The sequence below is a fragment of the Syzygium oleosum genome, unplaced genomic scaffold (genome assembly GCF_021117445.2).
Source record: "Syzygium oleosum isolate NSW1041296 unplaced genomic scaffold, Sole_v2.1 Sole_v2.13, whole genome shotgun sequence".
NCBI lineage: Eukaryota > Viridiplantae > Streptophyta > Magnoliopsida > Myrtales > Myrtaceae > Syzygium > Syzygium oleosum.
The window spans coordinates 8,064,156-8,343,212 of NW_026607497.1; the positions used below are offsets into that span (position 1 = coordinate 8,064,156).

Sequence of the window (279,057 nt, forward strand, 5' to 3'; positions counted from 1 at the left end):
ATTTCGATTGTAACACAAGTCTATAACGTCAAATTTGAAATGCCAGTCCAATGCTCCATTTACTGCTAGGGATTGTACTGTTGTGTGGATTGCAGACATACCTTTGACTTAGGAAGCGCAGTTCCTGATGCCAAACGTTAAGTAGGAGACACGAACCGTCGCGTATGCTAAGGTTGCTCCAGAAACGGTAAACGGTAAAAGGGTCTCACGCGCTTTCTTTACCACCGTCAACTGTCGTGGACGAGCGAGCGACGGTGTTTAAAACAGCGATGATAAGATCAATCGTGGGCAGCTTCCGAAGTGCGATGCCACTGTGTGAACAGCTCCCCACACACACACACTTCGCCCGCTTAAAAATGGCGTCTTGACTTTGATTTCGTTCGCACTTCCTCCGACGGAGAATCACTCCCCGCCACCGCCGCCGCCGCCGGACCCGACGAGCCTCTCCCCCCCTCCGACCGCCGCCATGTCCGTCGCCTACCTTCCTCCCCTGTCCCTCCTCTGCTTCCTCTCCCTCTTGTCCCTCGCCAAATCCGACCAGCTCCAGACCCTCCTCGACCTGTCCGGCGCTCTCCAATCCCCGAGCCCGGACGTGTTCTCCTCGTGGAAGCCGACCACGCCCGCATGCAACTTCACCGGCGTCGCCTGCGATGGCGGCGGCTCCGTCGTCGCCATAGACCTATCCGGCCTGCAGCTGACCGGCGTCCTCCCTCTGGACTCCCTCTGCACGTTGCCGTCGCTGGAGAGACTTGCGTTCGGCCGTAATTCGCTTCGTGGACCGATCTCCAAGGGCCTGAACAACTGCGTGAAGTTGCAGTACTTGGACCTCGGCAACAACTTCTTTACCGGCACGTTCCCGGAGATATCTGCCCTCTCTGAACTGCAATATCTTTACGTGAACGGAAGCAATCTCAACGGGACGTTCCTATGGAGCTCACTCAAGAACATGACCAATTTGCTCTATTTGAGCGTCGGTGACAACCCTTTCGACAGCACTCCGTTTCCTGGAGAAATTCTTGATCTTTACGAGTTGAAGTGGCTCTACATGGCGAATTGCAGCATCGAGGGTGAAATCCCGCCCGGCATAGGGAGGCTCAACAAACTCTTCAATTTGGAGCTCTCGGACAACAACATCACTGGCGAAATTCCGGCGGAGATTGGGAACTTGACCGACCTGTGGCAGCTCGAGTTGTACAACAACAGATTGACCGGGAAGCTTCCGGTCGGGCTGAGGAACTTGACGAAGCTCGAGAATTTCGACGCTTCCATGAATTTTCTGGAAGGCGATTTGTCTGAATTGAGGTTCTTGAGGAACTTGGTGACTCTGCAGCTGTTCATGAATGATTTTTCAGGTCAAGTCCCAGTTGAGTTTGGCGAGTTTGAGCGGCTTGTGAACTTGTCGCTCTATACGAATAGATTGAGTGGCCCCCTGCCCGAAAAGCTAGGCTCGTGGGCGGAGTTCGATTTCATCGACGTGTCCGAGAATTTCTTGACGGGGCCGATTCCGCCGGATATGTGCAAGCGGGGGACCATGAAGGAGCTCCTCGTGCTCCAGAACAGGCTGAGCGGGGAAATCCCCGTGACTTATGCGAATTGCCCGACACTGACTCGGTTCCGAGTTAGCAACAACTCGCTCTCCGGGGCCGTGCCTGGTGGCATCTGGGGCTTGCCAAATTTGAACATTATTGACATCGCCATGAATCAGCTCGAGGGTCCTATCACATCTGACATCAAAAATGCAAAGTCTCTGGGGCAGTTGTTCGTTTCCAAAAACCGCCTATCGGGAGAATTGCCAGAGGAAATCTCGAAGGCTGAATCTTTGGACGCAATTGATTTGAGCTACAATCAGTTCTTGGGGAAAATTCCGTCGAAAATCGGTGACCTGAAAAGGCTGAGCAGCCTTCACATGGAGAACAATATGTTCTCTGGCTCCATACCGGATTCGTTAGGCTCATGTGACAAGCTCAGCGACCTTGACATGGCTCACAATTCGCTTTCTGGCAAAATCCCGCCATCTCTCGGGTCTTTACAAGTACTCAACTCCCTCAATCTGTCGGAAAACCATCTCTCAGGTCAAATTCCATCGAGTCTATCCTCCTTGAAATTGAGCCTTCTCGATCTGTCGAACAACCGGTTAACTGGTCAGATTCCGCAGTCTCTGTCAATCGAAGCTTACAATGGCAGCTTCTCCGGCAACCTTGGCCTCTGCAGCTCCGATATCACCTCCTTCCAGCGATGCTCGAAGGAAGCCGGCATATCCAAGGGTATCCAAACCCTCATAACCTGCCTCGTTGTAGTCGCGGTTCTACTATCATTGTTCCTTGCTTGCTATGTCCGGTTGTACAGTAGGGAAAAGGATCAAGAACGGTCGCTAAAGGAAGAATCTTGGAATGTGAAGTCATTCCAAGTGCTGACCTTTACTGAGGATGAGATACTTGATGCCATCAAGGAGGAGAATCTTATAGGAAAAGGCGCTTCTGGGAACGTCTACAGAGTTTTGCTCGCCAGTGGCAGAGAACTCGCCGTCAAGCACATATGGAATACGGACTCCAACAGCAGAGGAGGGCGGAGGAAGAGCCGGACCACGAGCCCGATGCTCAGGAAGCGGAGCGAGAAGTCGCGGGAATTCGACGCCGAGGTGGAGACCTTGAGCTCAATCAGGCACGTAAATGTGGTGAAACTGTACTGTAGTATCACGAGCGAGGACTCGAGCTTGCTGGTCTATGAGTACATGCCGAACGGGAGCTTGTGGGACCGGCTTCACACTTGCCGGAAGACAGAGCTCGACTGGGAGACAAGGTATGAGATAGCCGTGGGGGCGGCCAGAGGATTGGAGTACCTGCATCACGGTTGCGAGAGGCCGGTGATTCACAGGGATGTGAAGTCCAGTAACATTTTGCTGGATGAATTCTTGAAGCCTAGGATTGCTGATTTTGGGCTTGCCAAGATTGTTCAGGCCAATAGTAGCAAGGATTCAACCCATGTTATTGCCGGAACACATGGTTACATTGCTCCTGGTAAGAAAATGTCTTTCTTTTTCATCTTTTTGGTTAATCTTGATCAAATCAAGAATGTGCAAAAATAAGAAATTTGAACTAGGAATGGCTAATTACTTTTAACTCTATAGAACTAGCGATGACTCGCATTTCAAATTTAATCTTTGCGACTGTTTTGAATGTTGCAGAATATGGTTACACGTACAAGGTGAATGAGAAGAGCGACGTCTACAGCTTCGGGGTGGTGCTAATGGAGCTAGTGACAGGAAAGAGGCCGATAGAACCGGAGTACGGAGAGAACAAGGATATAGTGAACTGGGTCTCGAGCAAGTTGAAGACGAGACAAGACGTGTTCGGCATCGTGGACTCGAGAATCCCTGAGCCCTACAAGGAAGAGGCCATCAACGTGTTGAGGATTGCCATCCTCTGCACAACGAACCTCCCGAACCTGAGGCCCACGATGAGGAGCGTGGTTCAGATGCTGGAGGACGCGGAGCCATGCAAGTTGGTCCGCGTCGTCGTCGACAAAGAAGGCAACGGGAAGGCGCAGGTCACCGACAGCAGGAAGATCAAGCCAGAGCCATGAGAGCCTTGGGTCAATTCTCATAGGAACATAATCGGAAAACCTTTGGGAATTTCAAACCCTGATTCAGTAGAAGTTGCAGTTGCAGTATAAGTTCTGGGATCACTTGTAACATAGCATAGTTCCAAGAGCAAGAGCTTCCCAATAAGTCTCTCCCCAGTTAGCGAGAGCTTGGAGTTCATATGCAAGTAGGTTTTTGAGTTGGTGCATGTTGAGAAAGGAAGCCCCCGGGCTCTCCCTCTTCCTTCTGTACAATATATTATTTCTGTAAGTCGTATGAAGGTAGTTGTTTTGGCAGAACAATGATCAGAAATGCTAGATGAAGAGTACCATGAAACCTTTTTTTGGAACATGTTGAAGGATTCGAGCATGATCTATTTCTCTGCATTAAACAAGTGGAATCTATTCTGATACCGGTCGACATATTAGGTCCTCGATGATTGAAGATGCAAATAATACTAAATTGATAGTCCAAGCTGATTTCTGAGATGCTTGGTCAAAGATGTCTGCTTCCTAACACAGTGGTTGCCTGTCTGGTACCAGAACGCAGACAATAAATTGATTCCCCCTCCCTCGTCCTGTTTCAGACATTGCTGTGGTGTCGATCCTAACAAGTTAACGACGCTCGTGTTTTTGCCATCTCAAATTTATGCGACCTCTTCTCGCTATTCTTTCACGACGCGTCTTGAACATAAAAGAATCCCATCTTGGAGTGAGTGAATGAATGAAGTTTAAAGAGTTAAAAATAGAACGCCTTTGTACATCTTATAACTACTTGCCTTCGTTCAAAATCTTAAAACGTTGCTTCTAAACATCTAATGTGAGATTAATGTTTAAGCTCATACCTGATACAAGCTCACAATGTTTAAGCCCAGAACCGAGTAAGGCTTTCTTATGGAAGGCCCACGGTATGGGAGCCCGACCCGGTATGGTCACCTCATTGAGCTTTCCACGGTAAAAATTGCATCGATAAATATTCTAACATTAACATAAAACACATTAATGATTTATGAAGATTTAAACATAATAAAATTCACATTAATGTACTCGTGTTATTATATTCTAATATTAACATAACATTATCGTTTCAAGAAACTTACAAGATAAAAATGGTTAACGTAATATTTGAATTATCGTGTTTAGTTTGAGCTTTACTCTGTCTCGGGCAGAAGTAATGTATCTATTTGCATTTTAGTAAGCGGACTTGTGTACCAATATAGAAAATCATGCTAATATCAAGGTAGGAAACTTCTTTGATTCGAAGGAGTTGCAATTAGAAAAGCAAGATAATAAAGAGAGACGGGAACAATGGGAACATGAGTAATAAATAGGTGATAAAATGAGTGGAAATTGTAAGAAAAGTATTTATTGTGAGGCAAATGATCGATCCCTTACTATTTAAAGACTAAAGTGCAATGTGTTAACGTTAAAGACAATGTTTAGAGAAAAGCTTGTTATTATATACATATATATATACATATATAACAATATGTTACTAGCAATAACTTTAGTGTATATGAGTGATAATCACGATCACTAGGTCATACTGCATAAAGTCTGCTTACCTTTTGCACAAATTAGTTGAGTGTAAGAAGTGCGCACAACCTCGTGAAATTGAATTAATGGTTAAGGTTTTGACATTTGTGTCATCGTGTGTGGATTGGGCGCATGATGCAGGTTCAATCTGCTTCACGATCAAGTGCAAACAATTTCAAGATTAGGTCATCCGCACGAGTTTAGGCTTGTGTGTTCCAGTTCAAATCCATATACACCTATCTAGGACTAGTCTTAGGAAAAACGTGGAATTTTTCCTAGCCACAATTTTGACTCAATATCTAGTAGGCAAAAATTTTCCATTTTAATTTTAGTTAGATTTTAGCAATTGTTAACTCTAATAGATTACTCAAATGGTAAGCGTGTCCATCCTTTTTGCTCAAGGCTTGCCGTTCGAATCATCATACTTGTTCATTCTCTTGGGGCCACTCTAGGAGTACAGACTTGTGCATCTCTAGTAATTACTAGGTGTGCATGGGCCAGAGAGAATGCCATACTCGATGAGAACTAGTCGAGTGCTTAAAAGTCTCAACCACCCAATTGATCGCAATTCCAATGTACATCTGCATCAAAATAATTGAAAGGGCTTATTAGGGTGCGTTTGTTTCACGGAAAACGCAACGTTTTTGAAAAATGTTTGTTGAGAAATCATTTTCCAAGAAAATAATTAATTTTCGTTTGTTTAGTGATATGTGATCGAATTTGTTTTTTTGTGTTTGGATCTCATTAAGAAAATGATTTCAAAATGCGTTTGTTTCGCTAACCCGCGCTTGTGGCCCGAGACCGGCGACCGGCGAAGGGAGAAAGAAGGAAAAAGAAAAAGAAAGAAAATATATAGAAAAGAAAGAAAGAAAATAAAATAAAAAATAAAATAAAATAGTAACAAATTCAATATAAGCAATTCAAGAAAGTATTTTCACATTTTTAGATTAGGGAATTCACTTTCCTAATTTTAAAGATGAATGTTTTTCTGGACCATAAAGTATTTTCGGGTCACTTATCATTTTCAACGGACCGAACGAGTGAAAATCCAGAAAACAGATTCCCGGCAAACACTTTCCCTCAAACAAACGTACTCTTAGGGTGCACATGACAACGATTTTATATCCGAGAACTGATTCTGCTCAAAAATGATTATTTTTTATTCCGTGCCCAAGAACAATTTTTAAGCATTTGAAGGCGTATGGTAACTGCCCAAAATTTATATTTTTAAAATAAAAAAAGAACAGAAATGCGTTTGGTAACTACGCAAAATTTCTTTTTATTAATAATATTTTTGAATTTTTTAATATTTCTTTCTTATTTTTTCCTTTTTTTTCTTTCTTTCCCTTCCTTTTCTTGGCCATGGCCGATTGCCGGCGCCGGCGACCAGCCACAGGCCAGCTCCGGCGAGGGCGCTGCGGCCCTCGCCGCTGACCTCGTCGGTCGTGACGGCGACGTCGAGCGTCGTCCAGCCAAGGCGAGGCCGACTTCGCCGTTGCGACCCATCTCCCTCGCCTGGGTTGCGACGGCGAGGTCAGCCTCACCATGGCTGGGCGAGACCTCCGGCCACCGCCGAGGGCCACGACGCCCTCGCCGGCCCTAGCCTGTGGGCAGTCGCCGGTGGCTGGCGGGCGACGGCAGGCCAAGAAGAAGAAGAGAAGAACAAACCAAGAAAGAGAAAGAAGAAAACTAATAAGAATCAGAAATGAAAAAATTGTTCTCGGAATCAAGAAGTTACTTTTTTTAACTTCTTGATTCCGTTCAAAAACTAATTCTTGAAACAATTTTTTGCAAAGTTGTGCCCTGGAACAAAAAATTAAACAAACGGATTTCTGTTTCCAAACTGATTCTGGGAACAAAAGAACAGAAATTTTCACTATTTGGCAATTTGCCAAACGGCCCTCAGTATACTTTCTATCCAGAGACACATACACACGTAGACACCAAATGTTGATAGTTGATACCGACTCGCTATTTTTCGGATGCGGGCTGGGCGAGCTTGACTTGAGCCTAATCCGGTCGAACTTAACCATATAGTCACCGTCCAAGCGTGCTAAAAAATGTCCGAGCCGTCGTGGCGCGGGACGGGAGCGGCTCGGTAGGCCCGTGATCAAGTCTACATCTCAGTCCATGTCAATTTCCCCCCAAGAAAAAACCAAATGCCAGCTGCCGGAGCCACAAGCCGAGCCGCGGCTTCGCTGGCCAATGACGTGGAGGTATCAACCGTCGCTCCGCTGGCACTATACCGATAGTATAACCACAACCCAAAACGACAACGAGGGTCAACCTAACTAACCCTGGTTAAAACCATCCGATCTTTTTAGCCTAGCTGCTCCCACTTCCCACTATATATATATATAACCTCCGCATTTCCCCTGGCATCTCCCGCATCGCATTCCGCCGGCGTCTTGATAAACGCCGCCGCCCTCCTCGTCCTCCCTCCTTCCTCCTCCTTCCGCCGCCGTGCTCGTCCCTTCTCCGGACCGTCGAAGATGAGGGAGTGCATCTCGATCCACATCGGCCAGGCCGGCATTCAGGTCGGCAACGCCTGCTGGGAGCTCTACTGTCTCGAGCACGGCATTCAGGTACACGCTTCCGCTTCTCGCCGCCGGATTCGAACTGAGCTCCGTGTATTCCTTCGAGGTTTCCGTGCCTTGCTTTGAATCCGTTGGTCGGTTAGTCAGATCCGTCCGTTCCCGGGGAATGCTGCTTGGTTTTGTGCTGGATCTATGTTGCGATCATGCTTTCCGCACCTCTGTTTGCCTGGATCTTGGGGTTTTGTGCGGTATTTGGATGATGTCGAGCTTAGACGTGTCGATTTTTGGCCATTTTCATGGTCAGCTAGATGTTGTGCTCTACGGCATTGTTGTTTAATGAGGAGTTGTATCCTGAGTGGGATTGGTTTTTTTCTGCGGATGATTGGATCTGGGCATTTCCATGCTTGCACCGCGGATTCAAGTCCATGAGAGATGTCATAATCATGCGGTAGATTCCTTCAGTTAGAGTAACTATAGCCGCTTGCTTGCTTGCTTGCATTCGGAAGCTAGGACCTGGTCCTTCTGGCGAGTTGAATTTCGACGTCTCAGTAATGGGGTTTCGCACTTTGATCAGTCGTTGGTGTATCGTGTTCTAGCAGAATTTCGACGAAATGAATAGGCCTTCGGGATCTATCTTTCATAGCACGCATGTACCTCAAAATTAAATTTTGCAATTGTTCTCGTTTTAGAAGATTTTATTTTTTCGAGGTCTTAAATTTTTTTTTTTATCGTTATAATTAGCTGTTAACATAATGTCTGTGGCTCCATAGCCTGATGGCCAGATGCCGGGTGACAAGACAGTAGGCGGAGGCGATGATGCTTTCAACACCTTCTTCAGTGAGACCGGTGCTGGTAAGCACGTCCCTCGTGCTGTGTTTGTGGATCTGGAGCCCACCGTCATCGATGAAGTGAGGACTGGCGCTTACCGCCAGCTCTTCCACCCTGAGCAGCTCATCAGTGGCAAAGAAGATGCCGCCAACAACTTCGCCCGTGGTCATTACACAAGTAATATATCCGTTAACTTAGAATCATCAGGCTCTCTGGGTTGTGGACTTGTTATAATGAGGCCCTGCATTTGCTTGTATAGTAATTAATGATCGCCGATTTTGCATTGTGCTTTGCCAGTTGGAAAGGAGATCGTGGATCTCTGCTTGGACAGAATCCGCAAGCTTGCAGACAACTGCACTGGTCTCCAGGGCTTCCTTGTCTTTAACTCTGTTGGAGGTGGCACTGGTTCTGGTCTCGGATCACTTCTCTTGGAGCGACTCTCCGTTGACTATGGCAAAAAATCAAAGCTCAGTTTCACTGTTTATCCCTCTCCTCAGGTTTCCACCTCTGTTGTGGAACCCTACAACAGCGTCCTTTCTACCCACTCCCTCCTCGAGCACACTGATGTTGCCGTGCTTCTTGACAATGAAGCCATCTATGACATCTGCCGAAGATCCCTCGATATTGAGCGTCCCACATACACTAACCTGAACCGCTTGGTCTCTCAGGTAAAAACTGATAGCAGCCGTTGAGGGAATTGGCATTGCTCTTGAGTTCTTGATATGGTTTGCACAAATCTAGAAGACTTGAGATATAGATCTTTAATGGTTGTCTTTATGATGCAGGTCATCTCATCCTTGACTGCCTCTCTGAGGTTTGATGGAGCCTTGAATGTGGATGTCACCGAGTTCCAGACCAACCTGGTCCCTTACCCCAGGATCCACTTTATGCTTTCTTCGTATGCTCCAGTTATCTCAGCTGAGAAAGCATATCACGAGCAGCTCTCAGTGGCTGAGATCACCAACAGTGCATTCGAGCCATCATCTATGATGGCCAAGTGTGATCCTCGCCATGGCAAGTACATGGCTTGCTGTCTCATGTACCGAGGAGATGTCGTTCCAAAGGATGTGAATGCAGCTGTGGCCACCATCAAGACCAAACGCACCATCCAATTTGTTGACTGGTGCCCAACCGGATTCAAGTGCGGTATTAACTACCAACCACCTACTGTTGTTCCAGGAGGTGACCTTGCCAAGGTGCAGAGGGCTGTCTGCATGATCTCCAACTCCACCAGTGTTGCCGAGGTGTTCTCTCGCATCGACCACAAATTTGACCTCATGTATGCCAAGCGTGCTTTTGTGCATTGGTATGTCGGTGAGGGTATGGAGGAGGGAGAGTTCTCTGAGGCTCGTGAGGACCTTGCTGCCCTGGAGAAGGACTATGAAGAAGTCGGTGCCGAGTCTGCTGAGGGCGACGAAGGTGATGAAGGAGATGAGTACTGATGTGGTTGTGAATTCACTGGCTTGTTTGCTTCAATATGTATCGGTTTTATGTTTGTCCTGTTAAAACTGAGTGCGCGTGTGTACTTTCGTGGCATGTAACTGATGGTTTTTCGTCGTGAATTGCTATCAAATCAGTATCTTAGTATTCCGCAGCTTACTTGTTCTTTCTGCATCCGTCCCATTCGGGTACTATTTTCACTTTTCAGATTTGAGTAGCTTTTGCAATAGTGGACATGGAGGGGCTACAACATAGGCTTAAAGGAGTAATGATTTTGCTGTTTACCCGTAGCTCTGCCACGTGTGAGACAAAGACATTGTCAAAACTGATCGTGGGCCACAAAGTCCCCTTGGGTGTTCTAGACTTGAAAATAATACCTTATCAAAATATTTCGTGTGTTACCTATCTATAATGAACGGAAACGCGTGAAAATACACATAAATTTGAAGATCCATTCAGACGGAATACTAGCTGTATTCTGGAAACCTAAGCCAATAAACCAAACGGAGTGTCGCTAAAAAATAATGGGAACCAAATTTCATTCATTCAAAGAGAATGTCAAACACTATTTACTCGGAGCTTCATCTGCAGTAATTTTGCACCTACTAAAACATACGGAGCAAGACCACAAATAACTTTGTTATTCAAGAAAGTTCTTATCCGGGAAGGTGTAATTCTAGTATCGTCCCAGCTTTTGGACTAGACGGTTCTCAATTTCCATTCTCTTTTTCATCAAGACTGTATACTTTGAAACTAGTTCTGGACTGCCAGCAGAAACAGCGAGCCTGCAATTGAGAGATGTCTTCTCCAATTTGTCCATATACATGCCCGATATCGGCACGAAACTGCCCTTCTTGTTACACAGCCAGCCGTGCGCCGCTCGGAGTGCAGCTCCCAGTGAAGCCGAATCTGTTTAAGTTCGAGATGAAAACAGGGTAAGGCCTCTATGTCATTAAATTCTAGGGTCTGGAAATACAGAGAGCATTCTCAAGGATTCTGTTAATTGTGATGAGTCCTCCCTGACAAACACAACTTTAGTTTCCTTTCGAATTAGATCCCAAGAACCATAGAGATGGGCATGATTCAAAGTTCTTACCAGGTCTCTGTACAGTATAAACATCACAGCCAAAGATGGAGGCTATAGAGCTAAGGATCCTTTGGTTTGCTGATGCTCCCCCTGTGGCAATTATACGATTTGGTGGAGCTGGCATCCCAAATCTTTCTGCATGAGCTCGCATTGAGAGAAGCTGGCCCTCAATTAATGCTCGAACCTGAAAATAAACGTGAACGTTTCAAGATTAAAGAGCATGCAAGATGTAAACAAATCTCAAAACTCGTGAGTTCTGACCTCAGCGGGAGAATCAAATTCGTGCACTTCACGTTCTGTCAGGCCCTCCAAAGTGTCACCAGTGAAATTGTCAAGAATGTACCGATGGAAACCAACTGCATGTATGGAAATAGATTACTTAAGCTTATTCAAGTTTTACAAATGTGCGTACGAAATAACAGAGTGAACCGTTAAATATCATTGATTGCGGGTCATTTTGAATGCAAATATGAATCTGATGTCTGGCCAAAAGATTAGGCCCACGACCTGCTCAGGGCCAAAACCATCTAAAATAAAAAGTCTTGGGTAGCAATAGAAACTGTCAAACGACAGAGTATCTAACTTCGAACATATTCACTTGAGTAAAATACTTCTTGTCAACATCCTGCAGAAACTTTAAGCAAAATTATCAGGGTAATTAGGTGAAAACTTGTAAGGAAGACAACCGCACCTTAAATAACTACCTATTGGTGGCATCATACTAATGCAGCAAAAGAAACTCTAATATTCTGTTGCAAGAGATTGGACAGGAACCACAAAACTCACCAGGGAGAGGAGGAAGTATCTCATGATCCATGTAGTAGAAACCGATTTTTCCACCTGTCAACAATATCAAAATATGAAAGCCTAATTCACAATAACTAAATTTAGGAGATAATTTTTCAAAGTTGCACGACATCTACAAACCATTTAGAGGTGGCGTTCGCTCCAGAAATTTATTGAAAGCATCCCAAGACTTCTCCGCGTATCTGTTCCTGATATCTACAATTAAAATTAAAGATCTCTTTCATGTCGCAGAAATCCAAACATCGTGCTAACAAAAGCAAGAGAAAATTGTTGGAGAAGAGTATTACCTTCACGAGTTAGAGAGCCATTCTTGTAGACTAACATTACCATGTAGCTTTCTTGGTCCACAGGATTAGGGAAGACGTGCCCTTCGAGCCTTGGTTGAGGATCAGAACTGATCCCGAAAACCTGAATGAGCACAAGAATGTTTAACAGAGTAGTGGTAGGAATTGAGCTCAATAAAATAAATGGAAACAAAGATGTGGGTAAGTGCTTAATAAAAAATTGAAGACGTCAGTTAAGACACCATTTGGAAAGAGCATCTATCAGCCATCAACTATATCCTAAAGAGAACTCTGCAGTAACAAGTTCACTATCGAATCTGATCCCTGGACGCGCGCCTATACCCTGAGGATGAGCTCCTAAACCAAATCATCTCCTCATGTGCCATGGCTAATCAGACCAGCATTGAGGGTAGTTAGGCAGAAAGTTATGGCATTATGAAGCAGACCGTTCGGATTAAACAACAGATTTACCTAAATCGGGGCCTCAAATGTAAATTTTAAACCAAGCCTCAGTGTGTATTTACCACTCTAAAGTTACTTTCAAATCATTAAACATGAAAAGGCGATTGGCTAGCAAACAACCTCTCTGACAAGCGGGAAAAAAAAACCCCTCAAACTTAAGTCCACAATTTAACAGCTATATCATGTCATCTACTGCCAAACCGCCAACAATTTCCAGTCAACCGCTTTAATTATGTAACTGTCACTATAAAATGAGACTCAAATCTGGAGTGTTACATAATCCTCCAAGACTACACTCTGCAGTTTTCTTCTAAACGATCCATGCTATGGAGTGTGCAAATAGTAGGTTACACAATATTGTAATGCAAAGCACACTAACAGCTCTCTCTCTCTCTCTCTCCCTCGCGTGATTTTCTCTATAGTAAAGGAGAGAATTTGCCTGGATAGATGAGGGACTTGACGCATCTGTGTCAAAAGAGTTTGAGGAACCAAATCACCTACAACAATTTCCGCAACTGATTCCCAATCAGGTTTTGTAAGCTGACAAGCAAGAAGTTTACTATGGCAACTCGGTTAGCAGCTTTGCGCACAGATATTAACTGCTTACACATTTCTAATAAGAAAAATTCTAGCTAAAGGGTTCTCTTCAATGCTAAGTAAATGACGGGATGGTGGACCTTGGGTACACTACAGACAGATCAATCAGTGAAGCTACAGACAATTGCCTAAAACAGCGAAGGAAACAGTTTGATCAGTTGCCAAATTTTATAGTTAGAAAAAGTATTAGTGTGTTTCTTGCTTTTCCTGACACAGGTATCTACCTATGTTGGTTCGAGTGGAAGTGTGAAAAAATGCATAAATGTAGCAGACTTTTAGTTTCAACTCACAGTGTCACTGGTGCCAAGACTAATTGCCAAATCCCCTGGCTTGTTGAGTGTCAAACCTGCATTGAGCATATTGCACTAATAAGAGTGGGCAGTACATAGAGAAAAAGCCTATAGGATTATAGAAATTTTTACCCACAGATTATTTGCAGTAGAACTAACTTTGCCATCTGCAGAAGAGCTAACCTCTACTAATTCTAGTCATAAAGGGGAAAAAAAACAAATCATGCTTCGATTCCATCTCCCTTCATGCCTGAACTTAGGGCCTAATACCGCCTCATCTATCTTCACCTAACTTTCAAAAACATTGGTGCAACATTCGCCTTTTTTTATCTATCTATAACAATTGACGTCCAAAAAGTAGTTCATGACGCAAATGATCATTACGGGGACGACATTTTTCACCTGCTAAGCTGTTAGGATTGTCTCCTGACCACTGAATTACCAAGCAATTTTTGTGGAAGTTGAACCTGGGAACAAAGCCGCTTGGTATCAGGTTCAATAACTCGCAAGTAGAAAAAAACATAAGATTCCAGTAATCTGGTATCATTTACTTGCAAGCTAGTAAAATGATGAGCTTGACAAGGTTCCTGACTTCATAATTAATTTTTAGTTTCAGCTATATAGTGTAGGATTCTTTTTGGATATAATCGGAGAAGTTTGGAATGTCCAGAAAAGTGAAACTTATACAAACCTCTGCACAAAGTAAGGAGCAATATGACCCGCAACAGCATAAGCAGGTGCTAGCTTTCCCAGTTTATCCTCCAAACCGGGCGCTGTGGCCTAAATTGAGTATTGAAGCATTGTTATAAAAGAATCCAGAGAGTGGTAGTTTTTCCCCCTTTTCTTGAGATATAAGTTAAAGAAATAGTCTACCTCCAAGGCCACTTTGGACCAGGCCCTTTGCTTAATATCCATCAAGTTCATCCCAGCACCATCTGTCTCATCTATACTAGCATACGCCCCCATAAGAAGACATGCCATGAAGGAGCTCACAAGAGATATCCTCTCTGTATCCCGATATACTTCGGGTTGAGTCTGGAAAATCTTCTTTATCTGAGGCCCGGTGTATCTCTCATGTGCGCATGATCCAGTAATTCGAGCCAGCTCCAAAGCCCCTCCAACAGCTTTCTCTATCTCTCTACATTGTGCAGTCGTGCTGCTATCCATCCAAATCGGCGATTCCTTGACCGAAAAGGCATCCCCAAATTGATCCACCAATTGCTTGGTCGCATCCAACGATGAGAGAATCGCGGAACTGCCACTCTTCCAATACACGCTCCCGTGCTGCTGGCCACTACCGGAGACGGCAGCTATTTTCTCGAAATCAAGACCAGATTTTGCGAGCTTCTGGAGCATGAGATCGAGAGCTTCCACCCACATAATGGTGGGCGAAACGATCCTGCCGTTAACCGAGGGATCTCTGAAGACCCCATCTTTGGTTTTGTAGTGGGGCAACTCAGAGTCAAAGTGCACTAGCTCAGTAGCAACAATGTTCAGATGTGAATCCAGCACAGTCGCCTTCAAGGACCTAAGCAGAAAAAGTTACGAACTTTTTAGCACCGAGTCACAATTCACACCCTCATTTGAAAGACGGACCTTCGGGCCAAGCGAATTCATCACAATACACCCGAATTAGCAGCTAAACCACCCAATTCAGCGAACCCACATCGTAGCATTGCAATCGCGCCGGGTAAACAAGAGAAAAAGGCTTGGTTTCGCCGATCAACACCGAGGGGACAACCGAAAAAAACACAGAGAACAGGGACTTACTGAGTAGAGCTATCGAACCCGAGGAAGAGAGCGTCGTGAGGGAGATCGTAGTCCGCCATTGCCAAGACAAACAGTACAAATTGACGGCTGCACTTCTTCTTCTGCTACAGAGAGAGAAAGAGAATGGTGGGTTGCTCTCGCTCTGGCTCGAGGCTGGCGATTCTTTTTTCGAGTCCCGAACGAAACATGAAGAAGATGGTCACTGGAAACATCACCCTCGTATGTATAGGAATCATGGGAAAGTCGTGAATTTGTGGATAAGGACGACCAGATTTGGTTTGAACCGAAGTTGGATTGCAGAAGATTACATCGGAGCTTCAAAAAATTTAGCCGAGAGTTCAGAGGATATCATCGGTTGGAGGACGATCGACATCATGACAAGTTGTCGTGACAACCTCGTAAAATCTTATTTTGTATAGGCTCCGATACTTTGGAAGAAAGGCTGTAATTTTCAAGGAAACGTTTTGCGTTATCCCGTAAATTATCTAATTAAGTATCTCGACCTTTTAATCCACGCCGTAGTGACGTGGATAAGATTTTTTTCCGATGTTGAGACATCGGCGTCCACTTTAACTAGCTATTATCCGCATCACGCTCCGTCGATTGTTTATATTTGTGAATTTATTCACACGCACCCACGTGGCTATCCGCTTTTTTCATTTATAACACATTGTCGGGCCGTTTGACAGCCACGTCGGTCATATCCTGTTGGATTTGGCGCCGCCGGAGGGAGTTTATTAGAGATACGTGAAGATGGAAGGGTTTTGAATAACGAAAAGGGCGTAAAAGTATAGAGACGAAAAGTACAAGAAGAAAATTTTCGTCAATTATCGAATTTGGCATCATTTTTAAAAAATTCTATCACAAGAAAGCGCATTACATTGTCATTTCATTTCACTATTTCGCATGTAACAAGTGGCAATGACCCAAAAGGGAGAATCAGCTGTGTTCGGACCTAAAAATTTGCGAAATTAAGATAAGACGGCCCGCCTAATTTTATGGGCTTCGCTTTTTCAATTCTGGGCCTTGAGGGCCCGGAAGATTCGGCCCACGAGCCCATCGCTGACCTCAGCCTATACGTCATCCCGTCAGTGCCCTCCTGGCATGGAAAACCAAAAGCGGAAAGACAAAAGGAAACGCATGGAGGGAAGTCAAAGATGGAAGAAGTTTGGGGGTGAGGGATTGGCCTTTTGATTCGCAAAAGGCAACTTTGGGTTGAGCTCTCTCTTTGGCATCATCCAATCGTTAATAGCGCAGGGAAAACGTCATGCACTTGGTATGGAAAAAAGTTGAGGTCCTAATGGAATTACTCCGTTTATCTATCTTCGGTGTTAAGTAACTGTTCATCACACATCTTCTAAGATAATAACAACGTATTCTAAGGTAGCATCTCGAAAGGGCGTGACTTTTCTTACCTCTTTAAAGACGGCTTGATTAATCAGACGTTTTTTGAGATAAGGACCTTGATCATGTCTCTAAACCCCAAGAGCACGTTTCCAGCATCTGTATTACCCCCTCCCTCCTGTCGCCATCCGCGCGCCTCCTTTTCACCTCTTATCTCGTCCGCAACGTTAGGAGAAAAAAAAAAAAGCAGTTATTGCCGAGCACGCATTAGTTACGATACGATCGACAGCGGATCATCACAAAAAGGATACCGGAAAAGGGGGGGCACGAGTCCTCTTGCGTGTTTATGGCCCGTCTTTTTAACTGGCTTCCAGACGTCGCCGAACAGCCATGCACGACGTCCATCCGACATATCACGAGTTACCCACTCACCGTAAAAGCATCGAGATATTGTATCATTATTCGAAGATAACTTCTACTCCTTAGCTAGGGTGGGCGGACAAGCGAAAGAAAAACCCCCGCATTTGGAACCGCATCCTCTGCACACAAACGTCTGAATCCGATCCCCTCTTAAGTCGGCTGGAAACTCCACCTCATCTCCCCAGCCTAATCCTTTTCCTCAAGTGGGGAAGGGGGATGGCGTTAAGGAATGAATCTCATGCCATCCCGCCCCCATCCCCCCCACTTTCTCAAATCTTCTCAACGGTAGGCAGATCCCTTCGGAAGGGGAATACTCACACCTTTCCTCCTCCAAACCCATGCTTCCTCTAACTTCTTCCATCCGGCCTTTGCCCCCCCTCCTGAGAAAAAGTCAAAAGGTGGACTTTCTTTTTTTTTTTCTCTTTTCTTCCTTCCTTCCCTCTACCTCTCTCTCTTCTTCTTTCTCACTATTGCTTGGGGCCTAAGAAACACAAAAGCGGCTGGCCGCTCAGGACTTCTTATTTAGCGTTAGTTTAAGCACCGGCGTCATCAACACGGACGACCCAATTTACAAAACGAAGAATAATTTAATCCGAAGATTTGGAAGAATGGAAAAAAAAAATTAAAATAATAAATAAAATCAAATGGCCAAAAGTATATTCAGGCAAATTGACCCCCACCGCTCACCATAAGAGGGAGAGCCTCGCTGAAAGCTCCACAAGCCGACACTCGAAAATATCTTTATTCCGATAAAATACCGAGAACGCCCCCGCCCCACCGCCAAAGGCGACCGCCATACGCGCTGCGGCCACCCGGGGCCAGTTCCGTAAATCCGCCCCCCCACCGTCCGTCTGCCACCTATAAATTTGACCGCTCCCCAGTTCCTTCGTTTCCGTCTTCTTCTCGATCCTGCCAGGAGTGACCGTTCGTTCGCTTTCGCTTCCTTCGATCGGTGTCGATTCCGGCGACCGATGGCCTCCAACGCTATCAAGATTCGGAACGGCTCGAGCCGCGATCTGGCGGGACCCTCCCGGCCCCGGGCCGCGGCCGGAGTCGCGCGGAGCTCGCCGCCGCCGCCCCCGCCCCCACCGAGACCCCCGAGGTCCGGGGCGGCGATCGGCCCGGGTCGGCGGCGCGGCTGCTGGTCGAGAACCGCCACAACTTCGCGCGGAGCGGCCCGCCGTCGCGGCTCATGTACTACCGCGGCGGGTCGTGGCTGGACTTCCCGGGCCGGGTGGTGGGCTCGCTCAGGCCGGGCTTCGAGGAGCGCATGCCCGTGGTGGACGCGTGCGTCGACGGGGCGAGGTATCTGTTCGATTTCTTGCGGATGCTGCAGATCGATTTGGAGACCGGGAACAGCCGGTCGATCGCGTGGATTGACGAGAGCGGGAAGTGCTTCTTCCCGAGTAATTTCGTCGGCGAACGATTCGAAGACGACTCCGCCGTCGTCGACGGGTCAGGCGGGAATCCCGCGAAGAGAAAGAGGGAGAAGATCGAGGTGGGCGGAGGGAAGAAGGAGGAGCAAGAGGTGAGTTCGTCGGATAAGAGAGAAGACGTGTTGAAGAGACCGTGTCTAGCTGTAAACAATCTAGGGAGACCTAGTCCTAGGTGGCCGAATGTGAGGTTGTTGAGCGAGGGAGATAAAGCCTACTCTCAGATAAAAAATTTCTTCTTGTCCGGCTTGAAGAATGTGGATCCCGGTGCCACCATAACCGCGATTCACCAGTGCACGAGGACGACAACTTTCGAGCGCGCAAGATACGAGGTTTTTACGAAGCAGGTAGACATCACAAGAGCTGCGAGAGGTGCGTCTAATACTGTATATGCCTGGCATGGGACGTCTGCGAAGGGTCTGTCAATCATATTGGCGCATGGATTTGGAGTTCCTATTGAGGCTCCTAAGCGTGAGAGTTATGGAGTTGGTGTGCATTTCTCTCCTGTGGGGTTGCCCCAATTGTGGTAATGATTCCCTATTTGTTTTTCGGCTTTATGTTTTGAATCTATGCAGTAATGGTAGCTCGGTCTTTGCTGATGATAGCTTTCTTGTTGATTTGTCCGAAGTGCTATGCATTCGGAGGCAGATGATAATGGCGAAAAGCATGTGGTGCTGTGCCGAGTTATATTGGGCAGTGTTGAGAAAGTGGATCTTGGGTCTGATCAGTCTCACCCTTCTAGTGTTGATTTTGACACTGGTGCGGATGATCCTAACAATCCTACACAGCACGTGGTGTGGTTCAGCAATGTGAATACTCATGTTCTTCCTGAGTGCGTTGTCAGCTTCAAGGCCTCTAACAATGTTAAGGGTAAGTATAGTTTTCCTTTTCAGTCCGACTTTTATGCTAAACTCTGTTCGTTCCTGAGATCATTATGGTGTTCTAACTTGTCGGATGAGAGGTATTTCAGGCGTGAAGAATTCAATTTGTGAATTAATTTCGAAGATGAAGAGTGCCCTCCCTCCTGCCAAACTTCGGGAAGTGGAGAACTTGTATAGTGTTTTTAGGGTAAGTAACTTAAGCTTCACGTGCAAGAGTTCTGGAACCTGTATAAGCAATTGATTAGCTGGCCAATAATAGGCGGCTTTGGCCTTTATTAGCTTATTTAGAGATTTTTTTTTTATTTATGTTATTACAGGCAGGAAAGTTGGTCAAAGATAGTTTTGTGAAACAGTTCCGATCGATAACCGGTGATGACGCGCTGCTTTCTGCAATTCGGGAGATTCGTGGATCCGGATAATGATCGTTGAGATTCTTTTATTTTGGAAGCATTCGTTGTGATTTGCTCAATTGATAGAATCATAGGAGTACAGGATCATACATAATACTCAGTCAAAGGAGGGTTCAAAAGAAAGGGTTTTAACTGTGCAAGCAAGAGACCTTTTCAATTGGTTTTTTTTTTACTCATTTTCTTACCGCCTTATCAATAAGTGTGGAAAAGATTTCAGATGAAGAAATGTTAGCATTTGTCGGTGAATATGATGTCTTGAAGTATGTGAAGCCAAGGACACCCATCTTTGAATGGCTTTGAATGACTTTCTCAAAAAAGTCATAAATGTTATTTTGATCTATCAAATTGTCATATTCCTAATTCGCTTCTCAAGCTGAATTTTTGTTTAATTTGGTGGTTTATTGGAGTTCTCTTTTGGAAAAGATTTGGTCCCTTGTGTATCCAATCACTTTGTCAATGCGGATGTTGATGAAAGTTGGTAGTGCTTCTTGTTTTTCGAAGGAAGGCTATTAAATCGGATTATTATGAGGTTAACTGTTGATTTAAGAAAATGCTTACGCTTTCACCATTGGATGAGTGACACGTGTGTAAGAGACAGTTTTGTAACCGAATTGTTCCACATGTCAAGCATTTGACGGTGAATGTGAATTACGTTTTACATCGGCAGCAACCCTCATAAAAATCCTGATAAGTATTGCACTTTATTGTGTGTTCAAATTAATGGAAGATCAGTACATGACATTTTTGTGTTTTAACTATTGAAGTGCCCAAATTTGTTAATTTGGGATTCACTAAATCTCTCTGGTTTACAAAATTAACGGAAATTGCATAGGAGTTGACAATAAGTAGAACTGTATTGAATGGGAAACTCTGTCGAGGATTGAATTTGGGACTCGACAAGTTTAGTGACCGATACGACAATGTTACCTATAAAAGATGGTGGGTTTGGGACTCCGCTGCTGCTGATGTGCTTTTCATGGACTGTTCATCCTTCTCACTTCTTAAATGTCAGGAACCGTATGCCAGAGATAATTGGTGTATGGTACAGAGATTGTATTAAATCCTTAGGTTGTTGAGGAAAAGAATTGTAATTTCCCTCTTTCCGTAGCAAGTTTCAGCTTGTGGAGGAAAATGAGGTTTAGTGGACTAGATTGTTGTTATCGTTTTCACTGTTGAAATCATAAGTGCGCTAGTCTGTGATGATTAATAAGCCGAGAACAGAGAGAAAGGTAGAGGAAGAACTGTGTAATGACCAGGACCTGAGAAAACGTTCGTTTGATGGATTCAAGGAATACACTTCTTTCTGTTGATTCAATTGAAGGAGATTGAAAGTTATGTGCTAAATGCTTCGTTACTTAAAACTTGCCGAGCATTTAGTTCTGTGAAATGACTTCCTGTCTTCTTGTTTATGTTGGGTAGTGAATGACGTGAGCCGTTGTGATTGAATTTTTCTGCCTCTGTATATTTCTATCTTATTTGGAAAATGTATTTAATGATCAATTAGTTGGAGAATTGGTTTGGAGAATTGCTTATGGTGTTTCTCATGGCAGCTGGCCATGTTGCTTTACTTAGTCACTTTGATTGTCATTCATTTCTGGACAGGGTGTAAGATATTCGTCTTTTATGGCTAGATATGGTTGATGATTGAAAATATTCCAGGTTCGCGGAACTGGTTCAAATTTGAATTCTTATGCCCTCAATGCCTCCCGAGGGACTTTGGGAACATCTCCTCTCGTGCTTGTTTGTTAAGCCTAGTATGTTGAGTAAGATGTTTCGATACCGTGTTCGATCACTTCCTTTTGGATGGACAATTGGAATTTACTGATCTGCTAGAATTTCTGATAACTTCCTGTGGCTTATGGGGATCCTGCCCCTTGTTTTGGTAAGTATTTTTATTTGAGACATAATGTGGGATGTACATCACTGTGAGGATGTAGTTAATTTAGGTGTAACTCTCTTGTGATCAGGTGCCTGTTGTTATCGACATTTTGAGTTCCTCTGAAGTAATACGAACATCCTAACAGATGTTCGATGGTTGTTATTGACAGTTATAGCCTAGAAGCTTATTGGGATCCTCAGAATCAGGCAGAAAGGTAGTGAGATTCCCTTACAATTGGTGTTTCTGCATTTTGAGATCCTAGAATCCTGTTTTTCGATTCGGTGTATCATGACAGTCATGAGCATATTGCATAGTATTTTTATATAAACTGGAACCATTGCCTGCTTTCTCTTCAGACAGATAAAAAGAGATTGGTTCCACATTCCGGGAAACGAGTGCTGAGAAGCATTATATGGCGAGGTAAAGAATGCAAAGCAGTGGGAATTTCTGCATGTGTGCTGGCTTTCTTGCGACTTAGTCTTAGCTCCAAGACGAGGAAATGGTAGTTCTCCTGCATAGTTGATATTTGACACTAGCTATAATCTTTTATTCCATTTGATTGTCTTACAGCTGCAGATAGCTGGATCTGTTCAATGGTGCATGCTTGTGGTGATTAATGAGGCATTGTGTTTGATGTCGTCTAGTTGTGTCAATCTGTAAGCAGGGATGGTTCTTTAGATGTTTTCAACTATGAGCTTGACATAATTTTATTGGCCATGTGAAATCTTAGATGATTAGGAATTTCCTTAAGGTGTTTTGATTATAAAGATGCAATCTTAAGGACTCCTGTTTGTATGTTTCTGTCGCAAGAAAGAATTTTCATTTTCTAGATTTGCCCATTCTGGTGGCTGTGGGATAGAAAATTCGCATTGGAAGATAACTAATGAATGTTCTAAATCATCTTTTGTGATCTTTTTGATATCAAGAGCAAGTATAATTACAGCATATTTAGTTGCTTGGATTATGTTGTGGCTGCTACGAAACCCATCATGCAGATTTGCAGGAAAGTAAGGAGCTCAAATATTGTGAATTTGTGATTTTGAATCATTTCTCATGGATAGTGAAGGTCACTTGCAGGGGACTGTAAAACAGTTCCTGGCGCTGCTTCTACTTGGTACTTCCGCAGAAACTTTCACCTGCATTTCTCTTCTTGTTGGAAGGTAGTAGGTACATGTTGAATGACTTACATTGAAATTATCTGATAGAATTGTTATAGAATTTGTGTTTCGTACGAATATATAGTCCAATCAAGAAATTCATTGATGCTAGTCTGCTCTCTTTCTGAAGAGATTTGGAATACATCAAGAAATTTGAAATCCAAGCAGAATCAATCTTTGCATCCACAGCATATTCCACCGGAGATATTTCAATCCGAGGAGGCCATCCGGTTTCAAGAATGGTTGAACTCTAACCTGATGGAAGAATGGGAAGACCAGAATGTTGCGCTGATACACCTAATTCATCTTCTAATTTGCAGCCACAGTGTTTCTGCTTAACGCATTTAGTGTTGTGGTACATACACGGTGTTTTATCTTGCAATGTGTTTCGGACCATCTATGGAAACCTAAAGTCCATGATCACTAAAAACATTCGCGCTACGACTAGTTACTTTCGCATGTACAGTGCTTGTTTTGAACAAATCCTGCAGTAAGGAGGGAAGGCCACCTATGTGCTATTGATAGTGCTCGGCATGATAACACTCTTGACTAGAGTGTCATGGCGGTCTAGTCTAGTTCTCTTATCATGTTAATACTATTAAAAATTCTTAACTATGAGCTCGTAATGGTCATTTGGATTAGAGCAATCACTTTATTTAGAACCTCGTGGGAAAAGTCTTGAATTATTTTACCATAACGTGTCGTGTTCCATCATTTATGCACGCATATATATTTTTTGTGAGCCTTTATTTGTAAATTCTAACTATCGATTGACTAGATAGGATTCCGAGCTTCATATGACTTAACACGATCTGCGGTTCAGGTTTCATTTCAATAAGAATTATTCGACAAAACTTGTGATTAGTTTGATGTGTCTCTGATTATTTCTTTGCATATCCTCGTAGTTAAGACAAAAACAGGCAGACGAGCGTTACCACAAGATAAGTTACGTGACATGCTGCTGGTGTTTTTCTCGAGTTAGATGGCACCGTGACCTCCTCGTAAATCTTCAACATTTGATTGGGAGATTTCTCTTGGGGGGCCAATTGATGGGCACAGTTAGTTCTAGGACACTATATATGAAAGAATAATCAACCCATTCGCTCGCGCCTTTTCCATCTACTTACCCTGTAGGGGAGGATTTCCCTAAATGATCACAAGTACAATTCATGGTTTCCGCTTCCAATTTACTCTTTTTTATATTGTGTATTGACCTATCATTGTGAAGATTGGATTTGCATGAGGAGAAACAAATACAATAAAGCTAGGAAGTAAAAGGTTGATACGAGTAGAATAGGATATGGAATGTTCGTGAATTCCATTCCTTCCAAATTCATTGATAATACGAGTATGTTCGACTTGATTGATCGACAAGGGCCTCTACCTGAACTGTCCTGTCCACGATAAGACGTATGCTGGACCTCCTTTGGAATGTGCAGCACGTACCACAGACGAGGTTAAACTCAAGTTGATATGTGTATGGAGATGCCTGAAGGAGCTTCTGCCCCGTTAAGCAGCTGAATTTGTAGCCAAAGATTCTGGCTTTAAAATAAACAACTTGATGCGTGCAATAAGGGCCTGACAAGGAAAGAGTCGGTGACAGATAAGAGGAGCAGAGAGAGAGAGAGAGAGAGAGGGAGAGAGACAGAGCGACAGAGGTTGAATTATAACTTGAAAATAATAAGGCATGGGGGGCAGATGAGTGCCCACTTATCTGGTCATTGCATAAGGCCTTCTAGTGGATATTATTCATCTCCTTGTCACAACATCGTTGTTCTTTTCATGTGATGCTCGCTACGACGCCAAAGATGCATTCATTTGGTTTCGAGGTCCATTCCCCATCCCTGTTGTCCCTTCGAGTTTGATTCCAAGCCAAAACAGCTTAAACTCATAATTTTTTCTCCTTTCTTTCCTTTTTCTGGCCTCCCCATCAATGAGTGTTTAGCGGATGCTGTTACCTGTGTATCAAGACATAACATGAATGGGTTTGTCACCCCCCCCCCCCCCCCCCATCGGCTTGAAGCGACATCAAACGCCAATCGAGGATCTCAAGCAAGATGCTGATTTCGTCGCAGTACATGCATGATGGTCAACCTGAATAGTTAACCTGAATAGTTAGATAAGACGAGACAATTATCAATAGAACATATCCGCAACTATGGAAAGTCATTCCAAGTGCGCATCGCGTATTGTATCCATCATTGATTTGTCATATAACACCGTGTTGGGAGCGGATTTTTTTCCCCTATAAGATCATGTTAGCAGTGAAACGAGTGACAATAACCATTCCAATTCCTCACAAGCACCGGACAGTGTCTGATTGGATGTGCTAGGGTCCACACTCAACATCTAATCTATAAGGCCCAAATTACAACGACAAGAATCATCCTGAAAAGAAAAAGGGGAAGAAGAGGAGTTAAGAAAGCTACTTTTTTTACTTACAAAAGGAACAACAAAACAAAAGGGAAAAAAGTGAGAAAAAAAATTGGAATATTAACCTTGGTGATTAGCATAATGGGAATGTGGGTGGGTGGGGAGGGAGGTGGAATTGAAGTGGAGCATGTGTGCACACTGCCCGGTGGGCTTTTGAAAGAGGAGGAAGGAAGGAGGGGGAAGAGGATCAATAAAACGGTCAAAGCCTTGGGAATCCCAAAAACTCTCTTTTGATTCACTGACCAATGTGGGGTGTCTGTGTGTGAAATACAAGGTAAAAAGGATGGGGACAGTCGTCTGTTCCTGTTTTTTAGGTTTGTTGCTGTTGTTGTTGAATGAGATGCATCTGCTGCATATGCCATGAGAGTCTGTGAATGAAAGTGGTGGTGTTGGGTGTCGGTCGCTCACCCTTTTGCTGTCAGTTTTTAACTGCGGCGACCAGTCCAGACCAAACCCAAACTTTGATTCTTTGAGAGTATGTGAGTGGGAGTTTGATTGTCTTGTCAGTTTTTACTGAGACGACCAACCAAAGGAAACCAAACCCTAACTCTTTACTCACCACTCCACCCCCCTTGCCCTTTCACTCTCTCTCTCTCTCTCTCTCTCTGACAGTTCCTCTAATGCCCCAATCACTTTTGGCAAGTAAAAACTCTCTCTCTCTCTCTCTCTCTCTCTCTCTCTCTCTCTCGCTCTCTCTCTCTCTCTCTATGAATTATATGGTACCGACGAATATGCACAAGCGTTGCGTATATGCGCAAGAAAGGCTTGTCGTAGGACTAAAAGATTCGAGTTTTATTGTTGGAACTCGAGAGAAAGATAGTAGAGTTACTAATTTTCGCATTCGTCGAAGGACAAAATATTTGTTAAAGTAAATAATCGATGATGTTGCCAGGGACATAAAAATCGGGATCTCTTGAACGTAGTAGGTTCTCTTCGTCTTGTATAATAACGTGTGTATATATTTTAGACAAATTATGTTCGCAAGTCTGGTAGAAGTCTTTTATTAAGCATATTTAATAAGAGAGAGGCTGATTTAAGATCAAGACATAGGGCCAGAAAAGTCAATACCATGAAAATTGAAATATTTCTGATGAATCTTTAGAGGATTGCCGAAAAAGTTTAATTTGATCTGTTGGAAAAGTCAAAGACGTAAGATTTGGTTTGTTGTCTTCATGATTTGTAGTTTATCTACTTTTTTTTCTTAATAATCTAGGGATATTGATTTTGACTTAGAGCAGTTTGCATATAATTAGGAGATATGACCTCCAATTCCTAAGGTGGAAATTCTTTAACGCCCTAACCAACTCCACCAACCATAGAAGTTGCGAATTATGAACAAATTCCACTTAAGATGAATAAATGTTGAGGCTACGATGAGCCTACTTGGAAATAGGTCTCCAATGAATTGAAATTTTTACATTTTTGTTAAATTACTTTTGGCCTTAAAAATAAGTCTTTGTCCCACTAAATTTCTCAAAAAACAAAATACAGCTAAGGAAAAAGTAAATATTGTCATTTTCATTTGCCCCACGAATTAATAAAACTAATTAAAAAAAATTGAATTGTGAAAATTTATAGTTGTTATAGACAACCTCGTATAATGTTAATTTTTATCATATGGACAATATATTAATAATTGATAGAATGATTGATCAAATTTTGCCTCCACTAGAACAACATTCTTAGGCTCTTTTTTTTTTATTCGAAAAACCTAGGTTTTTGTCTGTTTTCTGGAAAATATTTTCCTAAAAGTGATTTCTTGTATCGCTTGAAATAACTAGTCAATGAAAATATTTTCATTATTGACATCAATTTATGTCTAAACATTTTTGTGAACGATGAAAAAAAATTTCGTTGATTCATTTTTGCATAGATATAAACGATCATTTTCAGAAAAATATTATTTTCTTAATAATTCATTTTTTGCAAAACAAACGCAAGTTTAGTGTACCCTTGACGCCAAAAGTCGGATACATCAAGTTTGCTTGGTTCTATATGCATCATGTGTATCTTTGGTTTGGTTGTGCCTATCCCTATTTCACATAAATCATTGGCAAGCTACGAGGGAGAAGAACAAGGAAAACAAAAATAAAAGAAATTCCAACATGCCTTCTCATAGGGAATTGATCCGGAGAAGACCTGGAATTCCTGCAAATGTCGAAATGCATATATTTCAAGAATCTAAGGGGCAACCCTAAGAGTGTCTGGTGAAAGCATTCATGCATGCACCAGCTGATAAATCCCAATATATTTAATTTCTATACACAGCAGGAAAAACTGTAATTAATAGGGTTTTTAGTTGATTGCTGAGATCAACGCATCCTCAAAGGATGATATCATTCTAGGACCCATCTCAATGCACTGTCTTGTGTTGTCACTTCACTACTTTATTGGATTAAATGTCTTCTTTGGGATCCCGCAGTTTTTTTTTTTTGGTCAAAAGATCTCCCAGTTTCACCATGCATTAAAACGTTTTTTCGGGCTGTCCTAAAAAAAAACTGAATTTAGAAAAAAAGAAAAGCAATGATAGAGAAGGAAAAGGAGATGAAGAAACTTCACGATCAATTGGGTTTCAGCTAACAGAAGTAGGGGGGAGTTCATGAATGTGCAATTCCTCATGACGATTGCATTTTCCAGAGCAAACATGCATGAGCTATGATGCGTCGTGATCAGCCCTTGCACTTCATCGACGAATGCAACGTTTCAAAAAGGATGAGATGAGAAATTTTTCGCTGTTTTTCTAACTTTATGAGGCGAGGCAAATTGATTTTTGTGATTAGATGTTTGACAACGCTATATATGCGACTCCGGAAAATCAAAATGCGAAACCCTATCCGTAAGCTTCCCAAGCCTTCCGGCCTATTCTATTCTAGTTGTGGATTAGGCTATCTGGTCATGATGCACCCAAGAGGCAATGCTACCTTTATCGTATTAAGGAGGTAATAACGGAGGAAACTATGATTAATTATCTTTTATCATTATTGTTGAAACTGCAAATTATGATATCATTCACTCTACCTCTCTTCTTTCTTATCCAATTTCGATACATGAAGATGCCATATTTCCTCAGATTCTGTGAACTCAAGAGAGGAGACTGGAGTTCATGAATTCTACTGTATGGATTGCAGGTATCATCACTATGTGAGAGGGGACACAAATTAGTCACCTACTTCCCACCCACGAGATCCAATCAAACATGGTTGTTGCCAATCAGACTCAACTCGCTTTCCTTGATCCAATGCATTGTCCAATCCAATATAATGAATGAAGTAGATGGTAGTACCTTTCCTTGAGGCTGTACTGCAATGAATTTCGCAGGATTTTAAATGGGTCACCAGAGAATTTTTGACAAGCAGGTGGGATTATAAATTTCCCTAGAAACCCTAGTTTATACTTCTTTTTCTCTTCTGGGCTTGCACAACCCCCCAAGTCTAATCAGGATAATTAATCCAAAACGCGCTTATCTAATCGAACAGAATTCTCAGTCCTTGTCCAACTGTGTTACTTGACATAAAAGTATTCAGAAAAGAACAGCATTTACAAGGCGATGGTGGAGGCGACCTGCTAATGAAGGGATTCACCCGAGTGATGACCACCTAAGATTCCACACGAAACCGTCATTAAGAATTACGCAGGAGATAAAACGCGACAAAGGTGGAAACATAATGGTTAACTGTCTTATCTAAAGCCTAGGAAATATAGTTGTTATTGTAAACCCTAACTAGTAAAAAAGTCTACACCAAACAACTCTCTTTGCTAATCAAAAGGAGGGAGAGGACTGACCCAACTGTCAAAGTGAGGACAAAAGGGGTATGTGGGTATGGCTAAACTATAAGTTTAATCGGAGGTGAGCAGAGAATCTAAGGCTATTGTTAAGAAGGCAATATTATATGATTAATTCACGATTGAAGTAAGAATTTTCCTATGTGCCAAGGTGCCATTAAGTGTGGACAATTAAGTTGCCTTTCGGATCTTGTGTCACTCCATATTTATATTAGGAACGTCAGTTCTTGACCATCTCGCACTGATTGTATTTTTTTTTATGCATCACAATTATCAATTACCAAAATATTGTTCGGCACAAGTTAACATATCCCCAAATCTGAGATCCGATAAGACTCGGAGGGAGGACAACATCGTTAGTTATTTACTCTACACTGCGATTAAGGTCTTTATCTATTACTATCAAAAATATTTTTATGAATTAATCGAGTGTACAGATAGTCTCGCGAGTATATGAGATTAATATCTCGGTTTCGTGAATCTTACGGGACGACGAAATGTGTGGCACAAAAACAAGAGCACGAATCTAATATGATTAGGATGGTTGAGACCCCATGATCAACATTAGTTTAACAAAATTAATTTTTTCGACCAAGGATGGTTGAGACCCCATGATCAACATTAGTTTAACAAAATTAATTTTTTCGACCAAGGAAAAAAAAGACATTAATTTTTTACTCTCCTCCTCCTCCTCCTCCTCCTCCTCCCGTACCTTTGAACGGGGGAGAAGCTAAGGGAGGAAAACCAAGGGAAGGAATTCGATGACGTGGCGGGGTTTGACTGGTCAGACCGGTTAGCGGGAGCGCTTTCACTGCGCTCCTGCGAGTGCTGTTCCACGAGCCACTACTAAGGACCCCACCTTGTCTTGTCCCCCCAACCCCATTGGACGGTCCCCCGCACGCGCCGTCCGGTCGCGTGACGACCTCCAACAGCGTTTCCCGCCAGTCGGAAGGCCCCTCCTCCGAAATTACACCTCGTGCTCCCCGGTCAAACCTGCGGTCTTCCCCCTCGCCCTCGCCCTCGCCCTCGCCCCATAATAAGAAAACACACCCCCCCCCAAAAAAAAAAATCCGAAATTCGCATTTATTGATGTACCCAAATGAAGGGTCGGATCATCGAAGCGTCTTCAATTGGAACCGTAATTTTTTCATGAAGTAAAAACTATGTTTAATTTAAGAGAATTCGATTTCGTTGCGTACTGATGCGTGAGCAGTCTGTACGGTGAAAATCCTAAATATTTCTTTAATTAATTATTTAGTAAGCTCTCTCTCTCAGAAAAACAAAAATGCATCGAGTTATTCGCGGTGCGCTGCATCCGTCGCGTAAATCGGTATCCTAAAATTCCCTTACGGCATTTAATGCGTATCCCAGAAGTTCGCCGTCAGCGATAACCCTCTGAAATTACCGGGGCGCTCCCGACCCGATTCAAGCTGCCCCGATTTAGGGGCATCGGACGGGTCTCCACTTGATCGGACCGCGCGACCGGGTGCCGTTTGTTTACCTTATAAAGATAATGCAAAATCCGAGACATAAATTCGGTGTGGCATCATCCAAAACCAAGCACAAGCCACAATAGAGTGTGACTTGACTTCTTGCCGAGGAGGAGTGCACACAAGCACGCATCTCTCGCGCGCGCGCACCAACCACTCCAGTCACGACAATCGATTCCGTGCGCGCGGTGGAACTGATGGAGAAACCCATGCCCGACCTCTGAATTTTCGCCTCCGCGATCTCTCTTGTTTCGTCGCTGAATCCCCGCGCGCGCGCGAACCCATCTCCATCTCCATCTCCATCTCCCTCTCGTCGATGGTGGTTTCGCCGGGGAGTTGAAAGGAAGATCCTTTTTCGTGTTCTTTTCCCCCCAGTAGATGACTCGCTGCGCCGACGGGGAATGATGGACGACTCTCTCTCTAGCTTCCTGTGCCAGGAGAGCGAGGCCTGCTTGGACGATGGTGGGCCCGTGGAGGAAGACGAGGAGGCGTTCATTGACCCCAGCGATCGTGACGACGGCTCCGGCGACTGTTGTTTGGACGATGAGGAGTACCTGCAAATGCTGTTCGATAGGGAGACCGGTTCTGGGTTCAAGAGGGACGAGGGTGTTGATCCGGGGAAGCGGGTTTGGCCGGCTCGCTTCGAGGCGGTCTCGTGGATTCTCAAAGTCGGTTCTCGTCCAACCCCATCTGTCCATTTCGTTTGAAAAACTCCACGATTGATTGGGAATGTGTGGAGATGTAGGATTGAGACTGATTGGTTTTATGGCTCTTTTAATTTTTTTTGCTTTCTTGTTTGGTTGTTCGAATCCAGACTAGAGAAGCGTTTGGATTTCGCTTCCAGACGGCGTATCTGGCCATGACGTACTTCGATCGGTTCCTTTCTAGGCGGTGTATCGATGTAAGTCTAGTCTAGTGGAGTTCAAATTTATGGTGGTGACTTCTTTCAATGTCAATGATGACTGGAGCTTCATTAAAGGCACGATCGTTAAGGTGTTTGTGACAATGTTGTATGTTGTTGTTTGATGGTGTTGTAGAGTGAGAAATCATGGGCAATTAGATTGCTGTCCGTGGCATGCCTCTCTCTGGCCGCGAAGATGGAGGAGCTGAGTGTTCCGCTGCTGTCGGAGTACGAGACAGAGGATTACTACTTCCAAAGCAAGGTGATTCAGAGGATGGAGCTTCTGGTGCTGAACACATTGGAGTGGAGGATGGGCTCGATCACGCCTTTCGCGTACCTACATCACTTCGTGGCAAGATTTCCCAAGGAGCTTCCACAGAGCACGGTCGCGTCCAAAAGTGTCAATCTCATCTTGGGCATCATGAAAGGTAAGATCTTGAATGATTTTCGATATGTATCTGAAGAAAGTTGGATTGTCTTGTTGTTGCTGTTTGATTGGTGAATTGAAGTTTCTGTTCCATTGCAGAGATCAACCTGGTTGATCACAGGCCATCTTCTATAGCAGCCGCCGCCACATTGGCTGCGTTAGACGATTCATTAACAAGAAATGCACTGGAGTGTAAAATAAGCGGCAACTATTCTTTCCATCAAAGCCTGGACATTGTGAGTTGTGCTGAGAATATCAAGAAATCATTCATTATGTTCATTTTCTCTCATCAATCAAAGTAGCTTGTGCCATTCCTTTTGTCTTGAAAAGTTCCAACCTGTTGATGTCCTAGATTTTTTCTTTCACCCCTCCACAGGATGCTGTGTTCTCATGTTACATTCAAATGAGGAGTTTGGACAAGGAGATGCTTCCAATGGCCAAGTCTTTGTCCTGGCCAGAGCTAACCACCAGCCATTTGAGGCCACTAGACTTTTCTGAGATTTCTTCTGTTACTACTGCTATTAGCACCAAAAGGAGAAAGTCTCCATCCAATGATCACGATCAAGCTCCTGGTGCTCCGGATGATAAGCGGCGCTGCTAACGAATCGAAACCTTCGAGAGAGACGGGAGGAACTCGGAGTTGATCAACGGTCATCTCAGACGACACATCAAAAAAAGAATAACGAGAATAGAATATAATTTAGAAAGCATAAAGGGAGCATCAAAAGCAAGCTTTGGGGCTTCATCCGAAAGCTGATTTTTTTCATTTTAAGGGAAAGCCACACACAACATTGGGGGAAAAAGGTCCAGAATCTCCAGATAGAGGGGGTCTTGAAAGCTGCTTCTGAGTGGGGTCAATGCCTAATTTCGCTCGGGTCACCTTCATTGATTTTGATTTTTTTGATGATGTTTTTGCTTTCTCTTTATTCTGGCCTGACCTTTCCTGAATTCTTATTTATTTGTTTATTTATTTATTTTGGGGTCCTTAGAATAAGATGTCTAGAACAAGCAACCCTGGCTTTTGATTTGGGATTTGCTTTGTTGTTTGCTGCCCGTGTTTTTAGGTTTGATTTGATGCATCGAGTGTTGGAAGTTGGCCAACCAGCCAAAGAAAAGAGGGGAGAGAGAGAGAGAGAGAGAGAGAGGTGTAAGGAAAGAAAAGGGGAAGTGAATGTGATTGGGTTTGTTTGAATGTTTTGGGGATACCTTTCAACTGTAGGGGCCCTTTGTCCTCTTCCTGCGGAACTTGCCTGTTTTCAGGGGATCATGGTTCATCAAAGTCATTGTTTGTTGATTTGAAGGGTACTTCCCATGTTGATGGTACTTTTTGATTGGACTCATTCGTTGTTCAATATGTGGGGCTTTTCTCTACCCTTTGCTTTTACAAGAACTCTTGAAGAAAAGAGAGAGAGAAACAATCTCAAATGAAGAGAGAGAGAGAGACAGAGAGCTAGAGGGAGGTGGATTGAAAGATTTGAAGCTCTTCATCTTTGTCGAGTAGGAACTTCGCGATTTCTTTTCTACAGAGTCGGCCATTCTCTTATCTGTCGAGAAAACGATACGGCGCGCGATCATCCCGGGTGAAATCTCAAATCGCAAGAAGCAGGCTATCTCACTTGCTAGACAAAGAGAGAGAGAGTGGAATTCCCTTCCCCAGTCTAATCTAATTTCCACTTGAAGTGGTCTTGATACCTGATAAGTGCTCTAGGTTGGAAAATCGACCATTTAGTGTTTCCGAAACAGTAAACATAATTTCTAGCTAAGCAGTATTCTCTCGTTCAAAACAACTTGAGAGCATTACTAATCTTCATATGATCGGGAATGATGTCGTCGAGTTTCAGTAGATACGGGCCGAGCGAGCAACGCGTGCTCTAGGAATTTCTTACTCGTCTGATCTTTCACTAAATCGATAGGTCGGAGCAATACTTGAATCGTCTCGGTCGCTAGTTAATGCGTCACTGAGGCGGCAGTGGAAAGAAGGATGTTTTACTCGCTTTGGGAACTCAATTTCCTCCCTCGATAGGAGGTTTGGGAAGGGAGGATTAGGAAGGTCCTATGATATGCAAGTGATCGGGGTTCGACTCGGTCGTTCGCTAATTTTATGGCCATGGACAGACAAACCCCTTCCGCATGAAAATGTGCAATGCCCGTAACTGGCCATGAGGTAAGGGCTATCTCTAGTTTGCAATTTATTGGATTCTGCTGGTTCGAGACGCATCAATTTGCTTAGCGTGTGTTTGGTGCAGCTTTTGCACGGTTTCTAGAGTTGTGAATTACAACGCCGTTGGCCTTTAAAGCGGTTCGATGAAGAACTTCAGCCGCGGCTTTTTTCGAACGTAGCTCCAGTAATTTCGACAAAGCCGCTTCTAGAAATTTCGAGGTGTTGTAAATTTCAAATCTTTTAAGCGAGAGTTATCGCAATTTTTCTAGAAATTTGGAATAATAAATAATAACATTACCATGATGATTTTTTAGAAAATAAAAATGGAAAGCATAATAATTATGATAGAATAATTATAATGATTACATTAATATTGATCCCAATAAGTATAACAAATATTATTATTTCTATCAAATATTTATGTTAAAATTATGATTTTATTTGTAAGGACATATAGCTGTTATAGTCATCATTATAAGTTTACTCTAATAAATAGAAAAATAAGGCCATATTATTATTATTATTATTAGTCAAGGATAATGACATAAATGGTCCATGAACTTTTAATTTGTTCAATATGGTCTCTAAACTTTTAGTACATGTTTAATTTAGTCCATGAACAATACAAAAACGATCAGTGTTGTCCTTTCTTAATTCAAGTTCAAGGACAACATCGAACATTTTCATATAGTTTAGGTACTAAATTGAATTTGTACCAAAAGTCTAGAGACTACATTCAACAATTCAAAATTTTGGGGATCACATTGAACCAATCAAAAGTATAGCAAAAAACTATAATGATAAGGAAAAAAATACAATAATCTTAAGAGTATTTTTTTTTTCCGTCGTTCTGATAGCCACAATGATCTCGCAGCAGCATTTGCCAAGCGCATTAATCCATTATAGTCACAACACAACACGTCTAAAAGAAGTGTTGCAAAACGCATACCAAACAGGTTGTCATATTCAAAAATCGTTGTATGACGTCAGGCAGACTGTCCAACCAATTTGCATTGATGTACTAGAGCTCTAGCCAGTCATGGGGTGTAATGTTATTAGAGGATGCTGCTTATATTGTAACGACATAACTCTCGAAACAAAACTTAGAATAAATTTTCAATGTACAGACGAAAGCCCTAGATTGTCTATCTCTTCTACAATAATTAGGACGAAACGGGACACCCAAGATCAGGTAGATTTATACATTGCAAGATGGATACTTGATTGATGCAGTGGGCTATGAAATTCAGCAATGTTTGACTAGGGGCCACAAAAGGGGACAAGAACTGTGCAGTCAAAAGACTAAACTGGCAAGACCAAGTACTTTAGGTACTCCCCTGGCATTTTCACTCGTAACAACTAACCATCCCTTTCATTCACAGTTGGCAATTTGTACTAGGAGGGGATATGTAGCTTTGCACATATCTTAGCTACCCTCTCTGACTTTCAATCTTCCTAGGGGCTTGTCATCCATTGGTGTCTCTGCAACTGGTGATGCAGTGGTCATGTGGGAAGAACAATTGGAGGAGCTCCAGGAAATTTCTTCGACTGAGGATACATGTTGTCAATGTCAACAAGTTTCACTGAAAAGGGAGTACTATAGTTTTGTCATGAGTGAAGAAGTAAGCATCCACCCACTTACTACAGCAAGTACAGTTACAATTGCCGAATTTTCAGGATCCGAGTCTATCTGTTAATTTTTTTTAGGATGATGTTGACTGACATATATCGTCGGCAGCTAGTCATTTTATGGATTAGCCTAGACTTTCTCTGTGCTTTGACTGGTTGTGGAGAAGGAACCGGCTAAGAAAACTTCACAAGGAACAAGGCACTGTAGAAGCACGTTTCCCTTGACTAAAAACTACAAATCTGCTTGTCTTGTTTTTGTCCCTTCCCAACAGCCATTGGTGTCATGCATCTATCACCTTAAGCCTGTACAAAACGCATGTTTCAGCTTCACTTAATCATAAATACTTAAGACTTAGGCATTGCAAAACACTCCGAAGAGTCGAATTAGAGTTCTTTCCCATTGGAGAGATACAAGTTCAATTCCCTAGGTCCTTCCCAATGTCTGCAAACAATGCATTATGTTTGTGCTTTGTTATAGACAGAATGGTGCAATATCAAAGTGTTGATTGCTATGTCGTTCGACATAACTAAGTAACTCCTAACGAGAATACAACAGAATAGGATGATTCATATAGAGGGTCAAGTTCAGTCGCAAAAACTAAAAGTACAGTACAAAAAATACTGTCATTCATGAAAGTCAGAAATCGAATATCAAAACTCACAGTTATTCAGCAACTTGAGACCTAAATTCTGGTGGCTTTGGAAACTTTACAGTACCAAAAAGTGTCAGGTCCCACAAAGTTACAGATCGATGACCAGGAAAGGAAGAATGAACGCAAAAATAAAGGGATAAAAACTAAGGTCCTAGCTTTAGCCTGAAACTAATACCCAAATTCATTGTTGAAAAATTACGCAAGGTTAGATTCTTCTACCTACATTATCCTGATCCCACAGGGATCATTTTCAAAGCAGCTGCAATTGGCATGCCCAGAAACCCAAGTAAAATGCTGACAAACCACTGCTGCAAGCTCAGAGGATATGTGTTTGCAAATGTTCCCAGGAATTCGATGATTATGATTTGGAAGATGACAGTGCAAGTGAGCACGGCCACAAATACGTAATTTTTCAGTATTCCCTTGAACACGTTTATCTTCTCCATCTCCCTGGAGCTGATTTCATTGAAAACCTGTGATCAATGTAATGCATGTAGTGTAAGCCCACAGGATTGGAGAAGTCAAAAGCAACTGTTAAAGAATCATATACTAGCCCCATTCATGTCAATTAACACAATTTCCACCACCTGACTTCCCTAGCAAGAAACAGCTCAAACTACCATGTAATGAACAGCACACTTTTGAGTTCTTTATTATAGGCAAAAAAACAGCATGCCTAGTTCATGATGTGAGTCGACGACTTCTGGAGAAAATTCAGATGAATGCATCTCCCCTATGAAAGCTAATGCAATTTGTCATATTACAAAAAAAAAAAATTGATGAGCAAATGCCTAATTCCATAATTGTGTGAACATGCGAAACCATGGTTAATTATGACAACCGAGAGAAAAATTCACTGCAGCCACTTCTAGCATCTTCTTATTTTTTTTTTCCATTTTCCAGATACACTGGAGTCTCGACTCAAAGTCAGAAGTTTGGTAGTTGAATTAAAAGATCACTTATAATGCACTGTAAAAATAAAGTGAAAAAAAAAGCATGCTATTGTTGGAGCGTCAATTAGCTTGGCGACTTTAAAATTTACCTGGCAAAAGACAAACGAGTTAAAGATGATGGTGTTCAATATCAAGTTAGAGTCTGGACCCGTGAGATGGAAAGCTTCTTTTCCTTTCGTTTGAAGATACCATATGATGACAAATTGATACAAGGACTGCCCCAAGATATTCCTCCACATCACATTACTGATAAAATTCCCTTTCCTACCGACAGGTGGCCTCTTCATCAAGTCATCAGTAGGAGGTTCTGTTGCTAAAGCAAGGGCTCCCAGAGTGTCCATAATCATGTTGACCCACAGAAGCTGTACAGCAGTCAAGGGAGCACTCCCTACAGATACATTTTTCAATCATTAGCAAGTAGGATGAACAAAATCTCAGCATAAAAGTAAACAAAAAAAATACCTAGGAGATTGAGAATGTATCCAATTACCAGTTAAACATGCTGAGGAGAAGTTAACGATCAAGGCAACTACATTGACTGTCAGCTGAAACTGGACAAACTTCTGAATGTTTATATAGACCGAACGGCCCCATTTAGCCACTGTTGCAATTGTGGAGAAATTATCATCTAGAATGATCACATCAGCACTCTCCTTTGCAACCTGAGATTAGAAAAAAACTTTAAATACCAGAGCACTTGAGATATGTAGTAATAAGCATCATGACAAGATGATGACAACTGGCGACTGAGACTAGACTGGTCATCATTTTACTAGGACATTCAACAACAACATAATGAAGCTGAAGCCAGAGGGGTCTGAATACACTGTTTAAGGGTACATTGAGCCTCTGATTACAACATAAATAATACGAACTCTCCATCTTGCCTAGTGCAGGGAAATGAAATAAGTGTTGAAGTATTATCCCACAAGGTTTGACAACGGGTCCTAAATGCTCTTTATATTCATGTCGTCTCACTCCACCTAATAGCTTAAGCTTTTGGGTTGGACTCTCATACCAGCTCTGCTTAAATTTTTACATAAAAATTGAAAAAACATGTAGAAATGCAATCCTTCCTTACGGTAATAAGCATTCATCAGGTGTAAGAGTTTGTGACAAGATAGCGCAAAGCACAAATCCAATGGGGAAGAAAGAAAAGAATCAAGGATGCAGCAAAGAAAATTCCAGTTAAAAGATGATTCCTGAGGCTCTGATAGATAATTATGAGGAAGAACGAGTTCAATGGTGTCATAATACACACAAATAGACAAGACATGGAGCTCAAGAAGGCACGCTTCAAGGAGAAGGCTTCCAAACATTCAAGAGATCATAATGTACAAGTCAAGAAAAAAATAATTATTTTATAACCGCAAGATCATAAGCATTAAGAATTTCTTTCAGAAGCACACACAGAGAGGGTTAAACAAGCAAAGGTACCTCAGTTCCAGCAATGCCCATTGCCAGCCCGATATCCGCTTCATGAAGTGCCGGAGCATCATTAGTTCCATCACCTGTCACAGCAACCACTTCTCCAAAAGTATTCTTCAAGTGTTTCACAAGTTTATGCTTGTCCAATGGAGAAGATCGAGCCATCACCTGCAAAGCAATAGATATCAGAACAAAAATGCATTTTGTGATTCTTGTTGCGCGTCCATATTACCCCTCCTAATATCTACTGAATAATGAAGGTCAATATGCATATGCACCTGAATTTGAGGAATCAGCTCAAGCAGTTCTTCGTCACTTTTTTCACGGAACATTGGCCCCTCAATTGCTATACCATCATCAGTCAAGATCCCACACTCTCTAGCAATTGCCTTGGCTGTGTTTATGTTGTCTCCTGTGACCATACGGACAACAATTCCAGCAGACCTACAAATTGCAACAGACTCCTTGACTCCAGGACGAATGGGATCCTTGATACCGACAATTCCTATACAAGTGTATCCTTCGGTAGGAATAGCATTTTCTGGAGAGAATTCATTCCCAACCTCCATGTAAGCGAGGCATAGAGTTCGAAGAGCTTCGTTAGCAAATTGTTCAATTGTTTTTTTCAGATAGTTTACTGAAGAATCATCAAGGAGAACCACATCCCCATTTGCGTCTATGACTTTGTCACATGCAGCCAAAATAATTTCAGAAGCACCTTTACAATGAGCCCTGCAACCTCCTTCGGGGAGCTCTATTACCACCCCCATTCTCTTCTTCAAAGAATTGAAAGGTTCAACCTTTATAATTGTTGATTTTTCTCTTTCTTCGTGGAAACCTCCTCCAAGCTTCAGACCAAATTCCAAAATAGCTGTTTCGGTGGGTGTTCCCAGTATTTCATATTTTTTATCCTCGCAGTTTACAACTTCTCCCCCTGTATTAGTAAATATCGACTGAAGTAGGATTCCCCTTGCAGAGTTGGGAATTTCAGAGCAGAGACCGAGAGCTGCCTCAGGGCTACTGACTTCCTTAGTTTTCAGACAAATGCAAGCTTTCACGACAGTCATGTGGTTAGTAGTAAGTGTTCCAGTCTTGTCGCTGCATATTGTTGTGGAAGATCCCATTGTTTCACAAGCAGCAAGATGGCGGACAAGTGCCTTTTCATTCATCATTTTCTTCATTGCAAAAGCAAGGCTCAACGTCACTGCTAATGGCAACCCTTCAGGAACAGCAACCACAACAATTGTAACCGCAACTGCGAAGAACTCCAACAATTCCATTGCGTCATCCCCAGACCAGGACCAGTGTGATCCTTCTAGTAACTTTCGGCTAAACAATCCTTGGACTAACACAGAAAAGGTTATAACAGCAAAGAATAGGCCAATTTTACCGATGAGGGTGGCCACACCATTGAGTTTGACTTGCAGTGGGGTTTCATCATCTCCACCTTCACTTAGAGTGGCCATTAGTTTGCCCCACTGGGTTCTCATTCCAACAGTGGTCACAAGCATCTTGCATGAACCATCCTGAACTTTCGTTCCAGAGAGAAGAAAAGGATTACCAATGCCAACATGGATGGGTTCACTCTCTCCAGTTAAACTAGATTCATTTATCAAGAGGGAGTACCCAGTAATAAAAAGTCCATCAGCTGGCACTTGATCCCCAATGTTAAGATGGACAATATCGCCCGGAAGAAGATCATAAATAGATAGTTTTTGTCTATAACCGTTTCTGGTCACCTGAACTGCAATTTTTTTCTTCTCCGCATCCAAATCCTTAAACTGCAGAGATTGTTTATAATCACTCGTGGCAGTCACAAATACAACAAGCAGAATGCTAGCCACAATTCCAAGTCCATCGTGGGCACCCTTTGGCCAGCCTTCCATCATTATACCAACAATTAGAGAGACAAAGGCACAAACTGCGAGTATCATTAAAGTCATGTCTTGGAGAGCTTCCAAGACAAAGAACCAGAATCCACGGGTCGGGCTCTCCGTAAATTTATTAATTCCAAAGATCTCTTTCCTTCTGATGTATAAATCTCTAGAAGTAGAAATACCATTGTTAACTGATGTCCCGAGCTTGTCTACAATACCTTCAACTCCCCCATGACTTCTTAGTTTTTTCACATCGTGGCCCTCAATAATGGATCCCAATTCTTCTGCACAAATTTGAAATCCTGCAGCTTTGACATCTTCAGGTACTTTGTAATCACTCAGTCCTGCAGGCACCCAGGCATGACTAAACATGAGAAAAACGACAAAACAAAATAAGGAAAATAAAAGGATTTACTTTTACTGAAGGATCATCACCTTGGATGAACTGAAGCGCAGCCTGTGAAACTATGACAGCAACCCTAAAATTTCCCTGCAGCAATCAAAATGAAATTAGAAAAGAACATAAATGAAAATTAAGAGCAAAGAACACAAAAACCTCTTAACTGGTGCGACCACTCGCCTAATCTACTCAAGAACAGGTACCAAACAATATAGAGCCTTAACATTCCAAAGAGCAAGTCACTCAAGATAACAATAAATAGAGGCCAAATACATTCTCTGCATGAGTTTGCAAGTACGACCTCAAAGCATTCTTCGAAAAGTCTAATTGAATTTTGAACTACACATATGAAACATTCAACCAAACAGACTTTCTACTTGGAAAACAGCTCATCCAATTCCCTACGAGCATTTAAAAGGTTCCTTAAGTAGTTAGCTTTCAATGTATTATTGCCATCCCCACTTGTCTTCTCTCGTATAGTAATACACTAATTGAAGCGAGTGTCCTACTAGAATGTGTTGTTTGGTAGCTGGAACTCTTGCCGGTATCTATTTCAATTTTGGAAGTTATCCATAATCCCCTATTTCTCCAAGCTCCATTGCTCTGAGATGCAGCAAGAATGCAGGAATTTCAAAATCGATTAGGAGAGCTCCTCCTAGTATAAAGATAGAACGGGGATGAAAATATAACATTTAGATCAAGTTTAGATATTCACTACGTGCTTTCTTCTTATTTTTCTTCTTCTCTTCCATCTTTTCTCCAAATGAAGAACATGATTGAGAGCATAAGCCCGAAATTAAGTTAAGTCGAGAGATATAAAAGAAATTGACGGTTCTCTGAGATGAGGTGGAGTGAGATGGATCGGCTAATTCTTTGACAATTTCAATACATGTAGGAACTAGACAGAACATCCAAAAAGGAAATCTAGAACGCAGAGCGCTCGACCATATTTGATCTCGTGCTTTTAAGCTGAGAAAACTACAAGGCAGGGCAGGAAAGTTAAGACAAGCTCTCGATTGTCCGTTCATCAGCTAACTCATCGCTGGCTCACAAAGCCCATTTTCAAGATGAAGTCATATATCCCAGATTTAGCAATTGCACAGGCAAACGACGCAAGAACTGCATCGACCCGATTTAAGAAACCAAACCCACTTCTCTGTCTCTCTCTCTGGTCAGTGCAAGATCTCAAGGTTCCTCAACACAAAAAGGTTAAAAAAGGAAACCGAAACAGCGACAGACCGACCTTAAACGTGCGACGTATATCATCGGCTTCCGATCGCTTGTTCAGATTGGCCGTGAATCGGAACCTCCGTTTCGGGTTCTTCACCAGCCAGCACGCTCTTCTCCACCGCTGGAGCGCCTCGTCCGACGAGTTCTTCGCCTGCACTTCCCCGAAATTCTCCTTCAAGTAGCTGTCCATCATGTCTCCCGCACACCTCCTCACTCCTACTAATCAGCTAAAAAACGCAACTTTATGCACACGGAAGAAGCCCCGAGCCGACCCAATCTCAACCCGCGGAGAGCCAAAGCTTGGGAGGATCAAGCAAACGCGAGCAGATCCCGAGGTTTCTCCAGCACCCCCAAAATCGGATGCGCGGAGAAAACGTTTGTCAAAAGCTTCGATCTGATGATCAGTGAACCGCGCAGGAGACCAGGGCTGACCACGGAAGATTCAAAAAGACGAGGAAACAACCAAACAACGAAACGTGACTTCGATCCGATCAAAGGATTTGCTCGGGTCTTCTGACCCTGCAATTCCGACTTCCGCGGACTTTAATAGGAAGGCGAAGCGGTGAGCGGGGGTAGGTGTCGTGGGATCTAGCGAGAAACAACGGTGCGACTGCGGGGGAAGTGCAACGCCATTGACGCCGACGAAGCAGACGCAGCAGGAGGAGGAGGGGGAGGAAAACGAAGGTGGTCCGAAGCAACAGTTTCGACACGGCGTTGACGTTATAAACCGAAAGAGGAAGGTTCTTCGTAGTTGCGGATATTTTTGTCTGTCCCTTTCTTCAAGTAAAACGTTTAGTTGGAGCACAATTTTGAAATTCAAGGTCCCCACCACCACCCCCCAAATAAAAAATATTACATTGCCTCGTAAGATGTGAAATTTCGGGATATGTTATTGATGGGGTCATTGCCCACTTAAAGATGTAATTTCATATTTAGGTATTCCACAAAAGCCAGCAAAATCTAAAAATTTCGTTTATTTCGCGAAAAATGTGACGTGCTCTGAGGAATGTTACTTTTGTGTTTGGTTGAGACTTGAAAATGAACTGGAAAATATCTTTTGTCATTTGGTAATATAAATTTCATCTGATTTTCCAAAATAAATATATTCTATTTGGGCAATAGTAATTTATGTTTAAGTAGCCAAGGAAACCGACGCAGGTTCCGAGGTCTCGAGCTCGATCCCAACTCTTGGGCATAAGCACAGGCACTGATCTTGGGTTCGCCGAAACCGAGCTCGAGAACTCGATGCCCGTGCCCGACTTCCTAGCGCCGTGGCCCGGGTCTACAGAGGCTAGGTCTCGGGCACAGACTAGATGGAACCCGGGCCGGGGTGCTGAGGTCCCAAGCCCGGCCTTGATGGACCCGACCCCATTGCCAAGGGCCCGCAAACAAGCATTGGGGTTCCCGTGGCCAAGTCCAGAGTTTGCGGTCCAAGCAACGATACCTAGTCATATTTTGGAAAATGATTTCCGAATTTTTAAAAAGGAAATCATTTTCTTGAATTTAAGTTTTGGCAAGGAAAACATTTTTTCCGTTGATTCCATTGACTCATTTTCCTAAGCGATTCGAACGCCGAGAAATGCATAAAATGTTTTCGGCGAAACAAATGAAGCTTTAGGTGAATTCGAATTCTCTAGTGAGAATTACATGAAAATGCAATAATCACACTACCAATCACATACGTGCCTATATATGTTCCGTCTATATATTTTTAGTAAGGTTACGCTTTCTGGATTACTTGTGAGACTAAACAAAGAACAAACATTTTAATTAATTCCGAGATATATTATGCATAAAAAATAATCATCACGTCACTCTCGTGAAAATATGATGGATACCTCAGCTTGATTTCATTTCTTAACATAAGACCCTGACATTGTTTATAAGTTTCGAGGATTTTGAACATCGAAGTTTTGTCTTTTGAGTGATCTACAATTGAATTTCGTGGCTGCTTGGGAAGCATGAGTACCCCCCAGCCCCCACTAATTTATTCTCGCATCACTATCCCCACACCTTCCTACTTTTCGGCATCATTAAGAAAGAAAAAGATGCTTTTCACCAAGGAAAAAAGCATGAAAGGTGCCCGCCGTGATGGAGTTTGCGATGGCCAAGATTTTTTTGGTACCACGGTCCATCTAATAATAACCAACTCTTTCTCAAGGCCAGTCTTTCAATAGTAACACGTGATAGATTATTGGCCGCAGAATGGCCCGTGCAGCGCCTGGTGTGTCGAGAACACCGGGGCAGTCTTCCTTGTAAAGATTATTCCTAAGAACCAAATGGCAAATTATAGTCTTATATCGGATTGTACTACCTCCAATTGAGCTCGGGCGGCATCTAGTCCATTAAGCAAAGGAAAAAAGATGCTTTTCACCAAAGGAAAAAAGCATGAGAGGTGCCCGCCGTGACGGAGTTTGCGATGGCCAAGATTTTTTTGGTACCACGGTCCATCTAATAATAACCAACTCTTTCTCAAGGTCAGTCTTTCAATAGTAACACGTGATAGATTATTGGCTGCAGAAACACTTAGGATGCTGCTCGAGAACACCTTGCTCTTCCAGTTGTAAAGATTATTTCTAAGAACCAAATGGCAAATTATAGTCTTATATCGGATTGTACTACCTCCAATTGAGCTCGGGCGGCATCTAGTCCATTGAGCAAGACATATAAAACGCTTCAGTGCAGCAATTGATTTCGCCTGTCATGGTCTCATCAAGAGAGCGGCACCTCGCCTTCAGAGCTTCTCAGAGCTACCATTCTCCTTGCGAAGGAATTGTCTTGCATTCTCCACCCATATTTACTTTCGACCAGGATTTGCGTTTGCCCCAATCAATACTATCGAGTTCTTTCCAAGGAAAGAAAAACTCAATTTCGCAACAACGGCACTTCAACTCTTATTTTATTGGGGTGGGGGGGGCCAACCATAAAGACGAGGAGCAGAGCTTTGACCGGTCTCTTTCTTCTCTCTCTTTTTTACTTTTTCTTTTATTAAGCGGTAAAAAGAGGGCGTCCCCATCAATCTCTTCTCTATTCTTTCCGGATTCGGAGTACCGTAAGGAAGTCGTACAACGCGGTGAGAGAAACGCGTTGGGCTAGGAGGAAAGATGATGTGATCGGACGAGAAGGCGGCAAAGTTGACGTATGAGGACGTCCCACGTGGCGCACTCCGCCCGGTCCCCACAAGGCCATCGAGGGGCTGACGATGAAGAAGAGAATGCGACATCGACCGAAAAAAAAAAGTGCGGTCCACGTGGGGAGTGGCGGGGACCCCACGTCCCGCGTCGTCCTTAGCGTGCGGGAGTCCCGCGTTTCCGCACTTTGCAGCCGTCGCCCTTGCTCCTCCATTTCCTTTCTTCCCGCCTTGTTGACGCGCCTCATGGAAGCATTGTTGAAATGCGCAAGCATAAAAAAAGAATGCATCCTTTTCATAATGCTATTTTTCTCGTATTATATGTAATCCATGTATTAGTAATGAAAATTTATCTTTTCTTAGATGTGGTTAACAAGGAATTTTCCTGAAAAATCATGTGATATCGGATGAGATGAAATGATAGTCTATTTCAATGTGTTTGGCGCGTTCGTTATTTGTACAGCACTTTCGTTGTCGCGACGAATAATTGTTCCGCTACGATGACGAACTCTCATGCCTTCTAGTATCCATTGTAACCATAAGAACTCTTATATCGTATCAATAAGAGCTCGATATTTTGCTTTCGTGCTAAAGGAAGCAACAGTCATCTCTTTTTTGCTGCTACATGAGATAAGTGAGGTGTCAAGAAAGAAATGGTTGCTTGCAGTGGAGCAACGATCTTGAGAGTCACTAGTCCAGTTAGCAAAGAATAAGCTATCAACTCAAAGGTAGAACGAGGAAAAAAGTGAAGGCCATGGAATAATGTATTCTTGACATAGCGAAGAATTCAAAGGACTGCTGCAAAATGAATCGTACGGAGCGCGGTCATTTACTAACTAATAATATGAACAACATAGTTAGTATCAGGTCAAGTAACAGTAAGATATATAAAGCTGTCAACCAGCCGTGGATAAAGTGTAGGGTTCGAAAGAGTAAGATATATAAAGCTGTCAACCAGCCGTGGATAAAGTGTAGGGTTCGAAAGAGGAATCCCAACTTTGGCATGAAATTAAGCATTGGTCTAAAGGAGTCGTAGCATCCTTGTTGTTAGTGAGTCCGGCTCGATATATAAGATCATTTGTATATTTTTCTTGTCAAAGATTATAACTAGAAGAATTTGAATTAACCTCGAGCCTAAAAATTAACTGAATTGACCAATATCTTTCAATTAAAATGTTGACTGAGATATTGCTTGAGTTTGAAATGCCGATATGATCATTGCCAGCGATAACCATGTCGTCCACATATTAGAGCGGCATAATACACCCACGAAATATGTGCTGAACGAAAAGAGCATGGTCATAGGGGTTGGATTTGAAGCCAGGGAATTCCACGGATGAGCTAAACTTGAAATACCATGTATGAGAAGTATATTAAGGCCTTATAACGCTCGATATAATCGACACACTTTGTTGGAAGAATAAGTGTATCTATAAGGATGCGCCATATAAACTCCCTCGGTGAGATCGTCATTCATGAATGCATTTTTAACATTTATCTGGAATAGAGTCCAATGCTTAATCATGGTAGTAGAAAGAAGACTTCGGACAGAAGTAAGACGTGCAAGAAAAGCAAAAGTCTTTTCATAGTCAACTCCATATTCTTGAGTTAAACCTTTCACCAATAATCAAGATTTGTAACGGTCCTCGTACTATTTGCCTTTGTTTTAATCTTATACCCATTTAAAATCTACATCGGACTTACCAGGATGCAAATCCACCAAATCCCATGTATGAGATTTGTCTAAGGCTTGCAACTTATCTACCATTTTGCTGCCATAGAGGATTAGTATTAGCTTTTTTATATGTGCAAGATTTGGAAAGAGAACTAATGGCAGATGGACGTGCATGTGAACCTCGGGTTCAAGGTTGATTGTGTAGCTAAGTAGGTTGCTTAGGTCGTATTCTATAGCAATTAGATGTCACATAACTACATCGGCGACAATACTTACAAACTTTATCTATTATATGCACTTTACTAGCTTTAAACAAAGCCGATTGGACAAGAAATGTGAAGAAAAAAGTACTTGGAGAGCATATAAGGAGAAAATAAGGCCAAAAATGGACTCAACACGTTGAAATAACTTGGTAATTGGTGGGAAAGCACCAAGTACTGGCCAATAACACGTCGAATGGTCTAAAAATGTCTTGGAATTGGTTTATAACTGAATTGCTCAACGATGATCAATTAGGCGATCAACGATCAGAGCTAACCTAGTGCTGCTGACTTGGTGGAGGGTGATGTTAGGGGTGACATCACGGATGATGTTAGCACACGAACAGTGCGTCGTGCAAGCGCGTGGATTTCACGGGTAGGACCTTCTAGTAGCGTATTTAGGCGCGTCTGGTGGTGGTGGGCTAGGAGATTTCACGAGGTGACTCGTCGAACGGCAGTGAGTCTAGTGGTATTGTTTGTTTTTCAAAACAAGTGGCAGAAGGTGTTCAAATCAGCATCAACCAGCGGTGAGCTTAGTGGATCCGAGACGTGGTGGTGCGTGGCGGCGCATGTGGTGGCGTCCGGCATCTATAGGCGAGGAAACTTTTGGATCAAAGTCGTCTGAGAGCGGCAATTATGATGAGGATGTTTGTTTTTCAAAAGGAGCAGTGGAAGTGTGTCGAACAGCAACAAAAGGCTTTCGACTTGGCGAAAAAATGGGAGCGAAGCGATTGATGTAATTGCGAAATAAGTTGATGGTTCTGATACTAAGTCGAGAATTAAGATGAAAAAGAGAATGTAATATTCCGTACATTATCAAATGAAGAGTAAATGAGCATATTTACAGGCTTTAAAATATAACTATTTAAATTAGCAAAATATCAATTACAATAGATCAAGACCAATCAAGGGAAATATACGGAATCTCCTTAATACATCTCTACTAAACAAAACTTTTTTTCTTTTTTTTTATCGGTTAGCAATTTCTCTATTGGATTCTTTTGGAATTTGGGCAAAAACAACAAAAGAAAGAAATGAGAATCTGATGCGATAAGATAGGAGGAAACTACCGGGACCCAAAGACGAAAATTCGGTTCGATAGTTAACACGACTTTAACATGTACGAGGAGTCGAACCCTATCCCTCATTCCTGAAAACTATTATCGCAATATTGCACTAGTACTTGCCCTTCCGTACCTGGAGACTTGGATTTATGTCCATGTAGACTAGCAAAAAGATGCATCATGTTCCTGCTCATGTCCCTGCAGTTTCGATTTGATTTGCATATGAATCTCCCGCGAAAAATAAATAATTTAAAAATAATAATCGCTCACAAAAACGATGAACGAAACATATCTTTATCATCTACGAAAATTACTAGACAAGCCGTTATTGATAATAAAAATATTTTTCATTGACTTTCAAGCGATATAGGTAATTGAAAATATTTTTTAAATTATTTTTTTTTCGCGAAACAAGCGGAATCAAAATGAGTACTTATGTTGTCTTGTCTCGATTGTTTACCGGAAGTTTTCCGAGCTCATATAAATGAAAAGCACTGGGTAAGTACTTATACCTGGAACGTATTACAAAATTATTAGTATACAAGTGGCATGACATAATGTAAGTATCTAAACTATTATATAAAATAAAGAAGATTTCCTACTTTGAAGAGATTGATCTCAATCATTTTTTTTCTTACTCGTATATCATTAATTACTTATTTTACAATTATTGGATTTATAAAAAAATCTCTGTTATACTCGTAAAGTACACATATGTCTGTTATAAATTATATACACATAAAACACGTGTCATATTACACTTGGTAAAAGTACTTCAATTACGAAGTTGTTAGTCAATAAATAATGTAACATGTCGAGAATTATTTATATAACCAAAATATATTTATCTCATATTGAATTCACATAATAAATATAATATTTTTTGTGATTCATTGTTAGATAGCACAAATTAGTAACAAAACTCAGAAATTAGATACGATTTTCATATAAAATCTTATAATTTAATTAGTCCTATTACAATATGTAAGATTTTCTTGCTTATAATGCAATAGGTGCAAACTAATAACGATCATCAAATGATACTATCATGTTAATGCAAAAAAATTTAGACGTACTTTAAGGAAAATGACAATATGTGGTGCAATTTAATGTAGAAACGCTAATAGGATCTTGCAATTAAATTAACACGAAAACACCAGAGAAATAAATTAGGAGCAATAAAGACACGAGAGATTTACGTGCTTTGATCCGAGTGTCGGTAGCCACTTCATGAGAAAAATCAGTAGTAAATAATTCACTATAATCAGAGAATTAGAGTTATAATCGCTCACACTTACGAGTATTTTCTACACCTAAATTAAGTTTACACTCACAGTATTTATAAATGACAACTCAATCTAACGTAAAACTCACAAATGAAATCAGAAGCTTTACGTACCGTTGTCCCTTCTTTTTACCCTTTGTGCAGCTGCGGCAGGCCAGAGGAATAAAAGCAAAACCCTTGCTATTTATTTCCTTCTTTGACAAAAGCCATGTTTGGTTCAGTATTTAAATGCTACTTTGAGACTCTAAAGTCTCTTGAGCAAATGCAAAATTATTTGGCAAGTTTTGAGGAGATGCAATTGCATCTCCAAAGCTCTCCAAGGACCTTTGGTTGAATGGAGGAGCCTTGGGGAAGTTGCATTTTTCGGATGCAACTTCACCGTTCATTGAGCGACTACTATTCATCTTCTTCAAGCTTTGGGTCCATTGTCGGCGGCCGACGACCACCGCCCGAGGGGTAGCGCGACCCCGGCGACCACCCCCTAGGGGTTACCGGACCTCGGGCGTAGATGTTGCCTGGGTTGCACAACCCAAGTGATGCTTGAGGTCGCGTGGCCTTAGGCTGCCTCGCCTAAGGGTGCGCGACCTCAAGCCACTTCGCCTGAGGTCAGGCGGCGGTGGCCGGCGACCAGATCTTGCCATCGGCAGTTGGCCGGCGACCAGATCTGGCCGGTAGTGGTGATCGGTAGGTGAGCTCCACCGAGATTGCTTCTTTTTTAAAATATCAGCAAAAGTCTTTTACAAAATATAATTTTTACCAAACGGTATTTAGGTTAGAGTTGTTTTCAAATGTGATTTTAAAATACATATTACCAAACACTACTTGCATTTCAGAAAATCTTTTTAGCTAAAAGGCCTTTGCATTTTGCCAAAGGCATTCCCCCAAAAGCCGAACCAAACGGGCTCAAAGACTTCTACACCCATTAAGTAAAATATATTTATAAAATAGAATACGTGAGCCCTTATTTCGTCTCGTCGTGCCAGAGAGATTTTTTTTTTTTTCGTTTTAATCGTAACAGAAGCTCCTTTTCTTGAATTTCTCTGTGTGGTCAAACTTGGTCAAACTTGGATAAATTATTCATCCCTATCAAAACAAATCTCAACATATATATATATATGTGTGCGCGCGCGCGCGCGCCCTTCAAGAGATTCATTGGACTTCTTTCCTACAGTTTAACAAACCGATTTATATCATCCAATTGGTTGGGGTTCCATAAAAGGCTTAAATTCGAGACATAATTTATAATGCTCTACCCTGTCTCGACATTTATAGTCGAGTCATGGTACTCATCATTCATGTTATCCTTTTAACGCCTCGACGAGCGCTCACTCTTAACAAACGTCTCACTGCCATTGTCGTCACTGCGATGCACTATCCCAACATCTTTTGTCCCCTTCAATATATGATGATTCATTTCACAGCTTCTCAATGAGTTTTACTATAATGTTTCGTATAACAGTTAACAACGCTCACAGCTTGTGAAATATTAAGCCTAGTGCATACCATAACATACATAATACTACCCAATATACTAAAATAAGGAACACGAGACATATGCTCCTCTTCCTCAGTTTGCAATGATAACTCATGAGAGTTTAAAATGCTTCGCTAAAAGTGTACTCACATGTTTCACTGACTGCATACTAAAACATGTCACAATCTTCTAAATATATTTCTTTTGAGACAAACGTCAAACTCTTCTTATCATGCAAAATCTCCGTACACAATATTTTCTTTATCGCACCTGAATATTTCATCACAAATTCAGCACTCAATTGCCTTTTCAGAACATCAATAATAGGCATATGCTTAGCTGCTATCAACATGTCATCGATATATAATAACAAATATATCAATGACCCATTCTCCAATCTTCTAAAGTATAAATTACTATCCATATGATTTTTCAAATAATTTTTGCCAAAACGCTTATACCTTATACCACTATCTAGGAGATTGTTTCAGCTCATACAAAGATTTCTTTAACAAACAAGCATGGTCTCTCTTACCCGGAAGAAACGCCTTTTTCATATCTAGATGCCTTAGCTTTGATGTTGGCTAACAATATCACCTAGAGGAGTGAATAGGTGATTTCAAGAAACTTGACAAAATATCACAGAATTACCAATGTCAAGATTGATATAAGTTAGGTCAAGTAAAACAGTGTATCGATATAAGCAGGGTCAGGTTATATCAAGTGGTGTTGTGTGCTTCTATCAGACAATAATGAATATAAGCAGAAAGATAGAAAACAATACACTCGGAGCTTTATAATAGTTCAGCTTAGTGTAAGCCTACGTTTCTTTTCCCAGACTAACAGTCTATTGGCTAGATTCCATTAGTAATTTATGAGTAGTTACTTGCTTTTACTCAAATGCTTCTTCCCAAAGCTGGTGATGCTTATACCCAAGTACATAGATATCACTATCTTACACCTACGCACAAACTACAACACTAACAACATCTCTCAAGAGATTACAATTTCAGTATGCTCGAAAATACAATGTAAGAATGTAAAGCTTTCTCTAAATTTAGATTTTGCATTATGGATCTCTTCTGTACTCTTCTTGGTGTCTTGTTGATCTCATTCTATACTCCTCGTCATCCAATCTTCCCCCTGTTGGACAATTTTCGCGACGATCAATCTCCAAAGCTAACTGTTGGAAGAATGTCCAATATCTTGAGTTCCCCTAGATTTGGTTTCTCATATAATCAAATCTCTGGTTTCTAAAAATAGAGTGGTTCGTTTATGGAAATTAACTTGTTTTCAGGATGATTGCCGATCAATCAAGATATCACGTTGGATTGACTGTTTCGCTTGTATCTGTTAGGGTGTGGTTCATATTCCCCATCGATAGGAAAGCTTTGTAGTTTGGGTTTAAACCCATGAATAGCTATTAAGTATATAATATCTTTCTCTTGTAATTGAAGGATGTAACAGAAATGTGGGGTGCTAAATATAGTGGAATTTTTTACTAGACGTAACCCTAATTTAAAGGTAAACCAAGATAAAACGCCGTGTCTCGATTTCTCTTCCTCGCATTTACTCTCTCTATTTCGTTGTCTTTGTGCGACTAATCCTAATAGTGTTGCTTACAAAAATGAATGAACGATAAATGTTTTCATCATCCAAGAAAATATCGAGACAAAAATCATTGCCGATAATAAAATCACTATCCATTGACTAATTATTTCAAGTGGTACACATAGAAAAATATTTTCCAAATATTTCATTTTCCGCGAAACAAACGAAGTCTAAGAGAACGCAAACTCCCCCATGAGAATTACATAAAATGTAGTAATCATACTCTACTGATGATATACATGCCGATATATGTTTTGTCTACATATTATAATTCGATATATATACAATTACAAAAATCATCAATATGGACACTTGAGCTTGATTTTATTTCTTAACAAAGTTAAGGACAAGAGTTGGGGAGTTAGACCCCGTCATTGTTTACAAGATTCGAGCATTTTCGATATCCTAAGTTTTGTCTTATCGGTTTTCTAAAACCAAATTTTGCGGTACAAGAATGAGTGCGCCAATAATTTATTCTCGCATCACACTATCCGCGCACCTTCCTACTTTTCATCACCATTAAGTAAGGAAAGATGCTTTTAACCAGGAAAAAACGCATGAAAGCTGCCTGCCCTAATGAAGTTGCTCAAGTTTCGATGGTCAAGATTTCATTTTTGGTACCTCAGGTCTCGCCATGCCTTTGTTTGATGGTTGCACGGTGAAAACGAGTTGGCTCACCTGTCCATATCAAATACATAATGACAATCTCTTCCCTACAGCTTGTCCTTGAGAGCGACGCGCGTCTCCGGATCGTTTTACTTCCAAGCGGGATGTGCTCTTGCCTCGTTCAGTATCGCCGAGTCTCGTCCCGCACGACGAATTAGCAATCGCCGCTATCAACTATTTCCAAGCCGTTACGTTACCATCGAGTCTCCATATTTTACATTGAAAGCACGTCGTCGACTTAAAAGAATTGGGAAATCCACGGGAAAAGAAGTGCGGTAATATAGCAATCGCGCTCAACGAGGGAGATCTATCTTGCCCTTCGTTTGATAGCACATGGTTCTATGGGGCGGTTGCTTGAGCTTGACTTTCACACAATCGACATGTCCGTTTTTTTAGCAAGTGAAAAGAGACTAGAAGAGAAAAAAGCCAAAAGCGACCAAGAATCTGATCTTTGTTCGTGTTCTTTAGCTCGGGACCACCACCATGAAAGTAGATCGTACAACGCGGTGGGAGAAACGCGTTCGGTCGTTAGAACTTGAGAAAGATGGAGAGGGTAGTTGAGATTGGTCTAGATGGGCCCCGTGGGGCTAAGAGCCAACGAGAGAACGCCATCGAAAAAATGCCGTCCACGTTGGTTGGTGGGGGACCACGTTCCAAAATGACATGATTTTTGCCTCGTCTATTAAAATAACCTAATATGTTAGTATTTTTTATTAATCAAATTGGACGAAGTTAACTAAAGGACTCGATTGCACAAATTTGATAAGTTTTAACATTTGATTGTAGTTTTTAAGTTTTAAGACTAAGACTTTCAGGGAATATATCCCTATATTTTATTTAGGCAATTAATGTTGAATGTCAAGAATTATCTACGTGCCTAAAGCATTGCTGGTATGTTTCATATTAACATAAATAAATATAATATTTATGTGATTTATCGTGAGATGGCACGAATTGGTTACGAATTCAATCACTAGATACTATTTTCCAATAAAGTATTATAATGTAAATAGTCCTATTATAACATTAACATGTAAGATTTTCTTGTTTGTAATACAAGTGGAGTAATATCATGATAACATAATATAATATTATTATGGCAGAGCCGAATTTTTTTTTTTGATGTACTTTTAGCGAAATCTATCCCAAACTCTATAATTTCCACCCCATATATTACTAATAGATGTGAAAACGCGTGAGTTAATTATTTTATTCTCTCTCATGTGTTTCAATATTAAAGTTTGAATCATTTTTTATCGTACAATAATCTTGAATAGAGAGCTCATGTTTTGGAATCCTTTTATCTTTCCAAATATATTTATGCAATTTTCTTGTAATACTTTTCTCTTTCCAAGTATGTAATTGCTCCAATGTTTCATAGTTAAATGAATTTACTTAATTGTTCAAACGTCAATTTCTTGCATACACACAATATGTTATAAGACTTCCGGTGAACATATCATATATATATTTCTCTTTTGATTCTCTTCTATTGGTCGATACTAAAGGAAATCGACCTAACTTTATGCACTAAAGAAAAAGCTCGCTTCCTACTGTTTCCTTTTTCTGCTTTTTCCTTGAGGCATCTTCCTTGAAAGAGAGAGAGAGAGACTTCCTCCTCTACGCAAGGATCGTGTGGAGAAAGCCAGGACGAAAAAAAAGGGGGGATTTTTGTTAGATACGTTCCCGGTGTAAAAAAATATTTTATACGTTCACTATTGGATGGCCGACATGTGGGAGAATTCCGTTACAAAACTAATTTTAAAAACACGTGTCACCTATCTAACGATGAATGTGTAAAGAAAATTGTTATTCTAATTAACACACTGGTACGGTGTTTCTAGAAACATTTATACAAATATAATAGTACGTTGAACTTGATAAGATATATCAGTCAGAGCATGATAGAATATTGGATAAATCGAAGCAAACAATAATAACTAGGACAAGACATTGTGCTGGACATGCATATTGTTTGAGAAAATTGTCTGAGAAGTTATAAACCTATAGTACAGCGGCCAATTCAGTCCTAAACTTTTCAATTTGGTCAATTAATCCTAAATCTTTTGACAGTTTTTCCATATAATCCTTATGGCCAATTTTAGTCGAAAATCTGTAAAGTGGACGCTGGCTATCCTATGTGGCACGATCAGCACTGATAAGGAGAATTTTTTGCAATTTTTTTAAACATGTGGACGCTGAGGCTGGTGGTAGCTTCGGCGGGAGCGATGGCAGGGCCATGTGGCATGGAGTGGGAGAGAGAAGAGAGTGAAACATGGGTCGGGGTGTTAGTTGGTACATGTGATTCTTCGCAAATTGGGAGTACATTTTTTGATAAAGTCCACATGATTTGGATCGTGCGGGTTCATCTGAACACCGATTCGACTGCCGACGTGTCGATCATTTAACGTGACAAAGGTACCTCTTCAACTTAATCCACAAATCTCGGAAGATCTCGACAAAAATGCAAATCCTTTTCAATCCCCCATTTCTGACGTGACGAGACAGTGAGCCATCTTTCATTAGATCAAAGTGGTGAACTCGTGGAGTATGGGAAGCTGTTGTCGATTACTGGTAAGAAGGGGGGGAAAACAATGAACGGTATCAACATGGGAGCAACGGAGGGTCATGATAATGATAATAAATACGTATGGTCCACCAGACAAATGTGACTTGCGAGGCAGTAGGTGCTCCTTATCCCCATCAAAACCCCAAAACATCTCGTCTTGGAAGTGGAGAAGAAGCATAAGGATAACGTTATGGCAGTCCTGAAACATCATGCCCTAGGCTTGGGCTTGTCTTCATTCGCATTGATTATCTTTGTCAAAATGACTTCTTTATCAATCGAAAGGAAAATTCCTTTTCGATTGAATCTTCTTTCAATTTTCAGTGTCATTTGAACGAAACATTAGCAGCCGAGTCCGGTAAAATGCGACTTCATTTTGAAAATCCTAATCTCTATGTCGGCAATCCTCTCTCTCTCTCAAAAGAACCCTCTTTCAAAGAAACTTCACTTGCAGGATCTCCACTTCACTCTGAAGTTGAGAGCATGCTTTACTCTGCTTTTCTTTTCTAGGTCTTGATTTCCTTTTTTTTTTTTTTTTCTCCCGAACTAATCTAAAAGTCTTTTTTCGCCTTGTTTAGCGTCTTCCTTCGCTTGTTGTTGTTACTTTTTTTTTCGCTTGTTGTAGTGAATGAATCTGCTTATAACTAAAAATTTTGTGGGAATGTCGTCACCACTTCAGCTTGCAGGATGCCTGGGACATGGTTTTGCAGCTTCTCTGAAATTTGGCGGAAGATATCCTCTCCCGATTTAGGTGTAGATCTAAATCTAAGAGCTTTTCTCTCTCGATCTAAATCTAGATCTAGGAATTTCTTAGAAGCCTTCGATATGTGGTGGTTCAACATGTTATTGCTGTTGTCGTCTCCCCGTATGGCAATAGTGTTGAGGACATCGAACCCAGGCACGCACTGCAAGCCATAGTTTCTCTAGGAGAAGATCTCAACGTGTGCCCAGTACTGACAGTTCCGATAATAAGCCACCAATTGTTTTTTTGATGCTGTAACGGATCTGGTCTTTTGGGATGGGAGCGTGTTATAGCTATAAGCTGTACTCTTTGGGTTTTGTTTTGTTTGTTTTACAGCTATTATGGGATTTGTTTTGCTTGAAAGTTTTCTACATTGCTCTCATGTTTGATTATGACAAATGAATGAAATTTTCTTTCGACAAGAAAAAATCCTGTAAACTGGACATGTCAAGGTCATGTACCGGCCCGACTGATGGCTTGATTTTTTACTTTTCAATTTCGTTGTTCCTCTTGCTGGATTGGATTCAAGTGCATCCACCACTTGGGTTTAAGGCCCAAGTGAAATCTGATGTGTCTTTGTCATTCTTCTCCTTAATGGGCTCTTTCTACACGGGAATTCTTTTTGCTATGCTTGGGCTGGTTGCTTTGGTATCATGCTTTTGAGGGTTAGAGTCAGACAAGAGAAATCAACTCTCGGTTAGATCGCAACATCGGCACGGCGTCGCGATGTATCCGATCTGCAAGTCCAAGCCGTTTTCGTAACTATGAGTCACGACTACGTAAACTTTGATGAAGAGATGATGCATAATCTCTTGTTAGAAATCTTGTTCGTTTCGGAACATTACTAGACATATAAGAAATTTATATCATTCTTATCATTACAATGACTGAATTAACACTCGTACAATAGGTTTAGGACCGATAGATTCTCAAAAACATGCAAGTTGTCTTATTGGGTGGCACTTTAGGGTGACAAAGTAACAAGTTTGAGTTGAGTTACGAACAAACAACAATATTAATGCACAAAATAACTCATTGGTTTTTTTTTTTTTTGGACAAAACTCATTGGTGAATGAAGACCAAAAGGACAATGAGTTAGGCTATGTTAGGTGGGTTGGATACGATAATTCTTTATCCTATATGGTGTTTGGCGCAAAGCTAGATTCGGATATGTTAGGACATAATCTGAATAAAAAAATTGCAACCTACAGGGTGGGATACACTCGATTAAGATATATGCCATCTGGTGGTCAAAATTTTGTTTAAAAAAAAAGACAGAAAAAAAGAAAAGAGTGAGCCATGGTAACCGTGAAGATAGGGGGAAAAGGATTTAAGGAGAGAGAAGAGGATGTGAGCTCCATTATTGTTCCACATCCCAGTGTTGCCAAGTTGTTGTCGCAGGCTAGCACGTTTGCCGCAGCTTCGCTGGCCATTCCCATCCCATCATATAGTCGTCCCATTTTACTCACACACACACACACTCTCTCTCTATTAGATTCGTCGGATCAACGCAGTCTGATGCCCTAGACCTTGGATTTGAGGCTCATGACCTGACATTTGAGGTTGCCAGCCTTAGGGGACCCTTCATCTGGGGTCGCCTAAGGTTGGGCCATGACCTCGGTGTTGGTCGCTGTGGTGGGGTGGCGACTGGATCTTTGGCAATTCTTGGATGGACGCTTGAGAACCATATGCCATTCTATCTGACCAAAGAAAAGAAAAAAAAACCATTTGCCATTCTCTGCCGTCGAAGGGCTATTGGAGATGGTGTTTGGATCAAACGAGGAGCACAAGTCGGGGCTGCTCAAGCCCGTGTGCATGCCCTTCACGCCGGCGATGAAGATGGAGGAGGTGCCGGAGGCCGCAATCGGGCCAAAGGGGAAGCAAAGGAGAAGCACTTTCTCGATGCAATTAGGGTCTCCGTCGCGGCGATCGAACCGGAGGTGAACCACTTCCATTTTTCTAATTTTCAGTTTTATGATTTAATCGCATTTTTTAAAAAATTTATTCTGGAATTTTGTCTAGTAGTGTACCAAATGCTGGACAAAATTAGACCATATTCATTCTCCAGATAATTTTCATCTTATCTTATTCCATCACATCCTAATTATTATTTCGACGATCAAACGCAGCCTCGAGTAGAACTTTTCCCCATCCTTCGCTTTCTTCGCCATCGGAGGGCACAATCAAAGTCGCTGCTCATCGATTTGCTCCACGAACATCGCCACCAGACTCGTGCCGGGCGCTTGACTTTAGGCGCAGCCCATGCACTCACGAGGGATGTCTTTCACATCAAAAAGTATGTAAAAAGTAAAAACAGAGGAACGGAGAAGGACAAACGTTACAATCTTCGGAAATCAACAAGACGAACGAAGGGAACCGTCGGATAGAACAGTGAATCCCAGGAGAGACGTGAAGAGAAGTGGGTCGACGATGACGTGAAAAGAATCTGGATGTGTCGCGCGTGCGCTCTCCGCAACATCTAATCGCACCCGCTTTCCTTGTGCGTTATGCTCCGGCTAAAGTACTAATGATGATTGGGGTTAAATTAATCAATCATTAGACAATCAGTTTTTCGCCAAGGCACCATATTATAGCTATTGCTCTCCCAATTCCTCCATCCATTTTCGTCGTATGGAATCTACTTTCATGTCTGCCCGCGCCGCCGAGGAGGAATTTGTAGGAGTGGCGCGTGATTTCGAGATCTGTAAGTCCATTTACATGTCGTTTCGCCCTTCCTGCCGACGTTCGTACATATTTATTTTATTTATTTTCCTAAGAACGATTCGGTTTAGGTTGCTTAGGTAAATCGCAACGAATGAAATACCACACTATACTCATTAAAAGAGCAATGTTAACTAAGACTCTGTTTGTTTCGTAAAAAAAAATTACATTTTTTAAATATATTTTCTAGGAAAATGACAATACTTTCAGGTGTTAAGCTGAAACCTGCAAAAGATCTTTGAAAATATTTTTCAACGTTTAGAAAGAAAAGTTTGACTTGAATTTTCTAAATACACACATTATACGGGCCTCGATGGACCGGGCATGGGCACTAGGGTCTCGGGTGCTTGGATCCAGAGCACAGGCACTGAAAGACCAGGCCCTGACCTCGATGGACCCGGCCTCGGCGCAGGGAATCCAAGCAAGGGCATCGTGGACTCGAGCTTGAGCACAAGGGACCCAAGCCCAAGCGCCGGGGACTCGGACACGGCCATTGTGGACTCGGGCTCGGGTGCCGAGGCATTAGGCATGGGCACCGGCGCCTCGGGTTTAGCCTTGATGGATCCAGGCATTGGGCTGAGGACCTGAGCACGGGCACCTTGGTCCCGGGCCAAGGCTCAATTGATCCAGGCCCAGACACGAGCGACCCGGTCCAAGACACCAAGAATCTGGGAATGAGCGTTAGGGTTTCTGTGTGCGAGCGCAAGGTTTTGGTTTAAGCATCGATATCTAGCTATATTTTGGAAAATGATCTCCGATTTTTTTTAAAAAGGAAATTATTATTCTAGAATTTAAGTATAGGTTTTCCGTTGGTTAGGAAAACCGTTAACTCATTTTCCTAAGATATCCAAATGCTAGAAATTGAGGAAACTATTTTTTTGCAAAATATTTTTCGCGAAACAAATGGAGCCTTAATAAGTAAATGTGATACTTCTTTTTCTTTTCCTAAAAAGGAAATTTTTATTACCGAGTGTCCCCGTAACACTTATTAAGTGATTCAGTAAGGATGGTGCTATTTTCACACCTTCTTATGCTAACTGATCAAATTGGTATTCAACTTTGTTAAGCATGTATTGATATTCAATAACACCTTTTTTAGGCAAATCAATGATCAATGAGCTGTTATTTTTCCTATTTCTTGTTAATTCAGAATTCTTTTTAATTCTTTCTTGCACTTAGTTTGAGGAAAACTATTCAATTTTTCCTACAAAGGAGTAAAAGAGAAATTCAGGGTTGTAATTCGTTCATTTCTTCCAATCATATAAATTTGAATGCGAAGAAGCTGTAACTAGATTTTGGACTTCCATTAAAATCACTTGAAGCTTAGATAAAAGAATAAATGAACAATTTTCTAACTACTTAAATTAACAACATTATATCTTCAACAAATTAACGAATTCATGATCTCAAAAAGGAAAATTGTTTTCCAAACTCTATAACATAGTTGTACATATGACAAAGAGATCTTCAATTTTAACTTATTTAAAAGGACATGGGAGATAAGATAATTATTTATTTTTTTGAAAACTTAGCACGAATATGGTATGTCAAGAAGAGAGATGATGAGATTAGTTTAATGAATTAGAAAGGATTAATGTTAATTATTAAATATTGAACCAAATCTTGCGATCGATTTGTAATATCGGTTAGCATAAAAAGGGTCTGTTTTAGCAAAAAGGACCGTAGAAATAGTGTCACTTAGAAAGTTTATATTATAAATTCAATGCATTAACCGTTTTTATAAAGCTTGTGATCAATGCTTTGAAAATTACCTAATATGATGAATTGACATACACTCAAACATGAAATAAAACGTGGCAAGAAAAGGGTGGAAAGTAAAGGATTTTTAAGATATAATGGAAACCATTTTTGGAGAGAGAATGATTGGACCGAAAATCCCCTCGAATCCATCATTCTAAGGTAATGATGGAGATTCCTTGTCCAAACTATATAAACGTGTCTTTTGGTTTTGAGACTGACTTATAAGAACTTAATTTGATAGAAATGAGGTTGTGCGACCAAAGTGTTCACTTTCATTGTGGAATATTTCACATCAATGGCCAACTTGGTAGATTAGGATATAATACCCTATCAAATCAATAATATTTTGTTTAACCTGGACCATGTACAACTCATACGGACTAGACCTGGCTTATAGCAAAGTGATGCATCTTGTATGCATCACTAATAATTCACAAATTATCGTGTCACGATGGCGATGAACTGAAAATGGTGTGCCTTATTTTTCAGCTATTTTTTTTTTCAGAAAAGAGACAGGTTAGAATATTTTCAAGAGGAATTTTCCTAATATGGTGGATATATGATGTGACAAATCTTTCTACAATCCACTATCTATTTCATTTTTCGGAAATGAAATAAAATGGATAGCTCGTGTTTTCTAGATTGTTTTCCTCTATCAGTTCATGTCTAAGGCTATTCACAGGATAGGTGGATGAGATGAACGGTCTAACACAATCAAACTAATTAATACATATAATTATGTCACAAAATATATATACATAATTAGACTCCATTTGGTTCGCGAAAAATAATTTTGTCATTTTTCGGCATTTGGTTCGCTTAGAAAAATGAGTGAACGGTAAATGTTTTCCTACTCAATGGAAAACATATGCTTAAATTCAAGAAAATAATTTTCTCTTTAAAAAATCGGAAATTATTTTTCAAAATATGATTACATATCAGTGTTTGGACCAAAAACTCTGCATCTGGGCTCTGGAACCCTAACACTTGTTCTTGGGTCCTTGGCAGTAGACTTGGGTCTAGAGGCCGAGGCCAAATCCACAGGGTATATCGAGGCCAAGCTCGAGTCCAAAGAGGCCGAGCCCGAAACCTCAATGCTTGGGCCCATGTCCATAAAGTTGGGCATGGGACACTAATGCTAGTGGCATGGCCTACAACTCCAGTACCCTTGCTCAACTCCATAGCGCCCTAGCCTAGGTCCACAGAGGCCGTGGTCAAGACTCCGATGCTCGTACCCGAATTCCTAGCGCCCTAGCCCAATTCTATTGAGGCCTGACTTAGGTCCACAGCGCCCAGGATCAAGACTTTGCGCCTAGGACCGAGATCATTAAGGTTGGGCCCGGGACTCGGGAGCTACTCGTATTCATTGAGATTGTGCTTGTGTCCATCAAGGCCAAGCCTGGGCCCTAGCGCTTGGGCCCGGATCCATCAAGGCTGGGCTCGAGTCCCCAGCGCTCGTGCTAGTGTCCCCAAGCCTAAGACCGAATGCATGGAGGCTGTGCCCGAGATCCCAATGCTAGTGCTAGTGCTTAAATCCTAATGCCAGGGCCTATATCCATCAAGGCCAAGCTCGGGACCCGGTTCCCACGCCTAGGTCCATCGAGGCCAAGCCTAGCTCCATTAAGGTCGAGCTCGGGTGTCAGGGACTTTGGAACCCATGACTCAATCCCCGGTGCCCGGGTCTATCGAGGTCGAGCTCAAGTCCCCGACGCTAGCACCTGGGCGCAAGTCAATAGAAATTATGCCCAAGACCCTAGTGCCAGTGCCAAAGTCCCTGACACCTGTGCCTGGGTCCATTGAGGCTGGGCCCATGCCTCCATTCTTGGCGCTTGGGTCCAAAAATCAAGCCTAGTCGCCAAAGACTAAGGCACAGGTGCCGCGGTCCCAAGCACAGACCTTGGGTTCCGGGCCTTGATGGACTTGAGCGCGGGCATTAGGTTTCTAGGCCTTGGCCTCGATAGACTTAAGCTCGGGCTCGGTAAAACCAGGCACAGGTACTAGGGTCTTGAGCTCAGACATAAGGGACTCGGCCTTGATGAACTGGGGCCAACCTTTGTGAACCAGAGCCCGGGCACCAAGGACCTGAGCCCAGGCGCCAGGGACCCAAGAATGATCATTGTGGTCCTGAGCCAGCCTTAAACTAGCGCTCGGGTATCAGGGACTCAAGCTCGAGCAATGGGGACTCGAGCACCTTCACCGAGTTCCCGGTCTCAGGAGCCAGGGTTCCATGCTCGCCCTTTGTGAACTCAAGCCTAACATCGATGTACTTGGGCTAATATTGATGTACTCGGGCTTGAGTGCCGATGATACGGGCATAGGCACTGGGGCCTCGGGATTGGCCTTTGTGGATTTGGGCCATGGCGGCAGGGAGCTAGGTACAGGCATCGGGTTCTTGGGCCCAGCTTCTATGTACCCAAGATCGATGCTCGTGCTTGTGCTTGAGACCAAGTGCCTGTGCTCGGGTCCTCGACGCCCAAGTCAGGGTCCATCGAGGATGAACTGGGGACTATGGTGTCCATATCTAGTTCATCGGCTTGTATGCCTATTTGGGAAAATCAAATTAAATTTTCCTTGCCTATCGACGAAAAATGTTTTCCAAATTATTTTTAAGTTCCTGTCAAACACTGAAAAATATTTTCATTTTACAGGAAAATGTATATTAGTAGAAGCATATCACTACATTAACTTGTTATATATCATGGAAACTTCTGTTTAATTTGTTTAATTCCCTTATTTTCCAATCCGTATGCATCATAGAACAGGGAACTGCTCACTAAAAATCGGTTCCGAAAAATTGGAACAAAAAACTGCCTATTAGTTCTATAAATCTACCTGGGAGCTGGACCGCTGGTCCGATCTAAAAGAAAATTGCCGATTTTGATCCGATCCGGTCCGGACGGTTCCTGATTCCTTTTCACGTCCCTAACTTGCAATATACACTTATAGAAGACAAAATAATCATGCCCTCGTAGCCACAGAGCAAACTTCTTCTAGACGACTGGGTTAATTATTCCACAAAATCGCACATGCTCATAAATACTATAAACAAATTGTTCTCTTGCCATCTCTACCTAGACGAGGTCGAACCTATGTGTAGAGAAGATGCTAAAGCCAGAAAGCAGAGGAAAAGAAGAAAAAGTAAATGGATAAGATAAGCCTCGTGACTCATCATGTCAAATTTGACTTCATTGGAACTTGCCTCCACTAGTAGGCTTGTACCTCCCACCATTATAATCTCTCTCTCTCTCTCTCTCTCTCTCTCTCTCAAGTCATTGTTTTCACAATATGCCAGTGTCGAGAGAAGGGGCCCAATCTTTGCCAATTTATCTGAAACTTTCTGAAATTTGTGTCCTCACATGATCTTATCTTACAATATATCATCGATGCAAAGGAAAAAGGTAAACCCTAGAGCTTAGCTTGCATGCTCGTATTTTCTTCCCCAACTGAAACCTTGAATTGGGTCGGTGTGCTGTTTATGATGCCCACTTTGTCGGGTGTGCTTCTCGCATGCATCACTTTCACTGGTCCTGGATATGTCCTACCGGGATTGTTCTCTCTCTGAGTCACTTAAAGGTCCCTCTCTTATTAATTACACCTCGAGCAAGTATTTGTATCCCGCCATTCTCCGAGCTTGGGCAAGTATTCAAACTAATCAATCGGTCAAGTGTTTCGCTTAACATGGTACCCGCGCGAAAAAAAATCTAACATTTGATCATCAAAACACCCTCGTCGTCGTTTGGGAGATCGAGCTTTCCGACACCTGTTTTAATCAAGCCTTGCTTTTTTACAGGAGTTTTTCGACATAAGTTTCTCCTAGTAGCGACGCCAGAAAAATGCAGTGCGAGACAATGCACAGAGGAAAAAGAGTGGCGATGGAGAGCGACTTTGGGGGGGGGCGGCGCGGGGGGGGGACGAGGAAGAGAAAAGGACGCATGGAAGATGTTTTACTCGTCTAGTGAGGAGGGTCAATAGTCCAGCCAATGAGCTAACTTGGATGCGGCAAATAGAGGAAGATGGACCAGTGGAGGTCGCAAATAAGATGCAGTGTGAAGGTATATTTCCTCCTCCTCCTTTCTGGGATTTGAATGCTACTCCCATTCTGCATCGGATGCCCTCTCCTCCCGACACTACCCCCTACCATCTGCAACATACTTCTCATGCTTTACGACTTTTCTTGGTATTATATGCTTCTTTATTTTACTAGTACGAATTGATGGGAGTACGTAGTTACTGTTTTAGATGTGAACTGCAATTCATTGCATCTAACCAAAGTGATGAATACATGTATAGTGCGGGCTTTCGTTTCAAGAACAGCCAACTTTTCCTTCGGCTATCTACACAACCACCTTATAAGTGATGAATCACGACAAAGGTTAGATCGTCGCAAGCAAGGAGGAGAGACTATGGATGAAGATAAATTTATTTGAGATGTTGCCATGAGCCTCCGGGTCTAATGATGAGTCTTCACATATTTGCTATTTGTGAGGTTGCACTGCAAACGATTTCAGTCAAGTGTGGGGATGTGGTACATACTGGTTTGGACTGGAATCTGGATGCTTTCTTGTTAGATAGATGTTGGCAGGTGCACCAATACTATCAAACCATAATAAATTCGAATCGAAATTGGGTAATCGACCAATTATTCTTCTTCAAAAAGTCTTTTGGAACTTGGCAACCGAATTGTCCGAGCCGATCATCGGAACTCTGCCGCGCACCGTTCCTCACCCCTGGACAGTATTCCCTTTTTCATGGCAAACAGTCGCCCACTAGATCTTGCGAAAGAAGTGCCAAAATGGAATGATGTCGCAGCATCTAGAATTGCTTGGCAATAATGGAATGACCCAAGAAACAAGGCAAAGCTAACTCTAACCCTATATTTACGTGCATGTTTTTGAATGGTGGGTCGTGTTTCCCCGAGCCCCTTTTTCGAAAGAAATGTTCCACATGATTTTGCTCCATTAAGCTTGCGTGATCAAACATGTTTAAGGAGCGCACTGCGAAGATCCAATCATGTCCGCGCCCAAAAAAGTGCCCATGTCGTAATCCTCTGTTAATGGAGATAATGTCCGCCTTCCTCCTTCAATTATAACCTAATCAGGGAGAAGATGAAAAGGCGTCTTGGAATGCTGATCCTAGTCACGAGCTTAGTTAATGTCGGAAGCAAAGAGATGTCATATTGGATGCCTTGCTTTGCTCGAGACTTATGTGTTCATCCCATTATAATCCCCACTTTTGTGTTTTTGTTTCACGCTCGTACTTCTTAGTCAAGACAGTGGAAGCTTAATGAGTGGCTTTTGCTTTCTTGAATTCTCCTTGAAGTGCCAAAGACATAGAAGGCAAAAAAAGGCAATTCGGGACAAGATTCACACAGGGCGTATTCACATCATTATCCTTAACAAGCAAGGGCTGCTACATGGGCTCATTTCGGAATGACTTAATCTCCCATTTCTCGTTTTCTTCTGGCTTTCGGAAATATATGAATGCCGAATCGTTCGAAAACGCGAGCAGCTTGTGAGCATCGGGGGGCTAGATACAATGGCACAGCACCGCATCGAGGCTGTCGATGCAGATAAATACCCGGCTTTGGACTGAGGCGGAGGCGTGGCGTAACATAACAGGACCAAGACATTGAAGGGAGTCGCACATGGGGCGATCGAAGTGTGATCACGTCTAGTTCATAAAGATAACCTCCGCACAAGAATCACATTGCGCGTCTTACGACAGCAATCCTTCGTCGGCATAGGATCGAGGAAACCCTAGAATTCATTCGTCGCCACGAGGCTTTCCACACCCAATCCCACAACAATTGACAATAGTGGTCAAGCCGAAGCGGGTTATTCGCCTCCCGAGGGATCAAAGATTGGAATCCGAAATTTCATCTGTCCGACCCCTCGAAACTAGACACCTGTCAAGACAGCATTTACCGGCGGCCCGAAAAGAAAAGATAGGGTAAGATATATAGAAAATGAGAAGCAAAAAACCACTCCCACAAGCAGGAGTGAGAGGGACAGACAACATACATCGAGCACTATAAATACCACCTAACAAAACGCGCACAGAGACAGACGATGCATAACTACGCACAGCAAGCAAAGCTTAGAGCACCCCCTAGTTCCACAGAGAGACCCCATTTTTCATTATTTTCTCAGCTACTTTGATTTTTCCCCATTAATAAAAAGGGGAAAAGAAGGGAAATAAAGGAGTAGAAATTTTAAAGACCCCATTTTTCTGTTTCGTTCGTTTTCGCCGTCGTCATGGGCAACATACTCTTGGAGGCGCTCAACGTGCGGGTGGTCGGCTCCGGCGAGCGGTCCCTGGTGCTGGCCCACGGCTTCGGCACCGACCAGTCGGCGTGGCAGCGCATCCTCCCCTTCTTCACCCCGCACTACCGCGTCATCCTCTACGACCTCGTCTGCGCCGGCAGCGTCAACCCGGACTACTTCGACTTCCGCCGCTACACCACCCTCGACGCCTACGTCGACGACCTCCTCAACATCCTCGACGCCCTCTCCGTCGACCGCTGCGCCTACGTGGGCCACTCCTTCTCCGCCATGATCGGCATCCTCGCCTCCATCCGCCGCCCCGACCTCTTCACCAAACTCATCCTCATCGGAGCCTCCCCGAGGTAAAAGCACCCGTGCCCTCAAGTATCTTATCCTTTCGCGTCGTCTGAACTTTCCCACCCGATGGTCTCTCTACATAAGTTGACCGTTTGCGTTTCTGGATTTCGGCAGGTTCTTGAACGACAGGGACTACCACGGGGGGTTCGAGCAAGGGGAGATCGAGAAGGTGTTCTCGGCGATGGAGGCGAACTACGAGGCGTGGGTGAACGGCTTCGCGCCGCTGTCGGTCGGGGCGGACGTCCCGGCGGCGGTGCGGGAGTTCAGCCGCACGCTCTTCAACATGAGGCCCGACATCTCGCTGTTCGTGTGTCGCACCGTGTTCAACAGCGACCTGCGCGGGGTGCTGGGCCTCGTCCGCGTCCCCTGCTGCATCGTCCAGACGGCGAAGGACGTCTCGGTGCCGGCGTCGGTGGCGGCGTACCTCAAGAACCACCTGGGCGGGAGGAACACGGTGGAGATGCTCAACATCGAGGGCCACTTGCCGCACCTCTCCGCGCCGGGGCTGCTGGCCCAGGCCCTCCGGCGAGCCCTCCGGTGACCCGACGACGGCGGCGGCGGCGACCGCATCGCTATTAAAACTTTTCTTTTCTTTTCTTTTTTTTTTCTCGACTTATTAATGCCAATTTCCGGTGGGGCCTACGGGGAAGTTTAAAAAAGAAATAAGGAGGGTGCGAGAGGTTGACACCTGGCGAATATCTTGTGGACGCCGATCTTGCCGAAAGGATAAGTCTACGCACGTGGCCATCACGTGATGACGCGACCCCTTTTCTGTCCCTTCTCCTCTCGTCCTTGTCCCCCCTTTTTTTTTTTTCTTTTTGGTTCTTTTCCTTTTCTGTATTTTGTTTTTTGGTCGACTTTTCCTTTTTCTATAATAGCAATAGCATTATCGCTTTGGAAGATCTCTCTCCATTTTTCTCCTCCCTTCTTTTTTTTTCCTTTTTCGAGAAATAAAAAGGGCAAAAAAATCTTAATTTGGAAAATGAGATTTTTTTTTGGGCTCTGGAGGGGTTGTACGAATTCCTTAATGGGATTATGATTTTCTTTTTCACTTTTTTTTATTTTTATCTTTATTTCTTTTTTTGGGATATAGAAAAAACAGTTTGGGTTGTGCTGGAATCGCGTGTTGTTTTTGTCTTCATCGTCCAGATACAAAAGAAGGTCGAGCCCACCAAGTTGATGGGCCTTTTTTTCCTTTGCCTAATAGATTCTGTGGCCCTTAGATCTCTTATTGCCGGGAAAAACTTCTAGCCGTCCAGTTAATTTCACGCCATAATTCAGTGCATTTTCTCCTTGATAACTAATTTGGGCCGCCAAAAGAAAACTTAGTAAAAAAAAAAAAAAACAAATGAATTGTCATTAACCGCGGACGTCGTGGCGCTGGCAAACATTTCATAATGCGTATGCGTATTCTCCAAATGTCGTTTTCATCGTGTTAATTTGATGGCGCGCGTACGCGTACGGGTATATGTTAAAGTATGGGGCAGGATATACATTGGCATGTAAGATTGTTTGTCGACTTGTAGGTGCGCGTACCTATCCGCCGAGAAAAGACAACTCATTTGATAAGAGATCCCCTATGCTATTGCTATTGCTATGCCTATGCACCTTATGTGCTCATTTGGTGGACCATATGAGTACCATACGAAATCCTCTACGCGATCCCACCACAGGATTTTCTTGGACCTTTTTTTTCTATAACCCTAGGAAACTTAAATATCTCTCTCTCTTTTTCTTTTTTTTTTCGATTCGCTAGTCGGTGATATTCGGGTTAGCTTTCACTTACCTCGATCAGTTCATGTTCCCAGAAGATCTTAAGGGCGCACATGGTAGAAGTTCGATTTCTTCGGGTTCGATTTTCTTTGGTTTTGATTTAGGTCGGATTCGGATGAATGAAAAGCTCGGTTTCTTTGAATTCAGTTTATTTTGAATACGGGTTTATTGAAAAGTCTCTCAATGTGTTATGTCAAATAATGATGAAGGCTTCACTACATGTGTAGTAAAGTAATATTTAGGGATAATGACACAAACAATTCCTGAACTTTGATCCAATATGCAATGTGATTTCTGAACTTTTAATTTGTTCAATGTAATCCTTAAATTTTAGGCTAATGTTCAATGTGGTCTCTGGACTTTTGATACATGTTCAATGTAATCCCTGAACAATATAAAAATGTTCAATATAGTCTTTATACTTGAATTAATGAAAGGACTACATTAAATATAGTTCAAGGACTAAATTGAACATATACCAAAAGTCCTAGGACCACATTGAACAAATTAAAAGTTTACGGACCATATTGTACACCGGGTTAAAGTTCATGAACCATATTGAACAGATTAAAAGTTCAGGGACCACATTGCGTATTTGGTCAAAGTTCAGGGACTGTTTGTATCATTTTTCCCAATATTTATAACTAAAGATAAAAACTAGGAACAAAATAACTATGAAATCCTAATAAGATAATCTTAACCTAAATTAATAAATTATAAATCAAAATAGAATAATATCTTTAAAAATTTCTAAAATTCATAAAGACGATAAATATATATATATATATAAATCTCCTCCACAACTATTAGCTGATCCCATGTTAACTCGGGTTGAGCAGTATCGATTTTCAAGCAAGTATTTCAAGAGGATACTCTAGTTATTCACGGATGAAGTATGGTATTATGTCTTTGTGAGGTACTTTATGGACTTATGGGCATCTAGGTAGTCGAGCATCTGTGTTCGCCTTTGGATTTTCGATAAAATAAAAGAAAAATCAGAGCAAGTCATTCGAATAACCAAAGCTGCTCCATTTTTCACGAATCAATCCATCGATCTTTCCAATACGTGCCAATTCTGATTGCAAAGCTGGAGTGAGTTTGCTTTGGTTCGAATTGTGGCTGTGGCCTTGTGGGTGAAGTTCTGCAAACTTAGGATAGCCTCACTTGACTTCAAAGCCCGTTTTGGCCCACATCCAAAACCTTTATATAGACTATAGAGGGGCTTATACTATTTGTCTTTCATACAATTTGCCGTTAGAATTAGGAATGAGCAGTTCCAGGTTCCCTACAAGTTCTACCTAAAATCTAAAACCTACCCATTGAAACAGGTTCCTTATTCTTTAGAACTTGGAACCTAACCTACATACCCTAGAATCTAGAACTAATCCTATCACATATTCTAGGATCGGTTCCAAGGTCTACTCAAGTTCCACCTGTATTATTAATTGAATGATTGTAATGAATCATCACATTTTATGACCACCAATTGCTACTACAATCCATTGAGAACAACTTATAACACACGAAAATATGAAATATTAACAAAGTAAATATCTCAGTCATAAAATGGAAGCTCAAACTAGTGATTCCAGAGTATACACTCACCATCGAAAAGTGGAACCACTAGCAGTTGCAATTTTGTTCCCACTGCCAATCACACGATGTTTCCAAAATTGCAAGCTTCCAATAGTTAGAAGAGTTAATACCACGAAAAACTCTAAACTAGTACACCCGTAATAAATTTACCTCGAACTATTTTTTTGACCTCCAAAAACACCACACTGGTACACTTGTGATAATTTTACCCCAAACTAAATTTTTGACCACTAAAAACCCTAAACTCGATATACTGTGACAATTTTACCAAAAATTAATTTTTTAACCACTAAAAATCCAAAACTTGTACATTTGTGACAAATTTCCCCTCCCTCCGTTATTGTCCGTTAAATTGGATTAAACCGAATTACGAAAAATCACAAATTGGTAAACTTATGACAAATAGAGGGGTAAAACCCCGGGATCGGTACACCCGTTAACTACTACGTGTCATCAAACTTAACAATTTGATAGTAAAATTTAACGAAAACTAATTGAGGGTAAATTTGTTACGTATGTACCATTTTAGGCTTTTTAATTATCAAAAAATTAGTTTGGGGTAAAATTATCACAGTGTACTATTTGGACATTAATCATTTTAGTGGTCAAAAAATTAGTTCGGGATAAATTGTTATAGATGTACCAATTTAAAATTTTTTGTGATCAAAAAATAATTTTTAGTAAATTTATAACATCAATTTTGAGTTTTTTATGGTATTATTCCTAGTTAGAACTAACGCTCAACGAAGACTTTTCTTTTTCTATTTCTTCTTCTCTTTTGGATCACGATGAAGTGACATGTCGTATAGAAAAGAGCACCATTCAACGCCCTTGGTCATTATCTTTTAGGCCGACCAAAAGAATGCACGGGGGGTTTCACTTCATAACCCCACCTCCATAGTATTTTATTATTTCTCTGCTCCAATCAAAATGATATTCTATCAACTACTTTCTTATGACATTGGATTAGTAATACGAAAAATCTATACCAATGATAAATTTATCCCGAATTAATTTTTAGACCACGAAAAATCTTACATTTGTGACAATTTTACCTCGAGCTAATTTTTGACGACCAAAAATCCCAAACTAGTACACCTGTGACAATTTTACCAAAAACTAATTTTTTAACTACTAAAAACCCAAAATTTGTACATTTATGGTAAATTTTCCCTCCGATTAGTGTCCGTTAAATTGGATTACTATCACGAAAAATCACAAACTGGTAAATTTGTGATAAACAGAGAGATAAAAACCCCAAACTAATATACCCGTTAACTATTACGTGTTATCAAACTTAGCAATTTGACAAGAAATTTAAAAAATTAATTTAGGGTAAATTTATCACAGATATACCGGTTTGGGATTTGTCGTGATCAAAAAATTTGTTCAGGGTAAATTTATCACAGATGTACGAATTTGAAATTTTCGTGGTATTAACCCTAAATAATTTGATCAAACCTACCAATTAAGAAACCCCCCTGGGCAGTTTTCTGATTTCCTCATGATAAACGAGTCAACGAGTCAAGGGCATAGCGGACGCACTCGATCTCTCTCACCAACCCTCATTATCATCTTCTCCTAACAAAACTGAAGGGGAGAAACTCAGGAGAACGACATGATTACTCGAGGAACGGTGTCTTGTCGGTTGCTTGGTTTTTAATTAACACGTGATTTCGATTCTGTTTTTAACCGGAGGCTGCTTATTTTTATTAGTTCTCGTTCATAAATGATTTCTATCAACTGACTTTCTTGACATTAGCCGCACTTGGGTGCGCCGACCTTAGTAATCGAGCATCTTATGTTTACATTTGGTATGAACATGAGTACATTAGAATAGGCTGAGAGGTATCGAACGAGACATGAGACCTTACCTTACATTTGCTAGAATGAATGGGCAAGGGGCGACCGGCACAAGTATCCCTTTGAGAGTTACGATATGAGTTGCTCGATCGAGGGAAAAATCCTTGCTAGGGAAGGCACAACGCCGGTGGAAATTAACAGTGTGAAAGCCATAACTCCGGCCTATCCGATCAGCCTTTGCTTCGAGTAATTTACTAAATCTAGTTGCGCAGTGGGATCAAAACCTTTACCTTGAGTAATCTTTTAAGCTTCTAATGCTATTACAAAATCTAGTTGGATTTTTCTTGAACTTCAAAACTAGGAATAATTTGATCAAACCTACCAATTTATAAACCCCTGGGCATTTTCTGCCAAATTTTTTGGATTACTTCAAGTGTCACTTTAAAAAAACGATCACTTGAGTGCCAACTCTCGATTATTTGGGTCGCGAAAATCTAACATTGCCATATTTTATTAACTCAGGAGAACGACATGATTACTCGAGGAACGGTGTCTTGTCGGTTGACAATATTTAATAATTTTTTGATGTTTTTCGATTTTTTTTTTTCCTTCTTCTTTTTTCTTTCTGTTTCTACCTTTGGCCGGTGACCGAACAGCCGCCACTTGCCATGGCCGGCCTCGCCCGAACGAGGCCACTTTTGTTTACATTTTATGAACATGAGTACATTAGAATAGGCTGAGAGAGAATCGAACGAGACATGAGACCTTGCCTTAGATTTGCTAGAATGAATGGGCGAGGGCGACCGGCATAATTGTCCCTTCAAGAGTTACGATACGAGTCACTCAATTGAGGGAAAAATCCTCGATAGGAAGGCGAGGCCGGCCTCGCCGAATACGGCGTGGGAAGCCCTCCCGGGCTCGCCTGCTCTTGCCTAGGCGAGGGTCGGCCGGCCTCGCTTGTGGTGGGCGACGACTTACTATCTAGTTGCGCGGTGAGGGCAAAGGGCCGGCCATGGCCGATGGCCGGTCATGGACCAAAGGTAGAAGAAGAAGAAAGAAAAGAAAAAAAGAAAAGAAGGAAAAATAAAAATATATATATTTTAAAAATCAAAATATATACATGGAAATGTCACATAGACTAATTTTTTAAAAAAATCCTACTCATATTAAAATTTTAATTATAAAAGTCACGTATTAATTTGGCTGGAATTTCTTACCGTTGACACTTAGGTGATCGTTTTTCTTCGAGTAATTTACTAAATCTAGTTGCGCGGTGGGATCGAAAACCTTTACCTTGAGTAATCTTTTAAGCTTCTAATGCTATTACAAAATCTAGTTGAATTTTTCTTGAACTTCGAAACTAAAGTCGTTGACTTAAGAATAAAAAGGATAAACGAATTGCTTCTTGCCATAACAATCATCCGTTATAAGACTCTTCTTCACTAGTGCCTTTATATGTACACCTTAATATCGAGAATTCTTTAAACTGTTTTCTTCTGAAAAGGTTGGATATTTTGGGACGGGGAAATTACTAAAAAAGTTTTAAACCCGGTGCATTTGTGCCAATTCAGTTCTAAACTTTTAAATTTGATCAATTTAGTCATAATTTTTTTTTGTCAATTTAGTCCTAAACCGTTCCAAAGTTTGCAATTCTCATGTTTATTACGTTTCGTTTATTGCCCAAAGGGTTCTCATTTCCACGCTTCATCTCCCCAAAGCTTCAAGCGTATTGGAAAACAGGGTTCTTGACGGTAACAATTCGTTTTTACTTTGGATTTGACACAGTGAAGCTTATGCTTTTCATTCCACAAAGAAAATCAAGCCATGGGTAAAAAAGCATTGCCGTATTATCATTCTTACTCTCTCCTAATTAATGTTAAGACAACACTGGCCTATAGTTGGACGCAGCCCCATCAGGGCGTCAAAACAACATTGTCGAGACACATATATCTGAACAAACCCCACCCGAGCAATACCGAGATATTGTCCGCTTGGGTCGTGGGTCATCCGCACCCGCACGACTTTAAAACGCGCCGTGCTAAGTTGAGCCAATGCGAGACTCATCCGCCCATCAAACAGCCCATGTCTATGCGACGTCGGACTCGGAGACAGCATCCGAAACTCAGCAATCCCTCAGTCCCACGACCGGTTCGATTATCTTAAATCACAATGCCTGTCGAGAGAGAGACCCACGGAATCTCTACATTTCCACATGCAGCCCCGAGAGGGCAATCTCCGAATTCGGACGCATCCACGGTTTTCGACTTTTGGAACGGATCGAACAAAGGGAAGAGGAAGAGGGGACGAGTCGGGGCGGCCTCGAAAAGAAGGAAAGAACGAAGAAAGTGGATGGATTGAAGGGACGACGAACGGATGATAAGAAGAAAAGCAAAGCCGAGTCATCCTCTTTCGTAGCCTTGTCAATAATAACTTTGTAACTATATAACTACCATGGTACGAGAAACTGGTTTTGCGTGTTGACTTTCTTGGCTCACGGGACCGCTCGCTTATTATACGGGAGACGGAGGCTCTGACTTTTTCTTCTTCTTCGTTTTTTTTTTTATTTTTATAATTTCGAGGGTTAGGTGGAGCTTGGGTTGTGTGGCCCCCCACTGATGACTCCACGTCGACTTGGTCAAAGTCTTGCGAAGCGATATAGCTTCTCGATCACCCTCCCTCGACCCTAACCAACCACGCGCTTCCTACAGTTCAAGTCTCGAGGTGGACATGGTCAAGTTTACAATGGAATCTTGGAATAGCAGTATGTTTTGATGTTAAAGATCGTAGATGATTGTCTCGTTTATTAGTGGGGTGTCGAGACAGGTTGGGAGAGAAAACTTTGAGTGAAATCGGCCTTTTAAAATATCTCGAGCTTCAAAATACCTGTCGATTTACGTATAAATACCTATCATTCATAAGGAAGTAATGTTCCTCGCAGACCGCGTCGCTCTAGCGTTACTGAATCCGACGACAATTCACGCCGGGTTTGGTCATCTTGAACCGGATCGTCAATGCTTCGCTACCAAGCGGCACGTAAATTGGATACCCCACTTTTGTTGGGTTGTATCGATTGCGATTTAATATCCCACAGGCCACATGGTGACCTTAATTAAAGGCAACGAAACGAAGTAATAAGGTGGAGTCGAGCTATGTGAACGGCAAGTCCTCGTAAGATCTTTAATGGTCACATAAGGTATAACGAAACGTGCATTTCGTGCTTTATGACGACTGCCCACCCAAGTGATTTCTAGTGTTCCAAGTCATACTCAGAGGACATAGTCTCTCGAGGTATTCCCGGATTCGACGTGAGAGTCCGCATTAGAATTTAGAGGATCATGCTAAAGAATTGCGTGTGAAAACTCAAGATTATAGATGGAGAGAGACTATGCGTGTATATATAAGGCATGTCAACTGAGACCGCACACAAATTGGGGCGGAACCCAACTCCGACACCATGTCAAAAAATTGAGCCCAAAAGTTCAATTCTATATATGAAAGGAGATCACGTACATATAAAGAGTATTTGAATCTCGAATATAGACGATGAAAGTTTCCATACTAATAAATCTGTGATAGGGGAGAAAAGGGAAGAAAGAAAAAGAATAGGAAAGAGTATGCAGTGAATTTTACAGACTAAACCCTAATTTTTTTTTATTTTTTTTGGTCGGTGACTAAACCGAATTAGCAGTAGCAATTCTAGAAGTCAATGTCGCATTATGTGAACAAAGTCCTCCTTATCATGGGACGAGAAGAAAAGCAGTGGGAAAAGCCGAAGCCTTAATTGTACGTAAAGCAGCCATCAGCCAATAGGCCATCCCGCGACGTCGACACATGGATGACGAGACCGTACGGGGGGCGAGGCGAGCCAGCCAATAAGAACCGGCCACGTGGCCCCTATCCGGGTGGGAATCGAGTCCCCCTTAGAAAAGTCTTCCCCCCCCCCCTTGGCTTTCGCTCGCGGTGGGCTTTCGAGAGCGTCGGGGCGAGGATCAGACGAAGAGCCCCCCCCCCCAACCCATTTTTTTTATTTTTCTCCCTCTTTAATTAATCCGCTTCTTTTTTTTATTTCTCTCTTAATTAATATTAAATACTTCTTCTTCTTTTTTAATTTGTTAAAATGCTGTGGCAAGTGGCACGTCCCTTTCGCTAGACCTTTCTTGTCCTCCTCGACAAATCCCCAAATTACACGCGCGCACGTAAACAAGAAAGGGTAGGGGCACCCATCACTTCTCTTGGTACCATGGTGCCGGAAATTCCAAAAGCGACCGTAGCTCGAGAACGAGAACGAGAACGAAACGCGGGATAACTCCAAACCCGGTCGCAACATCAGAAATCCCACTCATTCCGTCCAAAACAAAAAAGCAAAAACAAAACAGTGCCGTTTCGATTCCCCAGATTCAAGACAAAAAGAAAAAAGAGAGACAAGAAAATTCAACACGTATTTACAGTTTTTTTTTTTTTGGGGGGGGCAGGGGAGGCAGGGAGGGGTTTATACATATAATTTTTCTTTTCTTTTCTTTTTTTTTTGGGGGTTGGGGGAGGATTAGATACAGTGAGCATGTGGCGGTTGGTGGGGGTGCGCCCTCAGACTGACACCTCTGATGTTCTGGCAGCGGCGTCGCCGGATCTCGGTTGCCGTAGAAGCTGTATCAGTGTCTCCGCCTGTCCACATTCCCGCGACCAATCAGAACACCAATTATATAGCCTTTAATAATTTACCGAAATTTAATCTGCAGAAAGACCATATAAAAATCGTTTCATGAAGCAGCAGAACATGATCTACCGATCTCTCCCCACAAAGAAAAGGAAAAAGAACAGAGAAAAAACACAAGAACGGAGGAGCGAAAGGTCGTGGGATGGAAACGAATATACTTGCACCCCACGAACTGGCTTCCAGCCGAAACGACTGTTTTGGCCCCTCAGACATCCTCTGTCCTGCTGCCCCGTCCGTAATAATTATCTCTTGCCCCGATTTCCCCATCGAATCTTTTAGTGGCTTGCGTTATCGGAGTCCTCCATCACGTCTGAGTACGCTAAGGACAACGAGGATGGAGGACGTAAAAACTGGATTTTTTTTTTCTAATTTCCAGAAAAGAAAATGATAGCACGAAACCGACGCCGACGCCGCCGCCGACGGTCGGCGACGCTCCTCCCGCTCCCTCCTCCGGCGAGCAACGAACATTCGTGGCCGGACGGTGTCGGAGTGAAATTTTCCAAGAAAAAAAAAAAGAAAAAATGGGAAATAAACGAAAATTACCAAAAAAGATAAAAGAAAAGGTCAGATTTCCACGCGACGACTGACGTGGCAAAACTCTCGGTAGTTCTCTCTCTCTCAAGAAAAAAAGAAAAAACAAAACAATTCTTATTTTCTTCAAAACATGCCCGACGCCACGTCACTCGCCGGGGGGCGGACCCGTCCCGAGCCGACCCGAGCCGTGGCCGGAGCCTCACCGACCCAAGGCGGCGCGCAGACAGAGTCAAATTGGGCGCCTTACCTTTTGCTTTCCGCGATTGGTGCCGGACTGCGACAGGGCCACGAGCGGCGGGATCGCCCCTTCCCGAGCCACCATCGCCCGGTACGCGGCGCTGTCCTCGCAGAGCTGCAGCAGCACCACCACCGCGATCTCCTTCTGCCGCTGCGTCCCCACCTCCACCATCTCCACGAGGACCGGTATCCCCCCCTCGTCCACCAGCGCCGCCCTCGCCTCCGCCGCCCCCACCAGCGCGCTCACCACGAACGCCGCCTTGTCCACCATGCTCGACCCCAGGTCCGCCATCAGCTCCACCAGCGGCCGCATCGCCCCGGCCTGCACCGCCCTGACCTTGTTCTCCTTGGCGGAGCAGAGCGAGTAGAGCGCCGTCGACGCGTCCTTCTTCCCCCGCGAACCCCCGGTCTCCAGGAGGCTCACCAGCAGCGGGATCGCCCCCGACCGCCCGATCGCCGCCTTGTTCTCCTCGATCTGCGAGAGGCGGAGCAGCGCGCAAGCCGCGTTCTCCTTCGCCGTCGGCGTCCCCGTCCTCAGGGCCCTCACCAGCGGCTTTATGGCCCCCGAAGCCGCGATCAGCTCCTTGTTCTCGTCGCAGAGCGAGAGGTTGAGAATCGCCGTGACGCCGTACTCTTGCACCTGAGCAGACCACCGAGTATTTTATGCAACAGTCAATTACAGTCGTACACAACAGTTACCAAATTCGACAAGATTTCAAAAATCATGCTTCGCCGCCGTCAGCGACAGCGAATAGCCGATCCACAGAATACTTTCTCGCGGTCACCTGAGGATCGGAGGAGGAGATGAGAGCGACCAGAGGCTTGATCGCGCCGGCCTGGGCGATGCGGACGCGGTTCTCGGGCTTGTTCTTGGCGAGGAGCCTGATCTCGAGGGCCGCCTGCTTCTGCTCGTCGAGGCAGCACGAGTCGAGGTCGCGGACGAGCTGGCGGATGAGGTCGTCGGAGTCGTCGGAGGCGCAGGCCATGAGGAGGCGGCGGCGGTTGTCCTGGGAGGAGGCGGTGGGGAACTCGCCGGATCTGTCGCTGCCGCAGTCGCTGAAGGCGGAGGTGGAGGAGGTGGAGGTGGTGGAGGTGGAGGAGTCGTCGAGGGCGGCGGCGGCGAAGTTCCGCCCGACGTAGGCGAAGGTCACCGGAACCTCGGCCTCCATGGCGGCGGGCCCCGGCGGCGCTCCAGGCGCATCAATCGATCGGGGGAGCCGGGTCGGAGTTGACGGGCCCGGGTCGACGGTGCGCTCGGGTCGTTTCGAAGCGACGGATTTTGGGGTCTTGGATATGATGATATGGAGGGGGGTTTCATTAGAGAGAGGGAGGGTAGCTTTAAACACCTGGAAGAGGACGTGGTCCGACACGTGCGCAGGTCGGAGATGGACCAGTACCGATTCCCCCCCGGGACCGAGCGCGCACGTGCGAGAGCCCTCTTCAAACGCGTGCGGGGAAGGTTTCTCCGTTCGATCGATGGAGCTCCAGCTCTTCTTTTGGGAAGAGTCCGAAGGCGGCCCCTTTTTTCTTCGTTCATCGCCGCCCGTTCCAACTTCCAACAGCAGTCCAAAAAAAATATATATGTGCACGAATTTTGATACGTACTGTTAAGTTGGTCCGTGCGACCTGATGTGACGAGTACAGTCGAAATCGTCGATTTGAAACGTTAATTTTTGGATTGGATGAAACAAAACTCGATTCCGGGAACCATCGCTCGTTCGATTTGGAATGCTTTGTTTCTTCTCTGCTTCGATATATATTCTTGAATCAGAAGACTGAAAAACAAACCGCATCGCTTCACCTAGCCAACATTTCGATTGTACGCATCTGTGCTGTCGGTCATGTCGAGTGCCACGGTAGCTTGCGTGGAGGAAAAGCCTGACGGTATGTAATTTCGCCGATGATGACGTAAAAGCGTGCGCATTTTTCTTTGAATCGTTTAAGAAGTGGGGGATCTTTTTGCCATGCATCTTTTTTGGGGGTTTGACCTTTCTACTAACTGATGTTTTGGAGAAGGGGGGACCCTTGACGTTACGAGCGCACATAGGAGTGCTCTTAAATCTAGATCGAGAGAGAGAGACAGAAAATATCTTCATCCGAGATGGCGTAATGGCATGTGTTTTTAAAATTTCGAATATTTTCCCATTGGTCATATGTTTAACAAAGCGGTACGGGAACGCCTTGGGATAATATCTTCATTCGAGATGGCGTAATGGCATGTCCCGTGGGCCGTGGCCGCGAGCGATGATTAACAAGGGATCTATTATGCTAAATTAATCAGGCCGATTTAACTAAATCTTTCGACAGATCGTAGCCGACAAACAGGGGGCAGTCGGGGCGCGGGAGGGTACAGCGTGGGATTAGTTGTTGTCGCGCCACGTGGACGGTTGGGGGGGGGGGGGGTGGGGGAGGAGGGGGCTTTGTTCATCGGAGCGGGTCGCGCTTGCACATGGGGGTGCTCTTTGATTGATCGCAGTCCTTTCTCTTTCGTACCCTCCTTCCTTCCCCCGTTGAGCCGTCCGTTACATACTGAAAGGCGGATTATGAACGCGACGACGATGACATTATTGTTGGCTCTAGTCATCCGTCGGATCGACGATCGAGATTGATTGAGACACTGACAAGAGGATCATAGGAAAAGAGGATCTTCACGGTCCCCGAAGTTCCCCGCCCCCGTCCCAAAAGAACCCTTGCTCTAATGCTCTTGTAGAGATCGAGAAGACCCTCGACCCTTTTATGTACACTACAATGGGTTTCTCTTCCAATGTGATTAAAGGATAATCAACAGAGTATCGGCAGGGTTAAGCTCACACTCGTTACGTAAGAACGGATATACCAAGCAAAATAATCGGCAACCGATCACTAGATCTTGTATTATTGTTAGTAATGAGTACACATTGGAAATTCCTTTTCCAATAGCCACAGTGTCGGTTCGGCTTCCTCTACACCATCATTGTACGGAGACAACCAAAGCATGTTAAGTAAACATAGATCTAACTTTTAGAAGAACAAGTCTTCGTAATTCAACGAGACGACGGAGCTCTTGCGATCACCATTGAAACTGGAGGCAGAGGACATGTACATAGATAGAGCATGGGCGTAACGAATCCCATAAAGCATTATTAAACTCCCAAATCTAAATTGGGAGAGAATAGCTCCTAGATCTAGAACTGACAAACTCTCCGATTTAGAACTAAAACGGGAGAAAGAGCTCTTAAATCTATATCGGGAGAGAAAAAAAAATAATAAGAAAGGAACAAGAAAAACTCAAACCAAAATCAACACGCAATTTGAGTTCGAGAGCTTCTCAAATATATAAGACCATCTCATCCTCAAATCAAATCTTAATTTCAGTTGATCTACCCGTCCTAAATCGGATCAAATCGGATGCTCTCGATGCATATGTGTGCCCAACTCGCATATTCCGTGAGATCACGTGCATCTCACACCCATAACTTTTTTCCTTAATCGAGAGGCTATACACACCGTCGGCCCCCCACTTAATTTTGCGGATCACGAAATTAAGCCTAGAGCAACATTTGGGAACCAACAAATAAATGAATCAACGGCGACCTAAGATTTCACGCGCATGGTCTTAGAGAGAGCAACATGATGCAGCAAAATTCAAAGATCTTTGCGCTCTATCCGACTCCCCACTCGCCTGTGGGATTCAGCAAAAAACATGTACTTCTGTTTGTGCCTGGGATATCGCCTGCTCCATGCGTACTCCTATTTTGGAATCTCAATCATTCAAAGCATCGATCCGTGGAAAACAAGTTTAGCTTTTGGAAATTTATCTCGCTCAATGCATTAAAGATCGAGATTCACCGAGAGATCAAAAGTGAGGTGTCCAGCTGAGCACTTGTGATTTAACTAGGGGGCCATGGCGGTGGGTTGCTGTGCTAATCTCTCCCGAGGAATAGTGCAAGCTGGCCCGGACACTTCGATTACAAAACAAAAAAAAGTGAGGTGTCGAGCGTCTCCATCATCTATCTCAAATAAGAAGAGAGACTGAGAGAGAACGTGTATCAAGGGGCGGCTAGGACAATCAAAATCGGTGTTAAACTCTGGAATATGCGAGCCAAAAAGTCTTTTTCTTTCCACTTCTTTTCTCTCTCTATCGTCTTCCTAGACCTTCAGCCGTGGAGAAAGGGGTTTGAGCTGATCTGACCCTCCCTTCTCTCTCTTGTTGGTCTTGTTTGTATATTATCATTCTTTTCCTTGTTTTTTCTTTCTCTCTTGATTTAGATGTAGAAGCTCTCTTCTCCTAATATAGTTCTGAATCTGAGAGCTTGAACTCTCCCGACCTAATTTTATACGTGGGAGCTACTCTTTTTTCGATCTAGATCTAGGAGTTTAATAAATATGCTTCTGGGGATTTGACAGCCTTGCTTTGTCCGCAAATAGGCCTTCAACTTCAATGGCGATCACAAGAGATATGACGTCTCGTTGAACCATGAAGATTTGCTCTTCCAAATGTCAGATCTATAATTGTGTGGTGTTGATTATAATTGTGTTGCCATGTCGCGTCGTGTTTCATGCATTTTTCGAAGATATTTTCCGATAAAGTAGCACCTTAAAACTTGGGTAGAGTACCATATTAAAAGTAGTTGCAAAGTGTTACTCGTACAGTGAAATGTTAATTAAAAATATTACAAAAACTACAACACTGTCTACTATACACACAATATAATAATACAATGGAAGTTTTATTTTATTTTTATTTTATTTGATCTCCTTGTTCTAGCTTTCGAGTTTTTATCATTTTGTTTGAGAATTCTGGGGCATGAGCGCAGAGACTTGGCTAGACGCTCATGGAATACCTTACATGCCCCATGAACTGTATTTTAATCTTCGATCTATCCAAGCGGCCGCCAACCAAAGAGCAGCTTGCACAACGTGGCACACGATTTCATCCTTTAATTTTAACAACCTTAAACATAAAAATATTTAATTAATGTGCTTTCACTCAAATGGGAATTAATTTACAAATAAAGCAAATGCAAAATGGTCAGCAAACCCCAAACAGGTGAAACCGCATGGAGGTTTTTTTCACACATCAAATGTTATAGATATCTCCAACAGATTCAAAACATGCGTGATGTGGTGGACTCACTAAGCGTTGCAATTCCACACTGGTTGTAGTCCATATCACATCACAAGGATCCTCATTGAATGTTAAGAGACGTTCGAACCTTCGCTTCTAGTGATTCTGATAGGCACGCGCAAATTGCCCCGTCCAGGTGCTTTTAATGTAACGGTGTTAGCTTATGGCCCTAGTATATAAAGATTGTGCGCGTGGACTGAACACGCTCGTGGCAAGTGCGCCGGCCCCACCACCAAGCGGCGATCGAGTCGTTCGAGCTTATCGGATTTCGCCTCTATAATTAAGTTACTTTCTACAATGGATCCGATTAGCACACAAGTCATGTCCCGTGGAGAGACGTACATTAGATGTTGCACATACTATCCGGTTTTGTACGTATTTCATGAATAAAACATGAAATTCACAGTATCTCAATCTCTCGCTGAAGTTCAACAATTGCCCCAAAAACACAAAGTCAAGTATGCTATGCAGCTTAAATCGAAGTTCAACAACTTATTTCATATCTATGTGTACTTATATACATAAAAATCTCTTGAGCGTCTTCATCAATGTTTTACAAAATTAAAATATATATTCTTAACAAAGACCCAGAAAGTAGTAGGGTTCTTATTTGACACTAAAGTCGAATCAAGCGGCCTTTTGAGATATTTAGGAACTTTCCGTTCCCACTAATTTTCCGATAATATTTGAATTAGCATCGTTTAAGAATAGTGGCTTGAAATTGTTAGAGCTTAGAAGTCTCGCCCGACACGACCGAGGGCGTGGTGGGGTCGAGCGACTTCTGGTGCGCCAAAGATACCTTCGTTTTGATGTTCCATCATTGACTCGGTCGATAATTCATTAAAAAAGGAGGAGGAGAAGAAGCTGTCTTTTCATACAGGGCAATCAATTCGAACCGTCAGCAAAAAGATTTTCAAAAAAACACGAGAGAGGCTTTTGCATGAATTTTCAACCCACGCCCAAGTTCAAATTTCAAATTTTCGTGATTGACGGTCATTGGGCAAATAGAGAAGGAAGGGAAAGGAGGGTGGAAAGAAATCTCAGTAAAATTAGTCAAGATAACTAAATTGAACCGTACAAATGGACTTATTATGGAGGAGAAACTGGCGGCTTAAACCGTTGCTATCATTTCAATTTGCGACATAATTCGTCAATCGATTGCCGTCATTTTCTGTTGACAAAAATGGACCCTAAACTTTAAATGGATGTGTAATGTAATTTCTGAACTTTAAATTTATTTAATATGATTCCTGAACTTTAGTTCAATTTGCAATGTAATTCTGAACTTTTAACTTGTTCGATATTGATGTTTGATATAGTCCCTAGATTATATGAAGATGTTTAATATTGACTTTTCATTAATTCGAGATCATGGATAATATTGAACGTTTTCATTTAGTTAAGGACTAAATTGAACATGTACTGAAATTTCATGGAGCATATTACGCATAGGGCTAAAAATCAAGGATCATATTGAACAAATTAAAAGTTTATGGATTATATTGTATATTAGACCAAAGTTTATGAACTATTTATGTCATTTTCTTTTGATAACTCGTAAAAAGCTGTCTTTTCATACCAAACATTAATTCTAACTGACCGTAAAAAAATTCAAAACAAAAAGAGAGTCTTTTGCACGAATTTTCAACCCAAACCCAAGTTCAATTTCAAATTTCGTGATCGACGGTCATTGGGCAAATACAAAAGGGAGAGAAAGAAGGGTGGAAAGAAATCTCACTGAAATTAGTCAAGATAACTACTTGAGCCGTACAAATGGACTTATTGTGGAGGAGAAACTAGCGGATTAAATCGTTGTTATCATTTCTATTTACGACATAATTCGCCAATCGTTCACCTTCATTTTTCTGTTATAAGAAGGGATTATAATATAAATAATTCATAAATTTTGGTTCAATGTGCAATATGATATCTTAACTTTAAATTTATTCAATGCAATCCCCAAACTTTAGTCCAATATGTAATATCGTCTCTGAACTTTTAATTTGTTCAATATGGTCCCTAAACTTTTAATACATGTTCGATGTAATTTCTAGATTATATGAAAATATTCAATGTTGTCCTTCCATTAATTCAAAATCAGGGACAACGTTGAACAATTTCATATAACCCAGGGACTATATTTTAGGCTAAAGTTCAAAAATCACATTGAACAGATTAGAAATTTATAAATCATATTGCATGTTAGCCAAAGTTTAGAGATTATTTGTATCATTTTCTCTTGATAATTCAAAAAAAGCTGTCCTTTTTATACTAAACATCAATTCTAACTATTAGTAAAAAAAATTCAAAAAACAAAGAGAGAGACTTTTGCATCAATTTTCAACCCACACCCAAGTTCAATTTCTAATTTCGTGATTGACGGTCATCGGGCAAATACAAAAGGACGAGGAAGAAGAGTGGAAAGAAATCTCAGTAAATCTAGTCAAGATAAACTACTGGAGCCGTACAAATGGACTTTATTGTGGAAGAGAAACTAGCGGGTTGAACCGTTGCTATCATTTCTATTCGCGACATAATCCGTCAATCGGTCCACCTCCGTTGTCTGTTACAGGAACAGATATTTTTCTCCCCTAGCATCAGAACAAGGATGCTGTCGCTTTGGCAAATATGGTTAGGACCATAAACATCAGGGCTCATGAGCCGATCAAGAGCCATCTGAACAAAGAAAACAGTCTCAGCAAACACCAGCTCTAACCACTGTTTGGAATAGGGGCGTTAAAGGGCTTGGTTCGATTTCGGGTCCCCCACTGCCACAATCCGACCCGAACATGAAGGCATAGAACCCGAATCAAAAAACGATTTGAGTCTGGCTATCGGGTTTCCTTTTCTTTGTTTGCGAATGTGGCTAGTAATCATTTTGGTTTAGAAATAGGTTCAATAATGTGTTTCGGGTCGGTTTTGGTTTATAACCTGAAACCGAACCGAATCGCCGAACACCCGCTGTTTTACTTACTACCAGAACAAAAAAGGAAAACCAAACTAGAAAGATCCGATTTTGTTCTAGTTGGTTCAGTTAGGTCCGAGTTTCAGTTCGGGGCAGTTCTGTTTTTCGCCCCTAGTTAGTATGCTAAAGATTTTTGCACCTTTACTTGGTAATATAAGCGAAGCATAAACTTTGGGGAAAATGAAGTTTTCTCCATTCTTGGCAATTGGTAGAGATTAGAGGCGTGTCAGTAAAACAGGAGGAAGAAAGCACTTTCATTCTCCTGATATGAAAGGGTTCAGGGAGAAAGCAACCGCGCAAGAATAACAACAGCGAACTGCGCAGGCAAATCAAGATAATCAAACGTATCCAGAATATTGCCCGAACGGTGCGGGGAACCATCCATTATGAATCCTAGTACACAGAATAAAATTCTGGTTCTGTCTTTTGTAAAGCCCACACATTCTAGCCAGGAATTCTCTCTGCGCATGTTGGTATTAGGACCCAGCATTCCAGGCCATAAATACTAGCTTGCGGTGCAAGGCCAGAATCCATATCAATGCATCTCCAACGGATCGTCGTTTGCATAGCGAACGCCAAAATATTGAATACTCGAGACAATATGCGAGTGAATCCTAAAGCCAGCGAAACAACAGAGGCGCAGCAAAAGGCCACAAGTCCAACCTCACGCAAGATGCGCAGACTAGAGACCTTCCCGCGCATTCCTGGCAACAAGCTTGCGCTGTGTTGTATCCAGGGCTCGGATCGTTGGACGGTGTCGAGACGGAGCAACTCTGTCCGAGCAGTTTCCAGCGGTAATTTCTCGAAACACCCGGAGGGAAAAAAACCATTTTGCACTGTCGTTTCTTCTATTTTCTCTTGTACCAAGAGCATCCCTAATAATAGGAGAAATTACAGCTTACGCTGAGGTGGTTTGGTTTGCTAGATTCCACACAACAAACTCATGCAGAACCCTCGCACATAATCGACTCTTTATTTCAGCTTAAAAAATCTATTCTTTTCCCTTTTCCTGTAAGCAGAAATTGTAATAGTTAAGGATGGACACATGAGTGACTCATCTCTCTGACAAACAAATTCAGAAGTAACCGTAACCTATGATTATAAAGTAGAAGCAGACCGAGTACTCCTATGTCAAATGATTTCAAATATTTACCCCACAGTTTCAAGCTCAACCTTCAAAGACTCGGACAAAATGGCCTCAAAAGATTGCATAAGCTAATTCGGTAGGTTTTCATTTAACTAAAAACGAATTACAGTGGATGAAAGTAGGGCGGTCAAAATGGGTCATAAACTCGTATTTTAACTCATATTTATGAAAATTGATCATATATGAGTCGCCTTAAAATTAAGATATAGACCATAAATGGGATTTAAAAAAAAAAACCCAAACTAAATGGGTTTTATTGAGTTTTTTACAAACCCATTTCCAACTCATTTATCACCCTTGCTTTCAAACCATATATCATCGACTCTTCGCTTCGTCTCCTCTCTCTCCTCTGCTTCATCCCCATCTTCCTCGCCATCTCTCTCTTCTAACGGACCTCCCCGATCTCCGCCCGCTCTTACCAAACCCTCGAAGTGAAGCGAAAGCCCTGGCTCGACTTTGCCGCCTTCAGTCGACCCTGCGGTTACTTCCTCGGGTCTTGGATCTGCGGTTCGAGCTAAGGTACGTCGGCTCTTGCAAGGAGATATTCAAGGGACGAAAATGCATTTTCAGTGGCAGGCCCAATGCTCGCAACCTAATGAAGTGGTGGTGGAACCCTGAGGCTTGCGATTTGCTTGCTTTTTTTTGCTTGAGCGGCGGGAGAAGAAGAAAAATTAAAGGAAGAATCTAATCTTAATAAATTATATCTGACAAGCCTCCATAATAAAGATAAGGAATTCCCAACTCCCACTTTCAGGGATCGCTAGGGACATGTCGTTGTCAGTAGCCATAAATAATGACGGTCGTGCTATTAAGTATTCTAGACCGGCTTGTTAAGCATATTTAACAGAAAAAATAAAAAAGAAAGTTTGATCATACCGGCGTGAAACGATAACTCGAATCGATCAACCAATCAAAAAGTATTCATGAACAGAGTAACGTTCGAGAAGTTTGACAAATAGCAATCATATTTATTAAGACGAGCGATGGAGTAAAAACGGCATCCTAAGAGACCCAATTAGATGAGGGGCGATCGAATTGACGAGTCGCAACTTTGAACAAGCGGAGATTCTAGATGCCGCCGGACTTGGACGGAAAAAAACACAAGAGTCGGGACAAGTCAGTCGTAGGGACGCTCGAGTCAAGACTGCCGCTCTGAAAATTTTGGACAGTTCAGTCGTGGCCAAGTCGAGGTGGGTGTGTGCTCCATCGAGCCTCGTCCCACTACAATTCTCTCTTGAATCTGCCCCAAAATGACAACCAAACAGGGCGAAAACGTGACTGAACTGACAAGCGTTTGACCCCGAGCTGCCTCGAGTCGAGACGGCAGCGTCGATTCTACCACGATTGCCGTGCCTTGAAAGCACTTGGAAATTTTTCAATGAATGGTCTGCAGCACGAAATGAATTGAGATTTCATAGAACAGGGCATTGTGATTCTGATATGTGCAATACTCATGCAAAGACTGCGACTTTAATTTATATCAACAGATGCAACACCAGGCTAATTGTAACGTGAATCAAGAGTTATAGATAGAACACGTCAAGCCTCAAGCCATGGCTGATATCTCTGGAAGAAAGGAGTACCACTTAAAGCCACAGCTCCATTTCTCAGGGAGCGAAGGGCACTTGGGCAACCAGTGCCATGTCCGCCTGGAAGCCCTGTAGTACAGAATCTCCGGCCATGTGTAGCAGCAGATGCACACCATCCCTTGGTGCCAGAAGCAGTAGACGTGCTCGTAGTTGTGGTAGCACACCGACATGAACTTCCGGCACACCAGCTCCGGCAAGCTCTCCACCTCCTCCCACCTCCCCCCTCCTCTGCACAGCGCCCACAGCTTCATGCCCCTCGATATCCCGTTCGCCCCGATCCCCCCCACCAGGTACAGCCTCTCACCGCCATCACTCACCAGCCTCGCGAAGGTGAGCTCGTCGGGTGGCGGCAGCAGCTCGGACCCGCGGTGCTCCGTCGTCCCGGCCTCCGGGTTGAAGCAGATGATTGAGAACGGCTCCGATGTCGCGAAGTACAGGTGCCCGTCGAAGTACACGCCTTCCTGGTGGTGGGTGTAGCCCAGGATCCGGTCAAACCCGTTGACCTTTTGCCACGAGTGAAATCTGGAGTCATACAGGAAAGCTTCAAACCGGGAGGACCCGCAGGCGAGGATGAAGATCTTGTAGCCAAGCTTCGGGGTTGAGACAAAAGTGAGGAGCTCGAAGACGAAGGGGAAGGATGGGAACTTGATCTCTCTCCAGGACTTGGTCAGGAGGTTGCATATGAGGAAGGAAGAGGAGTTCGGGAGGGAGAAGCAGAGGAGGCCATTGGAGGAGGAGATGAGGGAGGAGTTCTTGAAATTGGGGAGGAGAAGGGAGGGCGAGAGGGCGGAGGAGTGCCACGTGCCGGCAGCGGAGTCATAGAGAGGGTAGTGTTGGTGGCAGTGGGGGTGAGAGAGGAGGAGGAAGGAGGAGAGAGACCGAGAGGAGTGTTTGGAGACGAAGGAAGGAGTGAATAGGAGAGAGTTGAAGTGCTTGCAGGTGGACCTGAGGATGAGGAAGGCCCTGAGTGGTAGGAAAGAGAGGATGTGCTCAAGCAGCTCCCGCGGCAGGAGGCTCCAGATTTTCGGATCCATTTTTACGACCCGGGTCGTTGGTGATGCTACTCGCCTCCGGTGCATGGCTCTTCTTTGATCATATCTGCAAGAACAAGAAACGGGAGTGTTACTAGTTTTAATAACCCTCTCTGAGAGAGATAGAGAGAGAGAGAGAAGTCGTTGACTTTTTTACCTTTGACTTTGGGGAAACAGTGGGCGCTTTCTACACAGCATGTGTCTGGTCCGTGGGAGATTCGAAAGAGCGGACCAGACACAGAATGTGCACTCCACACACAGAGTTCATGTGCCATCTGTCCACATCTATCCTAGATACAGCATGCTGTTTCAACTGGGAGATTTCGATCAGTCATCAATCGTCAGGATGGTCCAAACACATCTGCCAAATCCCCTCTCTTACTACCCCTAGTATCTAAGTCACAACCACCAGAACTATAGAAGGCAACAATCATACATGCATCTGTTGCCATTGCAGGCACTTGCCAGGCCAGCCTCAACCCCTAGTTGAGAGGGAACAGGAATCTGTTTCTTGGATGGTTCGACTTTTGAAGTATTGTTGATTTAACAGACCTCAAGTTGGTTTTCTTGATTGGGATCAAAAAAGGGCCAAGTCAGTGGAGAAAATAGAAGTAACAGAAATGGAGTGGCCTCAATGCAGCATTTACTCGAGGAAGTCTCCGGAAGATGATGTTGGCATATATATTCATTGTTGAAATGAGATCACCGAGCGAGTAACAAATGTTTCTACTTTTGACAAGCTTATTGTCCTGCCTCGAAATAGAGAAAGAATGGGCTGCAATAGACGAAAGCAAAATTAAATCTGGATGTACACAGATTACAGTAATATACAGTCATGACTCAAGACCTTTATTGCACAGAAGTGGTCATTACAAATGTAGGTAGAGGAGAAATGCACGTCAATCGCTCCATGAGTCCTCGTTCCTTGTAGTTCCTTCATCCTGCACGTATGATTCAAGTAAATAACAGATCGACTGCTCCATCAAACTTATGAACTCAGCCCTTTGGAAACAAGGTCATACCGCTTCATAAGAGATGAATGGTGACCACACAAGTATCTGTCTATCATTGCCACCGGTGTATAATTCCTGTGGGCATTATAGCCTATGTCAACAATCAGAATATGTATCCGACCAAAAAAAAATCAGCATATGTAATATACTTTATGAAACACCCCTTAAGGAAAAAAAATGAACATTAGATAAAAATCTCTGTAGAGCTTCTTTGTGATACAGGAGAAAAAAGGTAGGAAATGCGCACAAAGGCAAAATTCACAGAGGCAGATGAGATGCAGTAAGAAGTCCAATAGGGTACAACTGACAAACAATGTAGAGATTGACCATTTTTACCTGATCCTGTGCACTATAACAGCAGCAGTTCACATACTCATAGTGGCCCCGAAATGTGAAGCATGTCTTCCCCGACCAGAAATCAAATGCCTATTGAATTGAATTGGAAGCTTAATTCAATCGTGCCGTTAATTCTCCAAGTAAATCATAGGGAAAAAGAAGGAAGGTATCATATACTTTCACCACTGTCATGCATGGGACAAAAACAAGTGCGGAATCCTCGGACACTGACAGCTGTATGGGCTTGTTCGTCTGCAGGCGCACTGTTTCAAAGTTTACAAGCGTGTTGCAGCCTGATTCAATGTCCCATAGTCGTAATCTTGAATCAGAGCCTGAGAGAGAGAGAGAGATAAATATTGATAGGTAAGGTGTAATCACAAATGTCTAGCTGGCTCTTATGATAAACTGAAAAATAAGCGATGCAAATTTGCGTACTGAATAATAAGCACCGAAGTCTTTTAAGTATTGAGAATAAAAATAAGTAATTCAATACCATTTGAAAGTTAAGTAACAAAACTATACTGTTTTCTTATTAAACATGGAATGGTGAACATTATTGGCATGTTGATGATATAATTGGTAAGGTTTTACTTTCCATCATATCACTTAACCAATTAAGCAAGTCATTTTTACTTATCACATTAAGTGATTTTTGACTTCAATCAATTAATTAAGTTGTGTAGTTAGTGGTTATCGATTGCACTTAATGACATGGAGTGCTGAAAAGTTTAAATTTCAGCACTTAATGTTGTTACCAACAGACCCATTAAGCAGAAAGTTCTATGACTAATTATAATGCCAGTTCTGAGAACTCGTGAAGCTTGAGACAAACAAATACAAAAGAGATCACGAACTGATTCTGACAAAGTTTTTAAAAGTGGAACATCTTTGAGGCCATTTTGCGCCAATGAAAAACACAATTATGGAAAAATGTTTGACCAACCTTAGAATGAAGGCATTTTTTCTAAAAACCATAACAACGTAAAACTATTAGCCAACCAAACAACTTGTTGTCCTTTAAAATCCTTGTAAGTTAAGGCTAGTTGCTAGATGAGGTTCAATTTGGGATTGGACAGAGCTGAACCTGCACTAAAGAGGTACATGCCATCTTCTGATATTTTTAACCCAGTGACAGCACCATAATGAGCAGTAGCACGATCCTGACCAGACAACATTCCTGGATGTAACCTCTGTTTGATAGCTCCCTTCGCAGAAATTCTATTTGAATTTGAATGCTTGGAACCATTTCCATGGGAAGATTTCCTTGACACTGCTGCCGCTTTTGACGTATTTTGGCCTCCTGACAATGATCTAGAAGTTGAACCCTGTGCAAGAATATAGCAAATAGTGTCATTGTCCAAATGTCCCAGCAAGGGTTGTCAACAAAAGAAAATATCAAATGCAAAAAGCCAGATATAAAAAATCATTAAAACCCAAACAATCAACTTCCTTCAATTCAGAACACAATTTTTAATCCAATTAATTGGATGCTCAATGATTGTTGTGAATTAACAATCTATTTACTATGCTAAACCTTCTTTGTTTCGTTGATATGGAAGAATTTTTATCCAGAGGGCACCCTTCATGCCAACTAACTTAAAGACAACCAAAAACAGACTTCAAGAGCAGTTCTTCCAAACAAGATTTAGACAATTTACCGAAAAGTAGTTCACAAAAATAAAAATAAAAAACTTTTTCCCCACGTTGAAAAAAAAAAAAAATAGGGATCTCTCACCGAGGACATTTCTTCAGGCCCCCCCATCAAGTTAGATGTCCATTAACATTTCTTCATTTGAAACACCCACTACTTGATGTACTAAATTTATAACATTTCATATTAGATAGTTAGAAGGACAAATAGTGAGCATGTTTTCTCATCATATAAGGCTATTGGACTCCACTCCAGGCAATTCTATTCGAAGAATAGTCATAAATATTTGAAATTAGATGCTAACCACAAAGTCAATTAACCAAAACAAGAAAAAGGCGATCTTGGTGATTCATTGGAAGGCACACCAAAATGCAGATGCAAGTCACCACGCAAGACACAAACACCTTCGTCATTGCAGAGCGCTCCAAAAGAGGTGGCCGCCTTCCAAGTTGAGAGTGAGATTGATCTAAGACACGAAAGCATCCTGCACGTCTGATATCCCAAAAGCGTATTGCACCATCGCACCCTCCGGTTACCAGGACATACTCACTAGAATTAGACCACTGGACTGTCATTACTCCATCTGCTACCATGAAAAGGATAAATTATATGCACTAAGTACCCTAGCTGTAGCGCAGCTTCAAATTCTTTCACATACTACTTATTTTTCGCTTTCAGCCAAAACATTCATTCGCGTGTTATGTACAAGAGCTCATTTCAATAGCCAAAAAGATTAGAGGGAGATAAGGATTTTTCTCCAAAGATGGTTCACCAAAGCACCGCTAGAGCAGCATGGAGGATGGACATCCAGAAGATAGTCCATGCAAGCAATTGGCTGCTATTTAACCAATCAAAAGGAAGCATATATGGAATTTGTAATATATTTAACAGAAACAGTGAAAGAGAGACTCTGAAATGGTAAAAACATAGGAACACCTTTATTTAAGGTTGAGCCACCACTCAGAAACCGTGATGCAAGATTTTCTGTGGAGCAATCACCTTGTCTTATCTTGATAAAAATCTTGCTTATAGAAGGTTCTGAATGGTGTGCTCCTCAGATGGTCTAGTGAGAGATAAAAAGCTTAGCTCTTTATAGAAGAGGGTGAGGGTTCTTTTAAAACAGCAATAGATTCAAGTCTACCAGAAGATATCTTCAAAAGGGTAAACTAAGAGTTGTCACTAATGGAGGGTAGCTTCTATATGCTGCATCTCTTTAACCCCATATAACCATGGCAGGTAAACCGATCACTGGCAACAAGACAAAAGACAACAAGAAACTGCTCTAATACACGAAGATTATCTACTGGCTGCGATCCTGAATGGAACAAGATCTAGTTCAACTGTCATAGAGGGAAATTGATTGAAAGAATGATTAAAACAACTGGTTTACCTCGGTGACCAGACAATGTGTGAGCAAATGCACCTGAGGCAATATCACACAGTCGGACTTGAACATCTTCAGTTCCAGCAGCAATTAGCATGTGAGACGTTGCCAATGAGGACATGGAAGTACTATAAACCTTCCCAGGCATTTTGAAATTCATCACCACCTGTGTGAGATACGGAGACTTTCAGGATACTGTAACAGGAATGATAAAAGCAAAACGAAAAACTCCAAGAAGCATATGGAAGAAGAACAGAAAGAGCCTTTGCCTGCGTGGAATTTGTATCCCAAACTTTTATATAGTGATCATATGAGCCGGTTACAAAAAGCCCCGTGTCGATGGGGTACCATATGGCCGAGGAAATCGCATACTTATGTCGGTGCTCGTGCTGCTTATCGACGACAAAGATAGGTTTGTGCTTTGCGATCAGCCCGCCTCCCTCGAGCTTTTGTGGTTGTTGGACATCATAAACCGCGGCCGATGCATCCGAGGCGCCAGACAACAGATAGCGGCCCTCCGTCAAATCGACCTGCTTTCACAATTGAAGCTCCTCATAATTTCTATCAAAACTAAAATCTTGCCAAGACCAACGTAACATTACAACATCATTATTCAGGGACACACAATGTCAGAGACAGAGAATCGCCGCGACAGTCATCCCCTTCAGTTTGGAACACGAGAGAGAGGGGTCGAGCAGCTGCTCCATAGCTATCAGTATCACATCCACATCGCATTATAGCATCATCTTTTCTCTTCATCAGCAGTTCTCCAGTTCAACAAGACAAAACTACGAAATACAGGAAACTAGCCCCCCATCACAACCTATATCCATAGTTCTTAGTCATCATTTAACGTCGACCCAGCTCGAATCATCACCATCCGCCGGAATTGAACCGGTACCGACCAAAAGAACATGCCCAAAAGGCTTAGCCCACCGTTCGGCAACGAAACGAGGAGGGAACGAAAGCGGGGGAGGGGCACCAACCTGAAGAGAGTTGACGGAGCCCTTGTGGGGGGAGACAATGTCCTTGTGGTTGGAGAGGTGGAGAGACGCAACGCGGCTGGATTTGACCCGGTTCGCGAAGGAACGTGGGCGGATTCCGCCCGATTCTCTCTTCTCGATCTCCCTCCACATTCTTCGAGCATCTTCGTCCACTCCCTCCCTCCCTCTCTACCCTCCAAAGCTGCCAACGGGTTCAGAACTTGGGAAGTCAGGAAAGAGATTCTGGGCGTCCGGTATCTCCCTTCCGGGGAATGTTCTGGTTCGAGACCAGGAAGAAGGAGGAAGAAGAAGAAGAAGAAGATGGTGAAGGTACTGTGATTCAAGAATTCTTCATATTTGTCTCCTTCGTTTTTCTGGGTCGAGATTTACAGGCCCAATTGAGCACCCCGTTGGGAGATTTGAACTGAGCTCCTGTACTTCTTTATTGGGCCTGCCATGTGATTCTACGTCTTGAGTGGCGGCGGCAACCCAATTTTGTATTAATGAGGCGGCGGGCGGGCGGGCGGCGGCGGCGGCGGTCTCGGACGCCTCCTGCGACCTCACCATTGGCCTCCAAGCGTGTGCCTGTCGAATGGGCTATCCCTCCTCTCCCCTCTCTATTTCGCTCCCCTCCTCGGTATGTTCGTTGCTCGACTCGAGGGTAGGAAACGGCTGTCGACTTCGAAAAGCCGAGCAGAACTTGAGTCCGGCTCGAGCCATTCCTGAGCCGAGTCTCGATTCTTAGCTCGTTAGCGTACGCGCCTCGTCCTCATCGGCGGGATTAGATCCAATCCCAATGTACAAGATCTTGTAGCACTTACTAATGAGTCCCGTGGCAAGTGTGAGGGGACGAGGAAGTGGGCATTGACATAGGGAGAGATGAGCTAAGGAGAGAATGGAGTTGATTGGGGGGGGTCTCTCCTAATGGGGTGACAAAGTGACGCCGGCAACTAGGGATGAGCAAAAGGAACTATCCAGGCCCGGACCGAATTGGATCAGCCGGTTTTGGGCAGTTCTCGGATGCACTGGTCCGGTTTCCAATTCCATAAAATTGGAACCGGTGAAATTCGGTCCGATTCTAGGTGTGGAATCGCCCAACCGAACTACCGGACCGAACCAATTTTTTTTTAATTTTTTTTTTTTTTTAATTTCTTAGAAATTTGCAAAGTTTTCTCTCCCATTTCACAAAGGAAGCCTTCAAGGCCGAAGCACTTACGTTTAGTTATGCACATGAGTAACATGACAAGAACAAATCAAAATACAACAATAGTTGTTCATTCCAATCAAAATTTGCCACAAATTGAAAAAATCTCTATGAAACCTATAATGTTACACGTAAGTTACTAATTACATAAACTCTTTGATTATCAAGAACATCTTCGCTTTCGTCTTGAACTTTAACGACAAATCAAAGAAAATAAAAATGAACATGCCAATGGTTCCATTGGCTCGCCGGGAAACCGGATCATCTGAGAATCGATCACCCCTGCCAGCAACGTTATCAATGGGCAAAGGCTGCCGATGATGGATGGCGTAAGGTGGAGCACTGGAGGCGGTTCGGTATGCAGCCCTATTCTCTATTTGGTCTTGCCCAGTGTTGAGAAGAGGGAGATTTTTTCGAGTGGAGTGGTTGGTAGACACGTTAAACAAATCCAAATATTTATAGGATGGTGACAAGAGATGGGCACAGTGTGCGAAAATAATGCCCGCGACGCATACCCATCAAAATGAAACCATTGGCATGATTATTCACGAGGAAAATTATCCAAACAGTCCTAAACCTATTTTACTTTTGCCAATTCAGTCATAAACTCTTCAATTTTGCCAATTGAGTCCTAAACATTTATACTTTTTACTAATTGAGTTTATTCGGTCAATTTTGACCGGAAAATGTTGACGTGGACACCGGCCGGCCTACATGATGCTGACGTGGATAATTTTAATAATATTTCAATATATTTCGAATTTTATTTCTTTTCTATTCTTTTTTTTTTCCTCCCCTTCTTCCTCCTCTAGCCGATTGTCGACTGTCAGCAACCTGCCAGAGGGGGGAGGGCCGTCAAGCCTCGCCGGCCTTGGGCGAGGCTCGCCCCCGTCGGCCACAGGCGATGATGAGCATCGCCGGCCCCTGGCGAGGTCGGTCCCACCCGATCTAGCGAGGTCGAGCCTCGCCGAGCCATGGCGAGGCTTGGCCTCTCCATGATTGGACGACGTCGAGCCTCACCCAGCCATGGAGAGGGCACCCTCGCCAGTGGTCGGTGGGGGCGAAGCTCGCCCAAGGCCGGCGAGGTTGACCTCGCCGGGCCTCCCCTCTGGTCGGTTGCCAACGCCCGACGATTGACTGGAGGAGGAAGAAGGGGAAGAAAAAAAAGGGAAAAAGAATTGAAAAGAATAAAAATAAAAAATTCAAAAAATATTATCAAAAATTATCCACGTAGGTCGGCCGGAGTCCACGCTAGCGATTTCTGGCCAAAATTAGCCGGATATACTCAATTGGTAAGAAGTGAAAATGTTTATGACTCAATTGGCAAAATTAAAAGGTTTATGACCGAATTGGCAAAAATGCAATAAGCTTAGAACTTTTTGGACAATTTTTCTATAATCTTCTCTCTTCATTAATCTTCTAGAATCGTTCTTTTTTAATTTGGTATTTTCACATTACAAATAAAAACAAGATTTGCTTTTCATTTTCACATGCTAACCAAACAAGCTGTATAGACAATTATCAAAAAACCAGCGATAGAGTCCGGCTGGGCGAACCTCGATCCCGATTGGTTCGGAAGTCAATCGGACATCTAGAAGAGGGGCCCAAGGAATGAACATGCACATCTTCCTAAATTCATCTGTGTCTTTTTTTATGTATATATACAACAGACACTTTCTAGAAGCTCATAATTAATAAGAAAGAACTAAGCAAATTGGCCTGATTCCGTTCGGCAGTACTTTGGTCTTTTCTTGACAAAATCACAAACGTGTGCTCTAGTTTTCGTCGATTAATTTAGACTAACGAAGCAACGGTCCCATTTGGGATTTGACGAAACGTCCCACCTTCTTTCGAACTATGCCCCATCAAATCATTTTCCTCTGGCCGAAGCTAAAGATGGATTGACATGCCGGGTTACATGTATCACGTTTCGGAACTCGGTTAATCATGTCGATGGTGACGGGCTCATTAATGCCAGACCTTTGAGTTGCGATGGCACGAAATAGTTATGACTCTATAGAGTATTCCTTTACGGGTACGAGATCTACGGGCTCATCAACGCCAGACCTTTGAGTTGCGAGGGCACGAAATAGTTATGATTCTATAGAGTATTCCATTACGGGTATGAGATCTTCATGGTAACGCCCAAAATGAGTCACGGGCACTTATTGCCTCTTCCCGCCTTTTCGAAAAGAAATATAATGAGAGCTTCCAAATAAAAGGTAGTCCAATTGGATAAGTTAATTAACCAGACTTTGGAATCCTTTAGTGATTCTTTTGTCATGAGATATCTTGACCTTCCGTGCCAATTTTCTAATAGAAACGTCATAGCCTTAGTCCCTACTGTAATTTTTCTTGTCATTTTTGTTTTTTTGGAGTGTTTGAGACTTTTTGAGCCTTCAAGCTATCTAGATCGGGTAACTATCGAAAGCACAAAAGCCCATACTCCCGAGAATTGCCTCGAGAGAATGCGCAAAACGCGGTGATCTGAACTGGAAACATATATCGCGCTTACCAGTCGAGGCACTCGGACACTTCTAGTTCTACTCATGTAGTTAGAACGTGGACGTCCCCAGGTATAGCAAGAACACCAGCTCTTGCAGTTCGAGAATAGGATCATGCTTCAGATTAATTAAAACCATGCTTTATTTTCCGGCTGATGGCTACCGATCTAGGCAGAAGAATTTGGTATGCAGTTGTCTGGTCAGTTAGTTCAACGAACATACCTATCTTCATCATCTTCTCCTCCTGTCGGTTAGCCAATGTTAATCTTGATTCTTAAGCAGCATACGTAATTTGTTCGGTTTCTGTTACGGACAAGAACATACGAAGCACGAAATGAAAAGGGTAAAAATCTCGTCATTCATGGATGATCAGCAGCTTCTCACAGGACTCTAAACCAAACCACTATGCCATTACAGTTCTTACATGACATGGGGGGTGTCCTGTGTCCTAATACATCACCTATATACTCATGATTTACACCGATTACAAAGATTAGAATGGAGAACAAACTGTTTGACAGGGGGGGATCAAAACCGAACTACATATCAACATGAAGCTGAGAGTGCAAAAAAAGGTTGATGCATCAGCGAAGTCTAAATGGTCTTTGTACACCTAAGAAAGAACAGAAAGAATGTGCAGGGGACTGTGAATTGAGCGAATCTGGGCCGTCTTTTCACCAGCTTTTCCGGTGGCCATGGCGGTCGGGCGACTTGTCCGGTCCCGAATTATTTCCGCCTCTATTATTAGGAGGAGAGGAAGACCTGTTATTGTTGTTGATTACCATCTTGTTATCGCTCAACCTTCGGCCGAGTTCCTTCTTCTTCTTCATCGCCGGCTTTTGCGAACTATTCAAGCTCCTGGCTTTGAGTGCAGGCACTATGTACCATCCGATCGAGGTGCACAGGATCGCGACCGTTCGCCCAAATAAGGCCAAGAACAGCAGAATCAAGACGATAGCCACCGGCATGTAAAACGAAGGCCGCCTCCAATTCTTTATTCTCATGAATCCCCACTCAAAGCTCTTGTTCTTTGCCTTCTTAACCGAATCATCCGCCTTCGTTCCACTCACTTCCTTGACATCACTTGAAGTTTCCATAGGCGACTTTTTATCCTGAGCATCCGAATTCCGCGCCGCATGGTCCCCGGCAGTACGAGGATCGTTGGTCATGGTCCTGTGATCTCGAGACTTGTTAGCCTTATCCTTCTTGACCACGATAGGCACGCAATCGTTCGTGCTCGTGTAAGCGAACCGGACGAGGGATATGTCGCCGGAGCCCTTCTGGGTGTAAATCTGCTGCCGCTTCTCCTGGAGGTCGGACAGGAGGGCCTCGAACTTGTCGAGGCCGCGGGACGAGTACGGGTTCTTGCTCTCCTTGTTGTGGTGGCTGTTCCTCCGCAGCGATCTCCTCGGCGTCGAGCAAGGGCTCGTTCCGTACAGCTGGTCGTCGTCGTCGTCTTCCGGATGGAATATGCCGCAAGTGAAAGGGGTCAACATCTGAGAACTGGGTTTGCTTAGCTATGTTTCTGAGGAGGTTTCTGGTGTTGGTTTGATTTCTTCAAAGAGGAGCCATTTAAGTACTCGTCGAGAGAGAGAGAGAGAGAGAGAACAGCTTGGAGGACAAGATCAACCAACGCGGTCAAGCTAAAAGGTTTGAAAAATCCATGAATGAAAATAATAGGGCAGAAGCTTCGCAACGTGGACCATGTGTCTCGTTTGACTTTCTTGGAGAGAAGGCAACCACCACTTGACCGGGAAAAGTGCCAAAAAAGTCATAAACCTTTTGCATTAGTGTCAATTTAGTCCTAAACCTTTTTTTTGGTGCCAATTCAGTCTTAAACCTTTTGCATTGGTACCAATTTAGTCCTAAACCTTTTTTTGGTGCTAATTCAGTCATAAACCTTTTAAATTGGTGCCAATTCAGTCCTAAACCTTTTGTTTTTGTGCCAATTTAGTCCTTCCGGCCAATTTTGACCGGAATTTGTCGATGTAGACGCCTGCCGGCCGGTCACCGGCGCCGACGTGGCGCTGACGTGGACAACTTTAATAATATTTTTAATATTTTTTTGAATTTTTATATTTTTTCCTTTTTTTTCTTTTTTTTTTCCACTTTTTTTTTCGAGTTTCTCCTCCTTCCTCTGGCCGGTCGCCGGTCCGGCGAACGGCCAGAGGCCAGAGGCCGGCGAGCTCGACCTCAAAAAAAGGTTTAGGACTGAATTGACACCAAAAAAAGGTTTAGGACTGAATTGACACCAAAAAAAGGTTTAGGATTAAATTGGCACCAATACAAAAGGTTTATGACTGAATTGGCACAAAAAAAAAAGGTTTAGGACTAAATTATATCATTTACATATATCACATCACTATTTGGTTATAACGTCTGGATTGGGGTGGACACTAGTAAACCCAAAAAAATCCAAGATTTATATCATTCACATATATCATGTCACTATCTGATCCTCTGTTCGTCAAATTGCATCTATCAGCACTTTAATTATCCCTGGATTTTGTTTCTTTCTTGAGACTTCAGACGCCAGTCTCTTTGAGTTCTTCCATGAAGTGTAGATATCGGTTTTTGATATTTTGGGGAACGAAACCTCGGTGGAAAATCGAGAAAAAGTTTCGATAGCTATATCCTACCCTCCGTTGGAGTCATTTTCTTATCCATATGCATTATGCACAATCCCACTCATGGTGGAAAATCGTGCTCATTTCGATAAGTTCGAAATTTAGCGGTACGTCGCAGTAGGCGAGTTCAATGAGCTAATACAAAATCTTCCACTCCTTCGACTTGATCTCATAAAAAGCTCATATCATCTTATCAAAGTCAAAAGCACACGGGAAGGGTGGTATAATATCTTGATTAACACAATTTTTTTGCGCCCTTAATCTCGTGGGGTAGTTGACTTTAGCGACCTTGATTAATCTACGACTTCATAATTTCTAATGGTTTTCCTAAACAAGAATGACGTACTAGGTGATAGAAAAGCTTCGAGGTCGATTAAATATTCAAGGATGGTCGAAGATGAGATACTGGTATACGTATCATCTTCCATCTTGAACGTATTGCACAAGGCTCGAATATTTTATGTCCATCATATGTAAGACCTCGATTTGCTACTCCCACACTTCAGCATCGGATCTGTGAAGACCTGACCTTGTCTCCAATCTAGAATTAGTGCCACAATTTTTTTGGAAAGGAAGGACTGATTGCTTGGGAATCACGGAAATTCAGAAGTCAAAGGGATTTTTGTTAAAGAAAGTTTGTTGTATACTAATTATAATGACATGATCTCTAATTACAGCACCAAATCACCAAGGTCAGCTAGACAACAGTTCACTCTAACCGGCTTTTTCTTTTTGTCGAAAGAAGATTGTATTCGAATGTATAATTGGAGTTCCGACCCAAAAAAAAAATGTCAAATTGGAGTCGCTTGCTTCTACCCTTTATTATTTTGAGCAGAGAAATTCTATTAACAGGCAATTGGGGCTACTAATTCATTGTAGGGCGAGCATTTTTGCTTGTGACGATTAGGGGTGTACAGGTTTGAGTGGTATTGGTTCCAAGATTTTGGTAACCTACCCCGGAACCATCCTCAGATCAGGAATCGACGGTATCTGTAAGTTTTGAGGTATCCTATTTTATACCTTTTCAAAAAAAAAATTTTTTTTGAAGAAAAGTTTGTTAAGTTAATATCACATTCAACATTTAACCAAAACATACATAGATTACATAAGATTATACAACAATAACATAATCATGAAACGATACTAACTTGGAAAGTGAAAAAAAATTATATAATCAGCTTCTACCAATTGATAATTTCAATTATGAGATTACATGAAAAGCTATAATATTTTACAGAGAGCATGAACTAAAACATATCGTTCGCAGACATAGACAAACTTGTCAGAGAAAGAAGGGGGTTGTAAAACCGGGTTGAAGATCTGTTTTTTCCATGGGGTTGCAGATTACTGACCAGTTAAGTAAAAATTCCTTAAATAAAAAAGAGAGTGTCACTAATTAAGTACTCATATATTTGCTTAAGAAATAATATACATTGTATTGTGTACCATTCTACAGGGTACCCTACACAAATTATAGGGTGGTATGACACCAAACTTCAGTGCATATCATTTATTCATCGGTTTCAAAATTTTGGAACATGAAACCTAATATGTGAGCCCTTGCAACCACCCTGAAACCTACTCGACCATGTCAATTTTCTTAGGGTCCGCAGGATCCGAAGGTTCTCGTGCACACCCCTAGTGAGATTATATGTACATAAGGGTGAAATCAAGTCAAGCTACTCGTGAATGACTCAAGCTCGTTTGGATGACTACTCGAGAGGGAGAGTTCTCTAAAAGTTGTAAATTTATTGTATGACGACCAATTCAGTCATAAACTTTCTAATTTGGCCAATATAGTCCTAAACATTTTAGCGATAGTTCAATGTAGTTTTTCAAGCCAATTTAGGCCGGAAATCACTGACGTGTCCAACGAGGCTCAAAATGACATCGATTTGAGAAATTTTTTCAATTGTTTGATTTTTTCTTTTCTTTTCTTCCTTCATATTCTCGAGTTCCAGCAGGTAAGGTCATCGGGACCTTAGTGATGGATAGCGACCCTCGCTCAAATTTGGGTGAGTGCGGCCCTTGCCAAAATTTGGGCTTCGCGGCCCTCACCGAGTGAGGGTTGCCTGTGGCCAACAAGGGTTGCGACGCCCTTGCTTGTGGTCGGTGGAGAAGAATACAAAAAGTAGAATAGGAAAAAAAAAAAGAAGAGAGAAAAGATTGTCCATTTCGGTCACCAGCCCTGCTATGTAGGATGGCTGGCGCTGATTGAACCGCCACATTAACGATTTTTGGCCTAAATTGGTCGAATGTACTATATTGAAAAATTGTCAAATGGTTTTGGACTATATTGGTCAAATTAGAAAGTTTAAGGCTAAGTTGGCTATCATATAATAGGTTTGTGACTTTTTGGATAATTTTGTCATAATTAATATCAACTTGCATAAATTCAGACGAGCTTGAGTTCGAGCCATACGGGTATTTTGTCAAGTCAAGCTCAAGCTCGTCAATACTCAACTCATTAGGCCAGCGAGCCTAATCGAGCCTGCTTAAACTTTCGAGATTTTCTCAAAAGCGTTCAACACTGATGCAAAATCGACACAAAATACTTTAAAAAGTACCTAACATTCAAGCTAATTAAGCCTGAGCTTGAGTTTCATTCATAAGTCGATCATACTCGAGCGCTCGATTTTTCGATCGAGATAAGCTCAAGTAGGAAAATTAGTACCGGATGAAACTCCAGTTGAGTTTCGAGCACTACATATATGAGTTGAGTCGAGTCGAACTTGGTAGCGTAGCTGCTGTACTAGAAAGGGAATCACGGCCCTCCTACTCCAACATTCATAAAATTGGAACTTTCTTGTCCTTTTTGCCCCCCTCCTTCTCCTTCTTTCTTGGTTGGCTGTGACGGCTGCGAGCTCATCCTTGATTATAAATGCTCACCTACTCTGAATTAATTGAAACGACAGGTTAAAATTCTTTTCGTTATGTTTTCGTTTCCCCCACGAAACTACCCTCGATGTGAAGAACAGCAGACACGGCATGTTTCCTCCTCCTCCTTCTTTCTCGATCGTTGACTTTGATTTGGTCACGGACGGGCAGGTTGAACTGTAGCCCTAGTTTTCTCATCAAAAGCGTGTGCTCTCCCGCAGACCCGAATGACTCATGTGAACACCAAAAGCCCGAACGAGGACCGGAATGGCCATCAGACCCGTGATGCATCACCGCGTTCCGACTTTCTCAGACTCTAGAACAAGTCAACGTCTCCGCCGGGAATAACATCAGATCAAAACTCAGCAAAACCCTGACAAAACATGGATATACATACGTACACGTATCACCTGAAACGCCCTTCTAGATGATAAGCCCCGGTTTCGGCTAAACTCCTTCTGGTTTCGGCATTTATTAGTCTTTCGTTTGTATTCTTCTTCTTCTGTTTTCTGTTCTTTTTTTCCAGGAAAAAGCCGATGGATGTGTCTGGCAATTGGCATGTCTTTGTCGTGCTTGGAAGAATGGCGTGCATCGATGGAGGATTACAACGTATGCGCGAACGATTGACGTATCGCTCACCTTATTGACGTTCGCCAAAATTTGTGAAAATGTATTATTCTAACATAAAGTAGGTAAGCCATTACCGATAGATTCAATATTTGGACTCATCCAATATATTTCCATTAGTCAAGGCAATGATGCAACATGTCATTCATCCTTTCCGTATAAAAGTAACGGTTCCATCACATTATATTCACCGGGATGAATATAATTTCTGTTTGATTCTTATCAATAGCATGTCATTATAGAAATGCCCATTGAATGGGTAAACATTGGTGGGAAATCTGTTTAGAAAAAACGAAATTGCACATGCTACATTAGATATTCACGCCGCGCGTCATTTCAAACAGCTTCTTAAACCCAAGATTGAAGATGGTACGTTATATTTATCTAACATGACATATGTATTTGGATTTTTTGGGTCTTTAGCACACATCTCTTGTTATGTCTTTTTATTTATTTAATTATATGATGCTATATGTATGTGTTGAGCCATCTAGCTAAGCTAGAAGATTAGCCAAAAAAAACAAAAAAGAAGAAGCCATGAAGCTAGAGCAGTCCTATATTTCAAGTAGGATCACCTTCAGCAATCAAACAAAAAAATCCAACGACTTTATCGGGATTAGGTGCGTGTCACGAAGCTGCTAGGATCTAGATATAGATTATCTCTTTTTAGATACCCAGGTTACGTGACCAAGTTCCTAGTTCAGGCTCATGGTCCACCATCGGGTTTGGTTTCTTTTTATCCCTAAAAAGGATCGATGATACATAACACATATATGACTCGATTGTGAACAGAGCATGTTCATGAGTTTGGTTTGATGGGCCAAATGGGGGCCCACTTGGCCTATCCAAGGGGACGGGCCCAATTCGCGACGTGCGATCCGATCGCCAAATTTTTTCAGGTGGGCATACGATATTCGAGGCGGAACATACACTTTCATGAAGTAGTTATACCACGTGTCAATAACACGAGATGGAATAAGTTCATCAAAATTTAAACTCGAAAGAGATGCATATTAATGGCAAATGTAATTGGTCCATCAACACAAAAGGTATGTTCTCCTCCTTAAGAGCCTAACACTTTTTTATTTTATTTTATTTTATTTAGGAGATGTTAAGGACTCTAGGTTGTTCGAGTCATGGAAGGCTTGCGTGTGGCTTTTTGGGCCTAATATTAGTCAACTCATATGCCATGCATACATCGGGCTTTCTAAGGGCGAGACAGGTTCAACTCGGAAATCATTTGGAATCGGCCTAATAAATTTGATTCTAAGGAGAACTAGATAGGTTCATGAGCTAAAAGAAAAATGGAAATAGAATAAAAATTCGGTCTAATTTCGAGATCGAGGGCTGCACCCACCAATTCTACTTAACCAAATTAAGCAGGTTGGTTCTAGGGCAGAATTGACTTCGAATCAGTCAAGACTATTTTCCTTTATTAACAAATAAAAACTCAAAGAAAGAAAAAGTTCACAATCAACTCGCTCATTCTAGATTTTTGCCTCTCTTCCGGTCTCTCCAATTTTGTTCAAAAATAAGAAATTGAAAACAAAAATGGAAAGATGTAGAGGTAATCGATCCTAGATCAGGCTTAAGAAATAACCGGTTGGGTTACAAGCCGGTTCCAACGGAGGCTGGTTCGATTTCCAGTTCCAACTTCGGTATTGGACCATGCTCACCCTCTATGCTTTGGTGGGCATGTAATCCACATGCCAAAAAAATTCTAAAAGAAAGTGGAATAAATAAGTTACCAATCTATTTAGAGAAAGTACATCTAAAATTTTTTCTGTCAGGGAGTAAATCGATGAACTGACTAATTTCTTATCTAGAATTTCCACATGAGAAGTCAGTGGAGAAAGATGTGAATAATGAGAGAGAAAGAGGAGACAGAGACATACATAAGTAGGCTGATACCTTAACATGTAGGTTGAAATATATAGGTTGGGCTGGGACTACCAAAGCTCGGTGGGCCGGGCCTTTCATTGTAAGGTTATCACCCAAGCCCGCCAATTTGCCCTTTGAGACAGCACGGGCTCGGGCGGGCTCGGTATAATGGATGATCATCGATCATCATATTACTAGTTCCTTTTCGTTACCTCTTAAAGAGTTCATGTTTTATAAAGTGATAAAATAAGAATAGTAGATTTACGACTTTAAATTTTTGTACTCGGTTTTAGCCTTTCTATATAAGAAAAAAATCTATTTTTCGTAGGGGTTATCCGGCGAACTTTGTGTAGCGCAATTTCTCTGCCAATGATGGACAGACAATTCATTTTATTTGATAAGAAATGTAAGAATCCGATGTACAACTTGTCATGGGACCATGTCAATGACCGCCCAATGTCCAATCCCTCAACCACTCACACGAAAATGCCGCGGGTCCCTTTTGTCCTTGTCTCATTCAAATTCAAGCAAAGTTGCAGATCGGGCAACAAGAGGGAAAACAATATGCAGCTCCCCTCCATACCCCACTCCAGCACCTCATGTTTTTTTCCCCCTTTCCATGGGTCAAAAGCCAGCACCATCTGTCGAGACACCGATGACTGAACCGTCCACTACTCCCTAATGCTAGTCCAAGTGCATCATCCTGTGCATGACGCTGTTCGATGTGCCATTTTCGGATGACATTCAAAGCACTTAGAGATTCCATAACGTGGTATGCTCATCCATATATGCTTAGAACAGAGACGCAGGCCAGAGATGTGGATAAAGATTTCTGCCACGAAACTACTGTACTTGTTCGCGTGATGTGCTCTGTAAGGTGCCAAGTGACTCACATCTTTCTTGACCCGCAGAACAGAAAAGGTGATCCGTGTTAATAAACAATAATAAGTTGAGAACAGCAAACATGTTCATGGGCCAGGACAGCCATTCATTAGCTAGCTCGATTGGAATATTGTCAGAAACAGGTTCATGATGGTGGTGCACATGACATTGCAGATCCTTGTGAGTTGTGTGATTGAGTTCCTACCAATTACTGTCTAAGTAACCTCTCGAAGGGGTTGTTCAATTAATGCCTTTCATGTTCGTTGCGGGGCCGCTTTTTATTATGACTTGGAAGGGACCCAAATGGCAGGCGGGTGCTTCAAATTCAAACATAAATGATTGCTTTTTGGCTGGCCGCTTCAAAAAATCAAGACTCTTGGTCCCCCCATTCACCTCCAAACCGGCTATCCTCTGTCTTCCCCTTTTATTTTTTTTTCTGCCTATCTTTTGCCTCAGCGTCCACACCCTCATTTGCTTTCAACCACACAGACCCACACAAGAGAGGCTCACTCCTGCAGTACTGGTGTGAGAACAATTGAGGGGTCATGGCTTTCGCGGGGACGACCCAGAAGTGCATGGCGTGCGAGAAGACGGTGTACCTGGTTGACAAGTTGGCCGCCGACAACCGTATTTACCACAAGGCTTGCTTCCGGTGTCACCACTGCAAAGGAACCCTCAAGGTAAAATCGTGAAGCCAGTCTGTTTTGAGAATCATATAGATAAGAGGTTCGATCCGTCGGGTCAGGTTCATCGTCTTCAATACCTGGTCTGTTCAGATGTTGCTGTCGGTGTCATTTGGATCATGTTGGTGCAGAAACAAGACATTTACTGAATTATCCCACTCAATCTGCATTACAATGACCAGGGATGCCTAAGTTTCTCCTGCAATACTGAGATAGTCAAGTATTGATCAGATGTTTTTAGTTTATAATTGAAAGATCTGGTTTTTGAAAGTTGTTTGTTATTGCCAAGCAGAACATTTAGTCAATCCGGAATGTATTCTGAACCGACTTGATCCGTGCTAATCAAATCACTTATTGTCCAGCTTCTAATCAACTATATCCCACTGCCAAAAATGCAACAAATCTCATATCTTGGTTTCTCCAAACTGGCACTGTGGCTATCTGCTACAAACAGTCCGAGTTCTCCAACATGAACAGCCTACATTTTCACAAGTAGCTTGATGTACTTTGTATAATTCTGAAACTAGATTCGACCTTGCAGCTTGCAAACTACAATTCCTTTGAAGGAGTTCTCTACTGCAGGCCACACTTCGATCAAATTTTCAAGAGAACTGGCAGCCTTGAGAAAAGCTTTGAAGGTCAGAATTTATCTGAGTTCCTCTCCCATCCAACATCAATTTGAATCTCTCTCGAGTGAATTTCTGTTCTCTCAGGTATCCCGAAAATTGTCAAACCAGAAAGACCTTTGGGCAGTGAGGTAATTTTCCATAACCAACTGTTCCTCCTTTCCTGTCCAATAATTCCTCGCAAGCATCATGAGTCTTGATATAAAGCTGCTCAAACAGAAACCCGCTGCGGCTAAAGTCTCGGGCATGTTTGCTGGAACAAGAGAGAAATGCTTTGGTTGCAAGAATACTGTATATCCAACTGAGAAGGTACCTACTCAACCATTCTCATTCTCAGTATTATAGCCAACACAGAACAAGCATAGGCGGACTAAGGATTTTGAATGATTCAAAGATTCGGAAATCTTCTAAAATCGCCGCAATAAATCTTTGATGCAGGTGAGTGTGAACGGAACTCCGTACCACAAAAGCTGCTTCAAATGCAGCCATGGCGGTTGCACAATAAGCCCGTCAAATTACATCGCACATGAGGGCAAACTCTTCTGCAAACACCACCATGCACAACTCATCAGAGAAAAGGGCAACCTCAGCCAGCTTGAGGGAGACCATGCTGGAAACGAGAAAGTTGCAGCTAGAGAAGTTGCTGTGTGAGACATAAAGAACAGCATCTGCTATACTATGTTCTTTTCTCCCTCTTGCATTCTCCTTCCTTTCTGGTCAAGACTGTAGTTTCTGTCGTCTGAAAGGCTTCATGTATCCATTTTGTTCTACTCGAAATGTGTTGGTCACCGTTTCTTGAATTTCGGTTTCCTTCTTTAGCAATGGACACTCGCTAGGACATGCCAGCTTACACTTAGAGTTGCACATTCAGATCTCAAATGACTCTTACACATGTATGTCCCTGCTGTCGTGATCTGTAGCAAAGAATCTGCAACTGCAGCCATCCATTCTATACAAGCACCGTGACAAACAAGCTCCTTCAATCTAGTTTTTAACACATTAAATCGAAAGAGCAGAATAGCAAAGGCCTATCTTCCATATGCTCAAGAAAGCCAGAGTCCCCACTATTATGTGGGGAAGTTGGGATTAGCTTCGAGGAAAAAGGGTATATCACCTTACATCATCCATGGTAACAGTTTTTTAGTGAGATATACTTTATCAGCTTATTATAAGCGCCCATGACAGAACCTATGGCCTGAATAGTAAAGCAGTTGGGCAGGCATACAAGGGAGATTAGGAAGAGGACATTGAGATAAGAGAAATGGGTCGAAAATGAAAATCTCCAGAATTCAATAAAACTTTGGTTAAAATGTCATCATTTCCATAATAAACTATGTTACAAATCGGCCTACAAGGTGGAGCCGAAGGTTTAAAGCAAAAGAACATGACACCAGTGCCATACTGGATATATGGCTCCTCTTTCCTAAGATTCTAATATGTACAGAATGAATCCAGAAGACCAAATCAATAATCACAAAGCTTAACCTAGTGAAGAATACAACCATTCAGGGCTATGTGCTTCAGGTCTATAATGAAATTGTCCCGAAGAAACCCGAACCCAAATGTACCGTTTCTATACTGCCAGATCCTTCCCTCGTTACGCCTGTCAGTAGCTGTAGTCTCAGCCAAATCAGGAATTAGCAAGTCATAACTTGAATTTATGTGCAGGATGCGAGAGACCGGCTCATTTTCCATTGGAAGCTCCCCGAACATATAATTTTCTTCATCAATGGGGTGGAGGTGCATGCGACTATCGTACATGATTGCCTCCTCTTGAGTAAAAGGTGGCTCAATAAACGTAGCTCTCGATGTCCAAAAAACTGGGGCACAACCAGAAAAACGGTCTGCTGATTCCCCAACCCTTCGGCAGGCAATTCCCCCAATTTCATCGTAAGTCACGAGATAGAATTCCAGTTTCATGCAGTCACCAATTCCCTGCAAGAAAGAGCTTCAGATATGAAGGAGAACTCAAACATATTCAAGCCAATCGCCCAGATAAATAATACTAATCTACAGCATATGATGTAATAGTTCATTCTTGTTCCTCTGAGTCTGTTGGAACTGGAAGGAGAGCACTAACTTCTCAAGCGTACAATGTCCTGACTTTCTGAAAAGCACTCTCAATCCACATTTATTGAATGAAAGACTCAATTAATTTCAACCGAGCATAAGTTAAAACCCGGAACGAGGCACCAATTTGACATCATTATTTATATGTAAACTAATTCACCAGAGGAGTGAACAGGGGAAGAATTCATGTAACAGAATTTACAATCACAAGGCATTGGCAATGGATCTTCTCTCATAACCTGATTTCTCAATTCAAATACTCGTCAACCAATCCCTACCCATCTTTCTTGGCATAAGTAGTGAAGTGTCAACACGAGACATCTCTCGAAAAATCATTGGCATAAGCTGTTCTTAAATCCTAATGTGTTAATTCCCAGTTCAGGTTTGGCATAAGCATTCCACTCACGGAACAACAACAGCCATTTTGAGATCTATTAAATAATCATCGGTGGCAGGCAACATCGACATATACCTACAGCTGCTGATTGGCATAAGAGCAAATATGTAGAATTTGCATCATTGACATATATTATTCGCAACGGTCTGGTTAAGAGTTAAAACTTTTTCGATCCATTTTGACCTCTTCAACAGATAATGCAGTGCGCTCAGCCCAAAGCAGGAAATGCTTGGATATATCGAGGGAAGATCAATCAAGTGTACTGAAAACCCCGGACAGCCAAAAAGCATATAAACTCAACATTTAGCACAAAAGATCCAAACTTTCTTAAAAGTGAATTTTGAATCATTAAGAGCCTATCACCAAATTACCCATTCTAAACTAAAAGCTGAACTCACAATTTCAAGGCAATGATCAGAGCAAAAAAAGCAGCTCCAATCTCTCCATGTAAGACGCAACTAACTTAACCGATAAATGCAGATGCACTGATCGAGATAAGATGATTAAGATCAGAAATAATAGCTCAAATCACCTTCCATAGCCCCTGCAAAGGCCGAGAAGGAGTGGGCGAGCAATCTATTATTTTCACGAAATGCTCGGCCTCCAATTTTCTCTTCCCCTGCCTCTCCTTCTCCCTCTTCCTCTGCCTTCTCGATGCGCCACTCCCGCCCGGGCTAGTCCGGTTTGCGAAGTACTGGTACATCTCTGACATGTACCGATCCGGTAAGCTCCCGAAAGTCCCATTCTCGCTGCCACTGGCCTCCTCCTCATCGCTACACAAGTTCGCGGAGCTCGAACTCCTCCAAAACCCATCCCTGCGTGAATTGTACCCGAGCCCCATGTTCTCCTCCACCACCAAATGCGTGCACCCCATAAAATTCACATCCACCGGAATCAAATCGGTCTTCCCGATCGAATCGACGCAATAACTAGAGCCGAATTCGCCACTCTTACCATCCGGGTCAACGAAATTTACGGGTTCCCCGCTGGGGGAAAGCGACATCCACAAAAACGGCGACTTTACCACGCCGTAGGTGCCGTCCTGGGAGGGGAAGACCCTGTAACCGGCGACGAACGAGGGGCCCCACTCGAAGATGACCAGCGGCGGCGGAGGCGGCGGGGCGGCGGCCGCGGCAGACGATCTCTGGCCGCTGCGCCGCCAGAAGCCGATGAGGCTCTCCCACTCGCTGAGGGTCTTGTAGAGGAGCCTGTAGCACACCTTGCCGCCGCCCCATCTCCGGATTTGGGTCTTCGACCCCCACCGCCGGTCGCACAGGGCGTGCCAGAGCTTGGCGTCGCTCCTGCACAGCGAGACGAAGCGCTTCGAGGTGCAGGAGAAGGTGGCGATCTCGGGGGGAGTCAGGAACGACAGGATGCAGAGCTGGACGTCTTCCGGGAAGTCCGCGAACGACGCCGGGGCGAGGTCGGGCTCCATCTTCGCGGAAGCTCTTCAGGGGGTGACGGAGATCTCGGGCAATACGACGGAAAGCTGCGAACTTTGTCGGGGGAAATCGGGGAGAGGAATGCTGCGGTGGGTGCTTGTGGCTTGCTGGACTACTACTGATCGGTAGATTCCGGGAGACCGAAGGGATGATTCTGTTCGGCACGATTCGTCGTTTTTTTTTGCCAGCGGACGACACGTTACGGTTAACACCGTTGCGTGTAGCTCGGTCGACAGCATCGTGTCGTATCCATTGCACGAGTTCTTGTCTTGTACGCTTATCACAGCTCTCTGTTTGGGACGACAGAAACCTCGAATTGGCGCAGGATCTTTCCCCATTTTGTGTTTTCTTGGCAATTTGATCCTCGAATTACACAAATCCTTCTTCCATTATGTCATAAAAAAAATACATGAGTAGCACTATGCCTTTTTCTACCGATTGCTTAACTTTACTTTTCATGAAATTGTGGATTATTTATTAGAATATAAGCCGGCTCGACTGAGCTAAGTTCGAATGATATGTCCGGACCGATTTTTTTCGGAAATGTTCAATTTAATGCTTTTGATTCTTGATGATGCTTCTACTAAAAAAAAAATAGAAAAATCTTGATGATTCTGGGTACCCTATTGATCATCAATTCTGTCTCCTCCTTCCCATCGAGTGTGCTTTCTAGATGCCTTTCACTCTGGTTGAACCAAATAGAGACCATGCTTTCGGAATAGCATTCGGCAACGAATAAAAGGAACCCGTTGAAAAATGTCAAATTTCAGGATTTTGAATAAGTTTTGGGGCATGAATTAAAGAGTAAATGGTATATTTCGATACTTTCACTGCCTTCGTGAACATGTGATGATAAGTTCTAGGTAGATATTATCATATTAGATTGCATCCACACCAACTAAAGTTCTAATCTTTGCAAAAAAAAAAAACAATGAACATTATTTAAATTAAGGGTTAATACCACCAAAAACCCTAAATTGGTACATGTGTGACAATTTTACCCCGAACTTTTTTTTTTACCACCAAAAACCCCAAACTGGTACACCTGTGACAATTTTACCCCAAACTTTTTTTTTTTTACCACAAAAAACCCCAAACTAGTACACCTGTGACAATTTTACTCCAAACTGGTAAACCCGTGACAAATTTATCCTAAACTATTTTTTTGACCACGAAAAACCTCAAACTGCTATACCTGTGACAATTTTACCCCGAACTAATAATTTTTTAATATTATTTTTTTTTTTTTCAAATTTTTTTATTTTTTCTTTTCTTTTTTTTTCTTCATCTTCAACCTCTGGCCAGTCATCGGACCGGCGACCGGCCAGAGGCGGAAGCCGACGAGGTCGGCCCCGCCGGCCGCTGGCGAGGGCCGCCCTCGCCCGACTCGGGCGTCGGGCGGCCCTCGCCGGCGTCGGGCGAGGGCGGCCCTCGCTGGGCGGGCGAAGGGCGCCTCGCCCCGCGAGCAGGCCGCCTCGCCCGACGCCGGCGAGGGCCGCCCTCGCCCGCGCCGGCGAGGGCTCGCCTCGTCCGGCGAGGGCCGCCCTGGCGCCGGCGAGGGCATCCTCGCCCGATGCCGGCGAGGGTAGCCCTCGCCCGACGCAGGCGAGGGTCGCCCTCGCCAGATCCGGCGAGGGCAACCCTTGCCCGACTCAGGCGAGGGTCGCCCTCGCCCGACGCCGGCGAGGGCGGCCCTTGCTAGCAGCCGGCGAGGGCGGCCCTTGCTAGCAGTCGGCGGGGACGACCTCGTCGGCTTTCGCCTTTGGCCGGTCGCCGGTTCGGCGACCGGCCAAAGATTGAAGATGAAGAAAAAAAAGGGAAAAGAAAAAACAAAAAAATTAATAAAAATTCGAAAAAATAAAAATAAAAAATATTAAAATTTTAGTTCATGGTAAAATTGTCACATGTGTACCAGTTTGGGGTTTTTTGTGGTATGTTCAGGGTAAAATTGTCACAAGTGTACCAGTTTGGGGTTTTTTGGGGTATGTTCGGGGTAAAATTGTCACATGTGTACCAGTTTGGGGTTTTTGGTGGTCAAAAAAAAAGTTCGGGGTAAAATTGTCACACGTGTACCAATTTGGGGTTTTTGGTGGTATTAACCCTTTAAATTAAAAGGTATTTTTTGATTGGCACATCTTCGATTTATGTTGCCACTGTCGCTCGTCATTATTGCCCGCTTAGTTTCAAATGTGTATGGCGAGCGCAGTAAATTAGGCTTTTTGAGTGAAATCGTGAAACCGATAGTTTACTGCGATAAGTCGGATCAAGCCTCAATTTTATCAACAAATTAAATGAGGAAAAATCACATTTTTACCTGCTACAGACAAAGGGTAATACTTGCATTTCACTCTCTCTCCTCGTTTGGCAGCTATGTAAGTCGACTAGATCAACAAATCGCTAACATCTGATCTGGACCGTCGAAAGTCCTTCCCGTCCCCATCAACGGCCCCGCCGCCGCTCCCGCCGCCCCTCGAACCCCGGCGCCGCCTCATCTTCTTCTTCCCGTCGCCTTCTCTGTCGTCGCCTCCATCGAACACCAGGCTCAGCAGCTCCTGAACCGACTCGGCGGTCACATACGAGCCCTCCTTCAAGGCAGAACCGTGCGTGCTCAGGAACTCGGCGTAAGCCGGCACCACCAGCTTCACCGTCGCCTCCTTGATCTGCTCCCTCAGGTCGGCGTCCGGGATGGCGTACGAGCTCCGGTGCTTCTGCGACGCCTCCTCCAGGCCCTTCAGGAACGCCTCCACCCTCACACTCAGTCTGGTCTTGCTGCTCGGCTCATCGGCCTTGGCCTCGAGGAGCCGCACCAGGGATCCCCACGCTTGCTTCTGATACAAGTAAGCCGACTCCTCGGCCACCACCTTGTACTCCTTCCTCATGTACTGCTCGCCGAGGAGCTTCCCGAGCTCCGTGCTCCTCGTCCTCATGTAGATGTACCAGTAGGTGTTCATCGCGAACACGTGCGGGAGTATCTTCTCCTTGTACCGCCCCCTCTTGGACTCCACGTTCCGCTGCAGCGCCTCCATGACGTTGGAGACGGCGTCCCGGAGCAGGTCCTCATCCGACCCGGGCTTCGACAGGACACCCGCCTTCCACACCTGCTCCGTCTGCAGCACCTTCGCCATGGGGCCGCTGTAGGTCTCGGTGACGAGGTACTTGAGGTAGTTGATGGCGTACCTCACGAGCTTCGGCACCGAGCCATCCTGCGGCGGGGGGAGGCCGTCGGAGTTCCCCTCAATCTGGAGGCCAAACTCCCAGAACACCTTGCTCGAGGTGGCGACGAGCAGCTTCTCGAGCTCTCTGAACCGGGTGCAGATGTCGGATCCAGACTCACCCTCAAAGATCTGGACAACAAAATTATTTGACAGAATCAATCACAGTACGAGAACAATACAAAGAGCTTGTAATTCATAGCTTCATTTGAGGAGTGATAATTTATAAAATATCTAACAATTTACACTTTAGAACAATCAATGGTGGCCTACAAAAATCTACCATGAGAATCCTATACATTACTCCTATAATTCGGTATGTCAAACAGAATGAACGTACGCAATACTTACTTGGATGAACTCGGCCTTGAGTTTCTCGAGGGAGTCGAACATGTCGAGGAGCTTGAAGAGCTTTTGGGGCTCCTTCTTGCTGCGGGCGACGCCCTCGCCAAAGCGGAAGAAGACGGCCATGATCTTGTCGGCGATCTTGACGAAGCACTCAGGCCAGACGAGGCCGTCCATGACGTTGCCCAGGACCTGGTTGCACAGCCTCTTCTCGGAGACGAGGACGGTCTTGAGCGCGAGCTCGAAGTGCTGGATCCACAGGGTGATGGCCGTCTCCAGGCTCTCCCACTCCATCTCGTCGATCTCTTCCGGCGTGTACATCCTAAGGTACTCCGGGTTTAGGCGCATCAGTGCCTTCGCTGCTCTTTTATATCTCACCTATCAAATGTCACATTGCGACGCAAAGTTGAATTAGAATGCCAACATCTACTAATTTCTCACAGAAATGAAATGAGCTGATGGACGTAAGGGAAATATCATAGCATATGATGATAATTACGATTATGTTATCGAGGCTTAGTAGAGCAATTAGTGCAATCAAGAAATATAATTGCGATGTGTATTGAGAGATAGCTAACTGGAGGCTAACAAAAATTTTAAGACTAATTCGTTACAATTTGTTACGCAATGACCTATGTGACATGCTTTGTGTCATCAAATAACTGTGGGATCAGCCTGACATATAAGATTGGTAAAAGAAGGAAAGGAAAACAAGATGATTTGCCGAAGATATCGAGGCAAGAGTTCATCACTTCGTCGTATGCTAAGTTCGAAAGAGTTCGCGAGGCATTCGCGTGTCGCTTACCTTGATGAAGATATCGATGCAAATGTCCAAACAGTCATTCACCGCCAACGTTTCCGATATCCTCCTCAGAACCTCCACCTCCTGCTCCGACCCCAGCTCCGACCCCACCACCTCGCCGTCGCCGCCCTCCTGCGCCTCCCCGACATTCTCGTGCTTCAGCTGCTGCAGCAACCCTTCGTACTCGTCCTGCAACTGAAGCAAGGCCTCATCGAGCAACCCTTCGAACCGCATCGCATCGACCTCCGTCTCGTACAGCGCCTTGAGTGTGACGAGCGTCTCCCTCAGCCGGTACGTCCTGAAATTGTCAGTCGCCTTGGTCCGGCTCAGGAACTCCACCACCTCCTGGAGCTTCTGGATGGCCGGCTCGCCCTCCTTGCCGATGGAGCTCACGGTGGCGTTGAGCCGGTCGACGCAGTCGACATAGTCTAGGAGCCCCTCGAGCCGGTTCGGGGATGGCGCCGCCTCGCCGGAGAGCCTGGCGGAGAGGTCAACGATGTCAGCCTGGAGGGACTCGAAGAGGCGGAAGCTGTTGATGAGGGAGAGGGCTGGGGTGATGGCGCGGTTGATCCGGGTGTTGAGGGCCTTGTTGGCCATGGCCAGGGACTGCAAGGGGGCAATGCGTCGGGATGCCAAGGATAGAGACTGGTCGATGAGGTCGAACCTCTTGTCCATCTTCTCCATGTTCCGGTCCAGGTCCGCGGATTTTCGGAGGAGAGTCTTCAGGTCTTTGCACGCCGACTCGAGCTTCGCGACGGCGGGTTCGTCTTCTAGAGACGCCATGGAAGAAGATGGAGAGACAGAGACAGAGAAAGAGAGGGAGGGGATTGTGTTGGCCGAGGTTACGTGGAGGAGGAAGAGTATATGAAGAACGACAAGGGCGAGGTGGCGAGAGGAGAAGAAGACGGAGAGAACCAAAGTTACCAGATGGCGTCTTGGTCGTGAACGATCCAAACAAGTATGGGCGAGAGGAAAAGGGAATGAGCTTGGAATTATGCGAATGCACAGCCGGTGTGTCCGAGCATTGGAGAATGAGTCCAAGGGACATTTTCTTAGTGATTCACCCAACATAATGATTTCGCAACATGACGTGACGAATTCGACGATTACATTTTTACACGGAATCTACCTCACGACCTTATAAATTACTACTCTTTAGCTCTCCTTTTTTACTTTCTTTGGTGTTCGAGGGATAATTGTCCTGAAAAATCATAAACTTATTGTTCGGCCGTTCGATCCTCAACTTTTTAATCTGGCCTATTTAATCCCAAATCTTGTCACGATTTGCCAATATATTCATTTCGGCTAATTTTGGCAGGAAATCACTGACGTGGACCCTGACCGTTATATATGACACGGTGAGAAAATTTACAAAAAAGTCATAAACCTGTCGCATGTATGCCAATTCAGTCGTAAACCTTTTAATTATACCAATTGAGTCCTTAATATTTTCATGTTTTGCCAATTGAATAATAAACATTATCACGTTTGTGATTTGATGATTCTGAGTGGAAGGAAGGCAATTTGGCCATTTTAATCATGAGATTTTTTTTATAGAGGTACGTAAGTGGTAAGCTAATGAAAAGTGAGGTATAGTTTCGATATTTTCCCATTCATCTAACATGTTATGTCGTTGTAAAGAAAATATATAGACCCTATTCAATTTGCGGTTAAAGGGACAACTAATAATGTAATGGCATTCATGACCACTCCATGAGAAGTACAATGCATGTAAGATTGGCATTTACTCAAACAAGTTACAACCCGAAGTCCAATTTAAAGTTTAGTTGAGGCCCAAACTATGTTCCTAAGGTACGATCCAATCTTAGTAATATCAATGTTCATGGGCTTGGCTTCATACTTTGAGGTGGACTGGGTGGATTCATTGTAAGAGAATCAACTAACCAAACAGTGTGAACTTTTACAATGAAGTTTGAGCTGGATAATTGTCCAAAAAGTCCTAAACTTACTGTATGGCGGCCAATTCAGTTCTAAACTTTTTAATTGTACCAATTTAGCCCTAAACCTATTGTATGGCGGCCAATTTAGTCTTAAACCTTTCAACCGTGCCAATTTAATCCCAAACCTCTTAATAATTTGCCAATTTAGTTTTGAACCTTTTAATAATTTGCCAATATAGTTCTTCCGAATAATTTTGACCGGAAATCGCCGAAGGACTACATTAGCAAATCATTAAAATGTTTAGGACTAGATTGACAAATCGTCAAATATTTAGAATTGAATTAGTTCAATTAAAAGGTTTATGGCTGGCCACTGTACAATAAGTTTAGTACTTTTTATACAATTTTCCCAAGTCCAAGCTTCTAAATCGAGGCTTCTTTTTTATGATCCGTAGAGGGACCGATCCTAGTCGCATCTCATTATAGTTAAAATTAATATCGATGTTAACTCGTTGCGCATAGACATCAAGCCTTCGTTTGTACCTCTTTGTAATCAAGTGAAATCGGGGATCGATGTAGTGAGGGGCCATAGCCGGGCCAGCCAAAATCAAGAGAAAAGGCTTGCCAAGAACCCGATTTCAATGACCAGAATACATCCCGATCGCCGATCCCGACGATATCCACATGTAGAGCCACATGATCGACGTTCGCGATGAATCCGATCCACGCGGACCCAAGTCGAAACGAGCATCCGTCCCGAACCAATGCTGACGGTCAAAAGCTGGATTTTTTCCATGGACATAGAAATTTGGAAGGGAAAAAGTGGAAGGCGGCCTTCGTTCAAGTGCATAGAGAATGGTGGGACATAAATCCGGAGGGTGCATTTGGCTCCGGATATTCAGCCCCGGATCCCGGATCGTGTTCTTGCTGCTCTCCCCAATTATTTGCCTCCATGAAATGACGTGAACTACTTCTCTTTTTCCGAATTCTTTTTTGGAAAAAAGTCAAAAGGAAACTCACTGGCTAATCGCGACGCTCTGATCGTCTCGTAGGGACGGCGGCCGCCGCGATGGGGCGGTTTTTCGGGCGAGAATTGTTGATGGCCGTGCCGACCGTGGAGCCATTGTTCACCCCTCCGTGAAGTTTGTTCTCTCTCCGTTCATCCTTTCTGGTCAAATGACATCAGCAGGGGAGGGGGGAGGGGGGGATGGAGGAGGGCGACGGAAATATGGAAGAAGTTGAGGCGAGGCATCATCGGGTGGTGGTGGCGGCGGCCAACAGTGATTGACGGCCCGCCCGGCGGTGTCGCCTAATGAGTGCGACCACCACCAAGCGTGGGTCACCTTAGGACGGTGACAGTGCCGTGGTGGTCACGCACAGATATAAGACCACGAGACTGTGAGAAAGAGAGGGGCGGGGAATCTCGGGCGGCAACCACCGCACAGTGGCCGTGCGCTGCGCTGTCGTGGGCGTGTGATGGTGGCTTTCAGGAAAAGAAAGCTTCAAGCCATGACGTTATCGACAGTGTCCGGTGTCATCCCATCCTATAGTCCCGGATTTCTCATTAGGCATTTTGCCCCAACATATTCGGATTTATCCCGTCCAAATGATGTCATTGAGCACCAGTAATCCGGGCTGTCAAGTGCAACTTTAGATTTTAGGATCCCAAATTGGTGGGTTCTACTGTTTGTCATTCCATGTTATTAGTGTTAGATTCTCCATGTACAAATACGTGCTTATTCAAATGTCACGGTGCGATTTGTTGATAAATGGTGCAAATTATTAGCATCGAAACTACATGATACGACCAAAGAAATAAAGGAAACCTTGAGATGAGTTTAAATATTTCCTTCTCATGACCGAAAATCTAACCTGAAAGTGTAATATTCTTTCACGTGTAGATTGAGATTGGCGGATGTGTTTTAGGATGAGGCGCACAAACACAACGAAATAGAGAGTAATAGTGAGAAAGAAAAATCTAGACACAGGATTTATCCTGGTTCACTCTTAAACTAGAGTTATATTCAGTAGATGATTTTACTATAATTAGCCTATTGAACCACACCTCAATAATGTGGAGCTATATGGACGAAATAAACAAGAACCGAAGCTTACTGCGGTATACAAGGTGTATAAAGCACATTGAAACTTTATAGATAAGGGATGTTAGGCAAATTTAACATCTCCCCGTCCACTTCACGTGAGATTGGCTGTGACAGAGGACCAAAAGGCGCTCTTGAAAACGACCGAGCAATTTGGAAGTTGAGCGGGAGAAGAACACGCATGAACATGCACGAGTGCCATGTCTGGTCCACACATGCACACAATTTTCCCGGTCCGGACGGGATTATTGCGATTGCATTATTGAGCTAGCTGCCAAGGTTGATCCAGGAACGTGGACCGAGGAATTATTGATACAGTTCATCTTCCATATATTCTTTGAAGCTTCTAATCCTCGCTAGCCCGTTACCCGAAAGCCGTAAAGTCTGTCGTCATCTAAACAAAGGAACACGATTCTCTTGCATTGCATGATAAGCGTATTAGTCTAAAGACATGTGAATTGCTGACTGGGATGGTTCGCCATTTTACCAAGAAAGGGAAAGTTTTTTTTCGGGTCAGTAGGAGGGCTAGTCGTGCATCTGGAAAGAGCACATCCATTCATGCACCTGATGCTTTTCAAATCATTTCAGAGCCAGGACAAAGAGTCACCTTTTTTGGAGCTTACCTATTTATTCAATTACCAGTTTGGGAACTGAATTCGACCGCTGTTTCTGCTTTCGCTATCGTTTATGCGACCTGTGCCAATGTGATACACATGTATCCACGGATAAGGAGTGCGTTGAGAGCCCCGTACATCGTTAGTGTTGGGTTTGCTTTTGCCCGACTCATAACCACGAATACACATGGCTCGCCTCGTGCGCACGTGCACTGAGTAATGCCGTACTCACGGGATGGTGAACATGGCTACAAAGATGGTTCCGAATAGGAGATGCTATGAGTCGAATTTGGTACTTAATTGTCGGAAATCATGTCTTCACTTTCAAGAGAAACGTTTCTGTTAAGAACAGTCACTCAAAATTTCCTTCGGGAGAGATTAGACTTGATGGAGACTTGGGGTTGAACTGCCAGTGCTGGAGTGGGGGAGGGACAGTGAAGATTTGCTGGAACGTTGAGGACTGTGGAGGCAACTAAAGGCCGGTTTGGCAAATTGCCAAATAGCGAAAATTTCAGTTCTTTTGTTCCCAGAATCAGTTCGAAAATAGAAATCCGTTTGTTCAATTTTTTGTTTCCGGGCACAAATTTGCAAAAAATTATTCCCAGAATCAGTTTTGGAATAGAATCAAGAAGTAAAAAAAAGTAACTTCTTGATTCTGGGAATAATTTTTCCATTTCTGATTCTTCTTTGATTTCTTCTTCCTTCTTGGTTTGTTGTTTTTCTTCTTCCTGGCCTGTCACCGGCCGGTGACCGGCCACAGGCTAGGGTCCCCCTCGCCGCCTAGGTGAGGACAGCTCATGACCGCGACGGTGAGGCATCGCCTAGATTTGGCGAGGCCGACCTCGTCGTCGCCTCACCCAGCCAAGGCAAGGCCGGTCTCGCCGTCGTGACCGGCGAGGCCGGTGGCGAGGGCCGCGACGCCCTCACCAGCCCTGGCTTGTGTGCCGGCGACCAGCCATGGCAAAGGAAAGTAAGGGAAAGAAAGAAAAAAAAAAGGAAAAAAAGAGAGAAAGAAATATTAAAAAATTCAAAATATTATTAATAAAAACAAATTTTGTTTAGTTACCAAATGCATTTTTATTCTTTTTCTATTCTAAGAATAGAAATTTTGGGCAGTTATCAATTGCTTTCAAATGCTTAGAAATTGTTCCCATGCATGGAATAAAAAAGAATCATTTCTGATTAGAATCAGTTCCCGGGCACACAGAATCGTTGCCATGCGCACCTTAAAGCACCTAAGAAAAGAGCAGCATTTGACCCTTACCAATGCATATGTAGGGGACCAAATGGACAACCACGACAGTGCTCTGAAATGCAGGCAACAGCCCATGCTAGAGAAATTATTGGAAGACATGTTGTTGAGTGAAGTGTCTGGACCTCCCAAGGTCTTCAATGCTCAATGCCTCTTTCAGGTAACCTAAAGATCCTTCTTCTTTTTTTTTTTTTTACTAGGAACTTTTTTCAGTGAGATATGGTCTATTCAAGTTAACATTGTTTTAACAATAATAGCTCATTTAATGGATGGAAGGAAATGGTTGGCCTATGGCCCTGTCAGTGCTGACTGCCAAGACCCAATGCGGCAGCAGTGCCCCAGCAGTTTCCGGTCGACAAACGGAGAAGATGACGGCGAGGCGGCGGGCGCAGCTTCCAATGCCGATGGTATCTCGACGAACAGGCAAAATGGGAAACCAAAAACCATTTTCACTTGACAAAATGAAGGTCGGCTTGGGAGGCGAACTACAGTAGGGATCCGAATTCATTGAGCTAATCAAGAAATCATTACCAAATACAACTGGACTCGAACTTTTCGAACTTATACAGTGAAGTAGGAAGTAAAGCCGAACATATCTACGTTAGATACTCCTCTTTAGTGATGTGACAGAGTGATGAATTGAGAGCATAAACACGAGTTTGAACTTTATTTTGGCTGTCAATCAGTGACTCGCCATTTTTGGGTCGATTTCATCTACATTGTATTCTGCTTTGAGAGTCCAAAGACCAGCAGTCGGAATTAGCAGCGGAAGCCAGCAAGCAAGCATCCAAGCGAGGGACACTGTGACAAGACCGAGAGAACCAAGCGATTCGACCGACATTGGACTTTCTACGCTACACGACAACACAAGCCCCTCCGTGTCTGTCTACTCCACTGACGACTAGGCTCAGCTAATAGAGGTTGAAGTGCCTTTGCAGGCCGTCTCCAATCACAGTAGTTCCATGAAATTGGCGACGTGTATTGTCATCAGTCGATCCCGCCAAAAGCTTGAGTTAAAAAAGATGGGAAAGTCTAATTCATGCGAAGTGGTACTAGACCAACCACACAATTACGCCAAAGTGTCGAGTCTCATGTTTGAAGGAGCTGGTAGAATGATAAAATCTAAGAATTGCATCGAAAGACGGATCCTTGGTGCATGACAGATTGTAACAAGCAAATTTACAAGGTGTTAGCGGGTTAGATTTTTCTTCTCATTTGCTATGACGGATGACACATCCTCGAAGAATTGGATTCTCCGAGATTTAGTGAGGCCCCTTGCAGGTACATATTGCTAGTTGTCTCCTTCCTGATGTCATTATGGTGAGGATAGTTTGATACGGTGGAACTTGAACAACAATTGCAGTGGAATGAGTTGGAGAATGAAGTGAATCCGGAAACTCGGATGAAATTACCGAAAGAGTAGGGTTATTTCTTCTGCTTTTTTATCTGAAAATTTTAGGAATAGGATAGGAACTTACTTCATATGAATCAAGCGCAAAGAAGAGTTAATGATGCAATTAAAATCATTGTTTCTTTTTTTTGTCATAGCACTTAAAATCATTGCTCATAAGTACTCTTATCAATTCTACAATGAATGGACTGACAATGACCATGACAATGACCATTTCCTTGGTGGAGCCATGAATGGGTCGTTCACTCGTAATCCCTAGCAAGAGTTCAGTTGATTTGCAAACTTGAAAATAAAGAATAACAGTTAGATCGTGAGTGAAAGGAAAAAATCCTAAATCTTGCGCCTCTCCGCCTCCGCCTCCACCTCCGCCTCCGCCTTACTTTACCTCCTTCTTTTGCCTCCCTAGTGTACACGCTCAATCGCCATCATCCTCGGCCCATCATTTGCGCCTCGCCACCATCGCTTCTCTCTCTCTCTTTCTATCTCGGAGAAAAACTGAGCAGTCAAGCTATGGTCGAAATTGGTGCCAGGCTCAGGCAAACCCAGATTGGACTTCTAATGAGAGTAGCTGGAGACTATTCAATGCCATTATCTTGACGTATAAAACCGAAATCCGAATCCCTTTTCATTGCACTGTGCCATTGAAACCGTGACCTTCCTTACATCAATCCTACAAAATAACTGTACTCTCTAATAGAGAATGATTGTCTTCCACATTCTTATGCAAACTATACCGACAAAATACTATTCAATACTGATTAATATTGCTTGACGTATGCTCGCTAGACTCTTCAGAAAGGACATTGACTTCGTACCATATCGAGAAAGAGAATAATGAGGCCTCAGATTTAGTTCACTCTCAAACAGACGTTCGTGGACGAGGATGCGGAAGGACAGCCAACTGGCGATACTGTGTGGATTGCGCAGATTGGATAGTTATATATTCGAACCTGACCTAGCCTCCTCTGTTTCTATAACAGAGAAGCAACACGAACAGGGCGAGAGAGACAGAGAGAGAGAGAGAGAGAGTGAGGAAGGATTGAAGGCCATTTTGTGGCGAAGTAACTGTGGGAGAGCGCTAGAGAACGATGGCTAGTAGTAGCGGGTGCGAATCTGGTTGGACTCTATACCTGTGCGGGTCATCTTTCTCTTCCGAGAAAGACTCTGGTGGTGGCAGCAGAATCCTTGAAAGTCACAGAGTAAAAGAAGAGGAAGGAGGAGGAGAGAGCTTGTCTATGCTCTCTGACGCGTCCTCAGGACCTCCGTGTTATTATGAGAACGAGCCTTCCTTTTCCTCTTCCCCTGCTTGCGGCAAAAAGAGATCGAAGAAGCCAGAAAGTGTCGCGAGGCATCACCATTCTTGTTTTGAGGACACTGCTACTTCCGCGCAACTGAACTCTCCCAAGGCAAGTTTTAGCAAAGCGGGAGGGAAACGTATTCTTCTTTCATTTTTAAAGATCGCCTTACTAAATTCATGCAAATGACAAGAAGTCAAACTTTGTTGCTTTGCTTCGCCATTGCGTTGTTGATCTTTGCTCGACAGTCTAAAATCGTTTGGTTGTTGAGTTTTGTCTTTGATGTTTCCGCAGAAGAGCTTAATAAATCCCTTGCAAAATCAAGTGTCGGCCAACCATGTTTGGGATTCTTCAGATGGTTACTCTGTGGGCCGCGTGAAGGTAATGCCCGGTTTTCCATTGTCGCCGCTCCCAATTCTTGATCTGTGGGTCTGCTCCCTTTTTCTTTTCTTGATTTGGAGAATAATCGCCTGAAACTCATGCTCATGGATCATGTGAGCCACTAGTAAAAAACTGGGCGATCGCGTATTGTTTGCACTTGGTAACTTGACGAATTGAAGCTTATTGCGCGCCTCATCCACACACTCGCATGGCTATATTACACTGGCGTAAATATGAACTGTTTAAACTGTATGTCACTTGGGCTTGATGATTGCTCTGTTATCGATTCTCTCAGGGAAAGCACCGTGATTTCCTGGAGTCCTCTGAGGACGCGAGAGTGAGACATCACAGGAAAGCTGCGAAAGGCCTCTCGAAGAGTTCAACTTGACATTTCAGTTCAGGAATCGGCGAAATCAAGTTAATTATACAGGAAAAATCATGTAAGCTCTATATGTTTCATGGGCTGAGATGAACTTTTTATTACAATGCATGTAGTGTTCCCTTGTTTTCGTCTGTACGTAATTACGTTGTGGTACAACTGCTGTTGTTACCAAAGCAAAAGGGAGAAGAAAAAAAGGAACTGTTATTGCAGATTTCGCAGAGGCGAAGCATGGTGTGATCCGAAGAGGGCACTGAAATTCTGTTGGAACCGTGGTTTCTCTTCATCTTTCTGTGGATCGCACAATCATTTCTCCCCCTTTCATTTACTGGTACATAGAATGAAAGGAAGGATGTCTCGCATCTTCCTAAGGATGTCTCGCATCTTCCTGTCACCCCTTGGGGAACATCCTCAGATGTCGAGCATGTACATGATGAGACACAGCACAGTCAATTCCATTTCTAAGATTAGTTTTCTGTAATAACTTTATGCTTATTTTATCGAGAGTAATATACTGGCGTCTAATTCTGAGAGCGATGGAATTAATTTTGATTACAACGTCGCTGTTAAGAATTGACTAAATTGGCTTTGGCATTAATTTTTGTGTGCAAAGATAAAGAGAGAGATGTGACTATCCAGAAACAGATTAAAAGAAAGCGATAAAGATAAACGTCATGCTCGCATACTAACCATCCATCCGACCAGAGTAACTCATGCGTATCCGCAGGTTCTCCCGACTGGTTTCGCTCCTGAATTCGCCAGATGAGCTTGCAGTGAATACGCACGAACGCACAAGGCCAGATGACCAGATGTGAAGAGAATCTGAATTCTAAGCATTAATCAGAAAAGGCTCTCTTCTGAGCTTTTACTCAAGAATGATCTTGAGGTTTTAACGGACGCTTCTTTGGGCACTGTCCGAAAAGCAGCGTGAATCATGAGAAGGGCACCGTGCAATCCGAATCGATTCTAATTGAGATGAATTCATGCTGAATCGAAGCAAATAGGGAAATTTTAACCTGACGGATGGACCTACCACGAGAGAAGCACAGAGTTGCAATTTCCGAGAGATTTACAGTAAGCATACACACCTTTTTCTTAAGATTGAAAGAAAAGTAGGGACCTTTGTACACTGACACCAAGACGAGAATCATCAAATTCAAATCGAACACACTGCCTCTCAAAGACCCACTTCGGAACAGTTGGGCAGATCAAAGATGAAACAAGAAAGTCATCTGTTTTTCTTTTCGTTTTCTGGTTCTTCCCATGATCGTGATTCTTGATGAATTGCGATGCATCTCCTCAATGCACGTAATTCCTGTTTCCGACAGCGTAGCTTCTGCTTCTCGGAAACAGCAGATCATCCTTCTTCACGGCATCGTCTTCCCCGAACTCGCAAGGCTCCTCCTCGTCGATCCGACCCATCGCGACGCTGCAGCTCTTGGGCAGCACCTTCGGCCCCCAGTCCGACGAAGGCCGCTGCTTCAGATGCCGCTGCTGCCGCCGCAGGATCGCGTCCACGTCGATCTTGTCCCCGAAGCTCCTCGCGGAGGCGGCCCGCACCAGCTCCCCGAGGTCGTCGGCCTCGCCGGACGCCCTCGACGAGCTCACGCTGAAGCTCCGGGGCATGGCGGAGAACTGCCCGGTCGGGCACCCGACGCTGCCGTACCCGACTCTGTCCGCGTAGTTCAGGCCCCGCACGTACAGGTCCCGCGCCTTGGTCAGGGCCCTGAGGGGGATCGTGATGATCCTCACGAACCGGTTGTGGCCGTGCGTCTTGGTCTTCATGGTCGCAGCTCCTCGTTACACCGAGAAAGATCACAGCTCAGGATCAAGAATTGGAGGGAGAAACGACGGCAACCGCTCGAAACAGAGGTAAACACTCGAACTTGGGCAGCGAAGATGAGCGAAGAGATGATGTTAGCGGGACGGAGACTACCGAGTGTGGTGGTGGGGGGGGGAGACGACGGGTTTGGACTTCGGAGAGCAGACGTTTACTGGAGGAACCATGGACGGAGAGAGCGCGGATTATATACAGGATGGTGGCTGGTCGCGCTTGGCAAGCGATCGGTGAGGACTGCGGCTTTGTTGACCGTGGAATGGTCGACCTTTCCGACTGGCTTCGTGTCCCCGTTCTCATCCGGATGATGTCACTTGGCTGACTCGCTCGTTGGACTCTTGATTGTTCAAAAAGCTTTGGTCCACGTTGAAAAGCGGGCGGGCGGGGGGACGAGATTCCGATCCACCGGGGGCATCCGATTCACACGGTGAGAAGCGGGACGAGACGCTTTCCTTAATGCCCCATTATCGGACTGAGCCCAAAAAAAAAAAGTCGTAACGCGTGCGTGAATTGATGACTCGTTGTCCTGATTTACTCATTTTATCTTTGTCCCACACGAAGAGGAATGATAGTTTATAAACTATAAAAACAGATGGACATAAGTATGACTCATCATCCATAAAGATTGTCAAGTTCTCCAATAACGTCTCCCCGTTTTTTTCTTGTGATTCTAATAAGGACTCTTTAGATACATGGAATTTACTGTTTCGGATGAATCGAGCTCTGAAATTGAATATCGAGAGCTCTCTTTGTGCAAGGAACGATTGTAGGTGCATTCTCTGGAAAAATTTGTGGATGGACTCGCACAACCCATGAGGGTGAATGCGGCCGAACATGCCAAGACCCCTAGCTTGTTTAGGAACCCTCGAGCACTCGCGCTCTCGATCTGAAGCCAAGTACGAGTCGGAATATTTTTTTGAATTTTTATTTTTTTCCTTTTTTTCCACTTTTTTTTTTGGTTGTCTTCCTCCTTCCTCTGGCCGGTCGCCGGTCCGGCGACCGGCCAGAGGCCAGAGGCCGGCGAGCTCGACCTCGCCGGCCACTGGCGAGGGCGGCCTCGCCCGGCGAGGGCGAGCCTCGCCTTGGTCGGGCGAGGCTCGAGCCCTCGCCGGAGGCCGCGGCGAGGGCGAGCCTCGCCATGGTCGGGCGAGGTCGAGCCTCGCCCGACCAAGGCAAGGCTCGAGCCCTCGCCGGAGGCCGCGGCGAGGGCGAGCCTCGCCATGGTCGGGCGAGGCCCGACCTCGCCGGATCTGGCGAGGTCGAGCCTCGACCTCGCCAGATCCGGCGAGGTCGAGCCTCGCCCGACCAAGGCAAGGCTCGAGCCCTCGCCGGAGGCCGCGGCGAGGGCGAGCCTCGCCTTGGTCGGGCGAGGGCTCGAGCCTCGCCCGACCAAGGCGAGGCTCGCCCTCGCAGCGGCCTCCGGCGAGGGTTCGAGCCTCGCCCGACCAAGGCGAGGCTCGCCCTACTCGGCCTCTAGCCTCTGGCCGATCGCCGGTCGCCGGACCGGCGACCGGCCAGAGGAAGGAGGAAGACAACCAAAAAAAAAAAGTGGAAAAAAAAAGTGGAAAAAAACGGAAAAAAAATAAAAATTCAAAAAAATATTTAAAAAATATTAAAGTTGTCCACGTCGGCGCCACGTCAGCGCCGGTGACCGGCCGCCGGCCGGCAGGCGTCCACGTAGGCAAATTCCGGTCTAAATTGGCCGGACGACTAAACGCAGACAAAAATAAAAGGTTTAGGGACTGAATTGGCACCAATTTAAAAGGTTTAGGACTTAATTGGCACCAAAAAAAGGTTTAGGACTAATTGGCACCAATGCAAAGGTTTAGGACCGAATTGGCAAGACCAAAAAAGGTTTAGGACTAAATTGGCACTAATGCAAAAGGTTTAGGACTTTTTTGGCACTTTTCCCCTCAAACTTGATAAGCTATCTCGCGAGCTCAGATCTCTTTGGCCTGGGACGTGGGTGCGCTTATCACCGAATGCAAGGAATTATTGGCTCGATATTCTGATCTTCAATAAGCCTACTTAAATAGAGAGTTCAATAAATCAGCAAATTGGGTTGATAAAATCCATGGATGTAAGGCCCTGCTGCACGATCGGGTGTCTAGTCCTCTCCAAGTCCTATGGGATCTTGTATGTTCCGAAATCCCTTTGAATTTTAACCGGGTTTTTTCCTTAAAGAAATGAAACGGACTCTTTTGAAAGAAAAAGAAAAGAAGACGAGCTATTCGCTACGCCACTCTTCGATCAGCAACGCTCGCGGATACACTTGTTTTGCCCTGCGAATCCATCGAATCAAACGGAAGGTCGACGGGGAACAGCCGTCGTGTTCGGAACAGAGTGGACGGGAGGGACTGGGGAGTGCCGGCGGGATCGCATGATTGAACAAGGAACGAGGGACGTCGACGTGCCGCGAGGTTCAACGTGACCGCGAATGCGTGGGGACACAGAGAATTCCACTAAGGCGACTGTGACTCCGTTGCCGTCGCCGTCGTTTGCGAGAAGCTTCGTCATGTGATTTTGACATGAACAGGAACAGCGATGTTGTCGCGATCGGGACTGCTGCTGCTCTAGTCCAATCTATAAATCCTGAAGAGGCTAGTGGCACCAGCGTGAGAGATGGCGTGCAGAACTTTCCACCTGCTGAGGAACCCAACCTGCCTTTGAGCTTGGGCTATCCTTTTTGTCTTTTTCTCGGGCTTGCTTGTCACTTCTTTGGATTGCAAGATTGACTTTCGTTGGATCAGATGAGGGGAGTGGAAAACGAAACCTTGGAATAGATTCAGCAACATGAATTGGAATGATGTAATGCCACTTCTGTTCCAATGTTCGCCGTTACGTGTGTCCATTTTGACTAGGAATGGATTTCGGATGGAAACAAGTTAGAATGTAATTTGGGTTCGGACCACTCTGGACTCCCGGAAGGTCGTAGTCCAATTTCGAACCGTGGGACGGGCTCCGGTTTCATTAAAATACCATGGAATTTGGGATGGGTTTGGGGATTCACGTTTGGCGGGCATGAAAAATTGGAACTTGACCAGCTAAAATTGGAACTACCGTGATTTTCTAAAAGAGTCTTCAACCATATCGATGGTTACTATGTAGAGAAAGAATAACACAAGAAAAAGAAAAGGGTGGATTCAAAAGAACAGCTTGAGTTTTCTGAAATAGATCAACTTGCACCTCCTAACAAAATCCAAAACTCAATAGACTCGTTTACCCCGCTATCTTCAAACAGAAAACCGCAAAAAAAAAAAACCACCCACCACCACCCAACCAATCCGATGTCCACAATATCCAAACCCAAAATCAGCCGCAAATGTCTGACGTCGCCCACCACTAGGGCCGTGGTGAGGCCGGCGCCGCCCCCCCTCCCTCCCGCGGATGCATGAGCTCGAAAAAGGTCTAGTCATTTTAGAAATGACGGACCTTTTTAGAAATGATGATGTGAATTGGTATGTGAATATAACAGTGGCGATAAACAAATAAATGAACGAACCGGAGGAAGTGGATTGAAGTCCTTGTCACCCTCCCTACGAATAATCTAGGTCGGTTGCCTACCCTCGTCCCACTAAATTCGATTTTATCAAAGCCCATCATTTGCTCTGCGATCCATGCTGCATAACTTTTTGTTCTCAAAATGCTTCTATACCTGTGGAATGGCCAAAGGAAAAAGAAGCAAATCGCTTCGGTGGACCCCAAGTCGGCGGTGGATGTCCATCTTATTCTTAATCATGTCATCTAATTTAAGGTTTCAGTGACCCTTATCTTCATATCACCAACAGAGGATCGCAATCATTTGTTATCCTTTTGGACAAATAAGGAGGGAAATCCCCACTTTGTCTGCAGGACGAGGCACGTTTCGAGATCAGTGGTGGGGGTGGCTCCGAAAGGGGGACTCGGCTTTGGACACAATGTTGCTCATTCGTCAATTATCTCGAACCTCTTCTTAATCAATTCCCTACATAATGCGCACGACCACTATATCGTGACAGACATGAAGTAATACGTCTTGATGTCGTCGAGATCAATATTCTCGGTATGCCGCGTGGGACGGCCGGCCAGTGATGACTGGACCGCCACGTTAGCGATTTTCTATGAAAATTAACCGAAATGACTCATTGAAATTTCACGCAAAAATTTAGGACTTAATTGATAGAATTGAAAAACTTATGACCGAATTGGTACGCGTACGGTAGGTTTAAGGCTCATTGGGTAATTTCCCCGTACTTGTGTTATTCTCTATCACTCAACCCTCGTACACTCAACTCTTGAGCTCAACTAGACTTCGTGCTTATTGAAAACAAAGAGCTCAATCCGACTACCGAAAGCAAATTTTCGATTTAAATCTCGAACTTGAGCTCAAACTTACATCTTTGTGTCCCAATTCAAAGAGTTCTGGGATAAGTGCACTTGGAGTACTAAAGTTTGTCAAAAAAGTGTAATTGAATCCTAAAATTTTTAAAAAGTGCAATCAAATCATAAAACCTGTTAGACTTATTGAATGAGTTTTTAAGTAACTCCCAAGTAGGTCGTATGGACCTCCTCAAAGCCGGAACTCACAGGCTTGGTTAAGCACTTGATCTAGCCAAACGAGGAAGTGAGCTTGGCCCGCCAACATGGGTATTACATTTTTGTATCATTTTATTCTAATTTTTTTTTGCTAAGAAGTAGCAAATAGAAAACAAATTTTGGAAAATAAATACAAGCAAAAGTTGCCTTATATAGACTTAAAAAAAAAGGGAAATAGTATAAATAAGTAGAGAAACGCTTATAATGTGTGGATTTCAAAGGATGCAAGTTTTTGCCGGAACTAGCTAAGGCCGGGGTTCATGCCCTAAAATTTGTCCGTGCCGGTTCACTCTCCGACATAAGTTAAGGCTGAGCTTTCCTTACCAACGAGCCTAAGCAGGCCCTTTGATGGCTATGACAAAAAAAAAGTTTTCGGGATAATATCGCCAATAAAATGTTTTGTGATCGAAAAAAAAGTTATAAAAAGTAAAATTTCCCTTTTGCTTCCTAAACACTTGCATCTTTTCCAATCAACTTCTTGAATTCTCGTATATGCCTGATCCAGCTTGTGACCTTTCATAACTTATGGAAATCAAGCCATTCACCTTCAAAATTTGATAAATTGGAGTTGACTATCGGAGCCGACAATGGTTTTGACATACGTGGAAAACACGAGTACGGTATTTGTGTCGAGCAATTTCATTACTCAAAATATATCACGGTCTTCATTTTCGGATCTTTTTTTGCCCGTGCATTAGCTGATAGGCTACAGTGGCCAAAATATTATTTATTCGTGAGACCTTGGTCGGCTCCAAAAATATATCAACTTCATTTTTCGGATCGGAAGCTGGAGAGATTAGAAAAGTTATGCAAATTCAGGGACATGATTGGTTAAATAAAAAGTTCATAGACAATATTATTACAAAAAAAAAAAGTGCGAGTTCAGAGATTAAAAGTGGAATTTAAAGGGAAAAAAGGCCAAAAGGAAATTCTAATAACAATAACGTGAAATGAAAATATAATAATGCTGGGGCCTTTTTCTTGAGTTAATTTTTAGTCTTGGTGAATATAAATTCAAAACATAATAAAACAGTCGAGTTTAAAATTATGGTATTCAATAACAATAACGTGAAATGAAAATACAGTAATGATTTCGGATGACTAAGACAGTACACGATACATTCAAAGCATGACGTACTAGCATACTATAGTATTTATAATTTGATTAGACATAGCTACACCGCGTCGGTCGTCTCGGACCCACATGAAAGCACCACTTAATGGCAGTTGCGCTCTTTGTGCGCCAAAAAATTCATCCCGTAGTTTGGTAAAACTGTTTGCACGTGATTCTTTCATCTCGAACAAAACCTGACGCCTCTCCCTCGAGGACCTAATTCGGGTACATTGACGTTCGAACCGACCGTGTGTTCTCTTGTTGGATTGGTTTAGTGAAGAATGTAAGAGTTTCTGAACTTGCCAATTGTCTATTTATGGAAGATTTACAAGATGTGATTTTATGAATTCATGTATTTACAGTTTTGATCCAAATGAGATACACAGATTCAAACAAGTATGATCTCCACTAGCTACTTTAAGTGGATCCGATGACTCGTAAAACTTTTCTAAAGTCGGACTGTCTTGAGATGGAGATTAATGGAATTCAGAGGTTGATGGGAGGTCCCATTTATTGGCCGAGAGGAATGGCCTGTGTATTACGAAATCATACTTTTGTCGAATCTCTATTAGGAGAAAATATTAAGTGGTTTGTTACAGCCCGCCACATCAGCCGTTGATGTGTTGTATATTTTTTTTTCATACCCATTTAAAAATTGACACGCGTCTTGAATTAAATTAAAAAAAAGTGATGTGGAATTTCTTGTCTTGTTTCGTCTTGTTCGTTTGTCCACGTTTACCCCCTTGACTTCGGACGAGTCGCCATGGCCGGGATGCTTGCAATTCTCCAGATCTGGCCATCCATGGCTGTCGACGTAGCTCATCCCGGGATGTTGCTACCTGTCCAGATTTGGGCCCCGTTTGGTTCAGCTTTGGGAAGGGGCTTTCGGCCTCGAAAACCCCTTCCCAAAATGTTGAACCGTTTGGTTCAGCTTTCCGAACTCGGAAAGCCGAAAGCCAGCATTTGAAATGCCATTGGAATGTTGAAAGCCCAAAGCTGTCCGGGGACCATAGCTTTGGGCTTCAGATTTGTGGAATCAAGCCTATTTTTCTTTCCAAATTACCCTCACTCAAATTTCAATTTTCCGATTTTGTCCTGTCACTGTTCATCTTCTTCACGTGGCCGGCGAGGTTGGCCGGCGAAGGGCCGGCAAGGGCGGATCTGGCCGGCGACGGGCCGGCGAGGTCGCCTGACCCAGGCGACGGAGGTAAAACTGAAGATGCAAATCCAAATCTAAAGGAGCACGACTCAAATGTAGGTCTAGATGAGCGATGGCGGAGGGGTGGGTAGGCCTGACGCGCGGGACCTGTGAAAGCTCAAGCGGACCACGAGCAACACCGAAAGGGTTGGCTCGGCTTGGACACGAAGGTTGCCGCACAGACAACTCCACGCTGAGGGCGAAGGTGAGGGCAATTGCATCGGAGTACAAAAACTGCTGCCATGGCCGAACTATCAGTTTTTATGTTTTTATTTAGCTCCACACTAGCAAAAACTTGTCTAATTTTTAGCAATTGTGAGATAAAAATGCCCAAAACATCACGGCTGATTTGGCGATAAGAAACCACCGAACATTTCCTCTTTTTATCACCTCGAGCTTTAGCAATAGAAAGCAAATCATGAAATTTTCTCAAAGTTCGTGTTCCAACTTGCCCATCGGAATCTAAACTCCTCGCTGTGAAATTATCATCTCATCATTTGTTTTGATTTTCTCCACAAAAAAAGAAAAGAAAAAGAGAAGAACAATTTCGTTAACTGTAAAATCCATTTCTCGAGGTAAACGTTTGTTAATACAACAAGCTCCGACATTGACTTCGGTACCCAACGCCCCGTTCCCCCCACGTGGCGGTGCCCCATAAGCCTAGCCATCGCGAGCTCACGTGGTCCCGCCAGCACCCGGTTCCGCCCCCCGAACACCTCCGCGCACCTTTCAAACTTGCGATCTCTCTCTCAGACACTGCGAATCCAAAATCCAAAAATCTCAAAAAGGGCCCCCAAAAAAAAAAAAAAAACGTAACGGAACAGTGGAAACAGGAGACAGGGACAGAGGGAGAAAAATGGCGTGGCTCGCTCGCTCCCTCGCCGACTCTCTCCGCCTCGACGGCGGCGGCGGCGGCGACGACGCCGAAGCCGATGACGAGGAAGGAGACGACGAGGAAGAGGAAGGAGAGGAGGAGGAGGAGGAGGAGGAAGCGGCAGGGAACGACGTCGCGCCCGCTTCCCCAACCGCCGGGCCCAACCGTCGCCTCTCCCCGCGGGATCAGGGGCCGATCGCCGGCGAGGCCGGGATCGCGCCGCCCGAAGGTGCGACGCCGCGCGGCGTCAAGGAAGACCTCACCGAGCTCAAGCAGACGTTCACGCGCCAGCTCTGGGGCGTGGCCAATTTCCTGGGCCCCGCAACCCCCGCCCCCGTCGCCGCCGTCGAGCCCGCCGGCCGACGACGAGTGGAGCCGGTTGGAGCCCTCCGATCCGTCCGATCGCGGCGGCGGAGGACGGCGGGAGCGATCGAGGGGCGCGGTGTCCGGATCGAGAGGCGACGTGGCCGAGATGGCCCCGAAACTGGACGCGGTCGAGTCGGGGAGCGAAATTGGAGAGGGAGACGAGGATTCTGGGGAAGAGGAGTGTGGTTATGATGATGCGGTTGGGGTTACGGACGAGGTCTTGGCGTTCGCGAGGAATATCTCGATGCATCCTGAGACTTGGCTTGATTTTCCTCTTGATTCGGAAGACGATTTAGACGGTACGTCGATCTTGAATTTTTCTAATCGATTACGCGTTTTCGATCAGTAATAATTTTTAATCATTGCACATGTACCGATTCTTCCCATTGTGATGAATGGAGCCATTAGTCAAATTCTAGGTTCTTTGTCGCCTAAATTTTCAGCTGGGAAAGTATATATGCGGAAGGTTAAGTAGAAACGTTCCATTGTGTACAGTAATCACCGGATAAGCCGAGTGGAAATGTTGAAGTTTATGCAATACGGCTGAAATGTATGATCTAAGCAGGAATGTCGACGATTTTTCCGACTGCAAGAAACATTTTACTTAGGTTCTTCAGGGCCACCTACCTGTTAGAAATGGCCTTCAAGGGCAGTTGTCTGATGGTCCAAATGAACCAATCAACTCTTAACTTAATGTGCTTTGGTGGAGTTGCCCAGTTATTTGGAAATGATCGGCCATGACAAATCATGATAGCTTGGAACACTTCTCTTGCACTTATAAGTCAGAACAAAACTGATCTGATCACTGGGGTTTTCTGCGGTGTCCCTTCGTGATGTTATTACAAAAGACTTTGAGGTGCTCACGAATTGGATTTGAATGGAATAAAAGGTCAATGAAGCGCCTGGCCGTCTTTCTTTTGCCTCCAGTTCTTACTTTGTTGGTTAGATAGCAAGACTGGTTTCTTTGGTTAGACCAGTATTCGTTGAGATTTAAAGAAATAGCCCCAGAAGGATCATTCCTGCCCTGCCTACCCGCTTTCTAAGCTTTCGTTTAGGTTGCCTACCAGATTGGAGACTGTCTAGCTTGTCCTTATCAATAGTGATCCCAGAGGCTTTTCCTTTTGTCCTTTTATTAAGATAGGTCTTCGCCGAGGTATTGATTTGGAGCCTACCTTATTCTCATTTGCTTAAATGGTTTCTCAGCTCTGCTTGATATAGCAGACAGGGAAGGCAATTAGTCACTAGACATAACCTAAGAGCATTACAAATGAGGACCTTCATAGCTATGGTCCTCTGTGCAATGAAGCTAAGATTTCCTTATCTTTTTTAATGGAATCACATTCGGGAGTCAGTATAAATTGCAATAGACTGAGTGTTTCTCTTTTATGGATATGCCCTCTATGTTCACTTGTAGTAGAGTGGATAGTGATGTATACTGTTACTATTGCAGAATCAAATGTACTTGATTTACTTATAAGGTTTTTATCTGCCAAATACCTCATTTTGACAACTGGATGCTGTTCTTGGAAGCACTGAAGAAAACGTCGAAACTCATAATCCTGGGTTCTCTGCTGAGTTATAACTATATTTTCGTACATTTACCTGTATTTATAATACATAAACTTTATTCTTATCTCACAACGAACGCTTTGGTAAAGTTTTTATCTCCTGTTTAGATTTCGAGATGTCAGTTGCCCAGCGAGAGCATGCTTTGGCTATTGAAGAATTAGCTCCTCGGTTGCGTGCTCTGAGGATTGAATTTTGTCCGTGTCATATGACCGAAAGTTATTTTTGGAAAGTCTACTTCGTTCTTCTGCATTCAAGACTGGACAAACATGATGCGGAAATCTTGTCGTCAACCCAGGTTAGCTCCATTTATTTTTCATGTCATTCCTAAGAAAAAAGCTGAGTTTGTTTTATATGTCTTTACAATTGAAATGATGTTTTAGACTTCACAATGTTTATCATAATTATTATTGTCTTATAAACTTATGATCACTTCCTTGCAAAACCTTGAAGCAATGGAGGTTCTAGTTTTTTTTTATAACATCTGATATTTCAAATAGTTTGACAATGGGTATAAGATGATACGTGGTCTTAGATACGCAATGAGAAAGGTGCACTCAAAGATTATTAAATCACCTTCTTCGTCTTTTCAAATTCTCATGGAATTATGACAATGAATCGCTGTTTGTTTATGTAACCTGGTGGTTTCCGCATTATCTTCTAAAGTAATAATTAAGGGAATTTTTGTCTGTGACTTTTTGGGATCGCTGTTGTCCCTTTGTTGAATCATTTTTGAAATTGGACTAATCATTTTACTTTTGGTTTGTCTAATCAGCTGTATAATTGCATCAAAGTAACTTTTTAATTGATATTGTTACCTTTTATTTAATTGACTGATATAATGGCTAAGTTTACTCTGAAGTACTATTTAGGATGATGTTTCTGTTAGTATCACCCGAATGTTATCTGGATTATCTGGCCTCTCTATGAAAGTAATTCCTTGACAAACCTTTCCATTGGTGCAACCTATCACTTGCAGATTGTGGAGGCGAGGAAAATGTGGATGCAGGAATTACAGAAGCAGACAAACACAGAAAATGACTGGTATGGAAGGCGAATTTATCATATGAAAGAAAGCTCAGACATGCTGCGGGAAGATATCCTTCCTGGTTCACCCGGTTACATGCATTCCGCAAGCCTGGCATATAGGACTAATGATTTCGAACCATCAAAATCCTCCGTATCAAGATTTAGTGACACTGAAAAGTGTCCTAGTATAAGTTCGGGGACACATGTCACTTGTGAATCGGTAGCTGAAGAAAATGCAGTGCAGAGTAAGGATAAGGATTTGCTGTTCGGTGGATCTTCTAAAATGCCTGTTCAAGATTTTGATGATGGTGATGATGATGATTGGCCAGAGGAGGAAGATTCAGATCTCCTTGGCTACAATGCAGGTGTTATTACTGTGGGAATCGAAGAGGATATATCTTTTAGTGATCTCGAGGATGATGAGGATGTCTGTATGCCCATTAAGTCCAAGCCAGTTTCATGACCAAGGGTTAAAAGAAGCGACCGCGTTATAATTTTGGAATACTGATTGGAGTGATTGATCCATTATTCGAGCATCGGAAGTATTCTTAAACGTGGTTTCTGCATCAGCCTCTACCGTCCTCGCTTCCTTCTCACCATGTGTTCATGTTATTTTCTATCTGGTGACTTAAAAGGTGTCTGAAGGACAATCTTTTCGTGGTGAATTCAATTGGTGGTTTCGCCTGAACCAACTGCCATGCTTTCATGCTTATGGACTACAATTCTTCACCGGGTCAAGTCTGCAATTGGAGCATGCTGAACATCTGTTCTTCCTTCGACCAGTGTACTGAGCTTATTTGCATCGGGGTGAGAAGCTGTACAGGACAATGTCTTCGGAATTGCTTTTTCTACTTGAAAGAACACCATTCAATTGGAGATCACATACTTCTTTGATTTTTTTGGATTATTAAAACTGAAACAATTTGCAGAGGACTTTGGAACCTCATCCTCCTAAAAACTGGTAGGCAGAAGGTTCTACTTGTCTCGCATGGTTGGTTTGAGCAACAATGTGCATTGAATTTGGAAAATTCGTTTGCTTCATGTGATTGCTATTGTAACATAATGGACCATACAAGGAATGACAAGAATTTAAATTCGTTTGCTTCAATTGGTATGTCCTGCCCTTCCTTCATTTCTTTGGAAAAGAAAGGCCTCATTGTTTCATCTCCTCTTGGGAAGAGATGCGTCTTTTTTTTTGTGTTGATCTTTTGCCACTTCTACTGACCACTTGTCTTCAATTGTTGGACTCGAATTCAATGAACGACACGATAGAATGAATAATGAATGCTAAGAATGATAAGCTATGAAGAAGTGGTACCACAGAATAGCAAGGGGAATGAGGGTGTTAGGGCATCATGTTTGGAACGTGCATTTTGTCCCTTCCCATGCTGTAAATTGTAGTTTTGGCCTTTTCCCCTCTTTTGAGTGTGAATTGAATAGTGAAATGCACGATTATAATGTGTCTAGCTGCACCGTTGTTGTATCTTTTGGGATTGAAGTAGGCCCAATTCCCTAAAAAAACTTTAGCCTTTGTCCCAATTATATTCCAAACTTTTTTTTGTCTCATAAAAAACCCCAAACTTTCACTTTTGTCCCAAATCTACCCCATAAACTTTTCGTCTAATTTTTTAATTTTATTTTTCCTTTTTTCTTTTCTTTTCTTTTTTCTTTCCTTTTCTTTTTTTTTTTGTTTCACCTTCAACCTCTGGCCGGTCGCCGGTCCGGCAACCGGCCAGAGGTGGGACCGACCTCGCCAATAGCCGACGGGGCCGAGCCTCGCCGACCACGGCGAGGCTCGGCCCCGCCGGCTATTAGGCGTGGTCGGCCTCGCCCAACGCCGGCGAGGCTCAGCGAGGGCTCGGCCCCGCCGCAACGGGCGAGGTCGGCCTCGCCCAGTGCTGGCGAGGTTCGGCCTCGGCCGACCTCGCCAATAGCCGGCGGCCGAGCCTCGCCGTGGGGGCGAGGCTCGGCCCGCCGGCTATTGGCGAGGTCGACCCAGCCCGGAAGCGGCGAGGTTCGGCCTCGGCCAACCTCGCTAATATGGCCGGGGCCAAGCCTCGTAGTGGTGGCGAGGCTCGGCCTCGCCGACTATTGGCGAGGTCGACCTCGCCAGACATGGCGAGGTCGGCCTCGCCCGAACAACGGCGAGGTTCGGCCTCGGTCGACCTCGTCGTTCTTTGGCGAGGCCGACCTCGCGCCGATTCTGCCTAAGCAGGCCGAGCCCTCACCCGAATCCTGTCCTCGCCGTGGTGGCGAGGCTCGGCCCCCGCCGGCCGCTATGCGAGGCTCGGCCTCGCCGCTGGTTCTTCTGGGGCGAGGCCGACCGGCCGGTTGCCGGCGGGGCCAACCTCGCTTAATGGCCGGCGGCCGAGCCTCGCCAGTGGTCGGCGAGGCTCGCCCCCGCCGGCTATTGGCGAGGTCGGCTCGCCCAACGCCGGCGAGGCCGAGCCTCACCCGGCGGCCAAGCCCTCGCCAGATCTGGCGAGGCTCGACCCCGCGGCAACCGCGGCGAGGTCGGCCTCGCCCGGTGGCAGCGAGGTTCGGCCTCGCCCGGTTGCCAGGCGGGGCCGAGCCTACGGTGAGGCTCGGCCCCGCCGGCTATTGGCGAGGTCGGCCTCGCCAGAGGCCGGCGGGGCCGACCTCGCCGGCCAGAGGTTGAAGGTGAAACAAAAAAAAAAAGAAAAGGAAAGGAAAAAGAAAAGAAAAGAAAAAATAAAAAAAATTCAAAAAAATAAAAAATAATATTAAAAAATTGGACGAAAAGTTAATGGGGAAGATTTGGAATAAAAGTGAAAGTTTGGGGTTTTTTATGAGACAAAAAAAAGTTTGGGGTATAATTGGGACAAAGGCTAAAGTTGAGGGTTTTTTAGGGAATTGGGCCGATTGAAGTAAGGAAAAGTGATGTCAGAGGTTACAACTTTCGAGAAACAGTATGTTTAATAAAAAAAATAGTTGCTACTATCATAAGCCAAGTCCACATGGCCGTGGACAAAAGCTTAAGTAACGCCAACATGGTGAGATGAGAAGCGGCACTTCTTACGGAGGCATGAGCTGACTACACAAATGTATTGCTAAAATGTACAGTAAAGTAGAGGGTCTTTCCATTTGAATAATATTGCAATCTTAAAATTCCAGTGAATAGAAGAAGATCTAAGTTTATATTGCTCCTCCAGCGTGCATGCGCCATGCCGAAGCAAACCAATTAAGTATCTTAGGGCACATTTATTTCGCGAAAAGTCAAACGATTGCTTCATTGCTTACAAAAGCAAAAATTGAAAAGATTTTCATCATCGATTAAGATGTTTAGGTATAGATTGTTGTTAATGATCAAAACGTTTCTCGTTAGCTAATTTTTCAAAGAGATACAAACACTAATCTTTAGAAAAAGTTATTTTCTGATCGTTGACTTTTCGAGAAACAAAGTTCCATCAAGAAGTGATTGCCCTCCACTGTGCCAAAGATCTTGTGTTCTAAATGTAATAAAGAAACACGTTCTTGATTGAGTTCCTCTATGGCATCCATCTATATCTTAAATTGATCTGAGAAACAACGTGTATAAAAACGCAATGAAAACTCAAAACAAGTCGGCTTCATTCCCAAAAACATCGAGTAAAACTAACAGTATCTTACAAACTAAATTTTGCAAAATTAGTCGTTGCATCCCAAGCCCAATTTTGGTGGAATGAGTTCTTCTCCTCCAATGGGCCGAGGCCCAAAAGAGCCGTCGCCAACCATCCAAGACGAAGACTTCCAAGTAAGAGTCGTCTTCTTTTTAAAAAAAAAAAAACAGAAAAAGAAAATCCCAAATTTTCCGGGAAATCGAGGGTTCACGAGCCCCTCTAGCCAATCAGCTCCCGCCACTCCATATTTTTTCCTCTTTTATTAATTTCCAAAAAAAATCTGCACCAATCACACGGACCAAAATTTCCTTGTTCCTTGGTCAACTCGCAGAAAATCTCCCTTCCCCGTCCCGTCCCGTCCCTTCGTCTCTCTCTCTCGCCTGCAACTTCCGCCGCCGCCGCGTCATCTCCAGCTCCCGCCGCAGCAGGTTCGTCTCTCGACTCACCACGCCTCCTCCTCTCCACGCTGCTTCGGTTCCTTCTTGAAGGGTTTCGCGTTAAACTTTGCCGTAATTCCCTAGTGATTCCGTAGCTTGAGGATTACCCATTTTGCACGAACTCGTCAGCGGTGTAGGATTGGGAAAGAAAATTCAAAAGGTTCCCGCTTTCTTCTGATCCTCCGAACCCTGCTGAACACCCGCCTCCCCCCCTGTGATTCGCGTCCTTTTGCCTGATTCACTCGGGACCCATTTTGTTTTTTTGGGGTTGGCTCCAAGAGGTCGGGGGCCCTTTGTGATTCATGGATCTGGGGCTTGTGAAGAGGTGCTTGAATTTCACTCGGAGGAGGAGGAAGGTGCTGGTTCTGTTGGCTCTATGTGGGGTGTCTAGTTATGGCGCGTACAGAGTGTATCGGATGCCCTCGGTGGCTAGGAAGAGGAAGAGAGTGATGAAGCTGTTGGGTGCCGTTGTCTCGATGGCCGAGATGGTCTCGGAGTCGGCGGAGACCGCCGGGGTCGTCTCGAGGGACCTGAGGCAGTTCCTGCGGTCTGATTCTGACCAGATGCCCAATAGTTTGAGGCAAATCGCCAAGATCGCCAAATCGGACGAGTTCTGCGAGGGCGTGAGCAAGGTCACGGAGGCCTTGACCGTCGGAATGTTGCGGGGGTATAAGGGCGGTGAGGGAAATGGAGAGAGATCGGAAGGGAATCCGGATTTTTCCGACAGGGTTATGGATAGGTTCTTCTCGACCTCAGGGTCTGGTTTTGCTTCGGTTGTTGTTGGAAGTTTTGCTAGGAACTTGGTTATGGGGTTTTATGCTGCTAGCTCTACAGATCGTAGTCAAAATGGAGATGGTTCGTCGAATGAATCGAGATGGGTGAATGTCGCCTCCAACGACAAGTGCAAGGAGCTCATGGCTAATTGCATCCAAAAGTTCGTCAGCACAGCAGTCGAGGTGTATCTTGACAAGACGATGAATATCAACATGTATGATGAGCTCTTCTCTGGGTTGACAAACCCGAGTCATCAAGATAAAGTGAGGGATATTCTGGTTACGGTTTGTAATGGTGCTGTTGAAACATTGGTGAAAACATCCCATGAAGTATTGACAAGCACAAACTCGTCTTCACCATCTGGTGCTTCCGTTGGTCAACAAAGAGAATGGCCTAACATGAAAGCCGATAAGGTCTTTGATAGAGAAGTTATTTCAAACCTCCAGGCAGAGAGAATATCCTCTGATGGAATTCAAAGTAGTGAATGGTTTTCCAGAGCTTCGTCTACATTGGCTGTGCCCAGTAATAGGAAGTTTGTGCTTGATGTGACGGGTAGAGTGACTCTCGAAACGATAAGGTCTGTCCTCGCATTTCTGTTATGGAGGCTGTTTGATGGTATTAGACATGGCGTTGATATAGTTCACGAGAAGGTTGTAGACAGGGGACTCCAAGTCATTAGATTCTTTGGAACAAAGTCTTATGTCATCGTTACTGTATGTCTCGCTTTGTATTTGCATGTTCTTGGTGGAAGTAGAGTTCTTGTACCTGCTTAGATTAATGCTTCTTATATGTATCGAGACACCGTCGAAGCATCAAGTAGTAGGACCTCGCATTGTTTTGTATACACCCTGAAAACATGCGGTGTCGCACTGGTCTGGATCCTCCTGAAATATATGGAAGAGTGTCTTAATATCAAACTGGAATGGCTGTGCTCTATTCTTTGACAAATCTGTTGTCTTTCTTCTGCTTATTGCATCTGTGCCAATCGGGTAGATGCTGTACAATTTTAATGTATATATTCCTGCTTATCGTTCTGGCATTGCAGCGTCGCTTAGATGTAGAATTCCGATTAATGACTTCTGATTTGATTGCTTGCTGTTGATAGCTCGATGGACTTTGTTTAAAGTAAAATAGGTGAGTTTATATCAACTTTGAACTGTCCCTAAAACAGGTCTGCGCCGAATCTATAGGTGATGCTATGGAGGGTGGAGGTGAATATTCTATGTTTTGGTGTGAAAATAGTCTAACTTTGCTGGGGACAGAAAAACCACATACACCACTCAAGAATTGGATCGCTCTGTGTTGTTTTCTATTGACTGAGGAAAGGATGTGTGTCCACACAAAAACGGGTAGTTGGAGTTAAGAAGGTTCTGTGGCAGAACCTGGCAATAACAGTCAATTGGCCCCTCTTCGGGAGTGGCTTTGCAATTGTGGATTAAGCTTCCTCTGGAGCTACTAATCGGCCCGAAAATCAGAGTTTCGTTGACTGCCGATTGTCTTAGAATTTCATGGTTAATTATCCGGTGGGAGATTAACCAGGAAAACTTCACCTGATATCTGTGTCCTGGCGAAAATGCTGAATGAGTTGGTTCCACAAGGTAGGTACGCACGTATGCATGTGCGTGTGTATGTGCACTGTACTGGTTCATTGAGGACATATCTGACGTAAGAAGGGTAAGGATAAAGCCTAGGCATGTCCCTTGGGCTCTGTGTGTGTGCAACCGTGATTTGCGGTGGGGAAAAGAGCAAGAGTCGACGGTGCAAATAGCTGGGACACCTTGTGCGAAGCCTAGGTATTTGTGGTGGATTTAGCTTTCGTCGACAACAGACTTTAAATCAGCCCTGATGGCGAAGTTGACCCGGAAGATAACTTATGAAATGAGGATCGCTCAGGGAAGGCGGTTCGTGCAGGACATTGCAACATCGGAGAAGGCTACAGAGGGTTGCAACGACCCCGGATCGAAGGAACTTCCAAGCTCGCCGGGGACAGATATCGGAAGTTCGTGGCTCGAGCTCCACGAGCAACTATCCATCTCCGGAGGAATGGCTGCTGAAGCTTCACCAGTCTAAGAATAGAATCAATCAATTCATACCCATTGATTTCTTTTCTTACCGCTGCCTCCGAAAGCGAATGCTTAACCAACGCGATTGGGAAGTGTTACCGCTCTAAAGATGGCCTTCCACATCAATAATTATCTTTTTATCCCGAAGAAAAAAGAAGTTTTGTCCTCAATTATCAGGAACGATTATAGCCCTTGGTGGGATTACCTACATGTTCGAAAAAATTACATCTAGTTTAACGTAATACGCGAAGGTTCTTCCTGATGAATTTCTTTCCCCACATCTTCCAATTCCCAGCGATGCATCAGTATTATGCTCGATTAGGTAAGGATGTAGAAAAAAATATAACAAAAAAAAAATCGTTTGAACATTTGATTATGTTTTATTCTCCAGATTTAAAGTTGGACAAGGGTAGTATCAAACGGCATGCACATGATATGATCATTAGAAAAAATAGTAGCATCAAGCGTAGACGATGGACACAGCCAATACTATGCGTACATAATTCAAAACCAAAGATCGAATTATGCTGTCATGTGACGAGCCGATTCAGATAATGTTCAAATTTTTTTCTTTGACTTCGGCTCGCATGCTTTATGGTAGTACCAAATCTCATAAAGTGCTTTATGACACATTATATTAAAAACATAACTATGCTGTGGCCATTATTGACATGTGTGAAGTGACCATGGTTATAGGCTTCTTAACCCTAAAAATATAGAGCCACCCCTCTCTCTCTCTCTCTCTCTAATATCTGAGTGTTTGAAAGATCTATCAAACTCTCCAAAACCCTTCCTTAATCGAGTGCTTGCTTGAAAGATCGATCAACCTCTCCAAACGCCTCCTCCTCAGATATGGTTGCCACAACCTCGACAAACTGCACCAGCTTCTTCAACTTCCGGTCGGGCTCCGACGTGCCGAGGGTCCGCAGCCAAGCCGGCTCGCCGGGGTGCGGAAGGGTCGACGGCGTGGCCATGTGGCTCTTCAACGGGGTCGCCTCCGCCTTCTTCACGTCCCTGGAGCGGTGCTCCTGCATCCGCATCGCGACCGTGGAGGACACGGACGACGGGAACGACCTGCCCCTCATCCACAACGACGGGAACCTCCGGCGGGACGGCGGCTCCACGTCCTCGCGGAGGAGGAGGAGGAACGCCGGCGGGAAAGGTAAGATGAAGAACGGATCGTCGTTTCTTGAGGACTAGCGGATGTCAAGCAAACGGTCCAAGACGGTATTGTTTGTGAGCAGGAAAACCTAAATAATCTCTTAGTCATCATCAATTATGAGAGGTTTGTGAAAGGGTGGTGGTTGTTTGTGCTTAAACAACTCTCGGGTGGATCCAGATCAGTGGTGAACGAAGATCAGTTTTCACTACTGGGTATTTAAACATCAAATGGATATTGATAATTGTAATTTGATTTTGGGTGTTGAATGTATCCTCAGCTTTCTCAAATTCCTTTTTGCTTTTGATCTTGATCTATGTTGGTTTGGTAGGGGAATTTCCAAACGTGAATCTGAAACCTTCTGCATGAGATTAAGTCTAAAAATCCGAGTACCATTCCAATTCAATTAGCAGACCAGCAGCCGCAAGACGGTTTTGCGTCGGCCAACTCGAGTGGCAACTCTCTCACTGCTAGCTACAATCTCTTTGCTCCATACCGAGTAGATTCCCGAATATTTAAAATGGACCGTCGAATGAAATCGATGCGATCGACCATTTTCCAAAGTTTATCTCTTCGAAGCACGAAGGACACGGTTATTGATGAGAGATTACTAATCATTTGGTTGTTAGTAAAACTTTCATGCACTCCAATGTAGACGAAACATTAGATCTAGGTGCTCTAAATTGGATTGGCATCCGTCCCGCAAGATCGGCCGTTATGGTCTCGTCCTATGGGGGAGAAAAACACAAGATGCAATTTTGACCAAATCAACCACTTCGGCTGCCAATTTGATCATGTTCAGTGATTAAATGATATCTTGACAGCACATAGTGGCGAGAGAGAGAGAGAGACAGAGGGAGGATCTGGCAGTGGCAGGCAATTTGCTCGGCCAATTTGATGCGTGGAACTTCCAGTCTTTTTTAAAACTCACGCGTTGGAAGAAGGCAATGATAGCGCCTTTACACTGTGCCTGCGGCATCATGGCTATGCCCCAAAAAGAAACGAGAATTTGGTGGAGAAAGTAAAACCCGGCGTTAAAGTCGCTTTAATTAAATTTAAGGAAGCTTTTCTCTGCTCGTGATATGGAATCGTGCTGTCGTTTCGGTTGTCATGAATCATGGTGTTTGTGTCGGGGGTGTGGTCCAAATTATCTTTTACTTTTGTTTTATACTATCGTTCATCGCCTAATCTCAGCTTGGACCCAAGAGGATCCGATGTCGGGTCATCTTATCTTATCATTCTGGAATGCCTTTTTTTGAATCGTACCGTAGCTCTCAACTCAGCAACGAGCAAATGAAGGGATCCACAGTGCAACACTTTTGACAGTGACTATGCAAATTTTAGGAAAAATTGTCCAAAAAATCTCAAATCTTTTATATTTTTATCAATTCAGTCATAAATCTTTTAATTGTGTCAGTTCAAACCTAAACATATTCGCGTTTTGCCATTTAAGTCCATCCGACTAATTTTAGCCGGAAATTATTAACGTGGATGTCAATCGTCCTACGTGGCACGGCCAATACTGACGTTGACAATTTTTAATGATATTTTAATATTTTAAGAATATTTTTATTAATTTTTTCTTTTATATCTCCTTTCCTTTCTTTTCTTTGTTTTTTTCACCAACTGTGGTCGGCGAGGTTGCTGGCCGACCATCGCCAATCACAGGATAGGGCGTCGCTGGCCTTTGCCGCCCACATGCGAGGGCGTTAGGCCCTTGCTTGTTGGCCGGCCAAGGCTACGATTCCCTCACCCAGGGCTAGCATGGGCTAGTGGCCGGCGATTGGGGGAAAAAACCAAGAAAAGAAAATAAAAGAAAAAAGGAAAAATAAAAGAAAATATTTAGAAAATATTATTAAAATTTGTTCACACTAGCGTCAGCCATACCACGTAAAATGATTAGTGTCCACGTTAGTGATTTCTAACCAAAATTGGCCGAATTGACTCAATTGGCAAAATGTGACAAGGCTTAGGACTCAATTGGCACAATTTTACGACAAAAAAGAAATTTGCACAATTAAAAGGTTTATGATTGAATTGATAAAAGTTTCAATAGGTTTAAGACATTCTGGACAATTTTCCCGCAGATTTTAACAGTTTATTTACTCAACTTCTCAACATCTACATAAATCCCTTTTGCTAATGGGTAATCATCTTGCTTTGGAACAACCGAAGGCCAACTGATCTGAATTTGGCATCGAGCTCAATAGGTTCAATACCGTGCGTTACGTCTTTTACAGAAAGAACCCAACCCGAGACTTGCTCATTGGGCGGGCTCGGGTCGGGCCTAATTGGGCCCAAACCTTTAGAGGCCCTGCCCAAGCCCAAACATGCGGGCCTGGCCATGTGCCCAAGCCCGCCCAAAGAAAAAACATGTAAGGGCCGGGCCCGTCACCGGGTCACCTTTTTTACTTATCGTTTTTCTAAATTTCAGCTAAAATATAAATAAATACGAACAATAATTTATGAAAAATAATGTTAGGCCTTTGTGTGAATTTTTCTTTCCTACTCTATCTATGAGTTTTTTAATAGATGTATGGACGGGCCGGGCCTCGAGGCCCTCACCCAAGCCCAGTTCGCCCACTGACCGGGCCTGCAATCTTTGTCCGGGGTCCGCCCACCCGTCGATCAGGTCTAGTTGGACCCATTTCAAGCTCATCGGACCGGTTATAAACTCGTTGGACTAATTAAACAAGTTGTCGAAAAAATCTACCATAATGACGACATAATTATACACTTGACCAATAATAATTCATGACGCCATGAATTACAGATTTAATAAGGTGGAGCTCAGTTGGTGGTCCAGTTTCTAAATCTATCGCAAATCATACTCAAAAGGGGCTGGCGCTCTTTCTCAAATAATTTGCCAGGCATAAGAATCACTCCTGAGGTATTGGAGAGGTAGCTTCGCCTTCGAAAACAACCGATATCAAGAAAATAACGAAGGGTACTTTCTGATCAACTTGTTGCAGAAAGCTCGATTTTCCGCAGAGGTCAACTTCAATGCAAAGAGTTCGTAAGATTTCAAAGAAGCAACATTGACAAAAAGAAAACCACTACATCAATGCGAAAACACTAATGTAGGATGAGATTTTTCTTACGTAATTCATAACATGCTAGTTATTATAATGGAGTACTAGGCTAAACAAAGTCATTACTCCACCTACGACTCGCCATTCTCTGAGAGGAACGATTTGTACAAAGAGACTCTGCAGTTTCTGATAGAAATGGAGTAACCGATGGATCATCCAGTAGTTCAACCACTTAAAAGGCATCCACCCAATTTTCGCCACAGCTTTTGTCCCAAGGTTGCTTCGTTTTTTTTTCTGTCTGTTGTTTCTCCGATAACCACGACGGAAGCTGTGCCATCCTTATTTGCACCGGTTGCGATGGGTAAGCCCTCGGGAATATGAGGTCACCCCCTCCTCCACACTCCGGCGAGATCGGAGCATTTGCTGTGGAGGGATTCGAACTCGCACCAATTATACGGTCGAAGCAGCGGCATCCAACCACCGGGCACCACTTCCAGTGTTCTGGTAAAGGGTCCGGGTCCAAATCATTTGGGAGAAGATGCATTAGAGGCCTGGCTTGCTTCTGAGCCGAAAATCAGGTTTGATCCCCATCGATCCGCTTTAGCTAGTAACACCTAACATTTCGAATTTCGTTAGTCATTTATGTGATTGAAGATGAGCAATATTAAGGGCTATTTCTTGTTTTTTTTTTTTTGTCGAAAGAAAGATTCCATTAACCATAATAATATCGGGAGGTACATAGAAGATATACAAGCCTAGCAAATCCCAAACAACTAAAGAACAAAACAAATACTATAACGCAAATAACAAAGTACAATTCACAGTCTGCAGCTAAAAGCACACTCTTATCCCTCAAGAACATATCTGCCACCGTATATGTTTGGTGGCCGATCACCAGATTCAATGATGAGTATACACCGAGATCTATCACTCCATTTGCAACGGCTTGCAGTGCGCGTCTAGGTTCAACGTCCTCATCGCCATCGCCGCGTAGAGACACCAACATCAATACGTTGAAAAAACACAAATCAAATACATATAAGAAACTCTCAAATCAAAACCTAAATCTAGATTGGGAGAGTAAAACCCCTAGATCTAGACCTAAATCAACATCAGGAGAGAAGAACATCCTAATCTCGGAGAGGTTGTGGAGCCACATCATGGACATCTTCCTTGATGGCTATCGACTAGATGAATGGCCGAACTGGACTCCACGTTCACCCAAGATCAGTTGCGGAAATTTTGTCACACACACAATCTCCCAAAATAGAGCGGGAGAGAAAAGAAAAGACAATCAAAGCAAAGAAATAGAAAATCAAAGGCGAAGTAGGCTCTCAGCTTTAGAAATTGAAGCTAAGAGCCTAAAGGAGAGCTTCAAAAGATTAAAGAGTTTTCGGGAGATGAAGGGGTTTGCCTTGGGAGATGAAGACGTTTTTGTGAATTTCCGTTCGTGCTTGCTAATTTCGTGTTGCTCCTGATTTTTATTTTATTCTTGTTTTCACTTTGTCAATTTAGTAAAATCATTGGCAAAACAAAAGTTTAGTATGATTTTCATGCTGAATGAGATGGTCATTTTCACATCGCCAATAAAGGAGGAAAACTGTCAAAAAAATCCTAAACCTATTGTACGACGGCCAATTTAGCCATGAACTTTTCAATTTTATCAATTTAGTCTTAAATCTTTTGACATTTTTCAATATGGTCCTTTCGGCCAATTTTGACCAGAAATCACTATGGACGCCCTTTATCTTTCGTGGCACAGCTAGTGAAGGAGACCGGCGTTAACGTGAGTGATTTTTGTAATTTTTTCTTTCCTTTTTCATTTTCCTTATTTCTCTCTGTCGGTCGTTGGGGCCTCATCAATGGCTAGCAAGGGCCATGACGCCCTCACCAGATTTGGGCGAGGGCATCACGGCCCTTACCCACCCGCACTTGAGGCAGGCAAGGGCGGCCCTAGCCTGTTGTCAACGACCTTTGCTGGCCATCATCATCAATGCCCGACGACTGGCGGAGGAAAATAGAGAGAAAAAGAAATGAAAATAAAAGGAAAAATATAAAAATTGTCCATGTCAATGCCGGTCGTGCCATGCAAGATAGCTAGTGCTGACTAAATCGTTAAATCAACAATTTTCAACAAAATTTAGTTGGAAGAACTACATTGGTAAATCGTAAAAAGGTTTAGAACTAAATTGGTCAAATTGAAATATTTAGGACTAAATTGACCGCTCTTACAATAAATTAAGAATTTTTTTTACAATTATCCCCCGGTTAAGGCTTGAATGATAAACTAGTAACCCTAACCTAACACCTGACGGTTGTTTGTCCACCAGTATATTATATGAAGTGTGAGGTGATTGTAGTCATCATATTAAGTACAAGTTATGGTGGGACTATTACTTTAGCAAGAATTTTTTAATCTTTTGTCAAAATTAGTTTAACAGAGAATAAGACATCGAATATATTAATAAACAGAATAAGAAAATAAATTGGATACTCAATTTATGAGATTTGACAATAAGCTTGTCTCACCCTACGAGAAAAGCAGCACAAAATTCCACTATAGATCATACGATACGACATTAATAACAACCACACTCGATGTTTTCCAACCCCTAATTACATTCCATAACTCACGCAGTTATTAGGCCTCACAATTCCTCACAGAACAATCTCTATCGATTTCTCAAAGGAACACGCAAATCCTTACCACAAGATTCTACCAGGGATTCAAAGCGCTTGCAGTTTCTTCAGGATGTAATTTAGGAGTATGCCACACAATTGATTGTTATGATCAAAAGCTCATCAGAAAGCAGGCCGCACAATTGATTCGTTAATCGGGTTCGGCGAATCTAAAATCTAAAGAAAAACGAATGACAGATGGAACGATATTTGGTTCAACCGGCCGGTCTTAATCCAGTATTCATGACACTGCTACAAGGAGGAAAAATGGGTGAAAGTGTTCTAAAAATATAAGAAACAAGAACACATTATTTCATCATGATTGAGGAACTTCTTGTAAAATACGAGCACGACAGTTTCAGCTGTGTCCGGACCAAGGAAATTTCTACTTACAACATAGAAGGCCAGAGATATGTTTATTCAAAGATCTCAGATGTGCCCTAATTGGAGCCAGCAAAGTTAGATCGAAAGATGAGATAAAAGTAAAGCTATGTACTCTCGTTAGGTGTCTTAAAGCATGCTATGTATCCAATCTCTCTAAATTTAGAGTGAGAAGCACTGCCCATTCAAGAAACCTTTCAAATCTTGAAACCTATCGTCTCTCTCTCTCTCTCTCTCTCTCTCTCTCTCTCTCTCTCTCTCTCTCTCTCTCTCTCTCTCTCTCTCACTCAAATGAGAAACTCTGACCATATTGTCATCCCTCACGCTGCACGACCGCTTACAAGAGAAATTAGCAAGCATGTACTTCCTCAGCCCAAACCCTAGACCTCCATCATCGTGCTTGGACAACTTGTGACGATGTTCTGCCTTGGTACCCTTGGTGCACTCCTTATAAGCCGCGAGGAACGGGTCGTCGTCCTGCTTCTTTGCGCCCTTCTTTGAGCTACTCCTCCGCGGAGGCTGAAAGGTGCACGGTGGGAGCGGAATCTGCATCTCTTGTGCCATGGAAACCCTCAAACCGTCCGTCATCGGACACGGGGGCGGCGGCAACTTGGTTGGGAACTGCCTCCTATCTTTGACTGGTGGCGGCGACAACGATTCTCCGCTGTTGCTTCTCGAAATCGCCTTGGAGACTCCGGGCTTGTTCTCCCATGCAAAGGGCACGCTCCCTCTAGGATCACTCATGCTTCTCTGTTCTTTGGATTGCTTGATCAATGAAAGCACCAAAACTTAGGGCGGAACGCTAGTCATGGTGATTAGGGAGGTTTTATAAATGACGAGAGGCGCGTGAAGTAAATGCTAATCCTAGTGATTAACGGCAGGAGTGCCAAATGGTCAAGCAGATATGACACGGAAGACGTGGGTGCTTGCTTGTACGACGAAAGATGGAGAGAAAAGGACAATGGAGGTGGGTAATTTGTGTGACCAAGTCCCCGCGGAATGTCTACATCACGGATGGGCAATGAGGAAATGTGGCTAAAGAGCACAATAGCAAAGGGACAAGCTTCGAATGGTTTGACTGAGTTCATGTTCAGATGCTTTGCGGATTAAATCGATGACATCTGCCTCTCTTTTTATTTCTTCATTTTCTTTCGTTTTGGTTTTACAAGTTCACCTCAACCGCTAAATTTTTGTGTACTTGAAATGCCATAGATTCTCAAATTCTTTTATGAGGGCATTTGTCTCGAGGAAAATGAAACGGCTTGAAAGATATTTTCCAAAAAATAATCACTTATATCGCTAACAAAAGTGAATGAATTAAAGATTTTTTCATCGTCCACGAGATATTTAGACATGAATTGGTGTTGATAATGACAACATGTTTCATTGACTAATTATTTTAAGCGATACGAACGATTACTTTTGGGAAAATGTTTTTCAGACCATTTATTTTTCGCAAAACAAACGGAGTCAGTCATGCAAATATATCCTAAAACTTTCTATTCAATAGTACCAACCAAAACCTCATATACGGCTCACATTCAAGGTGATATGCAAACCCTCCATGGTCAGCCTCCGTCAAAATCATCAATAGATGGCTAGCATAGCATAATGACTAAATTGAAGGAAGATCGATCGGTGCCGGTTCTGCCAGCTCCGGCACACATGATCACACTAGGATTGTGACCTTAGTTTGGGGAAAAATCACCAAAAAAGTTGTAAACATATACGGATACTAATTCAATCCTAAACCTTTCAATTTGACCAATTAAGTAATAAACATTTTCAAAATTTGCCAATTTAGTCCTTTTGGCCAATTTTAGCTAGAAGTCACTGACATGGACACCAGCCGTCTAACGTGACACAACCAATACTAACAAGGACAATGCATTAATAAAAATTATAAAAATAATTAAAAATTGCAAAAATTGTCCACATCAGCGCCGGCCGTCCTACGTGGCACAGCCAGCGTTCATGTCAGTGATTTTCTTGCCAAAATTGTCAGAATGACTGAATGAGCAAATTTACTAAAGGGTTTATAACTGAGTTTGTTAAATTGAAAGATTTATGAATAAATTGGCATCCGTATAATAAGTTTATGACTTTTTTGGTAAATTTTCCCTTGATTTTGCCAAGGCCTAATGATCATGCACATCACGGCCACATGGAATCTCCCTCAAGGAGTGTCGTTTGGGTTCGATGAACAATGCCATCGCAACCGGGCAAGTGCTTGAATCTTGGCTCCAAATCAAAGGACCCAACCTTTTCCTAACCAGAGACCAATTCACTCCACTCGCATATGTCATTTATGAACATGGCATTGCATAAAACCGCGCTAATGGAAAACATTTCATGCGATCGTCTAGCCGAGGTGATAAAATAGGCTTCTAACAATTATATACTTCAGATCTTTTGTTAGGTAATAAATGGAAAATATCGATTTTATGGACACCGAATTTTCTCGTAACATGAGCGATAAGAATTTCGAAGACTAAACCCTTCTTCACGTAGTATGCTTAGCAAATTCACGAGCCTTCTAATAAACAAAGTAGAGATACGTTGATCACGTCCTCTTCTATATCTTAACATTATTCCAACATCATCATGATCCCTTCCTCTTGGATTGGCTTGGCTGATGTCATTATCTCTAAAGTGACAGATATTAGTCAAGTAATTTCTTAGTGTATCTGTCTATCTCTAAACGTATATCTCTTCTACTGGAATTTAGGCAGAAAATAGCATCAATTTATGCATTTCCATTTCTTGATCAAGCTCGTGTATCAAATGACATTCAACAGGCTGTGGTCGACGCCATTATTATCGGAAACCAGCAACTTCCAAGAAAAGAACTAACCTTCAAATTTGCGTCTCAAAGACGAAAGAGAAGGGTGGAAAAATATTGCGTCATAAACGGATGCGCTCGTATAGTCGTATTTATGACTTTGCGTGATCTGATTTTTTTCTCCAAAGAATAAATTTTCGTTGGTTGCGTGTAATATCATGCGAACGTATAGCTAACACGGTCCAACGTGGTCTTTACTTCAGCGACGACATCGAAAAGAGAAACTAGGTTTTGTAACAGTGTCCCACAGATCATGCGGGGAGAGACTTTACAAGTCGTGGCTTTGCAGGCTTTCTGAAATCCACGGTCCCAGACAAGCTTGACGGCTGATTAAGACCAATGAATAATTAATCAGCCCTATTAACGAAACGAGCTGATTGGCCGATTGGTTTCCGTAGACAACTAAAGAATCTGTTAGCCGGCAAAGCTGAAGGCTACTAGTCTTAGACGCCGTTGGGATCAGCCAGAGCATAGGTAAGCTCAATCGATCAAGGATGTGTTTTGGAATAATCAACCATTCATAGGACACCAAATTTGTTTAGACTACGACAGAACAGTCGTCTCTAACTAGCTGTAGGAAACCCTAGGGTTAGGTTTTTATTAGGGTTAATAATACGAAAATCCCAAACTGATACACATGTGATAATTTCATCCCGAACTAATTTTTTTACTATCAAAAACCCCAAACTAATTTTTTGACCACAAAAAACTCTAAACTTGTACACTTGTGACAAATTTACCCTCCATTAAATTGGATTAATATCACGAAAAATCACAAATTGGTAAGTTTGTGACAAACAGAGGGTTAAAACCCCAAATTGGTACACCCATCAATTATTACGAGTCATCAAACTTAGCAATTTGACAGTAAAATTTAACGAAAACTAACGAAGGATAAATTTATCACAGGTATACCAATTTGGGATTTTTCGTGATATTAACCCTTTTTATTATGGACAGAAGATTCGAATTTGTTCAACTTCGTGTCAAGCAGAGACAAGGTACAAATGCAGCCGCATCTACGAATGCGCACAGCCTTCTTCGTCCACAAGGCTCAGCAGGAGACCGTCTTATAAGTCTCTATTCACGATGTAGCGGTGTGGCCCCTCGAGATGACTCTAGATGAGAAATGTCGTGGCTTGAGTACATGATCTCCCGCGTCTCCTCTAAGTGCTTAGACTCTATTTGTTTCGCGAAAAAAATTATATGTCTGAAAAATGATATCTAGGCTGCGACCTAAAAATAATTCCGTCGATTGGTAAGAAAAACTTCATTTGATTTTCCTAGATAAACATACATTATTCAGGTGCTAGTGATTTTGGCATGGATTAGCCAAGGAACTGGGCATGAGCATCGGGGTCCCAAGACCGAATCCCCAACTCGCAAGCAGGAGCAGGGCACTAGTCTTAGCTCCGCTCCACCAAAACCAAGCCCATGAACTTGGTGCCCGTACCCAGCTCACTCGCGCCCCAACTCGGATCTACAAAGGCTGGCCTAGGTCCCTAGCGCCTGAACCCGGGTCCATCAAGGTTGGGCCCCAGAACCCGACACCCGAGCCTGGGTCACTTGAGGCCAAGCCCGAGACTCCAATACTGGTGCCCGCACCCGAGTCCATCGAAGCCAGGCCCCAGACTTAGTTATCAAGGTTTGGCCCCGATCCTCGTGCCCGAGCTCAGGTCTGACCTCGGTGGACCAGGCTCGGTTGTCAAGGTCCTAGGCACGGCCTCAATGGACTCAAGTCCAGGCACTGGGGACATGGACTTTGGTGCCAGGGTCAAGGGCCTAGTCTTAATGGACCCAAGGCGGGCCCTGAGGTCTACAGCTCGGCCTCCATAGACCTGAGTTCGAGCGCTGGGGATCTGGTCCTGGGCGCCCAGGGCCTGGCCATGATGGACCCAGGCATGGGCGACCGAGGTCCCAAGCATGAGTGCTAAGGTCCCAGGCACAACCTCAATGGACCTAGGCTCGACATTGATGGACTAAGGAACGGGCGAAGGGTACTCAGGCACGGGCATGAGAGTCCTTGGCCCGATCCAGATGGACTTGGGCTTGGAATTGGGGAGCTAGGCATAGCCACCAAGGCCCGGCCTCTATGATCTTGGGTTCGGCGGCTAGGGTCTCGTGGATGGCCTAAATGGACCTAAGCCCAGCCTTGATGGACCCAGATGCAACCCCATTGCCAAGGGCTCGGGAATGAGTGTTGAGGTTCCCGTGCCCTAACGTAGAGTTTATGGTCAAAGTATCGATATCTAGTTATATTTTGAAAAATGATCTCCAATATTTTAAAAAGAAAATCATTTTCTGAATTTAAATTTTGGTAGGAAAACATTTTTCATTAACTAGAAAAACATTTTCTGTTGATTCATTTTCTAAAATGATCCAAACGCCAAAAAATAAGGAAAATGTTTTTCTGGAAAATATTTTCAGCGAAACCGACGGAACCTTAGTCACCGAACTAGTCCTCCATTGTATTCCAGATCTGATAGTCGAGAAGAGTCATTGAAGGACTACTTATGTTCATAAGTCCCCCCTCAAGTTCCAAATTTCACACATCTTTCGAGAGTCAGAGCATAACGCATTTCCTCATCAATCCTTCACGGCAACCACCGAAAATGAAGGAAAGATGCTATGTTGATCGATATCGGTCTACTACCGAACGTAGATCATAAATGGTAAATAGATCGTTAAATAAGCACGTTATTAAAACCTATCATGCCGATTGCTACATCTACTTCCTGGAATCGCTCTTGTATACAAGATATTATTAGCCTTGCGCACGTTCACCATTACTTGTGCAGCGTCCAATTACTTGTTGGATTCCTTGCTAAAATTTCGTACATTCATGCTTCATTTATTTCGCGAAAAATGAACAATTTGAAAAATATTTTCTTTAAAAGACGATCACTTATATCGCTTACATCAATAAATAAATGAAAAATATTTTCATCGCCCACGTCACAAAATTGAACGAATGAAAATTGTTTTCATCATCCACAAAAATGTTTAGACACAAATTGTTATAAGAAATCGTTTTTAGGAAAATATTTTTCACATCATTTATTTTTCACGAAACAAACGTGCCCTCAAGGCCTGAATATAATCGTGGAAAGAGGTGGGCCGTAGGCCGTCTGCAGTTTGTGCTTGGACTAAAACGGCCCTTGTTCATCGTACAAGCCCATCAAGAACGGTGGGCTTGATGCTATGGAAAAGCCCCGTTCATGCTTCCGCTTACAGGAGAGCAAATTTCCGATGGCGCCGCTAGGGTTTCGTGCAAATCTCTGTATTTATCCCCCCCTCGCATCCGTGCCCTGCCCTCCTCACAATCGCAGCGAGCGGCGCTCCTCACTGTACCAGCTTCCCGCTTCTCTCCTTGTTTGCGTTGTTCGTGTGACTTCGCAGATTCTTGTCTCCTTCGGTTTCGGTTCTTTGTAGTTCGCGCGATCCGTTCGCTGGTCGAGCGCTTTCCCATTTTCCCAATGATCGATTTCGTCCGTGCAGTTTCATGTTTGTGTCGTGTCTGATGATAGATAGCTTCTGTGTGATGGTTTCTTGATTGTAGATGAGATGTGTGAACCGGGGAACTTGTTTTTGGTGCGATGATTATAAAAAAATTCCTCGTTCTGAATGCCATCGCCGTGGCATGACAGACTCCTTATACACCCATAGAATATGAGCACCCACTCGTCAAAATTTCATCTTTTTGCTGCTGGTGGACTGGGAAAGTTCGAATCTTTTATAGGGTTTTTCCATTGTACTTGGTCTTCAGATGTGTTTTATGAAAAAGGGTTGCGATTTCTAGGATGTTCATTGCAGGTTTCATGAGAAGATATCGAAATGTCTTATGAAAATAAGAGGAAAATGTGTTTGTGCGTTGGAACTTGGAACGTTGGAAAATTTGTAGGCATTTTTGATTCGCAGTTGTGATGTTTTGTGAGGAGTTAAGTGATGCCTTTTTCACATGGCAGTTTTGCAGTAATTGCTTTGTGCTTGCACTGACTCCTAAGATTGAGATTGGTGGTGTTTAAAGCCCTAATGCGGTCGAGTTCGTCGATGCATTAGGGTTACGCACGCCTCCATATTCGGTTGCATTTCTGCGGTCTACTGGAGTAACACTGTCGCCTTAGCCACGAAACTAGCTAAGGTTTTATGTTGATTGTTAATCTCGATCCTCGGTTTTAGTTACAACTGCGCTTGCTGAAGTTGGTATGGCTTGAAAGAAAAGGTTTTTGCAATTTGAAGTTTTCAGAGATCGCTGTCATTTTTTTCTTGGTAATTCTTGCGTTGTACGCCAACATAGGCAAGATCATTTTCCATGTGCATTCGCAAGTCAAAAACTTTAACTTACAGCTTAAGCTGTTACCGGAATCCTTCGAATGCATGCACATGTGCCTCTCCTGTTGTTCCGCAGTATGCATATGAATTCTTGCTGGCTCTATTAAGAAATGTCAAGGCTGCAAAGGAAATTATTTTTATGCTCCTTGTTCGAATAAAAGAGGATGGATAGATCAATTGAGAAGAGCTTCTTTGTCAAGAATGAGAAGCGCTACTCGTAGTGGCTGGGGTAGGTGTGCTATACGTTCTCTTATGTCAAATTGTTCACACGGTCCAATTTTATGTGCAAAACATATGATAAGATCGAAAGGTGTTTGAACAGCTCTCAATGAGTGAAGGTGGTCAAAAGGCCATTTTAGTGACAACCATAGGTGGTAAATCATATAAATCCAATGATGAAATTGATGTTGAAACAGAGGGGAATAAGGGCCCGTTTGGCTTAACTTTTAAAATGCTACTTGGGGGAATATAAATATTTTTAGGTTAAAGTTCCTTGGGGAAATGCAAGTGGCGTTTAATAAAAAATCATTTGTAAAGTTACTTTGACTCAAGTAGTGTTTGGTAAATTTTTTTTTGCCAAAGGGCTTTGGGAATTATCTTTTTTATTTAAAAAAAAAATCTATCCCACCCTTCACCGGCTCCGGCGAAGGCCTACGGCCGCCGGCGAGCTAGATTTGGCGCTGGTGACCATCGCCCGAGGTCGGGCGACCGTTGGCGAGCTAGATCTGGCGCCGGCGAGCTCGCCGGCGGTGACCATCGCCCAAGGTCGGGCAACCGTTGGCGAGCTAGATCTGGCGCCGGCGGCCGTCGCCTGAGGTCAGGCGACTCCCGGCGAGCTAGATTTGCTGTTGGCGATCATTGCCTGAGGCCAGGCGACCCTCGGCGAGGTTCGAGCAACCCAGGCAGCCGGCGCCTAGGTCATGCGACCTCGCCGGCCTGATCCGGTATCGGCCGCTCTCGCCGGCCACCTCACAAAGAAGATGAACGGTACCAAATGGGCAAAGTCGGAATAAGCCAAAATAAGTTATGGTAGTTTGGGGACAAAAAATTTTGATTCAGAATACCACAAATGTTGAAAGCCCAAAGCTGGTCCGGACCAGCTTTGGGCTTTCGGCATTCCAAATGCTAGCATTTGGCCAATGTTAGGCCGAATGCTGAACCAAACGAGGCCAAAATCATGCCTAAAGAGATGTTGGCAGCATTTTGCCGTTAGCGGAAGACCGAATCCTGATTTCTCGGTCCGTGGACATAATGTGTTGGGCTTCTTCTATGTTTTAGGGAAGCTGAGAACATCAGGATGGGTTGGCTGAACCAGTACAGTTGTAGGGTAACCCTTGATTTCAGAAAGCTTGGGAGTTTAAGATGAAGCAGAGCATGTTCTGCCTAGAATAATGGAATTAAGTTGTGGATTGACATCTGATAATACGGGATTAGTCGTACGGTTGATCCATTGCATGGGCTATTAGACCACGCAATGCCAGCTCGGAGATTAGCTTCTTGAAAGACAGGTCGAACATGAAAATCGTGTTTTATATCCTATATACGGCTTATATCCGCAATATAATTTCGACAAATTATGGTTTTATATCTTGTCCGCTAAGTAATACCAATTAACACGAAAGCCACCATCGTGCAAAGAACACGGGGGCTTTCTATGGTCCTTAAGGTCCCAGTTCACTGTCCGAAAATTCTAGTCCCTTGCACCTCAAACCTTGTAAAGCTTGTCAGTAAACAATCGAGATTTGTTCCTTGTAATTCAATGATCAACGGTCGTGGAGATCCGATTCCTGGGATTTGTAGAAGTACCCAAACAACTCGTCCAAATTTCTTTCACCCTTCCAAGTGCACCCTAAAAAACTCAGGATTTCACAAGAACTCTTCTGTGGGTGTTGAAACTGAACGTCCCTCCCCAATATCCGAAGTGAATAGCCATTAGCCAGAGAGTTTGGTAAAACGGGCATTCCCGTAAAACATGCAACAGAGTAAGTACCATAAAACAATGGCATCTATTTTCTGCTAGAAGCACAACAGGAGCTGTTGGGTTCTGCCTGGGACAGGATGATGGAAGCCAAATTGTTCTGCCCTGTGGAGAACTAGCAAGTAGCAGCTAGTCTGACTGCTACTACCTTTGGCACCAAAGATGAATGGACCACCTACGAGTGCGGCAGCACAATGGTGAACGAGTCACGCTGCCTTTCACTAGATCATAAATTTGAGCATGTCATGAGCGATCTTGTGACCAGTTTGTACACTGGGAATCTTCTATGTTATGTGGCGAGACAACCTGGCTTCTGGTACGCCGGTGGAGTTGCGGTAAGACGGGCTAGTACACCTAAGGATAGACTGCGTAATTATAATTCAAGCCAAACATTCCGTATTGAATATGAGACCTTGATAATGGATAGGTAGTTACATCGGTCGCCGATCACCACCTTTATGCATGGACCAAATAGTGTCGCCGTAATGGTGGTATGCTTCTTCCAAGCGACGGTCTGAGGGGAGGGTGCTAGTGGGGGCCGTACCCTCTTGGTGCTTGGATGGTCAGTGCAATTTATTTGTGACCATAAATTCTAATCTATAAAACGTACAAGTGTGTCTCTGCCGCCAAGTGACGAAATTTGTGTTACAGAACCTGCCACTGCCAATTCCTGTAATGATCTGATTGGCTCACTCTGTGTTGATGAGGGGTTTCTTTATCGAGAAATGGGTGGCAACTAGTCCGTATTTTACATAGAACGGTTCTGAATCAAACTCTATCGTGCTCTGCCCCGTAGCATAATCGAAGAAATCTGGCAGAAAACGTTGACGTCCCGTTGAGGGAAAGGCATGGCCACCAAAGCGGGAGCTGTATCCCAGATAGGTCAAACCTCCCTTTTCTCTACATCAGATGTTCCATCGTTACGAACATTGCATGAATTTAACTCAACTGAAATTGTGATTTCAGTGTTTGTTTAGGAGAAACCCTTATTGTTAAAGAAAATGCTTTTCGAAAAATCATATTTTAGCAAACTGTTCTTCCCTCTTCGAGTTAAGAAATTCATTTTCCTAATTATTTTATTAAATCGTAAATGATTTTCCATTCACCAATATTTTCAACAGACCAAACACTGTTGTGTTTGGGTACGAATAATTTTCCATGAATTAGTTTTCCAGACTCACGCCTTTAATTTATTAAAAATGATCGGTTAATAGATAATAGAAAACCATTTAAAGTAAAAAAAATATATGCATGCTTAGGAAAATGAGCTTTCTAACCTAGGAAAAACATTTTCTTGAAAATAACATACAAACGCACACGTAGTGTAATGACCATTTGCACAAAGTATTTAACGACTTAGAATCGAAAACCACATTGAATCCTCAAATGGAACGCTCAAATACTGACAATTACGTGTAAGTCTCGACTTAAAGTATCAAAAAAAAATTTAGTAAACACCAATTCCTGGAGATCGCAAGTGCTAGTTGTCACTTCCCCACAAAAGCAACTTATGCACACAAGATACAGAGGCTAGCCTCCACAAACTACTGCTGCTATGAAATAACTCATTAATGCTTCGAAGTTCTTGGACCTTCCCAACCACAGTTGTGTTTTCTTGGTGTTTTCTATGAACACGGGTCGAACCACAGGCGGCTCATTCAACGGCACAGGGTCCATCCATTACTGTCAATGCATGAGTAAAACACTTGGAATCATGAGAAAAGACCCATGAGTTGCCGTAGCGTCACGAGCTTTTCTATACATCAAGTCCTGCCCTTGTGCCTTAAATCACTGGGGGACCCCGTCAATAATGTGTAGCTCTGCCAGCATGGTCCCTGTGACTAACCATACCAGTTGCCCCCCTCCAACCAGCAATATTTATCCCCTCTCCATACAAGCAAAGTTTTTGGTCTGATAAAAATATGCAACTCACGGGGTGCAGATACTTAGCTTGTACTGCAAAATTTAACATACTTTACTGTGATACAACCTATGGGCCGATGAGCAGACCATAGTGAATAAAAGAGACAAATTATGACAGTCAAGCGAAAAAGGAACAAATTTCGACATTTAGGTAGTACGCAGCAGGGTGAAACTCACTCATTTGCCTCGTGGTGCCTCCTCACCACCCGGCAAATCAAATTCACTTACACGGCGGGTTACAAGGACGAGTTCATGAGGGTTGACCCAAGAAGGCCGTTGCACAGAGCCATCCCTTCGTGGATTTTGGCATGCTCTGCCCGAGGGCTGCTGCCTGCACTGCTGTTGGACAGTGACCGAAATGTTGTCTTCTGTAACACCCCGGTTGGAGATGATCCAAGTGGAGGACTACCATCCCAACCATCTTTCATGAGGTTGAGCACCGAGGCATTCTTGCCTTCGGAGGCACTATTGCTTCTGTGATGCAATACCTCGCCCAGGGGTCCACCCATGGAAGTCTCCCAGGAGATGGGTAAGGAATTTGACTGCTTATGCGTGGGTTCACTGAAGAAACTGCCTACTCCTAGATTCATCTGAACCGGGTCTGATTTATGGGACAGTCTGAGCGGGGAGGGCATGGCCTTCTTATGGTTGGGAGAGGAAGTGGCAGAAATCAAGTCCGAAGTGGACATCGGGATAGAGATTGATAGGTGAGTCCTGTCGGACTGCATATCGATTTCAGGCCACGACATGGCGGAGCGATCTGCTGGGTTTACAGGCCAATCATCCATGAATTGGTGAACAGAATGGTGCGACTCGCTATCTTGCTCGCCCAGGTCTTGGGAAGAGCCATAGTTTCGGGAGTCTAACAAGGAAGAGTTTTTCACAGAAGCATTGAGGTAGGAGTCAGAGTTGCCGAGTCCAAATTGCTGCTTCATTATCATGAATGGGTTTCCCTTTGAATTAGAGTCAAAAGTCGGTGACAACATAGACAGGCTCGGAGGGTTTTGCATTTTCTCACCTACACTACCTTTGTCAGTAAAGAACCTGCCCAACAAGGGGAAATTCTATTAGTATGAAGAACATAGATACTGATAAGGTGATTGCATGTCATTTAGGATTTATAACTAATCTCCTGAGTCCAGAAAACCTTTGAAAGGGGTTTTAACCAGAAAGTTTTCTACATAGATAGAGAACAGGTTCATCAAACAGATAGTAATGTTCTATCTTTCCTGTAACGAGTCTAATTTTAGATATGATAAGTAAAGAACATAGATTGGTACCACTAGAGCTAAACATAAAAGAACGTGGTTTGCCTGTATAAACTCATCTTTGTTCAACTCTCAGGAAAGAAAATAGTGTACTATACCTCCTCATTGAAGCATCTCCAGCTAGATTAAGAACACCATGTTGCAAGCTCTTGACCTGTTGGTGAGCAATGGTGAGGCTGTTAGATGCACCGCCGCTGGGCACCACAGTCGCAGCCGAAGCGGAGGGCGCAGCAGGCAGCTGTTTGGTGGAGGAAGTGGTGTTGGTGGCCCCAGAGACGGGATGGCCAGTTTGGCCTTCCACAGGCTTTCTTGAACGATGGCGGCCTCTGTTCATATGTCGCTCACAGTATTTTTGATCCGCAACTGCGTCTCTCGAGCACCGCCATTTCTTCCCATCGGTCCTCCGACACCTTCCTGGCTCAGGATCACTGGTGTTGGAGAACCCCAGATGGAAAGAACCCCAGCCCACTACAACAACACCGGGAACTTTAATTAACAAGCAATTTCTTTGAATTATAACAGGTCAATCATTTAAGAGCACAAATGATTTCCGCAGGCAGCGCCAAAACCGCAACAGCTAGCCATTAAGCAAAACACGGTGGAAACCAAGGGCATAACTACCGGTCCAAGGCTCAAACTATAAAATGGAGTCCACAGTGATGCTACGAAAATCTGAAGCATTTGGACCCCATGTCACAAAGAAAGGAGCAAAAACATAAACAGTGACTGTGCACCCAATAAAAAAAGCTTCAATCTTTTTTTTGCCCTCAATGGAAGGAACAGAGAAAAACTCACAAGAATTGGATCTCAGGAGCCCACCAGGGTAGCAGGAGAAACCAGCAGAATCAAATGCTTTCCTGATGGGGATGAGGAGGTTGGAGGGTATAGGGATATTTGAAGTGATGTACTTGTAGATCAGGGCCTGATGCTCCAGCTCCATCCACTGAGACGGAGTGAATGGACCTCTTGTACCTGCCAAGACCCCTTGCATGCTTGCCCCATTCAAACTTGCGGCAGAGTTGAAGCCTGAAAAAGAGCATAGAAAAGGGAGGATTAAGCTCACACAGCTCAAACATCAGCAAGTACACGGCTAAAGAATCAAATCAAAGAACAGAGAAGCCAGAACATTTCAAGCCAGCAAAAAGAGAAGAAAAAAATTGAAGGCTGTCTGTTACTGTAGAGCGAAGCAGGCCCGAGGGAAACAAAACTACAGGTTGTCTGCTGGTATTTAAAGAGCGATAAAACAGTCATAGCTGAACGAGGGCAAGTAGAGATAAGGAGACCCATAAAAGAGCCAGTGGCAAATTAGGAGGAACTGAAAAAGATCCCAACCCCTGAAATCTCTTGCTTGTTATGGGCTTTTCTTCTTTTGTGCCCACTGCACTCCCTTGAAGAGGAGACAAGACCCTCCCCATACTTGACGGCAAGCAAAAAGAGTTCGAAGGAGCGCAAAAAAAAAATCTCAGCTTTTTCCTTGACAAGACAGAGCAGAGACCATATAGGTAGAGATTTTCATGAAAAGTCCTCCTAATACAGCTTTGGACTTGACAGAAGATGGCCAGTGACCTCCATGTTCTTGGAACTAAAGAATAACGTGATGCACCCCAGGTCCTGCCCATATGATAAGGCAAAGAGAAAGATTGACCCATATTCGTGAAAACAAAGACAAAAAACAAAGCTTTACACACTCTAGCAAAAACCCACATCACCAGTTTACTAACCAGATGAAAATCAAAGATTAACAGTTACACCCTTCTCTTAAAAATGCCTCGCGCGAACGCGGTGAACAGTGTTTGGGCAAGATTTTTAATTAGCAGCTGAAGGAAGATGCTTTCGGTGCCAACAAATGCTTATACCTGCATAGTTACTGCACAAGGATGGTGTGTAGTTAAAGTAGGACGGCAATGCAGGAGCGTGGGAGTTTGGGAGACCGTCCGATTTAGGGGAAGAGAAACTGAGCATCTGCTGACCATCAGAAGAGAAGAGACCGGCCGAGTTATTAGATCTCAGCGAAGCGGTGGGGCTCCGCTGGGGCAGCAGCATTGCCTTGGGAGCTGAGAAATCATCGGTCTTGACCATCTTCGAGCTCCGCCACTCATCCTCGGCCGACGATGCCGATGACCGCTCTTGCTTGAACAGCCCAGATCCGTACAGCTTGTGCTTCGCTCCAGGATCTGAAGCGTGAGGAGGCAAGCCACCGCCAGGATCTGTGCCCACCAGCCCATCCAGACTCACCATCCCAAAGTCCATAGAACAAAGGGCCAACCAGGAAAAAACCAAAAAAAAAAAAACGAAACGAAAAGAAGAGAGAGACAAAGACACAGACAGATACAGAGACAGGGGAAGAGATAGCTACAAGAAAACCATCAGACGCTCAAGAAACAGAGTATTGGGTCATCGGTGGAAGAAGAAGAAGCAGCAGCAGGTGGAGAGCGTGTGGGGGGTGAGATACGCATTAGAACGGGACCCGTTGATCTTTGCTTCGAGGATGGGTGATATTTGCGGAGCTATATAAGCTGAAAGTGAAAACCATTGTTTGGGAAGCTGATGTCTCGAGGAAGATAAAATAATTGGAGAGAGAGAGAGAGAGAGAGAGAGAGAGATGCTGGACAAGGCAAGTACTAAAACACTCTAGTCATGCATATCTCGGAAATAGCAAAAAAACAACTACAACAACAACAAAAAATAAACAGATAAACAACAACAACCCTTTTCGAGTAGCAAGGAAAAACCCGCTTCCATGATGTAATAACACGTTAAGAAATTGCTTAATCAGTGTCTCCTCTGGGTGATACTTGAGCTAAAAGATCTCCTCTTTGGGCTTGAATCCCTTTAAAACTATGGGTTAATTTAGTCATGATATTCATTACTGTCCTGCAAAATACACCTGCCCACCTAGCTGAGGTAGAGGGGGCTTCAATGTCCGGGAGCTTCCACGACATCTTTCCTTTGGGGAAATTGATGATAATCCGAAAACGAATATATAGATTCATCGACCGTATGTGTCGTATTCAAAAGATCGACGCTTTATATGAAAAGGGTATCGACCTGAATTTGAATGCGGCGAACGAAAATGGTCGATAGATCGATCGAAAGACCATGAAAGCGCTCTCTCGAGATACAAAAGAAAATTCCATAGGAAATGACAAAATTTTGTGTGTGTGGGAGTTCATAAAATTCATAAGAATTTCGTAGGAATTGATGGTAAAAGGCAAGGGGGGATGGCTTGCCTTGCAAAGTCCGCTAGACAATGAGGGTGTTCCATATTGACACACACACTCTCTCTCTCTCTCATCTTTAATTTAGGATGTCCATGAGTGGTGGGCTGCATGAACATAGGTTTATAGATGCGTTGACACGTGACGGTCTCTCTTATTTTATTATCCCCCCCCCCCCCCCCCCTCATGTGCCCTACGTACACACTAGTCTCTCTCTCTCTTTCCCCCCTCAATTCCGTATTCGAATTGAGTATCCCCTTCACAATACAATTCGAATACGCTTCCGCAAATACTCCACATCACAATTTCTCTTCCGTTTTTTTTGTTACATTACACATATATGCCCCCCAATGACCTAGCATATCCTTAAAAGTTTTCGTTTCAGTTCTCAGAATTATCAAGATATAAAAACTCCAGATTCGGGAAGAATTGGGGGTATGAAATATGCAGGAACCGGTATATCAAAATAAAAAACGCATCCGTGAAACCCGCCCTACGAGATAAGAACTCCACAGATGAGAACAGGCCGCGAAGGCTCTCACAGGTGGAAAAGCTCCATTTTTTTGGTGAAATTACCTCTTAACCAAACATGAAGGATCCGAAAGAAGCCCTTTACCCCCTTTATTGTTTAGTATCAAAGTAGATGCTCTCGATTTAAACCGTCGCGTCGTATTCAGATTTATTGAATCTTGACATACCATCGAAATCGGGACGAGAGGATGGAATGCATTTTGTGGGTATGTTTCGGGATCTCAAAAGATAGATCGAGGCGGTGAATCGAGAGGTGCTCGAGCAATCTCTACCTAATACTTTCTCCTTTGTGCGTAAGGGTGGGGTACCATTGCGCCACGTTCAAGTTGCATCTACATCATGCCTGGTGGGACTTAGTCTTTGCTCAGAGATTCCGCAGCTTAAGAAATTGATTTTGGGCACGTGTGCGACAGTCTAAAGTCTTTTTGGTTTCTTTTTCGTAAGCCCCGGCGTTGTCACATCTCAGCTCTTCCTAATGAATCATTTGGCTGGACTTCGGGGACCGATTACTGTACACAATTCTAATCGCTATCAGCTTAATAGTAGCATAACGCCATCCAACATCACGCCTAGTTGAAAAAGAAACAAGGCAACTGTAATAAGATAAAGTCGAATGAACCATGGGAAAAGTACAACAGTGATTAAAACTATTGCAATCGATGCCATCTGGAATCTTATTCATGCTTACTCAATTTTTAGGTCCCACTTTGATGAAAACATTGTTCAATATCTTAGGGTTCTTCGGAATTTAGATTTTCATTCCACCTCGTTCCAATGATCCCAATTGCGTCAAAAAAGGAAAACAAAGACCCATTTCTCATTAGTCTGGCTTCATTTCCCTGCAAACAAATAAGATCCGAAGTTTTTCATTACTCGATGAACAATCATAAAAACCTCTCGGACCCTCCGATCATGAATATGACGTCGAAAGGGGTACAGGGTAGATTAGTCGAGAGCATGAAAACTCTCTTGTGATATATCTATGGACATTGCATACGCATTGCACGGGGCATTCGTTTGTGCACCTATCTATGATCAAACTTCAACCCAAATCTGGAGATCGTAGACGTCATCAACACTCAACCATTGCATACGCCTAGAAGTAAATTCCAAACTTGTTTGGAAAGCATCGCATGGGCCATGCACCTGCGTGCTCACGTATCCAATTGAAAACCAGCAGGAAGATTTAAAGGCAAAACTTAGGGTTCTCTCAAGAGACATGACAAATTAATAAATGTCTCCCTAACAAGGTCATGCAGGAACATAAAGGCGGACGACAACTTTGATGTCGCTTTCTTTTGCGATCTTAAGATCGTTACTTCGGGGCATGATGGTTCATGCAGGCGACATTAAAAGAGAAACAGTGATTTTGGTGCTGTGTTTAGACAGAGTCGCATTCCTTTCTCTCGCTGCAGTGGTCCTCCAAGTTCGAGGCAATCTCCAGTAGCAAATGTTGCAGGCAACGTGGCTTATTTCCCCAAGACAAAACCTCGTGATATTATGACTTTTGTGTGTGGATTGGGCGCACAATACGTGTTTGACTTCCCATAGTCTTAAGTACAGACAATTTCATACTTGGACCAGCCACTCGAGTTTAGGCTCGGGTTATTCTTGGTTTGAGAAGTCAACGGGGGTACTTGAAAGATCTGAGATTTACGTATAAGGTGGATTTTCTCATCATGAAAAATGGATATACGCCCGCAAAATGTACATCCAATTGGATGTGCTATAAAACAAAGTTTGAGATCAATGGAAGTATGGAAAAGTATAAAGCTCGTTTAGTTGCTAAATGATAGGCCTAAAAAGAGGGTATTGATTACAATGAGACTTTTGAGCCAGTGGCCAAAATTTAATTGCACATGTGTCTTGCAATAGCTGCAATTAAGTAGTGGGAGGCGTGTCAATTGGATGCCTTTTTCCATGGTGATTTGAAGATATGAACAAATCACTATATAGCTTAAAGCAAGCACTGAAATAGTGATTTTCAAAATTATCCGAAAAATGTCTGAATTAGAATTTAAGGGATCAATTGTTGATTATTCTCTATTTATTTTAACGAGAGGAATTCATTTAGCACGATGTTAATCTGTGTTGATAATATATCAAGAATTGGAAATGACATCGGATTAATTTTCTAGTTAAAGGAAAATTTAAATAGAAATTCAAAATTGAAAGACCCGAGGAAACTTAAATATTTCTTGAGAATTGTAAGTAGCGAAAATTAAAAACTGGAATCTCCTTCCACAAAGGAAATATAAATTACGTACTTCGGAGGACATCGGAATGACAGGATGCAAACCTAGTATTTGTTTCAAATGGCCCATAACTTGAAATTGTTAAGGATAGGGGGAGAAAGATTGCAAGACCCCCATCAATGTAAAAGATTGGTGGGTAGATTACATATTTTATAATTACTCGACTAGACATCGCTTTTTCTGCAGGGTCATTTTATGGAAAATCCAAAGAAGGAACATTGGAAGGAGCACTGAGAGTGTTAAGATATTCGACGTTTACTACTAGTCAATGAACTTTTCTATCATCAATACGGTGATTTGAATTCAAAGGTATAAACTCAGATTGGGCATCTTGTCTAGAAGATTAGCAATATCATGTGTGTTCATTGGAGAAAGTATTATCTCCCGGAGAAGTTAGAATCAAACCGACAAGGTCAGGATCTTCTGCGAAAGCTGAATATAGATCCATGGCAAATGCATGTTGTGTAGTTAAGAGGCTAACTTATTTCGAATTTACGGTAACGATCATTATCATTCTAGTAACTCGATACAACACAAGCCGCACCCGTATGGTCACAATCGAGTAATGATGCTATCCTTAGCTTCAATCATCTAATTTGGTATGATCAAGAATAATATCTTACTTTGCTTGGCGGGGGGAAAAAGAGGAATGGAGGAAAAGGAGAATGGGAAGGTGTTGGGCATTAGCTTTGGGGCAAAAAACATCACGTGATGAGAGGCATGCTTGAAGTGTCCTCGTCGATCTTGAAAAGCTGGAAACCAAGTTAGAGCGCGAACCTACCATATTGATACTCCTCTCCAATTATTACTGTCATTGCTCCTTTTTTTCTTCTTGGAAAAATGTGGGGGTATCTGCTCCACTAATCCCAACAGCTGCACGTAAATCGTCTTAATCCAGTAAGACTTCACTAAGTTGGCAGACGTGACCCCGAAGATTGGGAAATTCGTCAAATCAGTTCGAAATCTATTATTTATATATATATATATATATATGTTAATTTAGCTCTAAACTTTTGAATTTTATCAATTTAGTCTTAAACCCTTACGCGAAACTCTAATGCAATCCTTCCGGTCAATTTTCGCCGGAATCGCTGACATGACAGTGTGCCACGCAGAACGGTCAGTGATGACCAGACCTTCATGTCGGTGATTTGCGGTGGAAATTGACCGGGAGGACTGCATTGAAATTTCACGCAAAGGCTTAAAACCAAATCGACAAAATTGAAAAATTCGGGACTAAAATGACATCCTACAATAAGTTCATATATGATAGGGTGATCTCCCTCGAGATTAACATAAGCGAGCGACGTGATTCGAATATAGGGTATGCTGAATTCAAATTAAGTGTGTAATCACTCGATCAACGTTCAAAGGCTATTAATATCATCAATCTTCTTGCCTCTATATTTGAGAAATGTTTGCCCACCCTAATCTCTTTTCTTTTTTCTTGGGTTATCTACAATGATAGGTCGCATAGACTGCTGTTCCCCAAAAGTATCTTTTGCGTGGTTGAATCTGCCCGTGGAGGATGACTGAAGCCCGAACATTTAAGACCAAGTCAGCAACTCTGAGGTAGCTATCCACAAGTATCAATATCGTGCCTCTTTCTTCTCTCAGTACGTCACAGTTCGCGACTGTGCCTAGCTGTGATGTGGTCTACAAGAACGAAAATAATATATTAATTTTGCTTTTTAAATTGAATTCCACCTCGTGATGTTAGCTTCAGAGTGTGTTTGCTTGCCGTTTATTTGAACATTTTCATATAATTCATTAATTAATTTAAATATGTATAAAAAATATGGGGATGGTATATAACAAATTAAAAATTCATGGATCACATCTCATAATGGGACAAACTTCAGGAACTATTTATGTTATTATCCTGAGGAAAAAGAAAACTGGCAAGGGAGCTCTAATTTCTGGAAGGAAAATCAATAGTGCATTGATGTTGGAGGAAAATGTATAGAGAATTAAAACCACGATCTTTATTTAATTTCAAATATATATCTCTGACTCGTTAAAATAAGAAAAATGATGTAATCATGGTACGTACAAAGTATTTTCAAATAGATTAATGTCCTTTCTTTCGTACTATAGATAATTTTCTCGTTTGTTCCCATTTCCAACATTTTTTATTCGTGGTTTGAAAAAACATTTTCTCCTCTTTAAGAAAAAAGTTGAAATATCACTAGTATGAGCAATGAATTAGAGAAAGTTCTTCGAGGGACTTGTAAAGTGAACGCGTACGACATTTTGAAATAAATGAGGGGAAAAACGTCGACTGACACCAAATTTCATTAGCACGGTCAACACGTAAAATTGATTTTACGAATGAATTTTTCATTAATATGTTTCTCGAATGCCTATAGGATGGAATTGTTGTTCATAACAATATTAAAGATAGTGCGACTTGTTTTACACAATTTGACTATAAAGATGGCTCTTGATTCGACGGTGTCCAAAGTAGCTAGGGGCAATTTACTTTTACGACTTGTGTAAATTGCCTGACTGTTTTTCGTATCACTAAAATAATTTTCATTCAAAAACATGTTAATGATCAGAATAGGAAGTCTGTTATGAATTATAAAAACTTACATGTGGTCAGAATTCAAAGCCAAATCTATCCTCGTTAACGTAATAAAAAAATTGGACCAACTTGACAAATTTTATACTCTATTTGGGAAATTAGAGAAAGGGAAAGCAACGAAGAATTTTGAGAGAAATTTTTAGATTTTCTTATTTTTACATCTCATGAAAGTTCCAAATTGTTTTTCAATTTTCCTGTCCAATTTTCGATGTCTCTTATTTTCTCTCTCCCTAGACGTAGCATTAAGAGTTGCTTAAGCATATTTCTCACTAACTTTCCTAATAATTAATCCCCAACGGATAGGCATGGGCTACCAATATTGGCGACTCTCTTTCCGACCCAAAAAAAATAACACTGTCGACTCTCTCGAGAGTTATAAAACGAGCTCCAAATGCAAGATGAAATATTTGATTCGAGCCATAAGCTACTTATCCAATTGAACTTTTTCCCGTCGTCTCAATGTAGTGTTATGGGGAGTAAATCCCAAATATTACTAAAACACTCATTTGACCAAATTTAAGATAACTCATACCAAAACTGAGGTGACAGCGCGAAGCGAACGAGCGCGAGATCGAGCTAGAGCGACAGAAAACGAAAAGAGAGCCATAGAGATGTGTTTGGGGTTTAAGTAAATTGCAAAGCCATTTACAATCTATTTAATACTCACATTATGTTTAAAACCGTTAATGATCCATTTACTCGAATATAATCAATTCATATATCAACTCTGTCCATCGTATATGCGTTAAAGAAGCGAGTTCATGATCTATTTTGACATGCCTAGGCCGGAGGCCAACCACACCTAAGACGGTCGGAATTGTTTTCACCAAGGCAGAGTGGCCCTCGGGGTGCTCAAAACGGGTGGCGCGTGGTGGGGAGGAAAGGTGGGGGAGGCGGGGCATTGGCATTGGCATTGCTAGCTGTAGTAGTAGGCTCGGAGAAGACAACTCGAGGGGGGAGGGGGACTGCAATAAAAGAGGCAAGAGCAAACGGACAAAAAACCAAACCACTTGCCCCCTCCCCCCGATCTTCCAAAGGTTTCAAAAAGGCAAAGGGGGTCTCAATTTCAAAGACATATCTCCATCTCTCCCATCATATCATCTCGGGGTTCCCCACTCTATATCCCCCTCCTATCCTAGCGTGACAAAACAAAGACCATAGGGTTGGAAAAAACAAATCTGTATGCATATGTATATATATATATATATATGAATATATTCTCTTAATGAATGTTCCCTATATTTATTAACCAATCAATTCAATATATTGCTAAATTTTCCTGTTTTTTTCTTCAATCGTGTGCAATTAATGTTTGTAGGATCGAAGTGTCACTTATTCTTCTTCCTTTTTATCTATCGTACTCTTACTCTCAATCCATTCTTGGACTTTTATCTCGTTTCATTACACGACGTGAGAGTCCGAATTCACATCTGAAACTAAATATCTCCACTTCTAACTCATTTAAGAAAGTGGGGAATCGAACTCCTTACCTCTTCGAAAGGTGGCCACTGAAGCAAATTTCAGTGGTTGAAATGTTGCTTATTCATTATGTCTAACTAGTGCTCGAGAGACATTAATTGGAAAAACACAGTACGATTTTTCTTATATTAGTTTTCTTTTGTGGAAGACATTGATTCGCAACTATTGCGATCGACGCAATTTGAGCAAGCATGCAAAATCAGAATATTAAGTCGTGCCTCTTGTAACGACCCGCGAAGCTTTTGGAATATTTGAATTTGTTCGGAACGGTTTTTTCTATGTTTTTTTCTTAAATCTCTATTGCTATCGCAATTTGACTTTTCTTCAACGTAATATTTTTGCAACTTTTTTTTGGCGTAAAAGAACAAAGCATTCGAACCTTTTTAGCACACGCTGAAAAGGAAATGTTTATTGTGAAAATAAGGGATGGAAAGTAGGGGACAAGGTTGCGATAGGTGGGGGCCCTTGATGTTAACGTGTCAACGGTGGGTACGGGGTGGTGGAGCCACCCTCCTCCACCATCGCTCCTTTTTTCCGCATTGGTTAATTGATGTTGCGAAGGTGTTAGATCGAGATCGTTAATATCACGAAAATTTTTAAATTTATGTATATATATATAATAAATTTATTTAAAATTAATATTTTCATCATAAAAATTTTAAGTTGGTATACCTGTAATAAATTTATCTCCCGTTAATTTTCGTTAAATTTTATCGTTAAATTGCTGAGTTGAATGACACGTAACAGTTGACTGGTGTACCGGTTTAGGGTTTTACTCATTTGTTTGTCATAGATTTACCAGTTTGTGATTTGTCATGATATTAATTCAATTTAACGGAAGGTAAATTTGTCATAAATGTACCAATTTTAGATTTTTAGTAGTCAAAAAATTAGTTTGGGATAAATTTATCATACCAGCTTGGGATAAATTTGCCACCGGTGTACCAATTTAGGGTTTTTTTATGGTATTAACCCTTAAATTTAAGTTGTTGGGAGGTAATCATGAAATGTGTCGAGATCCATGTGTGAATTGTATTAGAAAAGTCTCACATCAAGATGTGATATAGTGTGAAGCAGATAATATATTCAAGTTGACCCATCACTTATTAGCTTAATCTTAAGCTGTTGAGCGAAAGTAGATCCAACTGGATATGTTGATAGACTCCTTTTTGGCGAACTCTCCGGACATAGATATCGAGCTTTTACTAGGCGCGCTCTTGATGAAATGGGAAACGATAAATTCCTAAATAATAAAAAAAGAACTTATGTCGATTCAAACGCAGGTTTCGATTCATATGGCTTACAGTAAAGTGGTCCATAAGCCTCCAGATAGCCAAACATCTGTACCCATGCCCCCGGGTTATCAATAAAAGAAAAAGAGAAAAGAAACATTTTTGTGATGAAATCTATCTTAGGAGCATATCATGTGCAACTTATGACATTTTGTAATGGACCATTGGGAAAATATTAATTGATTTGCGATTACTTGATACAACGGGCAACCAACCCAAATTCTCGTCTTCGAATTTTTCACTGAAATAGAAAAGTTTGCGGAGGGGCCGCGGAGGTCGACAGCTCATCGTGGCGTCACCATAAGAGTCCCACACTGCACCTCAAAATATGTCCAAAGATCTTAACCTCCGGGACGACCAAATCCATCCCCCTGCAAACCCCCATCGTCGCGCCGGCGACTCGCGGCTCTCCCTCCACACGGCAAGGCAGCGACGCCCGAGAGCATCAATAGGCCAGCAGTCGAAGGCTCGTCTTATCTTATTATCGCGCCATGCTTTTGGGTTCGCGTATCAAATGGACAAAACCAAAAGCAAAAAACCCCCTTAATGAAACCGGGCTTGTCGCCAACCAGGAAAGAAAGTATCGCCCCCCGTATTTAGGAACTTCAAAAATATGTTTTTGTCGCGACGCAATTTGGAGCGGTCCCGTAGGACGACAGCGTCCACAGGTCTCGTCGTGCGGAGGGCGCCACCGCCACCACCACCACCACCGCCACCACCAGCGGCGCTTTGGCCCTTTTGACCGTACGCGTACTGACCCAAAAAAGAGGAACTTAAAAACGAAGAAGAAAGGGGGTGGGGCCGTGTTGGGGTTGGAGCGAGCGAGATCGGGCTCGCCTCCTCATTGCCGACAGGGGAGCGGTGGCCCCGCCCCGCCCCGCTTCTTTCAGTACAGAACTTCAAATCACACCGCGACTTTCTCGTTCGATCGGGGCCCCGCCCACGCCCCGGGCTCTCTCTTTGCGATCTCCCCCTCCGAAGCGAGCGCGTATGGGCCACGCCGCCCCCACCCGCCACCCGCCACCCGCTTTACAAAATTGATCCGGAAGGGTAAAAATTTGCCGAAACAAAGTACGACGATACGCCCTGAGCGCGAAGCCGAAACTCGAAACCCTAAAATTCGCGGTGCATTTCGGGGCTTTCTCGGGATCGGCAGTGAGTCGCGGCTTCGATAAGGTCGCCCGTTCTCTCGTACCTTCGACCCGGTCGGTTGCGAGTATGAGCACTCCGGCTTTTTGTTCTAGCCATGTGTTGTTGCATGTGGGAAATTGACCGGAATCGGAGGAGAAAATTTTCTCTAACTAGACATTTAAGAAGAGTATGGCCTCCGTTGGAATTCTCAATCACGTTAGCAATTCAATTGGTCGAAATGATTACATTGACGAAATTAAAAAAATTATGATTAAATTAACATCTGTATAATAGGTTCAGGACTAACTGGATAATTTTTTTTCCTTTTTCCGAATTTAGTCCGTTATATGATCTTCCGACCGGAAAAAAAGCCGGGTAAAAATGGATTTAATCGCATAAAGAAGGCGAAAAAAATTATAGAGAGATAGAATTTCGAGTGATTCAAAATATTTGGTTGGACGAGATATGATCTGCCAAATCTGCCAGCGGCGAGCGTGCTGGCGATGACGATCCGCTCGACCGTACGCGATTTTGACGCGACGGGGGACGAAACGAAAGAGACAAGAATAGAGAAATCGAAGAAGGTCTGAACGTTGACAACGAGGAAGGGAGGGGACCACTGGCTCTCCAGGACCATCACACCTATGACTTGGCTTCATTCGACATGCAATGCAACCATAATTTTTCTCCTTGTCCGAACTTTCGACTCACTTAATGAAATTCTCGAACATTTGGAAGATGTACCCTTTGGTCCCCGACTTTCAATTTGATTTTTGGGAAACTTTAGTTGAATGTGCCGGAAGTAACACCATCCTTCTCGTACTTTCAATGGGTTTGATTTAAATCCGACGGATTCTCAATACCTGTCATTAGCAACGATGTTGACGTGATTCTTCGTTAGTCTTCCTCTCTTGATACGAACTTTTGTGGATTTGGTGGCTCTGAACTCGCATTGATGAAAAGGGTTGGGTTATCGAGAGTGTCTACGTAAAAGTAACCAAGCGAATAAAAACTATCTACTTGAAACGAATGACCGGCGTAGGAACACGCGCATAATGATTCCAATGTTACTCTTTTTACGATTGATTAACATCATAATAAGATTAAGTTAGTGATCAATCAATTTGAGAACGACATCGAACACTTTAAAAAGGTCATGGAACATGAAAGAACCGAAATTCGAGAATAAATTCGCACATCGAACAGAAATTTAGCACATAATCGAACCAATGGCATAGCACGACAGTAATATAATTAGGAACTGATGATGTTATTGTTTAGCATTATTGAAAATGAGAAATAATAATGAAAAGGACGAACACACAAAAGGTAATGTTGGTGTTACTGTTAGTGGTCCTATATTTGATTGAGACAAAAGAAAGAAAATGAGAATCTAGCTAACAAAAGAAAACTCCAAACGTCAAACACATCCCTTGAAAAGAGTAAAGTAAGGTCTCTTGGCCAGGAAAAAACCGAAGAAGAAAATAATAAAGAAAGGTCAGAGAAATAAAAATAATTATTTCTTACTTTTATGGACCCTAGTCCTAAGTTTAAAGATCAGACTAATGCTACTTTTAAGTTTTAATATATGACCGATTTACACAAATATTATTGAAATGCAATTGTGAGTCGTGGTAGAAAATTCATACGCCAGAAAATTGATATGGTATGGAGTAAATAATATATCCTAGTTGGCTCGTAATTCATTGGCTTAAGCTTTTGTGTGAAGATAGAACCAATTAGATATGTTAATAGACTCGGACTTGAACTCTCTCTTGGTAATCTCCTCAGGTAAAGTTATCGAACTTCTACTGCAGGCTCCCCACGGATAGTATCACAGCTGATGGTTGATTGGTGACTCACTCTCAATGTATATTGGTGATTGACGAATATCTCGGGAACAAATCTCATGGTCCTTATGGCAATTCATGGTACTGTCCGAAGAAAGAAGACCAAAGATGAGATTGATCTCCCTAAGTGGAGATATCGGACTTTTACCGCGCTCTCCCAATAAATATACTATCATTTGCTAGCAATTCGCAAAAATTCGGGTGTTGAGCACAAATGTAAATTTCAAAAAGAATATTGTCCTTGCTATTTCATTAAATTAGTGGGGTAGTCGTGAAATTTGTTCCATCCTCATTTGACCAAAGTGAAGATCAATCCTTTTACCATTCTTACTGGTCAAAAAGAGACATTCTCTTATTATTCTTGTTTGATAAGATAGTGAGCAAGGTGATGTATGCTAGTTCAATGTGTACGGTGAAAGTCATGTTTGGCCACCCACCACATGAATGAGAAGGGTTTGCATTAACATATCGAACTATAAAAAAACTTGAAACTCTAGGATGTTCGTCTAAATTGTTAGGAGACCTAAATTTCTTGATTCGGGCGTGTTGTGATGTATTACAATTGGGCGACTGCGAAGTAATTTCTCATAAACTTATTGCATGGATGCGAATTTAGTCATGAAATTTTTAATTTTGCTAATTTAGACCTACAATTTTGCGCAAAATTTCGATATAATCCTTATGACCAATTTTCGCCGGAGATCACGGACACGGCTATTTGCCACGTAGGACTGCTGGCAACGATTGGATCGCTATGTCAGCGAATTTATGACGAAAATTGATCGGAATAACTATATTGGAATTTCGCGCAAAGGCTTAGAACGAATTGGTAAAATTGAAAAGTTTATGAATGAATTGGCATTCATATAATAAGTTAAAGACCAATCAGGTAATTTTCTAAAAAATTACAGGTACAGAATGAATTCCATGATGAAATAGACGATGGCAAGATAACCTCGAAGTGACTACTGAGGATCGATTGGAAGCTCCTCCTCATGTTAACGGCACACTAGCAATCAACAACGGTCGCCATGAGCAATAATTCTCATCTAGTTAATTATGAACTAGATTCACCAAATTTAGCAGACCCCATCAAATCTTCCAGCTACCAACATAGAATCCCTTGCCGAGTACTGACCAACGATGGCCTACATTCGCGCGCACCCATTATTGACTAAACAGGAAGCTCCCCTTAGCTTCCTTTGAATTAAATTTAACATCTTATGGAGCCAACAGCCACCAACCCAATAATCTAATGCACGCAATTCATTCAATAGTTGCTGCGAGCTATGTGTATGGACACACCCCGCATAGGTTCTAGGGGGAGAATGACTCAAGGAGCAAATAAATAACGGGATATTATAGATAGAGACACAACCATGATATACTCCTTAGACGAAAGACGGGCTACAAGAACCCTAATTTTGACCAACGAAGATCGATAGATAGAGATAAGAACGAAAACATTAGCCAAAAGTTCAAAGGTAGTGATATCGCAATAACATAACTAAAACACCTAGTGCTTGTGGCTTTGCAGCCAAAAAAAAACAAGTGTTAGTCATAGGTTTTGTTTAGACCTAAGTATGTCTTTAAACTGCTTCATCATAGGCCTCATATTGATCTCATAATCTCAATGATGTAAAGTAAAAATAAGGTATTCTCTCTTTTTGAGGAGGATAAAATTACGGGAGGAATTAAGGATGTGAGGCATGTGGATGTCGATATATTAAAATAATGAACGCATTCATAAAGTTCGTTGCTCTTGTATTTCAAATGAATAGGTCGCGAAAACTCTCGTAAAAGCAAAAATTGCTTTCAAGGAAGCTCATAATTAAGAGGTTAAGTACTCTTGGCTTTGTAGCCGAAAAGAACAAGTGTTATTGATAGGTTTTGTTGACCTCCATTCTTAAAATCAACTTAAAAACACTCTCCATATAATTTATCTAAATATAGAGTCTTAGGAAAATGATAAATGTCGCTCGATAAGACACTGGATATTAGAAATTTAAAGAAGAACAGTTGCCTCTGAAAAGCCTAGCCGAGCATAATTATTAGGGGGGAGGCTCAGGCGCACGCACATCTATCATAGATATTCCAAAGTGTGGTCGTGATGCTCACGTGAGTGGGTGGGCTTGCTTGCTTTTGTTCTTTGTTCTTCTCTTTTGAACTTCTCTCTCCTTGTGAACTTTTTGGGCGATTTGACTAATTGAAAAGAGCTGCTGACATAAAGATCACTTGTCCCCTGATTACAGCTAATACACGGCACACCCCATTTTGTAAATCAATTATTTAGACCATGGATGAGGAGATGATTGCGTCCTCTCCCTCCGCTTCTCCCTCTTCCCCTCTGCGTTTGATGAGTTTGAGAGAAGAAGACGCGAGTTTTCGAGAAATGGAAGACACGAGCATCGGGAAGCGGTAGGGTTTGATATGTTTGTATACGCATTAAGAAATGGAAATGAAACTGGGGTTTCCAAGCAAAAACGAAAGAAAACGGGCGGTTTTAGTTAAGATCTGATGATGCGCTAGTGGGCTGCAAATGCCTTGTTTAGGAATAAACAAAGGCATTTTGCTGCGGGTGCATCGAGGCACGAACCCTGCTGCAAACCAAACAAGAAAGACCTACTTTTTATATATTTTTCGGCCCTAGAGTCTGCAAGTCCAAAGAATGTGTAATCCCAAAGGCATGTCTTATCACTCCTCCCTTTTTTCTTTTTTGTTTTGCTGGGTCAAAATAAAGAGGAATAACACAGAAAACGGCCACGCAACAGCAATGCCTGTCCTTTCGATGTCTTTGAGAGAGAGAGAGAGAGAGAGACAGAGACAGAGAGAGGGGCGGGGGGTCATAGGGCGAGTGAAGTCAAGTTGGGAGAGGAAATCTAGACACGCTCCAAAGGTTCTCTAGGGCTTGTCTTGTATTGATTCTCAAAGTTTCATGTCATCCACATTTGCCTTGGTATTTGTTCTTGTCTGTGTCCCTCTACTCCCCCTTGTCCATTCCCTAGCGGGTTCTTAGCTTTGCTAGGGTTTGGACAACCTTTTTTGTTTGCTCCAAAGCGATGACCTCTCTTTCTTTCTTTCTTTCTGCGGAAAATCGTATTTTTGGAGAAAATATATACAAGATACTTCAAACAGGGAGAGATTCAATTTTAATTGCCTTGCTATAACATGGACGAGCACCGCCCTCATCTATCGTTATCCATATTTATTATCGGATAATATATTCGAATTGTTTCCAAAATTGTAATTGAAATATATTTGCGATTAAAAGGGATTAGAAGATTTGTAGAGACACCTGATTGGGATATAAAATCTCGACTCCGATTACTCTTGCACGTTTAATATCTTAAAAATGTAAAATCTCTCTTATGTTCGGTTACTTAACAAATTTCTCAACGTTACTCGTGTTTAAAATTCATGGACAGATATATATATTGAGCAGGGTTTTGAGTATTGCCTCGTGAAAGAAGTTGTAAATGAGCCTAAAACAAGAAAGAATTTTGCTAGCATAATAATTTTTGGGCCACTGTGAGAATAATAGTACATTATTAGTCACAAATTTTCGAAAGAATAGATCCTACAACAATTTATAATTATTTATTTTCTGTTTTATTGATCTAAAATAAGGTGTTAATCTCACAGTGAATTGAGGGCAGTCACTTAATTATTTCGCAATGAGAAAAAGAATGAAACGACTAACATAGAAATAGAGACAAATAGTTTCCTGATCGAGGACGGGATTGAATTGAACCGTCGAAATATTATTCAATTTAAACAAGTCCGTTGAGTATGTTGGCGTCATTTTGAGTGTGATGTCATTATTAATTTGAAGAATATGTCCCTGCAAAAAGTCATGTTGATTCTCTCCTATTTCCTTCTCTAGCTCACTCAGGAATAATGTTTCAGATTAGATGATTCGGAGGGCATGGGCAATAGTCATGCTGTGAAAGGTTGTTCTGAACTGCCATGGCCATTTTTCCTTCAATAATTTCGTACTCTGTACACCGAAGCATGTGGAGGTCAACGTGTTGCCTTTCATTTCCTCCAAACGGAAGCATTAAATTGTTGTTGCTTCTCAAAGCCTCTATAACGAGATAATGTTTTCTTTTTCCGGGAGAAAATACAAAAAACGAAATGAAAAAAAGAAGACAAACGTGACTAAGAACTTTGACCAACCCTTGCCTCGACATGAAAGAGGAAATCTTTTCATAGTGAAAAAAGAAGAAGCTTGAGATTTGTGGCGCTTGGACAACCTCGAGAACTTGGTTCATCATGCTTCTTGAGACGTGTAAGGTCTGCGATTCTTTCGTTTCTTACTCGATATGGCTCCTTAAGATAGATCATTAGAAAGTAATTACTTATAAGTCTTCTAATCTCGGATCGGATAGTCGGCCTCTAATTCGTATCTAGAAAACGAACTTAGTTTAGCGCGTAGAAGCCAACTCATATACTAGACCATTACATACTAAAACACGGCTTTGGGACTCAGATGGAAAGTTCCCCCGCGATTAGTCAAATGGAAATCGGTTTTCGATAGACTGGATAAAATTTAGAGTTCCCATTTTGACATTGGGTCCACCGCACTTTTCGCTATTCTCCAAAAAAACTCAAGCTCATTAACAACCGGTTTTGATCTCAACAATGCTAAATCAGAAACCTAAAGCAAACTCCAACTATCAATGAAAAAAAATCAACGAGAAACCATGCATAAAATAGGGTCACAGAGAAGTAGAACGATCAGTATATACACGACAAGAAAATCTTCATACTCTTGTCTTTGTTAAACAAGTATGTACTCCGCTACTTCTGAAGGGCTACACCGTTTTCACTAACACAACATCATCTTTGAAAAGTGAAAAATATACACTACATGAGAAGGAGATAACATTTATTAATGTTAATTTAAGGGTAGCTCTCGCAAGGCAGCAAACTTTTACCACGTAGCGCATGAGAAAAGGGCCTTCGGATCGAACCCCAAGAAACTTGTCTACGTCGCTTGTAGGTCAATCTTTTGCGTGAGGGTTTCGATATCAACATGAGCCATTAAATTATGAGGAGTTTCGTCGGAGTTTGGGTTCCACTCATGACATCCATTGGCACCGGCTCAAAACCCCACGCATCAACCAAATAAAAAACATCAATAAAGTATAGTATGTCACATTAAAATAACTTTAGACACACAAGCTTTTATCGAGACTTACCAAGCTCTGGGTATTATGTGGTTTGGCTAGTGTTTTTGGCAACGAGAAGATGACAAAGATTAGTCGTTCAAGATTTGGTAAGCCCGAGAGAGAGAGAGACGAATCAATTCTATAACACCTAGAGATGCTTCTCCCGGTGTAGTCAATTGGTCACCCCCCCCCCCCAGCCAAACCCTCTTTTTGGGCACCCCTCGATATGATTTTCAAATCGTTCTTAGGGCGCCCGAAAAGTCGATTTCGCCACCGCCTTTCCCATTGTTTAATCCCCTCATTGGGGGCATTTCGGGGATTCTCGCGAAGCCCGTATCAAGATTTAGCTTATCTGAGATAAATTCCTATTGATTAAGTAATCTCCCACATGGTTTTACGTGAAGGGAGCCATATTACATATTCCTTTCAGATTTGGTTAAGATAATGGTGTATAATATGAGCGCTCATCACCCGGCTCGTTCAACATGGCATTATTCAAAGCTTAGGTCACATGCAGCGAGTTAAATAACGGGGAAAAGGATTGATTATAGAAATGATTAATGTGTGGATCCTTGGGTTCACATATTCCTGAGAAAACATATAAGTAAAACCGGCGCATTTCTCGAATATTCGCGCTCATAGGGCTCGGGGCCATTATATTGATGGATAATAAGAAGTGGTTTGATTATTATAAATCTTCAAAAAATAAATTTCTACTTCTAGCACTGAGCTGCAACCCCGGCATGTGAGGGGATCTTGGGATTGAGTCTCTAACCTTTGCTTCCAGCTCTGCATTTTGGGGTTTTCTCCTCCTGATCCAATCGTCGACGACGACCAAGAATCTTTTAAAGTTGTCATGTCCCAAAGCATACGTAGATTGGTTCTTTTCATTATTATAAGGTTAAGTGATGGCAAGATTCTAGGCTAGTATCTTGAAAAGGGGGAATTAGAACCAACATCTTGGAGCCGGTGTAATCAAGAGAGGAAGAGTTGTATGGTGATGAATATTTAGGGGAGGAATATAAGCAATGCCTTCATAAGAGCTAGATGTTGACAAGTTAGGAAAAACAAAGAATTTGACTTCAACATGTAATAGGGCATGTAAACTTTAGTGATAATATGGTCATTCAAGTACAAAAGATGGGTTCCACTATAAATGGGCTTCCACCACCTCCCCAATTCTGCCTAAAAGCACTAGAAAACTAGACATAGAATCTCTCGCGTGTGCAGAAAAGCGTTCTACATCTACATCGGAGAAACGATTCCGTTCTAGCTTCTATATGCCCAAATTCATGGTCGTTTGGAAAAAAAAACGTCTATCTTCATACAAAGTGGGAATCGCTGTTGTGACGTCAAAATAAAAGATATGATGTGAAAATTCATGAGTTAAGACTTCTTCCATACTAATAGAAAGGATAGAAATGGGCGATTAGCTATTGCAATTCTTTTCAGAATACTAGCTCGAGAGTCCCTCACTAGTTGCTGGATATTCGATTTCACCTACAGCTACTACCACGAGACCTTCGCCTGAGCACCGGTCCTAGAGCCGAGATCCGGGATGGGCGACCTCGTCACCGCAACCCCTCGGCTAGCGCATCTGAATGTGAAGAAGGCTACCATGCTTCATGCTCGTGAAATGTTGGACGCTGGGAAGGTAATTGCCCGTTTAAAAACAAAGGCCCGGCAACACAAACCCGGCTAAAAAGCTGAAGCATTGTTGGTGTCTGGGAGCAGAGCCCGGCACATGAGTTGAGTTGTCCAAAATTGTGGCCCAATAGGCCCAGCATGTATCAAAGCTTAACAGGCGGCCGCAACAGGTCATTCTACAGTTCCACATATTTTCTAATTTTATAAGGAATTCTAGACTCGGCTTGTTCCGCATAAAATTAATGATTTGAAAATAATCGCTTGTCTTGCTTACAAAAATGAATAAACGAATATATTTTCATCGACCACGAAAATATTTAGACATAAATTGCTATCGATAATGAAAATATTTTTTATTGACGAATGAGCGATTATTTTTAGAAAAATGTATTTTAAATCATTCACTCTTTGCGGATTCCTAATCTCCTGATTATGTTGACGGTGGTCTTACATAAATATATAGGTGGGGATTTTCATTCGTGGGATCAATGTGAGATCATCATGAGCTGGGTCTAGCTTTTCAATTTCGTTAACTTACATTTGGCTTTTGTTTTAGTAATTAGAAACTTAGGCTACGTTTGTTTTACGAAAAATATGACGTTTTTGGAAAATATTTTCAACTAAGATATTTTTCAGGAAAAGGGCAAATATTTTCCGCTGTTTGGTTGAAAGCTGAAAATAATCTAGAAAATATTTTCCGCCATTTGATATATGATTTGATTTTTTGGAGAAAATTACCAAGAAAGTTGATTTTTTCTTCCTTGGTCGGTCGCCAGCGATCGGCGAGCTCACTAGATTCCGACAAGGTTGAGCTCAAGCCTTGCCAAATTCGGTGAGTTGCGCGAGGTAGCCTCTGACCTTCTGCGATCTCGGGCGAGGCTTGAGCCTTGCCTAGCTCATTGGATCCAGTGGGGCTTAAGCTTGCCGGCGACTAGTTGAGGAAGAAGCAAAAAGAAAAAGAAAAAAAAGGAAAACATAAATTTTTTTTAAAACTCCATTTATAAAAAAGAAAAATAAAAAGAAAAATAAAAATAAAAAGGAAAAGGTGTTTGGTGAAAACAAAATTCTTGGTATAGAGGTGAAAGACAGGCGATGGAAAAGCGGAAAACATTTTCCTCAATTTTAAAGGTGTTTTTTCTAACGAATACAAATGTTTTTCTTGATTAGTTTAATTTTCATGGATCGAACGACGGAAAATCCAAAAAACATTTTCCTGAAAGTTATTTTAAGTGAAACGAACAAAGCTTTAGTGTAATCAAATCTTAAAACTTGTCACGAAAGTACAATCGAGTCCTACAACTTATCATGAAAGTACAATCGAGTCCTAAAACTTTTAAAATGTACAATCAACAGAAAGATTTTATTAGACAAATCTGATAAATTTTAGGACTTGATTGTATTTTTGAAAATTTTAGGACTCGATTTTACTTTCGTGAAAAGTTTTAAAATCTTAATGCACTGTTTTTAAAAATTTTAAGATCCAATTAGATTTTCGCGATAAGTTTTGAGATTTTCAATATGTTTATCTCTACCAATTAAACGACAAGAAAGAAAAAGACAGCTCAAGATATATTCCTCGCCTCGGAAACGACATCGATGTTAGCCATGGATTGGTGTCGTCCTTACCTCTGAAGGCGGAGGAACCCGCAAAAACGCAGAGACCACCGCCACCGCAGAAACGCAGAGAGCGCCTTCAGAGGACGCGGAGGAGATGCTGCTGCTAAGCCAAGCTCCGACCGGGGCTCTGTCCTTCAAGAGCTGCTGCTGCTCCTCCACCGCTTCTTCTCCCTCCTCCTCCGCCGCCTCCATCGCCTTCGCCGCCCCTCGCCCCCCTCTCTTCTCCAACCGCCGGCCCAACTTCTTCTCCCGGGCCCACCCCTCGAGGCCCCCCTCCTCCTCCTCCTCCAGGCTCGCCCTCGCCAAGGCCGACGACGCCCTCGACGCGGTCCCTCCGGCTGCCAGGGAGGCCCCGCTAGCTCCCCCTCCCCCGTTCGATGGCGTCGGCGGCGGCGGCGCCGTCTTCGCGGGTCGGGAGGGCGTTCCCCTCGAGGGCGTCATCCAATTGGAGAAGCCGAGCCCCGCCTCCCGTTTGAAGAAATGGGGGTCCGTTGTGAATCTTCGTTTTTTTTTTCTTGCTGTTGGAAATTGCTCGTCTGTTTTGTTGGGTGCCTCTTTTGGGGTGAGTTTTGGAGAGTTTAATTTCGTGTGCTTTGTTTGTGTGGGGTCGTTTTGTTTCAGACGGGTCGGGTTGCTTGCTGGTGGGGATGTCGTGGCTTTGCTTGTGTTCGCTGCAATTGGTAGGTTCAGTCATGGGTTCCCGGTTTTCGACCTCGAGACTCTGCGAACCGCCGACCCTTTTGTTGCCGGTATGTTTAAACATTCCCCATTCAGTCGCAAGTTCAGGTTTTCTTCAGCAATGTTTACGTTAAGCAATGCTCCAATTTTTCATGTTCATGGTAGGAGAGAATTGGGAAAAATTCGATCTTGTGTGAGCATGAATTTGTTTCTGATACGCTTGGGGAACTTAACATTATGTTTGAATGTGTGGAAGAGTTGGGTCGCGGAAGAGTGAAGAAAGTAAAATGGGCGAGTGATTGGTTTTTCTCTTTGTTGGGGGAGTAATGGAAATTGACTTGTGGAAACTAGGTGTCGATTGTTTTTGCCTTGGGCTTACATATGCTGATCACTCCCGAATTAGGGAGAAAAGTCGAGTGATTGGAAAATTACATGTCCACTTGTTTCGAAGTTGTAAGAGGTGATGAGAATGGAGGTAAAGAAAGAGGAGGTGAAGAGTATGATTAGAGAAAGTGAAGGGGATGAAGGTGTCAAGAATTTGGTTTTTACTTTGTTTTGAAATGAGATGGACAATGAGACATTTTCCCTTTTCTTGTAAACCTTGAATGGCAGAGAGGATGATTGTTTTATCCTATTTAATAATAGAACCTTGAAAATAGCCGCTCTAAAGTTAGCCAAAGTAATCTTAACATGTACTGGATATATAAATGTCATTGCTTTCCTTAAAATGTATCTAGTGATCACCTGATAAAAATCTTTAATGTTACAAGTCGTTATGTTCTAATATTTGTAAAGCAATATTAAATAGCCATTTTTACTCTGTCTAGTGCTGATACAAATTGTTTTCATTCATAGTGATAGAATGATGAGATGTGTGCATTTGGATTTTACTTGAACTGCAACTCAAAGTGAAAAGGTGTCATGTTTTCTGAACTCGTTTTCTTTCCTTTCATTATCCTTCTACTTCCCATATAAAGCAAAATCAAAATGTTCACATTTTTTAGCTTCACCTCCTTCCCTTCCAAGTAACAGGAAGGAAAATTATTTTGTTCACACCTATTTCTTCAGCTCCATTATTGTCAATCATAATAATTCTTCCTAACAATGCGAGAAGCGTAAAAATGTATCCTCGAGAATGTTTTAGAGGCTCTCTTTCTGTTTAGCTGAGGCGATGTGCTGCATGTTGGGGAAGTGTGGAGTAAATAGTTTACAATTGCCACTGCTTTTAGAGAGTTAATGACCTTAAAAACCTGATTGTTTGTTTTAACAGGCTGGTTTTTGGGTGCTTACTTCCTCGGGGGCTATGCTGGTGATGGTCGTGGCGAGAATGGTCTGTCTAAGGCAGTCCTCTCTACTACCAAATCATGGGCTGTGGGAATTCCAGTAAGTTCAAACTCTGAGTTGCTGGTTAACTCGTACTTTCCTCTTCTATTCATAACCATTTCCATAGCTCTTCACATGGAAATGATTAGCTTGCCGCTAATACTATCCTTCATGATTTTTGTGATTATGGTTAACCTTTGGAGTCTGATTAGTGCATCAATAAGGAATAACTTTCTGTTTCGTCCTCTTTACCATCTTATCACGAGAAGTATAAAAGTCTGCTCTGCCCAAAAATTATTGAAGTGATATTTGCCTGTCATAGAGATGCGGGGTGATATAATTTCAGTACAGATATAGGAGCTGTCTTTCTCTTCTGTTCTCTATTTGTTTATTTTTTCTGCAAGACCAAATTGCAACTTGCATGGTTCTCATTCTTCTCTCTTGACGATGAATGTTGATGGGTAGGATGAAATGCGAAAGTTCTGTTAAATGTGCATATTATTAGAGCTTGACATTTACAATTTTGTGGCGTAATGTTGGCAGCTTGGAATAGCTATAAGGGCTGTGTTATCAAGCCACATTCCTCCTTACAATTTTATCTTAGTTACAATGGGAAGCACTGGTGTTTTGCTTATTGGCTGGAGGACGCTGTTACTTAGTGTTCTCCCAAATGATAAGAGCAAGAAGAGCGATGTCTATAGACGTGGAAGCCCATTTGAACTCTTTGAGGTACGAACCTCCTCTTTGAACTCTGATCAGCATGTTAAAAGCCTTGTTTATTAATTCTGGTGGATATTGTAATGGTGTCTTCGTTGGTGTTGAAAGTTAAAACCTTTAATGGTCGATCTTCTACAAACTTGGAGATCTCAAATTTATGATCATAAAATGCTTAGATTGTGGTAACATTTTCATCGATAAACAGCTCGTGTTGGGAACAAGTGGCAAATTTTTCCTGTTGCTCATAGTTGAACAATTGGAAGTGTATTTAGTTATATACTGAGATGGTTAGTTTGACATGATGCCATTCTATCTAGTGCAGCTGCTCACATCATTAGTGCGAAGGTGGTGATGGGAAATCTACTTTGTGCACGTTGCAGCTTCTGTATCTATACCTATTTTTTTAATGTATATCTTTAAGCATCACAAAGAGGAAAGAGTCGCTGCTTTCTTAGCCGACGACCAATTTTGAAGATTGTTTGAGCTCCATGTAAGGGCTGAATGGAATCTCTGAGAAAGTAGTGTTAATGAATAATTATTTCATCAACACTTCCAGAGTTCTTGACCTGATATGTAAATGCCATCTTTGTTTGCTGTACTAAAAAATAAGAGAGAGTGAGAGAGAGAGAGAGAGAGAGAGAGAGAGAGAGAGGAATGAAGCTAATTTTCAACGATATTGAAGAAGTGCTGGACTTGGTTAGCTCTGGTTCTTGCCAGTGAAATTTGTTTGGTGTGTTTGGATAGGTTAAGTGGGCCAACTCGTAATCCAGTAACGAACAAGTTTATTTTAATTGTTCAAAACGCGTTGACGCATTTATTGCAGGAACAGTTGAACACCATTAAGCTCATTATAAAGCAATCGACTCACGATTTCAAGTGTTGATTAAAACAAAAACTTGACAGTAATCTAACTTTCTTGTTTCCTCAATGGTAATTGATCTTAAGTTTTGAAGAAATGTTTGTTGGCGATTTCCACGTTTAGTACGCATATGACCCGAGTTTTTTGATCCTAAAAACCGAGTATTACTAAGGAGTCGACATGCTACTCTTTTGCATGTCTTTCACCTCTATCTCTCAGGCTAACGTTTTAATCTTAGATAACGATTCTTCGACCTAGTCTCGCACTGCCTAGATGCGTACAAGCGGAGTCGCGTATGACCCTACTTTCACAATTTCGAAAGTTTGTACTCTCCATCGAATTAAACTGGGGCGCGCCGGGCTTTGATTGCTTCTTCAGTCTAGCAAAGGAGGTTTTAATGGATGGCCAGCGGAACTCGTCATCATGGTTCTGCTCGCCTCTGCGTAGAGCAACGGGGAAGGTGGAAGAAGTTAATGGTGACCCTAGAGTCACACAGATCGATCGTCTTTGAGATCTTTTAGGGAAAAAGACCAGGGCTTGTCAGAAAGTGTCCCAGCGGCTTCTTCCTATCAGCTATTTATTGCTCATCTTTAAGTTAGATCTCCTTCCTCCATTCATCACGGCCTCACCTGAACGTCACGACCTCATCACTCAACTCTCAGCCAACCGAAGGATAGATCTCTCACGCTATACAGTGAAAGAGGACGCAGTTTAACTCCATTGAAAGTCTGTCATGGCCAACTGAAGGATGGCAGGAAAGCATTATCTGTCCTCCAACAGCTATAAAGAGAGCCAAAAATGTTTTCTTTTGGCAACCCCACCATTTTTGCTTATCCACTGACGAAGATGGATCTCGTGGAAAGGATGATTAACTTGAGACGTAACGAGTGCGGTTAAAAGAGAGAAAGTTTCCAAGTGGCCTGGCCAATTCACTGTTTGTAATGGATTCGATCATCATTGCAATTTAATCAATACGTGCAACACACCCCTTTTTTTCTCTTTTCCTTTTCGTACTTCCCCTCTTTCCCTCCCATATTTCAAAGATCATGCAATATTGCCCCCATTTCATCATTCCATGTTGGAAAATCTGTCTCCCCGTTCAAACCTTTTCATGCAGAACTCCATGCACTCACGCGTTCATGGATTTTTCTCCTGAAACCTTTCATCAGCAACATCACAAGGACAAACCGAAAATTGCAGTAAAAACAGAGTATTTAATGGAGGAAATTAAAGCAGCACATTAGTTGTCTTATCGAGATAATCTAATAAAATACCATCGATTAAGGTGCATAGCTAATTGTAAGTGTCTTGCTTCCATCATGCGATATAAAATAGTGTCGACGTTGACACTATCAACTATCGTAATAACTTTCTTCTTTCTTTTTTGATATAATTAAGGTGCATGGATGTGGAGACCAACTAACTGGATTCCCATACAGGTGAAGTTTCAGCGTTGGTCTGTGTAGATAGCCTTACCCGGAATGCTTTGCATAGAGCTGGTGAGATTCGATTGGATAAGCTCCTACGCCTCAAACCAACACTAGAGAATTATCGAAATAATTGGAACTTCGAAAATAAAGTGAAGGGGCACAATGGATCGAACTCAATGAATCGACGAGGAGGCCTTAGAGGTCTTCATGTGAAGTAGGCAAACTGGGGAGTGTCTTGAAAAATTCTTACTAGCTCTTGGTGCATGTGAGTCCACTTGAGTTCTGTCCCGGACCATATGAGCTTGCTTTCTATGGATTTAGTGATTGAGTCACATCCTTAAGGAGAATGCAAGAATTGCTCGGATGGCCCAGCCAGAGGCAGGGGGCAGAAGAAATTGACAAAAGAGGCGCCAAATGGTCAGTTTCGGTCCCTCAAAATCTGTCGCTGTGAATAAAAGCAAATCTGCCATTTTGACTTGTGTCCTCCCTGTCTCTCCCGCTGGTGTAATCCACCCACTCCATACAGCATTTTCTCACCCCCTCGTTGTTGTCATTGAATGTGTATGTTTAAGAGAGTTAGTGAGAGGGAGAGTGACGCGAAATGGTACGGAGAATTCTCTTAACCAGTGTTTCAAGATATTCATTAAATTTTCAAATAGAGAAATGTGATAAAGCTCAAAATTTTAGAATTTGAACAATCAAATAAAAGAAGTTGCTGCTTTCAAATTTCAATGCACCGACTATCCTCATATTATGTTTAAATATAACTTTAAAGACTGAAGTATTCCTTATTTAGTATGATCTAGAGAGCATCCGATAACATGATCACCTCAATAAATATGCTTAACAAGTATTTCGAATATGCCCATCAGCACACTAAATTAAATAAAGCGGGATTCAACTAGGAAGAAACCTTGTAATTTAAAGACACTAAGGGGGGAGCCAGCCATTACTTATGAGCAACCAAAACACACTACCCTCCAAATTTTCAGTGAAAGTGGAACTTGAAAAAGCTTTGGCTGGAACCCATTCCAAATGTCTCCCTTGTTCTTTCTAACTGTGGTCACAGATCCCTATGAAAGTTACATATAGGTGATTAAATATACCGCACTCTCTCCATCTCCCGAGCATTGCCTGCTGGTGTCCTAAGGGACCAGTTTTGTTCCTTTTCGAGAGAGAGAGAGAGAGAGAGAGAGAGAGAGAGAGAGAGAGAAAGAGAGAGATTCTGGGTGCTTTGCTTAGTTGAAGAGTAACAAGTTCCATAAATATTTTGTTGAATGCCAAAAAAAAACCAAGGAGAGGGAAGCAGGAGATGTTGAAATGATTAGTTAGTTTTAGTTAGCTCCCCAATGATTGAATATTCTGGCAGATGTAGATACTTCTAATACCAGCCTCATAGAAGATATCCCACATTTAATCCTCCTACCTGAAAATGGACTTTCCTTCATCTCAACCCCAGCATCATCATCCATACTGTCTCCAAACCCAGTTTCCTTCTGTCACCACTGGCTCTGGTTCGGTTCCTCTCAGCCTCTCCTATGAGGTTGGAGAAGTTGGTAATGCTGGCTTCTTTCACTCGCCATTGTGTGTAATGCCAGTCAAGTCAGATGGGTCTCTTTGTCTCATCGAAGCTCTCACTAGGTCACAGCCAGAAGGTGCTTTTTCTTCGTCTTTGTCAACAATAAAATGTGATAATGCTTCTGCTCCAAGATTGGCTTATAGCTTTAGTTTTATCGTCCTTGGCAAATTCTTGTCCTTTTATGGGCATTTTTTTTTGGTCTTCAGGAATGATGCCAAGTTCAGAACCAAAGCTAGAGGACTTTCTTGGAGTTCACTACAATGGAAGACAAGATGGGGAAGCCCGGTTGGGATACTCTGAGCTAGTGTACAGAGCATCAATGGAGGAAGAAACAAATGGCATGTCTCGCTTGGGAAACATTGTCAGTGTTGATGATTGTGCAGTCTCTGGGAGTGTGAGTGTGAATGGAAAAGAATCTGGCGGTTTCTATTCACCGATTCAGTCCGGTTGTGTTTCCCTTACAGCTCCAAGGCAATTCTCATCAGCCATCAACACCGAGTCATTGGCCATAGCAACCAGGAAGAGAGCACTAGAAGCGGACAAAAAGCTGCCTGTGCCTAGGAAGTCCATTGACACATTTGGCCAGAGGACATCTCAGTACAGAGGAGTTACAAGGTTAGGGCGTTTTGTGTTCTTTTTTTGGCTACTTGTAGCGAAGTTAAGTGCACAACAGTTGTTAGTTCAAGATGAACCCTTCATCATTCTTGATGCAATCTGCGCTTTCTTGTGGAAGGAAATATTTGGAGAGTAAATGATGCATTTGTTGTTTCCTTACTGAACCATCTTTCAGCTCGTCGGTTCATTTTCCTAGTTCTTGGTTTGTGGTTTACAAGTGCGATTAATCTTCTTCACCAGGCATAGATGGACCGGTAGATACGAAGCTCATCTTTGGGATAACAGTTGCAAGAAGGAGGGACAGTCTAGGAAAGGAAGGCAAGGTTGGTTTTTTCCTCTTTCTTTCCGAAAAGCTGAATCATTGTATAAGCATGTGTGTGTTTGGCCTTTTCCCTTTTGACTGAAATTCGTGGTCCCTCTGATATTCATGAGCTTGACTGGGTGCTCTTTGTTTGTATGCTCCCTGGGAATGCAATTGCAATTAATGTCGCACCTCAGTTTACTTAGGTAAGACCTTTTCTCTAAAAATTGAGACCAGATTTAGACATTAAATATTTGATGGATAATCTTTGTTTCTTCAGCAATTGTGCATCACTTCCTAATTGGTTTTGTCAGGGGGTTATGATACGGAAGAGAAAGCCGCAAGAGCGTATGATCTTGCCGCCCTCAAATACTGGGGACCTTCGACTCACATAAATTTTTCGGTATGAGAATGCCCTGTCCCACTTTGCCACATTATGTAAATCTTTTCAGCTATCACAGCAAGATGCCATAGTCTTTTTGTGGAATTATTGCAGTTAGAAAATTATCGGAAAGAACTCGAGGAGATGAAGACAATGAGCCGCCTTGAATACATTGCCCACCTAAGGAGGTAAATCTTTTTGCCCATTGTCTCTCTCCCGAAATTTGCTTATTCAGATTGGCTGTTTGTGACTGACATTGACCATTGCATACATAATGCAGGAGAAGCAGTGGATTCTCAAGGGGAGCTTCAATATACCGAGGAGTGACAAGGTTTGCCTTGTTCTACTATCTGTTGAAAATTTATTTTGGTTCTTTTGTCCTATTTTTTTCTTAAAAAACATTCCGTTCGGCTATTTGGTACCAACAGACACCACCAGCATGGAAGATGGCAAGCTCGAATTGGCAGAGTTACTGGAAACAAGGATCTTTATCTTGGGACATTCAGTAAGTTCTCAAAGTTACATTATTAGTCTGCTTCTGAGGGGCTGCCTCTTTTCTTTACCTAGTAAGCTCTCCCGATTGTTCCACGGCATTCAATTTATGTTTACAACGGTCCTTGTTTTCTTGTTGTTTTCTTGTTTCTGTTCAACGGTCTGTCGTCAGTTTTCACATGGCGCTCATTCAATGAAGCTCTCTTTCTTGGCATCAGTGACTGGTTCTTTATTTTTCTTTTCTTGCCTCTTTCTACTCGTCTGTCAAAAGAAAAAGATTTATAAAGATGAAGATGGCAATGTAACTTTTATAGGGCAGGGCTATAGGCTGTGCTCTCTACACATGAAGGATTGGCAATCATCATCATTGTTTTCTGAAAGCACCATTTTTAAGGGCATCATTTGATTTACGTCCTAACTTTTCCGTTAAATCAGCCACGCAAGAGGAAGCAGCTGAGGCGTACGACATAGCAGCCATCAAGTTTCGGGGTGTGAATGCAGTCACCAATTTCGACTCGTCGAGGTACAACGTCGAGAAGATCATGACCAGCAATACCCTTCTCGCAGGAGAGCTCGTGAGGCGAAACAAAGAAGCTGCACCAAGATATGACATGGGCTATCTCACTAGTGGTGAAGCCAACGGGCCTGAGAGCATCGACGGGAGTGGCTTAGGCTGGAACATGGTTCTACACGAGTCCCCTCGGGGACAACCCGATGATGTTGCTAAATCACTAGATCAGAAATCGTTTGCCAGGAGTAACCAAATTTCATCATTGTCTATGGCGCTGCAGCACATTTCGGATGAGGGGAATAGAGGACGTGCTAGTTTTGCAGATCCATCCTCTACTGTCACCAGTCTAGGCAGCTTGCAAGATGGTGCCCCTGATAGAACGTGCTCGAATATGCTGCTTGGAAAGCCTGTATCAGTTCCTGAGTTTACTAATGCTCCAGGCTGCATAAGCTCTTGGTTGCACTCAACCCGGCTCATTCCGGCTCCAATCTCCGGTTCCCGGTCGCCAGTTTTTACAGCATCGAGTGAAATCTAGCTAGTGCTTCTGGAATATCCGTTGGTCAAGTAGTGAAACTAAGAATGGAAAAGCTAAAAGCCTGAGAAGCTAGGTGAAAGGAAACTTTTTGAAAGCATGAAAGTTAAAGGCTTGTGTCGGGAATATTGAGATGTTGCAAATTGGAGGGAAGTGGTTAGACAGAGATTCACAGAGCTAATGATTAATGGCAATTGCATGATTGATGAGCTTTTCAATTGAGGTCCTGCTAAGTACAAAATCACTGGGAATGCTCCTCCATATGCTGAGAAAGGCTTTTTACTTTGACCATGCAATCTCACTCTCTGTTTCTCAATCCGAACTTCACCAACATGATTACAATCCTATCGCAGAATTCTGGATATGGAGATTCTGTTTAAGCTTGTTTTAGGATTTCGTGGTCATAATTATTAGCACTTTGTTTACTACAGTTGCGAACGTATCATGTTCCTTGTGTCTTTTAACTGTTGCCATTGCGATTAGAGAGAGATAAGTGAAATGAAATGTCCTGTACGGACGATTGAAACGACCCTTGCATGTGCACAGCTATCGCGCATGTCTGTACTCAATTGTGAATCTTGACTATTTGAAAATTTGGAAAAATCACAAGGAAAAGCAAGAAATGATTGTCTAATATGTTCATCTGAATCGTTTTCATTCTAACCGACGACATTTGACAATTTTATTTATGTCAATTACATCATTAGATCAAACTACACGGTCTCTGTTTGAGATAATATGATTATCTCGGACTATTCTATAATTAACGGACAAACTATACAAGAAATTTCCACATACTGCATGATGTCATTACTCAAGAGATGAAATCCCCAGGGAAAATGTCAAAAGTCAGGAGGGAACATAACAAACAAGACCTTATTTGAACTTAGGAAAAAGCAGTACCATATAAAGGGGGAACACAATCAACAACCACAGCACATCAGAACAAAGAAAAAGGCCACATTTTGGAGATTAATGGTCAAAAAGATTTGCATACTTCATGGAAAAGCGCACTGTGCAAGAAGAAAAAGGACATCCCGTGGATTTTTTAAAGAGTGAAAAGCAATGCCACTAATGTCAATTCCATCGAATCCTTTGGAGTTGCAGTCAACAAATATGATTACAACCTTGTCATTTGACAGGTTGGACATCAGAAAAACAAAATGGTAGAAGTTAATGGGCGAGTCACATCAGGCGATCAATATGAGCGTATCAAGCAATATGGACGATAAGGAAAATGATCTTTCCTTGTACAGGGCCTGTGGAAAAGTTGGAGCTCAGCGCGTGATTTCGAGTTCTTATCTTGCGTTCAAGACTATCCGCCGCTCAAACAGAATGCCGAGTTGAAAACACATGGAGTGCCGAGAGAAGGAAAAAGGACTGCATCACATGTGCTCTCGCTGTTGCCGACGATGGAATGGTGTTGGTGTGAACAAGAGAGCAGCTATTGCAGCCTCAGTAAAATGAGCCAAAGTTTTCGGGCCGTTCTGCATCAATTTGTCAGCAAAGCAAACAGGGCATGGCTAAGACGAGCTAACCTTTAGTTGGTGGGGAAGGACGAACTTAATCTTCATTGCCATTGTTTTCAACACTTAAATCTGTATTGACAGTTACAAGTTCAATTAGCGAGACCAAGAAACACGCAGTTTGTCATTCACATATCTGTAGCAAAATGGACGCCTTGACTTTAGATTGATCAGCGAATTCCGGACACCCATCGAATGCGCTACAAGAAGCACATGCACATGATCACCTCGTCTAAGCACCATAACAAGAAAAGAAAGTAGTAAGTTCATTCTGTATAGCCAGCACGAGGGACGTCTCTGAGAATGATAATTCGAGAGAACAAAACTCCAAACTCTTTCATGACTTTGAATGAGACTCGTGAACAATCTGAACAATACAGCATGTGAAGCTGAATAATAGGAGATGAGAGAGCATGAGCTGTTCGAACACATCAAATTTTGCAATGCCTCGAAGTCTTACCCTGCGCTCAGCGGTGATGGGACTTTAATGTCATGCAAAGATGGTGAAAAATGGGATCGAGGTAAGCATTGCAATACGCCTTCCGACGCGACTTGATGCTATCTATGGGGCGGGCATTGTATGACTACGAGTATCAAACTCAAGGCAATGCATTAGCTTTCGTTGGCGTTGGACTAATTTACCATCACTGACTCTGCTGCTCGCCTTTCAATTTTATTAGTGCAGCTCCTTCGCTTCCGGGTTTGCTAGTGATCAGCAAATGGCACTCTTGCAGCATAATCTGTGAGATCTCATTCTCAACAAGCCTTTAGCCGAAAGTCTTCTTCAGCCATCAGCATCCATCCACACCGTATTCTGGGCCAAGCCCGAATTACTTAAAGGGCGGGTTGGGTCGACCCATCCGATTTACCCAATTTTAGTCTTTTTCCCCCTTTCTTCTTCCCTCGGATCGGGTTATCCAATTGTATCAGGCCCATAATGCCAATGGCTATAAGCTAAAGACCCCCACTGGCATGAAAATCACCATCATCTAGTACTGTAGCAGTCACTCCGTTGAACCCCTATCTAGTATTGTCTTTCTTCTTTTTTCTTTGTTCTTTTTGTATCAATGGAGCTGGACGAGACTATTTAAGTAACAAACGTCCGACTGATTCCCAGCAGAAATGGCAATCCCTGTTCTCACACAGGCCGTGTGATTATCGATAACATGCGGTATTGTTGACAATGGACCTGAGAGAACATGCGAGTACGGCGGTTCGGTTCGAACCCAAGAGTTAGAGTGACGAAAATGGAAAGTGCTGAACCTAGACTGTTGAGGTCGCGCCCATTTCTCCCCATCTTGCATTCGTCCGAAACCGGTGAAAGTTCATCATACTTGGGGAATACGATTGGCTCAGAGCATGATCGCGCCGATTGAGCCCACTTATTTCCGGAATGTATGGCGTGCATGATGAGTTTGAGTTTCCACATACAGGCTTTAGCTGTACGTGCATGCCCCCCAAATTTTTATGGAGTTTGAAACTCAAGCAAAGAACCAAGATCATGATTGAACATCTCCTGCGCATGCTGCTCGCTTTGCTTCAACCTCATTGGAACCTCATGGCGATTCGGATTCTTCCGTACGATGTTCAACCCCTACTTTTTCTTTTTAAATTCAGCACTTACCATCGATTGCAGTATTGAAAATGTTCTTGTCTAATGCAGAGCCGATGGCATTCTCATGATCTAGCTTCTCTCTTTTCTCCTCTTTGTTTTTTTCTGCCCCGTAGAACATGTCGAAGCAGTGATTTTTCCTTTTGATATCAATTTTCAATACTATTGGCTTTGGTTCAAAATGCCCTTTGAAGATGTTTTTTCTTTCCCTTGATGTTATCTTGACTCCTCAAAGTTCTAAAAGTGAGTCAGATTGGCCGCGAAATCAAAATTCTATTCCTAAATCTATTGTAGGTATGCCAATTGAGTCCTAAACTTTCTAATTTTGCTAATATAGTCTTGAACCTTTGTGCGAAATCCCAATGTAACCCTTCTGATTAATTTTTGCCGGAAATCGCTGACGTGGTGGTGTGCCATGTGGGATGACTAAATCGTCATGTCAGTGATTTACGACAACAATTGACCGAAATGATTACATTGAATTTCGCGCAAAAGTTTAGGATTAAATTGGAAAGTTTGGTACTAAATTAGCATTTGCACATTATGTTTAGAACTGATTGGATAATTTTCCCAAATTCTAATGGACGGGGCTATATGTTCAACGTACTTTACTTAAAGGTTTAACCAATAATTGTTATTATTGTATGTAGACCTATCAAAATGGTTATAAACCTATTTTTTAATCCACATATATGGGTTGAGTTGTTATATGGGTAAGTTATATTTGGTAAATGGGTCATAAATGAGTTTAAATATTATTGGTGTTAAATGGGTTATAAATGGGTTTAAAACTTACTTCGATCCAATCTACCTTTATGACTCTCTTTCATTCTCTCACGTCCTTACTCGATCTCGAGCTCACTCACTTTGATATGGGTTTTCGTAAATTAGGTTGAATATGGAAGTGTTTTACTAATACAGATCAAGTCAAGTATGTGTTATGTATGGGTCGTTAGATTTGCATTACATGGAAATTGGTCAAATCCGGTTAAGTGGGTTTATTTGGGTCTGACTATATTCGACCCAACCAAATTTGACCCAATCCACCTGCTTGACGGTTCTAATTATATGTAGGAAAGAACACCATGTAAATCAATATAAATTTTCGACCAAAAAAAATCAGTATATAGTAAATAAATAAGGTTTTGAACCGAGGGAACACGGACAATTTTTGTTAGTGGTGTAACTCAAGTTTATTTTATGAAGTTTCAACTTTTTAAAGGACACCAAAAGTTAATCATTCTACTGATAGGTTAGTCGTTTATTATTTATAAACCTCATAAAGTTATAAAAAATAATAACAATCAAACTTAAAATGGGCCATAAAAAGTTATGTTAAGTTTATAATGCGCGAGTTTAATTTCTTGGACGAAATTTGTTAACTTAAGTAAATTTATGTTAGTTGTTTGGTAATTGTATATTTGAGTCTTGACATTTGATAACATTAGATATCTTTGAAAAACTAATTTCAAAAATAAAAAATTTCGGGTTAAAACCTCGTACTAGCACGAACCTAACCAATTAATTATGGTCCAAGCCATTTTTCTTTTCTCAGGCTAGGTCTGCTAGGGCCGGGTACAAATTTCCTCGAGACGTAGCCTGTGCGACCCATTTGCACCCTCATTAGACGAAATTAGTGAATACTATTCTAATTTTCAAAACTGACCAACTTTGCTACATTGTTCAGAGGTTTTTTTCTTTGGTTAGAAGCTTGTTCGGAGTTAAAAGATTGAGGAAGATTATAGAAACTTAGTGGGCACTCGATACTTGACTATCTAGTTTTGAAAATTCAAGGCCCTACAATAATTTATTTAGATGGTTCCCAATTACAGCCCAATGTACGAAACTAGTAATCTCCTAAGATCCTTTCTTTTAGTTAAATTCAACATGTTTAATCTTCAAACTCGATAAAAAGTCATTTATCCATTTGGACTATCTAGGTCGATGTACGGTAGACCGACGGCCAATCCCTCCAAACAAGTTGAAAAACAACAAGAATTCAACATCTAGCAAAGAGGGTCTTTAATATATTAGAAATCGCAATGGAAGCTCGATACCTAGCGATGCAAAAGCTGAAATTGAGTTGGACTCGAACTTGGTAAAACAATTATAGTTTCACCAGCATGGGAGGGCAAGTGTTTCTTCAACGCTTCTCGAGGCATGCTTTGGATTACACCGCACTACACCTTCCCACAACCCACACGGTTGATAATGATTACATGGGGAGAGAGAGAGAGTCTCCACACGAATTAATTATGCGTTGATGTCGCAGGATCTCATCTTGTCCCGCATAATCCCATCCAAGAGAGCGCTTCGTGTGGACTGAGGACACTTTGGCTTTGACCATGTTAGTTGGTCTGGGGCTTGGATTTTGAACGTGCTACAGCTGGTGGAGATCGTACGGGGACAAGGGGGTCATTCAAAATGGTGGATTCCATTATTCCATCTGCTCCTCCCGGACAAAAGCCACCAATTTCTTCGTGAAAAGAAAAGAAAGCCATTGCAGCTGTAAACTGTAATTAATTCATTAAACACCTGTACTGGGATAGATTAAAAAAGGAGGAGGAGGAGAAATCATACTCTGCATTTCTGCATAAGATTAGGTGATTGTCCTTGTTTCTGATCCTGTCCACACCTTACACTTGTCCAGCATCCTCATCACACCAGACTTGTATGTTGTAATGCAAATATCTGAACGGATTTTAATATCATATGAAGGGACAGAAAACTGCATCTAAACTCATTTACAGCTGGCTCATAAAATCACGACGCTTAGTTCTAAAGATTGGTCGAGCATAGTTGCGAATGGTTTGTTGAAATCTTGATGAGGGTAAACCGGATTAATTTGCGTGTCTTGAATAAACTCATAAGATCAAGATCAATGTTGTAGCCTGTTGATGGATCTTATGTACTTCTTGATAAGATTTTTAAACTCATAAAATGATTTGTCAAAATTAAATTTAGAACTGAAATGACTGATGTACAATAGGTATAAGAATTTTGGACAATTTTCCTGTCCACCAAGCATTGCCACCTTTTGCACACTCCCACAAGTTCTATTCTTTGAGAGGAGCTTCTTATTAGATATTTTTACAAATCAAAGTTTCAAATATCATCTCCTGTCATAAGAGGTGACTAAAAGACACCTCCTATCACACTGCAATGGACATGAGATTTTGTTCTTTCTCTGAACAAATTCATTCAGGCTTGTCCTAATTCTAAAATCATCGGGACATGCATAAATCCACATCTTGATTGGTTTGGAAGGAAGGATCTGGTGGGGGCCATCATAAACCCTTGTGCCATAGATGGAACAATAGGGCACATGGGGAATCATTGAGCTTAGGTGCATAATGAGTGTTCTAGACCAGAAAAAATGAAGTGGGTTAGTTGGCACTCGCGCAAAAAAATAAAAATAAAAATTGAGTGTGTAACAGCAAAGATTGATGTGTTGGAATAAGTTGGCAGATTGTGTCAGTAAAAATAAAAGAAAAAGCATGTCAAGCAAGCAAGCAAAAGCTAGCTTGGCTTGGCCTTGAAGAGAAGCACCTATCCAGCTATCTTCTAGTTCTGTCCGGGATAAAGCAAAAGAAAAGCTTGAGCAACTGGTTTGAAAAAAGTGATTAAGATCTGGTGATAATAATTTGCCCTGCAGGAGCAGTTAGCAGTGGTTAAAGTCTGTCTTTTAAATTCACACATGTCACCTCTTTGCGTGGGCAGGTAAGAGATCGTCTCAACTCTTACGGGCACTTTTTCTTTCTTTTATTAGTGGTTTCTCACTCTTCACCTTTTGTGGTGCTATAACACTGTTAGTGATCAACAGAAGTTTGGAACTTGATTCTTGCTGTGTTATTTTTAGCGATGTGGGTCTTTTCTTGGAGATTTAGATCAAGGCACTAGATGCGCTTCCTTATTAGGAGGACAGTGAGCTGAAAGACTGAATAATTTCAGTCCTTACATGATACAATCCACACAGTATTGGATGCTTTTTTAGCCTTTTTAGGTACCCATCTGGGAATATCTCAAAAGGGTGTCTGCAAAACTTGCCCTTTTTTGACAGCGTTGGTGTTCTTTTGGTATTGCTTCGAGACTTCAACTTGTCACTGCCTTCGATGAGCCTTTTCCTCCCGAGTCCTAAGCACCAATCTGCACCGTCCAGTGGTTGAAGTGATTCTGTCCCAGTTTGGGCGTAGTGTGGTCAAAAACATTTCATACCAGTTACCTGAACGACTCTGGCCTATGAAGTGTTGGATGTATTAATTATTTTTCAACTGAGAGAAAAGGGAATCTGCTTTCTTTTTTGGTTGGTCTGGAGCTGTCTCTGGGACTAGTGTTGCTTGCTCCTCCAAATTTTACTTTCTGCTTTTACGGGTTCACTTTCTTGTCTATAATTATTAAGGGTATGAGCATTTTCTCTGTCATTGCTTCTTTGGCATAAGAGTAGGCTCAATGAGAAGGTTTTGAAAAAGAGGGAAAAATAGCTGGTACTCTGTAGATTCTATGCCTGATAGATAGGATATGTCCTTTTTTTTCACTGCGCTTCGCGGGATGCTGCAAATAAGAGACTTCTTTTGCTTTACCAAACCCCAGTACTATAAAGCTGACAAAGTCCATTGTGTTCCTTGTTGAGTCCTGCAAGATATCACCAGCTGGTTTTGGTCAAACCCCAGTTATACCTTTTCACTCTTCTTCAGCTTCTCTGTGTCTTATATATCCTCAAGTCCTAGTTTATGGTGGTGACCTTTGCTGGTTTATTGAAATTGGTTGAAAAGACTTGCTTTAGTTCCTGGGTTATTGTGCCTCAATTCTGAAGATGGAAGGCTGTGACGGTGGTGATATCGGGGTCAGACATGGGGGTGACAATTTCTTGAATTTTCCACACTCAGGGATGACTCCCAGCTCAGTCCCAGAAGAAGTCTCAGGAATGGCAATCAACCCTTTTGTTAGCTCTGGTTGGGATCCACTTGTGTCCCTAACTCAGAGCTACAATTTTGCAAATCCTTCATTGGCCTCTGGATTCCCCCTTTCTTCACACCCCGGCATCATGGAAAATCAGGGAACTGGTGGGGACTTTCCTCCTCCGCTCGGTCACAACCTACCGGCATTGACCGAGCAGGTCTCATTTTCACGGTTTCCCTGCTCAGAGAGCCGGAGTTACCTGGATGCGGTCGGCTACTTTGGGCTGCCTGACATTGCTAATTCTGGGTGTCCTCCTAACTATGGCTCTCATAGGGAGGATGATCATGACGGTAGTGAAGGGGCCTCGGCTAACAATAAACTGTCTCAGGGATGCCAGATCGAAGAGGATGCGGAGCGATCATCACCGAGCGTCAAGAGAAGAAAAAATGCTCCTGATCATGATACCATTTATGATAGGAAGGTCAGTCATCTGGTGTTAATGTGAAAAGTGTGAACATTTGATGTTTTTTTGTTGCTGTCCTTTTATGTGCAAATGACTCGGTAAAACAACTTGCTCTTTGTTTGTTAATCTGGAATAGGAGGTAAAAAAGGATCCTTCCAGGGTGAACTCAGATGTCCCAAGGGAATGGGACGAGAAGAAACAGAAGAATGAGCAGATTTTGTATCCTAATTCTCAGGGTAAACAAAATGGTAAACAAGTGAAAGACAATGTTGAAGCTCCGAAAGAGAACTATATTCACGTGCGAGCGCGCAGAGGCCAAGCTACAAACAGTCACAGCCTTGCGGAGAGGGTAAACCTTTCGTTGCCCAAATGTCTCAACTGCCAGGTTTTTGTATGCCTTGAACCTACTAGGGTCATTCTGCTTTCAGGTGAGAAGAGAGAAAATTAGTGAGCGGATGAGAATGCTTCAAGAACTCGTCCCTGGATGCAACAAGGTAATCGAGTCGCTCTAGTTTCTGAGGTACTTATTTTGCTTGAGATGGTTAGTGATTCGGGGGGGATTCACTTGCCTCAGATCACTGGAAAAGCGGTAATGCTTGATGAGATTATTAACTATGTGCAGTCGCTGCAACAGCAGGTTGAGGTACGCCAACTGTTTTCTTATTCTGGTATACGTATAGTCCTGAATGAGTTTAACACCATGCACCTTTTAAAAAAAACCATTGAATGGTATAATGTGCTATCTGATGATATTATCCTTTGAATTGAGCATAAAAGGTCTGAATAGAAGGTAAGTTTCTCCGTAGAGTAATTTACTTTGTGTGATCTTGACATCGAGTCAAATTTTTCTATACCAAAAATGGCGATCATATGAGGCCATGTGGGTTGTATCCTACGAGTTTTCATCGGGGCTATCGTTTTTTCTATTTGAATATGCAGACTCAATCTCCCATTAATGCTAAGTATTAAGATCTGACTATTGAGCAGACCAAATTGAATTAAATGTCCAGTACCAACGTTAGTTTCTTTCGCAGTTTTTGTCCATGAAACTTGCTGCTGTCAGTCCAGAACTGAGCATTAACTTGGAGAGGATACTGTCCAAAGATGTAAGTTAACATGATGCTTAAGACTGATATTCGGGCTTTAAGGATATTCAGCATATATAGTTGGTAATCTAAGTTATACTTTTTCTTCTCGCAAAGATATTCTGCTTACAGGGTAGCTCTGCAACTATTGTGGATACTGAGCGTGGAATGGCTTCTTCTTCACCTTATACACAAGGATTTTTCCCAGAAGCTTTTCCAAGCATCCCGAGCTCCAATCATAATTATCCTCCCTTAACACAGGTCTCTAAAAAGGACCGATTATCTATCTAGACCATCTCTATCCCATGTTTTTCAATTACGCTAGGACTATTAATGATTGATGTTCTTTACATCAGGCTTTTTGTGAGAGTGAGCTACAAACACATGGTCAATCGCCCTTCCATTCCAGTTCAGGAGTCGACGGTTTGGGTCTAAATGGTAACTGGAAGGTCATCTAATGTTACCACAAACTCCACTAGCTTTGCTTTACGATTGATAAAATTATCCTTTATGGCACTTGGCAGGGCGCTTAAAGTCAGAGAGATGAATTTTTCAGAGAAGGGTCTTTGTTCAATCGACTCAAATTGGAAACTTGGTGAATTAGGCTAACTACTGATTTGGAGGAGAAAATAGAGTTGGTTTGTCCTGAGTAAAGAGAAATGTAGAGTAGTATAGATGGTGAAAACAAACTGGTTTACTCTTCGGGTTTTTAATCGAAGAGGATGCTGTGAAGTGCTAACAGATTTTGTATATTTAGATAGCACTGACGAATTCTCTATCCGCAATATGCTTATTTCTTTGGTGGTGTTCTGGATTCCTAAAGGGCATTGTGAAGCCAGGCAAGGTTATGCATTAAGTATGTTCTGGTATTTCTCATCACAATCCTGAATGTTGTAAATTCATCAGCTATGCGTCTGAACATTAAATGGCCCTTCTCTTCTATCGGCATATGAGTTAAAAAAACTGTCGTTAAATTTCGAAATTGGAATTGGGGGTAATTAAGAAGCAGAGATGGGAGAAAAGCAGCAGGCTCCTCCTCAATATTGCTCCCGATAATTAAGTAACAATAATGACAAAGTTTATTGAACATGTGGAAACTCCGAAAATCTGCAATTCTACTCTTGCTATTGCATCTAACATTCTGTTGAAGATAAAGGTTATTATTTTGGGTTGCAATAATATTCATCGGCCCTGCTTCATGTCAACGCTTGAAGGGACCCAGAATCTTTATTAAGTCAGACACTCCAACAACTCCGACACCCAAAACCTATCACAAATCACTATAAGAGAGGAATCAATCAGGGCAACAATATCTCTGTCTCGATGAAATATCACAAGGAAGGAAGACAGTTTGCCAGCAAAGTTGAAAGGGTTGGTCTTTGTTTTGGTAATGAATTTACAGGAATTAATCAGCTAATATGTTGAAAGAGCTACAGAGGAATAGAATAATTTTCAAAAGGTGAGATGCCATGTAAATTTGGTGCTCAATGAGGAAGACAGTGACATTGGAGAAGCCATCCCAAGGAATGGGCTCAGATACCTTGAAACCACAATTTTCTGTGAGCCCAGATCTGTGGTGGGGTTGCAGATACCAGGCATGAGGCAGTCCCATGTTGCTTGCCTCATAAAAGTGGACACAATGAACAGTTACCTTTGTTTCTTTGACTTGCCCTGTCTTTATCCATAAGGCACTGGGACTTGTGATATCTGAAATCTCATTCGCAAGTACTTGCATCCTCTTGCAGGCTACATTTCAAAAGCCTTTCAGAATGGTGATTGTAGCCTTGAAAAAGCAATGGGAATATGATACGAAACATGTAGTGATATAAAAAGAGCATAATAGACTCCCAATGTGACATTACATATCTAGTGATGATATAAAGGTTTTGGTTTTCAGACTCCCTTTTGGCTAGGTAGTGAATTGAGTTCTACTCATAGATCAAGTCACTTGTTCAACGATAACCCATCAAATCCCACCTTTGACCCAAAAGGAAAAAGAGAAAAAAAAAACAGCCTCACGCGAGTTTCATTCTCTACATGGCTATGACACTCCATACCTTTTTGAGTTGACGAAAATAACCTCGAGAAAAATAATATGGCGAAAGTTGCTATTTGTTAAAAATGCAAAAACCTCACAGAGTTATGAAAATATAAGACTGTCCGTATTAATCAAAACTATGATGTTTTATTCCATCACCTTATGTTATTTTTCGTTTGTTTTTATACAAACTTCATTTCCTCTCTTCTACTTACCAATGTGCTCCGGCTGATTTTTATGAAGGATTTTCTGTAATGAGTATAAACCTTATCGGTAATCTTTGTTAATTAACACGTCTTAAATCGAAATTATAATTATAAAGAGTTCACAAACTAAATTAAAGAATTTCCTTATGAAGCTTGAACTAAAGAATTGAAGATAATAAGGGGTAATTAGGGATTGAACTTTAGAGAGACACGGTCAATGAATGTCCTCTGTTAATATTCTTTTAAACTAGAATCCGAACATTAAATTTATCAAAGTACTCAAATCTTAGATCATGATCTTAAAAAAGCAACAGGTATGTAGACTTCTCCGATTTGAGCACAGGAAAAGAAGAAACAACAATTTAAGAAAGATCGATAAAAATTACTGGATCAATTGATTTACATTAAGGATATATTTTTCCTCTTTCATCAATCTTAATAGAATGTGTTTTAAGTTATTGGAAGAGTGGATATAGCGTGAACAAAAAAAAATTCCTCCATTTTGGCTCAATTTGTTTAACGGAAAATATTTTCCTAGTTAATAGAAATTTATGCTTAAATTCAGGAAAATGATTTTCTCTTTAAAAAATCGAAAATCATTTTTCAAAATATGATTATATATCAGCACTTGAATAAGAAGCTCTGCGTTTGGGCATAGGAATTCTAATGCTTGTTCCCGGGCCCTTAACAGCAAACCCAAGACTAGAGGCCGAGGCTGAGTCCACCAAGGTCTATTGAGGCCGAGTCTGGGTTTCGGACCCCGATGCTCGGGCCTGGATTCACAAAGGTTGGGCTAGGGACACTAGTGCCGGTGGCTGGGCCTAGGACTCCAGTACCGTTGCTTAGCTCCCCGACGCCCTAGATTGAGTCCACAAAGGCTCGACTCGGGACCTCGGTGCTTGTACCTGAGTCCCTAGTACTCGCGCATGGGTCCTGTCACACCTCGACCCCGTACGAGCTCGCGACACCCCGCGTTGTTACACACACACAAAAGGTCGTAATGAAAGACGTCGTCCTAGGCAAACGTCACCGACCCCACGATATGAAGCACATGCGAAAATGAATATAAGAACACCCGTACGATAAAGATGACAATGGAATAGGGCAACAAGAGAGGCAATGAACCAATAATATTAACTTTTATACAATTGCCAACGTACTGAGCATACAAACGGCATTACATACAGGCTTAGCAAAATGAGCATCAAAACACCACCGACACAACAAAAAGGGACGAGTGGTTGGGTCAACTTAGCTTCACTACGGGTCGACTTATCTTCCAAAAAGCGACTGGTCTGACCTACCCTACACAACCCCTAAAAATACCCCGGTGGCGCCAAAGGATCACCCTCCTCCCATTCTTCTTCTAAGTCCTCTGGCTCGTACCTCGGAGGAATACGCGGATCGCGGTACGGAGGGATCGCCTGCTCGGGTTGCACAGCCTGCGGCTCTACTGGGGGTACCACGGGTGGCTCCTCATCGGGCTTCTCGTCCATGGGCATCGGCTCTTCCTCGGACTCCTCGGGATCAAACTCCATAGACTCGGGATCGATGACCTCGCCATCGGGAGGGGCGTTCGCCAAAGGGTCCCACTCACCAACGCCATTAAAGGGGACGTCGAAGCTTCTCAGCGGGCCGGTCTCCTCTAAGCCATCTCGATAAGTCCACGCCACGTACGAATAAAGCTTCAGGTGGAATTTGCCCTCGTCAACCCAAACAATGCTCGAGTGCCTAACATAAGCTCGGTCGCCTCCTAAAAGGTACTCAACCTCCTGATTATCCACATGTCTAGGGATCCCAAAACAAGGAGGCGGGCCTCCGGGGTTCATGGCTGGGGGTCTGAAATGGTGGTTATACAACTATGAGACGAATCTCAATAAGTGCACAACCCCAAACCCCACATAGGCTCTCACGTACCACCAGACAAGAACATGCATAACACAAACAACCAATCATACTAACAGTCACATGCGATCCTACCTTGGATCCATCACACACACCCCTGCACGTCAGGTAATAATACAACCAACTCACTTCAGTCCATACTCGTCAAGCACTACATCACGCGATGCAAATCACACTCGCACACTAACTCACGCCATGCGTCAACTTTCACAAGTCTCGTACATCAAACCGAGTCCAGCTCATTCCCAACTTTCCATCACTACCGCGCCCGCGTAAAACGCATCAGGCCAACGGTCTTCTGACCCTGTCAGGCATAGTCACCCAGTCGGCCCGGGCATCGTCACCTTGTCAGGGACGGCATCGTCTCACGTAACACGCCTCAGGACGGAACCTACCCCGCATCAATACGCCTCAGGGTACCACTTTTCCAATCATTCAAACCATCTCGTACCATTGAGCCACACGTACCACACGGCCACACCGTCACATGCCAAACATACATTTCACGAACACACACCACCATCACACGATCACACCGCATGGCCACATTCATGGTCACACCACCACACCTTCACGGCCACTCTCGGCCCACGACCTCACGGCCACACACACTTGGCACACGGCCACACACACTTGGCACACGGCCACACCGCACTCGGTCACACACACGGTCACACCACACTCAGCCCAATATACATTCAAAAACCAGCCAATAACCATAAGCCATACCATCACTCATATGAGCTCATTCAAGCCATAAAACTACCAACCAAACATGCAATTCAGCCAAGATCATTTAGCCTCACCACAGCCCTATCCAAGCCTCCTAAATATCACATTTTCATTCATCAACTCAGCCCACAACAAACTATTATCCAGCCCCTTCATATATCTCAAAACAGCCACCTAAAATACCCAAACCGAGCCCTAAACAAGTCCAACAATACCCAAGGTCCTAAGGGAGGTTTGGGGAAGTCACTTACCTTAAAAAGGGGTGAAAAACAGGCTGGAAAGGTGGCCGGGACAGCCGGACTAGCAGCAGCAGCCAAGCAGCGTCGCCGGCGGCTGGACGGATGAGTGGCTGCAACGCCATGGACAGGCGGCGAACGGGCTGCTGGGGGCGGCGAACGGGATGTATGGGGCAGGGGAGGGCGGCCGCGGGTGGCTCGGGTGGTGGCTGGACCGGACAGAGGAGGACGAGACAGAGAAAGTGGGACGGGCGGACGGTGAAGGCGCGGCCGAGGAAGAAGAAGCAGCGGCGGCGGACGGCTGAACGGGCGGCGACCGGACGGCTGGGCGAGCTGGTGGCCGGCCAAGCTTGGCGCGCGCAAGGGAGAGGAGGGAGAGAGAGAGCTTCAGCCGGTGGGGGTGAGGAGAGAGAGAGAATTGAGAGAATTATGAGAGGGAGAGAGAGAAAATAAAATAAAAAGGGGTGCACCAATTATTGGTGCCCAAACCCCACCACAAAATTACTAAACTACCCCTCTAATTATCATACTAATTCAAGGGCCAAGGTTCAATCTCATCCAAATCCAATGGCTCACATTTAGTCATATCCAATAATCCAAGGGCAAAAAGGTAAATGAGCATGAGAGGAGAGGGGCATTCTTGTCCTTCCATTTTCAGCCATACAAGATAATTATCAGTCTCCAAATTAATCCAGTCTTCAAAATTTCGTTCGCGGTCCAAGGGACAAAACGGTCATTTTTCCGGTCCCGAACCAAAATCCATTTTTTTTACAAAAACGGGTGGCCCCAAGGTTGGCCACACCAAAAACGTCATCGTCCGCTAAAAATTGTCATTTTCGAAATTCTCGATTCCCGGGCCCGGATTCCAAGAAATGATTAAAATCGAACAATCGCGACTTTAGTTTATCTCTTACTAACGGGTGGCTCATTGGGATTACGCGCTTTCGACCCGTGACCGACACTAAGTCGAGTCACGTTTAAGTTTGCTCGAGTCAAGGCGACCTCGGTTGTCATGTAATTGCGAGGGTCTGTCGCTAGTTCCATTCGGACACGATCGATCGAATGGATCGGTCTCTATTGGCCCAAAACATTCCCTCGTCAATCCTTATGGTCGAAGGTCGAACCATGGTCGAGTTCTTTGGTCGTGCGAACTCAATCCCGTGATAGCCTTACCCCTAAGGTTAGCATCCCAAGAATGATCAGTTCCGGGTGAGATCTCACTATAAGTGCATTGACAAAATATTCATTTCATAAATCCCGGGAAAATGATCGAAAATTCAGAATGTTACAGGTCCATTAAGGCTGGCTCAAGTCCATAGTGCCCAGGCTTGAGACTAAGTCCATCAAGGTCAAGCTTGTGACCCTAGTGCTAGTGCCCGAGGGCCTAGGCTCGTGTCCATCGAGGCCAGGCTCGGGACCTCGGTGCCCGCACCTCTATCCTTTGAGGCTGGGCCCGGATCCATCGAGGTTGAGTGTTGGACTTCGATGCCCGTGCCCGGGTCCCCGACACTTGCACCCGATTCCATTGAGGCCAGGCCTGGGACCATGGACCCATTATTTCGATCCCCGATGCTCCGGTCCATCAAGACTCGACCCGGGATTGATGTTGTGCTCGTGCCCGAGACCCAAGTACTCTGCTTGGGCCAGGGTCCATCAAGGCCGAACCCAAGGCCCTAGTGCCCCGTACTTGATTTTCCGGCTGTCCATGCGCAAGTCACTAGCGCTCGAAATTTTTTTGTCAATTTAGGAAAGTCATATCAAATTTTCTAACCAAGCAACGGAAAATATTAAAATATTTTTCAGTTTATTTTCATGTTTCCGCCAAATACTAGAAAGTATTATCATTTTCCTAAAAAATAACATTTGGGAAAATATTTTGCAAAAACATCACATTTTTCGCGAAACAAACGGATCCTTTGTTCCGTTTAAAATATTAGCATTTTCTTCTCCATTTTCTGCCCATTCCCTTTTTCACTCCGTGACGTTGCTGTAATGATACCCTGTTCCCACCGATCTGGAAAGTTTTACTCTTCTGTTTTCCTCTAGCTGAATCCAAAAAACCCGAAATGAACGAGTGGGAAAGCGATTGGCTCTCTCTTTGAACTTTGAAACTTCCAAAATCTTCCAAATTCTGCACTTATTAATTGCACTTGCGCATCTCAAACTGGTGAAATAAAGAGGAAAAGAACAAAGCTGTACTATAATAACATCATCATCCTCGTATCAACATGACTTGAGTCCTCGTATACCGATGATCAAACCGAAAATGGAGGAACATTGAATCTTATGTTAAATGTTTTTTCCTGTTATTGAAAAAAAATGATATTTGGATCTACATTTCGTCCAACCAAAGAAAAAATCGCATCTAAACAAAAGAATTTTCGAAAGAAACATAAAAACAAAAAGAAAAGAACATGTGGTATGAACATCATACTTATTGAGGAGCATCGCCAGTTTTCTTCTGTGCCTCCTCACTTTCTTTTATGGTGATTTTGTTCCTCTATCAATGTAACTTATCGAGTACCGGCTGGATTGGGGAGAGTGTTGCAGAAACAACAAATGCAGCAAGCAGCAACTTCGAGACTTGTGAGCAGATAGAACTCTATTTGTTTGACACTTGCAGCTGCTCTCTCTGGGCCGGATTTGCCGTGCTTTATATACTAGCTATACACCCTAAATACCATTACCTCTTCCGTTCACTCCACCTGCTCGCCGATTAAATCCAGACCGACCAGCAAGAATGACATCCCCTGGAACAGCAGGAAGTAAAAGTGGACACCCTGAGCGGATAGGAGGCTTCTGGCTGAAGCCGTGAGGAGGAGGAATGCCAATGCAAGCTCTTTGGTATATATTCGGTTGTGCTTCTTCTTCCGAGATGCCTTCTGCTCTTGCTTGCTGATTTCCTCCTTCAGGGCCTCGAGATCAGGAGCAGAATTGCCCCTTTTGTGCTTCGTCTCTTTCTCGACCAAAGCCAAGAGATCGCCCTCCGAGGAACGGCCGGATTTCTTGGTAACGACCCACTCATATGCGCTACCAAGCTGGAACAACCCCGAGATCATTGCGTTGAACTTGGTCACGGACATGGTGTTCTCAAAGAGAAGGTAAGGGACAATAAAGGGGAAGGATTTGGGTGCTGGCAGTATGTTGAGAAAAGACATGGTCGCTGGAATGTAGCAGACGACCCATGCTGGGAGCTCGGCCTCGGGAACAAACATTGTCATGGGAAGGATTATACAGAAAAGGGTGAAGGAATAAAACGGCAATATCAGCTTCCTCAGAAGGAAAAAGAGGAAGATCAAATTGAATTTCTTCCAAATGCTGACCTGCAATTACCAAGAAACACGTAAGAACAATACCAAGTTAGTCTTCAGCAACTTTTTAAGCGGTTTTTTGCATTTTGCAATTGTTGTGCTGAAGCAAGTTAGCACCTTGGATTTGATTATGGCAGGCAAGCAGAGGCGAAACAACTGCATGGGCCCAGAATGCCATCTGTGTTGCTGCTTCCTGTATGCTTCATAAGACTCCGGTAATTCGCATTGGGCCTGGTCAAGACAACATGAAATTTCCATGAACACTACAAATACTGGCCAGCTTGTCGAGGGGAATGACCACATTTTGATATCATAAAAGCTATAATTTTAAGAATGTTCCCTATTTCTGCCTATTAACCAGATAAGTACCTCAACATCATTGAGAAAAATAAATTTCCACCCATGAAGATGAGCCCGGACTGCAATGTCCATGTCCTCGACCGTCGTCCTCTCCAACCACCCACCAGAATCCTCCAAAGCCTTAATCCTCCATACGCCAGCAGTCCCATTGAAACCGAAGAAATTTAAGAAGACGCCATTCACTTGCTGCTCCACCTCAAAGTGGAAAGCCAGATTAATGTTCTGGAGCCTAGTTAGGAGATTCTCATCCTTGTTCACAAATGACCACCTCGCTTGAACCAAGCCAAGCTCCTCATTATCCTGCATCACCACCAAATTGCAATTGAAGATCATCAGTATGCAAAATTGCCAATTAACAACGAAACTTCGCTTCCTTTATTATATGCAAGCAGCAAAATTCTCATCTCGCACATGAGACAATCAGCCACATCAAACTACAATCAATTACCTTAAAATGAGGAACTGTTCTCTTTAGAAAGTCAGGGGCAGGCTGAAAATCGGCATCAAAGATGGTGACAAACTCATACTCTTTGACGTAGCTGCAATTCATAGCAGACTTGAGATTGCCAGCCTTGTATCCTTCTCTAATCACCCTATGCCGATACACGATGCGAGCGCCTTCTTGCTGCCACTTGTTCACTTCCTCTTTAATCAGCGACTGTGCAGTAGGATCATCAGAATCATCGAGGACTTGAATCAGCATCTTCGATTTCGGCCACTCCAAGTTGCAGACAGCAGCAATTGACTGCTGGTATACCTGGCGGATAGATTAAGAATATCCATGTCAGATCAAGCTCACTATTTCTTGATTAATGCCACGACAAATTCATTTGGAAATCAATGCACTCAAACACACAAATGACAAGAAATGGGGTAAATAAATTTTTACCTCCTTCTCGTTGCACATGGGGAGTTGCACTAGGACCATAGGGAAGTATCCCTTCTCGCCAGATTCAACATCGACCGAGGTGTCCTCCTTCGGGACGGGCTTGATGTTTCTGAATTTGATCCAGAAACAACCCAAACACAGGACAAGCCTATCCAAGCTCTGGATAAGGAAGAGCACTATGCAAGCATTGGCCAAGAACTGCAATGGAGGAGCAAGATATTCCACCCGGATCGAAACCCACTTCGAATACAACCGATCGAAAACACCCTTAACTGAGAAAGAAGTAGCCAACAAGTGTTGCAACTCGATATTGTGTGAACCATAGTGCCAACCCTTGAAGTAAGCAGCCACTTCAAACCCTAACAGGACAATGGACAGCCAAAGGAACACTTTTATGAAAGTATAGAACCTGGCCTTGAGAGTGGAGCTCTCCCTCACTCCTCCGCCGCCACGAGAAGCCTCGCTGACGTCGTTGTCGGTCCTGCCGGAGGCGACGCGGCGCCTGATGGCGGAGGCGAGGCCGAGGGCGGCGGAGGCCATGGAGGCCAGGCAGCCGGCGGCCCTGTGAGCCCTGAGGAGGAGGACCCACGTGAGCTGCTTCGCGTTCTTGTTGCGCGTCCGCTCCGGCGCCGCCCCCTCCCCGGCGGCGGCGGCGAAGATGTCTTCGTCCGATGGGCTCTCGATCTCGACCATGGACCAGTTCAGGTTCTCCATCTTGACGACGACGGGCGTGCCCTTGTGAACACTCTGTTTTGCCCACGAATCGAGCGAAGGTGCCATCTTTGGTCTTGATTTACTTGAATCTTGATCTTTGAAGCACACCCACTTCGCAGTAGAGGTCAAATCTTCGAGCTTGTAGAAGATTACTTCAGGGCAGGTGAGCCAAAAAGACCCAATGCATTGAAACTCTGTGGTCTTATCAAATCAATGCCAATGACAATGAGGATGGCGGAAGAAAATGATGGGAGTTCTTCTGGGTGTGTGCGTGTGCGTGTGCGTGCAGAGAGCATTCATGAGTCGTGAACGAGCAGGCAACGGAGCGCCAAAGGACTCATCACTCAATTACAGCTCTGAGGAAGTGAGAACTGGAGGACGTAATAAGGAAGAGAGAGAGAGAGAGAGTGCGGGTGGTAACAGCTCAACACGTCTTTGATTTCGATTCCGAAGTCTAAAATATTAAAAGAAACGAAATGTTCCAACGAGGAAGGAAAGCACGCACGTTGTCTGTCGATGTCAAATGTCTCTCCCCTCTCTCTCTCTCTCTCCCTCTCTCCCTCTCCTTCGCAGAACTGATCGTTTTCACAATGAAGGTCAAAAAGGAAATCTCTTGAATCTCCTGTCCCTCGCATGATTGATTGCTGAAACTTTTTTTTCCCAAGTTGATAAAAACTTGACATAATTTGCCAGATCTCGTTCGCGTACGTGACAGCTAAAGAAGTGTCTTATGCGCGGAAAGACCAGGATGAAATGACCAGGAAGCGTGAACACTAGAACTAGAAGGGTCACTGTTGCTGACGAAGAATGTGCTCTGTCTTTTTATGGGGTTGTTTCAAAATCGGAGAAATTGACGCGTGCAGTAGAAGGAGTCGTTGATTCTAGGGGTGTCAATGGGTCGGGTCGGGTTTTCATGATACCCGACCCGACCCAAAACAATGAATATGTGTGATTGGCGACCAAACAAACAGATCCGAACATGATATGCCTCGCACGATCGGGTCGGGTCGGGTCGGGTCGGGTTCGTGTTTTATATTTTATTATTTTATTATAAATTGGAAGATTGTCGTCCGTTCTCCGTTTCGTTTACCTAATGCGGGTCATGATGTCGAAACCATGCTTTTTACCGATTCTGTCATGGATTTGCCCGGGAATTACATCATGCTATCCCGTCATTTGCTTGAAAGTTATCGGAATTACCCAACCGCCTCCACCAATCCCCATCGGCAATAAATTGAGTGCTAATTCGTTCATTCCAAGACTGGAGCAGTTAAGATATTTTTTCCGTGTATCCACATACGATGCCATTATACAGGAAAGATCTTCGGTCAATTCGTCCCGATCAAACGAGGAGCTCAAAAAGGCCGGTCGCGAACATCGATTGCTCTCGACGACGAAAACTAAGGTCGGATGGGAGGGTACCATGAAATGAATCTTTTCTTGTGTCCCAATAGTGCGACCTGGTTCTATCAATTACTTGATCCTTGGATGCAATATCTCTCTCTCTCTAAATGTCTGTTCCCATGAAAAAGGCCGATGGAAAAGAGCGCACGATCAGAAGCAACCAAAATCCCAATCACAGCATACATTGAACCGATCCACACACAAGTAAACCCAAGCAAAAGAACAAAACTTTTTGTTCACGCCGCGTCGAAAAAGCCGGGACGAAGTTGAGCAGCGAGTGCTACAAAGTGAAATGTGTTTCGATTCTAAAAATAAAAATATATGTGTTTCGGTTCGGTTCGTGTTTAGAACACGAACCGAACCGAAACCGTTGAGATACCCATTTGCTTAACTAATACCCGAACATGAAGTTGACCCGGTCTGAAAATACCCAAAATTTCGGGTCGGGTCGGGTCGGCTCGGCTCGGCTCGTGTTCCGGTTCGGGTATATTGTTTGATTTTGACACCCCTAGTTGATTCCACTACCACGGGGTAACTGGCATCGCGCTTCCTTTTTACTTGGATTTTCTATGTTCTTTCTTCCCTTGGTTTTGTTTGTGTAGAAATTAGATAGGGAAATAAAATATGAAAAATTACTGAATGACTGATGGAATCCGATTCCATAGCCAGATCATGCGTTTATTCTACCTCTTCCAATCCCGTTAACTCATTCCGTTGGACTCACTATTGCTCAAAACCCTAAATAAGTGGTTATTGACTAATTAGAATGTATTAATTGCTTTACACAATGACATGGGACTTCTTTAATACACGCGCATCTTATTAAATCTCCATTTCACATCTGATCTCCGATGTTGGGCATGTCACCCTTATTGCCGGTATCCTTCTGTAAATCTCTACGTCGGCAAAACTATGCACAATAACCACCATTAAGTGCTAACTCAAGATTGCATTAGTGTACGTAGCCCAACGCTTGCTTTCACACATGGTCTCCAACTTGTGTTTCCACACCAACTATCCATGGTTTATTCTTGCCGGACCAACCCTAAAGGCAATTTCCACATGAAATCTACGTTGATAATGAGATTTTCTCCTTAAGATATTCATCACTTACCAAAACAAATTGGGTGTACCAATCAATCATAGTTTGAGATTTTTTCTGAGGCTTTTTTCATGATATGTGTAGATGCAATTGATAAAATCTAATATTCCCATATTAAGTGTGCTTAACCAGTACCATTAGGAATGAACGATTCTAAGTTCCATCCACCAGATTTCATTTGAGTTCCACTTGAAACATAAAACCTATTCATAATAATCGGTTCCCCATTTTTTCTATTCTGGAACCTGAAACCTATCCTGTCACAGATTTTAGGGTCTACTCGAGAATCATGCTCACCCCTAATCTCATTAGATCTTTTGAAAAAGTAGGGGGACAGCATTTCCTCTTAACCATTTGTTGGCTCGTACAGAAAGAGAGACAAAGGAGAGAATTTGCAGGGTAGTCTATCATCTCTGTGATTACTCAAAACTGGTTCAAAACCTTAGACCTTTAGTATCGTACAAAATTACTCACGGATGCCACTACTTTAACTGACAGTGATTCTTTTCTTGCAAACAAAGCCCTATTTTGTTTCTACCATCGTTTTCCCTACATACCTTCTAGAAAAAAGTTTACCTACTATAACAACAACGGATATTCTGGGTTCTTTCATATAAGCCACACTGTTAGTGCTACATATATATCTTAATCCTGGGAGCATTCACTTCTCTTGAAACCACGTACACAACTACCCCTCAAAGAGACGCATTATCATTAAACGCTAAACCACAAGGATATCTGCAGGCATCATTGTGGATAAATAGTTTCGATTCCATGTTCGGTCCAGTTCCCCCGATAACCGAACCGCATAGTACATGTTCCTAAAAATAGGGAACCGGAAACCGGACCGGGTCTCGCCAGAACCTAGAATTTCTAGATGGGAACCGGTCTAGTTCTCTGATTCTCGATTTTACCCTGAACCACGATCACCCTTAAGTACCACGGTTTATTTATTATCGAGCCCCATTCAAGAAAATCCAAAGGATTGTCGAATTAGAGAAGACTAGAAGGCTGCCAGGTGCAAGTTTCTCGTGGAATTTTCGGTTGCGAAATTACAGATTTTCTAAAGTATCCGGCAAGTACCTCGTAGTAATTGCAATGTCTTCAAAGTTGCAATATCGCATAATAACTTTTACAAAAAGAAAACAACTGTCTCACCCCAAGTTTAAGGTCACATAACTTTCAAACATGTATTACTAACAGCACAACACAATAGAGTTAGAGACATTTTAACGTGGCTTATGATGTTTGCTTCCGCCTTCTGACTTTAATCTAATCCACCATCGGGAATCGTAAGGGTCGAATTTTCTGCACTTTAAAAAGATACACGTTCCTAATTTTTACTTAGCCTCCAAAATTTAAAATCCAAAAAAATTATAAGCTTTAAAAACTATGAAAAAACTATTTGGAATTTCGTAAGTTGATGATATGTTCTAAATTTAAAAGTTATATGGTAGCGATGTGGAATTTCGCAAACTTGGTATGATATTTAATTGAGCTCAAGCTAGCGAGATAGTCAATCACTTTTGATTCCAAAATTGAGTCTTTAATTTATAAGTTGAGTTAAGCTTGAATAGTAAATTTAATTGGCTTGAAGGACGTCGATCGTACCGATTGTTTGTGGCTACACCTATGGATGTGTTTGATTTGTGAAAAATTTTATATCTAAGGAAAATGTTTTACACTAAAATCGATTTCAGGTAAAAATGATTAGTTTTCTCTTATTCAGTGATTAACTTGAAATGAGATGAAAATCGTTTTTCAATATTTGAATCTTATTTATGAAGGTAGTTTTCCCCATATATAGTATCAGATGATAGACTAATAACAATTGACATATGATTTCTCAATTTTTTTCATCAAAAGATGGAGCAACTTAAAAAAATTTTAAAAAAAAATTAATGGAGGACAACGAAAAGTTGGACCATAAAATTTTTAAGCTAAGAATAACTAGTTTTGACATTTTAACAAACACTTTTGTGCTTTATTTAATTGTGGTTACGTTTTGGGGAAAGCTTTTGGGAAAATGTATAAGACTTTAGGTAAAAGAATTTTCCAAAATGCAAATAGTGTTTTGCGGGTGTAATTTAAAATTACATTGGAAAATAATTTTGACTTAAATGCTGTTAGAAAAAATTACACTTTGTAAATAATTTTGCTACTTTTTTTTTTTAAATTTGCAAACCTTTGTCAGCGGAACTCAAGTCGCTAGTGAGCCAACTCGCCGGTGGTTGAGTCCTTCACTGGCGAGGTCACGAAGTTGAGGGCATTCAAGCGCATTTCCGTAATTATGAAAATTCAGCGAGGGTAGAGTTAGAAGGAAAAAAATATACTAGAATTCCGGAAATGCTAAAAACTCAAAAAACCTCCTACCTTGCTTTGGATTAAAGGCCTTTAGAGACCTTTAAAAATTCAATTGCATTTCCCCAAAATTTTCTAAAAATTTTGTCAAACGATATTTACATTTGCTCAAGAGTCTTTAGAGTCTCGGGGGCTTTGGGAAAATGGTTCTCAAAAGCAATATGTGAGTTATAGAAAGCTATGAACTCAACTCTCTATATATTCTACCCAAAGTCAAACAAACCCATCCCCCACAAAAAAAAAAGATAAAAAACTAATCAACAAACAACTTGGGTATATTACAACAGACCTATAAATTCCAGTAATTTAACCGAGCGTCTTATTTTCGCGAAAATTTGAAGTTGATTTTTGAAATTGGTTTGAGAAAAAATGAAACAAAAATTGGGTTTGAATTCCGCGACGAAGAGAAAAAAAACAATAGACAAGAAGAAAATCTTGATCGAAGATTCTTTGTACACGCATATGCACGGACAATATGAATTTTATTCTATTATTGGATACTTGGGGAAAATGATTTCCTCTCTCGAGAAGGTAGAAATGTTTTCCAACTTTTGAGCGCGGACGTTTTCCTTGATCATAAATGATTTTCTCCGCAAATTTTATCCATCTTTAGTAACCAAACAATCGAAAATATGGAAAACGGATCCCAAGGAACCATATTTAGCTAAACAAACGCATCCTAAATCACATGGAGCAAAGAACAAAAAAAAAACATTGTCGTTTCGGATAATTTCAATTAGATGAGAGATGAATGATTTACTAACGAGTCGTGGTCATATCGACTTTTTGAGTATTGATGAAAACGGAAAGAAAGGGAGAGAAAAGACTAGGGGGAGGTGCGGACTGCATTGATTGATTCGGTGCAGGGGGCACTATAATGATGAGGTCTACAACTTAAAGCGAAGCAGATTGCGACCAAAACAATGTGAAAGATGCTTAATTAAATGACAGTATTGTATTATTAGTCCTGGAACGGAGAAGGAGGCCACGAGCAGCGCGGCGGCGGGGACGCGTGGGAGGAGGAGCGGTGGTCAGCAGGACGAAGGTCAAGACAGGCTGGCCACCGCAGCCGGCCGCGCTACCTGTCGTGGGCTTCAAACGTTTTGCGCGCAATCTCCGCCGCCGCCCCCCATCCCTCCCCCACCAACTCCACCATCCCCCCCCCCCACCACCACCACCACCACCATTCCTCTCTTTTTCCTCGTGTGTTTTGTGCTGCTGATTTTCGCATGTCTTGATACACGAACCCCTGCCTGTGTTTCCACGGAAACAGCTGCAAGAAATCTGTTGCAGCTAGCCCCCACCCCCCAAATAATGGCTCAATCGCATTGGATGGCACTCGGCTCGTCCGTCGCTCTCGCTCTCGCTCTCTTAAACGGTCGCGGGTATTTGACTCCTTCGAAGTCGATGTGTCGAGTAACATGACGTTCGACTCGTTTCCTAATTACTCGAGTTTTCGAAGAGCAAACGAAATGGCTTATGCAATGTAGTATCAGGTCACCCGTGTTCGCATATTTAATGAACCCCCTCTCATCTTCCTTTCTTCATTAGCTCGATCAAATGCAAAAAAGGAACTTAATTTGCTGCGCGTACATCATCCATCGAATTCACAGAGTAGTATCGGTCAAAATCGAATCCTTTATCCGCGAAACGATATATACCGATTTAAAAGAACACAGTCACCAGTCAAAATCAAATCGGAAAGAATTATAAGGCGACGGTTTTCTCGTTCGATTATTCATGCAAAAAACTAAAGTGGAGAAATTTTCATCGAAAGGACGGTTGGATTGTTATTTCTTTCTTGTACTTATATTAGGACTAATTGATGGCAGAAATAGCGCCTTATGATGAAAAATGACTCGAGCCTTCTTTTCCCAACTGCGCCGTTGAATTTTATAGTTATGTCTTCTTTGCCGGTGATTAGCTAGCGTAGTTTTCTTCGAAAAATACAACCAAAAAAAAAAACAAACGGAGGGTCAATGGAGTCGATGTTGAAGGAAGTTCGGAAAAGGCGTCACTCAACGAAACATTCAAATGGACCAAGGAAGGAAGATACGTGGGTGACAGCTCCCCCATGATCATTTTGCTTCTAGGGTGTCGATCGCAGCTTAGAAAAACCACGTGTCGTACAACGTCTCTCATGCCCCACTTACGCATCAATCATACGATTAATCAAAAACACAAAAAACTGGGGTTTGTTCTGGAGCTACGGTAGCCCCCCGCTAGCAATAATTTTTTCAACTTTGCTTTACACAGAGATTGTTTAAGGGTCGATTTTCAATGGACACGGGGTCCCATTGACCACGAATTAAACCCCAATAGTCTTCACTAATCAAGGCACAGTTCCGACGATTTGAAAAAAAAGATTATAAAATATCGTAGTCGGTATATTCTCTTGGGTGCCTTTTGACTGTTAATTAGAACATGGAGAGAGTGCTCTGATTTTTTATCTTTTATATTTTTGCATAATAGAGTAGGCACCCACGAAGTACGTTTTGATTTTCCCGTTTTGCACATATGTGAACAGACTTTAGACCAACCAAAAAAAACAATTTGTGAACAGGGTTTTCTTGATTTCCGAAAGTGCTCAGATGAGTACTGATTAATTAGTTTTTCTAAACTCGTTTTTACCAAAAATAGCTAATCATATTTTCCAAAAAATAAATGCGACACGCGATCACATACTCTGTACGTCTATCCCGGATCAATCATGGAACGAGTCTATTTTTTTTACCGTTCGTCTATTTTTGTGAGCGATACAAGTCATCGTTTTTAAAAGAAAATGTTTTTCGGATCATCATTCAGACGGTGTCCAAGTTCATCTAGAATTATTTCTCGGTTGGCGAGAGGAACCGAGCGCGGGAGCGATACAATCGCAAACGTGCGTATATGGAGAGGCTTGATGCCATGCCGGCCATCATCTCTGTTTCTTTTCTTATGTCGGTAACTCTTCTGTTGGGGGTGTTTCTAGGTTGCAGAAGACGGACTCTCTTTCATGCGACTTTTCATGTTGGTGTCCAGGTTCAGCATTTGATCCATACGCCACGTTTCGCTTGTCTAATTCGCTAGTGCACATCCCCACGAAAGTTCAAAGATTCCAACGCCACCAAACATCAAAGCGAGAAAAACACACCCGGGTGATTAGATTACATTAATCTTTGACGGACGTTGGTGTCGTCTCACATGGCGTAACCCTTCCTCTCACGCCCTTTTAGCAGGTTCTATGCTCGAAGTATCGAATTGTGTCATGGTCAACTCGATCTCATTGCAATGATTAGCGCTTTAAGAAACACACCCAGATGGTTCTAAGTGCGTAATTATAGGTTCTCGTTCACAAGGGATTCCCTTTTTTGCATTAGTTTAGCATGAAAATCATATTTAGATGGTGCACCATGTGGAGCTAGGCTCATGGTTTTTGTCCTGGTCTGCAACTAGTTCGTGTTTGGTAGACATCAGGGCTAAAATTTTGGGATGAAGGTGCGAGAGAGAGGGGAACGAAATGGTACATAAGACAGTTGAATTATAAGAAGTGGATTGAAATTCGACCCAATTGCGAAAGTATATGGGCCAACAAGTAGAATTCTCGGACCACAATCCAAGCCCAAGTCTCCATCTCGGCCCTGGTTCCAATGACCACAGTTCATGGTTGCCACTATCCAGTCTCTTTCAATTCACACTCTCCACTAGAACAAAACTTGAACTGTAGCAAGATATGCAAAAATAAATCTTTGGAAAAAGACTACCAAAAACCCCAAACTATGCCACCTGTGACACATTTACCCTGAACTTTTTTTTGTGACACCAAAAACCTCAAACTATCTTATTGTGATATATTTACCCCAATGTCTTTAGTCATAGGCATTTTCGTTTTGCTTTTTGCTTTTTTTTTTTTCCTTTCCAGGCGAATATGTCACAAATAAGCATGATTTGAGGTTTAAGTGTCACAAAAGATCTCAGGTAAATGTGTCACGTGTGATATAGTTTGAAATTTTTGGTGGTCTTTTCCCTAAATCTTTTAACGACTGAATCTTGGACGTGTGTTGTGTAACTTGTGTAGTATATTGTCATTCTTCAACCTTAGGAATGGTAAGAGAGGTCACACTGTTTCGTCTGCACAAAACAGCAAGGGAATGTGAAAGTAGTATGGACGGGCGAATTATTGGGTGAAGGTCACACTCTTCGGGCAGCTGAATCAAACTATTGGGTGCATCCTCTTCCTCCTCTTGTCCCCGTGTTAATCAGTTAATTTCGATGTCTGAGAGCGAAGTTCAGTGTCACTTGAGAAGAGCCGAATCGATCCCCTCAGTTTTTGTCAGCTTCCAACTCCACCGTCACTGCTAAAAAACCCATAAACGTCGCTCGAGAGTGCCACTGTGCTCGATGATACAGCCAGCAAGATCATGATCCATGACACCACTTTGTCTTTCTTGGTTGCAATCCCATGAGTATCCCTGCAAAACAGGTGCAGGATGTTTAAGTCGGAGACAAGACAAAGTCAGAGGATGAAGGTGATTAGGCCAACTACGAATAGCAATGATCCATCAGAAATTTGCCACATGAAATTCGTGCCATCCTATAGCATCGTGCAAAGCCTCTATTGAATCTATGATTATACACTTCATCAATGACATATCCTGATAACACGACTTCTTGAAGGAAGGGCTCTCAGCATTCATCATTAGTGATAGTACATACCTAAGAGCAATTGCAGATGGAAATATGAACCCGACAGAGGTTGCTGCGGTGGCGCCGGTAAATTGGAATGCATCCCATATGCTGGGCACAAAGTTCGCTCCCAAAAATATAAAGCCCATTAGCGCTACTGTTACTGAATAAAATCTCCGGTTGTCAAAGGTGATGGGGATTTTTGCATAGGGAAAAAGGAGGCCGTCCAGATTGAGCCGAAGTGAGAAAAACACAATAGGGAAAACAAGCATGAGGTGGATTCCATAGCTAATTCTCACTATATCATTGAGCATCACACTGTAAGGAATTCCTAGATCCCCATCAAAATTTGCAAGAACATCATCCAGAGTCTGATCCCCAAAGAGAAGAAACCCAAAGAAGCTGGTTGCGATGTAGACAGATGAGCATAGTGTCAGTGATGAACGTACTATTGACTTCATCTGCATCGGGTCTTTCAGTTCATTCTCTATTGGGTGTACTGCAGCACATGTCAGTTGTGCAAGCAAATTGTTGTAAGCCAATGGGAAAAAGAAAAGGACTCGTGAAATGGACTAGATGCAGCATGCCTTGAGTAATGACCATCCGGTGAGTTTGTCTATCGACTTCATTGTTTCCTCTCATTCATGCAGTGTATCAGACATAAACGGGATAACAATTGCCTTAATTTAGCTGACTCGCAATGTTAGAATGAAAGATCTCAAAAGAATTCCAGCAGGTAGCATCCTTCTAAGCATTCACGAAAACTGCAAGACAATTGCACATCATGACTATTCAATTTATACGAATCTGCTCTTCATGGACAAACTTTTCACCTTTGAATGACTCCAACAACAACAGAGCCTCAGAATTAACTTTGCTAGATTGAATCAGTGTTGTCGGTTTTCTCCTTATTCTAGCAAGCACAATCTGGATGTGTATGAGAGTCGGAGATGTGCCCACTATGTTGTGACAAAATCTTCTCGTATGCAGTTGTATGCATCTACTTTAACAATGCACACTCCACGTCCATGTTGGTTATGACAGCACTTTCTGAATCAACATTTAATTTCCACAAAGCTTCATGCCACACAATGTTCACTTATCCATTTAAGTACAGGTACTGATTACAAGAGATGGAGTTCGACTGCTTACCATTATGGTGACAAATATAAGCAGTGACCAGAACAGGAAAAGTTGTGAACAGCTTCCAAAATGATGTCTGATCGACGAGCTCGGGCATCAAATGTGGCATCGTTATGCTTCCATTCGCCAGCTTAAGGATTGCTACTCCAGCAGTGATTGCAACAAATACCACAGCCAGACCAACCGACAAGGCCGACGTGTATCTCAACGAATCTATTTACAAAAGAGCCACGAGACTATGATCACGAGAGCTTTGTGGAATGTAGGTCACCAGCAAGAATTATAACAAAAGCAATACCATGGTGGCAATTCACCAAGCTTCTGAATGTGCATTTCAGCTTTGCAGTGTTATCAGATTAGCAAATTATATATGACTTGTGAACCTAAGGGTGAGCAGTTCCAGGTTTCGTTCAGCGGTGGAACCTGGAACCAACCCGTCTAAATAGGTTTCCTAATTTTTGGCACTTAAAACCTACCTTGCATACTCACGAACCCGGAACCTATCCCGTTACAGGTTATAGATCTACCCAGGTTCCACTTGTACTCTTAATTGAACGATTGAAGTGAATTATCACCTCTAATGACCACCATTTGCTACAATCCACTGATCACAATTCATATTTAGACACACGAATAATATGAAATATTAATAAATTAAAAGTCTCAGTTAAGAATATCGTTAGAAATTCAAACTCATACTAGTGGTTTTAGCTAACACACTCATCATTAGACGCCATGGAATGCCATAAGATCGTGCAAAGGTATGGAACAAGAAAAACACAAAGACTTGTTCCAGGTTTTAGGTTCCAGGTTCCACCTAACTTGCTCGTCGGAACAGGTTCCCGATTTTTGGAATCTGGAATCTACCTTACATATCCTAGAACCTAGAACCGGACTGGTTCCCACCTATCTGGTTCTCAGATTCCGGATCTACTCCAGAACCATGCTCACCCCTATGTGAAACCAATACATATTTGACATCTTTCAATGCAACCCAAATGGAGGCACGGGTTTATTTGAGTTCGGAGCAGAGACGACATAACCATTTCACACTTTTGGCTTGAGCTACAATCAAAATGAGAAGACAGGAGATCGGAGGAAGGACTTTACCAACTCGTTTGAAAGAGATGAGAGGAGCGAAGACCAGGAGCGTGGTGGACAGCAGCAAGAATGCGCGTGAGGTCCACCAGTGTTGACCAAGCCATTCCTCCATCACCCCTGTGTGGTGGACCCAGTTTGACCATGTCCCCGATAACACGTCCCCTGCCATCGCCAAAACATTCCTAACATTCAACTTTCGACTTGCCAATTCTCCGGATCCATAATTAGAAGAAGAATAAACACCCAGAAACTCTCTCTGCTCAACACTTCAATCTGGACCATTCATCGTCACGTTATCAAGCTAATAAACCCATGAACAAAAATCAAGATTTGGCATTCGACTAAGTTAATCCCGGGATCAAGCCTAATCAAAATCCAGTCTTTCGAGAAAATTGAAAAAATATGGCAGAAGGTTGATGTCCATACCTATGATGATCATGTAGACCACGAGCATCCCGAGGTTGTTGACGACGATGCAGGACTGCAGCAGGGCCCTGCCGGCCCCGCCGTACGCGTCGGCGGCGGCGGCCGCGTAGGTGGGGGACTTGGAGGCCCGGCTGAACTTCAGGATCATGTCGATCGAGGTGTTCGTCAGCACGGCCCCTAGCAGTATCATCGCCAGCCCCGGGATCAGGCCCAGCTGCTTCAGCGTGGCCGGGAGGGCCATGATCCCGGCGCCGACGATGGTGGTGGAGAGGTTGAACACGGCGCCCGAGAACGACGCGCCGCGTAAGCCCGCCTCCGTCGGCTCGGCAACGGCGGCGTGCTTCTGCGGGAGGAGGGGGGACCTCGGGCTCCGCCGGTGCTTCCGGTCGGAGGATTGCAGGAACGTCATTCTTTCCTCCACTCCGAGATGTGCGAGAGGTAGAGAGAGAGAGAGAGAGAGAGAGAGAGAAGGGGATTACGTTAAAGAGTGGTTCTTAAATTTGACAGAGAAGAATGGGTACGTCGTCGACGTCGACAACGATCGTAGGAGCCAATCGGAGGGCGACACGTAGGATCGCCGCCGCGAGGGCTCCTGGGAAGATCCGTCGGGTCGTCGTCCGCCCCTCCGTCCGACGCACTGCCGCCGCGAGACGGTCGAAGCACGGGCGGAGGAAGGGGACGCCGACGGGCCGCGGCGCGTGGACCGACGCGCCAGTTCCTGTCGCTGCGAAATGTGGTAAGAAAAAAGAGGAGGAGGAGGCATCTGCCCGACGGCCCAACGGCTATTATTGTCTGAATGCCCAACGGCTATTATTGTCGGAATTTCCGGACTTTTCAAGTCGGAGTATAAAATAATATCCGTCAAAGAAAATTGGAGTATAAAAGAAAATAAAAAAAATAAAAAAAATTGGAGTATAAAACGTGAAGTCGTGTCGGAACGAAAAGCCCATTACCGTTTTGGCAGGAACAAGCCCAACCCCCACGACATTTGCAGCCATAGATCTGCCCTTGAGGAAGCGCCATTGGGACTCATAAACATCCAATTAGCAGCATCGTTTGCCATGAGCAGCAAAGTCTAGCAATTGCCATCTCTCGCACTATTTCTTTTTTTTTTTTTTAACTTAAATTTACTTTGGTCGGGGTTTAGTAGGGGTGTCAAAACCGAACCGAAAAACCGAACCGAGATATGAACCGAACCGAAAATTTCATGCATTTCGGTTCGATTTCGGTTTCGGTTCAGATAACCAAAATTAACCAATTTTTTTTTTCAATTCGGTTTATTTCAGTTCGGTTCGGATCAGTTCTGATCGAACCGAACTGAAATAAACAATTTGGTTTTAGCTCTAAAAAGCCCTATCTCGCCCACTCAGTCGCCCTCTCTCGCGCTCGCATCTCCCTCTCTCTCTCTCCTCCTCGCCGCTCCGCCGCTGAAATTCGCGACTTCCCCCTCCGGCCCCATCGCCACCGCCGCCGCATCCTCCGCCGGCCGCAGCTCCCGCCGGGACCACGGACCCCAACCGGGCGTTTTCCTCCGCCGGTCCGCGAGACCGAGCCTTGGGTTTGAGCCGATCGTCTTCTCGCCGGACCCCTCGGCCCCTCTCGCGACGAGGCTACCGGGCGGAGGAGGCTCGCCGGCTGGCCGCCCCCTCTCTCTTGGGTGGTGCGGGGGTGGGTGGAGCCCCCGATGCTGTGACCAGACCCGGTCCCCCCCCCCTCCACCCCCCCCCCCCCCCCGGCGGTCCGCGGATTCGTTGCCGATTCGGTAAGTTTCGCCCCGTCGCGCGAAAGCCCCCCCTAGATCTGACGCTTTTTGGGTCTTTGCGGCTTCTTGCTTCCGCCCTTTTTTGTTGAGTGGCTCTCGGTTCCGGTTTTTGGTTAACGGAGGGAGGGCGGTGAGAAATTTTGGGGGGGGGGGGGGGGAAAGGGGGATGGTGGGTCTTGGAATTTGGGAACCGCTGGAGGAGTTGTTGTTCGTAGCGAGCGCGGCGGTCGGATTTTGATTGGTGGGTCTTGTGTTTTTTTGGTCTCTCGGCTGTGTTTTTGTCCTACTGGCGAAGGAATTAGGCAGAAGCTCTCGTGACTTCGATGCTCTTACTTGTGGGTTCGGGCTCTTCTTTTTGGTCTCTCTCTCTCTCATTCAATTTCGGTGCATTTTAGGTGGTTGATTTGCAAGTGTTCGCTTCTCCGCGCATCACTCTGAAGCCTCTGGTCATGAACGATTCGAACGAGCTGTAGATGCACGGAACCAGCTCACTCGAACGAGTGCTTACCGCCACAGGGCTTTTCCGCGGGCTCCGCGCACATGGTGACCGACCGGTTGAACGGAGGCGATCTCCGCTTCCATTCAGAACGAGAAGTTGAAGTTGCAGAATGAGAAGTTGGTCAGGGAGAAGGAGGAAGGGGAGAGAGCGAGCGATCCAGGCGGCGATGAATAAAAAGCCAAAAAAAGAAGAAGGAACCGAAAACTGATCCGAACCAAACCGAATTAAACCGAACCAAATTGATTTTTCGGTTTGGTTCCAATTCGGTTCGAGGGGGTTTTGGTTCGGATCAAGAGGGCTCCCTTAATGGTTCGGTTCGGTTCGGTTTTTCAAGAAAATCGAACCGAATCGAACCGTTTACAGCCCTAGGGTTTAGTAACTCGTCTTCGATCTTATGCGACGACCAAGAGAAAGATGATGGAACTTTTTAATATTCGTTCTGTAGATTCATTCACCGTGGAGAAAATGTATGAGTTTGGTGATCCTACACCGCTAGAGCATGGCGTTTACAGGAATGTTGCAAACAAGTATGGAAGACATGATCTAACATCCAGGAGATCACGTGATGCCTCCCTTTTTTTATTGTTTTTTTTATTGGTAAAAGGGCCGAGGATAGGCAACCAATGTACATACTTACGAGGGCGTCATCATGATGGTGTCATCTCCATTATAGAATGTTCAATTCGAATCACAGTTACTCAGTTTGACCGTGAGTGTTCGAGCCCGTCGACATAGCTTCATCAACGTGTCAGAAGTCAAGAAGTCTCTCCAAATGTGGTAACGAATGTCAAAGGGGAAAATTACCAAAAAAGTCATCAATCTTTTGCAGTTGTACCAATTCAGTCATAAATCTTTTTTTTTAGCCAATTCGGTCCTAAACCTTTTGCAAACCAGCTAATTCAGTCCTTTTGGCCAGGCGGCGCTAACGTGGCCGCCGGCCGGCGTCCACGTGGCAATATTTTACTATTTTTTTTTATTTTTGAATTTTTTTTCCTTTTTTTTTTCTTTTCCTTCTCCCCCTGGCCTGTCCAACCAGGGGGGAGGCTCGCCGGCGAGGGCCCAGCTCCGGCGAGGTGAGCTGGGCCCTCGCCGCCGGCCGGGCGAGCTCGCCATGGCCGGGCGAGCTCCGCCTCGCCCGGATCCGGCGAGCCTTGCCCGGCCCATGGCGAGCTCCGCTCGCCCGATCTCGGGAGGGCGGAGCTTGCCCAGCCAAGGCGAGCTCCGCCTCGCCCGAGCTGGGTGAGCTCGCCATGGCTGGGCGAGCTCCGCCCTGGCCCAATGAGCTCCGCCTCGCCGGAGCTCGCCTTGGCTGGGCGAGCTCCGCCCTCGCCCAATGAGCTCCGCCTTGCCAGATCTGGCGAGGCGGAGCTCCCCATGGCAGGGCGAGCTCCGCCTCGCCAAATCTGGGCAAGGGCGGAGCTCGCCCAGCCATGGTGAGCTTGCCCAGCTCCGGCGAGGCGGAGCTCGCCTTGGCTGGGCGAGCTCCGCCCTCACCCAAATCTGGCGAGGCGGAGCTTGCCCTGCCATGGCGAGCTCCGCCTCGCCTTGCCGGAGTTGGGCCCTCGCCAACGAGCCTCCCCCCTGGCTAGACAGGCCAGGGGGAAAAGGAAAAAAAAAATCGAAAATAATAATAAAAATATTACCACGTGGACGCCGGCCAGCGGCCACGTCAGCGCCGGTCAGCCAAAAGGACTGAATTGGCTAGTTTGCAAAAGGTTTAGGATTGAATTGACAAAAAAAAAAGGTTTAGGACTGAATTGGCACAGCTGCAAAAGGTTGAAGACTTTTTTGGTAATTTTCCCAATGTCAAAGGCACAAGTTACCCAAAGGTTGCTCACGATATAGCTTGAACTTGTGATTTTAAGAAAAGAGTGTGCGATCCTTTCATCAATGGGCTACCGCTCTTTGAGGTCACAAAATGTGCCACTTGCCATGAAAAAAATGTTCATCAATTTCTTCCTTCCAAGACTCTTTCTTAAAAGAGCGTAGAAAATTTCAATTTGAGAGACGGCGGATTTGTTAATAATTGATTCGGAAGTGGTCAGAGATCTAATCACTGATGTGATTCACGTCTGTAAAGGGCGTCCAAGTAGACCTTAAGGGCGCGCATGGAATCCATTCTGGAGTAGAAATTCTGCTCCAGAATGAATTTCGGAACAGAAATGCGTTTGTTAAAAAATTTCCGGAATGCATTTTGGAGCAATTTTTGCATTCTGGAATAAAAATGCGCTTGTTAAAAATACTTGATTTCAGAATACATTCTTGATTTCAGAATGCATTCTTGATTCCAGAATGAGTTTTGGGCAAGAAAAAAAGAAGTTACTTTTTGTAGCTTCTCTCTTCTAGAATGCATTCTCCCTATTTTCTCTCTTTTTCTCACTAATTTTTTTTTCAGAAAATGCATAAAAATTGAAAATTCCAGAAAAATTCATAAAAATTTCCAGAAAATAAAAAAAAAAGTCAGATTTCGAGAAAATAGGAAATTTAGTGAATTTTTTTCAAAAAATATAAAAAAATCAAAAATTTCAAAACTTCACAAAATAGCTCAGAATACCTTTGGGCACCCACTTTGAGTAAAATTTAATTTTTTTGATATGCCAAAAAAAATCAAAAAATCAAAAATTTCAAAACTTCACAAAATAGCTAATAATACCTTTGGGCACCCACTTTGAGTGAAATTTAATTTTTTTGAGGTGCCCAAAAAAATAAAAAAATCAAAAATTTCAAAACTTCACAAAATGGCTCAGAATACCTTTGGGCACCCACTTTGAGTGAAATTTATTTTTTTTAGGAGCTCAAAAAAATAAAAATGGATTTCTGTTCCAGAAATCAATTTCTGGAGCAGAATTAGTCATGTTTTATCAAACAGATTTCTCCTCTAAAAATCAATTTCTGACAAGAATTCCGGAAATCAATTTCTTGCAAGAATTTAATTTCTAGAGCAGAATGGTTACCATTCGCGCCCTAACATGTCTAATTTCTGGAAAGGATCGCCGAAAATTCATTCATTAAGCATGGCAAAAAAAAATAAAAAATAGCATGGCTCATGCTTCTTCAGTTTTACCATTTTGATAAGGCCCACCTTGAATCGAGAAAAAGAAATTCTGCACAAACCGTTTGATGACACGTGATAAGGGTACGATATTTCATGGTAATCGAATCTCTACACAATTCAAGTGACTCCCAACTTTGAATAAATTTTTTTTAAAAAAAACTTCATTAACAAGGAAGCTAATGAATATCATTGCTATTAGTAAATAAGTAACTAGTCAATCTCTCATCTTTCTGAAGTTATTATCTCCTAATTAACAAAGAATTATACGCACGAAATGAATATGGAGCCAGTGATTAAACGTAATGATCCAGTTTTCCTTTCTAATTATGCTCTCTTGGTTTGTAGCCGTCCAAAAAGAATAAATTAACATATCGGTTCAGTTGGTTTTATGTTTGTCATGTCCTAAGTACAAGTCCCACATCATTAATTAAAAAGAGAGCAAGAGGACATTACAATAGTCATAGCCCTCTTCTTCCGTGTCATTGTCCTACTAATTAAGTGTTTACGAATTCATCCAACGTTAGCTTCAACGTCCAAGACCATATGGGATGCACGATTTGCTCCACATTCATGATCTAGATGTGAATGAGTCGAATTACTTAACCCTCGGTCTATTAGTGAACTTTCTCTCTAGGTCAACCAAACTTTTGCTCGGCAACATTCGACCGACGTCTCAAATCTCTTGCTTTGACTTGGGTGGAGTACACAAAATATTACATGACAACCCTTCCTATTCCAGAATTTGCACCAATTTGATATAGTTTTGGGGAAATGCAAATTCATTTGTCCATAGATCTTTGACTCAAGGTTCATTTGCTCAAATAACTTTTTTTTTGTTCGGCAATACTGAAAATTGCATTGACTAAACGGAAATCTGTTCACATTGGGAGGCAGGTTTCGAGGGATAAGATGGCCAATTGGGAGGGAGTTCTTTTTTTCGCTCAACCTTGGCCACCCGATTTGCTAACTTGTTTGCCTCTCTGGGACAACGGATCGGGCCAGCTTTGCTCAACCAACTTTGACTAGACGATAAATTCGACAAGGGTGACCACATTAATTCTTTAGCATGGTCCAGGGAGTGTACAAGCTCTTGACGTTCAAGTCCGATAGCCTGACGTGCTCCATGTGGAAACAGGGGATAGGAGAGGAAGACGACAAAGATAGGGGACAAAGTGGTAGGAGAGGAAGTTCATGCGGTCCTTCGACCATACGATTGCTGGTTCTTGATGGGCCATGTCCATCATGCATCCACCACTCCTTGGCAATGTGAAGTACAAACGGACACATTAACGATAGAAAATGAAAGAATTTGAGATGTTCGTGCTCGAGAGCATGGTGTGTATTTTGATTCACGTGATTGTCTGCTTGCTTTTAGAACTTTCTAGAGAAAGTTATTCGACCATTTCGGACATAAATTAGGTATGGATGTCCCGAAAGAGATAGAAAAATGGTCCCCCCATGGTTATCATGAAAGTCTCCAAGTCGCTTTAATGAAGTTTTGTGGCGGGCCTTATGTACTTATGGTTCCTTCCACTATATCGTAGAATAAACTTTTGGGGGTTGAAATTTCTAAGTTAAGATTACGGTGTGCATGGCAAAAGGATGAACATGATAGAGGATACCAATTTTAAGAGCTAACGAGTACAAACTAAACTATCTTTGATTGATTATATTTGATATTGTGTTTATCTTATTACCTTAGATAGTCCTCTAATAAAACCTAGAAATATGCTCATGTACTATTTATCATATACATCGAAATATGCAGAAATTCCATAATTTTCTCTTATGCTTTATTATTCTCAACTATTGACACAAGATAATTACTAAAAAAGTCATAAACCTACTGTACGAATGCCAATCCGATTCTAAATTTTTCGATTTGTCAATGTAGCATTTCCAGTAAATTTGGCCAGACGTGGACGCCGGTTGTCCTGCGTGGCACAGTTGCGCTAATGTCGACAACTATATTGTAATTTTTTTAACATGTCAGCGATTTCCGGCTAAATTAGTCGGAAGTACTACATTGACAAATTATCGAAAGTTTAGAAATAAACTGGTCATATCATGAAGTTTAAATTTGAATTGGTATCCATATAATAAATTTATAACTTTTGTTTGATAATTTTCCCCCGTTAACACTTTTATCGATGACCATTATGGCCTGTGTATGCAGTATCCTCCGCACCAGTTGTCATGACTAAAGCTTCTAGCAGCTCTTCCTACTTCTTCTAATGACAATTAATGAATAAGCTATGTAATGGGTACAATGGCTCGTTATTATCATACTGAAAAAAAATGAAGATAAAGTGTAGCAACTCTAGCTTATCTACAAAGTTCGAAGCCTTCCAACTCCACATTTGTCGGATAATTAGGTAAACGTGAATTAAAGGGATGTGATGAATAAACACGAGAAAACCTACGATGCGTAGTCTTTTGGCTTTCCTTGGATTTACTCCAACGTCCCAAGGGTCGAACCTAGCTGCACACCACAAACTGAAGGAAGCCTCCTGGATTTGATCTCAAGAGGAACCTCCGAGTTGATAGGGGGATGGAGAGGTAACCGCAAGAGATCGGAGAGAAAGAATCCTTCTCGAGAGATGTACCAAAGAAAAGAATTTTTGTTATACTTTAAATGAAAGGATAAGTGCACTGAAAGTCTTATAACTTATCACGAAAATGCAATTATGTTATAAAACTTTTAAAAATTGCAATCAAGTCCTAAAATTTGTCAAATTACTGTAATCAAGTTCTTTGTTAACTCCGTCCAACTTGACTAACGAAAAATGCTGATGTGACCTTCATTTATTATTTTCTCTCCTGCAGGGCACTTACGTGATTAAAACATGAAGTATAAGACTAAAACGATATTATTTTGGTCAAAATCTAATTTTTTAACCTAAATCTGGGCGAGGGTTGTCGGCCACTGGATGGCGAATGGTGACCTCGCCAGCCATTGCCCCACCATCACTGGCCCTTTATGGTGACGGTGGGATGGTGATGGTGGGGCGGATGACGGGGGCTTGGTTTTCCCTTCTTTTTTTATTATTTTAAATTTAGCCTTTTGAATTTAATTTAAATAAGATTTAGGTTAAAAAAATCAAACCTCAGACCAAGAACGTATCGTTCAAGCCTTATACTTTATGTTTTAGCCCCGTCAAAGTTACGTAGATTAGAGCAAATAATAAAAAGAATAACATCGGCATATTGGGTTAGTCAAGTTGGACGGAGTTAACAAAATGACTCAATTGCATCAATTTGACAAGTTTTATGACTTGATTGCACTTTTTGAAAGTTTTAAGGCTCAATTACATTTTTTTTTATTAAGTTTTAAGATTTCCAATGCACTCCCTTAAACAAAAGATCTTACCTTTTTGTACTCTTGTTCGGTATCCTTTGAGGATTAAAGTGCCCTTGGTGGGCGGACCGAACTGGTCTACGTATGCTGACGGGGCATCTGACCCCTCTCTCTAGACTTTCAAGGTCGGGGTATGTGCTTGTTTAGACCTACGGTCGGGTCTTGTGGGCCAAGCCGTTTAGGGAGCGTGATCTTTCTTGAGCCCCTGTCAAGCCACTTTAACACGGTGCGAGAGCGTGATTGGAAGTGAATAAGTTTTGGCTACAATAATACTAGCATTAACTAGTTATATCCCCAATAGTGTTGCTCTAATCCATCAAGAAATAGCTAATTAAACTATTTACTAACTTCCTCGCTCCGCAATTATCTTGATATGTTATTCTTCCCAATATACAATATGGTTTTTAGGTTAAAATAGAAAGAGAAAAGGTCACAAAAAATCTCAAACTATGCCTACTGTAACATATTTACCATAAACTTCCTTAGTGACATCAAAAACTCCAAATTATGTCTACTGTGACACATTTACCCTAAACTTTTTTTTGTAACATAAAAAACCCCAAATTTTTGTGAATCATTTACCATCCATCAAGGTTCCGTCAAATGATTGTTTAATCAAAACAATATCGTTTTTATTTCATTTAAGTCACGTGAGCGTCATATTAATAATATTTGCTTTCCGGCATCATTGTAGATAGGTTTTAACGGTCCTTGCCGACGGAGGGTAAATGTCGCTTTTATTGTCATATTGTGGGGAAATCATGATTTCGGGTAGAAATCATACACGGAGACAACCAAAGACTCTTTCCTTCGTTCGCCATGTGAAAAATGGAGGCGTAACCCGTTTATAAAGATTGACTGAGACTATTCACCGTCGCAGGGTCAAGGTAAATGCGTACACCTGTCCTCACATGTCCATGAGTGCATCGCAAGAATCCTCCTTCTCTCTCGTCCAACATGAATCTGTCCGACGAATCTCGGCCGGAGTTCGTCATCGCCGCTGTCGGGCCGTCGCTCGGCTTGCAGAGCTGCGGTTGATTAGGAATGCGCGGCGGAGAAAACGAGGGAGGGAGAGTAAACCGAGAAGATCACGGCGGAAAGGAGAAAGGAGCACGTGCGCTGGCATCTATTCACCTGTTAAATTATAGTTTAATGTTGATGTTAATAATTTCTTGCCTAGTAGTATTAAGTGACTTACATAAGCTGCAAATTATTATAAAAACGGAGAAATGCACTTACTGTCATATGAACAGCTAGAAAGTTTTGTCTGCATCGCAACATGTTTGTATGTATTATAGTATTAAGGGATATGTTCATTAGAAGTCTTAAAATTTATCATGAAAGTGCAATTGAGTCATAAAATTTATCAAATTGGTTCGATCGAGTTATAAAGTTAACGCCGTTTAATTTACTAACGGAAAATTAAACGTTAATCATAAAGCCCTCAAATGCACTTTTATAATGAATTTTAGCACTAAGGCTGTGTTCGTTTGCGGAAAAATATTTTTCCGAAAAATATTTTCCGCGTTTTCCGGTGTTCGGGGGCGGTGAATGTTTTCCGTGGGAAAACATTTTCCTTCCCCACTCCCAAATCCTTCATTGTTTTGAGGAAAATGATTTTCTCTTTTCACAAAGAGGAAATCATTTTCCCCCAAATTGAAGGCAAAATTGCCCATGGGAGGGAAAATATTTTCCGTGGGAGAGGAAGTTGATCGCCGGTCACCACCGTTGGCCGCCGGTCGCTGGCCGCCCGTCGCGGCTGTCGCCGGTCATTGCCGCTTTCGGCTGTCAGCCCGCGGTCGTGCCGCGGCTTGTGCTGTCGGCCGCGCTGCCTGATTGCCGTCGTCGCCGCCGGCCGCCCGTGCCGCCGATCGTCGGTGAAAAATATTTTCCGAAACTTTTTCATATTGTTCGCCGAACACCGGAAAATTATGTTTCGGGAAAACATTTTCCAGGAAAATGACTTCCGGGAAAATATTTTCCAAAAGGAGAATATTTTCCGCCAAACAAACGGAGCCTAAAAGTGAACATATCCCATAGTATTAATTAGCATGTCGCTTTCACAACTTACTTAGCATTTCGTTGATGATTTTTAGTAAACACTAGTTGAGAAGCTTAACAAAAGATTGGTACTCTTGTTTTTTTTTTTTTAGTCAAATGATAGGTACTCTTGTTAAAAACAACAAAATCGAACGTTTTTTTTTCCTAATTTTCAATTCTGTCAATGGATTTTCTTTTCACGAACCAAAAACGTTATTTTAACAAAGAGGTTGAGAACATAAATCTGTTTTCATTTTACTTTTCACTGAAAATGAATCGCGAAATCATTTTCTTGAACCTTCGAGTGTAGCTGCCGTGCCATTTGAAGGAAGGAGACACTAATTGTACTGTACAATTGCACGATATATCGTCGACAAAATTTCTTACGACGTCATAACGTACCGTAAAAATCAACAAAAGTGTATGTATGGTACGCTATTGTACCTTAGAAGTGCCCGAGCAGAGAGAAAATATACTTTGCAATCATATGTCATGTAGCATGTCTCTATCGTGTACTCAGTTGTTAACTGATAAATTTTGAGTCAAAACGCGAGCGAACACCTCCAATCATATTACCATTTACACTTTACGATACGCAAAGAAGATTGGATTTGCGTCTTGACTCGCACGGTCCTTTATTTAACCACAAAATCAAACTAAAATGAGATAGTACAATTAAAACATGATGTATATTTAATTTTAGGAAACAACCATAAAAGACCCTAAAGTATGCTCATTGCACTGCATTTGTCATTAACATTTTTTTGAGACATCATATATCCCAAACTATACTCAGGGTGACATAAAAAACCCTAAACGTGTACTTATGTAACACACTTACCTTCCGTCAATGTTCCGTCAAATGATTTTTCAGCCAAAATAAGTCATTTTTATTTCTCTTAAGTTACGAGGGCGCCATGTCAGCACTGTTTGGTTTCCGACGTTCATGCAAGCGATTTTTAACCATGCTCGTTAAAGGTACATTGACGGAGGATAAATATATCACATGAGTACAAGTTTAAGATTTTTGTATCACAATAAACATAACTTAAGATTTTTTTTTATGACGTTTGCCCTTAATTTTACTCTGTCAAATATCGTCAAATGAGATAATATGACTAATGGCGAAAGCTACCGCTTTTTAAAAGCACTCGCCACTTTTCCACTCTTTTTTTTTTTTGGGAAAAAACCACCAAAAACCCCAAACTTTGTCATTTGTGACACATTTATCCCGAACTTTGCTTTTTGTGACACATTTACCCCAATGTATTTAGTCCATGGGCATTTTCGTCTTTTTTGCTTTTTCTTTTTTTTTTCTTTTTTTTTCCTTTCCGGCGAGGGGGGACCTCGCCGGCGTTGAGCGAGGGCTGCCCTCGCCGGCGTTGGCGAGGGCGCCCTCGCCGGATCCGCTGAGGGGGCCTCGCCGGCGTCAGCGAGGCGGCCCTCGCCCAGGACTCGAGCGAGGTCGACCCTCGCCGGCGTCGGGCGAGGGTCGACCTCGCTTTGAGTCGGGCGAGGGCCGCCCTCGCTCGCCCAGGCGAGGGCGAACCTCGCCCGACGCCGGCGAGGCCCCCCCTCGCCGGAAAGGAAAAAAAATGAAAAAAAAATGAAAAAAAAATGAAAAAGCAAAAAAGACAAAAATGCCCATAGACTAAATACATTGGGGTAAATATGTCACAAAAAGCAAAGTTCGGGATTTTTGGTGTCACAAAAAAAAGTTCGGGGTAAATGTGTCACAGATGGCAAAGTTTGGGGTTTTTGGTGATTTTTTTCCTTTTTTTTTTTTTTTTTTTTTATAAAAGCACTTTACGTTGCACATTTTGGAAAGTGAAATTGATGAAGCTGTCCGAATAATTGACCCATTTGCCATTTCGAGAGACGGATCGACACTCTGGCGTTAGCTCAACGGAGAAGGGGGATAATCGCACGGATATTTGCTGAACTTTAACTCGATATGCAATGCGATTTCCAAACTTTTAATTTATTCAATTTGATCACCGAACTCTGGCTCAATATACAATGTCGTCCCGGGATATTTAATTTGTGCAGCGTGGTCCCCGATCTGTGCCAGCGGCGCAAGCTAGCACAGGCGGCGCACGTTTGAGCTGTTATGAGTTGGGGTCACGGGGTTCCGGTCCCATGTCCGCTCTATATATGAACCTCTGCCTAGGAGTAGGAACGGAAACTCCGGAACAACACACACACACACACGTGTCGATCGAGGTCAAAAGCATAACGGCAGAATCAGGAAACCACGAGCGAGCGCGAGTTTCGCCGGAGTAGGGTGGTGGGTGGGTGGTGGGTTCTTTCTCTCTCTTTCTTTCTGTCTTTGCTTGCCCGCCCGCCCGCCCGCCGGCCGTCCGTCGTCTGCGCCCTTTGGCTGGCCGGAGAAGATGGTGGCGGATCAGTCCGCGGTGGGTTGGATCTTGGCGTCCCTCCTGGGTCTCGCCGCCCTGTGCCACCTGGTGGCGAGAAGAGCGGGGAGGAGGAGGAGGGGCGGGGAGGGGGCAGAATGCGCCGCCGAGACCGACGGCATTGTGACGACGGGTAGGCAATGCGGATCCGGACCCGTGAACGGCGACGGGAGCGAGGTGGACGTCATCATCGTCGGGGCCGGTGTCGCCGGCTCGGCTCTCGCTCATACGCTTGGCAAGGTGGTTCCTTTTTTGCCTTCCTGTTTTTTTTTCTTTTTTTTGCTCTTTAAAGTTCTGAATCCTCGTTGTCTGTTTCATTACGCTTCTGTGATTTTTTCCTGGATTTGTTTTTTTTGTTTTTGCTCTGGGGGCAACAGCGTAGTGGAGCGCATCTTCGTTTTCTGGTGCCCTTTGGCAACAGCATATGTTCTTTTTATATTGGAAAATAACAACAATTTGACTTCTGGAGATAGAGTTCCTGGCCAGGAATTGATTTACTTGGACGCAGATATACATCCTGCGAAGTCCCATTTTCAGGAAATGCTTTCATGCTTTATAAATCCAGCAGAGTTTCTTTTCACATTAAAAAAAAGAACAATTTGACTTCTGGAGATAGAGTTGCTGGCCAGGAATTGATTTACTAGGACCCAGATGCATCCTGCGAAATCCCATTTTCAGGAAATGTTTTCATGCTTTATAATAATCCAACAGAGTTTTGAAGGAATTAGCAGTATCAAAATGTAGCTGGACAATTATAAAGATTTGATTTTCGTGAATGATTTGATCGTGTTGTCGTTTCGTTCTTCTTTCCCGCTTTATAGATTTGATAAAGATATCGGTATTTGAGTGGTTTTATAAGCTTGGTATCCAAAATGCTGGTTCTTGTTCCCTGTTGTTTTTTTTTGGTCATAATTGTTCCCTGTAGTTCACAAGTGACTTTGTATTGCGAATTTTGTCGGTAAGCATTTTACCAGCGCCTGCTGTCCATATGATTGGCTGTAATGATTTTCTAGCATTCACCTTGTCTTTAGTAGTTCAATCAAACAAGGCTCATTACTGCATTATTGTAAGGTTTTGGATGGATTTTAGTTTTGCTTGAGGGAATATGTAAATGTCTTGCAGACTTTTTTGCTCTTGCTTGTTGTCTCCGGAAACCTTAACTTGTCTTATTTGAATATTAAAAAAGAGTTTCAGAAAAATTGGGCACTTACCATCATGTGAGGACGTAATTTGAAGGGCCATATGAAACAATGACCGATTTGTTTGAGCAATCCTTGATGGATTTAATTGAACTCTATTTTTCTGATCTTTAGATACTGACTGGACTCCAATAGCCAACCTGGGCCTCTGTCTCTTGTATTGTTGTATGTGACATTGGCATTACAACCGATCACATGCTTACCCAAACCTGCAGGGCCTGTAGGTTTGGCTGGTAGTTGCGGGTTGATTGTATCCGTTTGGTCTGTTGTGCCTAATATTCGTTCTTTCAACCTACAAATGGAAATTGGCTCCACTAGTAGGGCCCTCCCGCTACATGGTACGTAGAAGAATAATTGTGGATCACAGCACATGGCGGCATCCAATGAACATAAGTTATATGTACGTTAATTTAAGATGATTTAAAAACTTAATTATTCATCAACCAAGTTAGCAACATTGGAGAGGTCCTTTACAATTTTCTTTCCTGTGGAAAATTTCTAAGTCTACAATTATCGGCTGTGAAATTTAAGATTGACCCATTTTTTTCTGCTGTTTTTTTTTTAATTGAATTATTGGAATCATTTTCCTTGTTTTTTGGAAGATTAAATTTTGAAACGAGAATTTAATCTTTTAATTGACTTGCAGGATGGACGCCGAGTGCATGTCATTGAAAGAGACCTAACAGAGCCTGATCGAATAGTAGGGGAATTGCTGCAACCTGGCGGCTATCTTAAGCTAATTGAGTTGGGACTCGAAGGTATGGAGAAATTAGACATTTGAGAAATTTTCTGATAGATCTTTATGCAAAATTTGGAATTTTCGTTTTGATGGTTGTTAACCTCTCTCTTAATCTCGTTGTCTAAGTTATAGCTAAAGATAGATGTTAACTGATGTTTGTTTCCTTCAGATTGCGTGGAGGAAATTGATGCTCAGCGTGTGTTTGGTTATGCTCTTTTCAAGGATGGACAAAATACTCGACTATCCTATCCCTTGGAGAATTTTCACTCAGATGTGTCTGGGAGGAGCTTTCACAATGGACGTTTTATACAGAGAATGCGGGAAAAAGCTGCGACTCTCCCCAAGTAAATTTTTTGTTCAATATGGATATATCTCACTGTTTCTGTCGCTTAGCCTGCTTGAGAATTCTCCAAGCGTAGTATTGTGTTCTCCAATGGCAAATAGACTTTCTGATATGCATAAGCTGTGTGAACTTGGAACCGGAGTTAATGTTTGTACAAATTTACCTTAAGCTTGTGAATTAATGCGAAGTTCTGTGGTGATGTTCATGGACAAAAGTTCTTTGCTTTGTTCTTTATGGACTGCGTTTGCCATATACATGTATTAAGCATGTCGTACGCCCATCTTCCTTTGTCATTGTTTTTTCATTTGTTTAACTGTAAATGAACTGGGATCAAGCTATTTTGAGAAAATTGTAACCTTCTGTGCCAATGATATGCTGTGGACTTCCTTATTTAAGCTTTTTGGTAATTTTTCTTTTGTTGATAAAACTCTGTTTTTTTTTTTCTTTTCATTTTTCATCAGTGTAAAACTGGAGCAAGGGACGGTTACCTCTTTGATAGAAGAAATGGGAACCATCAAAGGTGTGCAATACAAGACAAAGGATGGAAAAGAGCTGGCAGCTTATGCACCTCTGACTATTGTCTGCGACGGATGTTTCTCAAACCTTCGTCGCTCCCTTTGCAAACCCAAGGTTGAGGAAATTCACTCGTTTCTCATGCTTTTCTGTTTCTTGAGTTGAAATTGAAGTGCATGATTTCCGAGTACGATATTTTTCTGTGCGCATGTTTCTTTGCGAGATGTAGATTTACTCTCCCAAATCCTAATTTATTGTTCCCGCAGGTTGACGTACCGTCATGTTTCGTTGGCCTGGTTTTGGAGAAATGTCAACTTCCTTATGCAAACCACGGACATGTTATCCTGGCAGATCCCTCTCCTATCTTGTTTTATCCAATCAGCAGCACAGAGGTCCGTTGTCTTGTTGATGTACCCGGGCAAAAAGTGCCAAATATCGCGAACGGTGAAATGGCTAACTACTTGAAGACAGTTGTAGCTCCTCAGGTATGTAAACCGTGCATTATTGTTGTAACATCTTTGTAAGATGCTATCATGCCACAAATTCAATCTGGTATCTGTTGAACGGTGTTTATTTCATTTAGCTGAGTGTGTGGGTTTTTCTATTCAGGTTCCTCAGGAAATTCACGAAGCCTTTGTTGCCGCCGTTGATAAAGGAAACATAAGGACAATGCCTAATAGAAGCATGCCCGCTGCTCCCCATCCCACTCCTGGAGCTCTATTGATGGGGGATGCATTCAACATGCGCCATCCGTTAACTGGAGGAGGAATGACTGTGGCACTCTCAGATATTGTTGTGCTCCGTGATCTCCTCAGGCCTCTGCTTGACTTAAATGACGCGCCCACTTTGTGCAAGTATCTAGAGTCCTTCTATACCTTGCGCAAGGCAAGTCTCGTCCCTTTTGAAATTGTCAACATTGAAGAGTGCATTATATTATGTTTCTTTTTCCTCTGGTTAAATGATTCCAAGTTTTCACTCACATGTTCTCTTTTTCTGGTATATGCAGCCAGTGGCATCCACAATAAATACACTGGCTGGAGCCCTATACAAAGTCTTCTGTGCTTCACCTGATCCAGCAAGGAAAGAGATGCGACAAGCCTGCTTCGATTACTTAAGTCTCGGAGGCGTATTCTCAAATGGACCTGTTTCTTTGCTTTCGGGTTTGAACCCTCGACCGTTGAGTCTGGTTCTCCACTTCTTTGCAGTTGCGATCTATGGCGTTGGTCGATTAATGCTGCCTTTTCCATCGATTAAGCGCATGTGGATTGGAGCTAGATTGATATCGGTGCGTTATCTATGAGTGTCCTCTTAAGTCCAATCATCTATGAAACAAATAGATCGTGGATGATCACAACGTCTGAGTTTTGTGCAGGGTGCATCGGCAATCATATTCCCCATCATCAAGGCCGAAGGGGTAAGGCAAATGTTCTTCCCCGCGATGGTTCCTGCGTACTACAGAGGTCCACCTGCGAAGTGAGATCCATAAACCGAGCTCAAGCAGTAGCTAAAAGCTTCAATGAACACGAGGACAGTTTGTGGTGGCATCTGCTTTCCCTGGTTCAAGGTCGTTGGGAGGGTAATGTTTCAACAGTGTCTAAAAGTTTTGGGTATTCAGATCTTGTCCATTACTCCGTGTAGAAACCACCATGGGGGATGTTCTGGACTATGTGGCTTTGTGACTCGGAACGGGAGTAATTTATCAGATGATTGTTTTTGTTGTCCGTTTGTCTCTGTGTCAAGAGGTGAGGACAGTTTCTGAGGAAGGGCGATCTCCACCCAATCCTGTGTGATTTAACTTACATTTAGATCTTAATATGCCTGACAGGAAGAACAATTTGATTGATAAAGACCTTAGCGTAGTCTCGATATGCGAGGCCCGTGGGCAAGGAATTGTTGAAAACCAAGGAAAGAGAAGGGAACTCATGGGCCATGAGTAGGTGAAAATAGAGTGCGAGGAATCAAGTTCAAAACTTGTTGACTCTGATATCGCTTTAGACTTCATTACGTGATTACTCCGATAACTTGAACTGTTAATATCAAGAAATTTCACGCGGTGTATTATCAATGTTTTGGAGATAAATAACGATATTAGCTCACGCATAGGACCATATCTGTAAGGTCTGAACTCAGCCATGCTCACTGCATTTTTTCCATAATGATACAGCTCATTAGTTGATAGCATCATTTCAATACAATGTGTAATTACAAAGATATTCAAGAACAGCAATCTTGAGGCCCAACTGTTTCGACCACTGCCATGTTATTCTTTACAAGAGTGGACACCTCCGTGGCCGAAAGCCATGCATGTCCACAAAATGCGATAGTCGTGCGAACTCGTGGTTCATTACATCTTGTTCCTTCGTTCTTGTTTTATAGCTTCGTAGGACGTCATGACTTCTTTGAACTTTGCCTCTGCGACTTCTGTAAAATAGACAACAAAGAAGAGAAGAAAAACTGTAGAAAATGAGGAACCTAATTCGTGGAACCTGCACAAGCTAAAAAATTTCCTGTCTTTATGCAACAAACAAACACAGCCCACCTTTATCATTCTGGTTCTGATCTGGGTGGAACTCCTTCGCCTTGGCCCTGAATGCTGTCTGCAGCAATTAAAAGATGCAAATCTTGTTCACTATATGAAGCCCTAGAAAATGGAAAAGTCATAGAAAGGAAATATACACTAAGCAGCATGATCAAGCTCAGATACTGTATGCATTATCTGTGCCGTACAGATGGCACAGTAGAAGAGACAACAGAAATCTCATAGGCGTATACATGCTCAAATTAATGAACTCAAGCAAATGCTCCACGTATGTGCCCACCCCTGAACTAAAATCATGTGACATGTTTCCAGTAAATGTGTTAGTGAAGTACTTCTCTGGGGGCGGTATTGGAGGATGCACGTATCTGACAATCAGTGTAAACAGTTGGTAAAGACATGTTTAAACACATCCAGCTTCATACCTTGATCTCTGCTTCAGTGTATGGTGTTCTTCGGGACCTATTGCACAAAAGATCAGTCAGAAAACATAGATGTCAATGCCAAAGACAAGCTCAGACATTTTATAGGTTACTAAACTCCAGTGAAATTCAAGTTAATATAAATGCAATATTTGGAACTCCACATTATGAGTCTCCATTACTTCTATAAAGGAGAATATTTTGAGCGTAGTTATAGAACACCCGTTATCACATCATCATACAGAAGATATATCAGTTGACATTGTGATGAGAAACGTGAATTAACAAGAGTCCATGCTGCTTCCAGAAACGACCCAACTATAGATGTCAAGTGACAGCTGCAAGGTCTAAAAACTCATTCAAAGTAGAAACATAGCTTATGCTCATGCATAGACAATATATCAATGCTCAACATAACAGGGTCGTACGAGCATTTCTGAAAATGGCGATGATCCTCGAAATAGCTTACTCATTCTGCTATGCACTTTGCATATGACATTGATGGCCATTTTATCCAAATTTCATAAGATATATCATGGCAACAATATTGTCTAAATTTTGATCATTTTTTTTCCTGAATAAAATGAATATGTAAAGATTAAGGAGTACCAGAAACAATAAACGCACTTTATCATCCAAGTTACGTGTTAGGCACCTGTTCGAAAACTTTGTTCCCCAATTTCAAGTTAATAGCTACAGCAGGTTCCTCATACCATCATTACCTGTCAAGACCTAAAACTGAATAGTGGTGTGATAACGGGTAAGTTGATCTATCCCTTGACGTTTCCTTGTAATTGGTCCAATGATCTCCATAGAACGTGTGAGCCTTCCAATACCAATCATCCTGCTGGAAATGGTAATTGTATGCACCAGGATCATTTTGACTCCATCTCTCATAACTCCTCCTAAATTTGGTCCTCTCTCTGTTAAAGATTCTTTGCATACGCCTTATACGCTCCTACAGAAGGACGACTGGCAATGTCATTAATTAACACTTGCGTGACAGAAAACAAAGAATGCAGCCAAGTTCCCCTATAAATGAAGCCACTAGAAGCTTGGATAAGGATGTATATGATCTTAGGCATAGAATAATCACTAATACCTACCCATTCAGCAACATAATCTGAAATTCTGGATACTGCTCTCACTAATTAGTTCCTTGGAGAGTATAGACGGCACAGCAGTCAAAAGAGTTATCGAGAGCTAGCTTATCTAAATATTAAGTCACCCAAAACGATGAAGCTATAAAGCAGGGGAAAAATTTACATCTCCTCTTTGGATGGTGAAAGTCAGATTAAATTCAATCTCCAATATCTGAATGCAGGGTTATGAGTTTCCTATTTGGGTCTTCTTTGGGCGCTCGTTAATCATATCTACTAAAGAGAGATCTTCATTTTCAATGCACTGGCAGTGCATAATGCGAGGAAAACAGTGTTTTGAAAACAATAAAGTTTGTTTATTTGGATGTTTAACAAGTGTTCTCAGGGTATTCGCTTATAAAATCCTTCATATTTTACTTTCAACCACAAGTCCACAAGCCCATAATAAGCAATAGAAACTGTGCATATACATCTACTATTGACCTGTGTCACTACCTGATGCTACGGCGAGACCAAAGAACAAGATAGAAAAGCTTCATTCCTTTGCCAGACTAGAATAGTACTATAAGTAAACTATTATTCATGTGATGAAACTACCGCTGTTTATTATGCTTCCAGCTGATATTTACAAGGGTAAAGGCATTTTACTAGTGAATTTCTCCCTGAGGTGACACTAACTTCACACATATATCTTTAGTGGCTACAACGTGGACCTTCCTATTGAAAACTTACCACTCGTTCCATTTCCTCTTCATAGGCCTCCTCAAGTCGCTGATTATACCTCCTCCATGCTTCCTCCTGAAAAGCTGAACGGAATTTTTTTCCTGATGCTTGTGACTTGGGTATCTCTCGCATTGCAAATTACAAGATCATATTCAGCTCCAAAAGAAGAAAGTGCAAAGAACCCTAAAAAGGACTTCGTATCAATCTCTTAAAAGCTTTTGACTTCATGAAGCACATGTAAAGAAACTACACACAACTTCCAACTGATTCAGCCGGTCTGTTGAAAGTTGAATTTTGACAATCCAATCGCGCGGTTAATGGAAACGACCTATGTCGAGTTGATTCATTCAATCCAATCTTTCTGTACCTGAGAATGGAACCAATCGACATTTCTCCGCAACTGTAAAACCTACAACAAGCAATGAAGAAATCATCACCACAGAGCAACTAGAGTAACAATGCGGAAGCGCTCTTGAACTGACAACGAATTGCAGAAACACGCATCAGCCCAGACCCCCACAATTAATGACAAACTCTCTAATTCAGCATCACCTCGCGCCCTAAAGGGCCACGACTCGACCACCAATTCCACTAGCTTCCTAAACACAGGCAATTCGTCAAACACGCGCATGGGATTACGAAATTTACCGCGAATGTGGTGACGAGGGAGCCGATCAAACCGAACACGAAGATGCCGTAAAGCTTCAAGCCTTCCTGCTTCTCCCCAAGATGGCTCTTTGTCGACGCCGGCCATTGTTCGTCCTTGCTCGGATTGCTACCACCCTCCGCCGTCATTTTGATTCAACCCCACCGGAAGGAATTCAGTTATGACGGTCGTGGCTGGAGGCAGACAAAGCCATGTTTTTTGGGGACCCTTTTGTGCGAATTACGCCTCTCGATCCCTGCACCCACTTAGCTAGATGACGAGAAAAGAGTATCGAAACGCTGGCTCGTTGCGAACGAGGTTCTTGTTATGGCGGTGGATCAATTCTCGGGGGCGAGAAAGTGAGAACAGAGAGGAGGATGTTATGTAATCTGCCACGGAGGCAGAGAGGAGAGTAACGAGAATGTCTCCTTCCCCGGGTCCACGCTTTCCTTTGACAATTTCTTCTTCACATTTGACGAGCGGAACCCTTCCCTGTGCGATCAACTCTTTCCTAATTTATGAGCCTGATGTGTTTTTGTGGATATACAGGGGAAAAATTCGTGTAAGAATATGCGACAACTTCGAAAGGTTGGTTGCTAATCAGCATTTAGAGCCACTGATGTTATTTTGTTCCTTGGATCTTATAATACGAGACAGTACATATGCCACTCAAGTTGTTCATGGTCATGACTTGAGAGATCTAAATGTAAAGAAAGAGGCGCAAGGAAGCACTCCATAGTCTTTGAGTAGCTGCCTCACTGCAAAGAAGATGATGCAAAGACAGAACTCATAATGAGAGTTCAGATAAATTCTAACTCGAGCAGTGAAGCTCGACCAGCGCTGTGAAATAAATCGATCAGAACGACGGCATTATTCGGGACAATTACATATTTACGAGTACACAGTCTCTTGATGACAGGGTGAAGAAGACAATGCTATGTACACTTAGTCGTCCATGTCCGATTTCTTACAAGGTGGTTCACAGTGCTCAATTGATTTCCACAACCCAGCCATACTTATCCTCGATATGACCCATCTGGATACCGACAAGGATATCGTATAATCTCCGGCAAGCAGTTTCAGCACCTGTCCTAAACTCGATCCTGCAGTTTCCATGAATTAGAGTTGTCAGAATTGCACGCAACATTGACATGAGAGACAGCAACAGATTGATTCTCCGTTCTGAATTGTCTTTGGTGTACTAATACAATGATTATAGTTGATAAAGACAGCGAGAAAAAGGTTAACCTTTTGTCTTTGTAAGTAACGCTGCCCACGGATGCAACTACAACAGCAGTTCCGGTGCAGAAAACTTCCTCGGCTTCCATTAGTTCTTCCACCGGAATAGCACGCTCCTCGACCTGATACAATTCATGGGAATTTTAAACTATGTACTTAAGATGGCGTATCATGCAGAGGTAACCTATGTATTCTCATAATTCAATAATTATTCTAACCACGCAGATAGCCCGTAAGGATCTGTGAAATTAAGCATTTTGTTGCTACAATATCAAGGCAAAATGTTGCCGGCCCTCTCTGTTTTGGGGTTGGAAAGACATATACCTGGTATCCTAGATCACGAGAGATTTCTATGATGCTTTTTCTGGTGATTCCAGAGAGAATAGTTCCATTTGTAGCAGGAGTTGAGATGACATTTCCCTGGAAGAAAAGGAAAAATAAATGCATGAGATGATTGCTAAGAGATACTTCATAGAAATAAAAGGACCAACAAGAGATTCAAGTTTCCGATTCATATTCCACAGAAACTTTCACGTGACGTGTCCTAAAATTTTTTCAGGCCATGAGTCATGACTTGTCCGGGAAACTTGGTGAATAATATTGTTTACACATCACCTCTGACCATTAAATTTAATGCCCTTTTTACATGATACCTTCAGGACGAAAATGTTGCAAGAAGACACCTCCTCCAAATTTTTCTTGTCAACCGAGTCAAGGTATAAGACATCAGAGAACCCTCTGCTTTTTGCTCTGGCTAATGCTTTCAGAACCTGCAAATTCAGTAGAGGAATGATCCCCATTAGAAAACGTGAAGCAGTTGTAGAGGAACTTCAAATCTGCCTCAAGAATCTTATGCTCACTGGTGCATAATTGGTTATAGTCTTGACGCCTCCAGTGCCACCTCGAGAGGCCCGATCAAACTCTTCCTCAATGTACAAACTCAAGGGCGCCGTGCCCTCCTGTACCCAAACCACAAGCATTCAGTGCCTTGGGTCTAAATTTTGACCCAAAATAGCTTCTTTAAGAGAGAGACTCACTTTGAAGTAATTACGGACAGGCGACGAGTATATCAGAAACGTGAATTCAGGGGCTGGTGCCAAACCTAATATCGGACCACTTCCCATGAGCAAAGGTCTTATGTAAAGAGACCCTTTTCCAGGAGGAGGAACCTGCATAACCATTGCACCGTAAATAACCTGGAGTCCAAGACAATTTCGAATTTCCACATTTTTCTTTAACCAATCGGTTAATCGAGCAGCAGGAGAGAAACAAAAACTTTTACCCAACGCTTGTTAGCTAGAGCGGTCTCTCTTACAGCGTCCACGAACTGTTCAACAGAAGGCGCGGGCATACACATCCTGTCAGCGCCAACCATCATGCGGATCGCATTCTGATCGGGACGAAAGAGCAGAAGGCCACCGTTTTCTTTCCTATATGCTTTCAATCCTTCAAAGAGCCCCTGGATTTGTTTTTCAAACTGTTAGATTTAGAGATAAACTTCCATATGCATGGTATCATTTTAAGTCAAGTTTCAGTCACATTGTTCTTTAGTGTACTTTTTCCCTCCACGAGATTTATGCTTGCCACTTCATCCTGAGAAATTTCATTCCGAGCACGGTCTTGTTTGGATGATTTCAAGCTTGGGACATTATTCTTTGTTCTTTCTTTTGAAATAACGCGGCATACGTTACAGCTGTTGTGTGCTTGGCTAAACTATCAGAGCTCAGAAGCAGAGATCAGATCAAAAACTCACCTGCCCATAGTTCAAGACTCCTGCCGAAGGGCTAAGCTCAATGTTCCCATATGGTCTAACTTGTCCTTGTTCAAATGTCCCATTTTGCGTGCACTTCATTTGGTACATGTAATCCGTTGGCATCAGACCAAACCCAAGGTTGTCCCAGTCCACGTCCGCATATTCATCCTCCTCCTTGCGTGTGCTGCCATCCAGAGCCAGAGCGAGTCATAAGAAAATCGAGATAAAAAAAAGTTGCTCTAACCATCGTCTCTAGAGTCCACGAGTTCACGCGTTTGGTCTGCTCAAAATGATATCTTTTCCTGCAACTTCTCTGAGAATGCCAAAGTCGGGGGTAGGTTTTGATGACACGTCATTTGGAAACACAGCTGATGACGCAAGTTCCCCAATCCATCAACCATTAGCAATTTGCTTAAAAAAGTTCGATCACCAACTAAACATGTCAATTTCCCCTCTCTGTCTTCGTCTTCCTTAAAGAATCGGGCATGAACAGTCGATCTGCGACAGGCCATAACGCGGCACATGGGTTGTACCTATTATTTTCTGTGTAGAGATTTGAGAATATACCCACGCAAAAGGAGTCACGGGAGCCCCAAGTGCGCAGGAACCAACCTAGTTTCTTGTTTTTTGGTCAGAAAAAGGAACCTACCTAGTTGAACGTGGGCTTTTTATACTCCAAAATCGAAGACCAAGTGCCAGTTAAACATATTAATCAACGGGCCCTCAACTTAGCTTAATTTCGTCGGTGAGTATTTTATTTCCTTCCCATACCCAGTACGTGTAATCAAAATCTTTTTGGTTTGAGACACGTTCTCAAACCATGCTCTGTTACCTGTAAACAGATGGATCGCATGCTTGCAGCAGAGACGACGCTGCCTGAGATGTGTAACCCCAGCAACCTCCGCACTGAAATATAGATTCGTTAGATTCATGAAGTTACGAAAAACTATTAATTTTCACATGCAGAAAAAGGGAAAAAAAATCCATTCGTGGGATCTTCACCAACTTTGAGTCGAGGAAAAGAGAACTCTGTTACAGACAGTTCCTTTCGCCTACTTGACGAAGCCAATTATGTTCAACACGAGTCACTGTGTTTTGCTCTAAGTTACGAAAGCATAAGGCCTCGTTTCTTCTCGTGACAACTCGACGAGAATCTCCTTGTTATGTCTTTGCCTTTCCTTCCTAAAGATTCGTACGTTAAAACTGACAAGATTGGTTTTTTTTTTTTTTTTTTCTACTGGGCTTTTCTCTCCGTTAAAAGAATAGCAGAACAGATACGACCAAGCTTCTGATTGATCAAAAGGGTCCTCAACCCCACGAACAGCAAGCGAGAATACGAGCATCGTACTGGTCCAAAGCTGTTAAAACGACAAACAAGAAGTCACTAGCCTTTGATAGGGAAGAGCGAGAGCCGTTCCTCAGAGACGGCACGATCCTGCGACAGGCAAGGCTCCTGGAAATCATGGTTTTGGCCGGCGATTGCTCTTGCTATGCTACGAACAGCTCCCGCGACTTTCACTTCGCCTTCACGAGTTCCCGAGTGGCTCTAGTCAAAGGAAAGCATCACCACCCAAAGAAGAAAAACAAAGATTGATCAGCAATAAATCTCAATGGCCGGACGGGTGACGTGTTGGAAAGTGGGTGAAAGGCATGAAGTGATGGGGACAACTGTGGAGAAGAACCGAGGAGGAGGAGGAGGAGGAGGTCCCTCTCCAATAACCAGGAGGGCCACCTGAAGGGGGCCTCAGCGAACGCACAATGTGGAGACTTGACAGATGTTAACGGGACGGAGGAAGGAAATCAGGCGAGAGCATCAAAGCGAAGGAAGAAAGCGACAAGGCATATATAATTAGAGGCAGTCGAGCACGGAACCTTCAACGTCTGTCAAAGAAAAAGACTGAATCTTTATCGTGCTTTGCTCGTGTCGTCGGGGGAGGATACTGCGAAATTGACAGGCGATGTCAGGACGCATGCTGGTAAAAATTCATCGGCTCAAAAATCATACGTGCCTTGTACTTCAATAGCGATTCGAAAAAAAAAATTTATATCGAGGGCGGATAAGTTAAAACCCCCCATTTGAGCTCGTTAACGCCGGTTTTGGAAAAAAAAAAAATTTGCACTGTCCATAGACCACCGCCGGCCAAACTCCTCATCGCAACCGTAGATTATGCGGGTTATACAATTGGATTTACATAATAATTAGAGAGAGCAGGCATGCGCATACAAATCGTGCTCATCATCTCAACCGTAGATTATATGGATTATACGGCGAAATCAACGTATAATTAATGATTGAGAAGATATCGATTTATATGCTTTTTTATCCTTTTTGAGCAATGGAAGGAGTAGGAGAGGGCAGTGCATATCCAAGTTCGGGTGGGTTTCGCTCAAGTTTCCACGTTGGATGAAGAGGCTTTCCAAGGAGCTTTTGTTAGGTTGGCCATGCCCAATAATGTTTGTGGACCTCTTCTTCATCAGGTTCATTATTTCTCACAAGCAGTGCTGGAGGAGAAGGACATATATGGAGTTTCTATCTATATAATTGATTTATTTCATTTTATGGAAAAAAAAAAAGGTGTTTCCTTTTACAACCGGGCTTCCTTATCCTAGGATAGTCTCTGGCGATTTGTTTTGATTGATGGGACACCTAATTTCTTCGCGTAGCGCGTGTATTTAGTTCAGCAACTTTGATACGAGACTAAAGCGTAAAAATATATAATAAAAAGGATAGCGCAAATAAAAATCTAGAATATTTGAGAAAATTTGAATTTAGGGCTTTCTGCTCCGATACCATGTAAAATATTATGAGACCACTGTCAACTTTCTAATTTCTTTCTTACATATTCAACTGGACCCATCTTTATTCAAAATCCTAAACCAATAAAATATGGACCAAGTATGATATAAGGAAAATGACACAAATGGAACCTGAACGTTGGCCTAATATGCAATGTGGTCCCTGAACTTTTAATTTGTTCAATAGAGTTCTTGAACTTTAGCTCAATGTGCAATGTGGTCCCTGAACTGTTAATTTATTCAATATAGTTTTTGAACTTTAGCTCAATATGCAACATGGTCCCTAAACTTATAATTTGTTCAATGTGGTTCCTAGATTTTTGATACATATTCAACTTAATCTTTGAACTATATGAAAATGTTCACTCTTGACTTTCTATTAATTTGAGTTTGGTTGGAGTCATCACCCATTGACATAATGGCCAGCAAAAGCATTGTTGCCTTCCACAGAACAAATTGAGAGTTCGGGAACTTGAATCTGTGATGCCGAATTGCCGATGCGGGCGATGAGCCTTTCTTTCATGTGGAGAGATTTATTTCCATTTTGGTGTTTGCAATTCGCGTCGCCGAATTGTTCGACGCAGGGAAATGAGCTGGCGTTAGGTGCTCCGGCTCCTCCAATGTCTGGTAGTAGACCATGTGATAAAAATGGACAAAGAGACATCTAGTCGGGGCCTAATCCCTTGCGCATACCTCGATGATTGAATTGGTAAGGAAATTAGGTTATCTCAGTAGGGTGTTCATCGAGTTTTCCTCTATCAGCTCGATGTAATGAGAAACGGTGAACTCATGGGGTCACGATGCAAGACTGAAATCGAAAATCGATCCAAAATTTTTGTGGCATAATGTTCGTTTCCCGAAAGGCCGATACCATGTTCGACAACATTGTCGCTTTGTTCGGGGATGAAAGGATATTCTTGTATAACTTGAAATTATCAAATTTCTTCGTTTTTCAACCCTAACTTTTGGTCTTCTTTCTCTTGGTGTCCTTTTCCCAAACGGAGCAATGTGAGTCCAACTTCAGCCAATCTATGACACTCCAAAAGATTCCTTGGTCGTCATTGGCAACCACCATAGCATTAGCTTGTTCTTGGTGATTAGTTATAAAAAAAATTTGTCAAACACCTTATGACAAGGAAAAACAAAAGAAAAAGAAAAGGTTTTTCAAAAATTCACGATGATCATGAAATAATATCATGATAGTGCCATGTAAGCCCGTCGAACCGTACAACTTTAGAACGTAAAGTCATAATTATGCGCAAAAACGTCGTAAAAGTGATTTTCGATGTGACGATGCTTAATCGTTGTCCTATTAAAAGTGTAGTAATTTTACACTTCATTGTTGTGCCTTAATGAAAGATTTCCGTCACGTGGGTGCCGTGTCGTGATAGTATGTCTAGTGACCGATATATTCCAACTTTCTCCATATTTCAAAGTGCGAAAATAGTCCGATCAGAAAAAAAAAAGTGCAAAAACAGAAGAGGTTCTTTACAAAGGTAAACTTTTACGCAATAGATTCAAGAGGCAATGTCATAACATGGTAATTTTTTAATTAGTTCAAAAGAAAATTGAGAGGGCTGACTGAAACCCTATATCAATATGGAGATCAGTCATTGAAATATCGGATCATATTAAATCATGCCACATGAGTTTATGACTTCGTTTATTTCACGAAAATTATTAAGAAAATATTTTTCCAAAAATAATTGTTTATATCTCTTAAAATAATTAATTAATTAAATGTCTAAATATTTAGTGGATGATGAAAGCATATTTCATTCATCGAGCAATCATTTCTTAGGAAAATGGTTTTCAAATCATTTATTTTCTGTGAAATAAATAGTCTTAAAACTCTTAATTTCTGTTGATATAATCCCATCACCGGGTTCTCGCGCTTGAATCCATCCCTCCCCTCCTCTGTGCGACCTTGTCACTGGACCTCATAAAATGGGTCACGGTCGAGTGCTTGTATAGCCAACTCGTGCAATCTATTGCTTACGCAACCCGCCTCTATCACCATTGACATAAGTCGCAACAATTCGAAAATTTGACCGATTATCCAAATCGATAATTGTGGACGTGGGTCGTGTAGAACAGAATTACATAGCTCGTGTACTTTAATTCAATCATGTTTTTGTTTTTCCTCTGGAAATAACCTAAACTCTAGACAAAGTTTGACCACTTTGTAGTAGAATGGCGAGCGTAGACAAACGAGACAAGGGGTCACGCCGTGGCCCATGAGAACTTTAATTTAAATAGGATTACCATTCTTCTTGGAGCTGCACTTTTCACATCCAAAAGCTTGTGCTTCATGTTTAGCATGAGTACTTGCTATGGATGGATGAAGATAGGCATGCTTAACGTGTGCTTAGGGCTAATCTATATATTATAATCGACGTGATCTTTCCAAGTGGGATACGGTAATCACCATTAAGCCAAAAGACAACGTTTGGTGCCACGAGAATAATGAGGACAAAGCCCAGCAAATAGGCGTCCATTTGGAAGCCTTATCCCCAAACTTTTCCTCCAGTTGATCTCAATCCTATAGTCTTCCCGCACTTCATGATCATCGTCATTATCCTCCACCCCAGAACTTAATGACATCTGTGTTTTCTTAGGGTAAAGATTTTTATGTTTTTTGTCCCTATTCATGCTTTTCGTAATCGAGTCTATATACTTTTAATCTATCTAATCAAGTCCTTCTACTTTCACGAATTTTCTCGTCGAGTCTCTCCGGCACATGGTATCTGAAGACGCTATATTGCGGATGCCCACATGGACGTGGGTGGAACAAATTTACAAATGTAGACATCGTTTGAGTATGATGTGGATTAAATTTAGCCAATATGGATGACCACGTGGACATTCACATAGAAAAAAATTTATCCACGTAACACTAGGACATTGCCCGACGGCCTACATTTGGTCGAATATGGTGTCAGAAAGGCTTAATTAGAACTTTGTGAAAGTAGAAAGACTTGAATAGATAATGATATAAATTGATTAGAAAAAATCATGAGAGTATAGGGATGAAAAGTAGAATATTTCGGGAAAATTACTAAAAACATCTTAAACCTATTGCGTTTTTGCCCATTGAGTCCTAAACATTTTCATTGTACCAATTGAGTCCTAAATTTTTTCATATTTTGCCAATTGAGTCCATCCGGTCAATTTTGACTAGAATCGCTTACATGGACGCCGACCGTCCTACGTGACATGACCAGTGTTGGCACGACTGGAGTTGACATGAAGAATTTTAGAATTTTTAAATAATTTTTAGATTTTTTTTAAAAAATTCTTTCTCCTTTTTTTCTTTTCTTCTCTTTTCCTTCTTTTCTTTTTTTTACTTCGTCGGCCATTGGGCAAGCGTCGCGGCCCTCGCTTGGCCTGCCCAGATTTGGGTGAGGCCATCAAGACCGCAGGTGAGGGCCCTGTGACCCTCTCTTGGTGGCCTCTCCAGCCACATTAACAAAAGTAAAAAAGGAAAAAAGAAGAAAAGAACAAATAAAAAATTTGAAAATATTATTAAAAATTCTCCACGTTAGCGCCGGTTCTACCAAGTGTCGCGTAGGATGGTCGACACGACGGCGTTCACGTTAGCGATTTCCGGTCAAAATTAATCAGATGGACTCAATTGGCCAAACGTAAAAATATTTAGAACTCAATTGACACATTTAAAAGATTTAAGACTGATTGGCAAAAGTGTGATATGTTTATCACTTTTGATAATTTTCCCAAATATTTCCCGATTCATTTTCTCGTCTCGAGTTCTTCTACTTTGGTCAAAAGTACAATTAAGCCTTAACCACGCGCTATTGTCATCCTTTCGGTAACCACGCACCCAATTTTCTGATGTGGTAACATGGGACTTGCCGGATGGCCTTTTTTAGGAGATAATTTAGCCAAATAATTAAGATTTTTTTATGTAATTTTCCAAATCGCATTATCTAGCCGATAAATTTTACGTGATCAAACTGCATCACTAACATAATTATCATTATAGACATATATATGTAAAAATTAACTGAAACAATTAGCTTTGATATTTAAGTTTCATGCAACACACATGATCCAGATGCAATCTAAACTAGAGTTAGAGATTATGATCACACGGAACAAAAGTTACGACTTCAAAAGGCTCAATTTTCAATAATTTTTGTCAATGTTTTAAACGTTTATGGTTGGGTGGGTCTATAATTTGGACCCTTATGGTGGCCCTTGTGCGAACAAATTTGATGGGAAAGCTCCTAACTAATGGGGTCCAATTCACTGATACTCAACATATTTATAGGTACCAATGATTTTTTAAATAAAGAATTCCCTGAATCAGTTTTTTTTGTGAAAAAAAGAATGATTTGGAAAATATCTTCCTAAAAATAATTGTTTATATCGCTTGAAATAATTAGTTAATGAAAAATATTTTTATTATTGATAACAATTTATATCTAAATATTTTCGTTGACAATGAAATTTTTTTTCGTTTGTTCATTTTTATAAGCGATACACGCGCTGGCCACGCGGAGGGCCTCCCGATGGAAAGGAAAAAAAAGGAAAAAAAAAAAGAAAAGCAAAAAGACGAAAATGCCCATGGACTAAATACATTGGGGTAAATGTGTCACAAAAAGCAAAGTTCGGGATTTTTGGTGTCACAAAAAAAGTTTGGGGTAAATGTGTCACAAATGGCAAAGTTTGGGGTTTTTGGTGGTTTTTTCCCCGGTACAAATGATTATATTTAGAAAAATATTTTTCAAATAATTCATTTTCTGTTGAAACAAACGCAATCTTGATATTCCCATTGAGTAAAACTCGGTAGTTTAGATAAATTACTCACTCCTCACCTGTTGACCGAAGCCATACTATTACAATAATCTATTAGCTACATTTTCCTTCATTTCCTCCAACTATACTTCATATTAGTGAGTTACAAATTGTGATATCATCCGCAAATAAGTAATGTCTTGTGGGATTTTGTGAAATCATTATCAACTGTTCTAATAGCTTAAACTATACAAATTGGGATTTTGTTGGAGCACGTGGCAGAAGCCTAATACCTTCATCTAGAGATATCGCCAAGAGAGAGTCTAAGTCTAAACCCGTCAACATATCCAGTCGGACTAGGGGTGGGCATGGTCCAAGTGGGCGGTTCCCACCCTGGAACCGAGAACCACTCACTAAGGACCGGTTCTGAAAAATTAGAACCGAGTAGGTCCATGGAACCGGTCCCACCAAGCTTCACACAACAACATAGTAATATGCAATAAAGAATTACACAATGGAAAGAACTAATTCTGGAATAATTAAAATTACACCTCATCAAAGACAGTCTCAGCCAGAGCCAATGAACCAACAATATTAGCACGTTAGGAAGTGCGTAAGCAAGAGAGCACACTCACTAAACTTGTCCCAAGAATTTGCTCCAAAACTTAAGACTAAAAAACACAAATCTATTAGAATCCGCATCTAACAATCGCCCTAGCCTTTAATATCACTTACAGCATACTGTGTCAACAATACTTCTTCAACTAGCTCTTAGCACTCCAATTGGAGTTCTCATAATAGACACAACAAGCAACAGAAATAGAACGACGCCACAAAAAACAGCTTAGAGAACGCAAGAAAGAGACGTAACCCCCTACGCAACGCATACCATAGATCCCCCACCCTGCCATACTCGAATTCGATTGACCATGCCAAGAATTCTAACTCAGGCGTAACGACAACTGTTGCAAACTGTGATGAGAGTGAGACAGTGAGAGTCCGAGACGAGGGAGAGTAGAGATCAAGATGAGAGTGAGACAGTGAGAGTTTCGCATTAGGGATTTAGGATTTTTTTTATTTTTTTAACAAATTAAAATTTTAATAAATATAATATATATTACCGGTCCGGGTGGGTGATTCCACACCTGGAACAGGGAACCGGATCGGTATTCAACGGTTCCAACAAATTGAAATTGGGAACCGAACCGATTCCCTTAGGAACCACTAGTTTTGGACTAGTCCGGTCTGGTTCTGGGAGGTTCCGATGATTTTCGATTCCTTTGCACACCCCTAAGTTAGACCAACATCCATAAAAATGTTTAAGCCGTTAAATATATATGTGGTTTAATATTTAAATATTTTAATATGCCGGTGAAATGATCGATTGGACGTCCTCCAATACCGAACGAAAGAGAATGCGGCCATTCTAAATCCAATCAGGTTTGGAAACAAGACAATGTCTGAATGATTGATCACTAATGAAGCAACAACGATCCATGATGGGGTCGATTCAAACCGTGGGGACGGCTCGTTAATGCCTTCTCGTCCTTTCAATCTGCACCATTTCAGAGAAGCTACGACTCATGTCCCCTCGGAGATGAATGCGAGGTTGATGAGAAAGTCAGGATCAACTTGGTCATGGTGGTCCTAGGGCATTAACATCAATACGCATGCATCCTTCACAGAATACCATGTTTCTCGTCGGATTCCAACTAAAGGGTCCATTTGTTTAAAAATAAAGTACCTCCGACAATTTAATTTTTCGACTTTTTGGTATTTAAATGACAAAAAATTAATTGATTTAATAACAAACCTAGATTGGAGAAAAAATTACTTCCCATTTTGATAAGAAGAAAATGAATTTTCCCAAATTACCTAACAAATGAAAACTGACCGGAAAATAATTTCTATGAAATATATCTTTCCTTTGTTATGAAATTTTCAGAGAAATAAATGCACCCTGAGCAAGCCCGAGCATTTTGATATTATGATTGTCTTGATTTATTAGAAGTATGACAGGCGATGTTTTAGACGGATTATGCATATGATGGCATTATGATGCTTTCTCATCCACAAATTGGATTAAAAGTTGATGAGATTGTCTGATGCGTGGAAAAAATATGCTTTTTGGAGGACAGCTACGAAGGGCCTATTTGGTTCGGCTTTGGGAAAATGTCTTTGGCAAAATGCAAAGGCCTTTGAGCTAAAAGGGTTTTTCAAAATGCAAGTAGTGTTTGGTAATGTGTATTTTAAAATCACGTTTGAAAGCAACTTTTGTCTAAATACTGTTTGGTAAAAACTAATTTTGTGAAGGACTTTTGCTAATATTTTAAAAAAAAAATCAGTAAAGAACTCAGCCACCGCCGGCAGGCCCAAAACGGCCGCCAGCCAACCGCCAAATCTGTCCGCCGGCCAGCCTCGCCTGAGGTCGCCCAACCTCAGGTGAGGCAGCATTGCAGCTTGAAGGTAGCGCGACCCTCAGGTGGCGTTGCTTGGGTCCGCGAGCCCGGCGACCACCGCCTGGGGTCGCGTGACCTAGGCCGACGCTTGCTTGGGTCGCGCGGGTCCGGCGACCGCCGCATGTTGTCGTCCGACCTCAGGCGGCGCCTAGGTCGCGCGACCTAAATCCCCCAGACGGTGGTCGTCGGAGGTCGGCCGACCCTTAAGCGGTGGTCGCCGGCCTCCGGTTTGGTTCCTCGGGAAGATGAACAATGTACGTGAACAGTGCACCTTGCATTCCAAAAATACAACTTGCCAAAGTGCCTCTAGACCTGCCTTGAGCTAAGGGACTTTAGAAGCCTTTGGAAATGCAATTGCATTTGCCCAAAGTGCTCCAAAAAAATTGTCAAACGCCATTTGCATTTGGCCAATGGACTTTAGAGCCCAAACGAGCATTCCAAATGCTGAACTACACAGGCCCAAAGCACAAGCCACTTCCAATCCTATCAAGTGTTGTCCTTCCCTATTCTTTCTCCAATTTTCCTTGTCTATGAGGTTCTGAGGACATGATTCTAATAACTTGGAGAATTGTCAAAAGAAAAATGACAACATTGAAAAGTAAGGTTTGCATAATTTAATCTCTGGAAAAATTATATAAATAGTCTTTGAACTTTGGCCAAATGTGTAATGCGATCCCTGAAACTTTTAATTTGTTGGATGTGATTCATGAACTTTAATCCAATGTGCATTTTAATTTGTTCAGTATGGTCCCTAAATATTTTGTACATGTTTAGTTCAGTCAATGGACTATATGAAAATGTTCAATATTATCTATGATATTGAATTAATGGAAAAACAACATTGAACATTTTCATATAGTTCATATACTACATTGAATATGTATAAAAAAATCCAGGGGCCACATTGAATGAATTAAAAGTTCTAGGATCACATTGAACATTAGGCTAAAGTTCAGGGACCACATTGAACAAATTAAAAAGAGACCAAAATTGCACATTGAACTCAAGTTCAATGACCATTTGCATCATTATCTCTTAATCTCTCGTACTACAAAGTATTTCAAGAAAATTTTTCATTTCAAGATGAGTTAATACGTATCACCAACTTCAGTCCGACACTACTTGTCCCTTTTGCATGCAGGACTAGGTTGACGCAAATTGAAGTGGACTGTGACTCACTGTCAGAGATCTTGTGAAAGTCTAAGAAATGAGATTGAGAAAATTGCGTAAAAAATCACAAATCTATTGTACGATGGTCAATTCAACTCTAAAACTTTTAATTGTGTAATTTTATTCTAAATCATTTGACGATTTACCAATATAGTCATTATGGTTGCTGTCCTACGCGGCATAGCTGACGCTGATGTGAACGATTTTTATTTTATTGTTTTGAATTTTTTCTTTTTCATTTCTTTCTTTCTTCAGTTTTTTTTTTCCTTTTTCCCTATTAGAGGCGGCTGGCCACAAGTGAGGGCTGGTGAGGGCGATGGTTGCCCAAGCAAGGGGCGGCCGGTGAGGGCAACCCTCGCCCATGGCCGGTTTCCGACAATTGGCCACCGGTGAAAAGGAAAAAACAAGGAAAAAAAAAGAAAGCAAAGATTAAAAAGAAAAGAAAAATAAATAAATAATTCAGAATATTAAAAAAATATAAAAATTATCCACGTTAGTGCAGCCCGTTGTTGGCCATGCCACATCGAGTAGCTGGCGTCCACGTCAGCATTTACCAATCAAAGTTGGCTGGAAAAATTACATTGATAAAATCACCTAAAGGTTTACGACTAAATTGGCACAGTTGAAACGTTTAAGATTGAATTAACAGCACTACAATAGATTAAAGACATTTTGGACAATTATCCCGACGTGAACTCAAGACTACAGAATGAGCTTCAAGAGCTCATACGTTCGAAGCTAAAACCACCACCGTTTTGGGTTCAGCTTCCAGCATCAACTCTCACCGTCTGCCCTCTTCGCAAGAAGGTCAACAGTGCTGCTGATATCTCCAAGAAATTTATTTTTGTTCACCAAATTCTGCTTCGAGATTAAGAGGATGCAGTGTTGATGTTTCAGTCAAGAGCTTGGCATCATCCTCTTGGAGTGCTTCTTCACGGGCCAGCGTTCTTGGGCTGGGGGCTGATTCAGCGGACTCAAAAAGGCTTTCAACTTCCCCCTGTCAAATTCCAGCATGCGGGGCTGTGATCGTGTTTGGAGTTTGATCTTCAAATCTTGGATGCATCGACCAAACTTATCGTGCATGCAGGCTTTCCCAAACGGTGGTGAGGGGTTGGAGGTGGCGCAAACGGCAGCGGCGATGCTGCGGCGGAGCACGGAGGTACAGAGGGTAGGGAGAGGGGAATTTTGGGGATTAGGGTTTGATGGGTATGTTTGGAGTATGTCATTATTAAAGTATGAGGCTATTTTTTTTTTGGGAAAGTCGGGCTAAATGGATGTGTCCATTATTTTAAAAGTGTATTGTAAAGATATAAGTTTATCTCCCTCAATTTAGAAGATCCGATCCTACGTTTTAATGATGACAAATACGCATTTACATAGTAACTATGTCTTAAACTCGACATTCTTACTTAGAATACTTCATCTACAACATAGAAAAATCATGTTCAAAATGGAGGTTATAGCATAGTTGTGTACAATTGAGAAAGAGCACTATATAGGTCTAGACAAGTAGACAGTGCAAATATAAATGTAAATAATCGTCTATTCCAACAGCCACTAATTTAAATTAGTCATTCATTTTCTTATTTTATTTATAAAATTTTCATTCTTGACACAATTTTTACATAGAGAAATGAGAATGCGATAGCTCCGTCACTTTTACTAGAGTAACGAAGCCATCTTTGCCATTTAATTTCCCTTTGAAATTGGGTAACTTGATTATCCGATTTCAAGTGAAATGAATTTTAATATATGTACATTGTATAAAAAACCGAAAGTAAGTGAGGTTTCTCAAAAAAATAAATTGAAAATATAATTAATTTACGAGTCAAAACCTTATAATACGTTATTTTACAAGGGTTGGATGTCCTCAGTATTATAATATTAATCACATTTAAGTGTTAATAGCTCTTCATCCAATCTAGGATGGTCAATTGCGCTAGTGCATGTCAAAAACTTCGCCGATGTTATTTAGTAATGAAGTGCAAGACGTCAAACATGAATGTTGTATTTTATAATATTTTTAAAGGGTTATATAACCGCACCATTATTGTTTACCCCCGCCCTAGCAAGGTTCTTTTACATATTTTTTTAAAGATATTGTGTGATATACTTTCGCAATTTGAATAATATTTTTGTAGCAATTTGTATGGCCATTCGAATTATATAATGGTAATGACATCACGAGTACGTGAACTTTTACCTGTTTTACAATCAAGGACCTAAACATTCTTTTTTTCTGTTCAATCAAGTATCTCAATTTTTCAAATGTAGGTCAGTTTAAAATCTCAATGCAATAACAATAACAGAAATTTCCATTCAACTCTTCCATACCGAGCACGATGTGTCCTTGAAAAGCGGCTATGAGTGTCCTAAACATCAAAACTTTTCTTATGTTTGTGAAAATAGATCTACTGGCATGCGAAAAGAGATTTTGACGAAACAGGGCGTGCCCCAAGGCAGTCCGAACTTCAGACACTATGGAAAACGACCTAGATTGCTCTGCAGTTCCTTACTCGAGCACGAACTGCGGGAATCAGGTTAGGACAACAGTGAATTCTACGAATTTAGGTGCAATGAAAAGTAAATTGTATTGGAACGAAAGTCACTTGAAATTGGAATGCTTGGAATTAGAAGTACAACAGTGCAGGAATTGAAAAGTATATGGAAAAACAAAGATAAAAACTTTTGGTGAGTTGAGTGGTGCGTCTGTTTGTTCTTGCAATTGCTCTTTGCTTATACATTTGTCGAGCTCTTACATCCTGTTCTGTACTCTTTCTTCATCACAATTTAGAAGAATCCTTGGGCACAAATATTCACTCATAACTACATGTTGGCATTCTTTCACAAAACCTGTTTTAAAAAATTGTCAAACTACGCAATCCAGAGGTGTCAACCTAGATTTTAGAAGTTGGAAAAATATCTCTAAAAGATTTTGATGATAACAAAATTTAACCCGAGAATTTCACGAGCTCAATTAACTGTGTAGAGGCTCATATCAAAATCATGCAAAAAGTTAGAATCTGACTCTATAAGTATATGAGTCAAATTTCATTAGGTCTGGAAACTACAAAAGAGAGGGAGTAGAACCAAAGTCTTAGATTCTGCAAAATAGTCAGACTTGTAGGTCACACTCTTGTGCATATATATTTGATGACCATTAGATTTTCTAAATTGAGAACCCGTTTCATAGATTCTACAAAATAGTTAGACTTGCAGGTCAGACACTCTAATGGTCATCGAATCTAAAAGAGAGGGAGTAAAACCAAAGTCTTAGATTTTGCAAAATAGTCAGACTTGCAGGTCAGACACTTTTGTGCATATAGATTCGATAACCATTAGAGTTTCTAAATTGAGAACCCGGTTCTTAGCAATAAAGTATGCCATTCCAAGATTATTTATTCAAAAATCACATACTAATTCGCTCAAAAGATTGATGAGATAGCGTGATCAAACCTACCAAAATTTAGAAGATACTTGCTATGAATAGAAAATCTGATTGACAACCCATACTGAAGAAATGTTCTCCACATGTTTTTCAAGGAACTTTGTCAAGATTTTTACAAGAAGTAGATGGATATAAAAGCTACATGATTCAAGTGCAATGTTCAAATTTGGAGCTCCATAAATTGGAGAAAACTCGGTAAAAAGTCATAGAGTCCGAAAAGGCAAAAACAAAGAGGTTTTTGAGTTTGTCATTTTTGTAAACTCGTATTACTCATTTGAGTATTGTTCTCAAAAGTCAGCAAGAGTGACAAATCCGTTTGTAAATACATAAGAAAGATGGTTGTACTAGGCATTTGACAAAGTGTGCAGGGGACTGTTTGTAAGCACATGGAAGTGTAATTTATAGTTTGGAGAGAGGATGTACAGTGCTGTGCATACAAGGTACGAGAACGATTGTTGGGGCGTCCAAAAGTTACGTAATCTATAACGGGGTAGCCATAGAAGAAAGTATGTAATTGTGTCCTACACTTGTAACAAGGTGATATCTATAATTTTAGGGTGAGTAGTGAAGTTTAGCTTATTGAGTTACTGCATCCGGAAGAGAGGAGTCGTCATAACCAAGCCAAATTTCTATAAATCTCATTTGTAATTTCTATTTGCGTAAACTCATTAGCTGCTGCTACTTATATTGCTAGTTAACTTTGTGCGTAGAAACGGGAATTCCATCGAATGTGCATTCCAATTTTTAGGGAGTCACCAAATGCAAGAATGGGAATGAAAGTTGGAATGTAAATTTCTCTTCCATTCTTACACACCAAATAGCGGAAGTGTTCTTGTGAAATTGGTAATCGGTGTCCTGAAAATTGAAACTTTCCTCACTATATGTATATGATCAGTGTCCACAAAAGAGGAATACAAACAATATAAGTACCATAACTTTCGTATGGTGTTAACTTGAGTGTTGTAACTTTTTTTTCCCCTCACTGGAATGCTACATTTTTTAAAAATCGTTCATTTGAGTGCCGTTGGCCATTCGTATAACCGAAAAATCTGACGTGAAATTAACTTATAAATCGTCTGACACGGCTCGCCGACAAAATCAAGTTAGCAAAACATTGCAAAAACGACGTAGTTTGACCCATTTATCTACCCCAAATTAACAAATTGGGAGCTAAATTCGAAGTGTTTTAAAGCCCTAACCCCAATTCCTCAATTTGGGCAAACAAAAAAATCTGTGAAGGAGAAGCCGCTTACGATCTATGAAGAATACTTCTATCGAAGCGGCTCCCGACTTGTGCAAGAACATGCGCACCAACACTTCTATCGGAGCGGCTCAAGATCGGTCGCACAGTCTCTCCACTTCTCCGGATCGTGAGCAAGAAGCCAACATATATAGTGTCTTCTTCTCCGGTCAAGCTAGGAAGAGAAAATGCTTCAAGGATTAGGGTTTCAATTTTAAATCGATTTGGGGGATAACAGGGCCAAAACGACGTGTCAACCTGAGTTTCATTTAAAAAAGAAGTCGGGTCGGAATTAAAATTCAATTTAAAAAGTCCACGTAGGACAAATTGCCGAAATCAACACTCAAGCTAACGATTTTCTACAGGTGTGATACTCAAATGATTATCGTACGAAAGTTATAACGCTTATGGTGTCTTTACTCCTCAAGAGGGTCAACCTAGGTTACTCTCTTCCCTCCTTCGTTGGATTTGCTCTATTCCAGCTTTTTAGAGAGGTCACTAAATGCAAGAATGGGAATGAAAGCTGGAAAGGGAATTTTCCAATGCAAGAAAACGTAATGCAAGTAATATCGTGAGGTTGGAGAATATTGCCCTGAAAATGAAACTTTTCTTATGAAATACAGATGACAACACGAAGCAATCTTCAAAAATATCCGTAAAAAGACTATCAAGCTACTCAATCTAGAGCGAACAATCAAGCTTAGTCTCTTCCCTTCTTCATAGGGCGGTCTCCATTCCCAGAAGACCCAATCAATGTGACCCAAGGGGGATCGAATGACAACGTGAACTCGCATCTTTCTTCTAGGAAGCCATGGTAAAAGAGAGAAGGCTCGTCCCGGTTTAATGATTATTAAGATATATGGTGTAAATATTGAATAAGAAACAAAGATCTGCCACATTTGTGTTTTTATGCAATTAAAATAATGTCCAGAGGCGTCCGTAAGTTTTAGTTATGTGACTGAGTGAAATGCACACAATCATTCACAATCCCAGGCTGCCGGTTCTGAGTGCTTCCCTTCAACAATAGAAATACTACATACACCATAGTAAGATAAAATCCTAACTATAGGTAGAGCACATTCATGTAAAAGCATACTGCATACTGAATCAATATAAACACAAGAACCACAAACTACTGCTTGAGTGCCAAAGGACAACAAAGACATATAGAGAGGATACATAGATATGACCTAATAATGACCTTAGTCATCAAAAATATTTCTTGCATTGGGTTGCCATGGGCTTTACCCAACACTCTGTAACTTAAATTTGATCAGGTGGCACGACTAACAATTCATACACTATACTCAGACACATAATGTAAAGGCAAAGCAAGCGCCAGAGGACCCTGCAAGAACGACAAACCTATATATCCGATTATGGTGCATGGATTAACAGCCTATGGGCCCAAACGGTATGGACCATCACCAATGTAGTGACCGTCCATGTATAGAGCGGCGCCTTGGGGATGAAGTCCGTCCATCACCATGAACTGCATATCTTCAGAAGGTTTCCAATGGCGTTTCCTTTGATTTATGAACCAATTGTTTATCTGTTTCTGGTCTAAACCAGTGGATTCAGCCAATGCCACCTTCTCTGTCTCCTGTATGGTAATGAATAGGAGCTTTACCATGAACGGTGGATGCATGGAAAAAGTGTGGAAACTAACAAATTTATACGGCACAAACAGCCGAAAGATTTCGAAAAATGTTAAGTAAGAGGATGCACCGATGGATATGGCCATTTGTAGTGTAACTCCCACCAGCTAAGCAGCTTCTGCCGGGCTTCCTTAGGTAGTTTTCCTTTCTTCTTCTTCTTGGAGAGTTCTTGTTTCAAGCTACTTAAATACCCGCTGTACTTCCTTAACAGATGGTTCTTCAGTTCTCTATCCTCAGCACGCGGATCGATCTCAGGTAATTCTGTTTCACCACCACTGTTATCCTGATCCTCTTCTGATGAACCGACCCCTTCACACTTCTCATCTGTCATTAATGAACCCATTACAATCAAACAAAAGCAATTGTGATTTTTTCCGAATGAGAAAAGGACATCAAATTCTACTCCAACATAATTAGCAATTTCTTGGGGCCTAAATAAGGACAGTGGATACTCTAGCTTAACATAAGTACATATGATGGTGTACATGGGCAATTTATACACGCAGGATTTTGGTAACGATCAATTTGAGCTGAAACAAAGAATATTAGCTACTTATTCATTGTAAACAAATAGCACTAATAGATGTTTCATTTCTATAAAAAGATTAGAAGATGAATGTGTATACTGATTACACAATGCAACCGGACTCATAAAAAACGAGCTTGAAAATTAACTTACCAATTGTGCCAATTTTTTTATTATCAAAAACTTAACTATCAGCCAAACACTCGATAGCTGCTATTTGATTCCTGAACTATTTATAGGTGCTAGTGTTTTACCAGAAAGGACTCACACCTAAAGGAACAATTGTTGTTGTAAACCAAGAGGTTAGATGTACCTTTATGAACAACTCTTGCTGTGACCAAGAGTTAGATTCATATTATCTATCTGTCAAACCATTCTCACTGAGGTGACAAGGGTCTTCATAGTGACATTTTCATGGTATGAAAAGGCATTTGCTTCGCTTTATATGGATAGTAAATATAAAGAAAGATGAGTCGTAAAAACAAGGTTGCACTGAAGATTGACAAAAAAATATCAAGTTGAGAAAAATCAGAATTATAGGGACTTCAATAAAAGCAGAAGACACATCCTGCGTTAACTCAATGCAATCATTCATCAAGGAAAATATAACACAGATAAAATCCTCATAGCCAAGCGAATTTGCTTTGATGGTGGTAATGGCTGCAAAATGTATCTCTAGCGTGATGAATGTGTCCTCATGACCAAAATATTTCACCTCTTTCTAAATGAAGGAAGCTATGCATCTAGTTCAGAGTCACAACAATATTAAGAAGAAAAGAAAGAATGTGCATCAAAGTACCTTAAAAGCAACACAAGATTTTGAAACACCATGAATGAAGTAATCACAAAACAAAGTACCCTTGCTATTATTAGAAATTTTTTATATGGAAAGTTACAGAAAGAAATAAGTGAGGGGGAAGATCATGTTCCTTTCAGAATCATGGAAATCATTCTCAGGAAATATTATGAATTACCTAAGTCATTTCTAGACAGCATCAGGTTCTGTTCTAACGGTACTTTCAACCACAAGGAAAGGAGGAAATCTGGGTAAGAAAGAAAAAGTTGGCATACTTTGTAGTAAGTACGTGGTTTCTTTCTTTTCTCTATAAGTGAATCTAATTATCCACAATGATGATGAAGATTATTTTAATTGGACTTACTGGAGAGATCAGAAGACTTGGACTACAGAGTGAAGAAGACTAGTACAAGAAGTATTTTGATAACTAAAACGGCACATATCTTAGTCCATGAGGGAGAATAGCTCTTCACGAACTATGCCAATGGCAATCAATCCGCAAACATTATCCATCTCCAGTAATGTGCAAAAACATAAGCACATTGTAGACTGTTTAGCTCACAAAATGACAATAACAGCTCATCGAATTATGTGATACTGGTTAAACATGCCCGATAATCAGCAACCGCGGTTCAAGAATACAACTAAAAGAGAGGACCAAAAATATTTTTAAAAGCACTTCACACTTATTGACTGAGAGAATACAAATTCAGAAGAGCATGTGGCTTGACAGTATGATTTGACAACATATAGTTACTTTGTGACCATCTTCAAGGATAAAGAAGTCAACCATCTCTCTCTCTTTGTGCGTCGTGGTAATCTATGATTTCACCATAAAGTACATGGGACCATCACCAACCTACCTAAACCGTATATTTGCACAATGAGTAATGCCAAAGATACAAAGTTTCTACGAAGATAGGTACATAAAAGCTTATGTGAATATCATATATTGTCTTCACTTTACCAGATGAACTTTTACTTGCCAATGTTTTATGCCCATTTTGTATCTCAAGAGTTATTGCATTCTAGATAAGATGCAAAGGCCCCACTTGTTTTGGAACTCACTATTACACATTTTATGAGTTCCTAAACTGAGCAAGAAATTAACAGAAACAATTCAAACAGTCTTGTCTAGTAGAAGCAGATACACTTAGGCATCGGTCACAAAACTAGCCTCAGGTAAGGGGGAAATGGAGAGTTCGATTCCCTACATTCTCAGGGAGGCTAGGGTTGGGGATGCGTGAGGGATCAGGGTTTTGAGACTTGCGCACAGCACATAGCATACATAGTGACTTGTAAAATGAAAATAGCATAAAACCAGACCAAAAACAAAATATATCAGGTAAACTCAAATGGCTATTAACATAAACTACCAGAGAACATTCACACATGTTTGTCATAGTAGATTGACGAAGACAAGAGGGAAGCGGAAGATGACATTCTCTTGTTTACCCAGTTTTCTTATGAGGGGAGATGATAACAAAACAGGATAGAATCGAAGCACCAATTTACATGATTTTCACAAATCAATAAATGAGCATGCACGTGTCATTCCCTTGAGCATTAGCATCTGGGTCTCTTGAAAACAATTTCTGTCATGTGGAGCAACAAACTTGCAATCATGTTTCGACAAATATTGCTGTGTGATAAATACAGAAATCTAGTCTTAGATGCATAGATGAATGGCCAGAAAAATAAACAAATAAATAAGAGAGAATAATAATGTATTACTCTACGATTTATACACACACAGACACATATTTTAAAGAAGTCTGACAATAATGCCGTACAGATGCTGGAGCAGCACTGAGTGGAACAGCATCCAAAGTTTTCTTAAATTTCCCAAGTTTCACTGGAACACAAAGAACAATGTTTTTTTTTTCCTTTTGTTCTCACTCGCAGAGAGCGAAGCCACAGCTCCGGGAAATGGCGACGACAAGCACTGATGACAACCGCAAATCCATCTCGAGGTGGTAATGCCTGAATCTTTAGAAGGAAAATTCCAAGATCTCGACACCCCAAAATTAAACTCACGTACCAACACGCCAACCTGGGATTAATTAAGCTTTGGAGCTTTTTCGCGTGGGAAATTAATGAAAATTAAATCTTGATTACTATAGACTCGTGATAGGGTTCGTAGGATTTTTCCACTAGAGTCCACTCCTGACACCATCACAAAGCTAGGTAGTGCCTTGTGCTCTCTCTCTCTCTCTCTCTCTCTCCTCTCTCTCTGTACCAAACACCCAGCGAGAAATGACCTAGAGTTTAGCCTTTCAATTATGGAGAAACAAAGTAGGGAAAGGAAATGGATGGTCGAGGAGAAGAGAAAGAAATGACCTAGATTTTAGCCTTTTAATTATGGAGAAACAAAGCAAGAAAAGGAGTAAAAGGATGGTAGAGGAGAAGAAGAAGACGACCCAGAGAGAGGAGAGAGAGTGTATACCAGAGTTGAAGACGCGAACCGGGCCATTGTTGCTGAGCAAGTTGAGCTGAGTTTCGATCCTCCGCATGAAGTCCATGGCCTCCTGCAACGGCCGCGTCAGCTCGTCCCGGTACTTCACCAGCATGTCGTAATACGCTTCCTGATCAAAGTTTCATGTCACTATTATTCTGAATTTTCATGGCTTCCTCTTTCGTCAACGCAAAAAATTACTATGACGACATGCTATAATTGGAAAACGAGAGAAAAAGACAATAACAAGAGTGACCATGAATTGATCCAGCTCTGGGTCCTTCGACCCGTCTGCTGAAGCCACCGACGACCGCTGCCGCGACTCGAACTCCTGTCGCACCACCGACAGCTTCGCCACCACTTCAGGCGGCGCTCCGACCTAGCAATGCAAAACAAATAGAAAATCAAGCCAAGGATGGACATTCTCGTCATCGGAAATGATTTTGGAAAAGGAAGAAATTAGGCGGTATGTTTTCACGCAATTACACATTTTGCTTTGTTATATATCATGTGAAGTGGTATAACAACTGACCGGAAAATAAGGGCAATAAAAGAAAGAAGACCTTGATTAAATTAGATGAAAGTGAAATTAACCTTTTGGCAGTCCATGTAAGCTTCCAAGAGGTTGGAGTACTGAGGGTGAGCGATGATCTTGGCCTTCATGGCATCGACCTCGCGCGAGCTCTCGCTCACTGTTTGTAGCTGCTGATGCTGGTGGTGTTGGTGGTGGTGGTGAGAAGCTGATGGGTCATGATGGTCTCTCATCAGAGAATAGTGATGAAATTTCTGAGCATGGCCGTGGTGAGAGGTGGTGGCTTCGGTCTTCACCACCGGGTGCGGCGGCGCTTCGGATTGGAAGCAGTGATCGCCGGACTGGGAGTAGAAGTGGCTACCGCTGCTGTTTCCCCTCCCGTAATTGCTATTGCCAGAGGAGCTCGGCCCAAGAACCGGCGACGCGTACAAGAAGCTGCTGTTGTTGTTCCCTCTCGACCCAGTGCTACTGTTCTCGTTCATCTGGCCATATTCCTCCATTCCCAACACGACCCACGATGAGACGACGATCCAAAACCCTAGCGAGCTTCGAGGGAGAGGAGAGTTACCTTCGGAAACCCTAAAGAGAGAGAGAGAAATTGAAGATGCCCAGGGTGGGTCATGAAACAGATAGGAAAGGGACTAGACAAGCCATGGAGTGCTGGTCCGGTTCTGTCTCGCGTATCACACCATGTTAGGATTAGAATTATGACGAGCAGAGAAGCACGCACACACACAATAGGTCACGGAGGCCTCGAGGTGGAGTTGCACCAGGAGGCGGTGGGCATGTTAAAGAAGCGAGAGCCGGAGGGCTCAGCGGAAATTGCAGGGGACACAGAGAGAGAGGGAGAGAGAGAGAGGAGGCGATCAAGGTGGGGCTGAGAGGTAAATGTGAAAGGTGGAGAGAGAGAGAGAGGGTGAATTAACCAGAACGGGCATCGACTCGGTTTTTTCTTTTTTTTTCTTTCTTCTAGTGGCTTTGACAAGACGTGCTCTATTGAGGAAGACAGAGGAAAAATTAAACAAAGGAAAAGAAATGTTAGATTATTGCAAAAGGTGAAGACTCCAGATCAAGATGACCAGGAACCAGGAACCAGGAACCAGGAGAGAGATTAGGCGACTGGGACTGTGGATTTTCTTGCCATCCTTCCTTATTCTTTACCCTAATATTCTTCGACGGGTTGTGTTAATGACTGAGAGTGGTGTGAATAATTTAATATTTATATCGAATTGGGGGCAGGATTTGGAAAAATAATATAAGTGCGATAATCCTGGAGCATACTTAGTGGGGATTTACATGTAATGGATGTGAAAATGAACACAAAAATGGAGATAACCCAACAAATTTAATTGAGAATTGAGAGAAAGATGGCAACATAGAAACCTAGAGAGAAAGAGAGAGAGAGCACACTTTTCATTGTCATTCACCATCCAATCTCAAATGAATCGAGGATGAGTAGCTATACAACTCTTGAATTCAGCTCTGACAATTCTCATGCAGTGTCGATTACCATATTGTATTTGTTCGTCGTGCGTTTACATCCCAAAACGACACGGTTCAACTCATTATTTTTACGCTCTACAGAAACGACGTCGCACCATACTTTCAGAGCCTTTCTTGTATGCTTCTCCATGTAATTGTTTGACATCAGACAAAGCTCTTTCAAGATTTGATATGGATGCACTTTTATAGATTGATTATGGAAGTAAATTGGTCACAATCGTGTTGACCGAGCGGACGCGATTTTAATTGAACTTAAAGTTGCGAATTTTTCCCTTAGATCAGATCATGGTGCCGTTTTGTGTTGGAAATTGCCATTTATGTCCAACGTGTGAAAGACATAACTCTAAGAAATCATAATTATTCATATAAAACAATTATCACAGCATTCAAATTCGCTAATTATATGTCGAGATCAAGTCATGATATGGCATCAGGTTGTATCGTACCATGCCACATTTCTTCTTGCAAAGAATTATCGAATCATTGGATGTATGTTTTTAAGATAACTACATGAAAAAGGTAAAAGAAATCGAGAAAATGCAAGGGAAGAGGAAAAAGATAGAGAAAAAAGAAACCTAATTTTTTTTTAACAATACCTGTTCTTTTGCACATGCTATGCGCCTCCCTTGTTGATTTTGATGGACATGGATGGCTTTTGGCAAGACAAAGGTATGAGGATTTCAGAGGTGAAGCTATTTGTCAACATACATGAAAAACATTTTTCGACGTAACTACTTAAGGAGATACAAGACTTTCATTAATTTTTATTTTTCCAAACACAAGATTTTCATTAATAGCATCTAATTTTTTCTTTACTTCTTTATATTGATGATATGACTATTCTAGTCATTTGGGGGTGGGCACTAAATTTGAAAGTTGATTTTATGTGTAATTA

At 42.5% G+C, this 279,057-nt stretch overlaps 29 protein-coding genes, 1 long non-coding RNA gene and 1 other non-coding gene across 41 annotated transcripts; 15 read left to right on the plus strand and 16 right to left on the minus strand.

Moving 5' to 3' along the window:
* The first annotated feature begins 327 nt into the window (after positions 1-327).
* Positions 328-3,929, plus strand: LOC115675793 (receptor-like protein kinase 7). The gene is made up of 2 exons (XM_030598557.2): positions 328-3,017; positions 3,185-3,929. The coding sequence occupies exons 1-2, from the start codon at positions 467-469 to the stop codon at positions 3,580-3,582; spliced, it is 2,949 nt and encodes a 982-aa protein (XP_030454417.1). The 5' UTR covers positions 328-466; the 3' UTR covers positions 3,583-3,929.
* Positions 3,930-7,476: 3,547 nt separating this feature from the next.
* On the plus strand, positions 7,477-10,079 carry LOC115675861 (tubulin alpha-2 chain-like). Of its 2 annotated transcripts, XM_030598643.2 has the most exons (5): positions 7,477-7,700; positions 8,423-8,657; positions 8,778-9,148; positions 9,266-9,726; positions 9,812-10,079. In XM_030598643.2, the coding sequence occupies exons 1-5, from the start codon at positions 7,608-7,610 to the stop codon at positions 9,984-9,986; spliced, it is 1,335 nt and encodes a 444-aa protein (XP_030454503.1). In that variant the 5' UTR covers positions 7,477-7,607; the 3' UTR covers positions 9,987-10,079. The 2 variants fall into 2 exon arrangements, with proteins under 2 accessions (XP_030454503.1, XP_030454502.1); XM_030598642.2 differs by having other exon boundaries at positions 7,478-7,700; positions 9,266-10,079.
* Positions 10,080-10,352: 273 nt separating this feature from the next.
* On the minus strand, positions 10,353-15,620 carry LOC115675859 (xylulose kinase 2). The gene is made up of 11 exons (XM_030598641.2): positions 15,218-15,620; positions 14,321-14,975; positions 14,139-14,227; positions 13,850-13,914; positions 13,448-13,503; positions 12,102-12,222; positions 11,935-12,009; positions 11,794-11,847; positions 11,269-11,363; positions 11,017-11,191; positions 10,353-10,829 (listed from the first exon to the last, which is right to left on the minus strand). Exons 1-11 carry the CDS (start codon positions 15,274-15,276, stop codon positions 10,597-10,599), a joined length of 1,677 nt encoding a protein of 558 aa, XP_030454501.1. The 5' UTR covers positions 15,277-15,620; the 3' UTR covers positions 10,353-10,596.
* A 2,399-nt stretch (positions 15,621-18,019) lies between these two features.
* Positions 18,020-20,065, plus strand: LOC115675701 (probable inactive poly [ADP-ribose] polymerase SRO3). Its single transcript, XM_030598451.2, has 4 exons — positions 18,020-18,940; positions 19,043-19,284; positions 19,385-19,482; positions 19,613-20,065. The coding sequence occupies exons 1-4, from the start codon at positions 18,174-18,176 to the stop codon at positions 19,712-19,714; spliced, it is 1,209 nt and encodes a 402-aa protein (XP_030454311.2). The 5' UTR covers positions 18,020-18,173; the 3' UTR covers positions 19,715-20,065.
* A 10,476-nt stretch (positions 20,066-30,541) lies between these two features.
* Positions 30,542-33,085, plus strand: LOC115675862 (cyclin-D5-1-like). The gene is made up of 5 exons (XM_030598644.2): positions 30,542-31,115; positions 31,262-31,348; positions 31,485-31,776; positions 31,875-32,011; positions 32,152-33,085. The coding sequence occupies exons 1-5, from the start codon at positions 30,849-30,851 to the stop codon at positions 32,374-32,376; spliced, it is 1,008 nt and encodes a 335-aa protein (XP_030454504.1). The 5' UTR covers positions 30,542-30,848; the 3' UTR covers positions 32,377-33,085.
* A 2,048-nt stretch (positions 33,086-35,133) lies between these two features.
* LOC115675764 (calcium-transporting ATPase 1-like) lies at positions 35,134-42,836 on the minus strand. 2 transcript variants are annotated; one of them, XM_030598525.2, is made up of 8 exons: positions 42,120-42,836; positions 40,912-40,966; positions 38,878-40,820; positions 38,609-38,767; positions 37,662-37,833; positions 37,261-37,559; positions 36,438-36,691; positions 35,134-35,868 (listed from the first exon to the last, which is right to left on the minus strand). In XM_030598525.2, the coding sequence occupies exons 1-7, from the start codon at positions 42,297-42,299 to the stop codon at positions 36,443-36,445; spliced, it is 3,057 nt and encodes a 1,018-aa protein (XP_030454385.1). In that variant the 5' UTR covers positions 42,300-42,836; the 3' UTR covers positions 35,134-35,868; positions 36,438-36,442. The 2 variants fall into 2 exon arrangements, with proteins under 2 accessions (XP_030454385.1, XP_056173425.1); XM_056317450.1 differs by having other exon boundaries at positions 36,442-36,691; positions 42,120-42,835.
* A 24,273-nt stretch (positions 42,837-67,109) lies between these two features.
* LOC115675951 (probable strigolactone esterase DAD2) lies at positions 67,110-68,873 on the plus strand. Its single transcript, XM_030598775.2, has 2 exons — positions 67,110-67,686; positions 67,796-68,873. The coding sequence occupies exons 1-2, from the start codon at positions 67,316-67,318 to the stop codon at positions 68,220-68,222; spliced, it is 798 nt and encodes a 265-aa protein (XP_030454635.1). The 5' UTR covers positions 67,110-67,315; the 3' UTR covers positions 68,223-68,873.
* An 8,297-nt stretch (positions 68,874-77,170) lies between these two features.
* LOC115675709 (U-box domain-containing protein 4) lies at positions 77,171-79,661 on the minus strand. The gene is made up of 3 exons (XM_030598459.2): positions 79,124-79,661; positions 78,349-78,978; positions 77,171-77,515 (listed from the first exon to the last, which is right to left on the minus strand). Exons 1-3 carry the CDS (start codon positions 79,505-79,507, stop codon positions 77,438-77,440), a joined length of 1,092 nt encoding a protein of 363 aa, XP_030454319.1. The 5' UTR covers positions 79,508-79,661; the 3' UTR covers positions 77,171-77,437.
* A 9,284-nt stretch (positions 79,662-88,945) lies between these two features.
* Positions 88,946-90,686, minus strand: LOC115675857 (F-box/kelch-repeat protein At5g43190). Its single transcript, XM_030598639.2, has 2 exons — positions 90,335-90,686; positions 88,946-90,244 (listed from the first exon to the last, which is right to left on the minus strand). Exons 1-2 carry the CDS (start codon positions 90,373-90,375, stop codon positions 89,104-89,106), a joined length of 1,182 nt encoding a protein of 393 aa, XP_030454499.2. The 5' UTR covers positions 90,376-90,686; the 3' UTR covers positions 88,946-89,103.
* Positions 90,687-90,833: 147 nt separating this feature from the next.
* Positions 90,834-95,868, minus strand: LOC115675856 (WD repeat-containing protein ATCSA-1-like). 3 transcript variants are annotated; one of them, XR_004005084.2, is made up of 10 exons: positions 95,548-95,868; positions 94,831-95,091; positions 94,568-94,727; positions 93,582-93,763; positions 92,611-92,851; positions 91,704-91,858; positions 91,527-91,616; positions 91,200-91,265; positions 91,025-91,118; positions 90,834-90,952 (listed from the first exon to the last, which is right to left on the minus strand). XR_004005084.2 is itself a non-coding variant. In XM_056317194.1 (10 exons), exons 1-9 carry the CDS (start codon positions 95,695-95,697, stop codon positions 91,077-91,079), a joined length of 1,347 nt encoding a protein of 448 aa, XP_056173169.1. In that variant the 5' UTR covers positions 95,698-95,868; the 3' UTR covers positions 90,834-90,952; positions 91,051-91,076. The 3 variants fall into 3 exon arrangements, 2 of the variants coding, with proteins under 2 accessions (XP_056173169.1, XP_030454498.1); XM_056317194.1 differs by having other exon boundaries at positions 91,051-91,118; XM_030598638.2 differs by having other exon boundaries at positions 90,941-91,118; positions 93,582-93,760; positions 95,548-95,865.
* A 3,719-nt stretch (positions 95,869-99,587) lies between these two features.
* LOC115675781 (uncharacterized) lies at positions 99,588-100,860 on the minus strand. Its single transcript, XM_030598543.2, has one exon. It carries the CDS (start codon positions 100,746-100,748, stop codon positions 99,927-99,929), a length of 822 nt encoding a protein of 273 aa, XP_030454403.2. The 5' UTR covers positions 100,749-100,860; the 3' UTR covers positions 99,588-99,926.
* Positions 100,861-108,601: 7,741 nt separating this feature from the next.
* LOC115675782 (LIM domain-containing protein WLIM1-like) lies at positions 108,602-110,255 on the plus strand. Its single transcript, XM_030598544.2, has 5 exons — positions 108,602-108,826; positions 109,371-109,467; positions 109,543-109,586; positions 109,675-109,764; positions 109,894-110,255. Exons 1-5 carry the CDS (start codon positions 108,692-108,694, stop codon positions 110,104-110,106), a joined length of 579 nt encoding a protein of 192 aa, XP_030454404.1. The 5' UTR covers positions 108,602-108,691; the 3' UTR covers positions 110,107-110,255.
* Positions 110,256-110,743: 488 nt separating this feature from the next.
* Positions 110,744-113,695, minus strand: LOC115675780 (F-box protein At3g12350). The gene is made up of 2 exons (XM_030598542.2): positions 112,455-113,695; positions 110,744-111,390 (listed from the first exon to the last, which is right to left on the minus strand). Exons 1-2 carry the CDS (start codon positions 113,355-113,357, stop codon positions 110,941-110,943), a joined length of 1,353 nt encoding a protein of 450 aa, XP_030454402.1. The 5' UTR covers positions 113,358-113,695; the 3' UTR covers positions 110,744-110,940.
* A 1,913-nt stretch (positions 113,696-115,608) lies between these two features.
* On the minus strand, positions 115,609-118,546 carry LOC115675785 (exocyst complex component EXO70I-like). Its single transcript, XM_030598547.2, has 3 exons — positions 117,727-118,546; positions 116,928-117,299; positions 115,609-116,708 (listed from the first exon to the last, which is right to left on the minus strand). The coding sequence occupies exons 1-3, from the start codon at positions 118,504-118,506 to the stop codon at positions 115,746-115,748; spliced, it is 2,115 nt and encodes a 704-aa protein (XP_030454407.2). The 5' UTR covers positions 118,507-118,546; the 3' UTR covers positions 115,609-115,745.
* A 7,284-nt stretch (positions 118,547-125,830) lies between these two features.
* Positions 125,831-127,357, plus strand: LOC115675783 (protein SOB FIVE-LIKE 5-like). Its single transcript, XM_030598545.2, has 3 exons — positions 125,831-126,409; positions 126,593-126,679; positions 126,975-127,357. The coding sequence occupies exons 1-3, from the start codon at positions 126,092-126,094 to the stop codon at positions 127,065-127,067; spliced, it is 498 nt and encodes a 165-aa protein (XP_030454405.2). The 5' UTR covers positions 125,831-126,091; the 3' UTR covers positions 127,068-127,357.
* A 769-nt stretch (positions 127,358-128,126) lies between these two features.
* On the minus strand, positions 128,127-128,858 carry LOC115675784 (uncharacterized; the record flags this gene model as incomplete). The annotated part of the gene is made up of 1 exon (XM_030598546.2): positions 128,127-128,858. A coding segment is annotated over one exon (501 nt), but the record flags the coding sequence as incomplete, so codon positions are not given.
* A 7,678-nt stretch (positions 128,859-136,536) lies between these two features.
* On the plus strand, positions 136,537-140,725 carry LOC115667367 (uncharacterized). Its single transcript, XM_030588957.2, is given in 4 exon segments — positions 136,537-136,976; positions 136,978-137,321; positions 138,699-138,886; positions 139,568-140,725. Coding segments are annotated over 4 exon segments (1,383 nt in total). The 5' UTR covers positions 136,537-136,638; the 3' UTR covers positions 140,081-140,725.
* A 3,198-nt stretch (positions 140,726-143,923) lies between these two features.
* Positions 143,924-145,482, plus strand: LOC115675890 (protein PHLOEM PROTEIN 2-LIKE A10). The gene has a single exon (XM_030598681.2). It carries the CDS (start codon positions 143,977-143,979, stop codon positions 145,219-145,221), a length of 1,245 nt encoding a protein of 414 aa, XP_030454541.1. The 5' UTR covers positions 143,924-143,976; the 3' UTR covers positions 145,222-145,482.
* A 1,699-nt stretch (positions 145,483-147,181) lies between these two features.
* LOC130139704 (uncharacterized) lies at positions 147,182-147,960 on the plus strand. The gene has a single exon (XM_056317268.1). The coding sequence runs from the start codon at positions 147,364-147,366 to the stop codon at positions 147,709-147,711; it is 348 nt and encodes a 115-aa protein (XP_056173243.1). The 5' UTR covers positions 147,182-147,363; the 3' UTR covers positions 147,712-147,960.
* Positions 147,961-153,672: 5,712 nt separating this feature from the next.
* Positions 153,673-154,749, minus strand: LOC130139628 (uncharacterized). Its single transcript, XR_008817725.1, has 2 exons — positions 154,050-154,749; positions 153,673-154,016 (listed from the first exon to the last, which is right to left on the minus strand). It is a non-coding gene; the product is annotated as an uncharacterized LOC130139628 (long non-coding RNA).
* Positions 154,750-160,191: 5,442 nt separating this feature from the next.
* LOC115675959 (small nucleolar RNA snoR8a) lies at positions 160,192-160,282 on the plus strand. Its single transcript, XR_004005093.1, has one exon. It is a non-coding gene; the product is annotated as a small nucleolar RNA snoR8a (small nucleolar RNA).
* Positions 160,283-164,447: 4,165 nt separating this feature from the next.
* Positions 164,448-168,704, minus strand: LOC115675732 (growth-regulating factor 6-like). Of its 2 annotated transcripts, XR_008817875.1 has the most exons (5): positions 167,962-168,704; positions 166,901-167,131; positions 166,204-166,573; positions 165,015-165,881; positions 164,448-164,870 (listed from the first exon to the last, which is right to left on the minus strand). XR_008817875.1 is itself a non-coding variant. In XM_030598484.2 (4 exons), exons 1-4 carry the CDS (start codon positions 168,353-168,355, stop codon positions 165,074-165,076), a joined length of 1,803 nt encoding a protein of 600 aa, XP_030454344.1. In that variant the 5' UTR covers positions 168,356-168,704; the 3' UTR covers positions 164,448-165,073. The 2 variants fall into 2 exon arrangements, 1 of the variants encoding a protein (XP_030454344.1); XM_030598484.2 differs by having other exon boundaries at positions 164,448-165,881.
* A 20,146-nt stretch (positions 168,705-188,850) lies between these two features.
* LOC115675923 (uncharacterized) lies at positions 188,851-192,148 on the plus strand. The gene is made up of 5 exons (XM_030598737.2): positions 188,851-189,369; positions 189,505-189,632; positions 190,832-190,944; positions 191,428-191,613; positions 191,924-192,148. Exons 1-5 carry the CDS (start codon positions 188,978-188,980, stop codon positions 191,951-191,953), a joined length of 849 nt encoding a protein of 282 aa, XP_030454597.1. The 5' UTR covers positions 188,851-188,977; the 3' UTR covers positions 191,954-192,148.
* Positions 192,149-194,881: 2,733 nt separating this feature from the next.
* Positions 194,882-198,727, plus strand: LOC115675925 (AP2-like ethylene-responsive transcription factor AIL1). Its single transcript, XM_030598740.2, has 9 exons — positions 194,882-195,545; positions 195,676-196,084; positions 196,325-196,407; positions 196,583-196,591; positions 196,700-196,788; positions 196,882-196,955; positions 197,048-197,098; positions 197,196-197,272; positions 197,695-198,727. Exons 1-9 carry the CDS (start codon positions 195,323-195,325, stop codon positions 198,303-198,305), a joined length of 1,626 nt encoding a protein of 541 aa, XP_030454600.2. The 5' UTR covers positions 194,882-195,322; the 3' UTR covers positions 198,306-198,727.
* Positions 198,728-204,941: 6,214 nt separating this feature from the next.
* LOC115675958 (transcription factor bHLH74-like) lies at positions 204,942-208,684 on the plus strand. 3 transcript variants are annotated; one of them, XM_056316964.1, is made up of 9 exons: positions 204,942-205,160; positions 206,213-206,820; positions 206,939-207,151; positions 207,231-207,296; positions 207,377-207,445; positions 207,837-207,908; positions 208,005-208,148; positions 208,244-208,325; positions 208,412-208,684. In XM_056316964.1, the coding sequence occupies exons 2-9, from the start codon at positions 206,254-206,256 to the stop codon at positions 208,432-208,434; spliced, it is 1,236 nt and encodes a 411-aa protein (XP_056172939.1). In that variant the 5' UTR covers positions 204,942-205,160; positions 206,213-206,253; the 3' UTR covers positions 208,435-208,684. The 3 variants fall into 3 exon arrangements, with proteins under 3 accessions (XP_056172939.1, XP_056172940.1, XP_030454646.2); XM_056316965.1 differs by having other exon boundaries at positions 204,943-205,160; positions 206,327-206,820; XM_030598786.2 differs by lacking the exon at positions 204,942-205,160 and having other exon boundaries at positions 205,169-206,820.
* Positions 208,685-215,271: 6,587 nt separating this feature from the next.
* On the minus strand, positions 215,272-218,814 carry LOC115675837 (probable xyloglucan glycosyltransferase 12). Its single transcript, XM_030598618.2, has 5 exons — positions 217,565-218,814; positions 217,124-217,432; positions 216,685-216,975; positions 216,433-216,546; positions 215,272-216,327 (listed from the first exon to the last, which is right to left on the minus strand). The coding sequence occupies exons 1-5, from the start codon at positions 218,342-218,344 to the stop codon at positions 215,701-215,703; spliced, it is 2,121 nt and encodes a 706-aa protein (XP_030454478.2). The 5' UTR covers positions 218,345-218,814; the 3' UTR covers positions 215,272-215,700.
* An 8,577-nt stretch (positions 218,815-227,391) lies between these two features.
* LOC115675838 (amino acid transporter AVT6A-like) lies at positions 227,392-231,211 on the minus strand. The gene is made up of 5 exons (XM_030598619.2): positions 230,481-231,211; positions 230,064-230,216; positions 228,963-229,166; positions 227,841-228,309; positions 227,392-227,596 (listed from the first exon to the last, which is right to left on the minus strand). The coding sequence occupies exons 1-5, from the start codon at positions 230,887-230,889 to the stop codon at positions 227,458-227,460; spliced, it is 1,374 nt and encodes a 457-aa protein (XP_030454479.2). The 5' UTR covers positions 230,890-231,211; the 3' UTR covers positions 227,392-227,457.
* Positions 231,212-243,545: 12,334 nt separating this feature from the next.
* Positions 243,546-248,123, plus strand: LOC115675795 (squalene monooxygenase SE1-like). The gene is made up of 8 exons (XM_056317087.1): positions 243,546-243,848; positions 245,454-245,565; positions 245,716-245,890; positions 246,351-246,519; positions 246,669-246,887; positions 247,012-247,291; positions 247,413-247,687; positions 247,775-248,123. The coding sequence occupies exons 1-8, from the start codon at positions 243,588-243,590 to the stop codon at positions 247,877-247,879; spliced, it is 1,596 nt and encodes a 531-aa protein (XP_056173062.1). The 5' UTR covers positions 243,546-243,587; the 3' UTR covers positions 247,880-248,123.
* Positions 248,124-248,514: 391 nt separating this feature from the next.
* Positions 248,515-252,335, minus strand: LOC115675797 (uncharacterized). Of its 2 annotated transcripts, none has more exons than XM_030598565.2 (7): positions 251,832-252,335; positions 251,551-251,592; positions 251,193-251,297; positions 250,083-250,318; positions 249,364-249,400; positions 248,942-248,999; positions 248,515-248,823 (listed from the first exon to the last, which is right to left on the minus strand). In XM_030598565.2, exons 1-7 carry the CDS (start codon positions 251,976-251,978, stop codon positions 248,747-248,749), a joined length of 702 nt encoding a protein of 233 aa, XP_030454425.1. In that variant the 5' UTR covers positions 251,979-252,335; the 3' UTR covers positions 248,515-248,746. The 2 variants fall into 2 exon arrangements, with proteins under 2 accessions (XP_030454425.1, XP_030454424.1); XM_030598564.2 differs by having other exon boundaries at positions 251,193-251,306; positions 251,832-252,333.
* A 299-nt stretch (positions 252,336-252,634) lies between these two features.
* LOC115675796 (branched-chain-amino-acid aminotransferase 2, chloroplastic) lies at positions 252,635-256,618 on the minus strand. Of its 2 annotated transcripts, XM_056317088.1 has the most exons (11): positions 256,554-256,618; positions 256,211-256,367; positions 255,654-255,727; positions 254,822-255,005; positions 254,351-254,527; positions 254,106-254,237; positions 253,929-254,027; positions 253,722-253,838; positions 253,393-253,488; positions 253,078-253,190; positions 252,635-252,932 (listed from the first exon to the last, which is right to left on the minus strand). In XM_056317088.1, the coding sequence occupies exons 2-11, from the start codon at positions 256,283-256,285 to the stop codon at positions 252,818-252,820; spliced, it is 1,182 nt and encodes a 393-aa protein (XP_056173063.1). In that variant the 5' UTR covers positions 256,286-256,367; positions 256,554-256,618; the 3' UTR covers positions 252,635-252,817. The 2 variants fall into 2 exon arrangements, with proteins under 2 accessions (XP_056173063.1, XP_030454423.2); XM_030598563.2 differs by lacking the exons at positions 256,211-256,367; positions 256,554-256,618 and adding an exon at positions 255,828-255,849.
* Positions 256,619-271,771: 15,153 nt separating this feature from the next.
* On the minus strand, positions 271,772-277,571 carry LOC115675817 (homeobox protein knotted-1-like 2). Of its 2 annotated transcripts, XM_056317393.1 has the most exons (6): positions 277,228-277,571; positions 276,722-277,153; positions 276,384-276,506; positions 276,119-276,257; positions 272,421-272,674; positions 271,772-272,295 (listed from the first exon to the last, which is right to left on the minus strand). In XM_056317393.1, exons 1-6 carry the CDS (start codon positions 277,279-277,281, stop codon positions 272,092-272,094), a joined length of 1,206 nt encoding a protein of 401 aa, XP_056173368.1. In that variant the 5' UTR covers positions 277,282-277,571; the 3' UTR covers positions 271,772-272,091. The 2 variants fall into 2 exon arrangements, with proteins under 2 accessions (XP_056173368.1, XP_056173369.1); XM_056317394.1 differs by having other exon boundaries at positions 276,722-277,570.
* Between the last annotated feature and the right edge of the window lie 1,486 nt (positions 277,572-279,057).

Bases quoted from the DNA above. Each gene is read 5' to 3' on its own strand.
- LOC115675857 (XM_030598639.2), bottom strand. From the start codon at position 90,375: ATGCTGTGTAGAAAGCGCCCACTGTTTCCCCAAAGTCAAAG. The intron at 90,245-90,334 runs GTAAAAAAGTCA...TTGTTCTTGCAG, and splicing joins CTGTTTCCCCAAAGTCAAAG to ATATGATCAAAGAAGAGCCA.
- LOC115675796 (XM_056317088.1), bottom strand. From the start codon at position 256,285: ATGATTTCCAGGAGCCTTGCCTGTCGCAGGATCGTGCCGTCTCTGAGG. The intron at 254,238-254,350 runs GTAAAAGTTTTT...ATGGTTATGCAG, and splicing joins CTCTAGCTAACAAGCGTTGG to GTTCCTCCTCCTGGAAAAGG. The intron at 252,933-253,077 runs GTTAACCTTTTT...TGGAAACTGCAG, and splicing joins GTTACTTACAAAGACAAAAG to GATCGAGTTTAGGACAGGTG.
- LOC115675709 (XM_030598459.2), bottom strand. From the start codon at position 79,507: ATGGAGGCCGAGGTTCCGGTGACCTTCGCCTACGTCGGGCGGAACTTC. The intron at 78,979-79,123 runs GTGACCGCGAGA...TGGTCTGCTCAG, and splicing joins TCTCCTCCTCCGATCCTCAG to GTGCAAGAGTACGGCGTCAC. The intron at 77,516-78,348 runs GTAAGGCGCCCA...GAATGTGGACAG, and splicing joins CCAATCGCGGAAAGCAAAAG to GCGGAGACACTGATACAGCT.
- LOC115675785 (XM_030598547.2), bottom strand. From the start codon at position 118,506: ATGGCGTCTCTAGAAGACGAACCCGCCGTCGCGAAGCTCGAGTCGGCG. The intron at 117,300-117,726 runs GTAAGCGACACG...GACATTTGATAG, and splicing joins GCATCGATATCTTCATCAAG to GTGAGATATAAAAGAGCAGC. The intron at 116,709-116,927 runs GTAAGTATTGCG...TTTGTTGTCCAG, and splicing joins TCAAGGCCGAGTTCATCCAA to ATCTTTGAGGGTGAGTCTGG.
- LOC115675923 (XM_030598737.2), top strand. From the start codon at position 188,978: ATGCTGCTGCTAAGCCAAGCTCCGACCGGGGCTCTGTCCTTCAAGAGC. The intron at 189,633-190,831 runs GTATGTTTAAAC...TTGTTTTAACAG, and splicing joins CGCCGACCCTTTTGTTGCCG to GCTGGTTTTTGGGTGCTTAC. The intron at 190,945-191,427 runs GTAAGTTCAAAC...TAATGTTGGCAG, and splicing joins CATGGGCTGTGGGAATTCCA to CTTGGAATAGCTATAAGGGC.
- LOC115675764 (XM_030598525.2), bottom strand. From the start codon at position 42,299: ATGATGGACAGCTACTTGAAGGAGAATTTCGGGGAAGTGCAGGCGAAG. The intron at 40,821-40,911 runs GTGATGATCCTT...GGGTGCCTGCAG, and splicing joins TGCGCTTCAGTTCATCCAAG to GACTGAGTGATTACAAAGTA. The intron at 38,768-38,877 runs GTGCATATGCAT...ATTGCTTTGCAG, and splicing joins AGCTGATTCCTCAAATTCAG to GTGATGGCTCGATCTTCTCC.
- LOC115675862 (XM_030598644.2), top strand. From the start codon at position 30,849: ATGATGGACGACTCTCTCTCTAGCTTCCTGTGCCAGGAGAGCGAGGCC. The intron at 31,777-31,874 runs GTAAGATCTTGA...GTTCCATTGCAG, and splicing joins CATCTTGGGCATCATGAAAG to AGATCAACCTGGTTGATCAC. The intron at 32,012-32,151 runs GTGAGTTGTGCT...ACCCCTCCACAG, and splicing joins TCCATCAAAGCCTGGACATT to GATGCTGTGTTCTCATGTTA.
- LOC115675861 (XM_030598642.2), top strand. From the start codon at position 7,608: ATGAGGGAGTGCATCTCGATCCACATCGGCCAGGCCGGCATTCAGGTC. The intron at 8,658-8,777 runs GTAATATATCCG...GTGCTTTGCCAG, and splicing joins CGCCCGTGGTCATTACACAA to TTGGAAAGGAGATCGTGGAT. The intron at 9,149-9,265 runs GTAAAAACTGAT...TTTATGATGCAG, and splicing joins TGAACCGCTTGGTCTCTCAG to GTCATCTCATCCTTGACTGC.
- LOC115675925 (XM_030598740.2), top strand. From the start codon at position 195,323: ATGGACTTTCCTTCATCTCAACCCCAGCATCATCATCCATACTGTCTC. The intron at 195,546-195,675 runs GTGCTTTTTCTT...TTTGGTCTTCAG, and splicing joins CACTAGGTCACAGCCAGAAG to GAATGATGCCAAGTTCAGAA. The intron at 196,085-196,324 runs GTTAGGGCGTTT...CTTCTTCACCAG, and splicing joins CAGTACAGAGGAGTTACAAG to GCATAGATGGACCGGTAGAT.
- LOC115675951 (XM_030598775.2), top strand. From the start codon at position 67,316: ATGGGCAACATACTCTTGGAGGCGCTCAACGTGCGGGTGGTCGGCTCC. The intron at 67,687-67,795 runs GTAAAAGCACCC...GGATTTCGGCAG, and splicing joins CTCATCGGAGCCTCCCCGAG to GTTCTTGAACGACAGGGACT.
- LOC115675783 (XM_030598545.2), top strand. From the start codon at position 126,092: ATGGCTAGTAGTAGCGGGTGCGAATCTGGTTGGACTCTATACCTGTGC. The intron at 126,410-126,592 runs GCAAGTTTTAGC...ATGTTTCCGCAG, and splicing joins CGCAACTGAACTCTCCCAAG to AAGAGCTTAATAAATCCCTT. The intron at 126,680-126,974 runs GTAATGCCCGGT...CGATTCTCTCAG, and splicing joins ACTCTGTGGGCCGCGTGAAG to GGAAAGCACCGTGATTTCCT.
- LOC115675817 (XM_056317393.1), bottom strand. From the start codon at position 277,281: ATGACCCACCCTGGGCATCTTCAATTTCTCTCTCTCTCTTTAGGGTTT. The intron at 276,507-276,721 runs GTTAATTTCACT...TTGCATTGCTAG, and splicing joins CTTACATGGACTGCCAAAAG to GTCGGAGCGCCGCCTGAAGT. The intron at 276,258-276,383 runs GTCACTCTTGTT...AACTTTGATCAG, and splicing joins CAGAGCTGGATCAATTCATG to GAAGCGTATTACGACATGCT.
- LOC115675890 (XM_030598681.2), top strand. From the start codon at position 143,977: ATGGATCTGGGGCTTGTGAAGAGGTGCTTGAATTTCACTCGGAGGAGG.
- LOC115675701 (XM_030598451.2), top strand. From the start codon at position 18,174: ATGTACTACCGCGGCGGGTCGTGGCTGGACTTCCCGGGCCGGGTGGTG. The intron at 19,285-19,384 runs GTAAGTATAGTT...GAGGTATTTCAG, and splicing joins GGCCTCTAACAATGTTAAGG to GCGTGAAGAATTCAATTTGT. The intron at 19,483-19,612 runs GTAAGTAACTTA...ATGTTATTACAG, and splicing joins ACTTGTATAGTGTTTTTAGG to GCAGGAAAGTTGGTCAAAGA.
- LOC115675856 (XM_056317194.1), bottom strand. From the start codon at position 95,697: ATGTGGAGGGAGATCGAGAAGAGAGAATCGGGCGGAATCCGCCCACGT. The intron at 95,092-95,547 runs GTTGGTGCCCCT...TTGTGAAAGCAG, and splicing joins GCTCCGTCAACTCTCTTCAG to GTCGATTTGACGGAGGGCCG. The intron at 91,617-91,703 runs GTATATGATACC...TCAATTCAATAG, and splicing joins CATGCATGACAGTGGTGAAA to GCATTTGATTTCTGGTCGGG.
- LOC115675782 (XM_030598544.2), top strand. From the start codon at position 108,692: ATGGCTTTCGCGGGGACGACCCAGAAGTGCATGGCGTGCGAGAAGACG. The intron at 108,827-109,370 runs GTAAAATCGTGA...TCGACCTTGCAG, and splicing joins ACTGCAAAGGAACCCTCAAG to CTTGCAAACTACAATTCCTT. The intron at 109,468-109,542 runs GTCAGAATTTAT...CTGTTCTCTCAG, and splicing joins CCTTGAGAAAAGCTTTGAAG to GTATCCCGAAAATTGTCAAA.
- LOC115675838 (XM_030598619.2), bottom strand. From the start codon at position 230,889: ATGACGTTCCTGCAATCCTCCGACCGGAAGCACCGGCGGAGCCCGAGG. The intron at 228,310-228,962 runs GTAAGCAGTCGA...CATGTGCTGCAG, and splicing joins TTATATTTGTCACCATAATG to TACACCCAATAGAGAATGAA. The intron at 227,597-227,840 runs GTATGTACTATC...CCTGTTTTGCAG, and splicing joins CCATCTGCAATTGCTCTTAG to GGATACTCATGGGATTGCAA.
- LOC115675795 (XM_056317087.1), top strand. From the start codon at position 243,588: ATGGTGGCGGATCAGTCCGCGGTGGGTTGGATCTTGGCGTCCCTCCTG. The intron at 245,891-246,350 runs GTAAATTTTTTG...ATTTTTCATCAG, and splicing joins AAAGCTGCGACTCTCCCCAA to TGTAAAACTGGAGCAAGGGA. The intron at 246,520-246,668 runs GTTGAGGAAATT...TTGTTCCCGCAG, and splicing joins GCTCCCTTTGCAAACCCAAG to GTTGACGTACCGTCATGTTT.
- LOC115675958 (XM_056316964.1), top strand. From the start codon at position 206,254: ATGGAAGGCTGTGACGGTGGTGATATCGGGGTCAGACATGGGGGTGAC. The intron at 206,821-206,938 runs GTCAGTCATCTG...AATCTGGAATAG, and splicing joins ATACCATTTATGATAGGAAG to GAGGTAAAAAAGGATCCTTC. The intron at 207,446-207,836 runs GTACGCCAACTG...TTTCTTTCGCAG, and splicing joins CGCTGCAACAGCAGGTTGAG to TTTTTGTCCATGAAACTTGC.
- LOC115675781 (XM_030598543.2), bottom strand. From the start codon at position 100,748: ATGTTGACCCCTTTCACTTGCGGCATATTCCATCCGGAAGACGACGAC.
- LOC115675859 (XM_030598641.2), bottom strand. From the start codon at position 15,276: ATGGCGGACTACGATCTCCCTCACGACGCTCTCTTCCTCGGGTTCGAT. The intron at 13,504-13,849 runs GTGAAAAATGTC...TGCTCAATGCAG, and splicing joins CAATCCTAACAGCTTAGCAG to GTTTGACACTCAACAAGCCA. The intron at 12,010-12,101 runs GTAATACTCTTC...TTTTAATTGTAG, and splicing joins TGGCTCTCTAACTCGTGAAG to ATATCAGGAACAGATACGCG.
- LOC115675797 (XM_030598564.2), bottom strand. From the start codon at position 251,978: ATGACGGCGGAGGGTGGTAGCAATCCGAGCAAGGACGAACAATGGCCG. The intron at 251,593-251,831 runs GTAAATTTCGTA...TGCTTGTTGTAG, and splicing joins CCCTCGTCACCACATTCGCG to GTTTTACAGTTGCGGAGAAA. The intron at 249,000-249,363 runs GTATGAAGCTGG...TAATTGCTGCAG, and splicing joins ACACTGAAGCAGAGATCAAG to ACAGCATTCAGGGCCAAGGC.
- LOC115675793 (XM_030598557.2), top strand. From the start codon at position 467: ATGTCCGTCGCCTACCTTCCTCCCCTGTCCCTCCTCTGCTTCCTCTCC. The intron at 3,018-3,184 runs GTAAGAAAATGT...TGAATGTTGCAG, and splicing joins ACATGGTTACATTGCTCCTG to AATATGGTTACACGTACAAG.
- LOC115675780 (XM_030598542.2), bottom strand. From the start codon at position 113,357: ATGGAGCCCGACCTCGCCCCGGCGTCGTTCGCGGACTTCCCGGAAGAC. The intron at 111,391-112,454 runs GTGATTTGAGCT...TCTTTCTTGCAG, and splicing joins CTTTGCAGGGGCTATGGAAG to GGAATTGGTGACTGCATGAA.
- LOC115675837 (XM_030598618.2), bottom strand. From the start codon at position 218,344: ATGGCACCTTCGCTCGATTCGTGGGCAAAACAGAGTGTTCACAAGGGC. The intron at 216,547-216,684 runs GTACTTATCTGG...TGTCTTGACCAG, and splicing joins TTTTTCTCAATGATGTTGAG to GCCCAATGCGAATTACCGGA. The intron at 216,328-216,432 runs GTGCTAACTTGC...TGGTAATTGCAG, and splicing joins CTGCCATAATCAAATCCAAG to GTCAGCATTTGGAAGAAATT.
- LOC130139704 (XM_056317268.1), top strand. From the start codon at position 147,364: ATGGTTGCCACAACCTCGACAAACTGCACCAGCTTCTTCAACTTCCGG.
- LOC115675732 (XM_030598484.2), bottom strand. From the start codon at position 168,355: ATGGACTTTGGGATGGTGAGTCTGGATGGGCTGGTGGGCACAGATCCT. The intron at 166,574-166,900 runs GTGAGTTTTTCT...GTGTTGTTGTAG, and splicing joins GCTCCTGAGATCCAATTCTT to TGGGCTGGGGTTCTTTCCAT. The intron at 165,882-166,203 runs GTATAGTACACT...CTTGTTGGGCAG, and splicing joins GGAGATGCTTCAATGAGGAG to GTTCTTTACTGACAAAGGTA.